Genomic DNA, 288,358 nt, shown 5'->3' with positions numbered 1-288,358 from the left:
ATCTCCTGACCTCGTGATCCGCCGACCTCGGCCTCCCAAATTCTCTCTGAACTTCTACATAGATCACCCGTCGAGGCTCCTCTGGTCTAGGCTGCAGGAGGATGGGTAAAGGTAGAGGTTCCAAAGGTTTTAGCAAAAAGACTCTGGGCACGGTCTCTGAAATGACGATTAGAACAAGGTCTCAGGGAAGAAAGAGCTCCTGTAGCATGGGTAGCAGAAAGGACCGCCTTTACCCTTTCCTTCCATTTTCACTCTTATTCTTCCTTCTGTTGACTGCCCTTTACTATCCCTGTTGTACATTAAGAGACCCAGCCCATAGGGTGAGGAAAATGGTTTTGGTTTTAAAGAAGTTTGTCAGATGAAATTTGTTGGCAATAATACGGATTTGTTTTCCGCCCTCTCTCCACCTTTCTCCTCATGGCCTTCTGCAATTGTGTGAGGTGGTAGGTGGGGAAACGGGGTTGCATAGAGTTATCTTAGCAGGGATGGGGAAAGAGCACAGAAATTACCAAAATAAAGTGACTGCTTCCTTTTCTCTATAAGTTTCTGAAGTCTGCATTAAATTCTGGCTGAGCATTGGCTCTTTATAAGTTTCTGGAAAATGACAATGAGCTTTGGTGAACATATAGCAGTTTAATCATGTAATCATGCATCGCATTGATTTAGTTTTAAATTCTCAGGAAACCTCAGTGAAGCAAATGAAGGCTTAATTTCACTCAGAATCAAACATGAAGATGACATTTCAAATGACCCTCTCCTGTCTATCTCACCATCTTTTTTCCTTCTACCCTAACAGCATGACACAGTACGCAAAGCGCCACACAAACACACTGGAATGAACTGTGAAAAATGAAAATAATTCTGTTTTTCTACTTGAAGCTCAGCTTTCCCAGGGAGAGAGCCTACAGTTGCTTAGAGAATACAGCATTGTTTTGACTCCGGACTCCGATTCACATGCTCCACCTAAAGTTCAAGGATTGTGTATTTTTTCAACACTGGATAAACTTTAAGGGGGAACCCGAGGAACAGCAATTACTTTGGAATTCATTCTGCCATTTAAGTGGCTTCCCACTTTGAGGAAACAATTAAAGTTTTTCTCTTCTGGCCCTTAGATCCTGGGATAATTTGGCATCAACATTTCCTCGGAATGAACTTAAGAGACGAAGCTGAGAGAGGCACAGGACAATCAGTCTCATACAAGCGTCTTGTCTTTGTCACTCCACAGGGCTCCTGCAGTGAGCTCTAAGTCCCAAGATACCGTGTGAGTGTCAGAGGCCTAATGGTTTTGAAAGCTGCACACACACATTTTTTTTTGCACATTTAATACAGTGTTTCCTAAGGCAATATAGGCTTGCTGTTTGCATAATCCATAAGCACCCATATCATGCTGAAGGCATGCAAAGCAAATTGAGAAGCAAAGAAGAATATCTCCCACTTTAAGGGATGCACAAACAGCAGCAGTTTGACAGATACTGTTGAGCACAAAGGCCAGCTGGAGTCAGAAATTACAGGATGTTAGATCCATACTCTATGATTTTGAACATCTCTGGCTATATTATCCTTTCTTTGTTGCTGTTTCTTTCTAGAATTCATGGATAACTTATATCTAAAGCCAGAAAACATTCACAGTAAGAAATAAGTTAGTGCATGCATTTTCTAAACAGCAAATTATCAGAGATTGGTGTTACAGATATATACATAGATAGGAAGTATCTATCCACAGGATTATTTCTTTAGCAAATGAAATTATGACATTCGAATGACTGAATACAATGGAACTGTTTAATCTCAACCCTCTAAGATTTGGGTTAGATCCTAGTAGAATACAGTTACTTTGGCTATCTATTTACCTAAGGTTTATAGTAAAAGGACAATAATGAAAATTTTAATATTATTTCCAACACAAATTTCTACTAATATCATCCACTGAGTATCTCTTTATGCCAGTGTTTGTTCTATAGCACTCTGATTCTTTGATGGAGTCTTGCTCTGTTGCCCAGGCTGGAGTGCAATGGTGCAGTCTTGGCTCACTGCAACCTCCATCTCCTGGGCTGAAACGATTCTCCTGCCTCAGCCTCCCAAGTAGCTGGGATTACAAACGTGCACCACCATGCCCGACTAACTTTTGTATTTATGGTGGAGACAGGGTTTCACCATGTTGGCCAGGCTGGTCTTGAACTCCTAACCTCAGGTGATCTGCCCACCTTCACCTCCCAAAGTGCCGGGATTACAGGCATGAGCCACCGCTCTCGGCCGCTCTGATTCTTTCCTCCATGATATGCCACATTGTCTGGCATGTCCAGGTATACTAAACTACGTTTCTAGAAATACCTAGTCAAAGCAAACATACTGTAAAATGTAGATGCATAATTATGACTAAAATATTATGATGAATTAAAGTGAGGTTATTTCACTTCTAATCCTTCTTCTGTTCTTTCTCTCTCTGTGTAGGCAACATTCAAGAAGGAGCCATCTACCTTGAGAATATAGTCTCAGATTGCCTCACTAGAGGAAAACAAACAATTTGAAGAAATCAAGGATGCTCTTATGCCACAATCAAAATAAACTAATCTAAAATTGGTTAAGGAAACAGCCTAAAGGATGAAAAAGATGCATCTCTCAGCTGGAAAGATGATCAGGGATTTCTAGACTTATTAACACCATATGAAATAAATTAGCATCTTGTCCTTTCCAAAGTGAGAACACCAAAGTAAGTTTTCGATTTCATAGCATTAGACATGAAAAACTGGACAGGGCTCTAGCCTCTTCTGTAGTCCCAGTGACTCCCTGCATTGCTAATTCCAGGGCAAGATTTCATCCTCATGTCTGTGACCCATCAGCAATATTAGGCAGAGATGCTTTCTTCTTCCTCCTTGCCATACTTTCTGGATTTGCTTCTAGGACACTGTTTTCTTCTGGTTTTCCTTCTCCTTCACTGATTTTCCTTCTTAGAAACTCTTTTGTGGATTCTACTCCTTTGTCCCAATCTTTTAAAATCGAGGGTCAAGAATTCAGTTTTGGGTTCTTTCCTCTACCCTTACTGACTCCCTTGGTGAACCAATCTTCCCATGGGCTTATATCATGTATATGTCTGGATTTTATTTAAATGCATCTTAAGCCTCAGTCCTTCTCCTAAAATCTAGACTCATATTTCCACTGAAAACATGATATATCACCTTTGATGTCTAATAGATATTCCAAGTACAACATATGCACACTTAGCCCCTACACGTTTCAATAAACCTGCTCTATATTGGCTTTCTCAACTTTGTTAATGTCAAATTCTTGCTTTAATTTGCTCAAGCCAAAGTCCTTGGAGGCTTCTTTTACTGCCCTCACTCTCTTATACTTTATATCTAATGAAATGGTTAGAAAATCCTGACAACATTGTTGCTCTGCCCATTAAAAAGTAGAAATTCCTTTTGGCTCTTTGAAATGTATCCAGAGTCCAATAATTTCTTGCTACACTCAAAGTAGTATACTGTTCCAAGCCAGTATTATCGCCTGCTTAGATTACTGCAAAAGTCTTCTAGAAGCTCTGTTCCTCTGCTCTCTTTTGTCTATTCTTAAAATAATAGTCAAAATAATCCTTTTAAATATTGCATTATGTCACATCATTGCCTCCGACTCTATTCAAAAGTCATGCTCTTTACAGGGAGCTATTTGATATGGTTTAGCTGTGTCCCCACCCAAATCTCATCTTGAATTCCCACATGTTGTGGGAGGGACCCAGTGAGAGGTAATTGAATCATGGTGGCAAAGTCTTTCTGGTGCTTTTCTCATGATACTGAATAAGTCTCACGAGATCTGGTGGTTTTAAAAAGAGGATTTCCCCTGCACAATCTCTATCTCTTTGCCTGCTGCCATCCATGTAAGACATGACTTGCTCCTCCCTGCCTTCCACCATGAGACTTTTCCAGCCATGTGGAATTGTAAGTCCAATTAAACCTCTTTTGTAAATTGTTCAGTCTCAGGTACACTCTTTATCAGCAGCATGAAAAGGGACTAATACACTATTAGAATGTCCATAACCTGGCTCTGGCCTTGCTGGCTACTCCAGTCCTCACCCATGGCTCCTACACTACAGTACTCTTGCAATTCACAGAGAACTACAGGAAAATTCCCACCCTAGGGCCTCAGCATCCTCTGTTTCTCTGAATGAAATGCTCACTCCTCCGGTGTCCAGTGGTCAATTCCTTCCAGTTTCTACAACTTCATAAGGCCTGCTTTCCCTACAATTTTGAAAATTGCAACCCTCTCCTCAAATCCTCTTTGCTCTACATTTGACTTTTTCAAAACATTGATCAGCCTCTGAATTACTGTGTGATTTACTCATTAATTATAATTACTATTATGATGAGTAAGAATGTAAGATCCTCAAGGGATGGCATCTCTGTTTTGTTTTAGAATATGCACCCCCCAATATCTAGAAGAATATGAATTACACAGTGTGAAATGCAGAAGAACTACTAAACTGTCAAGATGCTATGAATCAAACACCAAAATTTTAGAAAATTAAAATGGCATAAGGAAGAAATTTAAAGGAAAGTCAAGCCAAGTATTTATATGGGAACCCTCTCTATCAGGTGAGGGACCTTTCTCCCTCCTTTTTTAATCTCCCCTGATTAATACTCACTTCCAAAGGACTATGTTTACATGGATCTAAAAACCATAGCACAGAATAAGCAGAACAACTCAAAACTACCATGAAGCATCCATAATTCTGGGCTTATTTTGTTTCTCTCAGCCTCCTGCTTTTAGAGAGAGAAACTTCTGTCCTCTCTTCTCGAAAACACTTTAGTTTGAAAGTAAAAACAAACAAAAACCATTTTGCAATATTGTGATGGTTAACTTTGAGTGTCAACTTGATCGGATTGGGGGATGCAAAGTATTGTTCCTGGGTGTGTCTGTGAGGGTGTTGTCAAAGGAGATTAATATTTGAGTCAGTGAACTGGGAGACTCAGACCCAGCCTCAATCTGGGTGGGCACCATCTAATCAGCTGCCAGTGTGGCTAGGATAAAAACAGGCAGACGAATGTGGAAAGCTAGACTACCTGAGTCTTCTGGCCTCCATCTTTCTCCTGTGCTGGATGCTTCCTGCCCTCCAACATCAGACTCCAAATTCTTCAGCTTTTGAACTTACACCAGCGGTTTCCCAGGGGCTCTTGGGCCTTCAGCCACAAACTGAAGGCTGCACTGTTGGCTTCCCTACTTTTGAGGTTTTAGGACTTGGACTGGCTTCCTAGCTCTTCAGCTTGCAGGCGGCCTATTGTGGGACTTTACCTTGTGATCATGTGAGTCTATTCTCCCAATAAACTCCCCTTTATATACATATATATATACACACACACACACACACACACACAAGTTTATTCTCCCAATAAACTCCCCTTTATATATAAACTATATATATACTATATATATACTGAATAAACTATATATATACTGTGTATATATATACACTGTATGTGTGTATCTATCCACAGGATATATATATAATATATATACACACACTAACACAAATATCAAGAGTGATTTGACTTACATTTTTCCTAGTTCTTATCACGTTGGCCTCATTTTTCCAACTCAGAAGAGTAAAAAGATGAAAACACAACTGATTTTTTCTTCTCTTTGTTTCCTATGGTTTCATGTCACTATCAAGATATTCCCTTTTCAATCCTTGACTTTTATGTGGCAAAAATAATTCTTTGAATTATTTTTCAGAATTTCTAAATTGCCTTGTATATTGTTGTTTTTATTCTCTCCACCTGTTGAGGATGAGATATGCCTTGTTTTAAAGGAAAAGTAAATGCCACTTACCTAAAGAATCTATTGCTACTAACCTTTGACTTTCAAATGATGTGTTTCAAAATTTATAATAGAGAGGATAGCCATTCAAAACCTGTACTTCTATTGGGAGGGGTAGAGAGAATTGTATATGGAAGAGAGAGAGAGAGAGAGAGAGAGAGAGAGAGAGAGAGAGAGAACTGTACAGAGAGAGACAGAGAGAGAGCATCTAAAGGTATAATTTTCATAACATAAGTTATTGTTTAGGATACTTCAGTGTATAATCTAACCCTAACTTCCTGCCTGCTATTGTTTGAATGTGGAATGTATCCCCCAAAATTTCATATGTTGGGAAACTTAATCACTAATTCAACAGTATTAAGAGGCGGGGCTTTCAAGAGGTGATTAGGCCATGAGGGCTGTGAGTTTTCTCCGGAGTGGAGTCATGATTAAAATGAGTTCAGCTGGCTGGGCACGGTGGCTCACAGCTGTAATCCCAGCACTTTGGGAGGCCAAGGCAGGCGGATCAGGAGGTCCTATACTCTGTTCCACATTAAGTGACAAAGGGTGGCCTACAATCCTAAACAAACCATAGCTTAGCATCTGTGCATTGAAGTTAAGATAAGACTCCTATCTTCCTCCAGCAAATGCATCACTGTCTCTAGGACCCTGTATAATCTGTTAATGATCATGACTCCAGTTGGGCATCAGGATGAGAAGGAATTAAAGTCACTGTGTGCCTCCCATGGGGTTCACCCAGGTAAAACATGAGGATTTCCCATAGCTGAGGCTGTGGAGCAGTGCCCAAAGCACTCAGGGATGGATAGAGTAGGAGGTAACTGAGTCTCAGTGAATGCTGATCATGAATTCCATGTCTGAATATGAGCTGCTCCTGCGTAATAGTCCCAAGAGATCACAAATTGAAGTACCTGGAGAGACTCAAATAAGATGCTATGTTAGTCCATTTTCATCTTGCTGTAAAGAACTGCTCAAGACTGAGTAATTTATAAGGGAAAAATGTATAATTGACTCACAGTTCAGAATGGCTGGGGAAGCCTCAGGAAACTTACAATTACGGCAGAAGGCAAGGAGGAAGCAAGGCACCTTCCTCACAAGGCAGCAGGAAGGAAAAGCACCAAGTGAAGGAGTAAGAGTCCCTTATAAAACCACCAGATCTTGTGAGAACTCCCTATCACAAGAATAGAATGGAGGAAACCGCCCCCATAATTGAATTACTTCCACCTGGTCTCTCCCTTGACACATGGAGATTATGAGGATTACAATTCAAGATGAGATTTCGGTGGGGACACAAAGCCTAACCATATCGGATGCCCTTCTCCTGATGTCTAGAGGCTTGATTAGCCTTGCCCATAGATTCACCTCAGGAGAGAAAAGGGGAAAGGGAGAAATCTGAGAGGGGAGAGAAGCCATGACAGAAAAGTTAAAACTTTCCTTACCTGAACCTAAGTCATAAAGTGGCTAAGTAACTTGAAACAGGCTATGAATTCTCAAATAATAATAATAATAAAGTGAAAAATGTTTTGCAATATTGTAAAAGTAGGAACTTCCAAGGAAGCTAATTTCATCTTTTAAAAATAAAGACAAAAAATCATTAAAATATTATGTGTATATTTTGAAAGTAATACCTACCTACCTATCAGTGCTTCTCTGACAGTCTCATGATTCTGTATCTGCACTGAAACCCGATTTCAAGCCCATGTCCAATTACTGTTGAACAAAATGACTGTCTTCAATGGTCTTTGCCTTGCTGTATCTCTGCAACATACTACCACATGCTGTCAGGCTGAATTAACATTGAATACATGCTTTTCACTAAATCTAGGAGATCTTCAATAACTTTTGTGGCTGATGATTATTTGTAGGTATTGTATTACTTCTACAAAATTTTTCTAAACTTTTAAAAATAATTTTGAAATCATGTACTTTAATAAAATATAAAACCAATTTCTGAAAATTATTTTCATATACACTTTCTTCTTCAAACTGATAACAAATTCATAAGACAAAAAATGCTAACACAATTTGAGCATCTAGATGGCATGTATTTCTACTTTTGTCTCTAAATTGCCAGAAGCCTGTTCATGAAATATATTTCAAAAATAAAATAAGAACTTATTGGAAAGACAAAGTTTGTTCTCTACTTGAAAACCTAAAATTAAAGAATAAGTAACTCCTCACCTGGTTTTAGTGGCAACATTTCCAGGAGACTAGTACCAATGTGATGATAAGACGGATGATACATAAAAGGACTGAATATTATTTTTTAGTGTATGGTAAACAATAATTGATTTTTTTTTTAACAGAGAAGGCCAAGGTCTTGGCCTTGACATGAGTAGAATTATTATCACTTTAAACAGGAAGTGAAGGGTTCTCTCTTATTTTATTTTTTGTTTGTTTTTTTTTTTTGGCAGATGGATATCATATTGCTCAAAGTGTCCTCAAACTCCTGGATACAAGGGAATCCTCTTACCTCAGCCTCTGGAGTAGCTGGGAATATAGGTGCGCCAATACTCAGCTCTACCTCTCTTAGTAATGGAACTAATCTTGTTTTACAGTTATATTTTAATGATTTTCAGGATTTACTTCAAGTGATTCTGTCTTCATTTAAAGATTATCTGTGGCTCTCAGATCTCTCAAATAATGTTTAGGAGAAAATTAAGTCTGAATCCAAATGCAACACACAGTATACCTCAATTTTATAAATTCCTACTTAGAGACACAGAAGAAGGTACTTACAGCATCCACTGATGGGCAAATTCTCCTAAATACCCCCTTTAATTTTTCCCCCTTAGGATTTCTCCTCCCTCAGCAGACACCACCTTCTTCTTTCTCCCTCTCTCCAACTGTTCGACTGTTCAGTAACCACACCAACTCCAATCTCTTCCCCACATTCCTTTCTAAAATCGTGTCCATCTGCATGGAGATAATTTGAGCAAAATGAAAAGTCATCCTTAACTAGAACTAGAATCACCTCCTGTTGCCTTTTAAGCTGTTGGGGGACATTTATTCCCACCACAGTGTTCTACAGAACAATTTGAAATAGAATTACTATGTTTAAAAAATACACAAAATAGGCCGGACGCGGGGGTTCAGGCCTGTAATCCCAGCATTTTGGAAAGCCGGGGCGGGTGGATCATGATGTCAGGAGATTGAGACCATCCTGGCTAACACGGTGAAAACCCATCTCTATTAAAAATACAAAAAAATTTGCCGGGCGTGGTGGCTCATGCCTGTAGTCCCAGATCCTAAGATCTTAGCTACTTGGGAGGCTGAGGCAGGAGAATCGCTTGAACCCAGGAGGCAGAGGTTGCAGTGAGCTGAGATCACGCCACTGCACTCCAGCCTGGGTGACAGAATGAGAATCCGTCTAAAAAAAAAGGAAGGAAGGAAGGAAGGAAGGAAGGAAGGAAGGAAGGAAGGAAGGAAGGAAGGAAGGAAGGAAGGAAGGAAGGAAGGAGAGAAAAGAAATACACAAAATAATTTAGCTATTGCTAAGCTATGATGAGGATAAGTTATGCATATCCTTGCTACTAATAATGACAATTTATTATTCCAGAGACAATGCAAAAATTAAGTCCTTTTGTCAGTTGATGAGAAGAGAAGGGTGTCTATATTGCTCATTCACTAGTCAACAAATTTAAATCAAAGCAGGGAATTTATATAAAATTAAAATAAAGCAACTAAGAGAAGAGAAAAGAACAGCAGTCCCTTGAGTCACTTGTTCACTCTCTTAGGTACAGTTCTCTAGAGAAACAGAACCAGAAAGACATAGACAGAGAAAGAAAGAAAAATACGTTTATTATGGAGGCTGAAAAGTCCCACACTCTGCATTTGGCAAGTTGGAGACCCAGGTGAGCCAATGTGTATCAGTTCCAGTCACAAAACAGAAAATAACCGATGTACCAGTTTTTTGTCAGTCAGGTAAGAGAAATTCCTTTTTGTTTGTCAGAGGGTCAGACTTTTGTCCTATCTGGACTTTTAACTGATTGGATGAGGCCCACTCACATTGGGAAGGATAGCCTGCTTTACTCCATCTACTCGTTTAAATGTAAATATCATCCATGAGTACATGCCTGTAATCCAAGCTCCTCGGGAGGCTGAGGCAGGAGAATCACTCGAACCCAGGAGGCGGAGGTTGCAGTGAGCCAAGATCGCACCACGGCACTGCAGCCTGGGTGACACAGTGAGACTCTGTCTCAAAAAAATTCCAACACAACACAACATAATACAATGCTGTGCTATGCAACACAAAACAAAATTTTAAAATACCATCCATGAACACCCACATGGAAACACACAAAATAATGCTTATTGCATATCTGGGATCCCTGTGACCCATCAAGTGGACACATAAAAGTGGAAAGCATACTGACTGTCCATGGGGTGGAAGGACAGGAACTGAGGAAGTGGTGGCTGCACTGTTTTTCTCACTGGCTCTGGCGGTGTCTGATATTGAGATGCCAGGATATTTGGCTGGTACCTCTGACCAGCAGGTCAATAGGGGTGACATGAGCACAATTAAGTCTGTGAACTTAATTCTTTTAGCACTCAAGCCTGCACAAGTCTGAATTCTTCCAAACTATCTTTAGAAAACTCAACCCACTGAGCAGTAATAGACAAACAAAAACTCTTTTTTGTCCCTAACTCCCATGAAGAATTTTGTCTTTTCTCAGTAAAAACTATGCCCTCTGCTTTAAGAAGAAAGAAGAGAAATCTTTGTTGTTGTTGTTGTTGTTGTTGTTGTTTTCCCATACACAAGTCTTAAAAGAGAAGGAAACCACCTCAGTTATCTCTGGGATATTATTAACATTAGCTCTCATCTTGCTGTTTTCCCCACAGGTGACAGAAATGTTCTTAGAAAATCACAAACTCTTTTGCAGATTACTTTTGGTGCTTTAATTTTTGTAGGCCTATTTATTGAATTCCATGGCTAGGCACAAAATAATTCCTTTTTAAGGATAGTTTGCTCACTTGATTGAAAGACCTTAAAGAAACCACTAATGTAAGTATATATTTCCTCAACTTCATACAACCATTAGGTAGGGTTATCATAGCTAACCTCTCTGGCTAATACTGTGTAGATGGCAACTGTAGTGAGTGGTTTCAAGGAGAAAAAAAAAATGAAGAAAAAGTGGTGTATTAGTTCGTTTTCATGCTGCTGATAAAGATATACCCGAGACTGGGTAATTTATAAAGAAAAAAAGGTTTAATGGACTCACAGTTCTACAGGGCTGGGGAGGCCTCACAATCATGGTGGAAGGCAAAAGGCACATCTTACATGGCAGTAGGCAAGAGAGAATGAGAGCAAGAGTAAGGGGGAGCCTGTTATGAAACCATCAGCTCTCATGAGTCTTATTCACTACCATAAGAACAGTATGGGGGAAACCATCCCCATGATTCAATTATCTCCCACTGGGTCACTTCCAAAACAGAAGGGAATCATGGGAGCTAGAGTTCAAGATGAGATTTGGGTGGGGACACAACCAAACCGTATGTAGAGGTGAGGATTCTACTAAGTGTAATGAAGTAATGGGTGCCCTACCAAATGTGAGTTAATGTTTTTCCAGCATGCTCAGATATTAGGTAATGTCTAAGTTTGCTGTTAAATGAGCACAGCAAATTACTCTTTCTGAAGTTCAACCCCATGCCCTGGTGGGAAGTTCCCACCTTGACTGCCCACTTTTATCACTAGTTACGTAGTAGGTGATCATTCCCTCTATATGTGGAAATTCGTAGCTAATCCATTTCACTTTCTCCCATTGATGGGTTCAGAAAATGAATACTCCATTCAGGAGCATCTTAAGGAACATAGGTTGGAAATGCAATAGGTTTGTCTGATAGTTTTTTCCCAAGCATAGAGCAATGTGGATGGATATTTGCTGGATACTAGCACATATGATTCATATGTCCTACGTTCATTGTAGTCTTACATTTAAATTGTGTATCCTCACTGAATACACTTGTTTGCTTCAGCACAATGGTCTGTGCAATATATATTTCTATGCAAATCTAAAGCTATTTATTGGAAATTTTTGGAGGATTTCTTCTACACTCTCAATAGACTGAAGAAAAAATATTCTAGGACTATAGTGAGGGATATTGTATTTTAAAATATAGAAGGGTTTACTCTTTTTTTTTTTTTTTTTTTTGGTAACTCATAGCAAATAAACCCTCACTAAACCATAAACCCTTTATGCAATATACACTAATGATTTTCCTCCTCCATAGTTGTCCTAATACATTAAGTATTTCTACATCCTTAACCTATATGGCTCACACAGATGTCTTCTTCTCCAGTAGCGAAATGCAAAAGTCAGTGCTGCTCTTTATTATCAGCATCTGGTGGGTGAAGTAGAGAGGTTAAGGCATGATGTATTCAGTGTTTGCTTTTATCAGTCACTGCTTCTGCTCTCGAGTCATATTGCTTTTATTGCTTTCCAGAATTATGAATATTGTCAATTTTTTTCTGCCAGGAGCCCCCACCTCTACTGCCAGTTCACATGGCTGTCAAACAGTTGCTATATTACCCGTAATTCACATCTTCCTGGTCCACTGGCAGAGGCTGGACATTGGGAACCTTTCTTGAGGTTTATTATTATTATTATTACTACTACTATCATTACTTTGTACATGGAGAGATGGGTAAAGTCTCTCTGGGAGCCGAATCTCTAAGATGTAGACGTTAGGAGTTATTGGTAGTGTTTTCCACAGTGTAAGAAATGCAGTCCCAATGAGAAACATCACACGGAGAGATTCAGAAGAGAGGTATGAAGAAGAGTCCTCTGGGAATGATGTCGGGATCTTCCTGGGACTCAGGTCTGTCATTGTCTTTTCCCTCTGCTGTCAATTCATGAGCTTGTCCAATCATCCCTCAATGCATTTCCTTTTACTTCCCCCTGCAGACTAGTTTGAATTCTTTGTTTTATGTATAACATATTTTTGTCACCCCTTCTGAGAAATTTAGGGCAGTTTCAAAGAGGATGAGACAAAAGGTGACTTTTGTTTTTTGTTTTTTTTGTTTGTTTTTGTTTTTGTTTTTGTTTTGCCATAGCTCCTTTTGACCCAGATTCCAGGAAAGTTTCAGGCAGCTACTACCTGCAAATTATTAAGCACCTATTATGTGCCAGGGACACAGGAACAATATGAGTTTTTTAAATGTTAAAATTCTTTTTTAAAATATATTATTCTTCTTTCCATTTTTTCCTTCCTTCCTTCCTTCCTTCCTTCCTTCCTTCCTTCCTTTCTTTTTCTCTCTCTCTCTCTCTCTTTCTCTCTTTCTTTCATTTTATTTTATTTTATTTTATTTTTTTGAAACAGGGTCTCCCTCTCTTGCCCAGGCTGGAGTGCAAGATCATGGCTCACTAGAGCCTCAACCTTCCAGGCTCAAGCAATCCTCCTAAATCCGCCCCCTGAGCAGCTGGGACTACAGGCACAAGCCACCATGCTCAGCTAATTTTTTGTTGTTGTTGTTGTTCTTACTTTTCCGTAGCTATGGGATCTCACTCCTTCTTATTTTATATATTGTAAAACTGAAGCTCAGAAGAGGCAAGTCAATCTCCAAAGTCACAAAAGAGATAGTGATGAAGTTAAGATAGAAATCCAGTTTGGTTTGGCATCCGATTCAAAACCTGTTCTTACGAGACACCTTAGTATGCTATTCCTCACTCCAACCCTCCGCTTAAATCTCCCTTTGAGAGAGACAATCTGCATAACTCAGCTCCTTAATCACTTGGTCCAAACCCCACAGTTCCTCATTCAGTCTTCTCTCTAAGAGCACTAGCAGCAGAATGATCCTGCTATCCTCTTGCTTTGGGTTGAATGTTTGTTCTCCCCAAAAGATGTTGAAACCTAATCTCTCATGTGACAGAATTAGAAGGTGGGGATTTGGAGATGTGATTAAGTCATGAGGGCAGAGACTTTATAATTGAGTGGGTGTCTTGTGAGAGAGGCCCCAGAAGGCTGCCTCTCTCTGTCTACCATGTGAGGATGCAGCAAGCAGGAGCCATCAATGAACCAAGAAGTGGACCTCACCAGAAGCTGAATCTGCCAGCACCTTGATCTTGGCCGTCCCAGCATCCAGAATTGTGAGAAATAATTGTCTGTGGTTATTAAGTCACCTAGCCTATAATATCCCATTCCAGTGAATCAAACAGACTGATAAGAATTGGTACTGACAAGTAAGGTGTCATAACAAATACCTACAAATGTGGAAGTGGCCGTGGAACTGGGTAGAGGCTGGAAGAGTTTGGAAACTCACAGTCCTACACTGCTGCCAACAAACCACTAAGCGTGATTCTAGTGAGGACTCGGAAGAGGAAAAGAGAGTTGCAGAGAAAGCCTCAGTCTTCTTAAAGAAAACCTAACTGGTTGTGAACAGAATGCTGTTAGAAATATGAATGAGAAAAGCTGCTGTGATGAAGTATCCGGGGCAAATGAAGACTATGTTCCTGGATAATAGAGAGAGGCTAAATATCCTCGGCTGTACTCTGTTCATGTCCTAGTGTTTTGTGGAAGCTAGAACTCGTGAAGGATGAAATGGGATATTTGGCTGAGGAAAGACCTAAGCAAAGCCTTGAATGGGTGGGCTAGTTTCTCTTGACTGCCTATATTAAAAGTGAGGAGAGAGGGAAGCAGAACTTAAAAGATTTGGTATATTTTCAGCCTATTCATATTGTAAAGACTGAGAAAGGATGTTCAGGCGGAGGGTGTGACCAACAGACAGTTTGATAAGATTAGTCAGCCACCTCAGCAGAAGTCAGAGGCTAAGTCACACAGGCACCAATGGTCCCTCATTCAGTTCTTCCATTGTTTAAGACATCGTCTAAGACAACAGAAGAACGTAAATGAGGGCCAGTTGTGCCTGTGGGACTTTAGCATCTCCTGACCACCTGCGCCTCACATAGAAGGCTGTAATCCCTGACTCCTGTGCAGCACTCCTCAGCTACCCCAGGTACCACTCTGATGGGCCCTGGTCCCCAGCAGAGCCATGGGAGCACAGCTGCATCCACCAAGATTTCAAAGGACAAAACTGTAGGCTTGATATCCCAGCCTCAGAGAGCCGTGGGGCCCAGGCACAGAGCTGCCGTAAGCCAAATTGTGAGGATGCAGCTCCCCAAAGCCATGGGGGCCCAACCCACGCTCAGCAAAGCTGCAGGGGCAGAATCATCATTCCAGTGATTCCAGAGAAGGCAAGACCCCTGACCACATGAGTCCAGGAGGTGGGACCCCAGGCAGGCTGTCCAGAAGGCAGGACCTCCACCCCAGTGGGCCTAAGGAGCAGAGCATCAAGTCAAAGATTATTCATGAGTGTTAAGGTTTATTGTTGTTTGTTCTGCCGGGTTTTGGACTTGTTTGAGACCCGTAACTCCTTTCTTTCCTTTTCTCCCTTTTGAAATGGATGTGCCTGTCCTAAGCCTGTCCCACCACTGTATTTTGAAAGCACACGATTGCTTTGGTTCACAGGCTCATAGCTGGAGAGGAATTATCCTTGGAATTAATTGTACATTGAGCCTTATCCATTACCTGATTTAGATGACATTTAGATGAAACTTTGGACTTCAGATTTTTGAGTTGATGCTGGAACAAGTTAACATTTTGGGGTTGTTGAGATTGAATGAGTGCATTTGGCATGCAAAAAGGACATAAGTTTTGGGAGGCCAGGTGTGGAATGCTATGGACTAAATGTTTGCATCCTTCTATTAACTCGCATGTTAAAACCTAATCCCCAATGTGATGTTTGGAGGTGGGCTCTTGAGAAATAATTAGGTCATGAGTGCAGAGCCCTGAAGATGGGATTAATGTCCTTATAAAAAAGACCCCAGAGAATTCCCTCAACCTTTCTATCATGTGAAGAAACAGCGAGAAGCTGTGATCCATAGCAACGAAGCAGGCCATCACCACACTGACTACCAGCACCTTGATCTTGGACTTCTGAGCCTCTCACATTTCTATGTGAGAAAGACATTTCTGTTGTTTATAAGATACCAAATCTACAGTATTTTGTTATAACAGCTGCACCTCCCATAATAATTTGTGGTAATTAATGTTCTAACCAGATTTTTTTTCCTGGGTATGTGAATCCTTATTTTGGAACTTTAAAACAAAGGTATTTTGTTTAATTAACGTTCTAACCAGAAATGTGGTACATAAGTCGTGTGTGGGGCGTTCATGTAGTATGTGAAGTCTGTAGTGTGTATATATATGTATATGCATGTACATACGTATATGTCTGCAACCTGTGTGTGTATATGTGTATGTACACATAGTCAATAAAAATGCATTGCCTACTTAAATATAACTAAGGGTGAATTTCAAATGTCTCTCTCCAAAAAAAATGACAGGTAAGCAAGGTGGTGACCATATTAATTAGCTTGATTTAATCATTCCCTTGTATGTACACATATACACACTACAGATTGCAGACACACACACAGTTTAATAGTTTTGAGGTAGGCTGTGTTCATCCAAAATTGAGATACAGTATCTTTGTAGCAACAAATTATATATGTCCATCTATGAACACGAGTTATATGTACAGATAAGCAAACACTTGTTAACATGTACAATTAATAATTACCAATCAAATGTGGCAAGTGATTACTGTGTGCCAAGCACCATCCTAATGATTTGCTGGGTAATATTCCATGCAATCCACCCATTAAGGCTGTGAGGTAGACACTACAGTGATTTGCCTAACTTCGAGAAACCATGAAATCAAGGCATACGTGTAAGCATAGCCAGAGTTCAACATGGTAAGAAATGAAGCCTAAATCCTCTAAGTCCTGTCCCTTCCTGCCTACCTGCCTTCTCCTTCTCAATTTATCCAAGGGGGCACACACTGTTAATACTTGTTTCTCTGCTCATATGTTATTTTTATGATTCTGTTGCATTGGATGAGTCCTAACTGCCAAAATAAGATTTTTGTTTACTCGGAATTGATTCAGTAAATAAAGTAAATGTAGATTTTCCCCCCATTTTTAAGTTAGTCTGAAGGAAGAATTCTTTTTACAATAACTCTGTCCTGTTATGTTAAATGAAATAAGCCAGGCACACAAAAAGAAATACCATATGATCCCACTTGTATGGAGAACAGAATCTAACAAGCTCCAGCTCTTAGAAGCAGAGAGTAGAATGGTGGTTACCCGGGGCTAAAGGGTGGGGTGGGAAGGGTAGGAATTAGGAGTTGGTCAACGGAGAAAACATTTCAGGAAGACAGGAAGAATAAGTTTTGCAATCTATTCCACAGCAGAGTGACTATATAGTCAATAAAAATGCATTGCATACTTCAATATAACTAAGGGTGAATTTCAAATGTCTCTCTACAAAAAATGACAGGTAAGCAAGGTGATGATCATATTAATTAGCTTGATTTAATCATTCCCTTGTATACCTAGACCAAAACACTGTGTTGTACCCCATAAATGTATATATAATTATGTTTTGTAAATTAAAACTAACATTAAATATATACCTTTGTTTTAAAGGTCCAAAATGAGGATTCACAAACCCAGGAAAAAATGTTATGGAAACATATATAATAATTTGGGGAAATAAAGTGTAAACTTATAGGTAATGATGAGACTGCCCAAAAAGGCTAAATAAAGTCAATATGACGAGGACTGGTGTGACTTAGGGGTGAGCACCCTGAAGACTTGCTATCTGAGCAAAATTAAAGGATGACAGGAAGAGGGGCAGGTCTGGGGCTGGCCAAGGAAAGGCAGGAGGACATAGTTGGTGCAATACACAGACCCAAATGGCTGGCTGGGGAGGACTTTACATTGGTTTCTATAAGAAGAAGCATTTTTATATTTGTGTTAATATTTTGGCATGTTCAAAAAAACTGTCATTGATGGAATGAATTATTCAGTTATGTCCCTTTTGGATAACATGATGGTCAGTGTGTCCCACAAGACCAAGTACACCACATTTATTTTAGACCAAGCTACTGATTGTCTATTCCAATAGAATTGTTAGTAGACTTTTTTTAACAAGAGTCATTATGTATTTTTCAGTTTTCTCAAACAAATGCTTGCTTTATTTGAGACATTTGTGTTAATTATTGACATTCACTTCTTAGGCAATTTGAAGTAAATAAAATTGACAACGGTTTTAGATCTTTTAGTCCAAAAGGGTCTGAGAATTGTTCAGTTAATCAAAACAGCAATTTATATTGGGAAATAAAAAGAATGATACTTACCTATGTTAAACATCAGATGTGACAATGAAGCAAACATTGATATTCATTTGCTAATCTCTTGATATGGAGCCAGAATTCTTCTCCTAGTTTGAGTTTAGATCTTGAAGTTTGATCTCGTCTATCATGAGTAAATTACAGCCCTACGTCATCTTTTATGATTTCTGGCTTCATTTAATTTAGCGGGAGCAGGAATCTGAAGACTTGTGAAGCAGTCTGATTTCAGATTCAGAATTTAACATTTTTACATTTTTTTAAAGATCTTTTAAATTTCTACTTCTATGTAAACAGTGATTTTTTTCCCTACACGTATCCAGTTTTTCACATCCATTCCACATAGTCTTTACAGGAATAAAAACAACCACCTCTAGATTTGCCTTCACAGTTGATCTATTTAGATGATATTTGATTATATTATGTAATTTAAATAATAAACTCAGTCATTACAAATGGTACTTTGAAGAAATAACACCACGTCTTGGTAAACATACAAGTTAGCCGTAAGAAGCAGAAATTACAGAATATTCAGTAAGTCAGGAGCAGCACTAGGCTGTGGGTTGGTATCACCATATCTAAGAGACAAAATAAATAAACAAAAGAAGCAATCTAGGTGAAACGAAAATCCATTATGAGAACATCTCCATTAACTCCAGTTAACTTCTTAAATAATTATTGCCTTAAACTCTTCCGAGAAGCCAAAACTAAGCTCACGTTCCGAAGACCATGCCTACTATATAAATGCACACAGGAACAGAGGCTCCAAAGCTAGGGAAGTAGACGTCGCCTCTCATACATACACAAATACACATTCCTGGGTGTCCCTCATCCGCACAACAATAAACATAGGATCGCATAAAGAGGAACATAAAACAAACAGTTCAGAATCTCTCCTCAATGGTCTTCTTTAAATCACTTACCCTCAAAAAGACAAGTCAATTGCTAATAGAATTTTTCCTAATAACAAGAAGTTAATGCATCAACAAACTAGAAGCTAAGCATAAATTTTTAATCTGATTTGAAAACAGGATGTCAAGATGTGTTTTGCAATTAACGCTGCATTTTATTTTATTTCTGATCAATATCTGGAGGCGAGTGTGAGTGGACTGTGGAAACTGAAAGCATTTATTTGCATGTGCAAATGTCTGGGTGATTTCCCTTCTACCTGTACCATCCTTACTCTACCGTCTTGCTTCTGGAAGCAGAAAAAGAGAAGGGGCAGGCTTTGGCAAAAATAATTTTATTTTAAGGCTTTAATCACATTTTGATAAAAATCAATACATCATTTTAAAATGTGAGTTCACTGGATGAGATCCAGCAATCAGATTTTATAACCTCCGGGTTTATAAACTGTCCTTAATCTTTTCTGAGATAATGGTCCATGTGAAATTAATTAGCCCCCTCTGGTGGCCTCTTGAACATATTACCAGCACACAGTTTTCAAAGGATTTTAGTAAGTTTCTAGGTTTTCAGGAAGTCATTTTGTAGAAAGAATCAAGAATATATTTTTGTTTCCATAACTGAAATTTATTTGAGAATGTCATAAGCAACTTATATTTATACAAATTTTAATAAAAATGATAATTGCCTGAATCTCTAATAAATTTGCTAGCTACATGTTTTTAGTTGAAGAAGATGGCTAAATCTTTTTTTTACCTTGGGCAAATCTTAAAACAAAAGCAGGAATATGTCAGTGGCCATCTCAAAATTTTGAACTGAAGAGCCTGACATGGTGAGACAAGGAATCCTGCTTTGCTGGTTCCTACCCAGTCAAGCAGAAGATTTCGTAAGTCCCCCCAAGCACTTGCAGAGAGAAAGGGCATAAAAAATACACACTTCACATGCTACATTATGAAGACACCAGGGCAAGTTTTAACCAAACCCGAGGCCCCATGCGGCCTCATTCTTCTCAGTTTGCCAGTGATGCATGGTGATTGACAATATTGAGAATGTCATGGTTATTACCCCGAAAGAACACAAGCACACACAGCCAGGAAAGAGAGCTTGTGGAAGGCTCGGTGTGCAGAATTACACCAATGACACGTTCAGGGGCACACAATACACAGTGTGTTTGCAGGGAGACAAAGAGGTAGTGAAACGACATAGTTAGGCAATTGTGAATTTTTATAATTAGTGTCACGTCTCTTTAGAAGTTTCTCTGAGTAATACAAGGTCAGAACTAAAACACCACCATCAAAATAGAGCTGTGAAAGCATCGTAAGAAATTTTTTCGGAGGCAATTTCTATGGATTTTTCTATATTTGAAGAAATTGTCATGTCAGCTATATATGTGTGTACATACAGGATTACACAGTCGAACGCCCACTTCAGTTTAAGATACAGAAGTAATTCACCTTTCTTACAGGTTCCAACCTCAGTGATTTCCGGTGACTCCCTGAACAGGGTAGCAGGGATCCAGGGTTCTCCCTCGTGGAGATGGGCCACTGTCACTGTAGTTGTCTGGACTCTGCTTCCTTCCTCCCATCTGCAGCTGTGCTCATCCAACCAGCCGGTTAGGGCTCTGAGGGTCCCTCTAGCTCCCTCAAAATCTTTGTTTGGAGTTTAGAGTTCTGTGTTTAGAGTTTCAGAAGGCGAAGATGAAGGTGTTAAGAGGGTGACGTTCCTTTCTGGAGGTGTTGACGGTGAATCTTTTTCAGTCTCATTCCATTTGTTGGCAGAATTTGCTTCCACTGCAAATTCTGGTTGCACGACTGAGGTTCTTAATTCTTCACTGACTGTTGGCTGGCCACCATTCTCAGTTTGGAGACACTGCCTGCATTCCTCGCTCATGGCCTTCTATCAAGCCAGGAGACGCTGCCTGCATTCCTCATTCACGGACTTCTATCAAGCCGGGAGACGCTGCCCACATTCCTCACTCATGGCCTTCTAGCAAGTCAGGAGACACTGCCCGCATTCCTCACTCAGGGCCTTCTATCAAGCCAAGAGACACTGCCCACATTCCTCACTCAGGGCCTTCTATCAAGCCGGGAGACGCTGCCCGCATGCATTTCTCCTACCTGGATGCTTTCTTGCAACATCGACGGAGACCCTTAATTCTCCACTAATGCCCCGAACCTCAGCTAGTGTGTTTGGTTTGTAATTCTTTAAGGCTCTTTTTCTATTTTTCAGCTTTATTGAGGTATAATTGGCAAATAAAATTTATATTTATTTAAGTGGCACAACTTGATGAGTTGGAATGGGTTGTGAAACAATCACCAAGCTAATCATTAGATCCATGACCTCACATAGTTATCCGTGTGTGTGTGTCACCTTCTTGACAAATTTCAAGAATTCTACACAGCAGTGTTAACTTCAGTCACAATGCTGTACATTAGATCTGCAGGACTTACTTATCCCACATGACTAAAGTTTGCATCCTTCAAACAATATCTCCGCATGTTCCCACCCCACCCCAGGTCCTGGTAACCACGCTTTCACTCTCTACTTCTATGAGTTTGATTATTTTATATTCCACATACAAACGAGATCATGCAGTATTTGGCTTTCTGCACCTGGCTTAATTCACTTAGCATAATGTCCTCCAACTTCAACCGCATTGTTGCAAATGGCAAAAATTTCTTATTTTTAAGACTAAATAACATTCCATTGCGTGCGTGCGTGTGTGTGTGTGTGTGTGTGTGTGTGTGTGTGTGTGTCTATATATTCTATTGAAAATAGACACTTGCAATTTCATGTCTGGTTTTGAGGTCTTTGACAGAGAAAACATACTTTTCTCTATTTACAGAATCTTGATCCACGCTGAGTACTTTTTTCTGGATCAGCGGTAATACGTATTTCTTCTGGTCCATTTTTGGAGTAAAACTTCTGGTTATTTGAGACGCTTTATTCTTTCCAAAATGAATTTCACGAAAGTTGTAGAGACACTATTTTTGTCTGACTGACTGACCTGGTCATTGATCATCTTTAAGAATATCTACATGATGAGTCTTGTGGAAAAAAAACCTCTGACTGTGGAAAGGAGCTGAAATAGCAGAAGCTTCTTTCCTGGCCTCTTCTGTTTACGAATCAGTAGAAATGGAGGCGGATCCTCTCTCTGGCTGCACTGCAGACTGTGTGGCACACGGGAGGTGTGTTGCTCACATCTGCTACAAGAGTGCACCTCAGCAACAGGCGAGCCTTGGCAGGGAGCCTCCAGCCGCAGCCGCCCCCAGGTCTGCCCCAGCCTCCCAGGAGACAGGAGAGGATGCTGTTACCCCGGGCAGTTCCAGCCAATGACCAAGCACAGTGGAACATGAGAACCTGGTTATTTGTACCTAACAGGGGAATTCTCTATGAATGAAATTGCAAGTGTCTACTTTCAATAGAGCCGCTTCCTACCTGCACAGCTCAAGGAGAGGCAGGAGGAACAAGAAGTTATTAATAGACAACAGTTTGGAATTCTCGTAAACAACGCGGGGCAGGCTGTTGTATTAGTTTCTACTGTTGCCATAGAGAATTAACACAAATGTAACAATTTAAAATCTTTTTTTTTTTTCATACTTCCACAGGGCAGAAGCTCGGGTATGAAATGGCTCAGCTAGTTCTGTGTTTAGAGTTTCAGAAGGCGAAGATGAAGGTGTTAAGAGGGTGTTGTTCCTTTCTGGAGGTGTTGACGGTGAATCTTTTTCAGTCTCATTCCATTTGTTGGCAGAATTTGCTTCCACTGCAAATTCTGGTTGCACGACTGAGGTTCTTAATTCTTCACTGACTGCTCACTGGCCACCATTCTCAGTTTGGAGACACTGCCCGCATTCCTCACCATGGCCTTCTATCAAGCCAGGAGACGCTGCCCTCATTCCTTGCTCAGGGCCTTCTATCAAGTCAGTGTTGGAGGACTGGGTTCTATTCTGCAGGTTTCTTTGGCCTCCCTCTCTCTTCCACCTCCCTTTCCTGCTGCGTGTGACTGTTTTCCTGGTTTTGAGGGCTCATATGATTACATTGGGCCAACCCACAGGTATGATTACTTTATCTTAAAGTCGGATAATTGGTAACTAAATTGCATCTGCGAAGTCCCTCCACAGCAGTATCTGGCTTCATGTTTGATTGAATAAGCGGGGAAGGGGGTCTTGTGGGGGTGGCGTCATTAGAATTCTGCCTTTCATAGGCATGTGGTCCAAACATGACATGAAGCCTTGTGGTACCATGGACATGATCATTTTGACCCATAGATAACTTTTTCTGTGCCTTGTACACACTCCATCCCGTATATATGCACATACGCCTATACTGAAAATGACTTTAGAGGAAGGGCTGTGTGTAACACAATGTTATTCTTCTTCTTTACTCACAAACCTAGTTGCACATTTGCAATATGAAATAAATATCTGTTCAATGTAGACGGAATTATATATATTTTATGCAAACCCACATACATACACAGAACACTCCACATATTCATAGAAATGTGGTATTCCAGGTCAAGTTATGGACTGCGTAGGGCTCCATGCACCTATGCACTACCTCCCACCTCTACCACATATTCCGGACTCAAGTAGCCAATTGTTCCCTTCCTAAATTTACTTGAAACACCCCGGCAAGGTGGTGTTTGTAGACTCTGTGTCTGTCTGGGAAGCTTTTCTTCTGTGGATTGCTCCCCAGTGGTCGACTTCTACCAAGGACATTTCTACACCAATCGAGTCCTATCAGAGTCGGGAAAGGAGCTGCCATTGTGTTGTACCTCTGACTATTTTTTTCCTGTTCCAAAATAACTTACGGTAATATCTGTCTTTGAATATGTGAGAACTGTGCTCTCCTGTTTCTGAATTAGTTCAGTATCAGTATTGTCATCCAAGGAGGTAATCCAAGGCAGTGACTAAGGACCCCTGAGCAATATTTGTGTTTCTAGTTCTGCAACATGCCGGAAGTGTTCTCTTTCAGCAGCTCTGTGTCGTCCAATAAAGCTTGGAGGTTCACCAATAGAAAACTCTGTGACCCTTCTTAGCTTCCCAGAAGTCATTAGGAATTCTCTCAAGAGAAAAGAGTGCTCTTATTGCACTGGAAGACTTCAATCTTTGTGTATGTGTTTTGTTTGTGTTTTCCTTTACCTGTTATCAGACACTCTTGTATCTTCTCCGTTTGACAGCCACTCAGCCTCAAAAGGAGATATAGTTAAAGATTTGTCTCAAAGACAGGATTTCCAGTAAATGAACAAAAACAACAAAGCACAGATGTGGGCCTTGTCAGCTTTTGAAGAGATCTCATAATTGCTTTCAAAGCAAATATATTCATGATGCTTTATGAGTCGTTTACAGTAGCCCATGCTATTTCATAAATCATTTTTATTAAATTATTTACTCCCTTGTTGATTCTAAACTTTTCATATTAAAACTTCTACTTAATTGGCAAGATTGTAGCACACTTTTATTTCAAAAGCATATTGAAACATTTCGGCAAGAATAGAATAATCCCGGCCAGGTGTGGTGGCTCACACCTGAATCCTGGTACTTTGGGAGGCTAAGGCGGGCCGATCACCTGAGGTCAGGGATTTGGGAACAACCTGGCCAACATGGCGAAACCCCATCTCTATTAAAAATACAACAATTAGCCGGGTGTAGTGGCGGGCACCTGTAGTCCCAGCTACTCCAGAAGCTGAGGCAGAAGAATCTCATGAACCCGGGAGGCAGAGGTTGCAGTGAGCAGAGATTGCACCACTGCACTCCAGCCTGAGGGACAGAGTGAGACTCCGTTAAAAAAAATAAATAAAATAGAGTAAGTCCGTTCCTCCCAGTTTCTCCTTCTTACAATTAAAAAACCCTGAACAGAATACAATACCACAGGAGGCTATGAAAGAAGAAAAGAACTGCTGAGGTGCCTGAGGATGTGAGGAATGGCACAGGCTGAGTTCTCTGGGTTTCCTTAATAACCTCCCATGTATCCCAGACAGGACACTGGAGAAGCCTCAAACGCACGAGGGCCAGCAGAGGAAAACATATACAACTCCTAGAAATGTGTGATTCCCTGGCTAAAGGACCAGGAAAAGGGCAATCTAAGAACAAAACAAATATATATTAGCAATACCTCCCTACTTCAGCCAAACACCAACAGAAAAAACATAACCTCGGTCCTTGACATTTCAGCGGGGTGAGGAGGAGGCTGAACTCTCACACTACCATCCTGCCCCACTGGAGTGGGGGCCAGCATGCTAAATGCTTCACTGGAGTGATGCTGGTGGCTGAGTATTTAGCTAATGTTCAATGGAAGATCATGGCATCGGGCGGTCCTCAGATTCCCATAATAAGATAGTGTCATCAGGGTCCAACTCAGAGCTCCACCTCCACTTCCACCCAGGGATTACAGACAAGCCAGTGTGAAGCGGGGATCATCAGAGTTCCATGGCTACATCCCCCGCAAACATTAGGAGGATTGATTGGGAGCTGAGCGCCCACTCAACCAGCACCAACAAGGTAGAATGAGGTGATTGGGGTGGTACTGGTTGGCACTTTGCTTCTCCCCGCTCCTCCCACAGTGTCAGGGCACCTCATGCGGGGCTGAGCTTGCGTGCAATCCCACTCAGAAGCAAGGAGGTGGTGTAAGTCAGTGCACCACTCTCAAAGTAAAAACGTTAGTGGGGCCATGGGCAAAGCTGGACGTCCACTTCCTCCATGATGGAAGCAGACTGAGTCAGTATCCCACATATGCCGGTGGTGCTTTCAGAGCCCAGCAAGAAACAGCAGAAACACACACCTGGGCCTCCAAACACACCTCGACAGGCAGGGAGCTTGATTAGAAAGAAAATTAAGTAGAATCCAGAGTCTGATAAAAATGCTATCCAAAATGTCCACATTTTGGATTGACAATCAACAGATGCCAGCATCAAGATAATGCAGATATTAGAATTATTCAGCAAAGATTTTAAAACATTCATCATAAAGGTGCTTCAGACAGACAATTACAAATTCCATTGAAACAAATAAAAAAAATAAGAAATCTCTGCAAAGGAAAAAATCATAAAGCAGAACCAAACGGAAATTATAGAACTGAAAAATATAATGGCTAAAATATCTCACAGAATGAGCTCAACAGACGGAGGATAGAATCAATGAACTTAGTGAGAGATTGAGATAACTTACCTAATTTGGACAACAAAAACAAAATAGACTGAAAAGCAGACGAACAATTCCAGAGACAGGTGGGAAAATAACACATGAATTGATATTCATTTCATCAAAAACCCAGAAGGAGAAAAAGACAGAGAAAGTGTTTGAAAAAATAATGGCAGAAAAATGTTCAAATTTCGCCAAAGAAACAAGTGTATAGATGCAAGAACATCAACTAGAAAAAGTCAAATCTTCAAGAATATGTATCATGATTAATTTCTGAAAGCTAGATAAATAATCTTGAAAACATCCAGAAGGAAACAACATATCACACACAGGGACACACCAATTTCAGTGGCAGTGGATTTCTCATCTAAAACCAGGGAGGCCAGGAGGAAATGGCACACTTGTGAATTTCTGTGAGAAAAGAACTATTAAACACTAATTCTATTCCTGAAAAAAATATCCTACAAGACTGAAGCGGAAATAAAGGCATTCTCAGATAAAGAAAAATGAAATAAATTTGTCATTAGCAGACCTATGTTAAAGAAGGCTAAAGGAAGTTTATTAAACCTAAAGGAAATGACAATAAAGTAGCCTACAACTTCAGAAGAAAAAAATACATATATGTTGGAATGAGGGCCAGGCATGGTGGCTCATGCCTGAATCTTAGCACTTTGGGTAGCCACGGTAGGAGGATCACTTGAGTCCAGGAGTTTGAGACCAGCCTGGGCAACATAGGGAGACCCTGCCTCTACAAGTAAACAATAAAAACACAGGTGTAGTGGTGCATGCCTGTGGTCCTAGCTACTCAGGAGACTAAGGTGGGAAGATCACCTGAACCAGGAAAGTCAAAGCAGCAGTGAGCCATAATCATGCTATTGCACTTCAGCCTGGGTGACAGAGTGAGATCTTGCCCCCCTCCAAAAAAAGTATTGGAATGAATACAAACAGGGAGAGAATATTCTCATTCATTTCTTAAATCATATTCAATGGTTGAAAGAAAAATTATTACATCATCTGATGAGCTACTCAATGTATACAGAGAAAATATTTAAAACAATTACATTTAAAAGTGGAGAGGATAAAGGGAACCAAGTGGGTACAAGATGTCTAAAGCTCATCTGAACCAGTAAAATATAAATACTAGTAGACTGGGATAAACTACATATATACACTGTGATACTTAATTAAGAAACTATGTGAAGCAATATACTCAAAGACACTATACATAAATCAAGACAGAATTCTAAAAATATTTAAGGAAACACAGAAAGGCTGGAAAAGAGAAATAATACAGGAACAAGAAACAGAGGAAGCAAACTAAAAGCAAACAAAAGTAAATATTCAAATGGCAGAATTACATCATAAGGAATTAAGGAGATTTGGAAGGCTCAGAAAACCTGGGACATTTGACAAAGTCAGTGTGGAGGACATTGTTGACGAAAAACAGAAAAGAACTGGATGTGGCACAATTCAGTAAACTTGTCTTAGATCCCTAAGGGCACCTGATTAACAGACAAACAGACACATCTTAATTTTAGAGTTTTATAACTTCAGCTCAAATGCTGAGTCCCTCATTTATTTACCTGATGGGTGACTTTGGACAGCTTTTCCTTCTCTGAAACTCAGCCTCTCCAGTGAGAGATAGTTATCCATTTCAAGGGTGGTTGTGAGGGCTAAATGAGAACTGGATGAAGCGCTTGTTACAATGCCCGGCATACAACACCCCACAAGTGTGGCTTACCATTCTGTAGAATAGGGAGAGAGCATCGGTTTCAGAGTTTGGTTGACAGAGTTCAACATTTTATGAAATGGCCGAATTCCATCTTGATTTATGTATAGTGTCTTTGAGTATATTGCTTCGCATAATCCTGCTCTGCTTAGCACTATTCTAATATTACCTTGTGGAGCGCGTGTGGGGGAACTGCTTTTATAGGAACCTAAACCAGTGGTTTACAAAATGTGGTTCCCAGACCTGCAACATCAGCAGCATGTGGACATTTGTTAGGACCACACATTATTGAACCCCACCTAGATCTGCTTGAGGTAGGAGGTGGATGTCAACTCCGGACCAAGCTGAAGACTGGCTGAGACACGAAAGAGACTATTGCTATACAATATGTTTTCTGTTTTACTGAAGAAGCTAAAGTGTGGTAGAGCAAAATTGGCTTGGGACTAAATTATTTCAATTAAGGGTAAGACTTGGGTATGTGTTAGTTAAAATCTTATCGCCTACAGCTAACTTTATTTAATTGGAAACTAGCTGCTGTCAGGACGCTACAAGAAGAAAGTCTATGAAGATACCTACGGTACTATCTAGCTGACTACTGAGATCAGCAAAAGTCTGATGGAAGACACACTTCACCCTTATTTAACTCCTTCAATCGCTTCCTCTCTCTGTCTTCGTCTTCTCCCCTCCTCCCCTCTCCCCTCTTCTCCCACTCCTCTCTTACTCCTCTTCCTCTCAGCACCTCTGTCCTCTGGTTTTCTCTGAGGTCCTATGAGGCCTGCATTCTTGGTTTCACCTGTCGCTCGAAGCTGAGGAAGTAAAGAAACCACCAAAAGAGCCAAATGTCCTTGACTTTACTTTCTTTTGTTGTCAATATTCTTTATCCCTTCTTTATCTTCTACGCTTTTAAAAAGACTGGACAAATAGTGGGAGTAATTTACATGACAAGATATCTCAAAGGGAAGGTGACAAGACTCTGCCTTGATTGCTTTGTCATAGCTGGAAATGATTTTTTTTTTTTTTTTTTTGACAGAGTCTCACTCTGTCACCCACACTGGAGTGCAACGGCAAGATCTCACTTCACTGCACTCTCAGCCTCCTGGGCTTAAGCGATTCTTCTGCCTCAGCCTCCCGAGTAGCTGGGGTCACAGGCATGCACCACCACACTTGGCTAATTTTTGTATTTTTAGTAGAGACAGGGTTTCACCATGTTGGCCAGGCTAGTCTTGAACTCCTAACCTCAGGTGATCCACCTGCCTCAGTCTCCCAAAGCGCTGGGATTACAGGTGTGAGCCACCACGCTCAGTGATTATTGCCCAGTTCTTAGTTGACAAATGCAAAAGCACTCTTACAAGACTAACTTACAGAATTCTCACAGAACTCTTTGCAAAAGGGGGAAAGCAACATACAAGCAAGCACATACACAAATATCTACACTCTCCTACAGATATTCACACATACACAAACATAAGCGTCCATCACTCCCAGGCTCACACACAATACCCCCTCTCTGATTAATTTAACAGAATCATGAAGCTGGAGGGGACAGAGAACCTTCAGCCATCAGCTAGCTGTGTCCCGTTCAATCAGACAAGGTAATGTCAAACATTTTAGCTTATTACTTTCTGTGACATCCACTAAAGAGGACAGTCGTGACCCAGTTTCTGCAAAAATATTGAAAAATTCTCCCTAGATGCCAATAAGATTGTTTCCACCCTTGAAAGTTCTTGATCTTTGAAATAACTGTTTCCTTTTCTTCTAGAGGAAGGGAAGGTATTGACAAAACAGAAGACAGCTTCCTTCAGGCTCAAATGTTACAACAGATTAAGTAATGGCTTCACAATTGTATTTAAGGCTAGGCCAGAAATGACTTGTGAATGTGTTAAATCTAACATTAACTCATTAGTATATCCTATCTCATGTGAAATTGTAGAAGATTACACTGCAGAGAGGAATTTGAAGTTACAGTACAAGTGGAATTGCCACTCAGTCCCCTGAGAAACCATATCTCCTTATTAGAGGCTGCCCATGGTAATTAAATGGTGATACACAGTTCTGGTGGCCCAAGGGAAGTTGTCAGACTTACTTCAGACAAAAAGTACAGGAACAGACAGACCATTACATCCGTGTTTGTGTGTATGGATTTGGATCTTCTTAGACAATAATATTTAAATATTATTCCATAATCTACTGTCTAAGCTCTAAAATATCCCACTAGAACAAAGGAAAAATAAAGCACTTCCCAGGCACTACTATCTTATTCAGAACTGTTTTTAAGTTGAATTTCTAAATACTTTATCTTGTTTTTTTGTATTATGTTGTTTGCTTTTGTTTATAGTTATGAAAGCTGTTTTGGACAATTTGCCTAACGCTTGTCCTATCTTACCTGCTTTCAATTATGTTTTCTTTAAATGAAAAATTATTATCATATCTTCATAACCTTTGCTATTTCCTCTATACCATTTCTGCTGTTGCTTTGTCAGTCTAGTTTACCAGTTTCTAGGACTTCTCCAATCCTGCCCACTACAAATTGTCATTGATTCCGTCATTTTTTATATGCTATACAATGGCAAAAAATCCATTTAAAAGCTTATAGCCCTTATTTTACTGACTGTGGAACTTGAAGATCTCATATAGATCCAATCTAATCGTGATTATACAAATGAGGAAACGAAGAGATGGACAGTAACTGATCACAATCTTAAACTATCCTAGTAGCCATGTCTGTGACCATTCTGTGCATCTGGCACCATTCGCTCTGCCTCTTTGGGTCATATTCCTGCCAAAGAAGTATATGTAAGCCATAAAATTTGGAAAAATCCTACTTTGTACTTCAAACATTTCCTCTCTCCCATTTCTCCTCCTATTTAGATCATGTCTGATAAAATATTCATTTGTATTACTTTATAAACATGTTGAAAAGTCACTGGATTCCAGTCCACAGAGTAGGTTCTGGCATAACATGATAGATAAATACATATGATCCTCACCGATGGGATTTATAGGGTAGTAGGAGGGTTAATCAAATAATCCCACACATACATTTATAATGGCAAACATTGAAAAGTGCTCTGTAGCTAAATATTAACTGTGGTACAAAGGTAAAATAGGGGAAGCTATTCTTAAGAATTGCCTAAGCTGATGATATTTGACCTTAATTACCTAAGCTGATGAGATATGATAGATGAATGGATGGATGGATAGATAGATAGATAGATAGATAGATAGATAGATAGATAGATAGACAGACAGACAGGTTATATATCCTATATACATATATCCTATTACTTCTGTTTCTCTGGAGAACCCTAATACTTTTGTATTATGGTTTATACATATTAGAAACCTAATACAACTCTTGTGTGTGTGTGTGTGTGTGTGCGTGCGTGCGTGTACAATATATTAGATAGGTAGATAGTAATGTCCTATTACTATCTATTTGTATCTATATGGCATTGGGTCATGTAATTATGGAAACTGCAAGGTCCCTCAATCTGCCGTCTGTAAGCTGGAGACACAGTAAAGTGGGTAGTGTAGTTTGAAAGCCTGAGAGCTGGAGGGCTGATGGTATAAACTCTAATCTGAGTGGGAAGGACTAAGAAACACGAGTGATGAGAGCAGGAGAAGATGGATGTCTGAGTTCAAGAAGTCAGTGGGGAGAGAGAAGAGGGACAGAGAGAGAGAGAGAGAGAAAATATGACTCCTTCCATCCTTCACCTTTTTTATTCTATTTAGGTCAACACATTGGATGATGCCTACCTACACTGGGGAAGGCCATCTCTTTACCCAGTTCACCAAATCAAGTGGCAATCTCTTCCAAAAACACCCGCACAGACATATTCAGAGATGATCTTTAGCCAGGTATCTGAGCATCCCATGATCCACTCAAGTTGATACACAAAATTAACTAGGATGGGTATAAACTAGAATTAAGGAGGAGGGAGAGAAAAATGGAGTGGTGCAGGAGGTTGCTAGTTGCTGAGTTAGCAGGTGAATCTGGTCATCTTCAGGCCAAGAGCACGAGGAAAACTAAAGGAAAGGAATTGCATCAGATCTTCATTTTTTTTCTTAATTGCTCTGACTGCATTTTGAAGATTGTTCTGGGATGAAGAAGGTGAAGGATAATGTAATGAGAAGACTTGAAATAATCAGAGGTACCTTAAAAAACAGAAATGCTAACAAAATATACTCTATTGAGAATGCCTAGAGAGAGGAACATCTGCAGATCCACTCACCTTTCTTGGCGATTAATAAATTTAAAGAGGTTTTGGGGCTAATGAGCCTGATGAGTGAACTCCATGTCTCTGTTAGATTCACAAGTTCACTCTTTCCTTTGCCTTTGTGTTCTCGTTTCTGGTTTGCACATGAACAAGAATTTGTTTCTGTATTTATTTGTTTGTTTTTGTAGCAACAACAACTGGGGATTTGGTTTTATTCTTTGACCCTTTCAGATATCTGAAAATGAATGAGTGAAATCTATTCTCTTGAATAAGAGAGAACAGAGAATCCACTTTCTTAGTATTTTTGTTGTTGTTTGTGGATTTGCTATTTTGAGCTCAAATCAATAAGAATTTTGAGCCCAGTGGAAAGGACATCTCTTTTGACATCAGCACTGGTAATTTTTGTTGGCGTTTTTCTTTCTGTGTTTATTTTTGACCTTTAGTTGAAGTTCTGGGACTAAAGCTATATACTCTCTATGTGTCTATGTGTCTACACGTGAGAAATTGTGTGAAGTTAATATGTGTTCCTGTATCTATATAGTATTAACAAATTTGATTTTAACTCTCTTAAGTTAAAGGAGCTCTGTTCTAATGTATTTGAAGTGATAAATAAATGGTTATATCAATTTAATATTCCTAAAATTCCAGAAAGGAGGCCATTAAACATCTAAGAATTTGCTAGCTCAGACACATTTTAAAAATTCAAGCTCACAAAATTAGCCTTGACAAATCAGATTATTTTTAAAATTTTATGATTTTTAAAGCGAGCTATATGCTTTTCTAGCTTATCAGTATCCTAGATAGTACAAGCGTACATTGTATTTCACTTGGATTTATTTTCTCATGTAGAGAGTAATCCGAATTTACTAATCTAACACAAATTACTGATCAAGGAAAAAATATTACTAAAATATAAGGTTTAAGATTATGCAAATGCAACTTGTGTTCAACTAAAACGAATCACTTTTCTCATAAATATTTTATACTAACAGTAACTATATTTTGAATTGTATCAGTTTCAACACATTTCCCAATATCTGTAGGTACTAAAACCTTAGTCTAATGTTAAATGGAGCTAATTAATGAACAATTCTTAAATACTTACATAATTTCCAACTAAACTAAGAAATTAAAACATGGACTTCTAAGCACATATTTAGTTGATATGTGATGCAATGTATTTAGTTGATACAGCTGATATAGTTTTAATTGCTGTAGAGAGACATGCTAAGGAACATGTTAATTTTTGCTAATTTTAGTATCCAAAGCATGTGTATTCATGAGACTTTCTCTTTTTCTTTCTTTCTTTACTTTTCTTTTTTTGAGACAGAGTGCAGTGGCACGAACTTGACTCACTGCAAGCTCCGCCTCCCGGGTTCACACCATTCTCCTGCCTCAGCCTCCTGAGTAGCTGGGACTACAGGCACCCGCCACCACGCCCGGCTAATTTTTTTGTATTTTTAGTAGGGACAGGTTTTCTCCATGTTAGTCAGGCTCGTCTTGAACTTCCAACCTCAAGTGATCTGCCCTCCTCGGCTTCCCAAAGTGCTGCCATTACAAGCATGAACCACTGCTCCCAGCCGGCTTCCTCATTTTCTACAAATATTTGTAGATGGCACACATTTATTAATTCATATTCCCAATTTGCTCTGTAAAGTTAGGTATTTTTGTCAAAATGTATAGTTTACGTAGGTAATTAGTATTGCACTAGGAGCAGTAAGGAAAGAATTCTAGGTCTGGGAGCGACGTGATAGATTAATTTTTTGTTTGACTAGTCAGTCTAGAAAATGAAAGAAGAGAGTACAACACAAACCTTGAATAGGTATAGAAAGTCATAGAATATTTGCTGAAAGTAAATGTATCCAGCTCATTTTATAACTTCAAATGATGGATCCCAAAAGAAGCAATGGAATGTGTTAATATTTTTAAGAGTTTGCTCAGTGTTGATGGGTTTATTCACTAGACAGTTTTAAAAGGGAGCTCATGGATCCTTTACTCCTAAATATTATAATAATGAAAAGCTAAAATGTAGTATTCCCTCTGCTAAAATGATATATTGGTAACAGAGTATTTAGTTTGGTTTAAACTATGGATAATACCTTCTATAGAAGCCGCCCAGATATCAGACATTCCCTATCTCATCTCCCAAATTTTATCTGCTTTGTGCTGACTTTGTCATGCCCTTGATGGCAAAAGAGTTAAGATTTTTTGCAGCTGTGTTACTTTCTCGGTATGCTTATTTTAAACTATTTTATTGTCACTTTGATAAATAGGTAACCAAGCGTTGTCTCTCAGACACACATGACCCTATCTTTTTGAATGTCCCAATCTCCTCTGACAACTGTTTTGATGTTTGCCTTTTCAAAATAGAATACTAAATTTAGTCAAAACTAAAATACCTCTAATGCTAAAAAACAACTTTGAAAATTCGAAAGATCCCTGGAAAAACACTAAGTTTTGTTGTTTCAGGTTAGGAAAATAAAATATTAGAGATATTTAAGTTTGTTTCGTGTATTTCATAATTTTTATTTAGTTCTATGAGTCCAAGAGATACATGTAAAGAAATGTCAAATCAGAAGGAACACTGCACTTTCCCTAGGCTAGGTTTGTTCAGATAAGATGTAATCAACATGAAGATTTCAGAAACTGTATATTTTATGAGAAGGCCCTGAGCATGTTCTTGCCCCAAGAGAGATAAAAACTCTTATGAAATAGTTACATATGGTCACTCAGCAGATAATTCTACTTTACCCTATTTGAGTTTTACTGGCCACAGAAATACATTAAAAATACAGCCATTAAGGACTGGGCACGGTGGCTCATGCCTGTAATCCCAGCACTTTTGGAAGCCAAGGCAGGTGGATCACCTGAGGTCAGGAATTCAAGACCAGCCTGGCCAACATTGTGAAACCCCATCTCTACCACAAATACAAAAATCAGCTGGGCATGGTGGCGTGCACCTGTAATCCCAGCTGCTTGGAAGGCGGAGGTAGGAGAATCATTTGAACCCTGGAGGCAGAGATTGCAGTGAACCGAGATCACGCCATTGCACTCCAGCCTGGGTGACAGAGCGTAACTCTGTCTCTAAATAAATAAATAAATAAAGCCATATAAGTAGTTGTTACCTATTTTCTGATGCTTACCTAAGCGTCTATAGGCTACTTGTCATATTCTGTGTATTTAATAAAGAAAGAGTGCAGCCTCGTGGAAAATGTGTATCTGGTGCTTTAAACCATAGATACTCAAAGAAGTTACAGGCTTCTGAGCTGACTACATCAAGGCAGCATTTGGACCAGACCAGTGAACCAAATCAAGATTTCCAGGAGTCTTTTTAGTTAAGAAGAAAACATTCTTCATGAAATCAGATATTTGACCCTAGGTTTGGTGGAACAAGAATGAATTACACAGCAGAGAATTAGCTGATACGGAGATTTATTTATAGCTATTTACTTTCAATATTATTGATGTTGTCCTTTTCCTTTTTTATAGAAATTCATTTTTCTTTTTTCTTATCTCTAATAATCAAACCTTTTATTAGATTCTGCTTTTATAAACTGAAATAAACATTTCATTAAACCTCAGAATGTAAAAACACTTACTGAGTCTCTGTATTTTTGATAGTGATATATCATTACTTACATAGGTTCCATAAAAGCTATTCTCATCCACATCTAGACATAATTGGAACAAATCAATTGTACAACAAAAGCCTTACTCAGAATGTCACATTTGGAAATGTTCTCATTAAATCATATATGACATTCCACTTTATATGTAAATCCAGTGCTGGAAAATTCTCCCAGGATAGTGACCGGGTCCTTGCTTCCAGGCTAAGAAGTTAACTTAGAAAAGTTGGAGGTACCATAAGAAAAGAGGAATTTACTCAAATTTATAGGAACTGCAGGTTAAATATAATTGACAGAGGCTTGGCTTTAATTATTCCCCCTGAGGATAGCAAGTAACAGAGGTTTTTAAAAGTCCATTGTGAGATTCCTTATGAAAATAGCCACACCGAAGTTAATTCTGTGACTTTAGACGCTCAGTATTGCATGGCTCTTTATTTGCAAAGCAAACTCAAAGAGTCCAGCATAATTAACACTCTTGCAGCACCCGTATAAATCTAACCTTCTGGTGGATAGACAGTAAGATGAACCCTAAGGATGCCTACCTCCTGGTGGGCTGAATTCCCAATTGCTCCTAACCCACAGAATGTGGCAAAGCTCATGAGTTGTCATTCTGATGACTAGTAGGTGGCAGATGTTAGCAACATCTGTGTTACGGGGCAGATCCTCTCTCTTCAGCCATCTTAGAATGCACACTTTACTGAAGCAAGGTGCATGTTGGAGAGGAAGGAAGGAATTCTAGTTGTTACTTAGCAGACACTTTAGCATGGCAAGGAAACGTGGGCAACCTTGAGCCAACAGGTAGCTAGAGGTCTTCTGTTCAACAAGCCTTGAAGTACTGAATTATAACTACTACAAATATCTGAGCACAAAATCAGATTCTTCCCCAGTCAGAGCCTTCAGATGACTGATGCTGCAGAGTGGGAGCTCAGGGTCCTGAGCCAGAGAAATCCCTGGGCCTGAGAAACTGTAACAAAATTAATGTGTGTTTTTTGAATCAACTAGGTTTTGGATAATTTCTTACACAGCAATTAATAATTAGAACAAACCTAAGAAATCCAACATTTTTTGGTTTGTGATAAAAAAAAATCTAATTTCCGGGTCTTTTGACAAGCACAAGGATGGGAAATACTGTCAGTAAATAACTTTAAATGGGCACAATTTCTACTGGGTATCTTTAAAATGGAACTTGGGTTGTTAATTAGCAGACCCTGTAGAACTATCTATTTTCATAACTCTCAAAGTTGAAGAAAAACTGGTTGTAAATACCAGTGATTTTTGTCTATAGAGATGCAAATTTCATCTGGTGGAGATTCAATTGATTTCTACTTCATGGAAGAAATATTCTGAATATTACAGTTTATGCTCTGTGAATATTGACAAATTTGGCAGCACTTAGCAATTACTCTCAGCATTTCTAACTGTGTACATATGTGTTTGTCTTTGAATGATCTTTTGAGTCAGTTTTAACCATTTACTTTTAAAAAATGTTTGACATGCATTCATTTTCTAATGACATGAGAACCATGATCTTACATATCCTTAATAAATATTCTTTAACAGGCCCCATTCAATATTGTGAAACCATATATTTAGAACCCATTTGAGCTGTAAAATAATTTGTTACTTAGTCATTAAGCCACTCACTTTTTCAATACCTAATCCAATATTTGAAAATGTTGCTTTGTTTAAGGCACAAAGGCGTTTACATCCTAGGGAAATGCACACAATTAGATTCAGGATTTCTGAGGGTAACATCATTGCTTTTAAAGCAGGTAAAGAGAGACTGGCAGGGTGCTGGAAAAATAGAAGCAGAAGGAAGCAGGAAAACACTGGTGTTAGAGGTGTGTGGATTAATTGGTTAAATACATGTAGAGCATTTAGAAAGCACCTGCAAAAAGCAAACACTTGAGCTCAGTGAATGTTCGTTTTTATTTACTTGTGTTCTACTGATCACACAGAAACCTGTCTCAAATCTGCCCCCAAAACCAGCCTGAATTGGGCTTATTGTGAAGTGACATACTTTAATCTATAAGAATTTTTATGTAATAGTAGACATGTAAGAAACATTTATTGAATAAATGGTATCTTGCAAGTGGGGGAAAAAAACCTTTTTTCTGGGTAACGTTTTAAGATAACACTTTATTTTAAACTTGAATTATTTACCCTATATATTCCACAATGTCTATTCTTATTCACATACAAAATAAGCATCTATACCTATGTGTTAGCCATTCTATATCCCCATGTTTTCTGTCCTTCAGGCTAAATGCCCGGTATGCTTCTGCATTCTCTGTATGGCACAGGGTTTAGCTGTGCCCTATCACTCCCATTTTGAACATTCCTCAGCTTATCTACCTGCCTTACAATATGGGGTAAAGTGCTCCAGATGTGACATGACTGGAATGGACAATACCAACGTTGGTGTGACTCTCCTTCCTGAGTCTAGTCTTCTATTTGTTTAGTTTAAGGCTGCATTGGATATTATTGAAGTATCAGCATACTGCTGCCTCATACAGAGGTTACTTGCAACTTGCCTGTTTTGTTTCCATATGTTTGCATTTTCCTTGTATAAATAAATATCTAGCAGCATGACAACTGATACATGTGGTAAGTGTACACTTAACTTTATGAGAAACTTCCAAACTCTTTGCTGAGGTGGCTATTCCATTATGCATTATCACCAGGAGTATATGAGTTTCAGTCATTCTACTGCCATGCCAATACTTTGTATTGTCTTATTTTTTAAAAAGCCATTCTGGTAGGAATGTAATGGTATCTTATTGTGGCTTTCTGTCGAATTTCCCTAATGACTGATGATTTTCATCTTCTTTTTCATGTATTTATTTATAATCCATATCTGTAATGTTTGAATGTAATCAACAAATTGGATTGGTGGTCATTATCATTGAGTTGTAAATAGTTCTCTACATTTACTGCAGGTAAGTTCCTCCTACGTATATGTTTGGCATTGTTTTCATGTCTGTGGAATGTCTTTCCATTTTCACAATGCTGTCTTAAAGAAAAACTAGAAGGTTTTACTTTGGATTAACTCTAATTTATCTTTTTTTTAATTATTGTTTTTGTGGCTTAAGGTCATAAAACCTTTCTGTGTTTTCTCAGAAGTGTTATGATGTTAGGTTTTACAGTTAGTAGTCTGATTCCTTTTGAGATAATTTTGTATATGGCATTGAGACAGCCGGGTGGCAAGGTCTTCCTGGCAAAATTCCCACCGGCCTGCATATGGGGAGGAGTGTGCACTGGGGTGAAGCCACAGAAATTCATGCCCTCTGCAGCCGGGAGGAGTCTGGCTCCTCCTCTTCCTGTGTGGAACCTGAGATTCAAACTGTGAGGCAGTGACTCTGGCTTTGTGGAGTGTCTCTGTTTCCTCTTTGCTTCCTTTCCATCCAATAAAATCCTGCCTTACTCGCCCTTCAAATTGTCTACAATCCTAAATTTTCACGGCCGTGTAACAAGGACCCCATCTTTAGCTGAACTAAGGAAAGGTCCTGCAAATTTTTTGGCACACAATGTGGGGGCTCAAGAAGCAGTGAACAAAATGGGGACTCAAAACCTCTCACTGTCCTTTCTAAGCCTTTTCATCCTCAGTCTTCCGAGGGTAGGGAAACCATGCCCCCACCCCATTGCTGCCGGGGTGCGGGGCCTTTTCCCTTTTCCTTCCTTTCTCCGTACAGACTGGCGAGCAGTGGCTCCCAGCCACCCTCCCCTCCCCTCCCCTCCGGGGCTGGGACGCATGGTACAAGGCACCCCAGGCAGCTGGCTGGCATTTTCTGCCACATGCCCACAGAGTCTCCCCATCCCTGGGCCAGGGAGGCCAACTCCAACCCACAGCAATTCAACTTGTCTCCCTGGTGGAGGAACCACTTGCATAGGAATAAGAGCTTCTTCCCCAGGCATTTTTAAACTTCTTTCTTTCCTCTTCTCTACTCTGTCAGCAGTTAACTTTTAAGCAAGTTTTTTGTTTTTTGGTTTTCGTTTTTTTCTGTTAGAAGACATTTTACTAGGCCAGCCCCCAACCCAACTATCACTGTTTATATTCTCCTAAAAGTTTTAGTTGTGAAAAAGGATCCTGTGGGAACTGGGTTTTCTCCTGCCTGTCTGTATAGCGGGGTGTGTGTGTGTGTGTGTGTGTGTGTGTGTGTGTGTGTGTGTTATCTGTAAAAAGAGCTCTAAGTAATTTGGCCTAAAGAAAGCCAAGCATTTGGATCAAATAATTTTAAAGGGAAGATAGAAGCTGTGGTACCTTTTGGTTCACATGACTTAATCTTTGAGAAATTAAAACAGCCTTAAAGATTATTGATAAAAAGCAGATGGCATTAAAATGTAAATAGGTGAACTAAATTATGCAGGTCAGATGCAAGGTTGGCTAAGTGATTTAAGGTTACAAACTTCTTTTTGGGTTTTGAGAATTATTTGACTTGCCAGCTTCACAATTGGTAAGGCCTAGGGACATATGGAACTAACCACACCCTTAATTATGCTGAAAAAAGTCAAACCTTGGCTACACCTAGCACACAATTAAATCAATTTACCCGCCGGGTGGGATGGCTCACTCCTGTTATCCCAGCTCTTTGGGAGGCCGAGATGGGTGGATCACTTGAGGTCAGTAGTTAGATTTCAGGCTGACCAACATGGTGAAACCCCATCTCATCTAAAAACATAAAATTAGCCAGGCGTGGTGGTGCACACCTGTAATGCCAGCTACTTGGGAGGCTGAGGCAGAAAAATTGCTTGAACCCCAGAGGCGGATGTTGCAGTGAGCTGAGATCGCACCACTGTGCTCCAGCCTGGGCAACAAGAGCAAATGCCGTCTTAAATAAATAAATAAATAAATAAATAAATAAATAAATAATAAATAAACTTAAACAACTTATCAGGTTTTACATTACAGTTAAAAGTTGCTAAGAGTTACTATTATAACATGTAATTAAGACTACTGGAATTAGATTTACATACCAGGTGTGTAAGAACAATAAAATGTGTTTTTTAGTAAAAGATTATAGGAAGGCATGGAAATGTCAATTTTTGCCTAGGGTTAAAGGATGGTTTTAAATTAGATAGGATAAAGCTGAAGGTTCAAACAAGTGGTGGAAGGATTGTGGAAATTAATCTTGCAGAAGAAATTCTGTGTGTGAACACAGACTACATTCAAAAAAATGTATTATATGGATTTTCTGTAAATTGGACATTAAAATAAAAGCACAAGAAGGTATTCTTAAGGTGCTAATCTGCTCTTTGGCAAAATTTGTAAGGGGTTATACAAGGTTTTTGCTTCTTTAAAATTTCTGAGTCATCATTTTGGCAAAATAAATTACGGTATTCTGGAATTATATTTCATAATATCAAGTGCTTTGAACTTTGTACATATTTATCCGGCTTCACAAAATCAAATTTCAGTTTCAAAATTGTCTTTTCTGACACTTGGCTTTTTGGATACTTCAGAGGGCCCCTGGAGTGTCCAGAAAAGAGAGGTAAACAAGATTATTTGACATGTTTAGGTACATAGGATTGCCAAAATGGTGTTTAGGTTACATTTTTGTGAATAATGCTATTATATGTTCCAAAATTATATGGAATTTCTAAAATTCTAATGTATAAGTGTATGCTATCAATCATAATTAAGGTTGTTGTGTGAAGTTATTGTAAACCACAGAGATAACCAAACTTCTTTTTCAATGGTGTTTCTAACCATAACCACCCTGGACACTTTGCTATTCACAGAGAATTGTTGTCTTGTTTTAATCCTTTTCAAAAGATGGTTTATAATAAGCTATGGAACTTTGACAGGTGCTCTCAAATACAGATTTCTGATAATTTTGGAGATTGTAATTTTGGAATAAAGGAAAATGTGCAGGACTTATGAAGAGGTAAAATGTTCACAAATATCAAGCAAAACAAGAGTTAACTAAATGGACTGAACTCAGAAACTGAAGCAACTTTTTTAACTTTGCTCAGAATATTTCTAATCCTTGTTTTGTTTTTCGGAATCAACAAAACTTGTTTTGAAATATTTACAGCCTTTAATAATTGAGTATAGTATACTCCTATGAACAAAATTTGGAACATGTTTCTCTCTGCCTGGTTCCTCTAGAGTTTGGAAACTATCTGTGAGTATTTTTAACTTATGGCAATATAGTGGTTTCCATAAGTGCAGTAAGAATCCATTTTTCTTTTGCAACATGACGCAATTGGAAAACGTGGTTATTTTACCATGACTTTGACTGGAAAGGTATGTTTCCCTTTAAGGAGTCAATCTAGACTTTCAGAGCCAATAAAACCCAATGGGGAAATTGGCCTCATACCCTTGACTATGCAGTCCCTGCCGAGGGTTCCTGACCTGCGGTCAGTAAATAATGTCAGTTTCTAACAGGCCCAGAAGCTCCAAATTTGTCTTGGGACCTTAAGAGTTGAGGATCACCCAACTCACGGATATTTGAGGATGCAAACTCATTACTGGGATCAGCTTTAAAAAGTCTTATCTGAGATTCCTTGGGGGACAGAATTCCATCGGAGCCAATCCAAAAGGCCTATGTAGAAATGATTATTCTTGCTGCACTTTTGGCAAATTATCAGACCAAATATGAGACTAGAGGTTTTTTTTTTGCAAACCACTCAGTCCTATGATTTTTTTTTTTTTTAACAAAAATAAGGATGGGAGAGAGAGGAATTATGTTCCAAAACTTATCATACATTTATCATTAAATTCTAAATGCATTAGTTGTTTTTAAGTTTTTGCCTATATTTTAGACTAACTCTGTTTTTTTCCTGTGAACATAGCAGCAATCTCCAGCCACAGCTCAGAAAGACCAAGAGGGATGGGTAATGTAAACATCTGAATCAAGGCCAGGCACTGTGGCTCACGCCTGTAATCCCAGCTCTTTGCCAGGCCGAGGTGGGTGGATCACGAGGTCAGGAGATGGAGACCATCCTGGCTAACATGGTGAAACCCCATCTCTACTAAAACTATAAAAAATTAGACGGGCTTGGTGGCAGATGCCTGTAGTCCCAGCTATTTGGTAGGCTGAGGCTGGAGAATAGCGTGATCCGGAAGGTGGAGCTTGCAGTGAGCAGAGATCGCACCATTGCACTCCAGCCTGGGCAACAGAGCGAGACTCCGTCTCAAAAAAAGAAAAAAAAATCTGGATCAGTATTCTAGTTTTGAACAATTATCCTGCAAAAAATCTTGCCAGGTGATGGGAATAAGTAGGATGCCCATCACTCAGAGGTTTCCTTTTGGGAAAGTAAGACCAAGGAAGCTAACCAAAGCCAAGTACTGTGCACCCAAATCCTAGCAAGCGTTATGTAGCCACCAGTTATCTGGGTGTGACACAGGGTGTCCTTTTCTCTCACTTGTTGGAGAAGGACTGAACTCCACAGTTTTACCTTAGCATTTGACTTATGATAATGAGTCCATGCAACCTTCCCAAGACACATTTTTGTGCCAAACTCAATTCCAAGCTTTGGCTCAAAGCCCTACGAAGGAAAACTGGATCTGAGGGATCCAGAGGCAAATGATAACAGAAGTTAAAAGGCACAGTGCAGGTGGCAGTGGCTGATTCCTGCCAATTAAACTGAGCTTCTCGTTTCATGGATGAAGGTTGCATTAGTGTCCATGGCATGAATGAGGTCTAGGGAATCCAAGACTACTGAGAGCAAGTGGGAAAGAGACATGGGTGAGAGTCAATAATTCCTACTCTCTAGGCCCACCTTGCTTCATGGGTGCAGACTGTTTTAACACCCATGGTGGCACCTGCCAAGGTTGCCAGTACTCAGGGATACAAGGAAGGAAGACCTCTATCCCTCACATACCCCGATACCTGCTAGGAAGAGAAAGGAACCAGGGACACCGCTCTCCTCTTTCTAGATGGGTAGCCAGCCATTCATCTTCAGTCCGTACTGCTTTCGAACGCATCCTCAATTCCTCGGACTCCTTTGAAAAAATGCCGTCTTTTTTCCTTTCTCCTCCTCTGTACTATCTTCGCTGATAGGTAATTGTGACTCCGTGCTATGGAAGACTCCCCTCAGATGCATCATCCAAACTGGGAAAAGTTAATTTCCCAAACCTCAAACTGGTTGGCTTAAGATTAGGCTCGGGGGAAGGGAACCAGAAGCCCAACATGTTGGCAAAACGGTGAAGTTTATTTAACCATTTGGGCTTTTGGCCTCCCTCTCCCTGTGCAAACTGGTAAAAGCCCTTGGAATTTTTGAGCTGACCTTACCCTGCCCTTGTTTCATTTTGATACATGTTTTCTAATAACCCTGTTTGTCTCTTCTTGCCTGCAGGTAACCAAACTCCAAGCAGTGACGGAACCAGAGCCTCTGACGATGGCCCCTTCTGCTGGCAACCCTTAGGCCTCAGAGGGAGCTCTGACTTCGGTTTCCCCCAAACAGCATACCCTGTCAGTGGAAAGCGGTTAGGATCAATCTTCAGGCCCACTTGGTGGCTGACACCTGTAATCCCATCACTTTGGGAGGCCAAGGTGGGTGGATCACTTGAGGTCAGGAGTCTGAGAACAGCCGGGCCAACATGGCAAAACTCTGTCTCTACTAAAAATACAAAAATTAACCAGGCTAGCCAGGCATGGTGGCACATGCCTGTAATCCCAGCTACTATGGGGGCTGAGGTAGGAGAGTCACTTGAACCTGGGAGGCGGAGATTGCGCTGAGCCGAGATCGTGCCACTACACTCCAGCCTGGGTGACAGAGCAAGACCCTCTCTCAAAAAATAAATAAACAAACAAACAAACAAATAAATATCGGGCTTGTCTTTATCCTTACTCTCAGGGCAGTTAGTTAGACTTCTTTAGAGGCAGGAATGAGACCGCCAGGTGGGAGGGGTCCTCGGGAAAACTCCACCAGCCTGCACACTGGAGTGGAGCCTCAGGAAGTTTGCACCATTTGCGGTGGTGAGGAGCCTGGCCCCTCCTCTTCCTGTGTGGAACTTGGGATTCAAACTGCGAAGCAGGAAGTGCACCAGCAGGGACCCTGGCTTTGCAGAAGGTCGTTGTTTCCCCATTTCTTCCTTTTCACACAATAAAACCATGCATTCCTCACTCTTCAAATGGTCTGCAAGCCTACATTTTCATGACCCTGTGACCAGGACCCCGTCTGTAGCTGAACTAAGGAAAAGTCCTGCAATAGCATGTGTTAAGGGTTAAAGCTAATTTGTTTGTATGTAGATAACCAATTTTCCCAGCATGGTTTGCTGAAGAGAATTTTCACTCTGCTTCTCTGAGGTTTTGGCTTCTGTCTCTAGCCTCACAATTCACATCAATGATTCATAATGTGTCAGCGTTTCTGAGAAAAAGATCAGCTGTATGACTGAAGTCTATCAAATGTCCAATTGTGCCACTGAATCCCTCTGCAAACACTGAAATCTCACTTATTTCTCTAATACTACCATAGCAGCCCTGTAAGTTTCTCTGTCTTCTGGAATTTTATGCTTTTAAATCCCCCCTGCTTGCACAACTTTTCCAATTCTCACAGGTAGCATTGTCCTGATTCAAGCTACTTATCCTACTCAGAGGTGCGAGTGCCCTCTTTGTGGGAAACACGTTCAATAAATATTTTCACATTTCCGCAAAGTTGGGACTTACTGAGCAAAGATTACTAAAAACCTCAGGAAAAGAATGGCTTAGTAGAAAACATATCTTATAAGTTAAAGATAGTGCATTTCTCTGAATAGATGTAAAATCTTTCCCTTGAAGCCATTTCTTTATGTTCTAGGACGATAAAGGAAAAAAAAAACAGAGATCTTTTTCTCTCCCCAGAAAGGATTCGTTTATATATCAGAGCAAGGTCTCCTTCTTGCTTTAGCTCTTGCCCCTGTGTCTCTGGAGGCAAGAAGCGGCAGATGTGCCAATGATCCTATAAAACCTCCTAGAGTCATAATTTCAGGGTTCCTCTTCTGTAGTACAAATCCCATGGCAGACACAGGTGATATCTTGCTCTCATTGTCTCACAGATAATCGGGCCATGGAAAACTGACACAAGATTCTCTGTGAGAAAATAAAAAATGCGTTCCTCGATACAAAGGTCTCATATTTTTTAACATATATCTACGTATCTGTCTATCCATTCATCCCAGTGCAGTTATTTGACTTGCGAGTAACATCTCAGATCCGTCATATTTTGAACGTAACACTCATATCATTTAATCATCAAACATTCTAGTAAACTTGTCAAAGATGGAAATCAATTTTATTTAAATTAATTAAATTCTACATGGACTTCCTGCTATTTCAAATGCGTAAGGCCTCCTTTACCATTCTTTTTTTTTTTTTTTTTTTTTAAATCTTAATCAGTATCATATTTTAAACATACTGTTTGTAGGCTGGGCACTGTGGCTCATGCCTGTAATCCCAGCACTTTGGGAGGCCGAGGTGGGTGGATCACTTGAGGTCGGGAGTTTGAGACTAGCCTGGCTAACATGGTGAAACTCCATCTCTACTAAAAGTACAAAAAAATAGCCGGGTGTGGTGGCGGGCACCTGTAATTCCAGCTACTCTGGAGGCTGAGGCAGGAAAATTGCTTGAACCCTGAGGGCAGATGTTGCAGTCAGCTGAGATCGCTCCACTGCACTCCAGCCTGAGCAACAGAGCCAGACTCCATCTCAAAAAATAAAAATAAAAATAAAAATACTTGCTGTGTGTCAAGATGAATAAAAAGTTGATGCTTAACGGATATTTGAAAATGGCAAATCAATATATGTGTTCTCTATGATGGCTCTGTTTGGCCTCAAAAATTAATAAAAATGATGGATATGTGAAACTGCATAGAAAAAATTGTGCAGGACTTAATTCACAATGTAAGTGATGACACATATAACTGGAAAACTTTGAATATGATTACTGAATTACATAAATGTCAATATCCTGATTGTGATATTATATATAGTTTTATAAAATGTTACCATTTGGGAAGCCAAGCAAAATATAATAGAAATCAGTCTGTATTATTTATCATTACATTTAATTCTACAATTATCTAAATTAAAATGTCTATTAAAAACGAGTGAAAATATTTTAGTAAGGCCAATGAGTATAAGGAAATCACATGCTTTATCATCCCAAGATTATCACCTACACTCAGTATTTATGTAATTTTCATTTTAAAAATCTGGAAAATAAGTGGGGTATGGTGACTCACACCTGTAATCCCAGCACTTTGGGAGGCTAAGGTTGGTGGATCACCTGAGGTCAGGAGTTTGAGACCAGCCTGATCAACATGGTGAAACCCCAGTCTCTATTAAAAATAAAAAATTAGCCAGGCATGGTGGTACATGCCTATAATCCCAGCTACTTGGGAGGCTGAGGCAGGAGGAGAATCGCTTGAACCCCAGGAGGTGGAGATTGCAGTGAGCTGAGATTGTGTCATTGCACTCTAGCCTGGGCAACAAGAATAAAACTCTCTCTCTCTCTATATATATATATACATACACACACACACACACACACACATATATAAATATATATCTCTCTCCAGAAAATAGGATCAATTAACATTGTCCCACATGTTTGTCCAAATGAAATTTTTTCTAGTTCTATATATTACTGTTCAGAGTACATGTGAATCATGTTTGTTAGTGAGGTGATTGACAGCAAAGAATAAAGGTCATATCTGCATCCCTGAATGTGTTGTAATACCCTTGCATTTTGTATATCTGTAAAACTGACACAATGTCCTCAGCTCATATCCGGGCTCAGCTACATGATGAATTATTTCAAGTTTATTTATATAAAGTAGGACTTGTTGCATTTATTTATATAGGTAAGGCTTAGTTGTATTGGTGCAGCTGAGCTTACAGTAAATTTTATGTGGTTCTCAAATATCACTTGGAATTATCCAACCACAGCTGTTCCAGTTGGTGGGGGGGCAAGACCTAGAAGTTATTTTCTGGAAACTACTCAGCTATCAGCTGTTTATGCTAGCTGCACTTTTATTTTGTATCATTTAGATAAGCAACACTTGTATGATTTAGTTTTTAAATTGTACTTAGCCTTCTCCTGACAATTGACCATATGCTGTTCACACATTTTTATGAAAATATACTCATCTCTGAGGTATATGATTTCAAATGTTAGAGCAATGAAAATGGAGTTGTGTTGTTGCCCTGAAACTGAAAATTCATAACAAGGCATGTTCTGTTCTCCCCACCAGGTGTCACCCTCATACTTCCTTAAGAATCTAGAAACTACATTAGGCATTTTTTTTTTTTTTTAATTTTCTGTAGATGTTTAGTGATACATTTCACTCTCTTAGTTTTGTGTTTCAAGTTATGTCATCATTAGAGAAATATTTTCTACTGTTAACGCATGACTTTAAATAAAATTAGAAACTGAGTCTAACAATTACAACCACTGGAGGAGCTTTCTGATATTGATGCTGACCAACAACTTAGGAAAGTGATGTTCCACATGCTCAGATATTTGCAGTCTCTATTTCCACTTCATTTAAAAGGAAGAGGATAAATCCATCAGGATTCTGGAAATGCATGCAAACCACACTGTCCATTCCTGCATCAAGCCTCCGACTATCAGATCTTAGTTTCACTTTGGAGGGTGCTACGCTCGATAGAAGGCACCTGGCAGCGGCCGTAGGACTACAGCTGGGAGCCTCCTTTAATCGGGTCAGGTGTGCTTTGAGAACAGGTAGGAGATTGTTAGATACTATTTTTGTTGTTGTTGTTGTTTGTTTGTTTACATTTGTTTTCACTGGATGTTGTGTGAGACTTTTTAAAATGCTTTCAGATACTCTTTCTCAAAGAAAGATTATTCATAATCCACCTAAGTCTCAAAAATTCACAACCCACCCCTCCACCATTTTATAAACTATGCAACGTATTTGATGGCAGTCAAGTGAGAAAACCAAAATCAAACATCTAAAACTGGATACCCAAAATTGAGTCTGTATCACTCCGAAGTCAAACTATTTCCACTACAAAAATTGTCTACTCATAAACCCAAATGTATGACTGGTTGGCATATTTGAGTCACTTTTAGCATTGGTATTCATCACATATACATGGGTTCTGTATGAGAATCACTTAAATTTATTTACTTTTAACTTAATAACCCTTTTTTTAAACTGCCACATTTATGAACCAATATAAGTAAAATTATGTCAATATTAATATAAGTAATATTGTTAATATCAGTATAAGTAATGTAAGTAAATATAAAAATAAAAAGGTCATATTTCATAATTTAAGCCCCATAAATTTATTTCAATTCTTAAACATTAAAAAAGTATAGTTTGAGTTACCATATGTCTTTTCAAGTTAGATAAGTCAGGTAACATTTCTTTGAAAGTCTTCTTTAACTGCCAGTTCTGCTTATTGAAATGCCTTTATACACAGTAATGAAAAGGAACAAGAACCAGTGAAGCTTCTAGATAATGGGTATTGAACATTAATACATAAAAGCCAAATGTGCAACTACTATTCATGAAACAAACATCCCCCTAATATATAATAATATTGAGGGTACTATATTAGTCTGTTCTTGCAACATGGTAAAGAAATACCTGAGACTGGGTAATTTATAAAGAAAAATGATTTATTGGCTTATGGTTGTGAGGGTTGTACAAGTGCGGCAACTGCATCTGTTTGGCTTCTGGTGCGGGCCTCAGGAAGCTTATAATCATGGTGGAAGGAGAAGCAAGAGCAGGTGCATCACACGGCAAGAGAGAGCAAGGGCAGTGGGGAGGTGCCGTGCACTTCTAAACAACTGAATCTCAAATGAACTCACAGCGGGAACTCACTCATTAACAAGAGGAGGACACTAAAACATTCATGAAGGATTGACCTCCTTGACCCCAATACCTCTGACCAGACCCCACCTCTAACACTGGGGATTACATTTCAACATGAGATTTGGAGGGAACAAACGACCAAACCGTATCAGGTACTTATTTTAATGTTGATTGTTCCAAATTATATTCAATTTTCTTCAGTAAAGGAAATGACATAAAATTGTTATGCCTAACAAATTGTGCAAATCTGCTTTAAAGTATGAAACAACATGTTTTAAATTGTTAAATTAAATTGTAAACATTGAATGGGTCATATATAGATGATATTTTCTTTGGTGCTGATATTTAAGTTATAAGAAATAATTTCAGAGATAGGTGAGAAAAATTCATAGTAATAATGATAAAAATGTCTTGGCCAAAAATGTATTATCTTCTGTTCATACTTCTGAATTTTTACTTCGGTCACATATGACTTCATAAAATATTAGCGTGGGGGAATTTGTACAGGCAACATGAGTTATTACTCTACATGCAAACTGTTAACTCAATTCCTTTGTGATGTGATCCCTGTAAACTCTTGTTATTATTTGAAAACCTATTACTTAGCAACAATACCATGCCAGGTTCTGGAGAGGTTTAATACTCCTTCTCTACTATTGGCTGTGAGAAGAATGACTTCATGATTTGTTTCAATTGGTCAATAAATAGGACATTGTGGCCTTACTAATTCTAATAAATTAATAGGAATACTACACCTTAAAGATTAAAAAAAAATACAAAAGACTTCTGCTGGTGGTCAACACGAAGTAGAAGTACTTTTCCCCTTTTCCTTCTGCTAAGCACTAACAAAACCCTGAACATTACCTACAAAGTAAACATACAAAGACTCTGAAATGTGGTCAGAAGGAAACAGACCAGGTAGCAAACATGGAACCCAAGACAGGAATAAATGATGAGTTCCTGGGATTTCTTTGGCTTTATATATCCCAGACTTGAAACTGAAGAATTCTGCCAGCAACCTGGAAACATCAATGGACACAGTCAAAATAAGTCCCAACAAAAGCCTGCTTTCTCCGACTAAAGCATCAGAAAAGGTGCAACATAGGAAAACGGAACATATCAGACAATACGTTCTCTACTTCAGCAAACAGCACAGGAGCAAATGAGGCCCTATCCCCACCACCGCCATCAAAGGGAGTAGGGAGCTTAGATTTCTACCTTTGCTAGACTGGAGCAAGGAAGGTGCCATCCTGGCTGAGCAGTAACAAGACACCCCCACACTGCAGTGCCAGTACAGACCATGTGGGGAGCCTGGACTTCATTTCCACTCAGCAGTAATGAGACACCCCTGCTGGAGAGGGGGCTAGGACAGATTCAAGACATTCACTAGTAGCCAACTGCCTGCAGTAGTCAAGCCCCCTCCCTCACTGTCAGTGCAGGTCGACTGGGGAGCCATACAAGCCCCCCTACTCCTCCAAGCCAGGGCAGTGTTAGTTGAGGCCAACTGAGGGGCCGAATTCTCACCCCACCAACAGCAAGGAACAGCCTTCATCCCCTCCTTTCCTGTCAACGTAGACCGAGTGGGAGAACTGGACCTCCAACTACACCTGACAGTAATAAGGTGCTGCCTCCTCCTCCTGTCTGAAAAGTGTGAGAGGTAGCCCGCTGAATCAGAAAACTAAATACAATCCAGAGGGTCATATTATGTCCTGGTTTCAGTTGAAAGCCACTTGTCATGCCATGAAGCAGGAAACACACAATTTTTCTCATTTAAGAAAAAGTGAACCAACAGACTGCACAGACCAAGAAGACACAGATACTAGAATTGTCTAATGAGGAGCTTAAAGAGGCCACAATAAAATGCTTCAATGTTGTGAGCACACTTGAAACAAATAAAGAAGGTATTTATTTCTCAGGAAAGAAATAAAAGATACAAAAGAGAACCAATTGAGAATTGGAGGACCACATTTAGAACTGTAAAATCAAACTAGAACAAAAAACTCAGTGGATGGGCTGAATTGTAGATTGGAGAATCAAAATAATCTGTAAACTTGAAGATAGAGGAATAAATATTACACAGCACATAAAAATTAGAGAAGTTGATGAAAAACAATTGCATAGAGCAACAGGAGCCTGTGTGATTTCAACCCAAGATGTAAAATATGTATCATCTCCATCCTAGATGGAGAGAAGAAAGAAGGCAGGATTGAAAACATAGTTGGAAAATTAATGGTTAAATAGTTCCCAAATTCAGCGGAAAGACATAAACATACAGATTCAAGAAGCGGTGTAAACTAAAAACTGTATAAACCCAAGGAAATCTATAAGATAGCTCATAGTCAAATTTATGAAAGCCTTGAATAGAGGAAAAAAAGAAAGCAGGGAACAATACCTTACCTTTTGGGAAAATAACCGTTCTAATGACAGGGGATTTCTCATCAAAAATCATGAGGCCAGAGGAAGTGTCACAGAGTTTTTGTTGTTGTTGTTGTTGTTGTTGTTGTTTGTTTTTCTTTTTTTTAAAGTGCTAAAGGAAAAGGAGTATCAATCTTCAATTCTATGTTCAGCAAAAAAAATCCCTCAGTAATGAAGGGAGAGTCACGGCATTCTCAGATGGAGGAAATTTAAGATTACGTTTCTGTCACACCTACTCAAAGGAATGCTAAAGGAATTTCTCTAAACAGAACGGAAGACATAAAGGAAGGAGCTTGGAATATCATAAAGAGAGGAAGAACACAATAAGGAAAAATGTGGGCAAATACAATAGTTTTTTTCTTCTCCGAGTTTTATCTATACTTGATGGTACAACAAAAATGTAACACTGTTCTGGGTTTCAGTGCAGGTAAATGAAAAATTTAAGACATAAAGAGAGAAAGGTAAGGTTATATAAAAGTATGTAAAATATCTACATTTCACTGAAGCTGGTAAAATGTTGGCACCAGTAAACTGTAATATGAGGTCTATATAATCTTAAAGTAATCACTAAAAGAGACAAGGGAACTACTAGACAGAAAATCAGGAGATCCACCGATTCCAGGAATCATGGAAGTCCACTTGAAACTTTACAGATAAATAAAAATAAACTAAAACAAAACTTAAAGTAACCCACAGGGAGGCAAAGGAATGAAGAACAGAATATAAAAAATAAAATAAAATTTAAAAAATAGCAGACTTAAACCCTAACATCAATAACTACATTATAGTTAAAGGGTCTAAAGACACCAATGAAAACTCAGAGATCTGTAGAATGGACAAAAATAAAACAAAACTCAACCTAACTTTAAGCCACTTATAAAAGAAACTCACTTCAAATATAATGAATAGGTTGAAAATAAAAGGATGGAAAAGATCTAGCATGCAAATGTTAATCAAAAGAAAGCAGAAGCAGCTTGTTAAAATTAGTTAGAGTGGACTTTAAAGCAAAGAAAAATACCATGTACGAAGATGGTCAACACATTGTGATCCACCAGGAAGCAGTCACCTCAATCCTAAATGTGTAAGTGCCAAACTAGAGATCTGCAAAACACATGTGAAACAAAAATGGATAGAAATGGAAGGAGAAATAGATAAATTCATCATTATAGCTGGAGACTTCAATAGCCCTTCCTCTACAAGTAGTCAAACAACTAGACAGAAAATCAGCAAGGATATAGAGGAACTCAGCAACACTACCAACCAACAGATTCTAATCAATAATCACAGAACATTTCAAACAAGAGCCAAGTTATGCGTTTTTTAAGTGCTCATGGCAGACTTACCAAGATAGTCCAAATTCTAGGCCATGAAATAAACCTTGATAAATTCAAAACAACCGAAATTACACAGAATATGTTCCTTGATCACAGTGGACTCGAACTGGAAATCAGTAGCAGAAAGATAACTGAAAATTTTCAAAACACTTGGAAACTAAACAATATACTTCTAAATAATCTCTTGAAAGTATCTCAAAGGAAACAAAAGAAAAAATTGAATCAAGTAAAACTTCATTGAACTAAATAGTTTTATATGAATTTACAGAATGGTTCCTAGAAGATTTTAAAAAGGGCAACAAACCAAGATTTATAACAGTAAATTAAGGCTGGATCAATATTTGTATCATAGAATATCAGTTTCTTACAATTATTAGGTTTGGTGTAATTGTCCTTGTGGTTTTTGCCATTGAAAGTAATGGCAACACTGCAATTACTTTTGCACCAACCTAAAAAAATGTGATTATCCAATATTTTAAATTACTTTTTTTCAGTCATTTGTAATAAAAATTGTCATTGGGTGTTGCATATGTTGTGGTTTACATTTTTTTTTAATAGAGTGAACTTATTTTATTTTTTTATTTTTTTTTATTTTTTATTATACTTTAAGTTCTAGGGTACATGTGCATAACGTGCAGGTTTGCTACATATGTATAATTGTGCCATGTTGGTGTGCTACACCCATCAACTCGTCAGCACCCATCAACTCGTCATTTACATCAGATATAACTCCCAGTGCAATCCCTCCCCCCTCCCCCCTCCCCGTGATAGGCCCCGGTGTGTGATGTTCCCCTTCCCGAGTCCAAGTGTTCTCATTGTTCAGTTCCCACCTATGAGTGAGAACATGCGGTGTTTGGTTTTCTGTTCTTGCAATAGTTTGCTGACAATGATGGTTTCCAGCTGCATCCATGTCCCTACAAAGGACACAAACTCATCCTTTTTTATGGCTGCATAGTATTCCATGGTGTATATGTGCCACATTTTCTTAATCCAGTCTGTCACTGATGGACATTTGGATTGATTCCAAGTCTTTGCTATTGTGAATAGTGCCGCAATAAACATACGTGTGCATGTGTCTTTATAGCAGCATGATTTATAATCCTTTGGGTATATACCCAGTAATGGGATAGCTGGGTCATATGGTACTTCTAGTTCTAGATCCTTGAGGAATCGCCATACTGTTTTCCATAATGGTTGAACTAGTTTACAATCCCGGTTTACATTTTTAAATATATATATATATATATATAATTTGCACAAAGACTTTAAATGGAAAGTCACCAAAACATGACTGTACTTGAGAGAAGTCCTTCAACAGATAAGTCTCTGTTTGGCAATGTAGGTAACTAAGCCATAACCCAACAGGTACTTACATTTATCTAACGTCAGAAATGGCTTTGTTTTGTTAAAGGATTTATTCTTTAGAGAAACAGCAGAGATTTAATTCCCTATCTCTGATTACAATAAGGACAATTTAACTTCATAGAAGAAACAAAGGCTGTTGATGTACTTTCTAAACATCTGGCAAAACATTTTAAAACATTTTAAAACACTGAGTTAACATGTCGAGAAGGATTTATAGGTGTCTTTTTGGCATGTAGTATCCGAGGGAACAGTTATGAGGTTGTTTCCTTATACAAACAAACTTCTGGCAAATTGATGTGGTGATGTGCTGTGAATTACCATCCTGACCCATTGTCATTTGTCAGTTAGTGTGATGGGTACCTTAAAATCCAGCTAGAAATTGTTATATGAGAAAAAGATACAATAACATGCCATCTGTTATTCCTAATGGTAAATGAACACCATGAGCTCTAGCTAATGCTGTTGATGTAAAATGTAAGGGAGGTGTTATAAAACTGCTTACTGACAGGTCTAAACACACTTCAAATTATGTGTGGGATCAATCAACAAAATGTGTGGCTCTCACCAGCCAGCTGTTCCATGTAGACAGGACAAGTGCCATGTCCTACCACAAGAGAGGCCAATCAATGTCCCTGTTTCCCTCACCTATGTCCACAGTGCGCAGGCGAAAGCTCACCTGAATTCAGTTGAGAATATGGGGCAAGGGAGAATGATTTTGAGTTATGTGACAGAAGTCAGTGCAACATATAGAATAATTAGTATATCATTAGTATATCATTAATACGATAATAATTAGTATATCATGAATATAAAATGAGAGACTATTATCTAAGCTGTTACCTTAGGCAGTTCATTTATTGGAAAGTAGTTATTGGAAAACCAAACAATATATTAACACGTTTAGGCAGATATTTTCAATTTGAAATATAAACTTAATATTTTGCCCTTGGGGAAATCACAAAATTAAGTGATTTACTCAAGGTCATGGCAAGTCAGTAGCAGAGCTGATAATAGAACCTGCTTCTATTTGTGATCAGACTATTTATCCCTCTTCCCAAATTGCTACTGTCAAACAGAACTCAGATATTTTTTAAAATTTCATGTACAGGACCATACTTTCTAGAGTTGACACCCAAGCCAGCGTTGTGATGGGTTCATGACATTCTGAGACATGGAAGCTGTCAATCTGCCCATGAGGAGATGAGCACTAGTGTCCCTGACCATAGAGACCTGAAGAGTCTGCTTGTCCATGGGAAAAATGCATTGTTGTGTTGGAGACAGAGTGTGCAAGGGGCCTTTGGTTTTCAGTAGGCATGACAAAGAGACGAGGAAGTACGTAGGCACTAAAATCTCAACAAACAACTTTTTGGTTTCATTTCTTTTCTGCACATACTGTGAATCCCATGAGATGTAAGTCGTAGACTTGGTATGGTCAGTAATTTGTTAGTCAAGTTATTTCACCACTTACAGTCTGTTTCTTAGCCCTTAAAATGAGAAGATTGATTATATGTGCTTCTGTTTTCATGACTGATTCCTAAATCTGTGAAATCAGGGTATAATTTACTTTTATAGAGCTACGGATGTGAAATAATGACATACTGCATAGAAAGTATCTGATAGAATAGAGCAATGACGGACAGTAATAAAAAGAAAAAAACATGCATCCTCCACGGAGAACATGAACCCCATGTCATTCATGCGGGTTTTCCAGTGGCACACAGCAAGGACCTCATGATGCCCTCTTAATGCACTCTGTTCATATCCAGAGTAAAACTTAGCATGTTGGATGTGACGTATCTGTCAATTTATTCAACAATTAGTTTTTTGAGAGCCTACCATGTACCAGGTGCTGTCCTTTCTACTGGAGACAGAGCAGGGGACAGACAGGTAATGTCCCTACTGAAAAGGTGCTCATGTTCTATTACAGTGAGAGATACAAAGCAGGTCAACAAACAAGCCAATTCCAGGCAGTAAAAATGATGTGTAAAACAGATGCTCTAGATGGAGTATGGGAAACATGGTTAACAGAGTTTTCTCTGCAAAGGAAACATTTGAGCTGAGCTTTCAATAGGACAGAGATCAGGGGTAAGAAATTCCCAGGCAGGCTGAACATACATGTCAAAAGAAGTTTAACCTGTGCAATTATAATTATTGCCAATATTCAATATAAAACATAATATCTATATATTTGATATTTCAATATTTGCAAATAGGTGATGATATGGTTTGGCTCTGTGTCCCCACCCAAATCTCGAGTCAAACTGTAATTCCCACTGGGGGAGGGACCTCGTGGGAGGTGATGGGATGTTGGGGGCAGATTTTCCCCTTGCTGTTTTTGTGAAAGTGAGTTCTCACGAGGTCTTCTTTAAAAGTGTGTAGCACTTCCCCCTTCGTTGTCTCTCCTGCTGCTATGTGAAGATTGCACCTACTTCCCTTTGTCTTCTGCCATGATTGTAAGTTTACTGAGGCCTCCCCAGCCATGCGTTCCATACAGCCTGTGGAACTGTGAGTCAAGTAAACCTCTTTTCCCCATAAGTTACCCAGTCTCAGGTATCTCTTTATAGCAGTGTGAGAATGGACTAATATAGGTAGTATGGGTTAAATTGTATCCCCCAAAACTCATGTGGAAATTGTAACCTTCAATATCACAGAATGTGCCGGTATTTGGAAATACGGTCTTTATAGATATAATGCAGTTAAGATAAAATCATTAGAGTGGGCCCTAGTCCAATACAACTGTTGTCCTTACCAAAGGGATAGATTCTTCCCTCACAGCCCTCAGAAGAAACTCACCCTGCTGACAGCTTGGTCGTGGACTCCCCTTGTCCAGAACTCTGAAACTCTGCTATTTTTTAAGGTGCCTAGTTTGTGGTATGTTGTTCCAACAGCCTTAGCAATCTAATTCAAGAAGTATAATATTGAGAAAAAGTGACTCCTTGCCTCAATTTGTTTTTTATACCAACAATAGTAAATTAGACTGGTGAAAAACATTTTTTTTTTTTTTTGAGACGGAGTCTCGCTCTGTCTCCGGGGCTGGAGCGCAGTGGCCGGATCTCAGCTCACTGCAAGCTCCGCCTCCCGGGTTTACGCCATTCTCCTGCCTCAGCCTCCTGTGTAGCTGGGCCTACAGGCGCCCGCCACCTCGCCCGGGTAGTTTTTTGTATTTTTTTAGTAGAGACGGGGTTTCACCGTGTTCGCCAGGATGGTCTCGATCTCCTGACCTCGTGATCCGCCCGTCTCGGCCTCCCAAAGTGCTGGGATTACAGGCTTGAGCCACCGCGCCCGGCCGAAAAACATTTTTGAACTAATAAATAAAACAATGAAAAATAAATGTAAGAAAGATTTTGAAAAGGATGAATCTCCATTATGATACACACGGCTATTTCATTATTACAAAGTGAGCCATCAGTATTACAGGCTTGAGGAAGGGTGAGCCGGAGTGCACTAGTTTGTGACTGCATTACAGAATTGATAGTATCTACACATGTGTATGTCATATGCACACAGACACATGAAGTTCTAACTAGAGAAGCTCAATAGAATGTTGGATTTTTAATGGACAGCTCAGTTCTTGCGAATTAGGGTAGTTCAGAACTGCTTCTCTTTAGCTTCAATAAACTCTTTACAATTTTGTTTCTAAATTCAGCCATTAAACAAATGGAAGTGCTCAACAGGGTTTAGGGTGCCCTCACCTTAACAACAATAATCTAGCAAAAAATCAAACTACGGAGTATAAGTCGGTGCTCTGATTCTCAGGCCTATATTCTAATCCCAGCACAGTTGATTACTATCCCTGCGGCCTCTTACAAGCGTTTTAAAACTTCTGGCCCTCTGTTTTCTCAGTGGTAAAGTGCTGCAAGAATTTAACTTTGTAACATGTGAAAATATATACGCAATTAAGCATGAAAATACAGAGCTGGTGTTATTCTCATGGCACTTTCTAATTGTTTCCCACACATCCAGGCTCATCGACACATCCACACATCCAGTTCAAAGCAGTATTACACATATTTTGCAGAAAAATCCTCTTAAATAATAGCCCTGATTCTCTGATCTCCTGTTCCTACTACTTCTCTGGCACCATGCTTCCTCCCTTCTAGTTGCCTACACATAAAGTCTAAGTCCCCTGCCATGGCTGTGGAGACCCTTCCCAGTCTGGCCCATGCACAGCATGTTCCAGGTACAGTGGCCTGAATAAAGCCTTCACCTTATCACCTTTCTGTGCATCCCCCTGATCAGATCACCCTTTCCTTCTCTGTTCACCTGCAGAAACCCTCCAGCTCCCTAAGTGCTGACTCAAACACAGCCTCGTGAAGCTTTACTTGGCCTCACTGCACTGGCAACACTGAACATTGATGTAGGAGCACCAGGGTAACATTTGGTGCCTCATTTGAAAATAATTTTGTCATTTAAGTGACTTTTCATCATTTATTTTAATAAATATATATATATATATACACACACACATATACACAAACACACACATACACTAGGTAGTATATTTGCATACTAGCATCGTTTTTTTAATACAGTAGTATTGTATTGACTATATTTGGGGGCTGGAAACAACCAGCTTCCATAATAATATCATGGATTCTTTTGAGTTACTCTGACAGGAAACTCAAGATTTAACGCAATTTTAATTCAAGAGAGGACATAACTTAGAGAGCTGTTAGTCACATTAAAAGAAAGTTTATCATTTAGTTCTTGCAAACGGTGATTTCCCTGAGTACCTTCAAAATACTATTTGATATACACTGAATATTTCAGGGGCATGGCGTTGTATAAATCAAGGTACAGACTCTTGATTTAATTATTTTGAAAGAAGGGCTCAGTTGTGAGAGCTGGCAGAATTCAAGTTCTCAGAAACTAGAGTGGTCATAGTAAGTTGATGTTTCAGGGAAAAATTACATTTTCCCAAAAGTTTAGTATAGTTTTCTTTTAAAACCTGATCAGGGAGACAGAGGAATGTCTTATTTTTCTTTGTGGGTAATTCAACTAAGTTAAGATATATCATTCATTCTCTTAAATATTGTAGTAACACTTGTACTTAAAGAACAAAATAAAATAGTAAATATACCTGGGAAACTGGCTCCAGATTTTATTGGTAATAAAGAATACAGATAGATAAATAATAGATTGATAGATATATAGACATATCACAATGTCTTCAGTGTACAGTATCATTCTAGGGAAAATTCAAAGGCCTAGACAGTCTAGCACACCCTATATACACTATTATTTATGGTTAGTTGGTGTTTTATGTGGTAAAGGCAGAACTTCTCCATGCCCATTGGGAGTCAATAATTACTTAATTAATCAATTAGCACCTGCAATAACAATAGCACACTGTATTTATAGACTGAGTTATAATACACAATACCAATACAGCTTTCTTAAATATCCACTAGAATCTCTCAACTTGTGCAATATGCAAGGCAGTTGCACACAAACAAAAGCAGACTAGGCCACCAGGAAAATAGAAAATATATTGAATATATCAAGAACAAACCAGTGAATGGCTAGCCATACTTAGAATAGCTATGAGAGTATTACTGAGCACGAAGAAACACCACTTTAGGGAGTGTGCATTTGCTGAGGAATGTGTGATTCTTGAAAATTAATGACTGAAGTGTCTGATGTGTATGGTAAGCTGACTGCCTCTCAGCTGTCCAAGACGATGAAGTTAGGTGGGTTATTACTGCTGCAAGACAAGGATGTTAATGCTACCTACATGCTGGAAAGGGTGTCTGCAACCAATGTTGCAAATTTTCCACACTAAATTGTAAGGTGCTCTATTAGTCCATTTTCACACAGCTGATAAAGACATATCTGAGACTGGGATGAAAGAGAGGTTTAATGGACTTGCAGTTCCACATGGCTGGGGAGGCCTCACAATCATGGCGGGAGGCAAGGAGAAGCAAGTCATGTCTTACGTGGATGGTGGCAGGCAAAGAGAGAGGCAAAGAGGGCAGGAAAACTCCCCTTTATAGAAACATCAGATCTCATGAGACTTATTCACTATCATGAGAAGAGCACAGGAAAGACCTGTCCCAATGATTTAATTTCCTCCTACCTAGTCCCTCCCATGACATATGGGGATTCAAGATGAGATTTGGGTGGGGACAGAGCCAAACCATATCAGGTGCATTATTTTCTCCAACCTCAGAAACATTGGCTATTAAATATGCTTTGCAATTTTTATTTTATATTGGCTATAGTAATAGAGAACATGAAAAATGAAAGTGATATGAGATTGGCTCTGTGACAAAAAATTTACAGAAAAATAATTCATCTAATGGTATATACCATTATTGCTTTTAACTTCTTATTGTTATTATTAATTATTTTCTTTTGAAACAGGCTCTGTTTCCTATGGGGGTGTGCAGTGGCACGATCATGGCTGTAGTCTTGAACTCCTGGGCTTAAGGAATCCTCCCATCTCAGCCTCCCAAGTAGCCAGGACTACAGGCACACACCACCACACCTGGCTATTTTTTTAAAATTTTGTAGAGATAGGGTCTCACTATGTTGCCCAGGCTAGCCTCCACCTTCTGGCCTCAAACAATCCTCCTGTCTTGGCTTCCCAAAGTGCTGATATTACAGGTATGAGCCATGGTACCCAGGCTTAACTTATTATTTATTAAGACTAAATAATTCTTAAACTATAGATAACACTTAAAAGATAGAAATATGACATATTAGGTAGATATAAATTACAGTTTTATAATTTTACTTCTTAATGTTTATTTTACATTCATTTATAATATTTATAATATTATCCTTATGTTTCCTCTCCTTTTGTAAGTCATGACATGTAAGTAAAATATAAATCTCACGTATTTCAAAAAGGAAAATATTTTATCCCTATAAGGGTCACCACCCAGAGACGACCGGTCTTAACATTTGGTTTATATATCCCCCCTTTTTTGCCTATTCAGTTTCTCACACACACACACATATACACGAAAATCGTTACACATATAAGGTAAATTATATACACTTATTTAACAAAAGCATGATCTTCTACTATAACTCATTTTCTGACAACGCAACGAGAATATCTTTTCATGTAAATACAAACGTGTCATAACTTTTATTGACAGCACTCTATTTCAATATATGGAAGTAACAATTAGAAAATTAATTAATTGATTTGGAATTAATGCCTTAAAAGAGGAAACCTTTGTTTTTTACCCACTGCCTTCACAATGTCTGCTCTCCTTTCCCTATTCACTAAAAGAAGACACCCTAACTTTTTATTTAATTGCCATTTTAGAACTATTGTGCTTTCAGTTATTTTTTAAACTTCAGCCCAATTATAATAGACAATTCCAACTGTCACTCAGTTCAAAACCTGCCCCTCATCTCTGCTCCAAACTCATGTCCAACGGAGGAAGAAGAGGAACTGTTATTATCCTTATTTTTGTTTCTTTCCTCATCCCTAGCTTCCCACACTGATTCTGGGTCTTCTAGGTCCCAGCGGGTCAGCTAGAGGGGGAGGACAAGGTGGTGGCAGAGACTGCCTAGTGGTTCACCAACACCCATGTGCTTTTTTTTTTTTTTTTTTTTTTTTTTTTTGAGACGGAGTCTGGCTCTGTCGCCCAGGCTGGAGTGCAGCGGCCGGATCTCAGCTCACTGCAAGCTCCGCCTCCCGGGTTAACGCCATTCTCCTGCCTCAGCCTCCCGAGTAGCTGGGACTACAAGTGCCCGCCGCCACACCTGGCTAATTTTTTGTATTTTTAGTAGAGATGGGGTTTCATGGCATCTTTCTAGATGGCTTTACTAGCCCTCATAGAGGTCAACCATGTGACTCAGGCAGCCAGTGGAGTGGGAGTAGACGTGATACCTGCCAAGCAGATGGGACCACGTGATTGAGGGCATCCAAGGGGGTGCAAGCAGAAGTTATGCCTGCCTTCCACTAGGCCCTCCAACCTGGAAGCAAAAAATCCAGGAAAGATCTCTAGATCCTAAAAGATGGACAAAGCACAAGATGGAAGGAACTTGGATCATGAATGAATGTTTTGAGCGGAGTGCCTTCCCTTAGACCTGCACAAGACTGAGAGTGTTATGCCAGTGAGACTGGAAGTATCTGTTAGAGGAGTCATCTTACTCCCACCACCACACACACAAAAAAAGTCGAAGGGTGAAAGGCCAACTGCTTGCCTGATCATTTAACTTTTGAAAAGCAAATATAATTTGTCTTCACTGATGCCCAAATACTTATTTTCTTTTTCCTTCTTCTTTTTTAATTTTTGGGGGAGTTATCTTCTTCATGTGGCATTTTTACATTTTTCCCCCAAAACACCACAGCCTACCCCATCACTAGGAACTTTCAAGATAATACCTTCTGTAGGATCTGCTTGATCCATATTGACCAACTCTGTAGGATCTACTTGATCCATATTGACCAACTCTGTAGGATCTACTTGATCCATATTGACCAACTCTGTAGGATCTGCTTGATCCATATTGACCAACTTTGCACAGCAAGCTCTAGTGTGTGGGTCACTTGACAAGAATGATTTCCTGCAGCTCAGTAAACATCTTACTGGGGGCAGAATGTTTAATCTGTGTTTTTGTATTTTTAATTGATAGATCCTATATTTTGGGAGTACATGTGATATTTTGATACTTCTATACGAAGTGTAATGATCACATCAGGTTAATTGGGATATCATCAACTAAAATATTGATCTTTTGTGTTAGTGCATCATAATTCTTCTCTTCTAGATATTCTGAAATCTACACTAAATTATTTTGAACTATAATTTCCCTGCTGTACTTTCAAATACTAGAATTTATTCCTTTTATCTAAATTTGTTTCAGGTTTGAGATATTCTGAAATCTACACTAAATTATTTTGAACTATAATTTCCCTGCTGTGCTTTCAAACACTAGAACTTATTCCTTCTATCTACATTTGTTTCGGGTTTGTTGTTGTTGTTGTTTGTTTTTGCAGAAATTTTCATGTCTATGTGTGGTTTACTTGACTTGGAGAAATAGAGAGAAGGAATCTCCGTCTTCACCCTCCCCGCCCAGATTATTAGGCGACTTTAACGTTCATTGCGATCCTTCATTGGGTAATAACTATCTTAAAAAAAAGAAAAAAGCAACTAATACACTTGGTGGTTCCCTTTCAGTACCTCATCCTCGGTTAGGGGAAGGCATATGGTGAGGGGTAGTGATCTCAGAGCCAGATTTTACATTAACACTCTGGAAACTCCAGGACAAAGGAACAGCTCCACCTGCTAATTGCAGATTAATTTTCCATGATTTCAATATTTAGAATAATTTATTGGATATTTAGTATTCATATATATATATTAGATAAACATCTCTGCAGCTAAATATTTGTTCACACCTTTAGTAGTTTCATTTAGGCAGCTTTACAAAAGTAGAACTCTTTTTTCAATAAGTATAAATTATTGATGCATATTATATCTATATTTTCTCTCCCAAAAGACATTCCCAATTTATGTGTTTATCATTAGTCTAAAAAGAAGCTGTTTCTGTACACAAAACATCAATAGAAGACATCAAAATTGAAAGAAACAGGTTTTATCTGATAGCTATTAATAAACATTGTCTTAATGTTTTACTTATATTTTGAATACTAGTGAAGTTGAATATTAAATCCATGCTTACTGACTGCAGAATTTTTAATTTAACAAATTGCCTATTCATAATGAAATGAGAATTCTGGATTTTTGCTCCCCAAATTCTCAGCACCTTCTCCATATAAGTGATGTCACTAAACTATTGCTCAAGTTAAAAGTTAAAATCTTGTGAGTCATTCCTGAATTCTCTCTTTTCCTCACTCTCCACATGAAATTTTTCAACTCATTCTGTCCGTTCTATCTCAAAAACATATCCGGAAGTCAACGTCTTTTAAGTCTTTCATGACTTAGTTTGTAGACAGCTGCTATAGCTTTCTATCTGGTCTCTGCTTCCCAGAGACTCCCTACGTATGGTCATTTACTTTGAGAACGTGACCCAGATCAGTGCCAACTTGGAGGATGGGCTGCCATTTTATAATTCACCATCCCAGAGTGGACCCTAATTGCAATTATTTCCAGTGGGTTCCAGGAGTGGTACGATCCTTCCACTCTCCCACCCCACAAATATATTCTCCACAGAGCAGTCAAATTGACTTTTCAAAGATGAGAACCTAACTACATTGATATATAACTTATATCCTATAATGACTTTCTCTAGCATGTAGAAACATTTTCAAATTTTTAGAAGTTTTTTTTTGAAACAATCTAACTTATAAAAAAATGGCAAGTACAGCATAAAGAACGTCTTTCCCCCAAACCACTTCAGAAAAAGTTTTCAACATGTTGCTCATCACTTCAAACATTATAATATATTTTCTATAAACAAAAGACCTCTTCTATGTAATAACAAAATGATAGGCAACTTGAGAAATAGAGACTGAAGGATGTGTCATGAGGAAATATATTTCACTTATTTATCTATTTATTCAACATGTATTTAGCAAATACCTATAATACGGTAAGCACCATTTTGATGTTGAGAATACAGCAATGAGCAAAACATTCCGTGGTCTCAGAGAGCTTACCTTTATAGATTGTTAAGATAGATAAAAAACAACCAAATATAATGTGCTAAGGGATCTCGTTGCCTATGAAATTAAAAGGGCTAAAAAGTGATGGTCGGGGGCAGAAGAGGATGGAATGCTGCTCATTTAGGTAGAGAGATGATGGAATTCTTCTCTGTTAGGGTAACAACTGAGAGGGACCCTGAAGACAGGAGTCAATTATAAGGGTAATGTGGGAAGGGGAAGGCCAGGTGAAAAAATTAAATTAAATTAAATTTAAAAAAATTGTTTTGCTGTTTGAGTAACATAAGGAGCCCTTCCTGGCTGAAGATGGAAGAGGAGTACGTGAGACATGGGGTGACAATAATCTGGTAAAGATCGTGTAGGGGCTATGGTCATGATGACATAATAGAAATAAATGATATTCAATAGTCAATGGCCTGTTTTGAACCAACCATACTTTTACAGTTTTATAACATGTTTTATTCTTCTTGATTTCTATGAACAGTTACTTTCTAGTGCTGATGTTCAAACTCTTTAAATCTCATGTGCTTAGAATGAAAGAGACCCATTAGCTCATTGCCTCCATCCCTCTAGCAATGAAAAGCAGAGGTTAAAATGATCCCTAGTTATTATCTCTAGGTGCAATGGCCTAACTTTTTTTTTTTTTTTTTTTTTTTTTTTTTTGAGATGGAGTTTCAGTCTTGTTGCCCAGGCGAGAGTACAAAGGCACAACCCCAGCTCACTGCAACCTCCACCTCCTGGGTTCAAGCAGTTCTCCTGCTTCAGCCTCCCATGTAGCTGGGATTACAGGAATGTGCCACAAAGCTTGGCTAATTTTTTTTTTTTTTTTTTTTTTTTTTGTATTTTTAGTAGAGACGGTGTTTCACCATGTTGATCAGGCTGGTCTTGAACTCATGACCTCAAGTGATCCACCCGCCTCAGCCACCCAAAGTACTGGGATTACAGGTGTGAGCCACTGTGCCCCGCCAGTCTCTTTATAATTGATCATTTACAACATCCTACTGTGGTATATCTAAGTATTACAATTTCCATCTCCAGGCAGAGATCTTGAGTCAGTATTCAAGTGAAAGGCTCCTAAGGAAGTTGTTTTCAAGCCTAGCTTAAATTTTAGGCTGACTAAGTTTGTGATAAATTATTAGACTGAAAAATCCCAAGCCACCAATTGGAATAGACATAAAAACCACATGTCCCATATGCACAAAGGCACTAATGGCTTATAAGTCAGAAGAGAAGAGTTACAATCCACAGACTCTGCATCATGGGATTTTCTGTTCAACCAGATGGATATGCATGGATTTAGGGCAGAAAAGCCAGAACCTCATGTAAACCAAAAATTAAATTCTAAGGCCCACAGAACCATCTGAATGGAACCCCTCTTCAGCCAGGGCTTTCTTAAATAACCTGAAAGACTGGTTCAGGCCGTGATGGGAAGTGGGGGTCAGTCATGTCTCATTATACCCCTCCAGCATTAACATCAACACAGACTTTAAGTCTAGTAAGAAACATTTTACAAACTATTTGGTCTGTCTTCACAACCTCTTATCTTAACCCAGACATTTCCTTTCTGCAGATCCCAGGTCTCTAGACAAACTCAACCAACTGTCAAACAGAAAATGTTTAAATTTACCTGTAGCCTGGAAGTCCCCACTTTGAGTTGTCCTACCTTTCGGGACCAAACCAATATATTTCCTAAATGTATTTGATTGATGTCTCATGCCTCCCTAAGATATATAAAACCAAGCTGCACCTCAACCACCTTGGGCATATGTTTTCAGGACCTCCTGAGGGCTGTGTCATGGGCCATGGTCACTTATATTTGGGTCAGAATAAATCTCTTCAAGTATTTTACAGAGTTTGACTGTTTTCGTTGGCCTGTCTCTGTTAGGATTTCATTATTTTAATCAAGAAGTACTTTAAAATGTCATGTTCTCTTCCTATAAATTTCAGAAAACATTTTGAAAAGCATAAAGAATTGTATTAGTCAGAAGCACAGAAAAAAGTTTCTTATTAAAAAAAACTATCAGGTTATTTCAGGGAGCATCGATGTCGTTAAAATACGAGCTTTTTAACAGATATGGGTCTAATCACAGCTGAATAACCCTCGGCAAACGTTGGCAATCATTCTACCCTCAGAACGCTTATCTTTACAACGGGCAAAAAATATTTCATAGGGTTGTTGTGAGTGTTAAATTTTGCCTGTAACTTGTTGATCAGAATCTCCTGCATATAATAAGCACCAAATAAATAGTATCAGAATCTCCTGCATATAATAAGCACCAAATAAATAGTATCTATTTAGAAAACAATTAAATAATTTCACCACATTGTACATTTAAGTAAAAAACACATTAGTTTCAATTTCAACCCTCTTTAAAACACGGCTGTTTTTAAGATCTATGATTAAATGTCTTATACCTAATTCTTTAAAGAGATCAATAAAGTCTTTCAGTGTATTTTTTAAATTTATGGTTTCATACAACATAGATTTTATATACTATACAAGTATTTTTAGGAAAGTTTTCATAAGGAATTCCTTCTTCAATAAAAGGTTGGTAATAATCTTTACAATGTTGAAATATGTTTTCACATAGTATTTCACCATAAACTATACCTTTTAAGAAATAAGTTATAAAATAGTAAATGGCTTTCCTATTTCAAGCTATTTTTGGCTATATTTCATTTCAGCAATTGTTATTGGAATGAGAAAGACACATTCTGAATGATGAGGAGAATACTGATATGATAATGGAGATATATGTTGTTTATATTAAGAACACTTTAAATCCAAAATTGTTTCCTAAAACAATATGCACCCCTCAAATATAAAAAAACTTCATAACTCATGCCAAAATAACTTTGAAAAAGGGAAAAAGTTAACTTACCTTATCCAATAAATATATTTCACAGTGAAATTCAAGTTTTCTTTCTTGCACAAATGGAGAAAAGAAAAGAAAACAAAATATAAATACATATTTATATTAAGTGTTCTTAATATAATTTTATATTCTAAATATATTTTATATTAAGAATACTTTAAATATATAATTTAAAAAAGGGAAAATGTTAACTTACCTCATGAAATAAATATATAAAAATTTCAAGATGAAATTCAAGTTTTCTTTCTTGCACAAATTAACAAGCTTGAGGAAAGTTTATCAAATTTTATCTATTAATTTAGTTGCCTGTTCTTTCTGAAACTAAACAAAATAAATCAAATCCATTTCTCTACTTAGGAAAACAAATAGAATGTTGACACTAATACTAAACTACAAAAGTTCAGCCCTTCGAGAGGGATCAGTTAGTAGGTATTCATACCACAAGATCGTATATACTCTAAAACATAAATAAACCCTCCCGGTTTTATTCTGCTTGGTGTCTGCGTACTGGCGAGTGCTAATTTAGATTAATGACATCAGCTGTATTCTATACTCACTAACCACTGGCGAGTGCTAATTTAGATTAATGATATCAGCTGTATTCTTTTTTTTTTTTTTTTTTTTTTTTTTTTTTTTTTTTTTTTTTGAGACGGAGTCTCGCTCTGTTGCCCAGGCTGGAGTGCAGTGGCTGGATCTCGGCTCACTGCAAGCTCCGCCTCCCGGGTTTACGCCATTCTCCTGCCTCAGCCTCCCGAGTAGCTGGGACTACAGGCGCCCGCCACCTCACCCGGCTAGTTTTTTGTATTTTTTAGTAGAGACGGGGTTTCACTGGGTTAGCCAGGATGGTCTCCATCTGCTGACCTCGTGATCCGCCCGTCTCGGCCTCCCTACTCACTAACAACCCCTTTGCATTTGTTATCTCTCACAGCTGATTTCTCTTGTAGAAAGAAAGGAGTACCTTAAAGTGAGTCATCATGAAGTACAGATGGGCGCTGGTGATAGTGAGGAGTTTGCCATATAAAAACACCTCTTGGGATATTTGTTAAAGAGTAATTGTTGCCATTTGTGTTATGTTGTAGCTGTCATGATAATGCAGTAACACGCTAGTTAATGGCATAATGTTAATGGCATAATGTACCACTATCTGGGATAACAAGCTTATTTCCTGAATTAATACTCGATAGGGCCAGGTGTGGTGACTCACACCTGTAATCCCAGCATTTTGGGAGGCCAAGGCGGGTGGATCACCAGAGGTCAGGAGTTTGAGACCAGCCTGGCCAACATGGCAAAACACTGTCTCTACTAAAAATACAAAAATTAGCTGGGCGAGTGGCACACGCCTGTAATCCCAGCTACTAGGGAGGCTGAGGCAGGGGAATCACTTGAACCCGGGAGGCGGAGGTTGCAGTGTTGCGAGATTGTGCCACTGCACTCCAGTCTGGGCAACAGAGTGAGACTCTATCTCAGAAAAAAAGAAAAGAAAAGAAAAGAAAATATAAAGCCTGCAAATTTATAAACTAACACATGTCATCTTTTGCAATAGAAAATCATCATCAACAATAAATTTATAATTTCCAGTATTTCTCTGTGATCTCAGGTGGTCTCCAGTAACGTATAGTCTCATGAATCTTCAAAGCCACAGTGTTATTTCTGTTCAGGAGATGCAAAATCATGAGATTCAGCACTATAAAGTGATTGCACAATAGGCGAATGGTGGTCTCTGGCTGTCTGATTTTCCCACTGTGCAACGCTTTACTGACTCCTCAAAGTCTTCTGAGATTCCGTTGATATTTTATAAGCCATTATATATAAAGAATGCAGCAGCCCTTTGAAGTACAAATATGATTACTAAGGCCCATGTAGCCAGATGCTTCCTACAAATAAATGCATATTAATATGTATAAATTGTTCCTTTACTTAAAATTAACATTTATGTCTTAGTAACTGATATTCTTCTTAGCAAAACAATAATAAAATTTTAAAAATAAACAAAATAAGCCAAAAAGGCCTTAATACATAGTTGAGGTAGAAAGCCAGACTTTATATTGTTTCAATGGCATTTTGTTGTTGTTGTTGTTACAAAAAAGAAATAGTCAAACTGTTCCTCAGGAGACAGAGAAGCGTTTGCTTTGCAGCTTGCAAAGAGCAGTTACGTCAGAATAGGAGTGAGAATGAGGGGAAGAGAGAAGATCCAGGGGAGGGTTGGACCCTATTTGTTGTCTGGAAAATTGATGGGAAAATTGATGAGAAAATCACCATCTCATGGGGCCCAAGAACAAACAAAATTAAACGTCTCTGTTGTGTGATTCTGAACATGTGTTGGCTGCAATAACATGAAGCCGTTCCTGTGATCTTCTGTCGTTCCTTAATCTCCCTCACTGAAAAATGCACTGTGGAGGGTAGACTGGGCATACTGAGGGGAACACAAGAGCCTCGAGTTTTTCAACTGTAATTTCACGACAGTGGCAAATGGTATCACGGGTAAGCAAAGGCGACCGATAAAACAAGGCTTTGTTGACAAAACAGACGAAAATATTCCAGGGAAGGCCTTAGATACACTTAGATCTTGGAATGTCAGTGAGGAGCTGCGAAGCCGTGTACCCCTCTGGGCCATCCAGCAGAACTAACCCAGTATAACTCAGTGTAACTCAGAGTAACTCTGAGTCAGTTATGCTGGATGGCCAAGAGGGGTCCACAGATGCAGGAGGCTGTCCCGTCTCAGGCTCTGTCTGATTCTCTGCTCTGCCATCCTTATCAGTGGACTTTGCTTTTATGAAATCAAAATAATGACTCCCATTTTAGGCCCCATGTCTATAGTCCAAGTAGGAATATAAGGCAAGAATTATGAGCCAGCGAGTCCTATTCTTTTAGGTCAAAAACAATGGCATTCCCAGGATCCCCCCTCCGCTGACTTTTCCTCACACGTCGTTGACTGGAACTCGTTCACGTGTCTGTGCCAGGCTGGGCAGGTGAACACCTAAGGAGACACACTGACACTCTGAACAAAATTGAGATTCTATCCTTAAAATGGTGAAACATTAGTACCAGTCTAAAGGCTGGGAGACTCTAAACGAAACCTGGGATATCATTTCTCTTTTAAAAAACAATTCTTAATTTTGAAGAGCCCAAAGCTGCAGATAACTCTCCTAAACTTTAACAACCCTCTAAATGCTCATGCTAGTCCTACCATAGAGTTAATGTAAATGGTAGTTTTCTGTATTAGACTCATTAAGGAAATCCCAAATGGATCCAAGGCTGCCAGTTAGGCATAACCAGAAGAAGGCTTGCATACAGCCACCACATTAATTAGAATCTCCACAAGCCAGAGGATGTGTTTCATCTGCTGTGACAATGGCAATACCTAGGGATTCGTGTCAACCATCACATTAGAACGCTAACATGGCCGTCCCTTTCCTCTGGGCTCTCCGAGTCTGTATACCTCAGGCATGTTTCAAAAAATCATTACCTTCCATAACATGGTGACTAAAGAGACCTAGTATTTTCTTTTCAATCAAGAGGCAATGTTTTCCCCTTTTAGATTTTGATAGCCTTAAAGAATATCATCTTGAAACTGAAGTCGACTTTGCAGATCCACTGTGATCTATATTGCTTTTCCTGATACAGCTGACGTTTTAGACTATTTGGGGAATTATGCAAGCAGCACCAGTCTAACAATTAGAAGAATGAAATTGTATTCTGTGATCTATTTAGAGACTTTGGGGAAGTAGTTTAACTTTTCTGGCTTTCAATTTTTTATTTATAAAACTAGCAGTTTGGAATAGATGACTCTGAGATTACCTCAGTTAGCACACACTCTCCTCCATTCGGTAAGAGCTTCATTATACATTCTTCAATAGTCTTTTAAAAATGCCCACATTGGCCAGGTGCGGTGGCCCACGCCTGTAATCCTAGCACTTTGGGAGGCCGAGGCAGGCGGATCACGAGGTCAGGAGATCGAGACCATCTTGGCCAATATAGTGAAACCCTGTCTCTACTAAAATACAAAAAAATTTAGCCAAGCATGGCGCATGCCTGTAATTCCAGCTACTTGGGAGGCTCAGTCAGGGGAACCACTTGAGCCCAGGAAGCAGAGGCTGTGGTGAGCTGAGATCGCGCCACTGCACTCCAGCCTGGCGATAGAGCAAGACTCCATCTCAGAAAAAAAACAAAAACAAAAAAAAAACCCACATTGTGCTATGTAGATGATTTGTTATATTTTCTTTTCATTAGAAAGCAAAATTATGTTCACCTTCACTTCCAGTCATTCCCAAAGAAGACTGAGAAGGCAGTGACATCTCGGCAATAGCCTAAAATCAAAAGTAATGTGGAAATGTTGGCTTACGCCTGGACTTGATTCTCACTCAGTAAGACCTTGATGGTAATTAATTAGAGTCACTCACTGACAGTTTTCAATTTTGGCAATTAAATCACCCCAAATACCTATACATGTATATAAACAATAAATACTTCTTTCTGATAAGGGACAAAAAGTACACTGTATAAAAATGCCTTATAAACGTAATTTTACATAGAAAATATTTGCAACAATAAATGTGGTAACCCTGATGAGGTAGCAAGGGGGTGCCTGGAGCATAGGATTGGAGAGGCGAACAGTGGGTAGCAGTGATGGAGTAGAAATACAAAATTATTGAAAATATATGATAATAAATGATCAATAAAGTGCACTATGTTTAGAAGGTAAATTAATTAAAAGCATAATCACTGCCTTTCTTTCTGAAATAAATTCAAAATATGCTTTGAATCTATCACTGTTCCATTTGTTCCAAGAATAAATTCCCACAGAAAACTAAAAACGAATCGTGTTAATAACCCAGATAATTGAAAAAAATATTTATTAGAAGAATGTGACTTAAATGGGTTGACTTTCACATTAAAGTTTTGCTTATTTGCTATATCATGTCTCTTGTGATTTTAGAAAATCACATATTTTTATTATTGCCTAGTATATCCTAATCACCTTTAAATAAAGGAATATTATTATTACTAGTATTGACATGAGTTAGCAATTTAGTAATTTAGAGAAGTATGTTTAATTTAAATTCACTCTGCTATTCTTGCTGACAGCTATTGCTTCAATGTCCAGGTCCCAAAAGAGATAAACACCTCATCACATCCATCTCATTCTTGGAATACTTATGACAGAAAAATAATAGACCACACACCCCCACTGGCAAACTGAAGTTCTAGTTTGTGAGAGAAGATTCCAACCTTAACTGGAGCTGAGTTAATTTAAAGAGCCGAGAGAAATACAGGGGTAGAGGAAGCAGCGGGAAAGGCCCTGGGAGCTTGCTGGGTCCCCAAGCAGGCCATTCCTGCCTGACATCACAGGGATTTTTCAGGAGGGCAGCCAGAGGCGTGGGAAAAACACCACCTGGAGTAGGAAGTCTCCAGCTGAACTTTGTAACAACTTGAACTGGTCAAGAAGCCTCCTGTCCAGAACCTGGGGGGAGGGCACGAATCTGGCTTGCAGACTGCACAGGTGGCAGAAGAACTAAAGCCCCTTTGTCCTGCTGCTGAGAGGCGGGTAGTCTGGGGCAAGCTCTCAGCTATGCTTGCCCACTGCCTGGAAACAGACTTGCTGCTATTGGTAGGGTCACGATGTGAGTGAGAACAGCTCTTCAGATTGTGTGGGACAAAAAGGCCGGTGACTGCCGGCTTTTCCCTGCTTCCCTGACCACCTGCATGACTCAGCAGAGGTCGCCATAATCCTCCTAGGTTCACAGCCCCATTGACCTGGGAACCTCACCTCCATCCCCTATAGCAGCTGCAGAAAGACCTGCCCAAGGAGAGTCTGAGCTCAGACACGCCTAGCCCTGCCCAATCTGATGGTTCTTCCCTACCCACCCTGGTAGCTGAAGGCAAAGGGCATATACTCTTGGTAAGTCTAGGGCCCCACCCACCACCAGCTCTTCTCCATACGACCACAGCTGATGTCTCCGGAAAGCACCACCTCCTGGCAGGAGGAAAACCAACACAAAAATAGAATATTAAACCACCAAAGCCAAGAACACTCACAGAGTCCATTTCACATCCCTGCCATCTCCACAGAAACAGGTGCTGGTATCCACATCTGAGACCCAAAGATGGTTCACATCACAGGACTCTATGTAGACAACCTCCTGTGCCAGCCAAGAGCCTGGTAGACTTCCTGGGTGGCTAGACCCATAAAACAAATAACAATCACTACAGCTCAGCTCTCAGGAAGCCACATCCACAGGAAAAGGGGGAGAGTACTACATCAAAGAAACACCCCGTGGGACAACAGAATCTGAACAACAGCCTTCAGCCTTAGACCTTCTCTCTGATAGCCCCTACTCAAGTGAGAAGGAACAAGAAAACCAACTCTGGCAATATCACGAACAAGGCTCTTTTCTGACAGTTCTTATCATCCGTCATTGGTATATGTGAACTCTCCCTTTATGGCCTTCCCTGGCTCTATTTGTCAGGCATTTTGATTCTGACAACTTTCCCAGTCCCGCGTGCCTTTTCCCTTTGCTGATGATATTAATTTGTATTCAGCCACCACTGTGAGTATAACAGCCCTATCTGAGTCAGGCATGAGCCACTGGGCCCCACCTTATTAACTTATTTAATACACATCACACAGTGAAGAATATACAGAGACTGCTTACCCCTCATTCAATGGAAATTAGAAGGGGACACAGCTCATAACTGACTGATAAGGGAACCTGGCTCCGGGGGCTTTGGGTATAAAAACTTTACTACTGGCAATTTACTTGCTTATCTTTTGGAAATAATTTGTTTTTGTGTTTGTTTTGTTTGTTTTTCTCTCTAGCTCCTTTTAAAATTTTTGTTTTTGAAAATCTGAAACATATCTAGATATGTATTTATTTTTACTTATCCTGCATAGAACTTTCTGTTGCTTCAATCTATTCATTATGAATTTTCTAGAAATTTCTCCACAATTAGATCATCTAATGTTTTTGTTTCTGCATCATTTATTTTTTCTGTCTTTACCTCTTAATATAAGTATTTGGGCAGTTTCCTGTGTCCTTCATGTCTTTTTACTCCTTTTTAATATTTTTCTCATTTCTTTCTCCTTTTCATCCCACCTCTTTTCTCCCTAAGCCAAATTCTAGTAAATTTCTTCAGATCTATTATTCAGTTAATACATGTATTCTGCAGAAAATATTTAACACAACCAAAACACATATATTTTTAAAATGTATTATTATTATTTAAAGTTACTTGGCCTTATTGTGATTCCTGTTGATTGTTTATACATTTATTTTTAATTTCCTCTCCAATTGTTCTTTTCTTATGTCCTTTACCTTTTTATTAATTGTGTCTCTTCACCAGTCCTTATGTAATGAACGTTTCATTGATTTTACAGTTGTTTGTGCTTTCTTTTCTAGGTGTTTTTCCCCGACTTGCAGTAGCACATCCCATTTACCTTGTTATGAAAGTGTTCTCCTGAGAGGTAATGTATTTTCTTCTTCCTTGTAAACAAGGGGTTTCACACATTTGGGACAAATGTTTTTCGTTAACATCTATTAAGATTTCACACTATATAGTAATCACACACTTTCATTTCATACCTGTGAATGGCATAATTCTTGGGTTTAGATTTTTCAAAGCAGACTTTTTTTTTAAAGAGCCCTAAAAGGCAAGTGATGAACCCATCTAACTGGCTGCTTTTGTGTGTGTGCTGGTAGGTGAAATATTTCTAACCTAACATCCTAATAACCTAATAATGGTGCCTATCAGTACATTCATAGTCCTAGCTTTATATTGGGGCCTCAGTTCCAGTTTTTCACATTTTACAGATTCAAGACAACATATTTTGCTCCAATTAGAATATTAAAATCACCAATTAGGGCCTATTTTTGGATGGAGTACACACCTGAGTTTGAGCTCACACACAGTATCTTACCACGTATGAGTTTCTTCATTTCCAAAATAAGTTTTGTTTCCTGTCTATGAAGCCATGCTTTAAACAATTTAAAACAATTTTTGTTTAAATCATTGATTTTTTAAATGTGTTTTTAAGCAAGGCCATTTTAATTCCTTTGTCTTAAATGAGATGGCTCTATGATTCCTCTAATTCATAAACTGCTAATAAATTGTTATTCTTTTTTGAAAGAAGTGGTTTTTTATTTAAAAAAATTTTTAGTAGAATGTTAAAATACAAATTCATAATATACTTGAGTTGTAAAACTGCAATAAAATAAATGGTTAGGTATCTACTCACTCAAAAGAAGAAATATACCATTTCTATTACTGAGACTCCAGTAACAGCCCTCTTACTCCCAAAGGTAACTACTGTCATGCTTTTGGGCATATCATTCTCTTGCTTTTTTAAAAAAATGTTTTATTTATACATAGGATTATTACCATGAATCAATATGAGGTGTTTAAACATAGCCTATCAATATAGTGTTTCACTTGAATTTTAACTTGAATGTCCCATGTATTGTTGAGATGCTTATACATCTTTATAGTTTGGAGAGGGAGGAAATTGATTTATACATTTGTGAGTGTTTTTTTGTTTTTTGAGGCTTTTGATTTTTCATTGATTTCTCATTTATCATTTTGGCTCTGGGGAAAAAAGTCATACTATTATCAAATTTGAGCTCTAGTTCTAAGAGCCTGCTCCCACACATTCCCCTCCATTCACCTCACATTCTTCTCACTTACTTATTCCTCCTAGCTTACTCCTGCACCTGCCTCCATGGGATGCCAAACTGGACTGGAGGCTAAACCCTAAGGAGGCCCCCTCCCCATCACCTCACAAGCTAAGCATCCCAGCTGAGAGGCCAGGTGAGAGAAGTGACCTGGTTGGTAAATATGGTTCCTCAAAACTGAGTCCTACACTTTGGCCTTCTCCTCTGTTCTGTGGCCTCTAAAAAGGGGGGACATCCAAATCTTTGCATTCAGCAGTGACTTATGAATTACAAATTTCTATTTCCAGCTCAACTTTCCTCTGGCTCCAGAGACCCTTTGTATCCATCCACCTATCTACATCTCATTTTCAATGTCTTAAAAACATTCAAGCCAAAATCCAAAGATACCCAAACACATAGAATCCGAATGTGTGTTCTCTCTACACTCTTGTGTTGGTTTGTGTGAGTAGTGGAGGACTTCTCTTCCACTAGTCTCTAGACCATAACCTTCTCAAAGTCAGAGAAGAATTCTTCTTTTGTTTACAATTGTCTCTCTACCATGTGCATGGCAAAGTCTGAACTGAGGCAGTGAATGTTTAGTGAATATATCAATTTACAAGAGGATCGCTTAAGCAAGACCATCATGATTGAAGTGAAATAGCCTGGCCTCTACTCGCTGTCCTGTGTCACCTCCTAGGCAGAGCATCTAGAATTCCCTATTCCTTTTTACAACAAGCAGCAGCCATCTTCCCACTTGGAAGACCCTCAGTAAGCTTCCTTGCCTGGAAAAATCTTCTATTTTTTTTCTTTGACTCTCAGTTTAAGAGTCATGGAAATAGGACAGGCTTTGTACCCAGGTAAACTGCACTTGAATTCTGCCTCTGACACCTCCAGGCTGTGGGATCATGTGCACGCAGCTTCTCACCTGAGCCTGTATTTTCCATTTCTAAATAGAGAAGATAGTTGTGTTAATGACATTAGAAAAAGACACTGCATGTAATTTAGTCCACTAGCAGACATGTATGAAAATATCTTCTTGATTTTCTTAAGGAGAATTCTCTGCTTTTGCAATATTCATTTTGTACTTACAGAATGAGGTATAAATACAAGTGTATTTATCTTTCAGTACAGCTTGAATCTACTGTAATTATCTATTTAATATGCTCCTATGAGATCATGAAAGTTAATATTTACATTCCTTTATCCCAACATAGGTGTCTCAACCACTCATAACTATTTAATGTAGGAAGCTATGATTGAAGGATAAACTGGATACCCTGTAAATATTTTTGAAATATAAAAACGAGAATGCTGTTGGACGCGGTGGCTGACACCTGTAATCCCAGCACTTTGGGAGGCCAAGGTGGGCGGATCACCTGAGGTCGGGAGTTCGAGACCAGCCTGACCAACATGGAGAAACCCTATCTCTACTAAAAATACAAAATTAGCTGGGTGTAGTGGCACATGCCTGTAATTCCAGCTATTCAGGAGGCTGAGACGGGAGAATTGCTTGAACCTGGGAGGCAGAGGTTGCGGTGAGCCAAGATTGCGCCATTGCACTCCAGCCTGGGCAACAAGAGCAAAACTCCATCTCAAAAAAAAAAAAAAAAAAAAAAAAAAAAAAAAAAAAAAAGAGAGAGAGAGAGAATGCTTTTACATGGGCACAATCAAAGTAATATATTATAAAACTTCATTATATATATAATATGTACACATATAACTATATACACCAAAACACTTTAAATGTTTACCATGATTATATTTGTTTTCTGCTACTATAAGTCAAATGTCAAACCAATAAGCAATTTCAATTTTTTACTAAAAGCCTAAGAAGCAGTGCCACAAAGTGCCAAATTGTCATGAAACTAGGTTAAATTTATATGTGCAATATGACATATATTTGTGAATTTTATAGTTTATGTTTTAAGTTTAGATTTATTTCAGGAGAAATCTAAGATAGTGCAAACAGTCACTTTAGTGTGAGATGTTCTGAAAGACCATGGGTGGGAGAAAAGAGAGATTCTTCTTTAAGAATGGAATTGAGAAGTTGAGATTTCTTGCTGCTGGTAACTATGCTCTCATGCAAGTCTTTCAACCCTTTTCTTATGAAGAAGGACACAGGAAAAGACTCAAGGAATGACAGTGACCTGGTAGATCTCTAGAGTTAAAATGGGGAAAACAAAACAACTCTTTAAATTATATCTAATGCTTTAGGTTGGGAGGTTATACTACCTGAGGGAAGTTACAGAAAGTAACCTGAAGCCTCAAAACCTACAGGTAGATGACAAATCTCCAGCATTAGGTGTCAAATCCAGTTGGTGATAAGTTAGCTAAGTTTTTTTTTCCTTGTTAGAATTGCTAAGAGAAAAAAGATCTGAGAAAGCCAAAGGTCACTGAACAAAGCAATAAAACAAAATGTTTATTCCAAAAGAGAGATATTTTAGAGAAAATGAGAGAGAGAAAGAGTCTATGCTCCACTGCAAACCTGAAACTATCCTGGGAACTATTTTCACATTCTATCATTGTATAATTTGCACAAAAGTCCTATAAGGTAGGTATTTTAGTTTAATTTTTTCCCGTACTAACGTTAAGATTCAGAAAGGCCAGAATATCATGAAAGTTACAGAAGTCACAACTATTTTCGTTGCAAAATCTCAAATTTAGTGTGTTCAATGGCAAAGACCTTTCTTATTTTATAATTTTTGTAATCACTTTAAATAACTAATTCTGGTCCTTGAAATCCATACTTAAAATGGATATATTTTTATAAAACATACCTGCTTCACAGGATCAATTTTATAAAGAGGTGAGGTCAATTTATATTATCATCTCAACTATTTGCTCCCTTCTCCTTTATGAGATGATTTTCCACCCCTCCCCACTGATTCTGGGTTTGGCCGTGTTACCTGTGTGGCCAATGGAAGATGAGCAAATGTGATATAAGCCAAGAGCCAGCCGAAGTTTCAGACACATCACTGCCATTTCCTCCAACTCTCTTTCCTTCTCAGATGAGAATGGCGTGTCTTTAATAAAGGCTCCTCTTTCAGACTAGATTCAGATGAGGAATGTGGAGGGAGAGCCACAGGCATAGATCTGCAGCCTCTGATATGTAAGGACAGTGAGGATCAATGCTTGTTTGCACAAGCCATTGAGTTCATGGGTCCAATCTTAGCGTTGCCAAGTTATCAGTCTTGGTGATTGAAAGCACAAGGCTAAAGTTAATAATCATTGATGTCATTTTAGAATATTCGAAATGCCTATTTACTCCTTGATACTAAAAACTAAATATAAATTATGATTTTTCAAAATCTTTTATCTATATAATACATTCTATATCATACATATCTATATCATTCATTCATCAAATATATGTTACTACTCTGCTATGTACCTGGACCTGTTTTAGACACTATACAAGAGTGGTTATTAAGACATACAATACATAGTGTCTTCCTTACATGGAGTTTGCACTCTAGAGGGATAAGTATTTTTATACTATCTGTTGGTACATTGAAGTAGTGGTCATCCTACTTTGATGACGTAGTGGTCATACCTACATTGAAGTAGTGGGGAGGTGGATTGAAGAGCCGGAGGAGTAAGCATTACCCAATAGATATACAGTCATTTCTTGGGTTAAGCGGGAGATTGGTTCTAGGACCTCCACATATAACAAAATTCGTTCATATTCAGTCATTCCAGCTGAACTCACTTACATGAGAAGTTGGCCCTCCATGTACGATGGTTTCCAATCCTGCAAATACTACATTTCAATCTGCATTTGGTTGAAAACATTTGGCTTATGAGTGGCCCGTGTGGTTCAAACTCATGTTGTTCAAGGGTCACCCGAACTAGTAATGCAGTTACTGTTCATTCGAATAAGAGTTGACCGAGGATCAGTGACAGATAAAGTTTTTGCCAAAATTAAAGTTAAGCAACAAGGATCAGCAGGAAAACTGGATCTTACAGAAACTGTAAAATTAACCCAGACAGAACACTCCCAAAAATACAATAATGTTTTTTTACAGAGGCAATTGTTTTATTATTTAGTTTTCTACATTAAAACTTAGCCTTATCATCTCATACATATGTGAAAGGAAACACTATCGGGTGGATTTCCCCTGAAGAGTTGGTGACATTCATCATCAATCATTGTGAGCATTGCAACAGATTCAGCATTTCCAGTTGTAGAGGCAGAAAGAAGTGGCTTTCTTATCACTGTACGTTTTTAGTTGGGAATGGGATCCAGATACACTCTTTATGACATTTTTCAGGAAAGGTTCACTAAACATTTACCATATTATAGAACTATTTTTCATCCTATTATTAAAATCATTAAATGCAATGCATTGTATTTTAATTTCACACATCATTATTTACTCACGTGTAGAGAAGCATTATTTACAACTATTTCATTCACAGGGTTATATGTAACTGTTTTTATCAGATTATCATGAGCCCAATAATATATTTGTGCATACATTGATAATTAATTCTGTTCAATAATATATTCCCAGCAGTATTAGGCATAAATATTCTTTTATTTGCCAGAGACATTGATAGACTAAGAATAAGTAATATCCATAATACAGAGAAAGCTGTTAATCTTTATTTAGTGAATACTAATAAATGGGACTGAATTTTATAATGGTAATTGAATAAAGCATTTAATAGCAAGTTTTGTTTTCAAAGGACTTCCTTTGCATTCATCGTTATAACTGCGTTGGTGACATTACTATTATTTTATATGTTTAGGTTGTATAGTCTGCACACAGAAGCTATATTTTTGTCACATATATAGTTTTATATGCTGTCACTTAATACCTGACAAAATTTTATCTTCGCAATTTATTATTTTAAAAAATCCAGGCTTTGTAAATATGTATTTACCTGAATGTGTTATTTTTATGTTTTTTGCACCAAATGCCTATTGCAAAAAATATAACGTCTTATAAATTCAGTGGTCTCAAACTTTTTATACACTCAATAAATAGTAGCCATATTAATAAACAGTAAAGTACATACTTTAGAGTACAGATTTTTCAAAATAAATAATTAATATAGCCAATATCATCAATGTATTTAAATCCTTACACTCATTCCTATATATTGATAAAAAATATTGTTACTATTTCTATTTTTATAATGTAAAAATCCTTTTGCATATGATTGTATAATCCACCTCATATCAAAACCAATGCATGTAATTATGTTTCCCAAAAGCACTACTTGACCAGTAAAAGTAATTTGGTTAGAGCATTCACCTTATTATTTTTACAGGCTTCTTTGTACATGTTAATTATTTCTCTGATGCCTTTTACTATTTTTTATCCACAATCAACTGGGTGGAATTAAGTTTACTTATTGCTATGTAATAAGTATGCATTAAAACATATATATATGTTTTATAATGGTAAATTGTTACATAAATACATCTAACATTTGTTATATGGTAATTGTTATATAAATACATATAACATTTGTTATATGGTAATTGTTATTAAAATATATAAAATATATAAATGGTAATACATATTACCATTTATAATATATATAATATATGTATTATATATTATATATATATTGTTTTGCCCAGTGACCATTCTCTTTCTTTTAGAAAAGAATCACTGTACCTATATTGATAATATCAGAGTTTGGATTACACCACAGGACAAATCTACTACCTTTGTTAGTCTTGGTTTAGTGAGGAAAACAATTTTCTTAGCATTATAAGAATAAGAAATTTAATGTAGGAACTAGGGCTTCTGCAGATATGGGAGGAGAGGGGTCACCAAAGGTCTGGAAGGTGGCAGCTGAAGGATAAGATAAATGGTCAGTAAGTATTGCGACTAGGACAAAGCCAGAGCTCTCTGACAGGCTGGAGCCTCCACTTCTAGTCACTGCAATTAAAAACCAGAAGTTTGGGGCCAGGTGGTGGCTCATGCCTGTAATCCCAGTGCTTTGGGAGGCCAAGGCAGGAGGATCACCTGAGGTCAGGAGTGAGAGACCAGCTTGGCCAACACGGTGAAACCCTGTCTCTACTTAAAAAAAAAAAAAAAAAAAAAAAAAATTAGCTGGGTGTGGTTGTGGGCACCTGTAATCCCAGCTACTCAGGAGGCTGAGGCAGGAGAATTGCTTGAACCTGGGAGGCAGAGGCTGCAATGAGCTGAGATTGCGCCACTGCACTCCAGCCCGGGTGACAGAGTGAGTCTTAAAAAAAAATAAACAAACAAACAAACAAACAAAGACAGAAGTTTGCAGACATGTCTAGGAAGCTGCTGCATCTTGTTACCAAGGCTCTCTGAGAAAGATGACTTCCACCCCAATTCTCCTTCACATCCTATGTGAGTTCTTTTCATTGACAAGCTCTCACTCATAGCCAGAGAGGGAAGTCAAACTGTGGAAAGGACTTTCCAGTCCTAGAAGAGTGTTGGCAGAGCTTTTTTATTTAAAAAAATAAAATAAAATAAAATAAAATAAATAAAAAATAAAATAAAATAAAATAAAAAAACACTGCAACACAATACTTATAAAGAGAAGCCCAATAAATAATGGAGTACTAACCAGGAAAATCATTTTCATAGAGATGAAGACACATGTGTATTATAAATGTATTTGCCCATTTAAATGATTTTGCATCCTGTGCTGGTTAATTTTAGGCGTCAACTTGACTAGGTTATGGAATACCCAGGTAGCTGGTAAAGCATTGGTTCTGGGTGTCTTTCAGGAGTTGTCCAGAAGAGACTGGCATTTGAATCAGTAGACTGAGTAAGGAAGACCGTCCCTCATCCCATGTGGATGTTTACCGTTAATCCTGGAGTGGACAAAAAGGTAGAGGAGGGACGAATTATCTCTTTCTTCTGGAGCAGTGACACCAATCTTCTCGTGCCCTTGGACATCAGAACTCCAGGCTCTCTGGCCTCTTTGGACTCGGGAATTTGTATCAGCGGCACCTCAAGTTCGTAGGCCTCCAGCCTGAGGTTGAGATGTGCACCATCTGGTCCCCCGGTCCTCATGCCTTTGGTCCTGGATGGAGCCACGCCACTGGCTTCCGTTTCTCCAGCTTCCAGTCAGCCTATCGTGGGATTTCTCAGCCTCCATCATTGTGTAAGTGAGTTTCCCTAATAACTCCTCTCTTATCTATCTATGTATCTCCTATTGATGCTGTTCTGGGGAACTCATAAAGATCCATTTTACAGTTAGTCATACAATGTCGCTGAGCTTCAATTCCCTTGCAAAATCATGGGCTATTTTTATCCACTTTATAATGTGGTTGATTGAATGAGGTAATGTATAACACACACAAGCACATTTCAGGTGCTCTGTACATGAAGTCATCCTTTTGTTGGAAAATGAGTTTGTCATTAGGAAACCAAGCGACTGCATCCCCAGTTGACTCTGTGGACTGAATGAATCAGCAGTCTTTGACACTCAGTTTACTTAGTTGTAAAATTGCCTATGTAATAATACCTTCCTCTAAAATTATAGTCAGGATATAATTAAACAAACCAATATGCGCCCAAGGTTCTTGTCCATAGTTAAACTTAGGTTACTTTGTAGCAACTTGTCATTTTCACCATGCATGCTTACTTCTAGACATTACAGATCTGAGGTGTCTATTGCTGAACACCTAGTCCTCCTAACAGATGCATGACCTGTTTGCATTTGCTGTGGCTGAGCTGCTTCAGAGCTCCAGCTTCTACGCTATGCTACCTACCTGACAGTCAGGTATAGTAAGAACGGTCTATAAAAAACAATGGCAGCGAGTTAGATTTTAAAAGGGATTTGTTGTGATTGCATTGTTGGTTTTTAATAAGTTTTCAAAATATTTTCTTGGATGGTTTTTAGATGTATTTTTTCCAAACTTGCAAAAAGATTGAACTGTCAATTTACGATTTGACAAAGTATTACACTAAGAAATGTAATGACATCTGAAAAAAATATAAATTCAATTTTACTCGACAAACTTTGAGGAAAATATAAATCTCTAACCTCTTTTTCCCTTTAATTCCATTGTGAATAGTTGAAATATTTCCCTGTTTTATTTTTTAAAAATAGAAAGAATGAAATGATATATTAGAAAGGTCTTGCAGCTGTTTGAAGCCTGGCTGTGTCATATATACAGTGGTTTTTGTTTGTTTTAATTCCCATTTCTTATACATTTTTATGCTCATCACACCAGCCCTTATGCCCAATACATCCTTCACTAACTGTCTCAAATTCTAATCATTTCATGTTGATAGTTGCTCTCAGTGTGGATCATATATATATAGTCACTCACTTTGACTCTCTTAGCACCTTAACATTCAATTTGCCCCATAATGATTCTTTATTATGAAATACTTTTTCATTCAGTAGAAAAGTATTCACTGTGCATCCAGTATATCCCAGGAATGATGCTATATTCTGGAGATATAAAAATGAGAAAGATCTCTACTTTTTTTCAATGAACTGGTACTCTGGTAGGAAAGATATATGCTAAAATGAATGATTTAGTTAGTCATTTTAATTACCTTTCAGATGACAGAATAAGCCCATGATTATCTTCCCTCCCTACCAAGTCACTGAATCATTAAAGACATATGAAAAGGTTACATTGAAAACAGATGGCAAGAGTAATCTTTACGCCTCAGGACTCAAAATAGTTACAAATTAGCCAAACAAAAATGCGTCTGCTGTGGATCAGTGTAGAGAGTCAGGAATACGATAAAATCATGAATATTTCTTGATATGAAAAAATAATTGACATAGCCATGCAAATTAAAGCAAGCAAAAAAAAAAAAAAAAAAACCCCACAGGCAATTGTTCTTTTAAAGGACTAAAAATAAATGAAAGGGGAGTCAGGAAGGGAATAAATGAGGAAAGGAGGAAAATATTTTGAACCAATAGCGATTTATATATTAAGTGGTTTAATTTTCATTCAACTTCAATTAGACAAGAAACGTTTTTCTTATTTATCCTCCAGTAGCTAGTGATTATGGCTTGTGATTTCCCAAACTCTATGTGTGTATCTACTATGTTTAGTACAAATTCAATATTCTTATTTTGTTACGATGATGTAAGAACAATTTTAATTGTCCCAAGATGTGTTTTGCCTTTACAACTGGAATTTTAGAGTTATAAAGAGTTATATTATTAAAGACAATTTTGATATTAATAAATAATTGGGAACATCCTGAACTTCCTTCCCCTCCCCCCATTATTTAAATGCTGTTTTCAATGGTATTTATAAAAAAAAAAAACTTATGGAGGAACAATACAGAGTACTAGAGATTAAATGAATTCATAATATTTTGGGGTAGAGTTTCTTAAAATATTGTTCTTTTATTTTTAATAAAAATAAATAGCAAATAAATAAATTATGAATAAAGTATATTTGAAATTGATTAAAGCCAGATTATCAGGCTGATGAGAATAGAATGTATATAAATCGATTATCATTTTCATTTTGAGTGAGAATGCAAAAGATGTTTGAAAATTGCAATTTCCAATTCTCTGTTAAAATTCCCTGCTATTTCGGAGTTTGCTTACCACCTATCATTGTGCATATGGCTAAAAAAGCTGCTTAGGTGGGTTCTCAGAAACTTTTACATTAAAATTAGCATGTCTCTATGACTTGAACAACCTATTGACTAAGAAACAGTATGACCACAGTATAAGTAAAAATAATAATTATATTATAATGTTAATATGTAATTTGTGAATAGCATTCTAGCTGATGGAGCTTCCCAAATTATAGATATTTTAGGGAAATGTAATTGTATCATTAATTGCTTAGAGTAATAATGCTGATGAGAAAGGAAACTGTTAGTGGTAATGCATCTTTTCTGTGCTTAAACAAAAATCTTGTACATCCTTTGTTATTCAATTAATATATATATATATATATATTTTTTTTTTTTTTTTTTTTTTTTTGAGACGGAGTCTCGCTCTGTCGCCCAGGCTGGAGTGCAGTGGCCGGATCTTGGCTTACTGCAAGCTCCGCCTCCCGGGTTCACGCCATTCTCCTGCCTCAGCCTCCGGAGTAGCTGGGACTACAGGCGCCCGCCACCTCGCCCGGCTAGTTTTTTGTATTTTTTAGTAGAGATGGGGTTTCACCGTGTTAGCCAGGATGGTCTCGATCTCCTGACCTCGTGATACACCCGTCTCGGCCTCCCAAAGTGCTGGGAGTACAGGCGTGAGCCACCGCGCCCGGCCTCAATTAATATTTTAAATTTGATTTTGAATTATATTTATGATTACATATATTTAGAAAAATGATTGTTTCCAACTTGATGAACAATAAAACCACATTCATTTTGAGAGCTAAAGATGTTATTGTCATATGTCTAGAAAATATAAAAAAAAACCTAGGAAATAATTGAGATATTCATATTTTAGGAATTACGTATTTTGTGGCTTGTATTTTAATATAAAATGACAAGAGTAACCCGCTTAATTTTTTACATGGGTCCCTTCTATGTTTTTCTAAATTAATAGTGATTTAATATTGTGCTTTGCAGATTCCGTTTTCAAAATACAGATTCATAAGACTGAAAATACGTGTCTTTGAAGACTTCTAATCCATTAACTTACAGAAGTGGAAAAGAAATTATTGCAAATGTGAATACCAACTAAAATTACAAAACTTTTGGCAATTTCAAAGCTTTTTTATAACTTTATACGTAGGCTTTGGCTAAACTATCTCCATGAAATACCATCTTTTTCCCTCTTATGGCAATTCATGAAAATGAAAATATACATTTATAAAAATATTGAATGAGTGTAGACAGAAGAGAAAAGGCAACTGGAATTACAACTCTGGCCACTATTTCCTTTTTAAAAAACTTTTAAGTTCAGGGTAAATGTGCAGGTTTGTTGTCTTGGGTGTTTGTTTTACAGATTAGTTCATCACCCAGGTATTAAGCCTGGCACGCATTCGTCATTTTTCCTGACCTTCTCCCTCCTCCCACCCTCTTCCATCGGAGAGGCCCCAGTGCTGTGTGGTTCCCCTCTGTATGTCCATGTGTTCTCATGACAAAGAATTGGTCTTCTCTATAATTATAATAGTTTATACATGGATAGGCCTTGGTGTCAGGGATAAGCTTCTGTGAGGAATAAAGAAATTTAACGAATGTAATTTTTCCACTCATTTGCGCTCATGTAGCAACACATATTGATTACCAATTATATAAATGCACCTTGTTATTTTGAAGAATACGTAGCTTGGTCTGTTCTGATGCCTGTCTCCGAGCACATATTCCAGAAATGAGCAATTCTCAATTACCCATTACTGATAGTCTGTGTTGGCGCCTCTTCCAGTATGATTATCTTCTCTCTTACAGTGTATGGTGGCACACTAAAAGCTACTAGGCAGTGTCTGATTCTGGTTCCTTCCCACCTTACTAGCCCCTACATGTTTTTTCCCATGTAGTCGTGTCTTAATAATCCTTCAGAAACTGATATTCACTGATTTTCTATCTTTGAAAGGTGAAGTCTGTTCCTGAACTATGTAGTGCTACTGGAATCACTGAGACAGGGCAATCATTTTTTGTTGGGAATGCCTGAGCTACAGGTACAGAAAACTGTAACACATGAGGCATTTTTCCTGCTCCGGACAGCAAACTGCTAGAACAGCAGTGTAGGTGCCATGGCCTCCACTGTGGTCCCACTGATCTCATATTGCCCGTGTGTGCACGTCAGCACTTTTCGTTTTTGTTGTTTTCGTCTGAGGCGGAGTCTCACTCCGTGGCCCAGGCTGGAGTGCAATGGTGCAGTCTCAGCTCACTGCAACCTCAGCCTCCTGGGTTCAAGCGATTCTTCTGCCTCTGCCTCCCAAGTAGCTGGGATTACAGGCACCTGCCACCATGCCCAGCTAATTTTTTGTGTGTATTTTTGGTAGTGATGGGGTTTCACTATGTTGGCCAGGCTGGTCTTGAACTCCTCATCTCAGATGATCCACCAGCCTCAGCCTCCCAACATGCTGGGATTACAAGTGTGAGCCACGATGTCTGGCCCAGTTCTAATGTTAACAGAAACCTTCTTCACTAGGTGTAGCCTTCTCAATTTTACAAGCGAAGAAGGTGAGGGCCAGACACCATGGCTCATGCCTGTAATCCCGACATTTTGGGAGGCTGAGGTGGGCAAATCACTTGAGGCTAGGAGTTGGGCAACATGGCAAAATCCCATCTCTACTAAAAATACAAAAATTAGCCAGGGGTGGTGGTGCAGACTTGTAATCCCAGCTACTTGGGAGGCTGAGGCATGAGAATCGCTTGAGCCTAGGAGGCAGAGGTTGCAGTGAGCCGAGATATTACCACTGTACTCCAGCCTGGGCGTCACAGTGAGATGCTGTCTCAAAAATGAAAGAGGAAAAAAAAGGAAAGAAAGAAGAAGAAAGAGAAAGAAAGAAGAAAAGAAAGAAGAAAGTGAAACTCAGAGGATTCAAATAGATTTTTAAAGAGCACATAAATAGTATGAAATAAAACTAAATTTGATTTTCACTGCAGTATACCACTTTTTTATATTGTAACGTTGCTTATGAAACTGCATTTACCTATACAACTGTCTGCTTCCTTGCTTATCCACCAGGATGCTATTACATGAATTTAAGCCAAACAATTATCTGTGACTGAAATACAACATTTGCTTTCCAGTGTTGCTATTTCTATGTATACTTCATGATGAGTGCTTTGGGGGTTACTTAGGACCTCTGGCATTCAATGTTGAATGACAGATAATGAACAATAGCACTTTGATACGATGATGCAACAAAATAGCACTGGAGGAAATATCATCCAGACAGAGTCACTGAGTTGGGAAAGTCATTTTTACTGTGCACAAGTTCAGAGGGAGGTTACTCTACATTGCTGTTCTTTATAGATGATACTTTTGTTCCATGTCGATCATAAAATGAAGTTTACACAAGATTTAGGAAAAATGATTTATTTTTATAATGCATTATAGGATATAAAAAATATCTTCCAATGAATGGTCATTTGATCCTCACACGCTGTAAGGTGGAGAGAAGGTGTTATAATACATACGTTTACAGATGAGGAAACACAAAACTATGGGGTTAATATGAATAAGTATCAACTTCCTTCAGCAGTACGTACTATGTTGAATATTAACGTGGTTATATTACACATTGGTGAAGAATGTTGGTTGATCTTGTGGTTGGTGAAGTTGACTTCAAAGCTTGATTCATCATTGTTTATTGTGTAATCTTAAAAAGTTACTAAAACTCTCTTCAGTTTCCTCATCTGTACAATAAATAACAAATATTATTATTATTAATTAGTCATAGAATTGCTAAGATGACCAAGGAAAAAAATTACATGTAAAACACTCAAAATGGTGTTTTGTCATGTGACACTCAGTATGTTCGCTAGTCAACCACAACCTTGAAACAATATAGAAGTAAAAAACCAGACAAAAATATTCCTGGATATCTAGCAATCTGCCAGTTACTCTTTCTCGTCTTGTTTCTACAGTTTTGACTCTACTGCATTTCACGCCCATTCAATTCAGCAAACATACCCCTGTCAGAGGCTTCTACTGAAAGTAGAAATCTTAAGTCCCACTCTGCTGAGATCTTAAAATATTCTCCCTTGAATAAAATGTAAATTCCTTTGGATAGCATTCCATGCACTCAGAAATCATGAGGCAAACTCAAACCTACTCTGTCAAATATACTTAGTATTACTCCTACTGTCTATGCTCCAACCAGCTCAATTAAATGATCTTCTGACGCTACATCTGCTGAAATTACTCTAGGTGGAAATTTCTCCCTGCACTACTATTTGACCATTGTCTCTATCCCTCGAGACCTGCTTAGAAGGTCAGCTATTCACAAAGCCTCTCTTGATCTTCTTAAGAAGATACCTATATTCTCAGGTTTTTGCTACAAGCTTCTTCATGATAAAATAGCATGTCTATTGGATTAACATTTGAATTTTTATCTTCCACGGAAGATGATGGAAGAGGTAACCAGGGTTATGCAATCAGCTTTCCAAGATGGCCAACACAGCACATAATGTTGGCCTTAATTTTCCTTATACAGCTCCTGTGAGCAGCCTGCCTTCTACAAGGCTCTGTAATTGTGTCCCTTCCTAGACTGCCTTCTTCATTTTACCCTCGAAGTACTTAGGAAGAAGCTTGGTAGACAGACTGTGCAAGCTCCAAACAGCCTGGCTCTACTGGTATCGCACTTAGTGGGAAACTGAATAAAAAGTACAAATTTGATAATGTGATATAAAAAGAATGTTTTATTTTAAATAATGTATACATTATGTTTTCTGGTCATTTTTAAGTTTTGTGTCAGTATCTGTGACTATTAAGAGGGCACAAAAACAATTTTTCGAAGAGCAAACCACTATAAAATAGCATGCCTCAGAGGTTGGAAAGATGGCAGAAGGTGGGGACAAAAAAGAACATGTGGGCTGCACAGGAGTTACAGATATAAAGGAGTAGTTTTACTACATGATCACACTGTTTCAGGAATAAGGACATTCTGAAAACCAACCCAAGCCAATACACAAGTCCAAAGCAGGTGGAGTTTATTTTTCCTACCTCTGAGGAACTAGAGGCATGTGAAGAGAGCATTTACCTCTTTAATAATACACAAGAAAGTACAGAACCAGAAGCTATAAGAAAATGATGAGTTTTTATGAGTGTCTGACATCACTCACCTATAATTGTTATTTTTATTACCCTGTTTGATTTATTTTGATGATACAATTCAGTTAGATAAATTTGCAGTACAATTCAAACAAGTTTATTAATAAAATGAATCATGATAATTGTAAATTAACAAAGGGCCTCAGATTTATTTAACAGGATTATTTATAAAAACATTTCTGGCTATTTTAACGATATATTTTTATTTTTCTACTTTATTACACCCTTAAGATGGGCTTGGGAAATATTAATTAAATGCATAGAGATTGATAATTAACTCAAGACCTGTTTCTTTTGTTGGTGAATCTATTTTACGATTTCTCGGCTGGGTCATTTGTGCTAGACTGCGATAGATAGAAACGAATCCATGGAGGAAAAAGTGCACAAAGAAAAATGGCACCGAAGCTAACTCGCCTAATGCAATTAGACAAAGCCCTAACTCACTTTTCAAAGCATATTTGTATAGAATTCAGAGAATTTTAAAAATGTTGTTTATTTAACTTCCCTTCAGAGGGAATGTGACATGACTCATTTTCATCACAGAGACACACAAATTTCATGAGATGTTATTATTTATTTCACTGACAAAACATCAGTAAATTAATTGCCATCACTTTAATCAAGGTAATAGGAACCAGGGTCATATCTTGTAATTTATTTATTTATTTAATTTTTATTTGGTTGTTACGTTTTTTTGAGATGGAGTCTCCTTCTGTCGCCCAGGCTGGAGTGCAGTGGCACGAAATCGGCTCACTGCAAGCTCTGCCTCCCGGGTTCACGCCATTCTCCTGCCTCAGCCTCCCGAGTACCTGGGACTACAGGTGCCCCCCACCACGCTCGGATAATTTTTTGTATTTTTTAGCAGAGACGGGGTTTCACCATGTTAGCCAGGATGGTCTCGCTCTCCTGGATCTCCTGACCTCGTGATCCGCCTGCCTCGGCCTCCCAAAGTCGTGGGATTACAGGAGTGAGCCACCACGCCCGGCCGTTGTAATTTATCATGATATTCTGAGGCTGAGGAAAACCCATTCACGGAATTTTTTTTAAAGCTATAAAATTTGAGACCCGAATTAAATTCCTAAGGGAAAAATACAGAAAAACAATGATACAGAAGCTTAAGTGAATATTAAAGTTATGCCAACGGTCTAAGTTACTAAACGCTGAGGATCATAACTGATGGAGTCATCAGACTCATGGAAATACTTCTAGAGCAAAAGTAAATGTGAAAAAGAAAAACCAGCATCACCACAATGTGATTTGTTCTCCATTAAATGCCCAAAGACACTGATCGCCAATTATGTGGATAGCCACATTTTAGTTACAAAATCAAATTCGAGTTCGTTATGGCAAATCAAACACAACATATGTCTATTTTGCAAGCTAATGCTTAAAATTGATATGTATATAAAAACAGATACAAAAGAAATCATATTTCCCAATTAGAACCTTGAAATTAGGGAACTGCAATACATTTGGACAGAAGTTCGAAAATTAATATGGGGCTACATCGCATTGCATGTGATTATATGCGGCCATGGTTTTGAAAAGTGAATTAAAACTTGAAAAAATAAAATGAAAAACAATAGCTTTATCAAATTAACACAGAGGCTAACTTAATACATTATTTGAAATCATCTTCTTAAATCAGTAAAGCACTTGGGTTGGTAATATTTGAATTCACTTTATCAAAAAATATAATCATTTATTAAAATAACATGACTTAAAAGTCTTGAAACATCTCATTCCTTATCTATGTGTGTCACCACCTTTAGAATGTGGGCCAAAGGTTGCATTCAGGTGATAAGATCTGACATAGCTACTAAATAGTTTTTAATATATTGACAAATCTCCATACTGACTGATCAATAAGCACCACCAGAGCCCTCCAGAGAACATCTCCTAGCTCTGCCGGAGCCCTGCACTCCCAAGTTTCAGCATCTAGAGTGAATGCCAGTAGAAAAGGAGACCTCCAGACACTGCCCAGGCATCGTCATTGTCTTCTTTTATGATTAGTCTGTGTCTGTACGTTGTTGAGAAATTTTAGAGTTATCACTGAGGAGGCCTGTTCTTCATTTAAAATATATTTGTTTTCCCATGAAGCTGCTGTGTGTTAAATATATGTGAGCTATCCATTCTTATTATTATACTTCATTTCGTGTTTTTTTTTTTTTTTAAGTCTCCACGAGTGGATTTCTGGTGAAAATACCTTTTAATCAGGGAATCAGCATTCTGTATATTTAGGAGAAAATGGAGGGGACGGACATTCCGGACAGTTACAGAACAAATTAATAGTAAAGTGTTCACCTATTTCACTATTTTTGTTGCTGTTACAAATAAAAACATCTTGACAGTTATATCATACTTTTGATATTATCATTCAAAGGGAAAGGAGTCCTCTGAAGATTTTTAAATAGAGAAAACAATAGAAAATATGATTAATTCTTTAAAAAAATCTTTGGTGTATTAACTTTGAATTAAAGGGCAAAAAAGGAACCATGGTAAAAAATAAACCAGTCAAGCCAAATAAAAACGGTACATTTTATCATAAGCAATGTATATAAAACTATGTAGCATAACAATGGAAAATAATCTTTATTTGTCATGTTCAATACCTTTTCTGTATTCCCTAGTTTATCAAATTCATTGAAGTGATTCTGTAGCTTGACATCTTTTCAAGATAGAGTTTTTATAATGGCTATGATAACTCTCTGACTTTTCTATTATAAAATTTTATTTTATTTTCTATTTATTTTTTAACATATATGACATTGAATTCCTAGTAGGGAAGTATAACAGTAATTCATCTATTTAGTTTGCAAAGCCTGCTTGAATTGCAAAGTCCAAATTTTACTAGGCCAGACTGCTCTGCTAGTGGAAGGACAGTGTTCTTTCAACCTGGAGAATTCAGTAGTTTTGAAAATGTTGGGAAGCATATATACTGATAGTAACTCTTATTTTAAAAATTTATTTTGTCAGATTACACACTGAATATTTTTAAAAAAGCCACTCACCAAATCAAACTTTACAGAGTGTGTATATAACTTAATAACAATAAAATATATTTTGGGATTTTACTTTATGTTAAACACATCATAATCACTGAGCTTTCAGGTGTATTATGTGTGCCTGAGAATAAGAATAATTCATAATGGTGTAGTTTAGTTAATAAAAGGGCTTGTGATTTTAAAGCAGTTTAAAAAAGAGTTCCCTATTCTAAAAGAAGAAAATATTCCCCTAAACTTCCAGAAGCCAAATATTTTGGGAAGTAAACCTCAATACTGAAGGACATCCTGTATGCTAAAAGGTGGAAAGAGTTGATATAAAATGTGTATTTATGTAAGTCAGTTTTTTAATCACTCTAATGGAAGAAAACATTTCTCTTAACTCAAATTAGGAAATTATTATACATTTTATATATATTTATATAAAAAGTCATAAGTAGCAAGCATATGACATAAAGAAATGGAAGAGTAACAACAGTCTTTGACAATGCATGCTTTTTACAATGTGTCTAACAAAAAGGATATTTTCCCAACTCAAATATCCAGGACTGACATGCAGGGTATTTTCTCAAACTGGCAATTTGGTCATATTGCTGAGTGCTTAATCAAAAACATTTCTACTGTAGAGTATGAATGGTAAAATACCTGACTTCAAAAAGGATTTCTGAAACTCAGTACTTTCTTTGATATAAAACAAAAAGGAAATCAGGGGTATATAGGAAAGACCAAAAAATGAAATTTTTTATTGCAATCTAGTAATTTTACTTGTTACTTTTTCCTGTTATTTAATCAGAACATAATAATAGGTGTGTATAGTCCATAACCTCTAGCTGGTGATTCCATGGTCCACACTGTCACTTTTCACTGTAGCATGTTCAAAATCATTCAGGAACGCACTATTCTCAAGCAGTCTATATAATGAAAACAATGTACATGTAACACAAAGTTCATCTGAATTCGTGTTTTTTTTCACATATCACACAATGTACAATTATATAACAAAGACATAAAACAACATAGAAACAAAAGTGAAACTGACAATAAAAATAAAGTTGGGATAGTCTTAATCGGGAACTAATTTCTTCTTCAAGTTTCCAGTTAATCTCAAAATGTATTTAAAAACTAAGGAGCACTTGGTGGCCAGCAACCAAATTACGAAATGAACATATCATTGTGCAGCGGGGATGTCTTGCCGAAGGAATAACAAATGTCTGTAATTCTTAAGTTTGGATAAAGGCAGTGGAATGAATTTAGAAATATGTCCACTTTTCACAATTCACTACAGAATTTTCTTTTCAGTCCCCATGTTTGTATAAATAGTTCTTCTCTGAAAATAAAAAACAGTTAAAACATTTTCTCCCAATGAAAAATGCATACAAATACACCAATTTATTAATGCATTCACCTAGTTCAAGAATAGTTGATAGGCTTGAGAAGTTTAGAAGAGATTAGCTGTCAAGCAAATTCAACTGGAGACAAATTAGGCTAATATAGATATAGACAATCAAGAGCAAAAACTAAAGCCATTGTGATACCCGATGACAAAATCGATGTACACAAGGACAACTGGGATTAATGAAACCTTTTGCATTCAAATTTTATAGTATAAAATTTGACACGGCATGCTACATCTAATTTTGATGAGATGAGCTACATATTCATGCAAAAATAAGAGTTTATAAATTGTGTAAGTACCAAAAATATTTAGTGTATGAATTTTGAGTAGAATGTTGCCAAATTACATAAAGTAGTTACCAGTTTTAAATACTAACTTCAGCTACACTGAGACTGAATATTCTATTTTCTTAGTTTGAAAACCTTGGGTTTTTTCTACTATTTCTTTGGAGAAAGTTCATTAATTTTATTATCTGTACCTTAAAACATGTAAAATTGAGATGATTAATTTGATGTCCTTCTAAATTACATTTTAGTACAATTCTTGATGGTAAGAATACTAAGATTTGTTTTAAAGGGACGTATCCTGAGAATCATCTCTCCTATAAACACTGAACCCATTGTATTTCTAATCATGAAATGTCATGAAACACATATCTCAAGAAATAATGGATAAATAGCACATTCCCTAAAAAACTACAAGACAGTTGCAACAAAACAGAATACGACAAAGTAGGAAAAGGAACCAAGGGCATCTGCTTACCTTGAATTTTCTTTTTAGACCCTAGTTGTGTTGTATTCAGATTCATGTTTGCTTAGAGACCCAATGAGGCAGAACCTGGAATGTTACGGCTATTTCATTCAACAAAGTACTATTTGCACAAAAAATATATGTATACAAATATTTACTCAAAAGCATTTTTAAAATTCAGAAAACTGTGGAAATAGACTTATGTCAGCATGCAAAACATATCAAACCAACTAAAGTATTTTAGGTTTTGAGACTGTATCATGAATGGAGAAAGTATGTCACAATGTATAAAATAAATGGAATGCTAGTAAACATGCAAAACGAAGTATAAGTTGACAAGATTTCAGAATTTAAAATAATTTTTCCTAAATTTAAGTATTTTTCTAAAAAATTTTACTCATTTTAAGGCTAATAATACAACACAGATAATATTGTATTTATAGTTAAAGGAAAATAAATCAAATGTTTCTACTGTTTCTAACAACATTTAAGTGTAAATGATGAATACACTGCACTATCCTATGCAATTTCTAATATAAACATTATGTAATATGTGAAAGACAAGTATTTTTGTGTTCCTACCAAAAATAAATACATTATATTGAAAAATATGTTACTTCAGGATTAAAATTGTTCATCAAGATGGGTGAGCCATCTTGGTAAGGCAATCGTTTTCAAATATCATTTCGTATCAAAATATATAAATACTGATGGGAGCAATGGTCACATGGAAGCAAGTTTGCATTATAAATCTATTATATATTAAAAGCCATAATTTTATAAAATAAATATGTGTATATGTTTAGAAATAAATAACGTATCTTTGGTCTCTGTGTGCATGTGTGTTCACACACATATACATATCCTGCACATGTATGAGGTTTAGGAGGAATACGGATAGCAGTGAAAAGGAAAAAGAAGAGGGGAACTATTGGAAAACTAGGGTTTAAATCATTAATTAAAGGGGAACTGAAATATGAAGACAAAATAGAAGACAATACTCTGGAAGTATTTCAGTCCTCAGGTTATAGTTGTCATCAAAAAATCTATTGATACTGACCGCTGGACGGCTTTATCGTGTCTGGACAGCCTGTGACTGGTGGTCGGCACCTCTTCGATTTCGTCTATGTCACAGGCATCTGCAGCATCTTGCGAGTAGTTGTGTTTCATGACAAGGATATTTCTTCTGTTCATGGGTGGGATGAGGGGTTTTCCTGGCTGCGTGGGCATCTCTGTCAAGATAGAAGCATCTCTTGTGCTGAGGTTACTGCGGCTGCCTTTAGTGCTGGACAGCTGTGATCCACAGTGATGGTCATGAATGCATTTGGAAGATGACCTCCGCAGTTTATGGTAATTTTCAAAGTCATCTGCCACATCTGCAAAGTCAGCTGTAGCTCCTGTCCCTCTGAGAGTGCATAACTCATAATGAGGAGGTTCAAATACCTCCTGGAAAACTGTCTGGTCAAAGTCTGATTTCCTTTGGACATACTTTTTACGAGGCTGTTTGATCTGTACGATGACAGAGATGATAATGAGGATGATCACGATGCAGGAAGTCACGCCAATGACAGTCCCACTGGTGTTGGTCAGCTGGTCCAGCAGGCTGGTCTTCCTCTTCTCTACGGGTTGGAGAGAGTGAAAACAACAAACGGACAAAACGAGAAGCAACACGGCAAAAATTAATATTATAGTCAAAATGTGCATTAAAACTTAAATAAAGCAGGCTGAGCACAGAATTTTGACAGGCTTGTAGTAGCTTAAGAAAATATTTAAAAATAAATACAAGGTCTCGTTTTTCACAAGAAAACCACTGAGCAGCCTTAAAAATAGCCCTCCCTCCCCATTGCCCAGCGTCTCAGCTTAAAATACACACACACAGACACTAATACAAACACACACACAGACACTAACACAAACACACACACACTCTCTCTATCCTCTACTATCTATCTATCTATCTATCTATCTATCTATCTATCTATCTATCTATCGTAGCTTAGGAAAATATTTAAAAATAAATACAAGGTCTCGTTTTTCACAAGAAAACTACTGAGCAGCCTTAAAAATGGCCCTCCCTCCCCATTGCCCAGCATCTCAGCTTAAAATACACACACACAGACACTAATACAAACACATACACAGACACTAACACAAACACACACTCTCTCTATCCTCTACTACTCTCTCTCTCTCTCTCTCTCTCTATCGTAGCTTAGGAAAGTATTTAAAAATAAATACAAGGTCTCATTTTTCACAAAAAACACACTGACCAGTCTTAAAAATAGCCCTCCTCCCCATTGTCCAGCATCGCAGCTTAAAACACACACACACACACACACACACACACACACACACCCCTATCTATAAAGTAACAATAATATTCTGATACCACAGAAAAATTCAATTCAATCCGAAGACACACACTCATGGAATGATGGCATGGACTCTTTCCCAAACGAAATAATCACAACTGTTAGAAAATTATTTTAAAAACTCAACCAATCAAAGCCTGGTTTAATGAAACTCCAGAAATTGTCCTAACGGTGTACATCAAGTGGAGAGGTATTTATATAAACCAGTCTACTAAATGTCCTTAGGAACAGTGAGAGTCTGTGGCATTTGAGCCATGACTTGCTTCCTTCACTCTTGATTCACCATGATGGGAGCCCTCCTCAGGGAGGTGTGGAAAAGAACGCAGGGCACCCTCTCCCTGCAGCTCCCAGTTAAGTGAGTTATGGCATCTCCTTAGGAGGGGAAAGCTACCAGCATTTCTCAACCAGGTCCATGTTGGACATGCTTCTTTTCTGGCCTGAGTGGCTGAGATGTCTGGGGCTCCGGAGGTTCCTCCTCTGAGCCTCAACTTGGAGGTCAGGAGCTCAACACAAGGTGTCTCCAGTGGAGAATGCCAAGCCTGGATCATGCTTACCCAAGTTTGCTGACACAGGAGAGCTGCCTGGAGTGGCAAGTTGACAACACCACATGTTAGCAACCTCACCCAAGTACTCTGTGCATAAAGAGACCTGCGCCACTGTTCCTGCCCCCATCCAGAGCACTGGTGGAGAAGTTGTGCCCAGAAAGAGAGCAAGGCTACAAGTACAGAAAGGATTATAGCTTCCCCTAAATAAAGTTAGTTTATTTGAAATGGTGTGTGGAGAAACTGAAGCCTAACGGTAATTTCAAAAACTATGGAGATTTTGTGATATGCACAGGCTTCTAGACATTCTAAGGTTTGTCTTATTGCTCTAAAGACACTAACTGCCTCTTAGTGTTTTAAGAGGGCCTGGTTGATACTTGGATGGGAGACCACCTGGGAATATCTGGCGCTTTATGCACTTAAGAGGCAGTATGCAATTAAGAGACCGTTAGTGTCTTAAGAGCAATAACACGAACCTTGGGACATCGATAAGTTTAACAGAACAAGCTAAGAGAGTAACAGCTAACGAGAGTCCTCCTGGGTTATAACAACTCACAAAAGCAAGACTCAAGGACTACCTTTGCAATTAATTAAATTTAATTGACCAGACTGTTGAACAGTTTATGATCTTGGGCACTGTCGAAAGCAGTAGAGCAATCAGTCGACAATCGGTGGAGACTAACAACTGGCTGCTATACAAACAGAGGTGATAGCTAAATAGAGAGAACAGGAAATGAGAGAGGCACAGAGAGCCCTGCTAAAACCGTGCTGCCCAAGGCTGCTGGTGCGAAGCCCAAGGCAGTGGCCTCTGTGGGGCAGCATCAGAGGCTTCACTAAAATGGTCTGGCCAAGTCTCCATTTAGAAACAAACAAGAAAACTACAAGTCCTGGGAGGAAGAAGTTAGTATTCAGAGATGCTACTAACATGTGATTTTCAACACAATGGTGTAAGGCATGTAAAGAAACAGTAAAGCAAAGCGTATATATAGGAAAAAAGAAAAAGCAGGCAACAAAAGGACCCTTTGGGGAGCCAGATATCAGAGTTGACAAAGATTTCAAAGCAGCTATAATCAGTATATCTGAGGAACTAAAGCAAACTAAGATTGAAGAAGCTCAAGAAAATGAGGACAATGCTCATCAAATAGAGAATATTAATAAAGACATATAAATCATACAAAAAGGGAAGGTCTGGAATTGAACAGCGCAATTACTAACATGATAATTTCCTGAAGCCTCAACAGTACATTTCAGCTGGAAAAAGAAAGTATCAGCTAACTTTATAAAGACAGAGGCATGAGAATAGTGCAATAGGAATATGAGTTTCAAAACAAGAAGGCAGAAAAATAACAGCCTCAGGAGAAAAAAAAAAGTGTGGCAAATCAACAAGCACACTAACGTAATGTAATGGGTGTATAAGAAACAAAGGAGAGATGGAAAGTAACAGGAAAAAGAACAACAACAAAAAACCTAGAGGAGTTAAAACTTCCCAAACTTAATTAGAAAACCCACATCCAAGTTCAACAAACTTCAAATAGGATAAATGCAGAGATCCACACAAAGACATATGACTATGAAAACAGTAAAAAAAAAAAAAAACATCTTGAAAGCAATAGAGAAAGAAAACCTCATCACAGAAAGGAGCCTCCATCAAATTAACAGCTGAGTCATCATCAGTGGAGGCCAGAAGGCAACATGATGACACATGCAGTGCTGCAAGCAACAGCAACACAAAACAAAACCAAACAACAACAACAACAAAACCTCAACAGAAACCTGTCAACCAAAAACCCCATTATCCAGCAAACCTACCTTCACAAATGAAAGACATTGTAAGACCGGCAAAAATGAAGATAATTCAATGATAAAAGAGCTTCCTTAAAATAAATATTGAAGACAGTTCATGTTGAAAACAAGTGAGTTCAGACAGTAACTCAAATCCACACGAAAAAATTGAACAGATAATAAACAGGTAAGTAAATAAGGTCTATAACAGTGATTATGTAAATAATTGCAAAGGATAGTAGAGTGGCATATTTCTTCTGCAGTCTTCACTTAACTTTTTAAAAAAGCAATGTTCTATGTATATAATCGTAATGCTGAACTATAACTTACATAAATGCAATATATTTGGTGACAATACAGTGTAAAAAAGGTGGGAGCTAAAATGTTATTGGGTAAGGAAATGACACCAGGGTAACGCATATCTAGAAAAACAAATGAAGAGAACCAGAAATAGTACATCAGAAGGATTATATAAAAAGTTACACTAATATACTTGCTGTCCTTTCTTCTCCCAACCACTTTAAAAGACATACAGTTATATAAAGTAATAATTAGTGCAATGTATTGTTGGGTTTGTAATGTTTAAAATGTAATATGTACAAATATAATTAGAACGTTTAAAAATGTAATATGTACAAATATAATTGGAAAAGGGAAGAGAGAATATAGGAAGAACGTTTCTATGTCTCACTATAATTTAGTATAATCTAAAATACATTCTGGGAAGCTAAGTTGTATGTTTTAAGTCCTAAAGCAACTAAGAAAGGAAAAAAATGCATTAAAAACTCTAAAATAATTAAAATGTTGCACTAGAATACACTAACTTAATGCAGCAGAAGAAAGCAATAAAAGAAGGAAAAGAAAAAAAATGAGACATTTAGAAACAAAAAGTATAATGGAATACATGAAGTCCAACTATATCAATGACAGTACTAAATGTGAATGGATTAAACAACCCAATGAAAAGGCAAAGATTCTCAGACTGGATAAAAAATAAGATATAAATATAGACTGTCTACAAAAGAAACACTTTATATTCAAACATGCAGACAGACTGAAAGTAAAAACGTGGAAAAGAAGAATGGAAACCAAACCATAAGAAAGATGTAGTGGCTATACTAATGTCAGACAAAATATAACTCAAGACAAAAAAACTGTACTAAACTCTAGAAGATTGTTTTGTAGTGATAAAAGGGTGATGAGGAAGATACAACAATTACACACATACATGAGGTTAGCAACCAAGCTTCAAATTACATGAGAGAAAATTTTACAGAAGTGAAGAGAGAAGTAGATAATTCAACTATGATAGCTGAAGAATTTAACACCCACTTACAATAATGGACAAAACACAGCAGAAAATCAAAGGCAAACAGAAGACTTGAACAATGCTGTAAGCCTACCAGACATAACAGGCATCTATACAACATTTCACTCAACAACAGCAAATAGATATTCTTTTCAAGGGCACATGGGACAAACTTTAGGCTACACAACATTCTTGCCATCGGCGTAACCTCCATAAATTAGAAATGACTGCAATTACAAAAAGTTTTTCTCCTATCACAAGAGAATGAATTAAAGGTTAAACGAATCATTTTTCTTTCTGAAAAAAATAAATATGGACTTTCATAATGCACATCCATTCACATGTGTTGATTGCCATCTCATGTGAAATATTTCTTACATACATGGGACCACATTTACATAGGCCAAACAAAGCCAATGGTGACTACGAATTATTAACAGGTCTGCAGTAAGATCACTTAGAAAGTAAATTTCTGGCCGGGCGCGGTGGCTCACACCTGTAATCCCAACACTTTGGGAGGCTGAGGCGGGTGGATCACGAGGTCAGGAGATCGAGACCATCCTGGCTAACACGGTGAAACCATGTCTCTACCAAAAATGCAAAAAATTAGCCGGGCATGGTGGCGGGCACCTGTAGTCCCAGCTACTCGGGAGGCTGAGGCAGCAGAATGGCATGAACCCGGGAGGCAGAGCTTGAAGTGAGCCCAGATGACGCCACTGCACTCCAGCCTGGGTGACAGAGCCAGACTCCGTCAAAAAAATAAATAAATAAATTTCTAATCCATTCAAAAGTAGACAGGAAAGTAATCAACAGCAAAAGTGTTGATAGTGTAACCGCCTTTCCTACTGACTGTATGAAGCAATGAATACTGTGGTATTACTTCTTTACTTCTATGAACAGAAGGCATTTCATAGATAATACTGGACTTCAAGCATGAAAGAGTTATTTGCATATCTTCTTTTGTCAATTGTTTAATACTGGATCTCAGTAAAACACTTTATATGGCAGTTTCATCGTTTCATCTTAACTAAAATGTGCAACATCCGTAATCCTTTGTGTACAGACAAGGGAAGGAGGCAAGGGCATTGGGAGCTATGTTCATGGGAAAGGAAGAAAAGCATTTTCATAGCAAAACTGAAGTGAAGTAGCTGGAAGTAACTGAAAGTACAAATGCTAGTTCAATATATTTTATCTCTTGAGTACGTACACAAAGTCCAATCAAGACAAACTAGAATGAATGACAGGTGTGGCCACAAGCAGACGGTATCACACATGATAGGAAAGTAGTGTGCTCCCCTGAAACCTCCCGTTTCCAGAGCTCTGCAGGGTCTAATGAGGTGATGTCTTTAATTAGAATTCAAGTGCTAAGGATAGTCCACTGTGCGCTACTGAATAACGAAACATCTGGACACGGTATGAGTAAAGGGTAAGATAAATGCTTACAAATCGACTGTAAGACATGCAGTGCTCATAAAAGGCACTATATACTCTTATTTTAAAGACTGTCTGACTGATATATATAAACTTCTACCCCACTCCACAGGGAGGAAATTTTTTCAGATTTCAGGGACTAATCATTACCTTTACAGTGATTTTCATCCCAAGGATACACACAGTTCTGGAGTCCATTGCAGACCAAAGTGTTATTAATACACATGTTACTATGGCAGAAGAATGTATTGCCTTCACAAGGAGCTAAAAACAAGACGAACAAGACAAAGGAAGAAAGTTATAACTGATATTCAGTGGTAAATCACTCATATTACAAATCCAAAAATAAAAAGATTAGAATAATTTACCACGAACTGAGATAAATGATCTGTCATGAGATGTTCAGAAATGGTGCCGTAATGTTAATTATTTCTTGTGTTACTAACAGTGCTGGCAATCCTCTAGAGAGGCTCAGCTTATAAAAATGCCATAGGGTATTTTCCATCATTAAAATGAAGTACATTATCCACATTTTTTTAAGTAGGCATATTTATTTAGCAAACCTGAAGCATCTACCATGTGCATAAATTATACTTTATACTAAATTAAGAATGTATAAATCTAGTTTTACTGTGCAAAAACACCTAATAGAAATTTTTAAATAATTTTGAAAAATATATACTTACCAAGTACTAATGAATAAAATATACTAAAGCAAACCCTGTAACATTACTTAAGAATATGAAAAAAACAAAATGCCATGGAAATTCAGAATCATGAACAAATTAATCCTGAACAACACAAAACATATATTATGCTTATTACATTTAATATACATGGTGATAAAATTAGCTTACTATGCACGTATTTTATACATTCTAGTGATTCGATATACAATGATCATTATCTCCAGATTACAACGCACACTGAAGGAACTGGGAGGTAAAATATGAACTTCAAGCAGGTACAAAATACGGCTAAATAATGATGAGAAAACAGGAGTTGAATATAGCAATGTAAAATGTTAGATATGATTTCAACATGAGGAAAAATACATTTATTTCATTATTAGAGTGACAGAATATTTTAAGTGTGCTCAGTCTTTACAGTAATATTGCATTGTGGATGTTTGCTTACAGAAAGTGCTTTTAAAAGCTAACTTTTGATTTTACCTTTGTATTCACTCCACGTATCAGACAAAATGCAATTTTAGTGTTTCTTTTTTCAATAAAGGCTCTACAATCCTTTTAAGGATTGTAGAATTGACATTCTAGCAATATCTATTGCACACAAAACACATTAATTTCCAATGATTAATAAATGAAGATACATTAATGATCAGTACTATTTAGACACTGAAGTCATGTTATAATGAGCTTTTCACTTTCAAAACTGCATATTACGTAAGTTTTAGAGTTAGCTTCTTTACTACGTTTGCTACGCTAATCACAACTGTCAAAACAATATTTTGCAATTTAATATACATAAGGCAACTTACTATATTTTAATACTCCCAGAAATCCTTAAAAAACAAAACAAAACAAAACAAAACCACTCAAATTCTGAAAACCAAAAGCAAGGCAAAGAAATAGCTAATTCAAGCAATGGGATACTTCCTGGTTCTTCATCCCCTACCTCCTCCCACAACCCAAAACAGTTAGCTCTCTGTTCATTTTGACTTCATGTTCCCGGTTAAAGAGTAAAAAGCATGTAACAGTAATTTTGGAAAACGAAAATTAGAGTAGAAAATAGGTAGTAGTCATTTTGTAAAATAAAGTATCAGGCTTAACACTTTATTTTGCTAATGATGTGTTAAGTACTGTTCTGTATAAACCTTTCATAATGTAAAATTTAACAATCCAGTGTATTATTGTAAAGACCTGCTCTTTAGTAAGCAACTAAATTTGAATTTCTGTAGCCGACTATAATGGCTTCTGCAGAATTGGTAAGTTCTGTTAATTAGATAGTCAATGTTGCCAAAATTTGTACACAGTGTATAAAGGAGATTTTGGAAAATTTTATATTAGAATGGCTGCAAACTGCTTTTGTAAAAATGAGTAGAATACTTATTATCTAACAAATTGTAGTATACATTTTGAAAGAATACCCATCAAGTAAGAAATACCTTTAAAAATTACATATTTACTGACCTATTAGTTGGAAAAATTATTATAATAATTATTAAATAGGATGGGTTAGTTTAAAAATTTAAACATACAAATAAAAATAACATTGCATTCTGGTAATCGAGTGAAGTGCATTAGTATGTTGTTAAGGGCACTGAAATTTGAATTCCAAATAATCCAAATGGGATTGTGTTTGTTTCTGCTGCTTAGTAGTTGTGAAACTTTCAATGTTCCAGGATCAGTTATTAAATATTAGCGGTTTTACCGAGAATGCAATAGGTAATCCAGGAATGTCAATAAATCACATTTTAACATGCTTTTATGCATTAAATAATTATGCAAATATGCCAGTTAATTGGGAGTTAGCCTCCCTTTTGTTTGTGGTGTATTTTTTTCTTTTCTTTTCTTTTCTTTTTTGTTATCCTAGGTATTTCTCCATGTATTTTCTTCCTTACTTTTGCTAATAGTTACAGAATTGCTGTGCAATGAAAAATAAAAACAAGTAAGCAAATCCTGATACGGTTAAGAAGCAATGTAGAGGCTGGGCATGGTGGCTCACGCCTGTAACCCCAGCACTTACTGACGCTGAATATTTCTCTCAGCAATGCGTAAATGCAATGATGCATTAAAGACTCTCATTTCTCTCCTGGTTAAGAACTACAATAGCACCAATAGAACAAATCAAGCCTACATTCTCATTGCTCTTTCAAAGACTTGTGTGCACTCGGTCCACCAACACGTGTAGCCCCTTGCTCCCAGCACACTCCTGACACATCCGGCACCATGTCCACACAGCACTCCCTTCGTTTACCTGCCCCAGATACCCCTTCTCCACTCTGCCATCCAAATCACATCAGAACCCTATGATCTATAGTCTTAAAATATTATTCCAATCTATCAGAAAATTTAGCTGTTCCTTAAGTCCTATTTCACATGTAATTTTTAAAAGTTTTAAGAGTGTATTTTATCATCTTTTTTGTATATATTTGAGGCTTGTGACCATGCTTTTTTTTTTTAAATTAACGTTTATGTTTAATCTCTCATAATGGCTTAAGTTTACTAGGCTTGTAGTAAATAATAGATGTTTTAACTGATTAATATTACTTAGCAAAAGGTTAACTCTGACTGGGCTGCATACCTTAGTATATTCCAGAGAGCAGAAGACTCTAACAAATGTGTTTATTGGTTGAGAACTAATCTTCAAGGCCACAGTCTTCCAATCAAGGCCAACGTCTTCCAGTCAAGGCCACAGTCTTCCAGTCAAGGCCACAGTCTTCCAGTCAAGGCCATGGTCTTCCAATCAAGGCCACAGTCTTCCAGTCAAGGCCACAGTCTTCCAGTCAAGGCCATGGTCTTCCAATCATGGCCACGGTCTTCTGATCAAGGTCAGGGTCTTCTGATCAAGGCCACAGTCTTCCAGTCAAGGCCATAGTCTTCCAATGCAGCATGTAGTGATTACAGGCAGCATGTATTCTCAGAAATTTAACTCAGCATCATATCTTTGCTTCTTTTACTATTTCTGACAAAGCACATATTCCTCGACCAATTTACAGAAGACTTATTCTACTTACGAGGTTCAATACTCATCATTTAAGCTGTTGTCTCATAAACCAGCTGCTTTATTCCCTAGTGATTTAAAGGAAACTCAATATTTATTTATAATAAAGCGGCAGCCAAAGAAGTAACACTCCAAATGCCAAGTACCTCACACAATTTCCAGGGTCACAAGAGTGGACACACAACTTTATATTTGTTTCTATCAGAATAGCAAATAGAGCTTCATATTGATGTTAAAACACTATGAACATAGATGGAACAATTTGCTATTGCTTTTTGTCACTGAACTATTTGAAAGTGTATTTAGACATGAGACCTTCCAACTAATTTGATTTCACTTTATTGGGTTTATTGACATCATCATTTCATCATTCAGATCTAACAATCCAAAGATGGAAACTGATTTCTGTTAAAGTAGTAAAATATTCTAGTCAGCCAGAATAATGTCATATGTATAAGCATATCATTGCTCTTGATGTAAAACATTCACATAGAAAGGAGACACTACAACACTTCAAAATGAATATTTCTTCACTGTTTCCTCCTCCCACATACACCAATACCTATGCATTTGTGCAGAGCATTCATTTTTGGCTGTGCAACAGACTGTAGATTAAACAAAACTTAGAACTTCTCCAGACACATCAGCCTGGGATTGAAGAGTCCTGCTAACAGGACAGAGGGCCCAGCTGTGATTTGGGCTGTCAGGAGTGATAATCCTTAAGGACAGATTGCTTCCTCCCTGAGCAAAAGCAGGTTTAGAGAAGAGTCCCTTGCAGCCTGGCCACCTGGTCTCTGACTCCCAGGGTTGCCTCTTTCACACTCTTTGCCTTTGAGCTGATTAACCTGTAAGTTGCTCATTTACCACATCTGTAAAGTGGGGATAAAGACAATACTTACCCGAGTGATTTAATTATGCACAGAATGCAGTATAGTGTCAGCGGCATGGATGAAAACATTACAAGATGGAATTGTAAAGCGTTTAAGGAGAGTATTGCACAGAGGCTGTGGAGTCAATATGTCTGATTTTCCAAAGTGAGTTATGTGATCTTGAGCAAATTCACTAACTTTTTCAGTTTCTGTTTACATCTATATAATGGGGAGAATTATAACTATTACATAAAGTTGTAAGAATTAAATGTGATAGATCTTTAAAAACCATAACAGATACTGTCATATGGTGTATGATAAAAGAATGTTACCTGTTCTTGAACTACCACAGTTACCAAAACAAAAGCAAATGAAACAAAACAAAAAACTTAAAATGTATAAAAAGTATATTTGGAAAATCATAAGTTTGCATGAAAAATACAAAATGTTAATCAAAAAAAGTCAATTTTCTCTTTCAGATTTTTATATCAGGAAAATAGTTTAAACATCTTTGCTATATTGCTTCATTACTCTTCTTTTTAAACCCTCATCTATTCCCATTGTTACCACAAGGTGGCGAACTTACATCAGACTTTAGTTAAAGACCATTTTACTCCCTCATGGGGATGACTAAAATAAACCATGAAAGCACCAGGAATGACACCTAAACCTATACATTACTAATTCTTTAAATAAACAAATTATTTAGCAGGGGACAACAAGTCTCTTACATATTTGAGTCATGTAGGAGAAGATAAAATACAGCCACAACACTCAAACGAAGTTTTACATAATGTATTTAATAAAGAAGCATAGAACACATATTTTTAATGTGAAAGGTCTAGTCATAGATGTACCTCCGATTTTAATGTTTATCTCATGTGGATAAACACTGCTTAAATTTTGTAACTTAAAGGTTTTTAATTTATAATAGCTACTTTAGTGTAGAAGTCACTAAGCTTATTCTATTAGAATTGTTTATTTTGTTTTTTTTTCTTTTTGAAATCCAGAAATCCACTAAAAACTATTCAAGAAATATTAAAACTAATTGAAATAAAAACAGGCAGATTTCTTTGAAACAGTGATATTTCAACTATCCATGTTTTATGGTTAATAAAACTATCATTGGTAATTTGTTCAATGTCAAATAAGTCATCATATTACATCATGAAAAATGGGAAAACAAAATGATCCTTAATCATATTCCCCTAAAGACTCATTACACCACTGGACCCCATGTTTCTTGGACTTAGGGTCTGGTTCTCTTCACCTCCCCTCCACAGTCCACTCATCTTGTTCTCTTCAGACATTCTTGCTGCTTGATTTCCTCAAATTATTTTAACGTCTTTAATTTTGAGCTTTGTCTAAAGCTCACCCAGCTCTATGCTGGCCTGTGTAGGCATAGCCACAGTCTCTCTCACACACAGAGTCACACAAACTCATATACCACACACACTCGAACACAGACACTACTCACAGACACACACATACCACTCAAACACACACTCACACCACACAGCCACAGTCACACCTCTGGGTCTTTTACTTCTGCTCTTTATTAATTCTTCATCATTCCCTGATCTTTAGTTTGAATGGAAATGCTCAGACGTGTGGAAAAGCAGCTGGGGGAGGAAACAGCTTGGAGTATGTATTAGTCCGTTTTCAGGCTGCTGTGAATACCCAAGACTAGGTAATTTATAAAGAAAAGGGTTTAATTGACTCACAGTTCCACATGACTAGGGAGGCCTCAGGAAACTTACAATGCCTTCATGTTGGAAGGCAAAACAGGCACTTCTTACATGGTGGCAGGAGAGAGAAGTGACAATCAGCGAAGGGGGAAGCCCCTTATAAAACCACCAGATCTCATGAGAACTCACTATCAGGTGAACAGCATGGAGGGAAACTGTCTCCATGATTCAATTATCTCCACCTGGTCCAGCCCTTGACACGTGGGGCTTATTAACATTCAAGGTGAGATTTGGATGGGGACACAGAGCCAAACCATATCAGAGTATATTTACATCTTCTTGCTTTATTTCTCAGGTTCAACTTTTGTCAGCCTTGAAGATTTGCTAAAACTTACTTTTTAAAATTAAAACTTCTGACCCTCGGGATGGTCTAGAATCTATTACTCTGTTTCGTGAGGGATGGAGGCAAAGCTTAACACTAATTTGAATATGTAAATATGACTCATATCAACATTCTATAGTTAGGTCATGAATTCACACTGAAGAGCAAAATCTAGCATACTTACTTTTGTTGCTAATGTTTATCAGTTCAGCTAACCAAGGTGATTTTCCCCCCGCCTTCTCAGGCCACTATGCTAGTGCCTTACAGACCCCTGTAACTGAGCCCCCTGAGGCTGTCACAGGTCTCTCATTTCCTCTGTCATCTCTCTGGGCGATTTTCATCAGACGCAGAGCCCACACTAACGAGGGGGCTTAACCCCTACCTCTGACTACTATGTGAGATCCAGACTTACTCTGAACATTGAAATTCCTACTTAACATCTCCATTTGGAACTGTAATTACCATCCCAAACAGAATATGGCTGACGGGCTTAAGCAAAACGATTATCACCTTACTCCTCTTATCCACATTTTCCCCTTTAATTCTCACCTCCCACACCTTCCTGGCATTGACAAACGGCACGACCATCCCCTCAGGTGTTCAGGCTAAAGACTCAAGACCATCCTTGGGTCCTTTCTCCCCCGGATACCGTTGAGCCAGTGGCCATCTCTTGGGTGACTCTGTCTCAATACAAAGCTCTTGTTCAGGTCTCCACTGCTGTGAAGGAGCCAGGCCCCCATTCACTGACAGCAATCTTACATGGGGTTCAGGGACACAGAAGCCATGGGGACCTTGGCCATTTGAAAGAGTAAATCAGGCCGCATTTCACTTTGTTGAAGACACCCCAAAACACTTTCCAATAATGCTAGACTAATGTCCAGGCTCCTTGTGCCCTAGTACACAGCAAGTGATTTATATTCTCACAGCCTCTGCTCACCCTAAACATTTATAAAATTCCTCCTCCACTCAGATGTCACCCACCATAACTAGCAGGTCACCATGTCCTCATCCTTCCCACCACATCACCCATGTTTGTTTTCTCACAATAGATACTAGGGTGTGGGCTAATCCCTTTGAGTTAACTCACCTGTGCCTTGTTGCTTCCTCTTAAAAGTCTGGCAACCAGATGTACCACTTTGTAGATGCTTCATAAATACTTGGTGACAGACTATATATCAGAATAAAAATTCTTTTTTTTTTTTAATTGGAGATAAAGTCTCCTCTGTCACCCAGGCCGGAGTGAAGTGGCACAATCTCAGCTCACTGCAAACCCTGCTGCCTGGGTTCAAGCAATTCTTCTGTCTCAGTCTCCTGAGTAGCTGGGATTACAGGCGCCTGTCACTGTGCCTGGCTAATTTTTGTATTTTCAGTAGAGCTGGGGTTTCATCATCTTGCTTAGGCTGGTCTTGAACTTCCGGCCTCATGATCCACCCACCTTGGCCTCCCAAAGCGCTGAGATTACAGAAGTAAGCCACAGCGCCCGGACAGAATAAAAACTATTTAAGCAACACAATGAATATTAAATGCCATCTTCTCATTAATGTCTGACAATGATTTTAATTTTTAAATAACAGCAAAACTTTAAAAAATAAACTTGAAAGAAAATAAAACTAGAGATATCAATTATGAGTAATCAACTGAAGATGCAAATTTTGAAAACCTTCAAAAATGTCATTAAAAATATATAGCTTGGCTGGGCACAGTGGCTAACACCTGCAATACCAGCACTTCAGGAGGCTGAGGTGGGTGGGTCATTTGAGGTCAGGAGTTCAAGACCAGCTTGGCCAACACAGTGAGATCCCAACTCGATTAAAAACAAAAATTAGCTGGGCGTGGTGGTGCATGTCTGTAATCCCAGCTACTCAGGAGGCTGAGGTGGGAGAATTGCTTGAACTCAGGAGGTGGAGGTTGCAGTGAGCAGAGATTGTGCCACTGCCCTTCAGCCTGGGTGACAGAGTGAGACTCAGTCTCAGAAGAAAAAAAAAAAAATATATATATATATATATATATATATATATGTGTGTGTGTGTGTGTGTGTGTGTGTGTGTGTAGCTTGCTACTAATTATCATTTTTAATTGTGGTTAATTACACAAACAAAAATATTAAAAATATATAAAATATATTTGGCCATCAGAACTTCCCACAAAACAATTTTTTTTTTCCCAAAACAAATGGAAAAATTTCCCTTGTCACCACATTGAAACTTAAAATGGCCCATAGGCTATGCAATTAGAGGAAATGACATTTTACTTGAAAAATGGTGACCAGACTTGAGGCCAGAAATAGATTTGTGTATCTTTTTTTCATGTCCTTTATCATCTTCATAGTTATTTTGAAAAATCAATATCTGTTTTCAAAACTCTCTGTTCCAATAAGACTAAGTTATACTTTGAAAATATCCAGTATTATGAAGATGTACATATATTAATCTGTTTTTGTACAAGAAATTCTGTTCATAAATTTCAATTCGATCTCACACATATTTATGAGATTCCTCCCCAATCTTTGTGCTAAAATTACATATTCTTACTGTTCTGAAAGATATTATATTAAGAAACACATCTTCATTGGAAACTTACATTCCATATATACAAACTCTTTCCTTTTATGTGGGGTGAACCACATCATAATTTATCCATTATTTTATCATCCCTAGACATTATTACATAATATTTTTATACTTCCATTATGTCTGCCTTGATTCGGCCTCACAGTGATCTCTTCAATGTGTGTAGTTAGGCATTACAATTACGATAAGGAAGGCATTAAATTTCTTTGGCATCTGCATGCTGATTACTATTAGGCCCTGCACATGTGGGCTAGAGTTGGTTTTCATGATACATACATGTCAGTAGCAGTTCGCTAGTTTAGACACACTATTCTTTTATAAAGGTATAATACTTGCTCTCATTGAACATGCCAAGTCCCAAAAAAGGGGCCTGCAATAAACGAAGATGAGAACCATACCTAAACACATCACCATGACTCAAACTTAAAAATCTGCTCGTTCACAGGCTATCAATTAAAAGTAATAATTTTCTATTTCCATATAACAAACATATGCTGTGTATTTTCAGGGGCAGACATAAACTATAATAGTTGTAAAGCCAGAATCAGAGAGATTAATATATATTATTTCCAAGGATTCTATTAAAAATTACAGGAAATTTCCTGCCTTTATTCTTGTCCAAGTGATTCCTTGTAGACCCACACACTTTATTTAAAAAAATTATTCTAACTGGTTCAATGAAAGTTCTGCAGTATTTTCTGAATAGGCAAAGAAGCAAAATTATTTAAGATACTTGTTTTAGTCAAATTACTTAAGAAAATTAACTTTAAATTTTAAGTATTTCATCAACCTACGTGTCTATACACATAATACTTTTTCAATGATTTAAGTAACCATATCGGTAATAAAAGTCCATCAATAATTCATTTCAAATATTAGAATACTTTTGACAGTGTTTTCTTTATGGTACAATCAAACTCAATCAAAAGCTTTAAAAAAAACAGGAAGGAAGGGAGGTAAGAGGAGGTAAGAAAGGAAGGGAGGGAGGGAGGGAGGGAGGAAGGAAGGAGGGAGGGAGGGAGGAAGGAAGGAAGGAAGGAAGGGAGGAAGGAAGGGAAAGGAAAGGAAAGGAAAGAAATGAGGGAGGAAAGGAGAGTTGGCTTCTGGCAGATTACACAATTTTATTTCATTTTCCTTTGCTCAATAGCCTCACTGTATTTGAAAGTGTTAACTACCCAAGTTTCAGTACGTTGTTACTTCACTAACAGATACAATACTAGTCACCTTCTGCCGACCATTTGCTATTTTCCAGACATACACTGAGAACTTTCAGCTGCCCTGTGGTATTTTCTCTGTTTTACAGAAAGGAAACTGAGGATTAAAGTCCAGGCATCACACATAAGAAAGTGGCAGAACTGACGGACACTGAAGACGTGCTCTTACACACTGTAATTCCATCTCAGATATTTTCCAAAAGCAAAATAATTTTCTGAAATGGCTAATTTGTGATTCTGTTTCTAAAAATGTTTATCATTTATTTTAAAATTTCAAACCCATCTATACTTGCCCAAAGTTATATTCATATCTTTAGGATACATTAACTTTTTAAGTTTTTCTATAGTAATAAAATATTTAATTTAAAAATAAATTCTTTATATAAAAGAATACTTACGCAATAGCAAGGTGTGAAGGCAGACTTGTGTTAAGATATATCTTTTGATATATCAGTTGATATTGTATACCTTTGGTTTTAAAGTCAACTTAATTACTGCTTTCAGAATTTCAGTTAAAGACTCCATCAGCTTAATATAAACAAGCAAAAAAACCACAGAAATACAAATTCTTATTGCGGTCAAATAAATAATGGCTCTCCAAGTTGTCCACATCTTAGTCCCACATCCTGTGAATGTTACTTTATATGGAAAAAGGGATTTCGCAGGTGTGATTAAGGATTTCAAAATGAGGAATTATTCTGGATTATCCAGTTGAGCCCAATGCAGTAACAACTAAAGACAGGTAGAGACTGAAGGAACAGAGATGATGTAACAGCAAATCGTAAAGGCACATGAAGATGCTACACCAGTGGCTCTGACAAAGGAGAAGTGCTAGGAGCCAAGAAATCCTGCTCTAGAAATGGGAAAAGGAAGGAAATGTATTTTACAATGGAGCCTCTTACTGGGCAGCAGCCTTGCTGACATCCTGGTCTCAGCCTAGTAAAACCTGTTTTAGGAATCTGACCTCCAGAAGTGTAAGATAATAGAGCTGTGTTATCTGATGCTTCTAAACGTACGTTAATTGGTTACAGCAGCAATGGGAAACTAATATGCCCATCTAGACCACGTAGCAGATTTCTCAGGCATTTGACTTCGACTAACCAGCCTTCTGCCAAAGTGGCCGTTGCTGCACAGCACAGCAACCAGGGACAGGAGAGGGCAGTGATGAGAAAAGTAAAGATGAGACCGCTGACGGAGAGTGGCGGTTTCCAGCCAGGATACCCTGACAACTCGTATCATAATTAGTCCTGGGATGAATCTAAGGCTGCATTTTTCTAATTATCATCTGTCTTTAAGTTATTAAAGTGAATTCAAGGGTGTATGCACTCATATCGAGGGGAGAAAAGGGTCAATACTATATCTGGTGTTCTAAGATCCTGCAAAATTGCAGGTTTACCATCAGGATCTGTCATGCAGTCAGTCAGTCATCAGTTGAATGTCTCTCAGAAGATAAATGGTGGAGAAATTCTATTACAGAGTTATTATTTAGTCTGAAAACTAAGTAATAGCTTTGTAAAAAAGTGTTTACCAAACCAATACATATATATTTTAGAAAAATTAGAAAATACAGGCAAAAAATGTCACCACCCAAATACAACCATTAATATCTTAATCCCATTGTCTTTTACATATATGTATTACATATATAATAAATGACATGTATTAAATGTTTATCCCATGTAGTTACAAGAGTATAAATGTAATGTACAAGTGTTCGCTACTTGCTTCTAACATCTTGTTTCTTAACATAGTACGTCAGTATCAATCTACCACATCTTAATAAAGAGGACATTCCCAGAACCATTTGACCAATCTACTTAAGCATTTTTCCACGCTTATAAATATGCACTCATCAGCAGTATGTATTCCTAGAGGTTAATATTTCTGATTCCAAGGTGATATTCTATCTTTGTTCCCTATTTTGGAATTCTGACATATAGTGCTAAATTGTCCTTCAGGAAACATTTTGTTTCCTATAAGCAGTGCATATGCTTTTATTTCAAGATTCCATCTCTAATATGACTTCATGTTTTTAACATTTTGATAGATGAAAATGATGTCTCATTAAATTTTAAATTTATATATTTGTTTACTAATATGTTTACATGTTTGCTTCTTATGCTTACAGGACATTTATGCTTCTCTTATGAATTAGTTATACACATTTTGGCCCCATTTTCTATTAGAATGCTTATCTTTTTCTTATTTTTGAATATAATCATTATTTTTTATAAGATACAAGTATGTACCTACTGCCTGTTGTTTATCTTACCAATTATTCTCCAGGTCAACTCTTCCATATTTATTTTGATTATGATATTTCTATATTAATAAATATTTGAAATTTATGTATGTTTGAATATGGTGATTTTTTTATCCATAGTGTGCTTTATTTTAGGAAGACCTGCCAATATATGACACACATTCAGCAATTTTTTCAGCATATGTTGTGCATTGTTTATATTTAAATCTGTACGATCTGGTATTTATGCTACTATATGACATACATACATAAATATTTTCTATATTAGTAAAGTGGTCTTAATCTTTTTAATACACATCAATTCACAAGGTGGTGGCATTAAGATTTATAGTAAGACTTCAATTTACACTTTGGCCCAAGGTATGATTGGTAACACTGCTTTCTCCAGTACATAACATTTTCTTTTCGTGGGGAAATATATAGTGAATAAAATGTCTTTTGATCTTAGTATTTACGCCAAACTTGTAAATGGTGTTTGGCCTTGCTTATTCTAGAGGATAAATGAAACACTGTTGTGAAATATTAAGTGAGAGGATTTACATTTTTGACTCCCTCTTCGCTTTCTTTAAAATAATTCTAAATTAGAAAATGTGTTAATTCATTTTTCCATAACTAACAAAGTTATTTAAAGTCATCCCATTTAAATCTGAAAGAAGTTAAAAAGCATTAAAGTAAGTTGGTTAATTTGAAGATCCTTTGGTGTATAATCTCAGAGTGTTACTGAGTTATAATCTATATTTTTTTCCCTTAGGAGCCATTAAATTTAGTTACTGAGATTATATGACAATTTTACTTAGTTATTACAAAATTAAGAATTTGCATTATCCAAGGCAGAATGCAAACTGTGTGAACAAGAGGCAGATGGCAGGCTATATCTTTTTCTAGACAGGAAAAGATAATAAAACTGAACAGTGAAATAAAATCAATCACTGTGTCAGTAGAGCAAATATCCAGCTAGCATAAACAAACGCTGCAGAGAAAAACTACACACAAAGAGAATTAGGCTTCTTAGAGTACAACCTTCCGTGGGTAATTTACTAAAATAAATGAGGGAGTATGTGGTGGGAGTGTGGCACAGAATACCAGATATAAATGAACATCTGAAGTGAGTCACACACTTGAGTTGAATCTGAGTTAGTGTGGAAGTGCGGTGCCTTCAGAGAAGCAACCATCATATTCATCTTTGAACCATCCATGCCTGGAAAGTTTAGTGAAGGAATAAAAGAATGAAAGCAGGAATATAAAAATGTATCAAAAAGAAAAGTTATTAATGATTAGGCTAGTGGAACCTCAACTTTTAGTGTCAATCTGATGCTGGAGTGATTGTTTCCTACAATTACAGTATATCTTGCCACATCTCCTGAACTATCAAAACTAGGACTAGCACTATATTAATAAACAGCAATCTATTACAAATGTTTTTAAGTAATATGTTAAAATTGATATTTGGATCATCCATTACATTAAAAAAAGCCCACATCATCGCAATAGGAATACTATGTATTATTTTCTATTGCTGAGTCACAAATTATCACAAATTTGCCCACCAGCTTAAAACAATACCTTTTTATGATCTCATAGTTCTGTATGTCAGAAGTCCAGGCAGGGCTCAATTGGGTTCTTTCCTTAGGGTCTCTGAAGGCTAAAATCAAGAAGTCTGTCTGGATTGGGTTCTCATGAAAAATGTGGAGGCCTCTTCCAAGTTTGTTCAGGTTGTTGGGATGTTTCAGTACGCTGGAATAGTAGGTTCTCACTTTCTTGCTGACTGGCAACCTGAGGACATTCTCAGATTCTAAAGATTGCTCAAAATTCCCCGCCACGTAGTTCTCTGTGTAATATGGCAGGCTGCTTCTTTATGGCCAGGTGGAGTGTTCACTACAGTTAAAAATCTCTGACTTCTTTCATCCCTAACCATTAGATATTTACTTAGTTAGGTCAGACCCAGTAGGATAGTTTCCTTTTTAATTAACTCAAAGTGAACTGATTAGGGACGGTGATTACAAGGATCCCAAGAATATACCCCCATGACCTCATGACATAAAGTTCAAATCTCATCTAAATCTCATTGGTTCAAAGTCCAGAGTCTTCTTGTTTAAATCATCTAAACCTGGTGCAGATCCTGGGGGTATGGTTTCTCTCCGTGTATGGGTTCATGAAACTAAAAACAAGCCGTCTGGCTCCAACACTCCCAACACAGTGGTGGGAGAGGCATAGGATTCTAGTTCAAATAAGGAAGAATGGATAACAAATAGGAGTATTGAATCCATAATAATTCTGAAGTCCATCAAGGTAAAGTCAAATTTTTCTTGACTGTTCTGTTGCCTTTGGTTCTGTTCTCTGAGACAGCCTTTGTTTCTCATGGAAAGTGGCGCATATATATGTATATGTATATATACATGTATATATACACACATACACACATATTACACATATATGTATATATACACACACATATATATCATACGTACACACATATATATGTTTTATCAGATTGATCATGCTATTAGAATTTTGGCATTCCAACTGTTTTACTGGGTACTCTCTCTGTCTCTCTCTGTCCAAGCTGACAGTATTTCTGCTGAGAAAATTAGCCTACACCTTTAACATTTAGCTCAGTAATCTACTTAGCTACATAGCCTATATTTAGCCTATATTTGTAACTTAGAAATTCTGCTTGCCACATACCTGCAGAACATAATTGTGCTAGGCTTTCTGCTACTACAAAACAGGGATTTCCCCCTCTCCCAGTTCTTAATAACATATTCATCCTCACTTGCATCTGAGTCATCATCATCTGTAGTCCTCCAAATCCAGATTTCTACTAACCACCTGTCCAAGGAAGCTTGGGCATTTTTCTCTCAAGTTCTTCAATTTTAGACAGCTCACCTGATTAGGTCAGGTCCACCTAAGATAATCTCCTTTCTTTTGATTAAATCAAACTCAATCAAGCTTTCATAGCCTTTATATATATCTGCAAAATAACTTTTCACAGAGAAAGAATGTAAGTCAATAACCAAATAATATCCCAGGCTATTCACACATTCTGACTGTCTCAAGAGCACGGGATTATATAAGCATTCTACACCAAGAGTTGTGATATTGTATGATTCCCTGTCCCTACCCAAATTTCACCCTGAATTCTAATAATCCCTAGGTGTCAAGGGCAGGAACAGGTGGAGGTAAATGAATCATGGGGTCAGTTTCCCCTATACTGTTCTCGCGATAGTGAGTGAGTTCTCAGGAGGTCTGATGGTTTTATAGGCGTCTCACATTTACTCTACTGGCATGCATTCTCTCTCCTGCTGCCCTGTGAAGAGGTGCCTTCCACCATGATTGTAAGTTTTCTGAGGCCTCCCCAGCCATGTGGAGCTGTGAGTCAATTTAACCTCTTTTCTTTATAAATTACCCAGTCTTGGGTATTTCTTCACAGCAGCATAAGAACAAACTAATACAAGGTGAGAATGTCTTGGTTCATCTCAGAATCTGCCTTCCACAGAACATTTCAACTCAGTTCTTGGAACTTAAATGTTCCTGTATGTATATTTCTTTATTCTAAATAAATCTATAGCTTAGACTTGATAGTCTTTTGTCACAAGTTAACATAAAACTAAATGCATTATCTCATTTTAGCAAATTATTGTAAACAATTTCCATGCAACCATAATGTAGACAATTTGTTTTTCCATCTCCTCTACTTTATATGTTTGTTTTCAACAGAAATATGCTGTTCATCAATCAAATGTTAAGTGATGCATATTTTACGCTGCAAAAGTTGTAAAGAAGAGCAGAAGAACAGCTAAATGCAGAACTTCAGAAGTCAAAACTAGTTTTAACTCATTCATCCATTCCAGTTACTGCAAATTCATATTCTAAACACAGAATAAGATTGGCTCAGAAAACTTAGCATGTGATTTATTTAAATGGACATATTCCACTAAGGTCTCTATTTTTTCCTATTGGACAGTTATTCAAATATACAGTCTTACAATTGGTTATGAACTATCTATAAGTGTATTCAAAATTAAAATTATTCTAAATACAATAATTACTTTAAAATCAGTATTCTTTAGGGTCAATGAATTTTCAAAAAAGATGCCAAGGTGTAAAGCTGTAATAATATAAGAAATCTTAAATAATATAAGAAAAGTCATAGATTACATATATTTATATAATATATAATATATTACATATAATATATATTATATATTGTATATTATATATGTATATATAAATATATATTTACATAAGTATATACTATATTAACATAAATATATAAATATGATATGTAACAATTATATATAAAATTATATTATATGTAAATATAAATGTAAGAAATATAAGAATATATATAATGTAACAATATAAGAAATCACAAAGTAAAATACAGCACACCTTCAATAATCAATGAAAGAATTATCCAAGGTATGGCATATCTCAAATTGGATGAATTCTTAATCTGCAAATATGTTTCTTGATATTTGTGGCTTCTTCATCTATGAGACTAAATTACTGATTAATTAATTGTTTTTACTGTTAACCTCAAAATACATTTAAATGTTAAATACTCTTTCTTAAAGAATATATGCTAAAGATAATACTTAAATGTTTTGTCTTCTTTTTTGGATTGCTCATGCATGTGCTCTTCTTCACCAGGTAAATTGTAGACTACACATTTTGTGTGATTCAAGTGAGAAATGCCATTTAGCTTATTACTAAGGCTACCACCTAGTCAAGAAGACAGTTCTCTTTCGGTGATAATATTGATTTTTTTTTTTTTTGTCTTGTCCCTGGGTTTCAAAATTGCTTTAGAGGATAAAGTCTGTATATGATTTTTCTGAAGCAAAAAAAAAAAGAAAAGAAAAGAAAAGTTCAGCTGGGCAGACAACAGCCTTGTGACGCCATAAATCAGGGCAGCAAAATCTTTGACAGAACTGTAAGAGGCAGAGGTGAAGAGTGAGCAAAGTCAGTCGATGCAGCAGTATTATGCCTGTGGGAGCAAGCTGCAGAGGTGGTGCTTCTCAAGCCTAGTTGCAAGTAAATACTTACCCTTTTCAGTGCCCTTATGCTCTCCCCATTACTGGTGTTAGACTAATTTTGTTAGAAATATTGGCATTTAACACAGGCTTTATAAAATGCTTCTAATGTGCACTTGCATGGTAAAAGTCTGATGAATTTTTTAGTAAGAATTTCATACCTCCTTGATACACTGATTATTTCCTTTTCCTATAATTTATTCAGATACAAATGTAAAACTATGATGGCTAAAAATGTATTCATATGGTACCCAAATGAGCATATTTCAGAATAGAAACCCCTCGTTATAGTACACTTTTGTCTAATACTTGAAAGCCATGTAAGCGTGGCATGCTATATGGTTACAGTGTGAAAGCAGAGTATGTAGGCATAAAATGCAGTGGATAGGACAGAAGAATCAAAATTCAGTCTGTAATCACTTAAAACAATGCTGACATATGAGAATAACTGTTACATGTTTTAATGATCATTATCATCATCCTCTTTAGAATATTCGAGTTCTGTCTCAGAAGTGTCTCCAAAGTAGCAAAGATATTCACAAGAAAAATCATGGGATTAGGAGTCAGGTCTTTAATTCTTGCCTCAGTTCTGTCAACAAATCATTAAGCATGGGGTTAAGGATGTGTGGGGAAAGTCAATTAACTTCAATGAACCCTTTTTTTCTATTTGAATTCAGAAAATGTGAAAAATTGAAATAGATGATCTCTAAATTCTCTTCTAACCCCTAAAAATATCCTATGGTCCCCACACAAGAAATTCTCACAGATATTAGGATATTATCAAATACGCTCTGTCTTGTTTCAATTTGTGCTGCTATAAAAGTATACTGGGGTAGTTTATTAAAAAAAAAAAAAAAGACGTATTTAGCTCAGAGTTCTACAGGCTGAGAAGTTCAAGGACATGGCCCCGGCTTTGGGTGAGGGATTTCATGCTGTTTTGCAGCACAGTGGAGAGTTTCCAGGGGGAAGTGGCCATGTGCAAACAAGAGCTGAAAAACCTGAGGGACGTCCTGGCTCTCTCATAACCCATACTCGTAGAAACGAATCCATTCCTGAGAAGACAGATTCAGTCTTTTGCGAGTGAGAACTCACTGGTTACCAGAACAACATCAAGCTGTTAGGTATATGTCCCCATCACCTAAATACATCCCACAAGGCTACCCCTCTCAATATCACCACACTGGGGATCAAATTTCAACAGGAGTTTTGGTGGAGACAAGGAAACCAAACCATAGCATGCTCTAAAAATGCCATAAAGGGAGCAGCTTATGACCGACAGAAACTTACTTCTCACTGTTCTGGAGACTGGAAAGTTCATGATTAAGGCACCATCAGATGTGGAGTCTGCTGAGGGTTTGCTTCCTCATGGACAAACTATCTTGGACTCTCACTGGCAGAAGAGGTGAAGGTTTTCTCTCAGGCCTCTTTTATAAAGGCACTAATCTCACTTACGAGGGCTCTGCTCCATAATGTAATCACTTCACAAAGGTCGAACCTCCCAATATCATCACCTTGGGTAGATGCAGATCTCACCATATATATTTGGAGGTGAAGTCACCTTCAGATTAACCCTAACCCTAACTTCTTCCCCATAATCCCTGACCTTCTCACATGCAAAATATATTCATTTTATCCCAATAGCCCTAAAAGTCTTGTTTCAGTGTCAATTTAAAACTCTTAAGTCCAAAATCTCATCTAAAGCAGATACGAGTGAGGCATACATTCTGAGGCAAATCACTCTTAAGCTGTAAATCTATGAATTAAAATGTGTTATGAACCTTCCAAAATACATGATGAGACAGGCATAGGACAGTCATGCCCAGTCCAAAAGGGAGACATAAGAAAGAAGTAGCAGGTCCCCAGCAAGCCCATAACCTTGAGACTCAGGAATCATTTTCTTGGCCAGGCACAGTGGCTCACGCCTGTAATCCCAGCATTTTGGGAGGCCGAGGCATGTGGATCACTTGAGGTCTGGAGTTCGCAACCAGGCTGACCAACATGGTGAAACCCAGTCTCTACTAAATACAAAATAATTAGCCTAGTGTAGTGGTGCATGCCTGAAATCTCAGCTCCTTGGGAGGCTGAGGCAGGAGAATCGCTTGAACCCGGTAAGGGGAGGTTGCAGTGAGCTGAAATTGCACCACTGCACTCCAGCCTGGGCAACAAGAGCAAAACTCCATCTTAAAAAAAAAAAAAAGAATTTTATCTTAGTGTTCTATCCTAGTGTTCTATCCTTTAAACACACTGGGGTAGAGGTCTACCCAACTGCTTTTCTGGGAACAGACACAGCCTTCATAGATTGAAGTCACATGTCCTTGTCTCTAAAGGTCTTGACCGGGGGTGGCCCCACCCCATGATTCGGTTTGCCATTGTTAGTGAGGGCTCTCTGCAGTGCGTCCCATTGCAAAGATTCTTTGCCCGGGTTCCAAGTATCCTTTGAAATGTAGGTGAAGGCAGCCATGCCCCCACAACTTTGCTGATAAAAATGTGCACGCTCCACTTGGTGCAGTGAGGAAGACTGCTGCCAGAAAGCGCCGGGATAAAAGTTTGAGGTAATTTGAGATACGAGGTAGGGGTGGACAGTGGTTTTTCTCCTTCAACTCACTCTGTTCCCCTAGACACCGGCCCTCTGGAGCTGAGCTGAGAGGCCAAGCGCAGTGATCTCTGATATGCCTTCAGTGTCAACCTTCCACTGACTTCAGCAATAGGTCCTGATTTCCACCGAGTTGGTCAATCCACATTCATCTTATCAGACGCCTGCTTGGCCACACCTTTGGGGTTTCCTTGTAAGCATGTTTTCTCATTCTTTACAGTATGAATAGACCGAGAATTTCCAAATCTTTAATTTCTGCTTCTATTTTGATTAGTAATTCCATCTCTAAATCTTTTCTTTCTTCTTGGATTTTATGACAGGCAGTCAGGAGCCAAACGTTCTTTAACACTTTGCCTAGACATTTTCTCAGCAAAATACCCAATTTCATCCCTTACAAGCAATACCTTCCACAAAACATGAGAGCACAAACACAATTCTGCCAAATTCTTTGCCAATTTGTAATAAGGATGACCTTTCCTCCACTGTCTAGAAACATATTCCTCATTTCCATTTGAAAGCTCATCAAAACGACCCTTACTATTTATATTTCTATAAACATTCTGTTCAGAATAACTTAGGAATTCTCTAACAAGATTCTCCTCCTCTCCTACTGAACCCAGACCAGGATCAGCCTTAATGGTCTGTTCATGGCAACGTAAATATTTTCTAGCAAGGACCTCAAAACTCCTCCAGCCTCTACTCATTACTCAGTTCCAAAGCCATTGCCACATATTTTGAGGTATTTGTTACAGCAACATGCCCACATATCAGTGTAAATTTTCTGTGTATGCCCACTTGCCTGCTAGAACAAAATACCATAGACTAGATGGCTTGTAAACAACATTAAAAATTCCAGCCTCTTAGTTTTGAAGGGACATAACATTCAGGCACCAGCACGCTCTAAGCACTTCACCACTGAACTGGGGATACTATTTTATAAATGTGTAGGCACCAGGAAAAATATCCAGGTACTTTCTTATTACCTGAATAAGACGAAGGCAGATCACTGATTTTCTACCTCCAACTTTTACTGCATGGGTGTGTGAATGGAGTAAATGTTAGATAATACATGTAACTATATATACATATATAAGGCATATATTGGATGTGTATAATTATATGTTAGGCATATATAGTTACATATTAAAAGTATAATTATATATTAGATTATATATACACTAACATACATTAATGTAATTGTATATATTAGCCATATAGAAAAATATATGAATAGTTTGTATAACTATCACCATCTACAAGAACCAAAGTCATCAGCCACTACAAAAAGGTTAAGTCAAAATTCTCTCTCAGCCACTAATATTGAATAAAGCAATACCATCGAGGAACTTGAACTCCCTAAACAAAGTCTCTTTGCTTCCTCTTAAGTACCCTTAGAATGATTCCTGCCCACCCATTGACAAGTAGTAGCACTGATTGAAGTCCACTTTCTATTGTTTTGAAGTTTTCATCTCTTACGTGGAATACTTTCACTTCAATGAATAAAGACACTCTATACCCATGTACTTCATCACAGGATAACTTTGATCTTAGGTATAAATAATGATAGAATTCTGCACAATTTTAGTCAATGCAGTAAAAAGTAGAACATCATGACAAATATACACAGGCAACATCTTAGTCTGTTTGGGTTACTACAGCAAACTACAATAAATTAGGTGGCTTATAGCAAACAGGATTTTGTTTATCATTGTTCTGGATGTTGGAAGGTTCTGGATGATCTTGGAAGTCCAAGATCAAAGTGCTGGCAGATTTGGTGTGTTTACAATCCATCTCCTGGTTCACAGACGAAACTTTCTAGCTATGTCCTCACATGGTGGAAAGGGCAAGGCTGCTCTCTGGGCCTCTTTATTATTAGAGGACTAATGCCTATGACGAGAGCTGTACTTATGAGCTGATCACCTCTCAAATGCCTCACTTCCTTATACCCTTACCTTGGCAACTGGATTTTGAACATATGACGTTTTGAAGGGGTGCCACAGAACCATTCAGACCAACACAGATGGTAACATGACATAAAGGATAAACCTGTTTCAGTGGAAACTTACTGTACATTTATGAGATGATCACAGAGAATGCTGTTGTAAAACTCATCATTTGAAGAGAGTGATTATTTGTCCACTGTGAAAGAACATATTGGGATGGGTGCCTCTGTAGGAAGAACACCCTGTGTCTTTTCAAGTCATTGAAAAGTCGGCCCACTTCAATGACTTCCAGACATAATTTAATCCCATGCATTGAAACTCTATTTTTTATAATCTCAAATAGACCTATTCATAATAATATATGCACCATATATACAGTTCACCATTTCTTATCTATGCAGATTTTTAAAGACTCATAGAACTTAATCTATTTTCAGAGTTGAAAGGGATCTTTGATGTTAGCCAGTCTTTCAAGCTATTCCTACATAGATGACTCCCCTATACCATTCATGCCAGATAATAATCCATTTTCAGATCCAATCACCCATCTAACCATATTTCATGTCCTTCATAGGCATTCTTTCAAATTTTGAATATCACGACTCACACGACAAACATTTTTCCCCCTAAATTGTACTCAAAAGTTTCTCTGTAACTTTCAAACATAAATCTTACTTTTGAGACCCATGAGATATAGGTCTGAGGTAGTTATCACATTTTGAACAATAACAAATCCTAAAGTAAACGTTTCTTCCTATTTGGAATTACATCTTTGTCAGCCTCTTCTAGGTGATTACTCTCCTCACTAATAATAGTCAGGAAAGAACAGACTGTGCCTTTTGCATTTTGATTGGTGCAGCTTCCCAAAAGACTAAAATCTTTTTTTTTTTTTTGCATTGTTTCTCCACTAATGTTAATATAGGCTAATATCGTTTATAGGATTATTTTTATCAGCCATAATCAAAGTATTGACTCACATTAAATTTGAATGAAATAAGACCACAGGAGCGTCCTGGGCATCAGGGTTCCTCTATGTTATTGATTTCTGAAATATAATGCTTTTATCATATATCTCTATTATATTTTATGGTATACTTTGGATAAAAATTACAGATTTTTGTTATTTATGAAAATCTTGACTATATCATTTAATATATTAGCTTGCCCTTTCATATTTTTATCATTTAAATTAAATATGAGTTCTCGGTATGTTATTCCTGAAGACTAAGAATACTGAATAAGTATAGAACCCTGAAATTCCCTCACTGAAGGAATAATTCATTGAATTTGGTAGATCAATCAGCAGTGAGCCACCAAAGGTGTTCTCTTGTAGCCTGAGTTACATATGCTTGTCAATAAAATGAAAATATTTTCCTCAAATATTTTGCTGAGATAAAAATGCACTATCTCTAACATTTTAATCAACTACTGAACCAAATACATCACAGCATACTGTTTTAATCTGACATAAAGCTGGGAGAGATGTTTGACACACTACATGATGGTGTCAAGACTTGAAAGACTGAGTGACATTCAGTATTTCTGGTGTCCTAAAATTCCCCAACTGGGTAATTAAAAGGGAATTTAAAGCCCAAACTATTTATTCGTTATACAAAATAACTGTCTAACACACTTAACATTTACGAATTTAAAACAGTATTGGCTGCTCCGCTTCTGACAATAAGAGAAATCATTGAAATTTCAAAAATATTGTATTGCCTTTTCTAATAATACAAAAATACATAGTTGTGAAATACAAGGTGCTTATTTCTTTTCATTTACAGTTCTTTTTTTCAACTTTTGTTTCAGATTCAGGTGCACATGTGCAGGTTTATTATACAGGTAAAATGTGTGTCAGGGGAGTTTGGTGTACAAATTATTCCATCACCCACGTAATAAGCATAGTACCCAATAGGGGTACTATGATCCCCACCCTTTTCCCAACTTCCACCCTCAAGTAGGTTCTGGAGTCTGTTGTTCCCTTCTTTCTGTCCATATGGACTCAATGTTTAGCTCTCACTTATAGGTGAGAACATGTGGTATTTGCTTTTCTGTTACTGTATTAGACTTCTAAGGACAATGGCCTCCAGCTCCATCCATGTTGTTGCAAAGTACATGGTATCATTCTTTTTTATGGCTACATAGTATTCCACAATACAAAGTTTCTGTGATTTGCCCTTGACTCTGGATATCATCCGTTTTTATATTTTATGTTTTAAATATTTTCTGAAACTTTTCCCATTTACTATCTACCCAAGCAACTCTCTCTCCTTACCTACTTTAACTGGAACTCTGAGGTCACAAACCTATTAAAAATAAATGGGCCTGCAAGAGAAGCTTACCACATTTTCTTTATGCAGTCTAACATGGATAGGCATCTCATTTGATTCCATGCCTTTGTCATGGGAATAGTCTGGGGACAGTTCCGTGATGAACACACACATGCATGTGTCTTTATGACAGAACGATTTATACTCAGTATTGAGATTGTTGGGTCAAATGGTGGATCTGTTTTAAGTTCTCTGAGAAACTGCCAAACTGCCTTCCACAGTGGCTGAACTAGTTTACATTCCCACCAGCGGTGCATAAGTGTTCCCTTTTTTTCCACAACGTCACTAGCATCTGTTACTGTTTGACTTTTATAACAGCTATTCTGAGGCCAGAAAAGTGGCTCATGCCTCTAATCCCAGCACTTTGGGAGGTCGAGGCGGGCGGATCACCTGAGGTCAGGAGTTTGAGACCAGCTTGACCAACATGGAGAAACCCCGTCTCTACCAATAATACAAAATCAGCTGTGCGTGGTGGTGCATGCCTGTAATCCCAGCTACTCCGGAGGCTGAGGCAGGAGAATAGCTTCGGGAGGCGAAGGTTGCTGTGAGCCGAGATCGCACCATTGCACTCCAGCCTGAGCAACAAGAGCAAAACTCCATCTCAAAAAACAAAAATAAATAAATAAATAAATAAATAAAATAACAGCTATTCTGACTGGTGTGAGATGGTATCTCACTGTGGTTTTGACTTGGGTTTCTCTAATAATTAGTGATGTTGAACATTTTTATATGCTTGTTGGCCACATGAATGTTCTTTTCAAAGTGTCCGTTCTTCTTTTCAAGAAGGTACTTATTTCTTAAATGTCACCAGGTACTTATTTCTTAAAGCTAAATTTCTCAGAATTCTTTTTCACTTCCATAAATTTGTAACACATGAAATATTCAGGGTTTCTGACAAATATTCAGAATATATCTATTAGTATGACTCATTATTTATTAGAACATAACTTTCTAAAGTTTATTTGATTTGCCCTTGACTCTGGATAGCACCCATTGTGCTGTTTTAAATATTTTCTGAAACTTTTCCCGTTTATTATCTACCCAAGCAATTCTCTCTCCTTACCTACTTTAATTGGAACTCTGAGGTCACAAATATATTTGAAATAAATGGGCCTGCAAGAGAAGCTTACTAAAAAGAACCTACCAAATATTTTTATGCAGGTTTTTAAAAATTTAAACCCAAACTTCATCAGAAGCTGCTGCATCAGTTCCATAGGCTTCCTAAGAGCTAAACCAAAGACAAATGAAATTCATCATTTCCCAGTTGAATAGTGTGAACTGTCTTAGAAAGGCTATGATGCCTATGTTGAAATAAGAAAGCAAAATGTAATATGTAACTCTTTCCTGTCATGGATCAAAATGAAAAAAGGGGGACGTTAGTGGTTTAAACGACGTATTAGAAAATAGCCTGCTGTGCTCAAACTGTGTGAAGAAAACACCGTTAACAGCTTACAAAACTGGCATCATATGGCATATATGAAGGAAAAACAGTCAAGTGCAGAGAATCTTACGTTCTTGAAAGGATGTGAAGAGCATCTGAAATCGGCTGTTTCGGCTGCCCTCATCTGCCCACATGCGGATCACCCCAAGACCCGTGCGTAGCATCACATCATTAGCCACAGTGCTACAGAACTTAGCTTTCAAATCCTCCACGGAACTGCTTCCATCATATACAGCCACAAAATTCCTCTTGCATTCATTTGAATTCTGCATCTCATAGTCCAAGAAGCGCAAGTAAATCTATAAAACAAAAATAAAATAATTTCCACATATCAAAATATGAATGTACATCAGTAAGTACCAGAATTTCTTTTTTTCAGTCTCACAAGACAATCCTGATTGCAATCAATCTTACTATTTTCCCTTGTGAATAGAAGGAAGATGTACAATAAGAACAAATTGTGTTTAATACTTTTTTCAAATGCTATTATCCTTTCTTTACTTAAATGCACCATTTTCTAGAGCTGAGTGTATTTACCCAAATTCACTTTATGTCTTCTCATAACTTACTGGAAATCAGTTATTAGTTTTGCATACTTACACACTGTTTTACTTTGATTAGCAAAATGTATTTGAAGTATTCCTGATACATTCGTGTTTCAGTTCCATGGCTTCCTTTTACTTCCAAAAATGTACAAAAAATATGCGATTTTCATTAATACCAAAGAAAAACAGAAATGATACTGAAAGACAGTCTCTGGTTTGTTTAATTAAGTTATTTGACATAAATACACTGCTTCATTTCTGAGGCGAAGTATAATGTTTTATAAAAAGGCCAAGCTAGTCTCTGACCACTCATGGCATATACAGAGAGGCTGTTTAGCTAAGCTACATAAATAAAAATTATGAGTAAAATGTACTGTGCAACTTGCTTTATATGTTATTTTGTAATACTTCCAACAACTCTATAAAGTGGCCCATTTTATTGTCATATTCAGATGAAGAAGCTCAGACTCAGATGGTATAAACTGAAAATTAGACGTGAGCATCCTCACTTCCTGGTCCATAATTCTTTTCACAACGTTACGCTGCCTTAGGTGTACTGCTTTTCAATCAACAGGCATTATTTGACTCTTTACTAATGTGCATTCAAAATCACAAGGAATTCATTCAACCAAATACACGTCTATAAAGAAATAATTTGTTCATGCATCCATCGATTCAGTGGCATCTACAGTTTCGCCTATGATTGTTGCAGACACTATTCAAGGCATTGTGGATATCACGGTGAACAAAAGAATAAGGGCCAGTGCTGAAAATGTGTGTCAATTAAACCATGACAATAAGATACAATGTCAAAGAATGGAAATTATATAAAGCCAAAAGACCCATGCACTGTGAAAGGGATACTTAGAATGGTTTCCTAATAGACACATCTTTCATACAGGTATCTCCTAAATGTTTTACATTTTATTTTAATATGAATGCCTACATGCTATTTCCTCTTAAATGCATTTTTCTTAATTTAGCATGGATATAAACTAAAGACATGGCATTCAATCAAACATCTATCTCTTTCATCACTCTCTACGTATTTTTTTATTATTTTGTAAAATCTGAAACTCATAAGACAATTCTTCCAGATCCAGTATGTCTAGCCCAAATTTTATAATTCCACTATTTAAATTAGTGAAAATGTAGCTCTTGTCCTCAATGTTCTTACTCAACAGGGCACCAGTTCCTGTCAATTTCCCCTTTAAACTACTTGTTTTCCATTTCCATTCACACTTCTATAATATTTCAACACTCTCCTGACCAGCCTGGATGGTTGCAAGATGCAGATTCTCCTTACAACCCCAAAGTTTACTCTTATTAATAAAACTAGTTTACTCTAGCCAAAGTTATATTTCTAACAAACAAATCTAATAATCACAGTCTTTTAGCTAAAATTTTTAACTTGTGTATAATTTTTAAAAAGTCTAAAAACATCAACTAGCAAATTTACATCCTTCTTATCTCTAACATTGTAACCATTCTCAAAAAAGACACCCTTTATGAACATGACATTAGCTTCACATGAAGTTGTCATTCTCCATCTTCTGTCTAGGAACCTCTTCCTGATTTGTCAAGAGTTAGTTCAATGGTTGCACATCCAAGGAAAGGTTTTCACTGCTCCCACTCCCCAATCACAGCAGACATAACCTCTGTAGCCTCTATGTGATTTTGAACATATTTAAAGCCATAGTTCTAGGTTACAGGTCCCTTCTAATAAACTTGTGTTCCCGAAAAGCTGAAGCAGTGGTATACATTTTTGTATTCTAAGCATTAATACATATTTTACACATAGTAAACACTCCAGAAATGTTTCTGAATGATTAACTAACTGGAAGTTTCATTTTCTTTATTGAATTCCTTTGTTCAGCATTCATATTTATTATGCGCCTATATGACAGACATTTAAGTATTATAAATAATGATAATGACATAGTGTAGTCTTATTTTATTATATACAGTGGAAATGATATGCAATCATTCTCAAAACAAGGTATAATATAGATCTAAATTATGACATAAAAGGATAAGACAAAATGTCGCAGACTTGTAAGACTCTGAAAATAGAATGTGAAGTTCTAAATGAGGAAATCCAGACACAATTTGATGAGAAAGAACAAAATCAGAGAAATGTGGACAAATGAATCAAACGGAACAACAGCGGAAAGCACCTGAGTTGTATTATGCTTTGCAAGGCAGGACGATTTTCATATATGAGCAATTTGTCGCATTGAAGTTGGAAGTTATTCTAAAATTTCCAAATACTTTGATGCTGATTTAAATTACGGGCCATTGCCACAGCCTTATAAGAGACACATGCCCCAATGAGGCCTTCATTTTCGGTATGCCCAGGTTATTCCTTTGTTTTATTTTATCTAAAACTCAGATATTACTCATGCAGTCCATCTGTGATTTCTCCTCCCAACACATATTTCATTTCTAAAATTATTCAAGAATTTCAGAAATATCCAGTTTAAGAAGGTATATATGCATCTAAAAATGTGAGACTTCCAAGTTTATACTAACTCGTTTGTTTTTTAAATGTTAACATGACTTAAAAAAAGATTTTTTTTTTCCAGATGACCTTTATTAGAAAGCTGAAGCAAAGAAGAAAAAAAATAACTTGCTTCAGGACCATAAGTGAATTAATGTGGAAACCTTAAAGAAGATTAAAATTTCCAACTCTGGTTTTAAGGTTCTTTTCATCAGGTCACATTGCCCCGTTCTGACTAAAAGGAAAGAAACTGAAAACACTGTAAAAATAAAAAGTAAAATCTAGGTATTATACAAAATGGTTAAATGGAACAAAAATTCAAGTATGTACTTATACTCTAAAATACTATGCAATAAATTCAACAAGTTTATCAGCTCTTAAAAAAGATGCAATTATAATTGGAAGTAAACATTGTCATAAGCAGGAGAACACAGATTAGGGTAAATAAAGAGTGCTTTCCACTCCTTTGAAGTGTAATACGAAATGACGCGTCTCTCCCAATAGCCTTACAAAGTTATAAAAACCAAGTACTAAGCCCACAGGAGGAAAAATCTTTAAATAATTGCTTGGCTAACACAAAAAAGCTATTAGACCACCTGATGTTTTCAAGTTGAAATGTTTCAGTGGCTCAACGCGTTTCAACAATTACTTAAAATTTCTAACACTGCATGTCATGTAGAAACACACCTTAAAATACTATTTCATTGTTAGGAAAAGAAAGTTTGTGTGTTATATTGACGATAGCTTAAGACACTGCTAATGCATCATTTCAAATCTCTCAACAATAGATACTTGTTATTAAGATGAAGAGAACTGAAGTTTACAAAAATTAAGTAACTTTCTCAGAGTGACACAGTAATGTCACTTAAGTAACGGACTGGTACTGAAGTCAGATCTGCCTAACAGTTGGACACTCATCACACTGTGCAGCCTTATGTAATGTTTTTAAATGCTCACAGACTTAGAGCCCAGAAAGAAAGTTATATTTTTAAAGAAAACAAGCTAAAATAAAATGAGTAATAAAACAAATAAGAAAGCAAATCAAAACTATTCACGTTTCCTAATGAGCTAGAAAAGATGTTGACTATCAAGTTATAAATAAAATGTATAGAAAATAAATGTGTCCCTCAAAAACAAATGGCTGTTTTAAATTCTTTAAAAATAGAAATATTTTAATAAGAATATTGCTATAGTCAGAAAGTCAGTTTGCATATGAGCCTTATATTTTTTTCATTTGACAGTTCTATATTTTCCGTATGAGGTGATGGTCTTGCATTTGTACATGAAGTGCAATCACTGCTACCTAAGTATCTTCTATATTTAAAGGACCTTCTTATTAAATAGAACACTAATTAGAGTAAATGAATCATTGCAGTCACTAGATTCCAGGTAATCACTTCTGAAGCATTCAATAGTGCTTACCTAAGATCTAGTGACAGCAACGATTTTTTTATCATATAGAAAAAGAGAATATACTTTACAGGGTCCAGAGCTGTCAGTACAAAAGCCAAATTCCATTAGCCAGAGGAAGTGATCACGCTTTCCCATGCTAACACTAGCATATGCCATATAAAATCTCTCTGTATATTGTGATTTGAATGACTATCTCATTAGCTTAAATCTTGTACCATAATAATGCTAACAGAAAGAATTATTTAATGTAGTAAACTATAGAAAGTACGTTAGTCACTTACTGAAAAAAAAAGAGAAAATGATAAACAGAGTAATATATAACACTAGTAAAACAGATTATCATCTCTTCTCAGTGAATCATTTTGATGCATTCTTTTAAATCAATCATAAAGAGTTGGAGCTGACAAGATAATTTATTGACCAGGACACGGAAAACTTCACAACATATACATAATTTCTAGTAATATCTGTTTTTCAAGTCACATGGAAAGCAGAACCCCTTTTTATATGCAAAGCAAATAAATCTCGCTAACAATTTACTAAGTAATATATTCACAAACAGAATTTAATACCAACTGCTCAACCAGGTCCCTCCCCTCATATCAAAATGATATACAGAAAATAGACATTATTTGAGGCAATTATTTATGACTTGCCAGAACAGTTTTCTCCATAATAAGTAAAAATTAAATCTGTCACAGTCTGAGAAACGCCGTACATGGTTTCAATACTACTAGACACTTTTATAAATAAAATCATATTCTACAAAGCATGCAGCCCAGGATTTCTGCATTTTCTGTTTTATTATTGCCCAGACATGTCAGGTTTATAAACTTATGCAGAATATTCCAATTGGAGGGCATCAGTACTCCCTTTATTTTTGGATAAGGAACCAAAACATCTTAATGCTTTATAAAATATTAACACACAAGCACACACACACATACGTGCACAGCACAACAATTCCTGATATAACAATAAAAATAATTTTCTGGCATATATGAACAAGTACCAAAATACTTAAAGTCCACCTGAGTAGCTGTCGAAAGATGAGAGTATAAAAATGACATTTTATTTTAAAAAACTTGAACTGTACAATTTTTGTGGTATTTACCTTCCTATTTAAAATTTTTACTTTGTTTGCCAAATTTTATTCTCACATTTTGGAGGTAAAAGCAGGCTCAGTCTTCAGAACTCTTAATGCCTATCTTTTTATCAATTACAGTTACTACACTTGGTTTATTGTATTAATATGCTATTGCTCCATAACAAATCACCACAATTTTAGCAGCTTTAAATAACACCCATTTACTATCTACTATTAATAGTTCTATAGGTAAGAAGTACTGGGTTCTTTGGCGAGGGCAGTTGAGGGTGAAAATCCAGTTTCTCACAGTTCTGGGACCAAGTTCTCTATTTTTTTGAGGAATGCTTACTGGGGTCACCCTCACTCCTAGAACACATTTCTCAGTCCCTTGATTCTCTTACTTCCCCTTTCATTCACATCCAAAGAATCTGCTCCACTTTTAAAGGGCTCGTGTGGTTAGATTACGCTCACCTGGATAATCAACCTTTTGATTAACCCAAAGTCACCTGACTGGTAACCTTAATCACAAAGGCAAATTTATCATATTTACAATCCCAGGAACTGGAGCTGGAAATTTATGTTCATTAGATAAGTAACTTTAACACCTTTATCACAATTTTAGTGTAAGATACTTACTGTATTTGTCAAGTGTTTATATTTTTTATTTTAATTTGACTGAAAATATTTTTGAATTAGTTAACAACAAACTGAGTCAACTTTAAATATGAAATAATGAGTAAACTGTATAAGCTAGAGTTTTATTATCCAAAAACGTTAAACATTAAATTACCTTCATTTATGTATTTCATACATATTTTGACTCTGTCCCTTATCCTGTCCTAGCAAATGATAAGAATATGAAGACAGATTGGTTAATTAGCTTGATTTAATCATTCCATGATGGAAACATCACACCATAGCCCATAAATATAAACAAGCATTATTTGTCAATTAAAAATAAATTTTAAAAATAGTTTAAAATTAATTTTTAAAAACCTTGATCATTTCCTCAAAGAATGTGGTTTTGTGAGAGCAAACTAGGCCAGGAATTGGGAGATGTTAACCTTGCTCCAGCTCTGTTGCTAACTAGCCAAATATTTGGGCAAGTCACTTATCATAGATTCATTAAATTTGGTTTTCAGATGACTTTCATGTTATCTGTGCCAAAATATTACTTGACTTTTAACTATTATTCAAAATCTCTGCCAGCCTCTGCTTGGATTCCTCTGGTGAAATCTCATTCAATGTCTGTTATTAAAATAAAAGGCTTCTCTGTGTTACATTAAAAGCTATTTCTTTAGTTTCAAACTTTCAAATAAATGGCGGTACTTAAAAGTCTTACTCCTGCAGATTAAGTTTTATTCCTGTTTCATGTGACAGTCCTTCAAATGTTTGAAGATTGGTACCATATCCTTTTTTAAAAAAAGAAATAATCAGTTTATTTATTCCATGAGTTTTAACTGAATCACAGACATTGTGCTTGGCACTGGGTATCTGGAGATAAATACGGTCCAGGCTTCATGAAATTAATAGTTACCATGATTTGGTCTCCCATCATTTCATTCTGGTGGCTATTTTCCAGACCAGATTCTGAATTGGAGGCCATAGTATTTGCTCAGAGAGGCGTATGTCTACACTCCTTTGTCAACTCACATTGAATTTCATTATCTGACTCAGTTTATTCATCTTTTAAATGACGTAGTCAGTAACAAGGTTCTTTCTGCCTCTGGTTTTCCAAATTCTAAGAAATCTAGATTAATCACATTCTAATTAAACGGGACCATCTAGATTAATATTCTTTAGTAAAGGAGACATCAGATATTATATTTTCTGTTTGTCAAAAGCTGGAAAAGTCGTAATGTGTATACATTTTAATACAGTCAAGTAAGCTATTCAGCACTTTCCTTGTGCAATATGGTTAAGTCACCAGGTGTCATTCAAATATTCACCACAAGCCATTTCAAGTTTAACTTGCGCTTTGATAGTCTATTCTCATAAGCTGCTAGGAACTCTATAAAAATAGAAAGTCCACATAGGCAGTAATCTCCAGTCCTTGCTTTTCTCCACAGTATTCAAAGCCACTTCCCATCCTCTAACCTTTAATTTAACAGAGAAAGCCTGTTACAATAGAGCCATCTTTGTCCAGCTCTGCAGGCAGCTTTCCCTTTGGGTCACAGAATGCCACATTCTGTAACAGACAGGTACATCGGTTATTGTTGCTCTGGAATTGTACAAAAGACAGTCTATTTACCAGCTGGAAAAAAAGGGTGTGCATTTACACTGTCATGAAAACCTTCTCCTTAAGACCGTAGTGACAAACGTCCTGGTTATGACAGTAAGCTGGGGGCACATATAATCCTGTTTTTTAAAAAGTCTTTAAAAATTTTCCATTCGTAGAGTTTAAGAAAAACAAATAGCCCTTGCACGTCAATCCACGTCTTATGAAAAAAGCATAATAAGCTGCAACCTAGCTCTCTGGTAATATAGGTAGTGGGTTTTTATGGTTTTATGTGAGCAAAAGCTTTGGACTTAAAAAATAGAAGAAAAATAACTGTCTTTCTTCACAATGCAATTAACTTTCTCTAAGATTTGTTCAGAGGCAAAGAGAAATGCAAGCATCAAAGCTGGAAGCTGGAGCATGATCTCTGAATCTCCTTACATTCAGGGTAAATCAATGGTAGACTCGCACAGCTGTCAGTATCCTGGTGAATCTTCATGAGAAATATTGTGTCTGGTAGACAAGGTGAGAAGGCTCTCCAGGCAGAGGGAATAACATCTATAAAGTCGTAGAATCATAAAAGAGAAGAGAGTGTGCTTTTTCAGGATTTAATGCAATTGCACGTGATCAAATGAAAGTGTGGATAGGGAGGTGGTGTCAATTCTTTAAGCTAAAGTGTTCTCCAGGCCTCTCTAAAGAACTCAGCCTTCATCCTGAGTGCTTCAGTGACATACGGAAAAACGAAGCAGAAAAACCGAAAGTTGGGGGAAAGGTGCCACATTTCCATTTTATATGCGAACCCTAGAGACATATGCAAGAAAAAATCAAGTGAAGAAATACCAGTGCCCTCAAAAGAGGTTCTTCGCTGGGTGCAGTGACTCACTCCTAGCACTTTGGGAGGCCAAGGCAGGCACATCACCTAAGATCAAGAGTTCGAGACCAGCCTGGTCAACATGGCGAAACCCCGTCTCTAATAAACATACAAAAAAAAAATTAGCCAGGTGTGGTGGTGCACGCCTGTAATTCCTGAAGCAAGAGAATTGCTTCAGGTGGGAGGTAGAGGTGGCAGTGAGCCGAGATCGCACCACTGCACTCCAGCCTGGGAGACAGAATGAGACTCCGTCTCAAAAACAAAACAAAAACAAAAGCAAACAAACAAAAAAAGTGGCTCTTCTTTTCCCCTCAGCCTAAATATCCAGTCACCAAATTCTATCTTATCTCTCTCTAACATTTCCCTCACGTTGGACCACCGTGGCCTAATTTCCAACACTGGGATCACCGCCACAGCTTCCCACTTGGTCTTCCGCTTGCAGTGCTTCGTTGCAGGAAAAACCAATTTTCCTAACATGCAAAGCCGGTCATATCACTTTTCTGCTTTGTTTTTCCATGTCACTGAAGCACTCAGGATGAAGGCTGAGTTCTTTAGAGAGGCCTGGAGAACACTTTAGCTTGAAAAATCCATACCACCTCCCTATCCACGCTTTCATTTGGTCACGTGCAATTACATTAAATCCTGAAAAAGCATACTCTCTTCTCTTTTATGATTCCATGACTTTATAGATGTTATTCCCTCTGCCTGGACAGCCTTCTCACTCTACCGGACACAATACTTCTCATGAAGATTCACCAGGATACTGACAGCTGTGCGAGTCTACCACTGACTTACCCTATCTGGTGTAAGGGGTCTTTTCTCTCTCTCTGTTATACCTTACAAATACCCCAATGATCTAACCTTACTGCTTAGATTATTCTGTTACATATTTGTCTAAGAACTAAACAGAAACACCTGAGAACAGGGCCTGGCATGCTTTTTCATGTCTCCAGCAGAGGGCTTGAGAATTTATTGAGTCACAAAATCAATTAATTAAATAACACACAGTTTCAGCCTCAATAAATAAATGACTACAAATCTAGTAAGTCAATATTTTTTCTTACAACTTTGTAACTGAGGAATAAAAACAAAAGCAGGAGAATGAACAAATAACACCTTAGTCCTATGACACCTGCTGGCACAAAATGATTCATCCTCTGTATTTTGGAAAATGTTTCCATAAACAGAATCAACATAGTTGCTCCATGGAAATGTTTCCAAAATTGGGGTCTGAGTCAAAATCTAACCCACAATAGACTTAGCTTAATACATGTAACACTTTTAATTTTTGCAATGTATTGCCAACCCTCAAAAATCAGGGTGATTAACATAAAACCTAGATTTCTGGCAAGTTATGAGAAACAATGCAGGGCTTGATAATGCTGGACCCACATTTTCTCATAACAGCACCACACGGAGCTTCACAGGCAGCTAAGTCATGCCTGTCTCCTTCAAATGGGCACAGGATCTCCCAGGCCCTGTTACCATTGCTGCCAGCCCTTGCCACACTTGTATTTTACATGCCAGATATTAATGATTTTGTAGGCCCCAGAAAAACCTCTACAGATATAATTTTCGTTTACAAAATCAACCAACTGCAGATGTTGACAATAAGAGCATAAGTGTGATTATAGTTAGAGCCATGGTTCTTGCATACCATTTCAATCTGCGTTTCAGAGGCTGACTTACCTTAAAGTCTCTTGTCTAGGTTATCAAATAATTTATTCAACTCACTCTCTAGACTGCTATTTATGACATCAAATTTAGATTGGTCAAGAGAAGACAAGTTACATCTCAAAAATCAAAATGAAATCATAACCTATGATGACTGCACTCTGAAATGTATTAGACATGTCCAGTTGTTTCAAAGCAATGCACGTTATAGACACTTCTCAAGTCAGCTGTCAAGTGTGGGTTTCATCTTAAGACTGACCTTGGACCGTGGAGGCGCTCGGATGTACCACTTGCAATCAACAGCCTCGCTAGCAGTAGCTTTGCCTTCCTTCATAATTTGTACAGACTCCACAATTCCTTCGGAACCGCCCATCTCAAACTCACACGCTAAATAACAAAATGCCAAACAAACACACAAAAATGGATCTTGAATAATAAACCAAAAGTGTATTTCATAGCAGAAAGCAAAGTCTTCTGAACAGTATGAAATATCTATTTTACCAACCTGGTAATGGTTTCAAAGCTCCAAGGTCCTTAAAGTCAGGATCTTAAAAATTGAGAAAAAGACAATTAGTCCCATTCTACATTTATTACTTAACATTGATTTTAAGTTATACATCATTAAATTATCCAGAAATCTGCCTTTAAAAACACATTAGGGGAGAGTAAATGATTAAATAAAAAGTGCATAATGATGTTGGGACTGAAATGTTAATTTAGTATTACTACAAGGTTTTTTTCTCAATACAAAAAACACAATTAAAATTTGTTTTTCTAATGCCACTCCTGCCTCTAATTATCAGACAAAAATCTTACTCATTACCTATAACTCCATAGGTGGAATGATTAAATTAATTATATGATCTATCCTTCATAACAGGAGAATAGATGTTCTTGTAAAAGGTATCCATCAGTAATTCAAGGTTTGGGGCAATTTCCCTGTGTTCTAGATACTATCCTCTTTGCTGATTCAAAACATTCTGTAAAGTGTAGTAACACAGTTTTTAACTAGAATATCTGAAGCACAAATTAAGATGTAAAATCTATAACTCCTCTCCTTTGGCTGACTGAACAATCCTGTTTTCGTCAAATCTTTCTCTGCAACATTTCATACTACGCTAACTTTCAAAGCATTCCTCAGTATTCTGGTTTGTCAACTTGACACCCACTCTCCTCATCTTCCTCGCAGTCAAGCCCAGGCTCAGCCACCTGTCCTCTGCTTATTTACGTATTTCAGGGAAGGCCTGCTGTTTCATGAGTCTAAGACGTTTTCTAACGGTAAAAAGGCAAACTGGTGGTCTCATTCTCATTTCTGGAACTGATTTTGAGGCAGGTATACAGTCAATGAAATATCAAGATAAGCCTTTTAGAAAGCTTCTGAGAAAGTCTTCCTCGTAATAGAGACAAGGTGTATACCATTGTTCTGGCTCTTATTGCAGTCATGCTTGTATCGGACGTCGTGGAATCACGCATTAGCCAACTTTCAATGTTGAAGGTGTTAATATAAGAAAAGGCTAATTGTGATGATGAGCACAATGAAAGTGTGTAGAACCATGAATCATTAATGATGTCACTGAGACACTGTATTACCTTATTTGATAAACATAAATTCCTATTTTTAAAAAATTTTAAATTTTTAATTATTACAAGTGCATAGTCATTGTATATATTTATAGAGTAACTTATTCTGGAGTTGCATTTCTCCAAGATTTATACTGTTTTTTTCCATTTGACAAGTAAAAATTGTTTACATTTATGGTGTACAATGTGATATTTTGGTATGTGATGTTCTGGTATGTGTGTACATTGTCGAATGGCTAAATAAAGATAATTCACATGTCTTACCTCATGTATCTATCATTTTCTTGCATAGTGAGAACACTTAAAGTCTACATTCTAGCAATTTTACAGTAGATTACAGGATATATTGTTATTAATTACAGCTACCATGGTGATCTCTTGAACTTATTATTCTTCCTGACTACCTGAAATTGGGCTTTTCGCTTTTTGAAATAATACACGCCCTTGTAGCCCTTGTCACTTTGAGTTGAGGTTTCTTTGACTTATGAGTGAGTGAAGGCATCGATGACTATATGTTAAAGAAACGTGGCATACAATTAAAAGATGATTGGGAAATGTATTTGTTCTTATACTACCATGGCATCAGCTCTAAGTTTAAATCTTTTAGAGTTAGAAATATTTGATGAGACATTGCTCAACAACAATTCAGGACTGCAATATAAAAAGCAGCATTCTTTCTGTAAGAGGTTAGTTCTGGATATTAAGACTATGTGTGCTAATATGCATGTGTGTATTTAAGTGCATTTCTTTGTATGTCTGTGTGCCTGGACATGCAAAACCTGTAACTACAGGCTGATTGTTAGTTTAGTTATCGTTATTAAACGTTTTGTTTTTGTTGTTGTTTCTTGCTTTGTCAAACAGTTATGTGAACTGATCTGTTGAAACTGAAAGGCCTGGATTGGCCATACTACACAATCTGATCGCATGAGCTATTTAGACTTATTTTATTACAGACACTATTAGAAAGTGTTAATAAATTTTGAAACAAGTTACAGATTCCTTTGCAAAGCTGTTTTGAAAACAGATTTAAAAAATCTTTTTAGAAAAAAAGGAAAAAAAGAAACTGTAAGCAATTTCCATTTAAAAAATAAGGACATCACAGATCATTTGGACCAAGACACTTCCTGGTAGAAATTTGTTTCTTCATCTAACTCAACAGATATATAGCTATTATTTCAATAAATATGTATTTAACACCTACTGTGCAATAAAAGCTATGTTTTGCATAACACTGCTAAAATTGGTTGTTTCCATCAAGCAGTTTCATTGGTATTGATAAGGTCCCCCATATCTTCCTTATTTTTCCATCAACCTTGATGACCTGTTATCCAGACTTTTTGTTATTCATTGTATCCTTCTTATTAAGAATAATGCTTAATTATATTCATAATTAACACTCATTATCTCCTCCTTGATTAGAATATTTCAGCCTTACGTGCCTGTTTCTACAATTTTTGTGGAATGTAGTTGATACTCTGTTTTCTAGTTTGAAGGCTAACATTTGTCATTTTTATAACTCATTCCAGGCAATGTTGAGAGAAATGCCAGTTCTGGGAACTGAAAATTTATTTTTGTCTTTGTATGAACAGTGATAGCACTGATAGTTTAAAAAACAAAACTTTAGAAAAAACTGTTTTTGCAATTCCATTTATATTAATATCACAATAATAGATGGGCCATATGACCTGCAAAAACAACCCAATAAACAATACTCTTTTTTTTAAACAGCCTAAATTCAACTTAAGATTATAAAGACTGATTGGCCAAGGTTGTTTGTGGGCGAGGACAAGAATTATTAGGCAGATGCACGACAAAGTTGGACTTGGTAACTAGTCTTCTACTCTGGATCTATCCCTCAAGTCTGTTCTCTACTTAGCAACCTAAATAAACTATTACACATGTAAATCAAATAAACTATTACACATGGAACTCTCCTGATTTTCCACTTTCCTTAGAGTAAGACCATCAATCTTTATAATGCATCTTAACGCCCTGTAAGTTCTTGCCCTTGGTCCCTGGCTCCATGCTGCTGGTTCCACTCTTCTTTCTGATCACATTCACCTGTTTCTCAAACACCCTAGGCTGTTCCTATCCTCTGTACCAGGAACTTGTTCTTTTGTCTCTCTGCAATACCTTTCTCCTGGCTTTGGAGAATTGAATCTTTCTCATTCTTTGGTTTTGGGCTCAAATATTATGTTCTCAGAAACGCCTTCCTTGACAATCCTCTCTAAAACAGCACTGTCCCTAATTTTGCTTCCCTCACATTATTACAATTTACAATTATTTAACTATTTGTCTGTTTAATTTTTTACTAACTGTCTACTTCCACTGCTCCATAATCAAGAAGCTCTGTAAGGAAGGGTTCCCCATCCAGCTGCGGTACGCACAGCAGGAGATGAGCAGAGGCAGGATAGCAAAGGAAGCATCAACTGTATTTACAGCAGCTTCCCATTGCTCATGTCACCACCTGAGCTCCTCCTCCTGACAGGTCAGCGGCAGCATTAGATTCTCATAGGAGTTTCAACCCTATTGTGAACTGTGCGTGCGAGGGATCTAGGGTGCATGCTCCCTATGAGAATCTAATGCCTGATGATCTGGGGTGGTGACAGTAGCACTGGGAGCAGCCGGAAATACAAATTAACATTAGCAAATTAACAAATTAACAGTAGCAAATTCATTAGCAAAGAAGTTTGACTGCACCATAATAATTCAATCACTTCCAGACACATATCAAAACCCTATCACTGAGTGGCAAGTAACAAGCAGCATCTGGTGGCAGGCTTTATAGTAGCAAGTGAGTTGATGTACTTCAGTTGTACAGCTGCATCTGGGGGCAGGCTTTAAGTCAAAATCTGCCACTTATTTTAGTCTGCATGTGGCACACACATGACACACATTATTTTATTTAATACTTCCATCCATGCCTCTTTCCCACACTGCACACTTGTCTCTGTCACAGTTTTGGTAAGCCCACAAGCTAAGCCTAGCCAAAATGAGTTAAAAAACAAATGTCATCAGAGAGCTTCTTTGAAAAGGGTTAAAGACCCAATGATTAGACCGCAGAAGACCCTAAGATTGCCAACAAAAAGAAAGCTGCACTTAAAGAGAATACCAAGAGTCCTACTTAAATTACAGGTTCACTGCAACAGATGGTTCACATTCTCCAAGACCTCTCTGTACAATGTGTGGCGACCAGTTATCCAAGGAAGCCATTAAACCTTCAAAACTGCTTTGCCACATAGTGACCAAGCACCCTTCATTAGTTTTTTAAAAGAAAAAAAGTAAACATAATGAACAGTAGCAATTGTTGAAAACTATCACTTCAACAAATGTGTCTGCACTGAGAGCATCATTCTTAGTGGCTCGCTTCATTGCTAAAGCTAAGAATCCCTTTATTATTGGTGAAGAGTTGATCCTGCCTGCTGCTGAGGACATCTGTCATGAACTCTTAGGAGAGGCTGCAGTTCAAAAGATGGCTCCTTTCAGCTAGCACCATAACTAGATGAACTGATGAAATGGCAGAAGATACTGATGCACAATTGTTAGGATTAATGAGTCACCGTGATACGCAATCTGGGATGACAAGTCTACCAATACCGACAACGAGGCAACAGTATCTGCTTCCGTATGGTATATTTGCAGGAGGATGTGCATGAGGATATGTTATGTGCACTTTTATTGCCAAACATCACAGCTGGAGAACTATTCAAGTCTTTGAATGATTATATATTAGGAAAACTGAATTAGTCATTTTGGGTCCGGATACACACGAATGGAGTGGCTGCCATGACGGGACAGTTTTCTGGTTTCCCTACCTCAGTGAAAGGTAGGGAATGTGAGTCTATGCACTGTGTCATCCACACAGAAATGCTGTGCTTGCTAGACAAAAAATGTCATGTGTACTTATATTTTTCAGAATGTGATTAAAATTATCAACCACATTAAAGTACATGCCCTTAACTCACATATGTTTGTGCAGCTCTGAGGAGACGGACGCTGAGCACACGTCTTCTCTTATACACAGAAGTGAGATGGCTTTCCCAATGTAGATCACTGGCCAGAGGTTTTTTAGTTAAGACAGCCACTCCAGAGATTTCTTGTAGACAAATAGTCATCCCTGGCAACACATTTCAGTAACACAGATTGAGCTGCAAAACTTGCTTACTTGTGTGACATATTCAACCTGCTCAACGAACTCAATCTGTCACTTCAGGGGAGAACAACAACTGTGTTCAAGTCAGCAGATAAAGTGACCGCATTCAAAGCCAAACTGGAATTACGGGGGTGACGAGGGAACAATGGAATTTCTGACATCTTCCAAACGTCAGCAGAAATTCTGAGAGACACGGAGTCAGGGCCTTCTTTCTCCCAGCTGGTGCATGAGCACCCATCTCTGCTTTCGGAAGAGCTTGAGTATTATTTCCCAACCAAAAAAGTCCCCGGAACTGGGAAGGAATAGATCCATGACCCATTTGCAAATAAGCCAGGTGAATGGACTTTAGCCATGCTAGAAGAGGATCAAATGCCTGATACTGCAAATGACGGTGGCCTTAAAAGTGTGTTTGAGACAACTTCAAATCTCCATACGTTCTGGATTAAAGTCAAGGCAGAAGAGCCTGAGATTGTCACAGAACACACTGAAAAGCCTCCTCCCATTTCCTACATCCTATCTTTGTGAAGCAAGGTTTTCCGCAGTGACAGCAACTGAAACAAGATCATGGAGTAGACTGGACATCAGCAACACACTTCTAATACCACTATGTCCCATGACCCCCAGATGGAACCATCTAGTTGCAGAAAACAGGCTCAGGGCTCCCAATGATTCTACATTATGGTGAGTTGTATAATTATTTCATTATATATTACTATGTAATAATAATGGAAAAAGAGCACAATAAATGTAATGCACTTGAATCATCTGGAAACCATACCCTACCCCAGAAAATGGAAAAACTGTCTTCCACAAAACTGGTCCCTGGTGCTAAAAATGTGCTATAAGGGACTTTGTATCTCTTGACGCTCTCTATCCAGGACCTAGAATAGTGCTTGGGCATACTAGGTGATCACACTCAGTACTGAATTTAACACGTCTCTTCCTATAAATAATACAGTTACTTTACCCCAACTTGATTTTATTATATGTTGATGTAATTGCAAGACTTTACACTTAACACTTTTCCAATCCGCAGGTTCTCACAGTAAATACATCACATTAGACACTCTATTAGAAAGCAGCCTCATGTTGAACAAACCTCTCCCTTTTTGTTTCTAGGCTCACATCTAGACTCTGTTTTCCAGCCTCCCTTGCAATTGTACGTGGCCATGGAAGTGAGCTCGGCCAATAAATGCAGACAAAAGTTAACTTTACCCACAGGCTGGGTGCTTACAGTCGTCTTTAAAATATTCCTACAGGGTCTGTCTTTCTTCCATGCACTGGAAATGTGAAACTCCATCAGCTTCACTTTATAAGTGAGTATGTGGAGCACAGACAGCACTTTCCTGGACTCCAATTTGACGTTTCCTCAGTAAGTAATATACTTCAATTATGTGACATTACTAAAGTTTTTAAAATGTTATTGCAACTATTATTCTATGAGCTCAGGAGCGTTCCGTTATTGAGATCCAAAGGTCACTATTTTCATAATAATACTAAAATTCTATTTGTCTTTTTGCAGTATCATTTTCTCAAAAATATATGGAAGAGTCTTCCAGATATTACATGACATGGCGTTAACACTACTATGACTAATGAAGTATGTGCTTGTATTTTCAAATATTCTAAGATTAGGGTGTAAATAACGCACATTTTCAGAGATTAGCTTAGTTTGTTCTCAGTGATTTTACTGGACACTTACTGGTTATTTTCAGTTCTTAATACAATCCCAGTAACCTGATTTTTGTCCAATATGATGTTATTTTTAAACTTCAAAATGTTTATTAAGGTTACATGGAAGCACAGCAAGAATTAAGTACGTTTGCTGCTTTATTTTGTAAATCTATTTACTTATCTATCTAATTTGAAACCTTTTACAAATAAACTTTATCTAGAGATATAACAATACAGGGCTTACTTATATTTCCTCTTAAATAAAATATAGTTATACCATATTTTTCTTATGGTGAAGGATGGAAATTTGTCTTAGAAAGGGGAGATTAAAAGACTCACTCTCTCCATCACGGTCACACCATCTATTTCTAAATTATGAAAAAAGGTGAAACTGACATTTCAAACAGGTTTCTTATGGAAGGGAAGACTCTATTCCAAATAAAATCAAACAAACCTGTAAATAAAAATGAAAATATGAGAAAATCTATCTTTTCATCCACTTTATAGATGTTAATAATTTACTTTATTAGGACTTAGAAAAACAGGCATTTTTGAGTGGTTTTATTCTGAATATGTGATGGAAGCATTGAGACAAATAAGAATTATTTTAAAAAGTGTATTTTAAATATAGACATCGTTCGTTCTTTAAAAGCCAAATATCACTTTTCAAACTCAACATAGTGAACTCATTGAAATGTCTCGCAGTTATTGTGAGGCCTTGGTCAAGAAGCTCACAGGAGGCTAATAAAGCCATTTACACCTGCCACTGCTGAATGACTACTGGATGAAAAGTCAGTAAAAGAAACCAAGACACTGCCACCTTCCCAACATACAGTAACGTGCTGTTAAAGTTTCAGCTTAGACAAGAAGACAGAGTTAATGCCTTGTCTGGAGAACTTCACTGCTGTCTAGAAAATAACGGATATACAGACCTGGCTGGGCTTCCTTATTTTGCTTGAACTCGCCCAATGTCAGCATGGGCCAATGATCAAGGATCATCTTTTATGTGAATGCTTGACAACAAATGGAGGTAGTGCTGAAATATTCAAATTTTTGGATAACTTTCAAATCCTGCGGTTTATGGCAGGACATCTGGGTTGACATGTGCATTGATGGCACAAAAACAGTGATGGATAAAACTGCTGGTGTCTTAGCAGTGAATCAGGACTGTGGTACCAAATCTTAGCAGCTAGTATTCACTGCATAATTCACTGTCATGCAACTGCACAGTAGGAAAACAAAAAGGAAGTTTACTTAGAATCATCATGATGAAGCACTAAAAACAATGGTTTTAAATTCTGAAGTCTAGAGTAAATGTTTTAATATTCTGTAAGAGGAATCGTTAAGCATGGATAAGGTATTTTTGCTGCAGCCTGAACTGTTTCCTGTTTTTCTCAAGAAAAAGCACCTTGTAGTTATTCAAATTGTGTGAGCTACCCATTTTTTTTTCGTGGAGCATCATTTTTGCTTGAAAAACATATTACAGTTATTTAGATTTGGATGTTGGGCAGACATTTTGTTGAAAATGAACAAAACGAGTCTGTTGATTTTAAGAAAAACAACTGACAATATTTGTTGCCAGTGATAAAATTCAAGCTTCAAGGGAAGGAGATGAATTTGCCACAGTGCACTTGACAGCTTCCCAGCACTGAGAGAATTTTTTAAATGAGATTGTTGTTGATGTGAACAAATGTGATTTTTGATTTGTGTCAACATTTAGCAGTTCTGCATAATAGTAATCCAATAACTGCCAAATAAATAATGCACAAAGTTAAACAAGCATCCATGTGGAACAGAGCCCTTTTAAGAGGAAAATACACTTATAGATGTTAATATAACAGAATACAAAGAAATTCATTAATACAGTTGCATATTCCCTGTTGCAACTAATCTTTAAGAAGCTATCACTTGAGCTTTGGTGCAGTATAAAAGAATAATCACCAGTATCTGAAAAGCCTATTAAGACACTCTTTCCTGGCTGGGAGCAGTGGCTCATGTTTTTAATTCCAGCATTCTGGGAGGCCAAGGCAGGCAGATCACCTGAGGTTGGGAGTTCAAGACCAGCCTGACGAACTGGAGACACCTCATCTCTACTAAAAATACAAAATTAGGTGTGGGGGCATATGCCTGTAATCCCAGCTACTCAGGAGGCTGAGACAGGACAACTGCTTGAACCTAGGAGGCGGAGGTTGCAGTCAGCTGAGATCATGCCATTGCACTCAAGCCTGGCCAACCAGAGCGAAACACCATCTCAAAAAAAAAAAAAAGAAAAAAGAAAAAAGAAAAAAGATACTGTTTCCTGTTCCAACTACATCTCTCTGTTAGACTGGGTTCTCTTCATCTACTTCTACCATAACAACACCTCATAACAGCTTTAATGCATAAGCAGGGGTGATAATCCAGCATAGTCAACCTGACACTAGATTTGCAAAAAATACAAATTAATGCCATTCCTCCAATTAATATTTTAGTATGCATTAATGTCTTCATATTTATTTTAATATGATATGCTATTTATCTTACCACTTTATTGGTTTATTGGCATAATTTGTACATTACTTAATAAATAGCTATTTAAAATATTCTCAGTTTAAATGGCTAATATAATAAATATTGAATGATACAGCCAATAAGCCAAGCACTTTGAGGTCTTCAATAATTCTTAGGAGAGGAAAGGAGTTTTGAGACTAAAAAGCTGCAGAACATCTGGCCCAACCAATCTCATGTTTGTATCATGGGTACCTTTTTCCAGTAGAACTCTAAATTACAATTTAATAGCTCAGGCTTGCACAATGCATTTATTTCATAATCCAATGACATTTCATACTGCTAGCCACATCGCAGATGAACTTTCTGGAAACCACTGTTAACTGATTAGATTATAACTGAATCATATCAGAGGCCTCTTCATTTTATAAATGAAAGAAATAGGGAATTGACAACTTTAGAAAAATGCAACTTGTTTTGATTTAAGACCTAAACAGCTTCAGTGCTGACTCTAGAACTTTGAACCAATCATTTCATATTTCTGAGTTTTATTTTCTTTAACTGAGATAAGAATGTTGTTTGTTTAGGTTTTTACAACTCATGTATGCCAAGTATATCACAGAATACAGTGGTATTCCCAGAATAGGTCATGAATATATGTCATTTCCTGACCAGGTGACACAACTGTTTACAAACCTTCTGATTATAAAATCAGCTTTGATACTGTGATATTTTCAATGCACAGCTCAACTACCTAACAGGACAGTCTTAGAGAACAATACTTTTCCTCAAATTTCCACAATCTCAGATATCTTGAATTGTGTCATTCATCCTTATCGTTCTCCCACTTACTGACAAGTACACACTGAAAGTGGTATCAAATAAAATCTATACTAGTTTTCTAAGTTACCTAACAATCTCTATTATTTGCATTGGCTTTGAATAACTCATCAGAATTTTTAAATTGTCTTGACTGTTACACTTTTATCAAATAAATGACAAATAAAATGTGGAAAAACTAAAGTCGTGTTACAGTGTTTTTCATAATTATCCTCAAATCTAATGAGCTAATATGCAGCGCCAATATTTAACTGCAAACCATTTATTAATTGGCCGTAGAAAAATAAATCCAGTATTTTGATAGAAATTAGTACTTATGCTACAAAAAAGAATGCTGACTTTGGAATCAATTTATATTTTTAAGCACTGCACTATAATCTTCAAGAATTTTCCTATAATACAAACTAAAATACAAGTCAATCAAATTTTTATGAGACCCAGAGTTCTAAAATAGTCTACACAAATGAAAAGTAAGAATACAAGTTTGAGATATATCTACATGACTAAGTTTTTTCTGTTGTCTCATTTTAATTCTTAACTTATTTTCATTTAGTTAGATCCATGAAAATAGCAAATACCACTGCAGTAATTAATATGTACTAGATATTATTCTAATTACTTTAAATATAGTAAATCCTTTCTTCCTTAACATTATATGAGGTACATAACAGTGCTATGCTTGTTTCATAGCTGAGGAAAACAGACAACACAGAGACTTTAAGTAACTAGCCTAAGAATACAGCTGTAAGTGGTAGGGCTTGAAATCAGAATTAGGCAGTCGACCTCCAGATTCCCATACTGTCATTTTCTATTTGAATTCATTCCAGACTTGTAAATGCTAAGAATGTCATCTGGTCTACTGGGCCTGTCTGGACTCTCCATGTGGCTGTTCTTCAAGACTTCTCTCTTGAATTGGGAGTGACGTAACCTAAAGCAATTTTATATATAAAACAGGTAAAATACAATTTTTTTGCATGGGAAAAATATGTTTGAGTATGATGTTGGAGCTATGGTTAAAAACACAAATATGTTTAAAAGGTTTCAAAAGTAAATTTCAAAGATCAAGATCCATGTAAGTAAATCTTTTTCATTTGTCCTACAGAGGAATAAATTAGAGCGATGTGTTGAAAGCTAATGATGAGAAGTGCTAAATGCTGCCATAGGAAACAAGTATTCGTGTATGTTTCGTCGTGGGTGGGGTGGCAGATGGCATTACTTATGATGTCCTTTTCACCCTGAAGCCCAGTTATTCTGTGATTAGTTCTTCTAAGCATATGATTATATTTGGGTTCAAGCAAGTTGATCAAATTTACAAACCCTACAGTTAACATTCAATGACCAATCACTTTATTTTAGGTTTACTGATGGATTGGGCATGGGAAGTAAAGGAGAAAACAATCAGGGACAATGTTTACTTTTCTCATTTCCATCAACAAAGACTCCACGAGCTAGGAAGTTATTAAACTTCCCACTCTCAACCTATAAACTCATCTAGATTTACTGTCATTACTACCTAGCTACCATCTGTCTCAGAACAATTTCTCTCTCTACATCTAATTCTCCACCTAACGTATGGATTTTCTAATCACTCCTACTCATAGTAGTTGGCACATCAATTATCTTCCTCCAGTTCTGAAAAATTTTTCTAAATCTAATTTTCCACCTCTCTTCTGGATTTTTAAATCACTCCTACTCATAGTAGTTACCACATCAATTATCTTCCTCCAATTTTTAACCTACCTTCTATTATCTACATTCTTTCAGACAGTAAATCTGCTCACGTCCCTTCTTAGCTAATAACACACTGCAAACTCCTCCTTCACCTTCCTTCCCACTGTCCACTCCTTCTTTCCTGTTCTCATTCAATTCCCAGATGACTGACTTCCATTCCTTAGACCTGAGATCCATAATCAATCCGCACATCCACATCTCCTACTCACTTCTGAAAGTTCCATCATGTTTGTGTATACATCTTGATTGAAACAATGTTTGATTTGAAACTAACCACACCCTTCAATGGCGACATTCTTATTTCCATCCTTCCATATGTCTGCAACAGGTGTTGGACTCCTTGTCTTTTACTCAGGGATGAAAACTAGAGTGCTTGTAGTTTTTCAAATCATTTGAACAAACTTTAAGGGCCATTTTAAAAATCAATGGCAAAGAAAAAAAAAACTTAACAGCACAGTATAAAATAGCTTGCATAATCATATTATTTTAATACTCTGATTTAATTCCCTCGTGTCTAGAAGCAGCACTGCTCTAGTATAAAATTCATATCACCACGTTTTAAACTTCTTTTAAAGGTACACTGTTTTCTCTAAGTATGGGGTTGGCAATTATAGCTTCTCATTTTGAGTTTGTCTACAATTATAATGGCTTTCATGTGGGCACAGAGTATATATATCCTGACTCTTTTCTAGTTTAACATAAATTTTACTCATATAAATTTAAGAAATCAAAACTTACAAGATTTACAGGAAGAAAATGTTTGAGCCCTTTAAAATATTATTAATATGTGCATGGCTTGTACAGTTTTTTTGTTCCCTTATTTTATTTATTTAGCTGTAATAGGAATTTTCCTCATAGTGCTTATATTCACATTTTTAAGCAAATTGAGAAAACATAACTCTTAAAACACGAGTACACAGAAGCTGGATTTTGTTTGTGTTCACATTAGGTAGGCTTTTACAATGTTTACTTTTGATAGATAGTAACAAGGCAATACTACTGTTCTGCAGAGAAAATATGCATTTCCTAAACATAATCATAGAAAGGTGTGTGGGATAGAGTGAAGAAATCTTCAGAAGATCAAAAATGACAGAAACAGAACAATGAAGACAAAAACAAAATACACACACACACACACACACACCCCTATATTGTCCAAATACTGGAGTTTGCACATTTGAATTAGCTGTCATAGAATACGTTTTGTTGTTCTTATTGTTGTTGTTGTTGCTGTTGTTTCTGTCCAAGGGCAACCAGGGAAGCTCTTGATTGGTTATTAGCAATATCCCTGCCCCTTAATACTCTCAGAATGTCCTTATTTGCTCATCCTAAGTGACACAAAGAATACATGAGCCCATCTCCTGAGTCATCTTTTTCACTAGACTGGTTTAATAGGGCATTTCTTGTTGGCAGAAATGTGGTGCCAGTGCTATTAGCAAATAAAACACCTCCATCATCATCCTCTTTTCTCAATTACGGCACATTCACTGTTTTCCCAATATCAATTCCAGCTTATTGATAAGTACAGAAAGCACTGGCGATTAATCAGGAGGAGGGAGGAACTGCAGGCTACAGAAGGTTCTGGAGCTGATGCCAAGGCAGATGATACTGGACTAGGGCTGAACTTTTATGCCCAGAAAGGTGAGAAGACATAACTTCTCCTAAGAGCTACTTGAGTGTCTAGGAATAACCAACTGCAGTCTTTGGGACCCAGGCTTACAAGCGTGACACAGTTTGCAGAGAAGGAAAATGCTGTCTCTGATACACCCAGGTTGGAAGCAGTGGTGGCACTGCAGATGTGTGTGTGTGTGTGTGTGTGTGTGTGTTTGAGTGTGTGTGTGGTGAGGAGATGGCATTATAATCTCACGTTGTCCTCTTCCATCCCAGTTATGCCACTGTAAACTAAATAAATTGTGTCAATTAAAATCAAGAAGCAAGATATTTTACAAGAAAAGTTATGCTTTCTCAAAATTATTTAAAGATGTACGTTTAAGCATCATGACAAAGTCTTGTGTGTTACAGCCACATAAATATGTTAAGGACACAATAAAACTGTACGAGTCAAGCTAATGGAGCTTCAAGACAAGACCTTTTGTGCTTCCAGTGAATTTGATGAACATTAGACCCTTCTAAATAGAGTTGGAGCAGCCTCTTATTGGAAACTTTAGCAGTGTTCTCTGTTGGTGCCCTTGGCAAGGACGCTGGATTTTTTATGCCAGGCAGCAGTGGGATACATGGAAAGTGGAGGAGCCATCACGGGACCAAGAGAGCAAATGTAAAATGCCAACTGGTGCCTTGTGAGGAGCCTGGCATGGATGCATGCATGAGGCACCTCTTGGTCAATCAGGGAGAAGCTGTTTGAACTGCATCAATTTCTGCCAGTCTGGAAAAGAGGTAAAGTTACCATATTCTGTAAAAGCAAATGTGTCCTTTTAAGTCATGATTCTCATCCCTTTACCAAGATCAGACTCTTAGAGTTCTAGCCATCACTCTGCTCGTCACATCCAGAAATCTCAGCCACCCACTTTTTATAAAAGCCACACATAAGGTATATACTGACGTAGAAAGGTTGAAATTAAAAAGGCAAAAAAAAAAAAAAAAGCATGCCAGACAAGCAATAAATAAATGATAAAAAGCTTTTGTAATATTATGTTAAACAAAATAGACTCAAAACCCAAATGAAAATAATCAAAAAGTATGTCAAACACTTAATTTCTTAAAGAGCAACTGATAAGAAAAAATTAATATGCTGAACCTGAATGTAACTAACACTTATTGACAGAATTCTACCTTCTAAGGCATTAATTGCCTCGCTTCTAAAAGACTGGGGTAAAAATATCCACCAGGCTTGGTACAAAGCAGCAGTAGTTGCACGTATCAAGTAGTTAATGGAGGGGATATGGATTTGCTAAAGTATAAAATGTTATGCAAATATAAATTATCCCATACACGTACAATTTATATTTTGAACTTCCTTGTGATGCATGAATAAAAATTATCTTAATTCAAAGAATATCTCTAATATGATTACTGCTCTATAAAATTTATTTACAAATCATATACTGTTGTTGTCTCACTGGCCATTCTGCACACTGCACTTGTTTTTATTAGATACCATTTAATGTTGAGACAAAAGAGAAGTTAACTGTATATCTTCAAATGCCTGAGATCAGTAGGAAAATACCCTCAGAAATTTTCCTAACGGTTTTTTTCTGCATATTGCAAATATCAAAGTGATGATAGATACTTGCTACATGCCAAGATAGCCACTTTCCCTTAATATATGCTACGTAGACATAAAGGATAGCTTGAAAATAATACCTTCAGTGTAAATAATGGTAAAACCAAGCTAATCTAAATATGTATGAAACATTTTTTTAAAAAAACATTGTGTCTAATGTCACCATTTGCAATTTAGGAGGTCATCTCCAGGAAGTGTACAACTATCTGAGAGCTTAAAGTGTTTATTTGCATTCTACAATATCAAGTAATCTTGGTCCATTTTAAATACAGAGTAAGTACATGATTACCAAAAAATCACAATCTTCCCATCTCTATTTCTTGTATTTGTCTCCTTTGTACTTGTGTTCCCAATTATTGCAGTAATTTAGGTTTGAATGGGCACCTGAAACCAGTAATTTTAATGGGCGCTCCACTTGAAAATGGAAGTATTCATGTCAGGTGGCTAGTCTGGAATCACACTGTGCCTCTGAAAGAAAAATTATTTCTAGAAACTGAGGTCTCCGTCTTGGGAAATGGGAAGAATGATTATTCCTGGACCTAACTGCCAGGATCCATTTGGCATGCAAACCTATCATCTCTCAAGCACTGTAAGAATGGAGACCTTTTATAGCCTATATCAAATAAAACTGTAAATAGCGCTAAAATGGAAGTCTTAGAATTCTTAACAGTGTTATACCACTTCTTTCCACTGGCATTAGAAAATCTGTAATTTTGAAAATGGCACTGCATTATAAAAGCACTGTGAAATGGTTCACCTGCTCCTAGAATTCAGCTTAAGACACAGCTGTTTATGAGACACCTGCTAAATCTGTAGTTTCTCGCTCATTTTTCTGTCATTCAAGAACAAGAGCATGGAAGGTGATTTCATTAAGAGGTGAGAAAAATAATCTGAGGCTTTCCCAGAGTAATGATCTACAGCAACATAAATCAATATCATATTTTTTAGGTTCTGTTATGTTAGAAGGAAAGAATGGGTTTATCTTATTTAGTTAGAGAGGAAGATTTATGGGATGCCTTCTGCTTTATTGCTTTTAGACGTTTCATTTTGATCTATCATTAACCTAAGGTGGAAACTGCAAAAACAAAATAAATTTGACTACTTCCTCACACTTTCCCTTCATCAGAAAGATACTAAGAGCTTGCAATTATTCTTTGTAAAAGCTCTACTACCTCCCTCCCTTTCCATATCCGCCACAGTGTTCTTTGTCACGCCCTTCCTCACCCTCAAGCTTCACAGTCCTCACCATCTACATGCCTTTTCCCGTCCATCCTACAGTCTTTGGCACTCACTTTTCTGACGTCCAGATCTGAGTGTCTCACTCTGTGCCCACTCACCCTAACGGCACCACCTGCTCTGTAATGCGAAACCCATGACTCATTTCCTCATTCTCATTCTACCAACGATTCTCTTTATTGTCTTTACGGTTCAATTTTCCACAGACAGCCTCCCCTCTACTTAGAAACTCCAGCTTCCATATTCCAAAAGGAACTCCCATCAGCTGTGCTGCTGGCTCGAATAATCTCACTGTTCTCTTTCTTTACTGAGCTTTCTTCTGGATGTTTTGGAATACCAACTACCTTTCATTGATCTCAGTAATTTCAATTAGTCACACTGCTACAAATTAAATGATTACAAATTTTTACAGACTATTTCAAAAAGTAGGGCCAAATGGGGTGGCTCACGCTTGTCATCCCACCTCTCTGGGAGACCCAAAAAGGAGGGTCTCTTGAGTCAGCAGTTTGAGACCAGCCTAAGCAACACATTGAGACCCACATCTCTACAAAGCAAAGTAAAATGAGCCAGGTGTGGTGGCATGCACCTGTAGTCCCAGCTACTTGGGAAGCTGAGGCAGGAGGATGGTTTGAGGCCAACTGTTTGAGGCTGCAGAAAGCTGTGATCACACCACCTTAATCCAGCCTGGGTGACAGAGTGAGACCCTGTCTGAAAGAAAGAAATCAAAAAGGTAACTCATTAATGAATCCATGGATTTGGGGTTCTGAAACCTTCTTTTGATTCTTGGAGACCTTTCTCTTGGCTCTCTCTCTCGTTTACACCCATGCTTTCAGTACCAGGGAGAGGACTCCTAGTTTAACAGTGTGTGGGAATTAAGCAAGCAGCTCTGAGCGCACACATATCATTAAGAGATCTGGGGTTCCCACAGTGACCGCAGCCTTAAAACCACAATTGTAAGTGTGATGCTAACATCTTCATTGAGGAACAACTGTGGGTAAAACTTCCCTAGATTCACTGTATGGTGTTTAAATGGTAAAATCACCACACTATATGAAATAAGTACAATTATTCTCATTGAAGGCAGGAGAAACAGAAGTTTATGGAAGATTATAAAGTGACTCAAAGGCATTATTTAGTCAGTGGAGAGTCAGTACTGGAACGCAGTCTGTCTGACTGCACAGTTGTTCACAGCTGTGACCCTGCACCTAACAAAGCTCCAAAATAGGCAGCAGCTTCACTGCTAGTTTGTCTCGACATTTGTGCCTAAACATTTATTTACCACTTCAGGACGAACAAGTCCAAAATGTACATTGTCATCTTTCTTCCACTTTTTCCCTATGATTTTGGCCAATGTCATCAATTACTTTTAAGTGATCCAGGCTTTAGATTCTAGTAACTTTTTGGTTTCTTCTTCACTCTTAACAGTTCCGTGCATCTACCTCAAAATGACCAACATCATGTCAATTCCTTTCTTAGGTCTTCACCTTTATTACTTTTTAATTCTCAATTCCCAGTATATTTTTTTATTAATGCTTAGAGCAAATCATTTGTTTCACCTAGTCCTCCTAATTTCAGTCTTAACATTTTTCAATCCAGTCTCTCTAGAATGTACCTCTGATGCTGCCAACTTCCTCCGAAATATTCAGTTTCTCCTATAAATAACTCATAAAGCTTGAAATTCTAGATACATTTCCTAACATTAATTCAAGATCCATCTCCTAAATTTTCTCTTGGAGTCAACAGCCCTGTCAGAACAAACTACCTCTCATCACCATAACATATTCCCGATGACACGTAAAATGTGTATAACTACCAATTCAATTTTTGAGGATTTAAAGTAATAAAATAAAAGATACTGATCATATAGTACTTTTGTAATAATTGTTTTTAGGACCTCAGATGTCTAACCGAGGCTGGGAACCTGATGAGAGAACCACTCTCCATGAAGCGGAAACCAGGAGATCCACCACCACTTACGTGAGATGAATGAGAGATTGTCCAGCTCCTTCTCCCCTGAAGGGGCCGTGGAAAATAATAAGAGGGACTATGCCTTGCTGTTGAGCAGAGTGAGGCATGACAATGTGCATGAGAAGTTTCAATCAACACTTGTCATTACAGGAGAACTGCAGTTCAAATACCTAAGACCTGGATTATTCAAATATCTTAAACCATACATTTAACTGACAAGGATATGCATATTACAAGGATATGCATGGGCTGCAATAAATACAACTACTTTCTGCAGAAATATAACTTCATTCTAGGCCCCAAACAATTCCCACAAATATTTTTCCAAAAGAAATGAGTTGCTTACAGCAAAAAGTTAATCACAGGAGCATAAGACCTGAGGGACGAACAGTGAAAACAAAGAGAAGAAGTGAATCTCGAAAGATTCCAAATAATAGAACTACCATGCACAGACCATAAAGGAACAATGTTTATCATGTTTTAAGACATTACAAACCAGACTGAAAATATCTGCAGGGAACAGGAAACTATCAAAAAACCGCAGTGTTTTTGAAAAATAACTAAATAAATGTAGAAATGAAAATCACAATAATTGAAATAAAAAACTCAATAGACAGATTTAATAACAGAATATAAAGGATGCACTCAAAGATACCAGAAGAAATCTCTAGTGCATTGCACAGAGATGAAGAGTGAGAAAATATAAGAGAAGTTAAAAGAGAAGACACAGTGAGACACTAATCTTGTCAGGTTTCTAGAAAGGGAGAAGAAAATGAAGGGCATGAAATATTTAAAGAGATAATTATTGAGAGTTTTCAAAACTGTGAAAAAGAAAAAAATCTTTACACTATCCAGAGAAAAAGCATAACACACTCATGAAAGGAGCTGTAATTAGGTTGATACATGATTTCAGTGGCATCCAGGAGACTGGAATGATGTACTCAGCAATCTGAAAAAAAAAATGCTCATCCAGACTTCAACATCCAAGAATGAAGCTGAAGTGAAAACTAGAATTATCTGCCAAAAATCTGTTTTCACTAAGGGAACGTCTGAAGTCTCCAGTTCAAGCAGAAGGTAAGTGATATTAGGTCCCCAATTTTAGATGCAAAAAGGAATAAAGAATAAGAAATGTGTGGGTAAACAGATGGGCACTCACTGAATCCAATAATAAGAGTAAGGTAAAAATAACAGATAAATCATGAGTTAGTAATGAAAGATAACATCTTAAGATTCTGTGTTTTCCAAGGGAATAATGACCACAGATTTTGAGAAGAGAATGTATATGTTGTAGTTTCTTGAGTAAACCACTAATAGGACAGGGAAAAAAAAGTAACTTAATTAGAGAAATAAATAAAGGCAGACAAGCTGCATGAGGAAATCATAAGAAGAAGAAAAGTAGAAGCTAAAAAAGAAAAAATAAATAAAACAAACGAAGAACAAATAGAAAGCATAAAATGTAGGACTGATCTAAACCCAGATACATGAACTAAACACAATATTAAATAACAAAGACCAGAAAACTGGATTAGGACACAAATCTAATAATGTGTTGCTCCTAAGAAACATCTGTAATTTAGGGAAACATAATTGCTTAAAGTGTTAGGAAAAGAATAATGCAAATTCAAATCCAAAGAGATCTGATATGGCAATTATAGGAATAAAGAAAAACTTCAGGGAAAAAAGCATTACTACATACAAATTGAGTTATTTTTGAACTCCAAAAGGTTCAACTCTCTGAGACATATAATCATTTTAAATGTATATATACCTAATAACATAGGTACAATGTTATCATTGCATCAATGAAATATTTCCAGAATTCAAAGAGAAATAAAAAGCTACCACCATAGGGACAGAGTTTATCAAAGAAAAAAAACTTTAAAAGTATTATTATCTAGTAAAACAATTATTATAAAAATACTACAGAAACAACTTGTTTGATGTTGCTAAAGCAGAACTTACAGGGATATTTATAGTTTTAAATCCCTATGCTAAAAGGCAAAAAACCTACTATATTGGCCAGCATCTATCTCGGTGACCTATTTTTAATTACTCATGTTGATATAACCAAGCATTCATATGTTTAAAGAATGGAACTCAATGTCTGCTTCACACCACAAACTAAAAATCAAAATCTGAAAAGTAAACAAATACAGTATTTAGAAGACAACAAAAAAGAATCACTTTATGATTTCAATAAGGGAAGATGAATTAAGTCACAATATGAAAAATAAAAGTAATAAATTAAAATTAAGAATTTTCAATCTCCACATGACACCATAATGAGTGTAAAAAAGTAAGTCACGCACTGCAAGAGCTTATCAACACTTATAGCCTTCAAATCACCAATATCTAGAATATATACAGACCTACCATAAATCAGTATACAATAGAAAGACAACACGACATAAAACAGGCAAAAGTCCTGGCCAGGTGTTTCACACAAGAAGAAATTTGAGCCGCTAAAAAATTTAATAAAAGTCATTTAATCTTATTAACAATAAACAAAATGCAATTAAAATAACACTGTGTGATCCTATTAAGCAGCCAACAAAACAGAAAAGAACATAAGATTGACGACACCGAGTTTCATGTGTATGTGGAACAATGAAAACTCCTGGCCACTGCTGATAGTAGCGGAAGTTATTGTAACCATATGCAGAACAAATTTTGGCATAGCTTTGGGACTCAGTAGGGTTTCAAAGACTCCTGAGAAAACTATCAATTGTGGCTGGAAGAACAGGTAAGAAAATCCTACTGGATATAACACAGGCAGCTGTGTTACTTAGTGGCAGAAAGTCTGGCAACACTATTGCCTGGGTAGAATATAGGAAATATCCACAATAAACTTATACAGTTTACCAATGAGATTACTAAACAGAATGTTCAAAGTGTCAAATGTCTTCTCTTAGGTGCAGATAGGTACAGATAGAGGTAAGGTACACACAGAGATCAACCTAACAAGAATTTTCAATCAGAATTAAGAGAAACTTTCCAAATCTCTCTCTCTCTTTCTCTTACTCTCTCTCTCTCTCTCTCCTTCCCTCCCTCTCCCTCTGTCCCCTTCTCTCTCCCTCTCTCCCCCGTCTCCTGTGCTTCCCTCCCCCCGCCCCCCTCACCTCTCTCTGTTTCTCTCCAATTCTCTCTCTCTCCAGCCTGGAATTGGGGACCAAGATGAATTTCAGAGTGCTGAGAGTGAGTTGAGTTGGCCTTAAGGGGAAGATCAAATCAAACAATTCAAAGGTACAGCTGTAAAATACTTTGTTACAACTGCAAAAAGGTGTAAAAAAGAAGCACTCATGCAACTTCTCAACTAGGCTTGAAGAATCTTAACGCTATCCCAAAGCACGCTGGAAAACGCCTGATGAAGTGGCCTGCTTTGTTTTTGTTTGGTAAAACCACAAAATTTCAAAGGCTGTTACGCCAGGTTTTATTCAAAGGGACAGAGATCATTCAAAATGAAAAGAAGCCCCTAGTGTTCCACTTCCTACAGTCAGGAAGAAGGCTGGGAAAGCTCCTGACCTGCAACAGGGGCCATTTGGGAGCGGGGAGAGGGAGGAAGGGTGAATCAGACAGCAGAGCCAAGTACTCAGGGCAAAGCGCCAATGGCAATGGAGAACCTCTCCAGGCAGCAGCAAGGAGAATTTCCTGCTGCCAGCGTCAGAGGGAAAGGCAACCGTGCCTGGATGGATTTTAGAATCACCACCGTGGGTCCCCACCCCACTGTGTGCCTATTTTAACTCTTCCTGATCGGAGTGACTTCCCATCACCATCACCTTCCCATTGCAGGCTGGGTGGGGGTGCGTAACTTGCCTTTTTAGTTCTCAAGTCTGCATTCAGAAAACCACAATTGAAGGGCTAGCTGCACCAACTGGCTGCTGCCAAGGAGTCCATTTACACTTGGGCCCAGTAAGGACGATGGCTACAAGACTAAGCTGATGTCGTGATGAGAAGACACCTGTGAGAGTCCTGGAAGGGGGTGAACATGCAGCTTGTGGGAGGCATATGGATTATTACAGCCAGGGGGCACCCTCCAATAGGTCTATATTCAAAGATGCTCTCCAGCAATTCCTCCTCTCCCTTTATAGGAAGGACAGTTTCCCATCAAGAGGTAGAATTTATTTCCTTTCTCTTGGAACCTGAGTTTACCCTGTGACTTCTTTCACCAACAGAATGGAGCAACATGCTGAGCCTCTGACACGAGACATGGCAGTACTGGCTGCTACTTTCTGAAACACTCACTGTTGATATGCTGCCTCTCGTAGCCCAGCAAACATACTGTGAAGAAAATTTCATCAACCACATGCAGAAGCCAGATGGAAAAGAATTAAGTCTCCCAGGCCACAGCCTCAGCTTACTTTCCAGCTATGGCCAAGAACAGCAGCCCACCACGGGAGTCAGAGCATCGGCCCCACAGCCATTCCAGTGCTCAGGCTGTCATCAAATGGAGAAGAACCAACTAGTCAGCCAACAGAGATGTGATAATAATGCACTGTCACCATGTAAGCACTAAATGTTAGAGATGTTTTTTTTTAAACCAACAAAGTAAAGATTCGGTACAAATACCAAACAATTGCTGATATTCAAAAACCTACATATGGAGACAGAAACCGCCCGATAGCAAGGAGTCTGGAAGGTAGCGCTTAGTTTCCCCACTTCCAAGTATTAATACCTAATGCCTAATCACCTCTTAGCGTGAGCTAGGCCTAGTGACTCGTTTCTAACAAATAGTGCTTCACTTCCAGTGAAACTAAAAAAACTGTTTAGATGTCACTTCCAAGATTTGGAAAAATTGTGACTTCTGTCTTGTTCTTTCTCTGTGTGTCTCTGTCTGTCTGTCAGACCTTTTTCCTTCCCACCCCAACATGCTCATGCTCTAAAAGACGTCAGTTCATACACTGTAAACTACCCAATGAAGACATCCATGTAGAATGGAAATATTGCTTCTGATCAATGGCCACTGAGCACTGAAGCCTGCTATAACCATGTGGATGAGCTGGAAAGTGGATCCTCATCCAGGTGGGCCTTGAGATGACTGCAACTCGGGCTGATAAAAATCTTGCACATGAAATCATCCATCTTTTTTTTTCTTTTGGTGTTAAATAAGATTAGCTTTTGTTACCTTTGCACTGCTTGACTTTCAGTAGTTAGTTACTATTAATCAAAAATGCATACAATGAGTAAAGACAAAACTACAAGGATACTTACACACATAGCGATAATTTTAAATTGCAAGTCTACTAAATAAAATGAATCTGACCATGCTGTCTATTCACTGTCAGAAGAATCCTAAAGTAATAACATTTGCAAGTGGAAATATTCCAAATTCTCTTGTGTGCTTTACTCTTGCAATTTCAAAATATTAAGAAAAATATTGACAGTATCACAGACAACAGATTCTGCCTACGGCAACAGGCTTTCCTACATTTAAGAAATGCTACAAGGCACAGGGAGCAGCTGAGGACATTTCACTACGGAGTATTCTAACCTCGTGTCACACTAGCACAGTGGGAAAGGTGTAGAAGCCTGGCATATGCTTCTTCCTCAAAATTAACACATGAGATTTCATTTTTAGAACAAAATATTCCCTATATCATTTTCACGACTATTCTTTAGAAAATAAGATTGTATGCAACCTTATTTTTTCAGATTTTAAAGTCAAGCATGAGACATTTTCATCCCAGAAAATCCACTGCTTATTGAGATGTTATGATTGGCTTCATAATAAAAATATTTGAAATGTAATCTTTCTTGGGGAAAAACATATCTCATAAAATACCATGCTTATTATAACTTCATATAAATATTTTTCATGTATCTATTAAATTACAGAAGCAAGCAATATGCTCTTTTAAAACTCTCACAATAGTCACTGCAATTATATGTATAATATTCCAATTTTAACAACACAAAAAATTAAAAATTAGCTAATTATATAAAAATGGAAATATAGTTAGGTGTATGTGTGTATTCTACACCTAAAACACACATATTTATAATGAATCATATTTTCCACAAATTTCAGATGAAAATGTTTTTGCATAAGAAGCTCTATAGAGCTGTCCTTTCATTTGTATTTTTAATCTAACATTAACTTACAAAGCCATGGTGAATCTAAGTCCATGTCTTCTTCCCTTTTATCCCTCCTCCCTTCCCACCTTCTGTCTGTCTTACTGTCTTACTGTTTTTCTCTTTCCCTCTCCCTCTCTCAAACTTCTTTCCACCTGAGTTTAGGTGGAAGCCCACAACCTCTGACTGTTTTGTGGCATCATGTTCTGGATAAGGGAGTGCTGCCACCTACTTAATTATTCAGGAAACTACCACATTTCATTGGAATAGTATATATATAGATAACAAACCTTTACATATATTTGCCTTTCCTTGTGCTACAAAAAAGGATGGGCTTCTAAAGAGCTCTGTAATTGCTGAAATTCTGAGAACTGATTAGTGTTTTATAATCAGATAATTCTATGATTTCAAAAAAATTTGATATTGATACTGGATTTATTTCAAAATGAGATAGCTTCATAACATTCCCAAGCTTTGCCCTAGTCATCAAGCATCTGATTAATTATAATAATGCCAACACTAAAATATGTAAAGAAATCTGGATTTTAAAAACTTTGATTTGAAATATTGAATAGCATAAAAACTTTTAATATAATTGTAATTTAATTCTTCTCCTGAAATTTCTTATTGGAAACTGTTTCTAAAATTTCCACATAGTGAGAGAAAAATACCAAAAAATAATATTAAACACAAAAAGAAACACTAAATGTAGAGACAGTTCTAAGTAAAATTTACCAAAAGTGAAAAAATATATACCTTTTAAATGCATAAAATAATGTTAATTTATATTTGGAATGGAAAAGAAACTCTAATTTCAGGATATTACATTTGGACATTATATTAAGACCTGATTTCTGTTAGCTCATTTTATTAAATAATTTGCAATGTGTTTCAAAATTTATTTTGTTGGTGAGAGATGCATGCAATGAAAAATCAAACATGTAAATGGCACTCATCTGGCACCAGAAGGATAGAATTCTTTCTATTTTGCTTTTGTACCAGAAAGAAATGAAGAATATATTTTGTATGAAAGCTATACAACTAGAAATTTCAATTTCATAAGGTACTCTAAAAATTTTTTAAATGGTCTTTGGACATATGGATAGTCCCTTAATGTTCACTTAATTTATATATAGACAATGAGAGAAGGATAAATAATTTTTACTTTTAGGTAAGGCCACCAATAAATGTAAGCAGATAAAATTTATAAGCACATGTTTCTAAAGTTTCCAATGATTACAATGTACGCTGATTTAGAGCAATTGAGCAAAGAGATTCACCTGTTGGAAACCATTCAGATTGGGAAGCAAAATCAATGACGGAATATACACGTGCGCATTCTCCTTTGTTATTTTTACATAACTATACTACACAACTAACTCGTCCCTTCTCCACTCCACCCCATTCAATCCCCTGCTATTGGAGCTGTTCGTTCAACAGCCATCAGACTACTTTACTCCAGCTTTGAAAACTTACAGGACAGTAAAAGGTATCACCTTGACGGGGCCACTTGGCCGGGGGGTGGCTGGACCTGTACCCAGACATTACTCTGGATGTGTCTGGATGAGATTAACATGAGAGTTAGTGGGCCCAGTGAATCAAGTGGCCCTCTCTAATGGGGATGAGCAGCATCCATTCAACTGAAGACCTGGATAGAACAAAATGACTAAGCGAGGACTCCTCCTCCCTCCTGGCCTGAGCAAGGATATGGGTCTGGTCATGCCTTCAGACTCAAACTGAAAAACTGGCTCTTCTTGGGTCTTGAGTAGGGAATTTTCGGAGTGGAGCTACACTTCTGGGCCTCCAGCTTGTCAACTGAAACTCTTGGGTCTTTTCAATTTCTGCAATTGTGTGAACCAATTCCTCATAATAAATCGATAGACAGACAGATAGATACATAGACAGAGACAGATAGACAGATAGATAGACTGATGATAGGAGATAGATAGATAGATAGATAGATAGATAGATAGATAGATAGACAGGTGAATAAACAGACAAATAGACAGATAGAAAATCCCCTAATTAGAACCCTGAATATACAGAAGGCACAAAGGCCTTCATGATCTACTCCTACGTACCTCTTCTGCCCATTTCTTGCCTGGGAAACAGCTCTTTCAGCTTCCTAATCTTGGAACAGCCTCCCCTGGCTGACAAATTACATCCTGTCCTCTCCTTAGCCCTGTTTTCTGTCTCCTGAAACAGTTTTTTTTCTTCTAAGCATTATCTTCCTCATATTAAAACAAAAAAACAAAAAAAACAAAAAAAAAACGGGGCCAGGTGCAGTGGCTCAGGCCTGTAATCCCAGCACATTGGGAGGCCGAGGTGGGTGGATCACCTGAGGTCGGGAGTTCAAGACCAGCCTGACCAACATGGAGAAACCCTTCTCTACTAAAAAACAACAACAACAACAAGTTAACCAGGCGTGGTGGCACATGCCTGTAATCCAACTACTCAAGAGGCTGAGGCAGGAGAATCTCTTGAACCCAGGAGGTGGAGGTTGCGGTGAGCCGAGATCGCTTGCGCCATTGCAGTCTAGCCCGTGTAACAAGGGTGAAACTCAGTCTCAATAAATAAATAAATAAATAAATAAATAAGAATCCTCTCCAGAAGAATCATGTACTACTTAGCAAGTACGCCATGCCGTCTGTCAGAAATGTAACACTGACTGATTATCTCATTAATCTCAAAACAACACTCAATGCATAGGGTGGCCATCATCTCAGTTTTTAGAGTGGAAGAACGTGAGAAATTGGGGTGACTGATAATACTGGTAAAGGTCACACAGCAAGCAGGTGGCAAAGTTAGAGTATGAATACAGGTAATCTTATCCCAACGGCCATAATCTGACCTATTAAAATCTCAGTTTCTAGTATTTAACATAAAAGAATCATAACAGGTAAAGTTTGGGGCATTCACGGCATGTCTTCCTCACCACTCAACTGGGTTACATACTTGGTTTTTTGTTAATTTTCAAAAACTGCCCTATGGAAGTGGGAGTGGGGTCACCGAGGAGCAGAGAAGCTGACATTTCTGGGGTGTGATGCTTGAGGGGCATTTTTTCCTAGACAGCTCTGTTGCCACAGTTGCCTGGGACTCAACATAGTCATGGAGGCTTCTGCGAACAATGAGGAATGAAGGTCTTGTATCAGCCCTGACTTTTCCTCACAGCTGTAGGGGAATTTGTGTGTGACCCACACATACAGAAAGAATGGCAGAAATTGTCTGAGTGCTTAACTAGGGCTCAAGTCTCAGAGGCTGGAGGGGCTGGGAAAGGATGGACTCAGAGGAACAGCTGCCAACAAGGTAGGCAGGTGGCCTGGGTGAGAAGACTGACTCTACACAGGCTCCCAAGCCAGGATGCTGCAGACTGTCCAACGTGCTGCCTGGGAGAGCGGGCACTGGGCGGCACCATGCCACAGGTCAGACAAGAACAGATAGCAAGGAGGACAGGTCAGGAACACAGCCACCGTCCCGTCCCCCAGCAGGACGTGGGGAGGCGAAGTAGGGAGCGGGAGTCATTTGCAGGGGCAGTTTCAAAGAATCCAACTCACCAAAGCTTAAATCTGATTTTGAAAAAGGAGAGAATTCGCTACATAAGTTTAACTTTCCTACTGCCAAGCAAAACCGTGAGCTCAGAGTCAAGAAATGTATTTTAGATATAAAAGAAAATAACATTTTTGTATTCTGGGTTTTTGTGCATGCTGTAATTGTAAAACATATGTCAATTGTGCTGCTGTTTTCAAAAACAAGTGGATTGTCATAGGAATAAAAGCTGAAGCCTTCACTTGTGGTAGACACTGTTCTGTAATCTCGTTTATAAATTGTTAAGTTTGTCCCTATAATCATATTTCCCCCACAAGAACAGCAGAAGCAATAGCAATAAATTCTCTAAAACAAAAAACAAGAGAGAGTATGGGGAGAGGCATATACGTGTGTATGTATATTTATATTGTACTTATATCTGTTGAGCACAAAGAACAGTGTGCGTATTTACCTACCAAATTGTTACAATGTCTCAAATGAGTGGGAGTACAAGGAGTTTGGGAGATTTAACGTTTTCCTTCAAGCATCTCTGGATGTCTTGACTTCTTAAGAGCTTACATTACTTTTACAAGGTACACATATCCAAAAAGCCTCCCACGTATCTCACAGTCTTCTGACTCCTTTCATGTCCTTCCCATCCTTTTATTACTTAATAAATATGTATTGACTATTTTCTGTATTCCAGACAGTATGCTAGATACTGAGGATGCAATATTTAAAACAAAAAAATTCCTAACCTCATGGCATTAATAGTCTGGTAGTGAGAGACAGTATAAAAATGTCATGCAGTGATAAGCAACGAGTGCTTTGGGAAAATTAACTGGAATTAAGGAGTCACTGGGTGGTAGGTAGGTAGTAGGTAGGTGAGGTGTGAAAGAGGTAACTCTTATATGAGCAGAGCAGGGGAAGGCAGAGAGGGCAGAGAAGGCCTCTGAGATCAAGTGAGGGACCTAAGGGTAGAGGGAGAACCAGCCTGAGAACAAGGGGAAGAGCTTGCCAGGTAGAGGGAAGAGAATGTTTCAAGACCTCAAGGCTCACTCAACAAAGGGACATCAGGGAGCCCTGAGTGGCCGAGGCAGTGTGAGAAGACGGGAGTTAAAAGGATGGAGGTGTGGAGGAGGGCAGGTGGTACAGAGCCAGGGTCAGAAAATTCCACCCACTCCCTGATTCTGCATCATCTAATGAGTTAAAAACATTCTTTATATTTTTCAATAGATTTTTAAAAATAGTCAGAGAAGGATATTTGGTGACATGAGAAACGAATATAAAATCCACGTTTGTGTCCATCGAGTTTCTCTGGAACACATCCACAGGCACTCACTTCTGCCTCCCTGCCACAAAGATGGAGTCCAGTAGTCGCCACAGAGACATGTGGCCACAGAAGCTCAAGTACCTACTCTCTGCCCCTAAACAGAGGAGAAGCTTGCCAGCCCCGATGCACAATGTCCTAGACAAACAGGACAAAATTAAAAGCCACTGGAGGGGCTTGTAAAGAAGTGACTTGGTCTGACTTGCATTTTTCAAACATTGCTCTGGCTGCTATGTGGAAAAGTGTTGGGAACAAGAACTCGACTTATTGTACAACTGCATGTCTATGTAGCAGCATTTTGTACTAACGTAATAACGTTTACTCATCCACAACTTCTAATAGACTAGTTACACACTTTGAGAATAAGCAAGGTTTTTGTTGTTTTGCTGTCAGTAAATACAGCTCTCAGAATACCTAAATTTAGTGGGTACTTATTGAATAATTACTAAAGAACTACTACACTCAAATCTTTTGCTGGAATTTGGCTGCAAGTAACTTCATTTCTAGTCTCCTTTCCATGGCATTCTATTATTGTGTGTCTCTTCTTGTAATACATTTGTGAGTTTCTATCTTAGAATTATGATCCCACATTGAATGTCTAATTATCTGGCTCTGCATACACAGTACGGTAGAATTAAAAGTCCCTTTTGAACAACAGAAAGTGTTCTGGGAAATACTCATTAACTGTTGAGACTATCATCACATGAGAATAGTTCTCAAACATTTATTTCATTTCTTGAGACTAGAAGAGCAAGTTGAATTGCCATAAAAGAGATTTGGGGGCCCAGCGTGGTGGCTAACACCTGTAATCCCAACACTTTGGGAGGCAGAGGCGGGCAGATCACCTAAGGTCAGGAGTTCAAGAACAGCCTGGCCAACATGGCGAAACCCTGTCCCTACTTAAAATACAAAAACAAATTAGTCATTCGTGGTGGTGCATGCCCGTAGTCCCAGCTACTCAGAAGGCGAAGGCACCAGAATTGCTTGAACCTGGGAGGTGGAGGCTGTAGTGAGCCGAGATCACTGCACTGCACTCCAGACTGGGCGACAGAGTGAGACTCGGTCTCAAATGAACAAAAAATAACAAAAATTAAAAAAATAAAGAGATTTGGGGTTAAATATAAAAGTTTCTCTTGGTTTTAGAGTTATAGAACAAGAAAAGTTATAAACTATTCTTGTAGAAGGTAAAGTAACATAAGAAATCTACAACCATGGACTCATAAGTCAACCACAATAGACAAAGAAGACAAATCCTAAACAGAGGAGATAAACTGTCGCAATTCAGGATATGATGTTATAATATACGGCGAGCAAGAGTTAGTCCTGAGGAAGACAAGGAAGTGACTTCGTAAAGAAAAACAATCAGCGAAAACTCAAAGACTAGAATGGCACGTCTCAGAGCCCTAACCTGGGGCTCTCCGCATCACCTGAAATAGTACTGATTTCTACTTTGTCAAATGATAGCCGATGCGGGTTTTCTACTTCTTCTTAAGTGATTTTGAGAATTCTGTGTTTCTAAACATTGGCCTTTTTAAACTTTTCAAATATAGTGGCAAAAAATGTTGGTAACCCTTTACCTTTTCTAATCTAACTGTACTCAAATATTGTAATTTCATTAATATCATTTATTTTTACCTTCTTTATTTTTGGATCATTATTTGTTAATTCTTTTCAAAAAACCATATTTTCCCTTTATTATTATTTTTTAGTTTCTTTGTTTTATTTCATTAATTTGTGTTACACAAATCTTTAATACTTGAATTAGCACAAAACTCTATTTTGTCATGTTCATCTTGCTTTCTCCTTGTAACCATGTGATCTTTAAAAGTGAAATTTTGAGTTTTCAATCACTTAGAATGTTAAAAAATCTTTTCATTTATTCTGTTTCATAAATAACGTGATTTAAAACACTAGTTTTTTTAGTAAGTGTTGAAATTTTCTTTGTGACATATATGGTGAAATTTCTTATATAATTCGTGTATTCTTAAATATCATATATACTTCCTTTATTGAGTACAGAGCTGTAAACACATTTATTAGATCAAATATATTCATTATCCTTTTGCAGTCTTTCATATAACTAACTTGTATTAGTGTAAAACAATGAGTAAACTTAGAGAAATGAAAAGTGTTCCCCAATTATTGTTGTTTGCTAGTTTCCTGTTTTAAACATGTTTTTAATTAATATATTTTAAGGGTCCATTTTTGGTAACTTACAGCTTGTTATTTTATTCGAGCATTTTCTTATCACCATTACTCAGGTACTCCCTTCATTATTATTAGTGATTTTTATCCTAAATTATAATTGGTCTGGTATTAGCTTTTAAGTAGCTTTCTTTTACTTAACACTTATCTTTTGATATTTAAAAGTTTCAACCTTCCTACATGTGTGTCTGCATGTTTTAATTTCAAATGTTTCTTATTAGCACTATCTTGCTGGGATTTTTTCCTCAATGTCATTCTTTTCTCCTGTTTTTTAAATGGGTAGATTTAGTCTGTTTATATTTGTTAGTTATTTTCACCCTCATCTTCTGTGTTTTTCTTATACCACTCTTTTCTTTTTCACAGTTCCTTTTTTCCCTTTGTTGCTTTCTATTTGATTGATAAAGATTTCTGTATTTCCTTTTAATTCTCTGATGGCTTGGAAACTATGGACTGTATTTCTGTTTCCGTGAGGCAGGTTCACTGTGTGCTGGTGACAGTTTCAGAAACAACAAGTTACATGAAAAGAGTTGATTAGGAACACACAGGTCTGAAGGGACAACAGAAGCCTGGGGTGAGTGTTCCCCCACGGCTCAAGAAACTGCCTGAGAGGAACAGAATCTTATTTGCAATGGGCCCTATTGTGCTACAGCTGACGAACCCTGGGAAGCCACTGAGCCTGGGCTTGTACATCCATCGTGGGTGAAGCATAACACACTGAGCTAAAGCACTGAAGATAAACCCATTTCTAGGGGGAGCTGGAACAGTGCCCCGGCTGTTCTGGCTAGTCTCCCTTATCTCAGGATGCTGCACTCCCACCGCCTTCTACAGTTATTCTTGAAAACTACAGTGAGAAATCGGGGCAACCTGGGTCTGCCCAAGGCTCCCCAAAGAACTGTCCAGACATATTCAATGTTTTCTTTTTCTTTCTTTTCTTTTTTTTTTTTTTTTTCAAATTTGTAAGTTACCTGGTTTAATACCAACCTTCTAATATTTTTAAAGGCTCAGTAGCGGGTTTGCCAAATTATATGTTTATTCCCTATATTTATTCTGCATGTTTAATATATTCACAGTAAAACAATTACTTAAAAACAACGAGGACTTTTCGCAACGTGAGTGACTATGAATCTGAGAAGCAAAAGACACACGTTGCCCCTTCTGTAGTCTCTTGACAGTCCAGGCTTCCATGCACTCAGCAGCTGCAGAATGACCCTCTAGCCCCAAACAACCACATGGCCATACGTGCAGCCCCTCCACAGGGTTGTAGCCTGGGTTGGAGGGACCTGCAGTACAGTATCTGGGACCCATAGCAAGGGGCCAGGCCCAAAGCAGGAGAAAATTTTAGAAACAAGATTGCAAGAAACTGTCCAGGGCAACATGGCAAAATCTCCTCTCTACTGAAAATACAAAAAAATTAGCTGGGCATGGTGATGTCTGCCTATAGTCCCAGCTACTTGGGAGGCTGAGTGGGGAGAATCAGCTGAGACTCAGAGGTTGAGATTGCAGTGAGCTGGAATCATGCCACTGCACTCCAGCCTGGGCAACCAAAGTGAGACTCTAAAAAAAAAAAGAAAGAGAGAGAGAGAGAGAGGGAAGGAAGGAAGGAAGGGAGGGAGGGAGGGAAGGAGGGAGGGAGGGAGGGAAAGAGAAAGAAAGAAAGAAAGAAAGAAAGAAAGAAAGAAAGAAAGAAAGAAAGAAAGAAAGAAAGAAAGAAAAGAAAGAAAAGAAAGAGAAAGAAAAAGAAAGAAAGAAAAAGAAAGAAAGAAAGAAAGAAAGAAAGAAAGAAAGAAAGAAAGAAAGAGAGAAAAAGAAAATCAAAAAGGAAAAAAAGGAAAAAGATTGCAGGAAATTGTCCTTGTTTGGGCGTGTTGAAAGGGACAGCTGCTCTGACGTATGACTCCTACAGCAACATTTTTGTGAGAATTCTGAACTTCGGAAAAGAACTCCAAAGGGAAGCTGGGCTTGGGGCTCTTTTCTGCATCAAAACTTGTGAGGTATGTTGAACTGGTTTTGGTCAGATGTTATCTTTTGCTACTTGCAGAAACACAACAAGCCATATTTGGAGAAAATTTTCCAAAATTAGTCCACATAACAGCAACAAATTAAAAATGCAGCCAGGCATGGTGGCTTAGGCCTGTAATCCCAACACTTTGGAAGGCCAAGGTCGGTGGATCACCTGAGCTCAGGAGTTCGAGACCAGCCAGGGCAACACAGCAAAACCCAGTCTCTACTAAAAATACATAAATTAGCCAGTTGTGGTGGCGCATGCCTGTAATCTTAGCTACTCGGGAGGCTGACGGGATAATCACTTTTACTCGGAGGCAGAGGTTTCAGTGAGCCAAGATTGCACCATTGCACTCCAGTCTGGGCAACAGAGCAAGACTGCGTCTCAAAACAACAACAACAAAAAAACAAAAAACAAAAAAGCAAATCAGGAGCTCACAAAACAGAGAGGCAACATCATCACACATAAGAGCTAGCAGAAACAACATACAATAAGTCTTGGAGTTTGCAATCATCAAACACAGAATACTTTCTGTAGATATATAGTGCACTGTTTTAAAAAGAAACATTTGCAAAAATGTGATACAATAAGAAACTACAGAAACAAAGAAATTCAAAGTGGAACTTTCAATAAAATGTTTCCAACTATAATTGAAAATTGGCAATATTTAAAAAAATATTAGTTACATTTTCGACAAGTGATTAAAAATTTGAAGTCACTGTTCTAGAAAGTATAATATATTCCACAGAAGAAATAAACAAAAGGAAATCCAAACCTAGACACATGGCAATGGAATTGCTACACACAGAAGATGAAGATAAAATCTTAAAGCCACAGAAAGAAAAGCCATGTCAATTAAAGGAAATGACAGGATGACTGCATATATTTCAACAGTGAAAACGAAAGTCAACAGACAGTCAAATAATGTCTACTAAGATCTGGGAGAAAACACTTGTCAACCTAGAATTGTCAGTCGGCAAAATTATTTCTTACAGTTGAAGGGGAAATGAAGATATTTAGACAATAAGCAAACACTGGAGAATTTAATCTCCAGGAGAACTGTTCTACAAGAAAATCTTAAGAAAGAAAATTATCCCTGAACAGTCTCAAATGCAAGAAAGACCATTCATTCGAGTGACTAAATGAAATGGGAAAAAGGAACACGCCACAATTCTCTTATTACTACATAACTTACATTATAAATTATAAACAAAAGTAATTTCACTTAGAAATTGAAAAACACAATCATTACAAAGAAAGAATGGATTGAAGAAGATATTTTTAAAGACTTAGAATTAAATGGTAGCGCAAGGCACTAGATAAGATCTAAATAAGAGAATAATCATACCATCTACCTTGTTCATGAAATTTAAGTTTCAAAACATTAAAAATGCACTTTCCTCAAGCTGATCTATAGACCAACCAAAATCTCAATCTTTATTTTCTTAAAGAAACTTAAGAAGTTAATTCTCAACTGTTTTGAGGATGAATAAACAGACAAAAATATCTAATATACTCCAATCAGTTATTCAATCTTATTATGGTATTATGTATCATTATTGTCATTACTGCTATGATAGCAGTTTTACTATCTTAACAACTTTACCTGGACACCCCTGGCATTTTCTGAACACGGTGAAATTCAAATGTATATTTAAATGTGTATCACATTAGGTTCTACAGTAGCTGTTAAAATAGTTCTATGCTTGGTTTACCCCAAATACATGTTTAAATTTTAGAATACAAGCTAATTACTTGCTCTTTTGCCAAAAAAATAAACTGAAAGAATATGGAATAATAAGAACAGAATAAAAACTCTAAGTAACAAAATAATATTTTGGGGGCACCTCTTAAATGGAGGGAGGACACTGTTCACACTGGTGCTCTAAGCTGGGTGTGTGAGACAGAGCTGCTCTTTCTTTCCTGTTCTATCATATCAGTGCATCTCTAAAGGCAACACACCACATATAGGTGTGAATAATGTCTTGTTCTGGCTTCAGACAAAACTGCATTACCCTAGAACTGACTCAAGTAGGTTGGCACACTTCTGAATATATTCGCAGTGTTTCCATGGGGGAAAATAATAAACTTCACTCATGAAAAGAGACGCAGACTCTTGATTATACAAATAAAGGTTCAAGATAAAGGGATCTGGAGTGGATCATAGTGTGTGTCTGTGATTGCCCCAATTCAGGCGCCCACACCTACCCATGTGGCTGAAATACGAAGGAAGTACTAAAAAAACCTATGGCTTTATCATCATATAGGATCATGCATATAAGCCGTCCACAGCATAGAGGAAGCGGCGGCACAGGGAAGGAAGCAGCCCTCCCAGGAGACGGGAACAGCAGTGCTATCTTGGTGCCGACTTGCGGGAGTGGGCATGGTGCTAACAAAATTGGCAAAAGCACTTGAGGCTGCAGCCACACACTCAGAACCCTGGACAGCGTCCAAACCCCAGAGACGGGTTGGCAGGGCGGCCAGAACTTCAGACACATCGCTAGCGCCACATGTGTTTTCAGAAAAAATTTGTGAGCTCACCTTTGCTGGGCGGTGAAAGGGGCCAGGGCATCTAAACAAGGAGTCCACAAAACACGTACAAATGACAAAAATAACAATGATCATAAGGTCTGAGGGCTGGCGTACAATTCCTCAATGAACAGATGTATTACAGAAGACTGCCAGAATTTTTTAGGAGCAGCCTTTGGTATGGAGGTAGGATGTGGTGGGGAGGGGATGGATTTCTCCAGGTACAGACGAAGCATATGAAAATCTGTCTTAAGGCTGATTCCTAGTAGAACTGAGTCTTGCATAAAGCAACAAAAGATGAATTTTAAACACCCCCACTTTGACGACATTTTCCCTCAAATTTACCATCTCTTCTTTCTTAATCCTTCCATCACAAGATTCCTTTCACAGAAAAGGTTTCCGAAAGATGATGCTACACTTATGGGTTCCAGTTGTTCGGTTTTTATCCCCTATTTTCTTTGAATGTTGAGTTTTCATTTACCACTACAGGACAAACTGTACTTGATAGGGTTATCAATTACGCCTTCTGCCTGCAAAATCTTCTTGATGAGGTGCTCTATTCTACACACCACAAAGGACTTTGATTTAAATATGTCTCTTCCTCTTGGTTTTCAAGACCCCCCAACCCCACTACCTTATATTTCACTATGCCCTGCTGGCCAGCCATTTCAGTATTTATTTCTGGCTCCTCAAACAACAGCCCATCTATTCCCTTGCCAGCAAACCTACTCAGATGTTCTGTCTTCATCCTTCTCGATATTTCTTCGCTGAGCAATACCATCCACATCCATGATTTCTACCACCACCTCCACGCTAGTGACTAACACATCTGATTCCACAGACCACATCCTCTTACAATGTAAAATCCTATTCAACAACTGAAGCCACAGCAATGAATGAAAATGATCTATTTCTTCATAGAATTACAGTCTGGTGTGTCAGATAAAAGACACTGGGTTAACTCCACTTCCATATCTCAAAGGTACCTCAAATGAAAGAGGCAGTCATGTAACTCACCGTCTGTTCCTTCAGACAATCAGACAGCATATGTTACAAATTTTAACATCTCTATAATTCTGAAGCTGTATCTCCCTGTGCATATTCAATGCTACCACTAGTACTTTAACTCACCTGGACATCTTTTATAGCTTCCCAACTCATCAACAGTTCCACTCTCTCCCAATATACGTTTTATCTTGTGATCCAATGGTGATTCTGTGTCTCAAATGTGATAATTTTCATATGTAAAATATTTTGGCGGTTTCATTGTTTCAAGACTAAACTCAATTAGATTAGCATACAAAACACTCACATACATCTTGTATAACTTTTCCAAACATATTCCTCATTATGCTTCTGTGCAAAGCTTTTATTTCATGCAAACTAAATCCCTTGCAATTTTTCAGGTGAAAAAGCAATACCAATATTTGCCTTTAGGTATTGTAGTCATAGAGTTTAGAAGTTCCCTTTCATGCCTTCTTCCTAGATAACTCTTCTAAGTGCTTCAATATAAGCGTTGGTGTTGTCTCTTGAAAGTGTGATTCTATATTGTAGCATAGTTTGAGTTAAAGGCCCTTACTTCCTTAAAGTGATGTACTTATCTTTATTATGACAAAATCACATGGTACTCCCTATCCCCCTAAGTAGGATGTAAACAGAGTCTGATTTTCAATTATTTGTTACCTCTACTGCTTAGCGCATTAGCAAATGAATAATTGATAGATGAATTGGATGATATATTCAAAATTCCTGCTAATTTTCCAATTTCCTAATTCTTAAAATTTGAGGTCACACAAAATACTTTGTAATTCTTAAAAAGTATAATAAAAAATCACCCTAAAATTTATTTAAAAATTCCACAACAGCACTTTAAAAAATTTAATATGACTCAAAATATTTTGGGAAAAACATTATTACTTGTAACAGTTAGTAAATCGCAGGTCTGAAATTAGAGAAATGTGCATTACACTCATGCAAATCAAGTACTTTCCCCCCTAGGTGATATAAACACTTCAGATTTTATTTACCTACATTTATCTCTCAGGAGGAACCACTTCTGAATAATACTGCAAAAGAATTAAAAAGTAGCCATGTAGTCCTCTTTAGATTTTGTTAACCCATATATTGCAATAAGCAGATCTTAGGACTCTGTCTCTTGAGCTTCTAGGTAACATCTGGTAGTTGATGTATCTAAGTCCTGTTACACAACATTTTCTGGCTTCTTAGTGTCATCCAAGGGATTGATGTGTGACTAGACTAACCTAATTTATTCTGCCTGCTGCTCTCATTTATACAGGCTGCTATTAATGGATAGGCTGAAATGTGGTTGATTACAATGCACCTTTTAGTACCAAACTTTATAGTGTTGAGGTTTATATGCATATTTTCACATGTATAGTAGAGCAGTGTAATAAACATACAGATTTATACACAAATTAATCATAATCATGTTTTCTGAACAGATACACCTTATAAAAATTGTCTCATAATTTATATAGTCTAGAATTCAGGCTTCTGTTTCCAAAATTCATGACATTTTTAGAAGGCTATGTAAGTGTCTCCTCTAATGCTCTTCATATTCTCAACACTCAATTGAAAAATGGGTCATAAATTCAGGAGACGAACTGTAGTCTCCATACAGCTCTAACCTATTACTTTTGTGAACTCAACTTAACTACGTATGTATGTTATTTAAATTCTCTGTAATCATCAGTAGAACTGGAGGAAACTTTGACGCATCTGATATTGATACATCCATATAAAATAGCTTTCCCAAAATATGAATTTACCGTTTTTCACTGCCAAGCTGTTTGAGTCATAGATATTTCTGACATTTAAGCACTTCACCTGGTTAAATCCTCCTACTTTAGATCTGTACTTGAATGCTCACATTTCAAGAAGACTTTCTCTGACCTCTAGACCATTAAGTTCTTTTGCTGTATTCTCTGATGTCATCCTACTTTCTCCATCATGACCCCAAATGTTTTATTCTACCTTAAGGTTGCATTTGCCACTAAATTACAAGCTCTGTCTTCTTCATTCTAATTTGCCCTATTTTGAACCATGCTTGCACCTTAATACTTCTGAAGGAAAATTGGTTTAATAAACGAATTCTGACTCCATTACTGTCTCTCACCAACTCTCTGATGCTCAATGCTTTCCTGACTCTCACGAGATCCCTGACCCCAAGCACAGGCCCGCCACGTTGCTCAGACTCTCCTGTCATCTCGGGTTCTCAGGAATGGGGTGAGAACCAGAAGAGGATATGACTCACTGACGGCATGGAATTTTTGCCATGCGTGTATCTGCTGACTTTCAAAAGCTGAAAAATTAATGCCTTCTTTGGGGGCCTACTAAAATAATCTTCATTTAAAAACAACTGTGTACAACTGAAGACACAAAACGTCCCTGCGCTAAACAGCTGTTGCAGCATCCCCACTCAAAACATTATTATATATCTCATTAACCGATTCAATTTCTTTTTTAAAAATATGTATTTTCACACTTACGACTTCTACCTCTTTAACACTCCTATGGTAAAATTAGCAAGTCCAAAGTGAATACAACATTTTAACACCCAATCTTCAAGAGGCAGATATATTTTCACTACAGATACTTGTTTTATTATTTAAAGAAAGGCTTAGTTGTATTACTTGTATTATTGTCTTGGCAGACTGTTAAAAATCAATACTCTGGTATTTAGAGCTTCTAACAATCTTCTGATTTATAAAGCATTTTAATATTTTAATAAAATACAACATGTATACATAATATATTAGTGTACTGTAAAATATATATTAATTGCAAAATAAGGTTTAACTATCCTTAAAATGATAATATTAACTATCCCTACAATAATAAGATTAACAGACAAAATTTCATAAATGACGAAACTATTGTTTAACCAGTTACTTTTTAGAAAAAAGGAAAAGAGACATTAAATAGGAAAAGGTTTAGAAACTAGATAATAAATTTAATGAAGGGAGTATAAGAAAATCTCACTGAAATTTTAAAAGAACACAGAAAAATATATCTGGGGCCAAACACCAATTTCATTTTTAAATTATGTGACACTTAAAAACATTAATCAACTATTCTGAATATTAATTACTATATATAATATAAAAGCAATGAAAATCATGCAGTAATCTATTTCACAATGCTATTACTCAGATCCTAGTCATGTTGGAGCTACAGGAAATTTATGTTTAAAATTAGTTGATTCATTAATGTATTTTTAGTTCTTCGGTCATCTTCAGCTTTCTCACGGAATGGGAGAATAATAATACGCTATCTTCAGCTTTTACTGTTTGATTGTTTGAGCAAAATGTGTTAAATATATGTTAATTCCCAGTCAGTGGCGATAAGAAACTAAAGCAAAACTTCTCAGCTGAATAATTCACAATATTTTGTGGAGGGAGGAGACTATTACAATAAAAAGACTATAATACAAGAATCAACTATATAAAATATTATATAATTATAATCTTTTAATATAATACATAAAATAATATAATTTAATATAATATTATATAAAATGATATAATATAATATATAAAAAGATTATAACACAAGAAGTCGCTCACATAGAAGAATAGTGAGGAAAGGAATCCTGGGGAAGATTAAACCTTCATCTGAGTTTCAAGGTAGGAGTTCGAATTTACTAAGTCGGAATATGTGGCAAGCTTTCTCCAGAAAGATTGAGCAAACAGTATTTTCAAGGGCACAACTCATGGTGCACCCGGAGGTCAGCATGTGTGCTTCAAGATGGTGTTAGATCAACGTTCTGGACACCACGGCATCCAGAGATGGGATGATGGAGAAGGAGAGATCATGAAACACTCTGTAGATCCTGCTAAGGAGTTTGCCTTTTATTCTGGAGGCAAAGAGGTAATTAAAGTCGTCTAATTAGACCAGTATATGATCAGGGAAGTGAACTGCAGGAAGTCCACTTTAATAGCTGTTTGGGTAATACAGGAGGGACAAATCCAAAGTAGGAATCCAAGTTAAAACTCCTGTTTATTCTATTCTAGTAACCCAGGTATGAAATTAGGAAAGCCTGAATTAGTGCTGAGGTAGAAAGCTAAGACACAGATTCAAGGAATAATTAGAAAGCCTTTCTGAAGGATGTAGAGGTGAAATAAGAAGGAAGAATGATGGGCATTTCTACAGCTCATTGTTTGGTGGACCCAAAGTTGGCAGAACCATTACTCCAAAGATAAATGCAGAATCTTACAAAAATAGTGATATTCTTCAATTTGAGGAAGAAATGGGACATGCACGTAAAAACTGCAGTAACTTGAGAAATAAATGGGTGAGAAGAAAATAACACTTGATGTGTATTCTTCCACATGTCAACATTATAACTAATGTTTGGAAAACACATATGACTTATGGTTACTTCCTTAGAAATCCCACAAGGTCGTGAGAGGAAAACAAATAAATATGTAAAGAGATAATTACAACTCGATGTGAGAGGGCAACCAGAAACATGCATACCTGTTACAGTGAGAACACTGAGACGGGGCAGCCTCTTGGCCTGGACAGAGGAAGAGGGAAGGGGTAAAAGGAACGGAAGGACTCAAGGAGCAGTATTCAGGGAAAATTCCTAAAAGAAGGAATTTCTCAAGTAGGCCACTTTCCAGTACTTGTATTTGAGCACAGGGCATGCTCTAGACACACCGCCTTCTTTTACAGCCCAGACGTGCCCTGCTGCTTCTCACCTCTGAGCTTTTGCACAGGCTGTTTCCACTGTCCAGGGTGCTCCCCCTTCCTCTGCCAGCCCATGATCCACCATTCTTCTGCATGGTTGACTTCCATCGACCTATCAACCTCGACTTGAAGTCTCTTTTTCAGGTAAGTCTTACCCTTATCTCATCAATTAGTCCAGGTACACTTATCATGCTCTCTTTACACATTTTCTTCTTCTCCTTTAGCCCACTTATTGTAACCTTAATTAATGACTTAAATATGTGACTTAACATTTCTAACTAAGGTCCTTAAGACTGAGGTCCACATTGGTCTAGATATTCTTGGTCTAGATATTCATCGTGTTCCCAGTACCCAGTACAGTAGAACCTTACATAGAACAAGTATACAATATTTATCTGATTAATAAATGTATAAATAAATGAATGAGTTAAGAAAGACATCCCAGGCAGGGTAAACATAAACCAAAGCACAGAATATTTATATTGCAAATCGTTTTGCATGAATGGAGGACTTGTTTTAGAGGGAGGATACTGAAGGAAGGCTGGTTGTACAGACAGGGACCAGAGTGTTAAAGCCCTTGATTGTCATGGTAAGAAATGGTATACTAAGCTACTGAGATATTTTAATCCAGGGATGAATACAATCAGATTTTTGTTTCCTGTATCTCTGATCTAACTCTGCTGCATCAATACAAAAGATGTTTGAAAGAAAGGAGATAGCTATTAAATTTGACCAGATGAGATACTGGGTACGAAAACAAATGTAATGCCTGTAGGAATGGAGAAAAGGAAAAGCACATGAGAAGTTTTAGAATGCAGATCCCCCAGGAGTCCATGATTGACTGAAGATAGAAGGAAAAGTCAAATATGTTTCATATGATGTGGACTTGAATTTCTGTGTAAATATTGTGCTAATGTTCAATAAATCAAGATGTATTATTGTTCAACAGAATAATAATATTCTGTTGTTCGCAAGAGAATACTGTGCTATTGTTCAATAAACAGGAAAAAAAACTTGTGCTTGGGGTATTTTTCAGAATGTGGCATTCATTTGGGGACCTGGGGCCAATGAGTTTAAGTTTGGACATCATAAACATGTGCAGGGTACATCTAGGGAATTCCTGGTACATAGCTCTGAATTCTGAATTGAACTTCCATAGAAAATGCAGTAAGAAAAATAAGTGAATGCCAAGTGGTCTGGATATAAGTAATCATTGCATTGGTCAGTAAAATAAAAACTGAGTCAAAGTATTATTCTTCCTTACTGTGACAATAACTGTGACTAAACCTAATTGATCGTTTTGATTTTCATCGGAAGAACGGCACAGAAGTTAACAGCAACGGTTTACAGTCAGATTGCACAAGACTGAAATTTTTAGGCTGCAATTTTTAAAGTGGCTGATTTGAGGTCAAACTTTCTTAGCTTTCCCAAGCTCCTATGTTCTTATTTATAACATAGGAGTATAGTTATATGTAAATGATTTACTGAACTTATCTCTATGGTATTCAAAGAATAATAATATTACTTTATTTACAACTATAGGCTTTGGGTAATGTAGAATTTCCTTTTCCTTGTCCTTGAATGAGAGCTTGGGGGGATCCTATAGGTTTTCAATTCCTAAAAAACAAACCACCACCACCAACAACAAAAACCTTTTAAGACTCACTTTCTGAGAGTAAAGCTGCCTAAGAGCCAAAAGCCACACCAAACATTGTCCCTCCCCCATCACCATCCCCTATGACAGAGATCTCCATGAGAGACCTATGGAAAGATAAAGGAGACAAGCCTGTCCTCCTCCTTCCTGCTTCCCTCACCCCTCTCATCTTCTGCAACTCCCTGGCTAAGAAAGAGGTTAAAGACCAAGGAGAAGAAGTTTGTACCTTTAGCTGGTGATATTTGTGGTTAACTCTAGTCTTTAGATGAATACATTGTGAGTGGCAGGTATTTACATAACGGTTCTCACTCAGAGGACATAGTTTTGTGAGCACTTTGGACTCCTTCCTGACCAATTCTCTTTGATAATCTTAAGGTGAGTCTTGTGACACCTCTAGGTTTCATCTTCCTGATACGCCACCTGGATGGGCAGATTCTTTCAAGATGGTTTAACTTATGCATTACTGTTAAACCAAGAGGTGGTAGTACAGGCTTGACTTAGTGCTTCCTGCACACTTCTACTGCCATCCCAGGCTCCTCCGCCCAGACTCCAGCCTGTGAAACTTTTCTAGTGAGAAGTGGGCATCATTCCCTTTCTTTGTATGCTTCTAAACTCTAAGGTATGAACTCTCTTGCTGCATTGTTCCAGTGCATCTTGGTGCTACTGGTTCTCTTAGAGAATCCCTAGCCAGGATAAAAATGCTTTGACTCTAAGACTTCGTAAATTTCAGTTTTTCCATTTAATAAAGGCTGCTGGAAAGTTAAAAGTAAAATTTGAAGCACAAACTCATTCACTTAAATTTTATCCAAAAGTGGTCTTTAGAATTTTAGGAAGTCGTTTTTTATTTTTTATTTTTTCCTATTTCTCTCAACTGTAAAGTTTTCATTAAAATTTTGAAGCAACAGGGAAAATTAAATTCTGCTATACCCATAATAATTATTCATCTTTCAGGATTGTTTTAGAAGCTAAAAGAGATAAAGCCTAAATGATCTAAAAAGATTTTGCCTGTTGTATTATTTTCCTACCGTACCACTAAGCATTCACAAGCACATGACCTTTAGTAAATCTAAACTGTCGCTTAATGTCAAAAGAAAGTCACTAAAATAAATGATCAATTCTTATTTTTATCCCAGGGCTGTTGTTAAGAACTGGGTATCAAGGAGAAATTCTACTGAGTATGAAATGAAGAATCTGAATCCCTGTATAAGCAAAAAGAAGCAACGCACAATTCAAAGTTATAAAGAGTGGGTTTGGATATTAGTTGTATCAATGTGCATAAGCCACTTAACTACTCCAAAATTTGAATGATTCATCTACAAAACAGGAACACAGGAAAAACGACACAATTTTGTTTTGAAAAATCAAGGAATAAATGTTCCTAAAAGCAGTTTTAATGGAATAGTGAACGATTCTATAATCTTAAAATATTGAAGCTGCAACACTCTCGGATGACAGAAAGTTCTATGCACCTCTTCGATAAACAGAGGTCTAAGTGGCTAAAGGACTCCTAAGGTCACATGAACAAGTTCTTGATCCAGGGCCTGTCAGTACATGAGTTTTGAAGGTGAGATAACTTTCTCATATTTCAGTAAAACTCTTCGTTTGCCTGTAAAATGCCTATTTCTTTTAACTCTTGTCACATGAAAGGTGCGGACACCCTCCCTAAGGTACAGAGTGTAGAGTAATATCTACATGAAAGGAACAGAAAAATGGGAAGAGGCAAACTTGTCCTGTGATCCAAATTTTCAAGCATGTTTAAGACATGTTACAAGTTTTTTGTCTTAAATTTAACCACAGCCCTTTGTATTTACCATAATTATATTTTCTGTTTGTCTGCTGCTCCTGGAGAACAGGGGCAGACTTTGTATCCATTGCTTCCAGTGCCTAATATACAGTAGGTCCTCAGTGAAGATCCAGTGAATGAATGCATGTACTATAGGAGCTAAAGAACACTGTGATGATGTCGGTCAGTTGCTTCTGCCTCTCTGTCTGTAGCTTGTCTTATAGTCTAGAAGTATATCCTCCACATTTAATTCCTTCGAAACCAGTACAGTTTTCACTCTTTGCAAATCCTCATTTAAAATGCAGACTGCCCTAGCTGGAGTGAATAAAAGTCCTCATTATGTAAAATTCCTCATCAGTAAGGATTGGTTGACAGGGACATTCTCCAGTGAGGACACTAGCTCAGAATAATATCTGCATGATTGAGACACCAGATAAGATTCTGAGGTGAGAACTGAGGATAAGGAAAGCCTGGCAGACAAGTGAGAGAGTGCAGAAATGGAAGCTTCCCACGGGCTCACCACAATTCCTCCTTTCCATTTGCTACATGCGGGCAGTTACGTGACCTACATCAGAAGCCATCATCCACATTATCAGAGCACTAATTAAAGGCAAACAAACATTGCAACAAACAAATCGCTGACTGCCAGTCAGGTATCTCACATTTCAAGGACCATCCTTCCAACGATATGAGCGACAGGGGAGCAATTACTGAGGATGATTTATAAAGATCCTAAAAAGCCTGTTAGTAGCCTAGAGAAATTTTCCACAAAATATGCATTATATAACCCAACAGGAAATTTGAATTTGCTCCAACAGGAAATTCAGAGATTAAAAAAAAAAAAAAAAAACTTCTTGGAAATTGTATTCTTAGACTTAACCAACCATTCAGATAAAAGATTGTGGCTGAAGTTTAAAGTAAGGTGAAGTAGGGTAAATTCCCTAGTGAGACCAGTCAGTATTTGTTTTAGGGATTCAGGTAGAGTGACCGACATTAGAAATGATCACAATAGTACAGTAAAGAAAATCTTAGTACACACTAAGCAGAACAGGGGAATGGCAAGGATCAAATAGTTAAAAGTAAGGCTGTCAACTACCGTTTGCAGAGTGCCACTAATCCATGTAGTCTTGGGCGCTCTACTATGTAATTTTCAAAAGAGGGAGTTCTTTCTTTGCCCCTATTAGCAGTATAAGCCTGAAGAACAACAGGTGTTTATTTAACTGCCAGGTTTCTGTTTTGGTGATAGCTCTTCTTCCAGCTATTGTTTTGGTCTTCAGGGGAATGGAGAGGAGGAAGCTGAAGCCAGGCTGATGGCCAGACTGTGTTTAAAATATATATATATAGGAAATGTGTTTTTTGGTATTTGAAGTAATTACCTAACCCAGGTTCTTGAGAAACTTGAGCAAAATTTGCATTGGATCAATGACTTTGCTATTATATTTGTGTTTTCTGAGATGGCAGGATGAAATGGCTTTTGAGACCAGTCTATCAACAGGTCCACAGCGAGAGAAGAAGCTGCATGGGATCCTTTCGAACAGGTTACACTTACAGAATCTTATTTAATCATTGAGAAACTCGATCAAGCAGTGTAACAAGCAATTGGCAGATAAGAAATCAAGCTCAGAAAGGCCATTTTGGCCAGGTGCGGCGGCTCATGTCTGCAACCCCAGCACTGCAACCCCAGCTGAGGCAGGTGGATCACCTGAGGTCAGGAATTTGAGACCAGCCTGGCCAATATGGTGAAACCCCCACTCTCTACTAAAAATGCAATAATCAGTTGGGTGTAGTGGTGGGCACCTGTAGTCCCAGCTACTCAGGAGGCTGAGGCAAGAGAATTGCTTGAGCCCTGAAGGCGGAGGTTGCAGTGAGCTGAGATTGTGCCTCTGCACTCCAGCCTGGGTAACAGAGTGAGACTCTATCTCAAAAAAAAAAAAAAGTCACCTTATTCTCACTGATGGAGCATGCCTGAAATGGCCCAATCACCGGTAAAATCCATCTTACTTTCCAAATCTGCTTTCCTTTATCTGCTGTGTTTGTTTTACTGTGTCACATGCTCTGCCACCTGCCAGCAACAACTACGCCAGGAGCTTGTGCCACTTCGAAATTCATAGTCAAGGAAATGTGACTAAGAAAAAAGACATTTAGCTCTTTCTGAAATTTAATGACTAGGTAAAGCTGAATGATGCTATTTTTCCACTTAGTAAAACAAACAAGTAAAATGTATACAGAAGTTTCCCGAGAGGGAGGGAAGATATCTGCACCATATTTGCAACTTTTCTGTCAGTTTAATATTATTTTTAAATGAATTGTTTTAAGGTACACAAAAATGCAGAGTAGTGCCTGTGTGGGGAAATGTTCAAAATAAAGAAGGCTGAAGTCATTTATTACCTCAGTATTTGACACTGTTATTCATTTTTTTCCACTAGTTGACAACATATGGATTGAGAGAATTATTTGCCTACCATAAATATTATATATTATATGTATACATATATGTGACAACAAAGAATATTATTGTTATGAGTTTCGAATAAACTCGTGGAATATAATTTATAAGCACTGTTATTGCTAATATTATTATTTTTGATGGCTTATATGGTGATGGTGATGATGATGATAATGATGATGATGCCACCAATGATGAAGTCAATAATACCATAATTAAGGTTTTTTAAATCCAGGGGGAAATTTTGACTTAAATCATGATATAGGGACAATTATTAATGTTGTATCAAAGATGTTAAGAGCATAAAGCAAAGATAAATTTTAGAATCACTGAGAACAACTGAAATCCCCCCAATAAAATCACAAAGGTTGAACAAATCGGTGTCTTTGAGAAGTTAAGCCTGAAGCCAATAGGCATTTACTTGTGGACAATGGGATAGCTCAATGCGTGAAAATATGCACTTCTGTGTTCAAATCTCAGCTTTGCTAGAGAGATGAATCTGGGTCCATCATTTAAACATTTTAAGTCTTTTAATCCCAAATAAAGATGGCAATAATACCTCATAGGTATGCTGTAAAATAAAACGAAACAATGCATACCAAGTGCTCTGAACAATACTTGGCATATAATAAGATCTCAATAATTCATTATTTTTATTAAGATGAATTTCTTATAATGGGATTTTTAGAAAGCAAAAATCACTGCCTAATTATACCATTATTTCATTTGAATTAATTTTGAGTGCCTAATTTATCACATATTATTCTGCTGGACAATTTTATGGGTACATCTGGGAGAGGGTGTTTTAATCTAATAAAGAAAACCAAACATTTTTGATCAGAAAGAAGTTATTTTTGTAAATATGTAGGATATATGTATCAAAAATACTTTCCAAAATATTTTACCCATTCTTATGCCAATCATTTAAATTGTAGTCAATGCTCATTAATATTGCTAACTTTACAGTGCTATGGCTTGCAATTGCAATTAGTGTAAATCCTAACAGAATCAAACAACAGATAAAGGAGTAAAGCAAATATTGTCTAAATGACAAGGAAATAATGAATAGAAAAAAAGTGACTCTTTTCTCTACCACCCTCCTTTTTAACACCTGAACCAAATATATTTCCACAAATCTTGCAGGATATCTGAAATCATCCTGATAATACAGATACTATGATATTTTCAAAAGTAGGTAGAAATAAATGAGGCCATTCCTAAAAGGAAGCATGACAAAGTTATAAAGGAAAAAAAATGAACTACTAATCCAAATATTACTGTAAGATTTGGTCATTTCAAATGCAGTGTAGCTCATGTGTACCCTTGTGCCTTTCCAACACAGACCAAGAAATCTCCTTTTTTGGTAACCAGTCTCGGGAAAGTAGTTACTGCCATAATTTAGAGGAAAAAAAAAAAAGTCCCTCTGTAGGAGAAGGTTGCAAGCATGGGACAAAGGAAAAACTCTTCCCTTACGTTAAAATATAAAACGTACTTTTAGGGTCAGTCTACCCATCCCCCCCAAAAAAACTGATGCCAATTGCTAACTTGCTAAGATTGTTTGTAAGATGAGAGGCTAGGACTGAATAAAACGTAAAATTCCAAAATATTGTTTGTAAGATAAGAGGCTAGGACTGAATAAAATGTAAAATTCCAAAATACATGACATTGTGTTCTAATTTGCTTAGATAAGAGTATTAGCTTGAACTCACATAATGTTCTATTTTATTTTATTTTTTTTTTCTTTTTTTAAATTTATTTATTATTATTATACTTTAAGTTGTAGGGTACATGTGCATAACGTGCAGGTTTGTTACATATGTATACTTGTGCCATGTTGCTGTGCTGCACCCATCAACTCGTCATTTACATCAGGTATAACTCCCAATGCAATCCCTCCCCCCTCCCCCCTCCCCATGATAGGCCCCGGTGTGTGATGTTCCCCTTCCTGAGTCCAAGTGATCTCATTGTTCAGTTCCCACCTATGAGTGAGAACATGCGGTGTTTGGTTTTCTGTTCTTGTGATAGTTTGCTAAGAATGATGGTTTCCAGCTGCATCCATGTCCCTACAAAGGACACAAACTCATCCTTTTTGATGGCTGCATAGTATTCCATGGTGTATATGTGCCACATTTTCTTAATCCAATCTGTCACTGATGGACATTTGGGTTGATTCCAAGTCTTTGCTATTGTGAATAGTGCTGCAATAAACATACGTGTGCATGTGTCTTTATAGCAGCATAATTTATAATCCTTTGAGTACCCACCCAGTAATGGGATGGCTGGGTCATATGGTACATCTAGTACTAGATCCTTGAGGAATCGCCATACTGTTTTCCATAATGGTTGAACTAGTTTACAATCCCACCAACAGTGTAAAAGCGTTCCTATTTCTCCACATCCTCTCCAGCACCTGTTGTTTCCTGACTTTTTAATGATCGCCATTCTAACTGGTGTGAGATGGTATCTCATTGTGGTTTTGATTTGCATTTCTCTGATGGCCAGTGATGATGAGCATTTTTTCATGTGTCTGTTGGCTGTATGAATGTCTTCTTTTGAGAAATGTCTGTTCATATCCTTTGCCCACTTTTTGATGGGGTTGTTTGTTTGTTTCTTGTAAATTTGTTTGAGTTCTTTGTAGGTTCTGGATATTAGCCCTTTGTCAGATGAGTAGATTGCAAAAATTTTCTCCCATTCTGTAGGTTGCCTGTTCACTCTGATGGTAGTTTCTTTTGCTGTGCAGAAGCTCTTTAGTTTAATTAGATCCCATTTGTCAATTTTGGCTTTTGCTGCCGTTGCTTTTGGTGTTTTAGACATGAAGTCTTTGCCCATGCCTATGTCCTGAATGGTACTACCTAGGTTTTCCTCTAGGATTTTTATGGTATTAGGTCTAACATTTAAGTCTCTAATCCATCTTGAATTAATTTTCGTATAAGGAGTAAGGAAAGGATCCAGTTTCAGCTTTCTACTTATGGCTAGCCAATTTTCCCAGCACCATTTATTAAATAGGGAATCCTTTCCCCATTTCTTGTTTCTCTCAGGTTTGTCAAAGATCAGATGGCTGTAGATGTGTGGTATTATTTCTGAGGACTCTGTTCTGTTCCATTGGTCTATGTCTCTGTTTTGGTACCAGTACCATGCTGTTTTGGTTACTGTAGCCTTGTAGTATAGTTTGAAGTCAGGTAGCGTGATGCCTCCAGCTTTGTTCTTTTGACTTAGGATTGTCTTGGAGATGCGGGCTCTTTTTTGGTTCCATATGAACTTTAAAGCAGTTTTTTCCAATTCTGTGAAGAAACTCATTGGTAGCTTGATGGGGATGGCATTGAATCTCTAAATTACCTTGGGCAGTATGGCCATTTTCACGATATTGATTCTTCCTATCCATGAGTATGGTATGTTCTTCCATTTGTTTGTGTCCTCTTTTATTTCACTGAGCAGTGGTTTGTAGTTCTCCTTGAAGAGGTCCTTGACATCCCTTGTCAGTTGGATTCCTAGGTATTTTATTCTCTTTGAAGCAATTGTGAATGGAAGTTCATTCCTGATTTGGCTCTCTGTTTGTCTGTTACTGGTGTATAAGAATGCTTGTGATTTTTGCAATGTTCTATTTTAATATGTGGATATCTTATTAGTTGGAATTTTGTACTTAGTTCTCCAATAAGCTCCCCTCTCCACCTTCCCTGGCCACTGTTCTCTGTTTCAGTTCTAAATATCTGACATGCTCACAAAGGTATCTCATTGTTCCGTCTCTTGAAACATCTTTAAAAATGAACAGAACATTTTTCATTCTTTTATTTTTCCTGCAAAATATATGACATTAACCAATCACCAAATTACTAAGAACAGCAGCCACCGTCATTTCTACTTCTCTTCCTCAACACACAGACTTAATCTCACTAAATTTTATTGATAGCAAGTTTCTTTTTTCACGACATTGTCACAGACACTACTGTTAACACTACTTCTAACAATTTCTTACTTGCATCATTTTTAATTGTATTATAATCGTCTTATTTTCTCTGTTCCTTTATTGTCTCTCTACTCAATTCATCATCCACATGCTGATAAATCGCACTCTTACAATAGAGGCCTCAAACATCACTATTCAATTTAAAACATTAATATACTTCCCACACTTTCTAAAATTATGTTTGAATCACTGGCATGATTTCCAGAGTTGCTCATAATCTGAATCAGACTTCAGTCTTACCTTAACCTCCTCTCTTTTCAAAGTTACACACCTACTTTTCAAATGGTCTTCACTACCAGACATGCATCAACAGATTTTTTCGTGTCGGGCATCTCTCTCATTCTACATGTTTTATTTCATTTTATTCATTTATTCATTCATTGACTCATTTAGGTAGTCATTCAGGTAAATTTCATTAAGCATCAGTTGTGGCTAAACACTGATGCGGCACTGGAAATTTAAAGATGTAAACTGAAGTTGTTGAGTTTTAATTGTTTGTTTTTTGTTTTCAGGAAGCTTGGTGTCCACACAGAGGAAGAATGTTTGGTTGCAGCACATTTCACAAGGGTGTGCTGGAGCTGCAGCTACATGAGCACGCCACACACCTCATCCATCCTGAGGACACGGTGAGGGCTCTGTGGGAAGCACCACTGAAGTGCAGGTCTTATATGACATCCAGTGTTGCCTGCTTCTCCTCCAGGTGCACCCCACATTACACACATGCCATGGCGCTCACCAAACTGTGTATAAACACACTGTAAACTCAAGAGCAGATGCTGCATCTCAACCATTCTAACATCTCAACATTTCGTGTATGGTAATAATTTAATGACCAATTATGGGTCAGCAACTTGTTGTTGAATGAATCTATGAAACGAAGCAGAGGCTTCAATGTGATCTCATGTGACCACCTGTGAAGTAATATCAGTAGCCTGACTGCATCGTTAGGTAGCAAAATCCATAATGCTCTCTGTCAAGTGCTGATCCCACGAGAAATCTGGAGCTCTGAGAGATTAAGTCAGTTGCTGCTTCTCAAAGTCATAGCCAGAAAGTGACTGAGCCAGAATTCCGCCTCAGACAACCTAACAGTGCAGTCATTGTTTAACTACGTTTCATGAAACTATTGTATATTTAACATATACAATACAGAAAAATAAATGGTATATGATACTGACATTTAATATTATATGAAACTAAAAATATAAGTTTATACAAATATGAAAAACCGAAGACCTACACAAATAGACCACAACAATGATTTGGCATCTGGCCAATATGTCTCAAAACAACAGAGCATCATGTAACATATTTTAATGGCAAAACTCAAAATAAATTCTTTTTAGTGAAGTGTGTATAGTGAAGTATGGCCCCAAAGGATTAGCAATATTTTTCCCTTCTAGGGAAGTATAGGTTACAGTGAAAATAACTTAAAACCATTGAGAAACTGTTCTAGAACAAGGTATAAAAGAATATTTCATCCAAACCATACACTAAATGTGGGATACTGCAAATAACAGAGCAAATCACATTTTTATAACCATTTTTATCTTAAATTAAGAGTTGGCCCGTATGGCGTTATTACTTTGCAGTCTAGAAGAGAATATATACATTGTTGTTAGAATAGAAAGCTATTTCCGATTCAAGCTAGAGACTGAAAAGTCTAGCACAATGAACATGAATGTCAGTGCCAGCATGTTTAACAGGAAACTAAATACCCCGTTTATTCATATAATCACTACATTGTCCCCTATGCTGAAGGCTCATAAATAGTTCAGATCGAAATTGTATCTGGACTTTTTTCCAGAAAATGTGAGAGCAAACCAAAAATAGAGAGATTGGGGCTGATTGGGTCAAAAGATACAACATTGATTAAGAGCCAAGAAAAGGAGCAAGCAGGAGACCATAGGACAGCCACAGCCTAGGAGTTGTCAATAAAAGAGACGCGGCTGGGCGCCGTGGCTCACACCTGTAATCCCAGCACTTTGGGAGGCTAAGCTGGGTGGATCACAAGGTCAGGAGTTCAAGACCAGCCTGGCTAATATGGTGAAACCCCGTCTCTACTAAAAAAAAATACAAAAATTAGCTGGGCGTGGTGGTGTGCTCCTGTAGTCCCAGCTACTGGGGAGGCTGAGGCAGGAGAATCGTTTGAACCAGGGAGGAGGAGGTTGCAGTGAGCCGAGATCACGCCACTGCACTCCAGCCTGGGCAACAGAATGAGACTTCATCTCAAAAAAAAAAAGAAAAAAATGCATAGCCCCTGCTTACGTAAGTGAAAGAAAGAATAAAATGGACAAAATTGAAATAATGTCAAAGGTAAAACACTTCTAAACAGAAAATAATCATATTTGTATTATTTTTAATAATCTTTTTTATTTAAAATTGAGATGCAAATATTACTTGACGGTAATTATTAGGAGAAAGCCATGTGCACATGCAAAAAAGCTAGAGATAATTTTTCCACCAGTTAACCTATTATTTACAACAGCAGATATCTGAAAGGCCAGTTCATTTTATGCCCGTGGAAATCCTCTCTGTTTCAGATCTTACTTATCATTGCCATGGCAACCCTCATCTGTGCCTTCCTATTTCATCAGGATAGCCACTGAGCATTCCACAAATTCTACTTTGTTTGCCCGCCAAATCTGCCAAAGGAAGTACGCATTCCTTTCAGACTGCATGGGAAAGCAAAACAGAGGTCGGAGAATGTTTCAAGGTGGCACTGATTTTTGTATCACCCCTGTAAAAGTGCATTTCTCTCTGAATTACTTACAGAAAACTCTTGGGGCTTTGAAGTGCAAATTTCTGAAGAAAACTTCCCAGGGAATAGAACAGTCTTCTGATTTTGGGTATGATGAATAGAAAATAGAAGAGAAGTGACATATTTATGACTAACATATCCTCCTGCTTTAAAAAAGTCAACTATAGTTCTTTCGTGGGCATATGCCCTGCTGATTGTGAACAGTCATACTTTATTGTAATCACTCTGTGATTCTTGGGGTAGTAGAGTGGAAGCGAGGCGTCTGAAAGTAGCTGGAGAGGGAAAATGCCATGAAGACACACTGAAGCAGAATTTCCAGCTAGTCAGCAGAGCTGTGGAATGGTGGGACGCTAGCCAGCTGAGCAAGTGAGAACAGACAGCATAGCTCTTTTGAAGCAAAGGCATCAGGCAAATATGCCATGAAGAGGCAGAGCCTTAAAGAGTGCCAGGTTCTACAAATAGCTATTATTGCCACAAACAAAAATGCCACTGTCCCATGCACATCTTTGAGAAGGATTGCAAGTTATTCTGTTGGGGTTGTAGCCATATTTATGCATACAAATGGCATTCATATAAAATCAAATTATATAAAAAGATATACACATACAGTTATCTAGTTACAGATTTTTAATTTAAGTGTAGGAAAGTCCAGAGGGGAGAACGGTGTATCCAGGATTTGGTGTATTTGGAACCAAGGTAATTTCAGAGTTCAGAATGGTAGACCCAAATTATTATGTTCTCCATCCATCCCACCAGTAAAACCTTACGTTGTTTATTTACATTCTGTATCACTCCTCAAATTTTACTATATGTTTAAGAATTTTACTTGCATGCTGTAATTATTTTTATTTTGCTTCTGTAATGAACTCTGGAAATGTAATGGCTTTAAACCATACAAATTTATTATCATATAGTGCTGGAGATGAGAAGGCTGAAATCTATCTCACTGAAATAAAATCACGGTTTTAGCAGAGCTGTGTTCCCTGTGTTCCTTACTAAGGCCCTAGGGGAGAATGCTTCCATTGCCTTTTTCAGCAGCAAGAGACTTGCCACATTCCATGGCTAATGGGCCCTTCCATATTCAAAACCAACCAACGGAGATCATTTGAGTCTTTCTCACACTGTGCGTTCTGGCACTGACACTCCTGATTCCTTGTTCCACATTGAAGGCTGCCTATATTATTCCACGCCCTCCCAGAAAAGCCAGGATAATGTCCTTATCATCAAGTCAACTTGACGGCAACATTAATTTCCTTTTGCCGTGTAACATAACATATTCACAGGCTCCAGACTTAAAATGCAGACACCATTATGGGCCGTTTTTCTTCCTACCAATCCTAAATCTGGCCACCAAGATTCATATCAACCCCACAGATGAAATAAATTAACCCATGTTGCCCAAAAGTCTCAACAGCATCAACTCAAAGCCCAAATTTCATCAGCTCAAAAGACCCACATCACATCATCTACATCATCAAAATCAGGTATGAGTGAGGCTCTGGGCGTGATCCACTCTGAGACACAATTTCTCTCCATCATTGAACCACAAAATTCAAGAAATACGTTACTTGATCCAAAAACACAATGGTGGGGCAGGCAAACAGTAACATCTACAGACATTCCTGCTCAAAATAAGAAAAAGTAGAATTTAAAAAAGAAAGAAATTCACCAGTTCCAGGCAGTTTTGAAATACAGTTGCCAAGTTCCAGTTGATTTCAAGGGCTGAGATTATACTCTGCCATTTGAGCTCTACCTTCGGGGCTTAACTCTCCACCCTGTGGACTTGAGGTTCTGCCTTCTGAGTCAGCCTACTGACACAGTAGCGCACCTGCAGCTGAGTAGTTACGTCAGCATGTTTCTTGCTTGTAGGCATTTGAAAGTTCTGACACCCTTTTTCCATTTCAATCTTTATCTGTCTCCTTCAGGTCAAGATGGCAATGTTTATGCTGATGTAACATTCTCAAGAACCATGTGTGTCTCCTGTGTATGTCCTCGGATTCACTCCATTAGCCAAAGATTTTCTTCATAGAATTTTTTTTCTAGATAATCTCATCCTATTTTTGGCTTCTGCTGAAATGACTGACTGAAGAGCTTCATGAGTCACACTCCTAATCATTTCAAAAAGCCTTTTGTGAGACTGAACTCTCTGATCTTTTGATCTTTCGAGGGGATCAGCAAAAAGTTGTCCAGCTCAGTTTTTTCTCTAGGGCAGGCTTTTCCAATCTCATCCAAGGAGGGCTTAGATTGTAATTGACAATAAATTCCTTAAAGTTAAATATCCAAGTTAATTGCATAAATGTTCTGCTTTTTTAGTTATCCATATATCTCAAGGATATAATTCTACTAAGCTTTCTGATTCATCATAACAGATATACCCTTTCCATCAGTTTCCAAACACGTATCTCATTTTCTGTTGAGCTATCGTCATCAGCACCTATAAACTTCATACTTCCACAAATAGTCTGTTTATGAAGATTTAGGTATTCTTTAAGACATGCATGTTTTCTCTACCATGCTTCTCACTTCCTTCTGTATCCTTGTGCCAGAGTCAGTAGCATTCATATTTCTACTAACAGTAACTTTAAGGTAATATAGACATTTTTCTAACATGCTTCTCAAAATTCTTCCAGCTTTTGTCAACTGCCCAATTCCAAAACTATTTCCGAATTTGAAGGTTTTTATTTATTTATTTTACAGCAGCACTTCACTTTTAGGAAATAAAATCAGTATTTGTTTCTTATTTGTTGCTTTAACAATTACCACAACTTAGAACCTTAATAAACAACAGGAATTTATCTCAGGTTCTGATGTCAGAAATCTGAATGGGTCTCACTGGCCTAAACATCAAGGCGTTTGCAGGGCTGTGTTCCTTTTCATGGAGGCTCTAGGGGAAAAGTCATGCCTAACCTTTTCCGTTCTAGAAGCTGTCCACATTCTTTGGCTTGCTGCCCCTTCATCCATCTTGAAAGCCCACGGTAGCAGCTGGAGTCTTTCTTACATCACATCACCCGATCCTGACCCTACTGCCTCCTCGTTCCACATTGAGAAAGCCTTGTCTCTTTCTCAGTGTGGAACCCAGTGACCTGGGTCCTCCCAGATAATCCAAGATAATCTCCCTCTATTAAAGTCACCTTATTAGCATTATTGATACAATTTTTCACCTTCCCGTCTCTTTGCCATAGAACTTGACGTATTCAAAGATTCCAGAAATTAGGACGTAGACATCTTGGGGGAAGGGTACATTATCTGTCTACTGTATATGACTTCTAGTTTTTAACAGACTATGAACTCGTTGTATGAAAGCTAGGGTCTTGTAGATACTGTATTTCTACAGTGTTAGCACAGTGGATCCACAAACAGTTGTTAAATAAGTGTTAAGTGGCTAATATCACCTAGTAGAAATCAAGGTCTTCTGTGCATTCACGTTAAGAATGTTAACATGAGTTATACTTAAGTAGTTGTAATGGCATACAAACCATAAAATATAATAGGAAAAATATTTTGGTTAAGACAAAGAACACTATGGGTTGTTTATAATTCCTTGGTTTAGTTTTCAAATAATTAAATAAATACATGCCTCAAATTGTCTGCAAAATGTTATGAAAGTGTTTAGGAGAATAGACTTCTCAATGTTTTCTTAGGAAAAATATACAGGGCATTAGGAATTTGAAAAGCATGTTTCTTGAATACATAATAATGAAAAGGATGTTTCTTGAATACCTAATAATGAGTTAAATGTTAGAGATTTCAGAAGATTTTACCAAGAAGCCCAGTAACTAAAGACATTGAGTCACATGAGAGTTCAAACTGGAGACTGAGTATATCAATTATTTCTTTGTTTTGTTTTTGTCAGGTTTCTTGAGTTTTTCTCTTGTCAAATGATACGATTTATCTTTAGGGAAATTTAGTGAAGGGTGTGGGTGCTGGTTATTTGATGATGGGATTCGACATAGAGGTAATCTTACGACTGACCCAAGCAAGGCCTCTACCAGTGCATCAAACAACTTTTTGTAGATTGGTCAACAGTCCCACTTCTGGACGGAGCCCTGCTCTGGGGAATCTGAATGTTCATGGGACGAGCTCATTTCTCTGCCTCAACTAAGTGTCTTTCCTGTGTACTCCTGGGATCAGCAGCCCTGAATAGAGGGATGGGATGGGAGGTGAGTGAAAGGAACTGGCATCACGGGAAAAAGCCAAAGAGAACTGGGTGTTAGGGAGCACGAAAATTCATGGGAGATCTAGGAGAAATAAACTAAAGCTTTCCCCTTAAGTATTTACCATGTGAGCCACAAGTTTCAACTAATGAGAGCATGGTACACACAGAAGACTATGTCAGTAATAATAGGTATTTGAGAAGAAAAGGAAATGAATCACGTACTTCAGGCTCAGATGGGTTGAGAAGGCAGAATTTTACAATAGAGGTAGAAGGAGAGATGAAAAACCACTGTTTCTTTGGACATTGCGAGTGGAAAAACATTTCAAACGACATGGAAAAGGTGAATTTTAAATTCATACACTAATGAATGGTGAAACGCGGGTGACATACTATTATCCCTTAATTAAATTTCTTAATATAACTGTACTAAAATTACTTGCAATATGTGATTTAATTAAAGTTATAATCTCAACACTTTGTAGAAGGTGTATCAGCACCATGCTTATATAACTGATACACAAGCAATAAGTTAATATTTATAGAGTACATGAATCCAGGCTACACATTTTCTCTAGCCCTCCAGTTTCTTGCTTTCTAAGTAGAAAGGTCGAAGGAAATAAACTACAAGGTCTTTTTTAATCTAAGGAAAACATGTATCAATAATGGAAATCTATCTGGGACCCCATGTGTTCCAATCTCAGAGGTACCCTATTTAAAACATAGTCCCATGATTAGCCAACAAATAAATATAAACACACCTAAGCACTCTTCTCCACCTCTCCAGGAAACAGGATGAGGAAGTCACTTTTGTTTGTTTGTTTGTTTGTTTTTGAGACGGAGTCTGGCTCTGTTGCCCCGGCTGGAGTGCAGTGGTGCGATCTTGGCTCACTGCAACCTCCACCTCCCAGGTTCAAGCGATTCTCCTGCCTCAGCCTCCTGAATAGTTGGGACTACAGGCACATGCCACCACGACCAGCTAATTTTTTGTTTGGTAGAGACAGGGTTTTACTGTGTTAGCCAGGATGGTCTCCACCTCCTGACCTAACGATCTGCCCGCTTCAACCTCCCAAAGTGCCGGGATTATAGGCATGAGCCACCGCGCAGGCCGGAAGACACTCTTTCTCTATGGGAAACTTCTTAAAAATCTTCCTTTTCCTTTGCCACTGCTTTCAATATTCTCTGCACAGATGGGAGCTAATCCTGGAAATTCTCTCTCCCACTCTCAGCTTTTCTCCTGAACACCCACCTAGACCAAACAAGATTTCTGTCTCTCTCTTCATTCCTCATCCCTCCTCCTGAGCCCACTATTATACAGATAAGATCAGCCAAGTCATGGGCTGTCTGAAAAACTGAGAGATGGAGGGATCACCTTCGCATGAATATCTTGATTATTCAAAAATATCAATATATTGATAATTTTCTTTTTCTTTTCTTTTTTTCTTTTTCTTTTTTTTTTTTTTTTTTTGAGACAGGGTCTTGCTCTATTGCACAGGCTGGAGTGCAGTGGCATGATCTCAGCTCACTGCAACCTCTACCTCCTGGACACAAGTGATTCTCCTACCTCAGTCTCCACAGTAGCTGGGATTACAGGCGCCTGCCACCACGCCCAGCTAATTTTTTTTGTATTTTTAGTAGAGACGGGGTTTCACCATGTTGGCCAGGTTGGTCTCGAACTCCTGACCTAAGGTGATCCACAGGCCTCAGCCTCCCAAAGTGCTTGGATTACAAGCATCAGCCACCGCACCTTGCCACACATTGGTAATTTTCTCAGTGCTGTGATTCTCAAGTTTTTAAATTCATTTCTTGAAAAACATGCCTCAAGAATAAATGTGATTGTGCTCCTTACCTTTTCCATTTAAGAGCCTCTGCTAGGACAGAAATGAGAATATTTTGTGTCAGCAGTGTAAATATAACATTTAGGTTGGTGCAAAAGTAACTGCAGTTTTGCCATTAAAGGTAAAGGTAATGGCAAATCCACAAGTACTTTTGCACCAAGTCATAGTTAAAAAGACAATACATACTGACCTAAATGTTTTCAATCTTTTATTTTTATGTGGAAAAAAAAAATCAAAGTCCTTCTCTTAGCCGGGTTTGGTGGCTCACGCCTGTAATCCTAGCATTTGGGAGGCTAGGGTGGGCGGATCACTTGAGGCCAGGAGTTCAAGACTAGTCTGGCCAACATGGTGAAATCCCATCTCCACCAAAAATACAAAAATCAGCCAGATGTGGAGGCGCATGCCTTGAATCCCAGCTACTCGGGAGACTGAGGCACAGAGAATCACTTAAACCCGGAGGCAGAGGTTGTAATGAGCCAAGATCACACCACTGCATGCTAGCCTGAGCAACAGAGCGAGATGTCTCAAAAAATAAAAAGTCTTCTTTTAATCTTAGCCTCTAAAACTTTCTATTTTTTCATATTTTTGTGCAAAATTCAAATGAAATTTTAGTTGTTGAATAAATACACAGATTTTTTTTTTCTTTCTTACCAGAGCACTTATCAGAACTCTGATTATCTAGCTAAGAAAATTCAGAAACTTTCCAAATGGTTAACACACATATATTCACATTTCTGATCCAAAGAGAAAAACCATTGCACCGAACATTTCAAATAACATTAAATCCATGACAATATTTTAATAATATATTTCATTCAATATGCATAGAAATCCTTTTAAAACATTACTGCAGTGCAGTGTATTTCTCCCTTTGCCTTTGAAGTCCATCAAGCCCGCAGCTTGAGAGGTGGCTAGGAGTTGCACAGAAAGTCCCTAGAACACTTTGAGCTCCCCAGATGAAAGGTGCTACTTAAGTACAAAGTATCGTAATAATTTCAATACATTTAATACCTACACTCACTTCAATGTCAATGCCCAACTCAACCCTCATCTATTTGGTACTTTGAGGTCTATTCCTTAATTTCAGTTTCTCCAGTGGGATGTGTGTAACTCTGTTCCTTAAAACTAGTACGGGAAAACTATCATCAAAAAAAGAAAAGTCCATAAGCATCTCATGCTATGTCTATCAAGGACAGAACATCTCCCCACTAGGAGGTAAACTATAAGACCAACAAAAGACACCTGTCATTAAAGAGACTGGAAGGGCTACCTTCTCCAGGAGCAGAGCATGTGAATGGCAGCGCCTGGGTCATGCCAGTGGAAGGAGGACTACAGTAGATACGGTTACATTTTCTTCCTTATATTTTCAAGTGCAAAGAAAATTTAGGTAAGAAGGCAGCTGGCTCCAGGGAAGTGTTATATTCTGCTCAAAAGGCATTCTTAGTTTGAGTAAAAAAGTATATGAAATATGGAAAATGGTATTCCCCCTTCTAAAAATTCATTAAGAATTACCAAGTCTTTTCTATTTTTTTCTTTTCTGATGTTAAATAATTTATTTATACAAGTAATACCAAAATATCTTATTCTTTTAAAATTAAAGCATTATCAACGTTGAGTCCATTTTTACTCCACCTTGGCCCCTAAAATCCTCCTCATTCCCCTCTTCCTGCTACCCCTTATCTGAGGTAACTGTTATTGTTTCAAACTGCTTGTTACACAGCATATTTTCTAGTCATTTGATTTTATATAACAAACTTGATTTAAAACTTGTTTAAAGGCTCTTTTTAAGTGAGAAAACAATATAATTCTATTACAATAAACACTTTTGACATGTCTTCTATTTTTTATTAAATTGTCTGAGTTATCAAATATTCCGTGGTGTAACTTTTAACATTCTGGGTGATTCTGCACTTACTTCTCTTTCTGAACTGGGATAGCATACCGCAGAGGAGAGGCTCAGTACACAGAAAGAAGAGCTCTTCAGGGCATCGTCCACGAGGTGCTCGCAAGGCTCTGCGCCCCCTGGCCCTTCTACAAGCCTCACTCTTGTCCTTTGCAGACCCCATTATTTGACCAGCTGATTTCTCCTTGACTATTGCTCAAGCTCACAATCCTTCTTATGCATGCTAGACTAGAATCCTAGGTGATTCATCGCTGCACTGTGGACCTGGGTAATGACACAGTCTCTAAAAATAACAGTCAGTAAACCAAAAAGTGAGGATTCATCAAAATGTGCCAGGAGAAAGAGAAGGGCCTCCTTTAAGCCCATTTCTATGGTATTCTGTCTTGCTCTGCCTCCCTATCCTCCATATCCATACAAGACCTCCAGTTGGGCTGTTCCCATGTACAAATGGGAATTTAGAAGCACAGCTACTATGAACAGCAAGAGCTTCGGATTGAAAGGCTATTATTTTAAGTTCAGTAGAAAAGAAAGTCATAGACTCAGATAAAAGGAAATGGAAAAAGAATTGGAGATAAAAGCCTACACAAATTAGTTTGCCAGTCAGGCAAGATGGAACCAGGAGACTGGACACTGGAACCCATGGCAGTGTGGAGGCTAAACCACCACTGGAAGAAACAATCTGTGTTTAGGAAGATGAATTATCAAACATTTGGTTCAATATTTATTAAATATGCATGCTATACATCTAAACTTCAATACCTGGATTCCATACTACTATGCAATGTTTTGATTATAACCTGCCCACCCAGGTGTGTTTGCTGGCAGGAAGAAATGGGTTGTGTAATTCTCAGAATTCTTAATGAAAATGTATATGTGTATTTAGTATGCATATGTATGTATAAATATTATGTATATATGTATATTCATTCCTGTTAGCTTGGCAAATGTGATTCATTTCTAAGAGATGGGTACACTCTCAATGTGTTTATATAAAGTTTCTGAGACTGTGAGATTATATCTAGATTGCAGGTTGTGATAAATTCATTAAAGTGATAGAGACCACCAGGCCTTTCTGCTGCTATTACTGCCTTGACATTTTCTATGACTGACATTAGAAATAACTACAACCCCCACTTGGAAGTCTGGGCTCATCTAAAGTCACTAAATTTCATCAACTGAAAAAAGTGACATAGTATAGGTAGGAATTTTGTGCACCCACCTAAAAACTTCAGGGAATTGTTTTTAAGTCTGAGACACTTGTTTTCCCAATAACGTATACCAAGCATGCTTTGTTTTTAAAGAGCACATGATCAAACTAATAAAAACAACAGCTTTCGATAGTTGAGATCTTATAAACACTCAAAAAATTCATAAATATGCATTTGGTAATTGTCTTTCAAACAATTCTATGAGTTACTTGGTATTATTTTTATTTTATAGTTAAAAATATTGAGAGCGAGAATATAAAGGACTATGTTCAAAGTTGACACGATGCAAAGAAAAGAAAAGCCAGAACTGAAGTCAGATCTGATTTCAAAGTCAGTGCTCCTCACAGCTGTCCTGGAGACCATCATCTCTCTATCTAAGATGACTTGGTAGGCGGAATTTCATCTCCAGTGTCAGTCCACTGCAGAGCCCTGGCAATTCTCGCAATGCTTTATAACATAAATCATTAAGCTGACTTGAGAAATTCTTCCGCCTTCAATTTCCCCAGGTCACCAGTTGAATGACACCACTCAATAAAAATTCAGCCAAAATGACAACTACAGCCTGCCTGGCTTCAGATTCACTAAATGCTATCTAAATTATTACTAATCCCTTCCCGCTTCCTATTTCAATAAGTAATTGGCTTCCTTAATACTGCCTCTTTCTAGAAGAGGGTTAGTTACGTCACTCAGGCAATGGCCTTGGGTCACACAATGTCAATTTTTGCTGTCATGTAAGCTTTCCAAGTCTGCTTTTTATGGTCCCAGCTTTCCTTCATATTCCAAATGTAGGTTTCCCCAGAAGTTTTGCTCTAGTTGATCTGAGTAAAAACAGAAGCCTCAGCCCATCCTTAACCTGTCCTACTTCATGGAAAAATCTCCAAGAGCTCCATTCTGATTCAGTTGTTCACAGCAATGAAATCTCATTCTGTAAATGCAGTATGGTGGCTCTAAAGAAACAAAAAGCAAAGAACAAAGCACAGGGAACAAAAAGGCTTTAAAACCTAGAAGAACAGATTGAGTGCCACCATTTATGTCATCTCAAATAGAGCCAGAAACATGGATAGCATCGCTTATGTTGATAAAGCATGACAGTTGACACTACATTCTTCATGAAACCACAGTTTTAAATCCAAGACATTATTTTCATGATCACCAAATCCAAAATGAAAATACAACTTATGAAACCTATACCACGCCATATGTCACTGTCTCTAGGTACAGGTTATATTCAAAATGATCAGTTAAGAAAAAAATACCTACCTTTCCATTTACAACTCTAGCATTAATAATCTGACAAACAAATTAAGCTATCATTTGTACCTTTTGGGAATACTTCAGATTAGTTCGATTTTACACATGAAATACCCTTGATTTCTGTGAGTAATCCATTATCAGCAAAGCATAATTAAAACCACAATCCTTTAGTGACACTATTAAAAACATTCCTAATGCTTAAAGCTGATATATACGCCACAGTTAATACTTGATTTAACATACACCATAATGTCATAATGAAAGTCATCATTAAACTTACATTAATAATTTTTAAAATTTTAGTTTTTTAACTGAGTATCAAAGCCCTATTTAGGTGTTACTTCTTTAACATGGAATACAAACTTCAACAAACTTTACATATATTTCAAATTATCCTATTGCCTAACTTAAATAAAACAATACATACAAAATGAAAAAACATTAAATAAAAAATGGGCTTTATGTAGTTTGAATCATTTTTCCATTTAAATTAATGCATGTAGTGCTCTTGCAGTGAAAAAATGTGATAACCAATTTTTATTGTAATGAATGATAACTCTTAAGTGAGCCAGTCAATATCACAGCCCCCTTTTTAATTCCAGCAAGTTAAAAGGAAAACTGAGATAGATTGCATAATTTGATAATTGCACACAATTTCTGCAAGACCTTGTAAATGAGTATTCGGCTGCTACAGGTCTGAGTTTTCCTTTCATCAAAACTCTTAAGAATTTGCTTTTCTGAAAAGAGAGTAGACTACTTGGTAAAGTATGATCGATTTAACTGAAACATGGTAATCTTCAGAACAAATGAACTTCTGATTCAGGTTCCCCAAAGATCATTTTGGTGGATATATTTTCTAATACGACAATTGCCTTTTCAAGCTTATTGAGCTCCTATGTATAATGAGTTTCCTTATCACAGACTGTCTCTCCAATTACACATTCCATCATAACAAAGCCCATCCATTTGCTGGGGTTGCTGATGCCCATTTAGAGTCTTGAGTCACTACTCTTTACCTCTAGTATAGGCTGTTTTAAGGAAAACATCTTTTTCTTTCAGAATTTATGTAGTGAAAAGAAAAAGCACTGTAGGTTTGGTTTTAAATAGAACTGGAACATTCTTTGAAAAAGTATAATGTTGTCTTACAAAAGATTTTGTACTATGAAGACAGAAAAATGAGGAAGAAAAAGAAACAGTTTTTTTTAAAGTACTTACTTACCAGGTGTGAAATTGTATCGAGCTGAAAATCCCATAGATTCCAGCTCTCCATCAGCAAAAAATTTAATCCATAGAAATCTTCCACTGGATTTTATTACAGGTGGATTTTGTTGTCCACAGAAACGTCCAATTATTGGAGAAAAGCCAAAAGGTCCATCACGAACTTCAATATGATCAAATTTGCACTCCCAAGATGGTTCAATAGAGTACTTTTCATCAAAGTAAAGTTCAATGCACTGTCTTGGAGCAGCTGTAAAGAAGAAAGATTGTTTCTGGGAGGCCATTTCTTATATCTTCAGGTTGCTATTTTCTGATTCTATTTCAGATGTTATCTATACATCTTCTCTCAAACCTTATGGATGATATGCATGGAAATATAAAGAAAGCATAGGATACTATTCTACGGGATACAATTTTCAAAAAATTGTCTAAGGAGTGAACCTTAAAACCGATGTTGTTGCATAAAATATTCCGATACAAGATGACCATTTTGATGTTTTGTGCAGGACTCACAAAGCACACTATTTTTATGAAAGGCTGTTAACTCGGAGCTAGAAGGTCAGGGGACACTCTTCTGTCTCTTTTCTCGTATTTCCGGGAATACTCAGGTTTAAGGTCACAAATCACTTGAGAAATTGTTTGGCATAGACTTACATTAAATATAATCATTCAAATAATCCCAGTCATGTGTCCAGATCAGATCCAGGTGCATGTACAAAGATATTAAGAGTAATTTTTCTACAACACAAACCTGATCACATCCCTCTCAGGTTTAAACCTCAGCAGCTGGACCATGATCAATGCATTCGACAAGCATAATCTGTTAAGAATATCCTGCTTCCAGGACCCTATCCCCTCACAGAGAGCCTGAGCTCAGACCACTTCAAACACGTCTTGTCTTCCAGGAAAGTATGCTCCTTCACACTTTCATGGATTTTCTTACATTCTTGAATATCTACATACCCACTATTATCTTCTCTTTCCACAGGAAAGACTTACTTTAAAGAAGCCTCCTCTCTAAATCTGATCTTGAAAGACAAGAACCATATCTCACTCACCTTCTTTCTCAGCGCTTAGCATAGTACTTGTCATCGAAAATTTCCCAAAAAAACATCTTTGAGTGAATTATAAATAAGCGTAGATTCATAAATGTTTTTACAGCTCTCTAAAGAGTCGGGGAAAGCTTTACAGGGTTGGCAACTCTATACAGCACCACATGAATGTTTTTGCTAATGTTCTTTCATTCTTCCCCTGATATGTCCAAAACAGTCCAAAATTCTGGCATCTCAGACTTACATTCAGCCAGGATACTCCAGAATGGCCATAAAGTTTGCTGAAACATCAGCATGTATGTATCCTGGTTAGTACACAGCTGTTGCCTGAAGCCCTCTGAGTGCTTCCCTGCTACTTGGCCCTTTTCAGGCACTAAGCCCCTCTAGATACTTGAAAGTTAAGACTTAGCACAGCGGGGCCTGCTCCCTCTACAGTCAGCAACCATGCCAAATAGTGGCTGTCCACACCCCACTGCTTCTTAAATATACACTGAACATCATCCATGATGACCTAAAAAGTAAACTCTGGTATGTACGGTTTTCAAAAATTTATCTAATATTGAGACAATGATATAAGTTGGAAATTGGAGACCTACAGAATAAAATGTAACTCTGATGCTCCCCAGGTATAAAATTAACGATCAACAGTTTAAGGACAATTCATTTTTAAAATGAATTATTTTATGAATAATCTTTAATTTCTAAAAAAGTTTCAGACTCCCACATTGAAAAGAGACATGTATAACTCATGCAAGAAAAATATTTTATCCATCACTAAAATGTATCAAAAAAGTCAACAAATGAGTAACCATGATAATGACAGATTTGAGGGAGTTTCAATGACGTGTTTTTTTGTTTTTTTTTTTTAAATTTGAAAGTACCCAAAGAAATGACTAACCGTGTTTTATGCTTAAAGTGTTAGCCTTAAAACAAAAAGGCAAATACTGAAAATTAGACCCATCTACGTATCAGTACTAAGTATAGCACTTGCATCCATTATCATCCTGTAGTATGTATCTACCAGTTTATTTCACAATAAATCAGTATAACAAGTTTTATGATGAAACAAACTACTTCAGATTGTAGGTTAATTTAAATAATGTATGGCTAGGGAAAGATAGAGCAATGAAGACAGTCCTTAGCTAATTTACTTAGAACTCTGTCATCTGTCAACACGCACTCACCAATTTCCCCTACTAAGAAATAACGGCCATCTAACACGAATTCACTTATCCATACCTTCATTCTTGTTATTTTGTAAGTTCTGTGGCTGAGTCAACCTCTCAATGTTCCTCAGGAAACATTCTGCCATTATGGCTTTTGGTAGGCAACATTATATGTGGACAATTTATTTTCTTTTGGTCCAGCATGTTGAAGTTAACGACACACACCCGGAAATGAAACCTACATAGCTGAATTTTAGAAGGCAGTGAAATCACTTTTTAAAACTAAGTTTGCCACGTACTTACTGTGATAGATTTAAAAATGAGTTGATTATGGCACACAGAAACGATTTGAAGCTATCTAAGTCTAACTCTCTCAACTTCTATTTGCTTCACCTTCAAGAATTTTTTGCACAGCTGCCTTTCCTTTTAACGTTTCTGTAAGTTATGTTTGATCTAACACTGAGGTTAGTTCAAGAGAGGTCTCAACCACTTTGAGAATCTTCAGACGCACTGAGAACTATGAGTACTTTCACCTGGAGAGTGCACGTATCTACAGAATATTTCCTCCATTTTGAGGGAATTTTTGGCCACCTGACATTCATAAAGGAATCCTCTCGTTCGTGACTGAGACCTCACCTGTATTCTTCATCCCAATCGGTCATACCTCTAGAAATCTGACTAATTATGTATCCCTCTTTCTCTTCTGTTTTAAATTTACCTTTCTCTACAGAATATTCATTTTAGAATTAAATATGTGCAATTGGCCCCCTTTAAAAGAGAAAAAAACACCTGTCTCCATTATGCCAATGGGAGTGCTCATCACTGTTACTAACAAACTCTTAACTGCTTCACGTAGCACATGCATTTCTGTTTTTCACCTATTTTTCTTTGCAGTGACAACCGGCACTTTGACTACTCCCTGCTTCTCAAGACCCTGTCCGCTCTGGCTGCTGTGGCATTGGGCACCTGACTCTCCTGCTTAACTCTCTGGCTTCTCCTACTCATTCTATTACTTTTTTCCCATACTCTGTCCATCTCTTACATGTTATTTTCCGGAGAATGTATTCTACATCTTATTTTCTCTCATTTTAGATGAAGACATCAGGTTGCCACGGGCATTCCAATGGAATGTTACTACAATATAATGATGCCTGGGGCTCTATCTAAGGTCAATTAAATCAGAATTCCTGGGGAAAGGCCCAGGAAGCTGCATTTTTAAAAGCAGTTGAAAAATAGTGCTCCAAATACTCTCTTGGATAATTTTATTCATATTAACAACCTCAACAACAATATCTATATTTCTGACATATACAAATACATTTTCAGCACACATCTATCTCTCCACTGAGCTAGAGCTACATGTACCCAATTTTTTTGTGGAATATCTCCACAAGCACAAACTAAACATATTATTTTTCCTTTAAACCAATTTTTTCCGTCTACATTTTTTTTCTGGGATGGCAATTCCGTCTATCTAACAAGTCATCGAGCAACAAACATTAGAACAGTCCCAGGATACCATATTCTGTAATCCCTTGATCCAGCCACTCATGATCCAGTTTTTTTTCTTTCTTTTTTTGTTTTTGAGACGGAGTCTCGCTCTGTCGCCCAGGCTGGAGTGCAGTGGCCAGATCTCAGCTCACTGCAAGCTCCGCCTCCCGGGTTCACGCCATTCTCCTGCCTCAGCCTCCCGAGTAGCTGGGACTACAGGCGCCGCCACCACGCCTGGCTAATTTTTTTGGTATTTTTAGTAGAGATGGGGTTTCACCATATTGGCCAGGATGGTCTCCTGTCACCTGACCTCGTGACCCGCCCTCGTCGTTCTCCGAAAGTGCTGGGATTACAGGCCTGAGCCACCGCATCTGGCTGATCCAGTTTCTTAAGTACCTCTCAGTTCTTTCATGTACTCCATCACTGATGCCACTTCTTTAGTATAAGCATTTACTATGATTTACTTGGACTTTCCAATTGTTTCTTAGTTTATGTTCTTTTCCTTCAGTTACTTCTTCATCAAAATCTCACATTATTCCTCAACTTAAATTACTTCACTGTATTAAATTACCTCACTGTCTCCAACACAATGTCCAAGATTTTATCCAGTGGGGACAGAAGGAATACCAGGTAACCCTTTGTCTGAGACTGTCTCCCTCTTCACCCTCCCGCTGTATTTTCCTCAGATTCTACTGAAGCCCTAGGATACACCACGCAGGTCCCCAACCATATCACAGCTCTGAATTTCCGCACACGCTACTCTATATAGAGAATGATGCCTTCCCTGGAATTTCTTCAGAAACCAAGGTGAGCATCTCTTCTTCCCGGTTTTCTTCTCTTTGGCTTCCCTGTTGCAACTATTTTGTGCTAATCCTGGGGCCCCTACAGATTGTTTAGGGAAACGGACATAGTCCCCAGAGAATATTGTTAGGTCCTATGAGACAAGTAGCAAGTACCTTTTCTATCAGTCGTAAAAGGAATTTGCACTGCCAGACCTTAGGTTTTCAGTGTTATCCTTTTAATAGCAGAGCTTATTGTTTTACCTTCTTACAGTGTGGTTTCTATTTCCTGAAAGTTCAACTTCAAGTACTAAGGGTGGGGGAAGGTCTTTGGCCCAATAATTACCAACAAAAATAATCATTTCTAAATAGAGATTCTTAAAATTAGGTAAACAGAAAGTCTGCTCCTTTGAAAACTCTATCAAATGAATGTGTCCCCATTTATAATAGAGCATATATCTTTACATTAAGACAGTTTTGCCTGTGCGTGTATGTGTATGTGTGTGTGTGTGTGTGTGTGTGTGTGGAGGGGGGTGCTTCCAAGTTTTAGGCTATTAGGTACTAACAGTTGGAATACTGAAAACTTCCATCACCAGATGAAATGCTTCTACATTTTAAAAGCTGTACTTCAGAGAGAGGTGTTGGCAGGGAGCCATGGTTCACACCTGTAATCCCAGCACTTTGGGAGGCCAAGGTGGGTAGGTCACTTGAGGTCAAGAGTTCAAGATCAGCCCGGCCAACATGGTAAAACACCCTTTCTGCCAAAAATGCAAAAATTAGCCAGGCATGGTGGCGTATGCCTGTAATCCCAGCTACTCAGGAGGCTGAGGCAGGAGAATCGCTGGAAATCAGGAGACTCTCGCTCCGTCTCAAAAAAAAAAAAAAAAAAAAAAGATGTTTACAAGGTTAGTGTAAATGGGAAATGTTCAAAGAGGAGTCTCTTTCCAACACCTTTTATCTTTCATGTTGGAAAAAAGTCATGAAAGAAAGTGTCATAATTTACAATCCCGACCTTGACTTTAAAATGAGATGTTACTTGTTAACATAAATAAGGTAACTATCTTTCAGACCGGTGTTTAGAAAATGTGATTATAGATTGATCTTTGACATTAATATGATTTTTGTACTTTATAATATTAAAGAAAATGTAACATGCAGGTTATTCTACTAATTGTAGAATACTACTATTCTACTAAAAAAAATACTAGTTTCTCAAACTTACACACTAGTTAATATTGTGCCAACTATGCATCTATTCTATGGCATTAGAACTCTAAATCAATTAAGCCAACTGCAAAATAAACTCTTAAGTTGTTCATTTGTTTTTATTGCACCGAATTTGCTTGTTCATAACCCATTACTAAGAATTTCAATAATTAGCCTGATTCCAGATTTTACAGTTATTTGATTCACTCAGAGATATTTTTGCGCATGATCTCCAAATCAATTTTGTAATGCCTATACGCATATTCTTCATCCAAAGCAGAGAGATGGCCAGGTTTTGGCTTAGTGCTCTCTTAACTCTGGCACTGCCTCCCCTTACCTTCTATGATGTAGATGCATTCCCGGTCAGGGGGATACTTGCTGGGATAGTTGGGAGAGGTAAAGATACCTCCCTCTGCATGTTTTGTCCAAGTTCCACACTGCACTGACTTCTGTGTTTCTGAGGTGGTTTGCTTTTCTGTTTTTAAAAAAAATGTTTTTAAAAGAGCCATCATCCAATTTTTCTATTATACTAAAAATAGAGAGGACATTCTTATAATATCCATTAGTAAATTAATTTTTACATGTTGTCTTAGCCAAACCAATCAATTATACACATTATAGCAGGTTCAGATATTCTGGAATATTAAGAGTAGAAGGATAATAGGAAAATACAAAATAATTCGAGGTCTTCCACTAGATTTTTCTAAGTAAACACACCTGTTCCTTTCTTGGTTGCCCCAGACAAATGGAGGATGATTAAACTTGCTACAACTGAAACAGAAAAGAAAAATTGGAGTTAAAATACACTGAAATGATCAAATCCCATAAAAACATAACATAATTTCATGACAAAATATCAAAGCTGATTAACTGTATCATTGTTAACTGTTAGAAGTTGATTCAGAACTTGCAAAAACCAATTTGAAATGTACAAATCAGGAAACCTTGGGACTCCCTTAAGGAAGTAATGCAAGTTAAGAATGGATGAGACCCAAACTCCTAAGGCAAATACATCATTCACTCTAAAGGCAACATGACAATTTATTCATGTCACACACAGTACAGTGGGACTTCAGGAGTCAGACTGTATCTAAACTGCCCTTAGGGAATGGCTCTGCTAGCATCTCTGAAGGAAGAGAGGGGCCAGAAGGTAAAAAGGAGGAAAAGGAGAGGCAAACGATGAGAACAGCTCCATGACTGTTCCTGACACACTGCAGTGTGGCTGTATTTTAGAAAATAAATACTTAGACAAATCCTACAGGCTGGGGGGGAGGGGAACAAGCAAGAAACAGATTAATGTGGATTGTGGGCATTAAGCAGCATTACTAGAATGTTGCCTACAAAAATGTTCTGAACCTCCAAGTAACCCCATCCCTCAGCACTTTCTAAGCTGTGAAATTAATCTCTTCTAACTTTAACTTGATTTAATACCAAATCAATCTATAGAAATTGATTATTAATTTGAGAAAGGTGATTTTCAAAAGCATTATATTGAGTCAGGTTTCCAGTGTCAAAGAGACTCTGATCTGTAACTTAACAGTGAATCTGCAATGCCGTTATAATCTAAACTTGTTTTACTTCCATATTCTTGATCTAATCAACATTTTTACAAGATGAAACACTAGCAAAATAATAAGTAAGCTAGTCTTCATAATTTGATTTTTCTATTTTATTTTTCTTATTCATTTTGTTGTCCAATGACATAAAAGGTATATGTTTTCATATTTTCACTTAAAATGAATTGGGGGGAGAGCACAATTCACAAATATTTCCTGAATTAAAGCTCATCACAGGCTTATACATTTATACTTAAACATTATTATAAGAAAGGTATCTAGGTCTTGATATTAATATTTAAAATATTAGAAACTGTGTGTTACTTTATGCTCTAGTCAGTTCATTTGCATTTGAAATTAAGGCACTGGCTGCTGCTGTTACTGTGTGTTTCCACAGGGGAAAAAAATCAATTTAATTTGTCGTGCTTCTGCTCACACCCAGAACACACAGGGACACATCCTTCGGCATCAGGATGTGTATTTGTTTACTCCGCTCTTCCTGTTTCGGTGAAATCACATTACAGACCATGTACTGTGTTTAACTCATCAGCAAAGCCCTCTCTTAACTGCGTGGCTCGCGATCAACACTCTCATCTTTGCTTAGTAATGATAAATTTCCACCACACATTTTCTTATACTGCCTTTTACTCGATGACTGGTGGTACTATTTTCCTCTCATTCCTTCCCACCCCTACACTGCCCGCGTTACCACACACCCATAAAGCGACATCAGCGGTCTCCGGGCGGAAAGGGGTGGAGGCTGACCCTGGCCCTTCCCTCCAGCGCCGGCTTCAGGTGTGCCTTCTGCTACCTCCCGGACTGCGAACAGGGGCCCTCCGAGCTCCGGGAGCCCCTGGAAGAGGAAGACTCCTTTCACCCCACTAGGCATCATCCGCTCTCTCCCGCTTTCCACCTGCGCCCTCGCTTGGGCCAATCTCTGCCGCACGTGTCCATCCCTGAACTATTCTCCACCCCCGGGGGGTTCCTGCGCACCGAAAGCCCGTTCTCCCCGGCAGGTTGTGGGATCGCGCGACGGCTGACCGCGCGCCGCCCCCACGCCCGGTTCCACGATGCTGCAATACAGAAAGTTTACGTCGGCCCCAACCCGCGCGGGACTGCAGGGTCCGCCGGAGCGCAGCGCAGAGGCTTTTCCTGCGCGTTCGGCCGCTGGAAAGGGGCGGGAGGGCTGGCTCCGGGAGCGCACGGGCGCGGCGGGCAGGGTACTCACTGTGAAGCACGCTGCGCCCATGGATCATGTCTGTGCGTTACACCAGAGGCTCCGGGCTCCACTAATTCCATTTAGAGACGGGAAGACTTCCAGTGGCGGGGGGAGGACAGGGTCGAGAGGTGTTAAAGACGCAAAGCAAGAACGAAATAAAGGGGGCCCGAGAGGGAGACCAAAAGGAAGGGGGAGCTCGGAGCCCACGCTGCAGCCAGATCCGGATGAGTCCGTCCTCCGCCCCGGGCGGGCTCTCGCTCTCGCTGGCCCTCAGCGCCGCGCAGCCAGCAGCATCCCCACCGTGACGCTCGCATCACACCCGGGCGCCGGCCGCCACCATCCGCGCCGCCGCCGTCAGGACCCTCCTCCCGGGCATCGTCGCCGCCGCAGGGTCTGGAGGACGCGGCGCGAGGCAGGCGGCGAGCGCGGGGCGAGCCCCGGGACGCCCCCGAGCCGGTGCCGGGGAGCGGGCGCAGCGAGGTGGGGGCCAGTCCAGACCGACGGCAGCGACGGAGCGGGCGGCGGCGGCGGCAGGGATGGCTCAGTCCCCAGTCTCAGACGCGCCGCGCAGCAGGTCGGAGCAGCCTCCCCGGGAGGATGTCCAGCGGCAGCGCTCCTCGCTCCAGCCCTTGGGGATCTTCCGCTGAGGCATTGAAGGCAGGAGGAAGGGGTCCGTCATCTGCTCGCCGGGCTGCGCGCCACCTCTGCGATCTTGCGGAAAGAGGAGCGGGCGGGTGGGCGTCTGGGAGGCGGGCTGGAGGGCGGTGCAGGGGAGCGGGGTGGCGGGGAGGGGGGGCGGGGAAGGGAGGGAGGAGGAAGGAGCCGGAAGAGGGCAGAGTTACCAAATGGGCGCCTTAGTCATGGCTTGGGGCTCCGAGACCCTCCTGGAAGCCCGGAGTCTGGGTGGGATAGCGACGCTGCGCGCAGCCGGCGCCCCGGGGCTGGTGCGCGGCGGAATGGGGCCGCGGCGGCGGCAGCAAGGACATCCCAACCGCGCGGATCTGGGGGAGGGGCGGGGAGGGGGTGAGGACCCGGCTGGGATCCGCGGCTCGGCCCGCCAGGGCGCAGAGAGAGGATGCAGCCGCAAATCCCGAGCCGGATCCTCGTGCCGGACGGAAGGCGTGGAAGCTGGAGAGGCCTTCGTGTGAAAATCCCTTGTGGGGTTTGGTGTTTCACTTTTTAAAGGTTAGACCTTGCGGGCTCTGTGCCTCCCACCCCTTGGTTTCCCTCCGCGTAAAGGAACTGGGCGCCCCCCCTCCTTCTCTCCCCCGGACGCAGGTTTCGCCGCGGACTCCGCGCTCAGCTTGGGAGACACGGCAGGGGCGCGCCCCAGGGAAAGGCGGCGGTAAAAGTTTCGCGGCTGAGCACCGGGCCTGATGCCGAGTGCCCCCCACCAAATTGCTCCTGCAAAGACGCGTGTTTCTTGCAATTAATCCCCCCACCTCGAGGTGTTTAAAACCACCCCAAGGCACACACGGACCCCCGTTCCCTCGCGCCACTTCCCCCTGCAGGCGCGCGCGGCGCGTTGAAGTCTGAGAGACAAGAGTTGCGAGGAAACAGCACCGGAAGAGCCCGGGCTTGTACAATGCGAATCAATGAATACGAAATAACTGCAACCGCCAGGCAGCTCCGGGAAGGGCTGGAGCGTGCGGGGGTGCGGGGAGTCCCTCCCTGGGCGCCGCAACGGCACCTCCTCCCTTTCCCGGCTCCGTCCCGCCCTCCTTCCTCGGCCTCTGCGGACGCGGCCCACGCAGACCACAGCCGAGCTCGCCGGACCCCGGGACTACGGAGGCCATCCCGTCCGGTCACGCACACCCGCGCCGCGGCTGGGGCTCGGGTTGAGGACTGTGGCGGGAAGAAGCCGTGGTAGGAAGAGCTAATGGCAATGGCGGGGTCGCCGGGGGGCGGGGGGTCAGTAGCAGACGCTGAGCTGTGAAGACTAGGGTGGCCCCGAAAGGCCGAGAAAAGGAGAAAGGGCCACGAGAAGAGTCCGGTGAGCGCTCGAGGCTGGGGCGCTGCCTCCCTGCTCTGGCCGGGCCTCGGCTTCCCGGCACCTGCTGCTGGGGCGCCCACGTGCGCGCGGGGCGTGGGGTGCTCGTCGCGGTCCTGCCCACGCCTAGCGCAGCGGCTGTGAGCGGGTGCAGGTCTCTTGCCAGTAAGTTGGGATGAGGGACGGTGAGGTGACCCCCAAGTCTGGAAGGGATTCAGAGATTCATACGCGCCCCCAGGCCTCCTACCACCACACCGAGCTGCTGGTTCCTCGATTTCCAGGGTGGGGTAAAGTGAGCAGAGGGGTTGGTGTGTTTGTGTGTGCGCGCGCATATACGCGCGCGCGTGTGTTGTGCATCCGTTTAATGAAAGGTGGGTCATGGGTCAACCCGGGAGTGGAGCGAGATGGAGACATGAAGAGAGAGAGGTGAGAGAAGGGGGAAGACATGGACCGAGTAAGAGATAGAGAAAGGGGAAGAGAGGACAGAGGGAGAAGGGAGAGAGAAAGAAAGGAGAGAGAGGAAAGGGAAAAGAGCAGGGAGAGAAAAGAGAGACAGGAGAGAGAAGGAGGGGACAGAAGAGAGTGGGGACAGGAGAAAAGAGAGAAGGTGGGGAGGACAGAAGAAATGGGGGAGAGAGGGAAGAGGACAGAGGCTGCGCGCCTCTGAATACGCCAAGTCCAGCAGAGTTGGAGGCCTGTGAGGGAAGCTGCAAGCTTGAGCAAAGGGCGAGAGGTGAGCGGATAAAGGGAGATTGGGGAGTATCCGCTCACGCACCTACTTGTAAAAGGATCTAGGGGAAACAGCAGAAGGTCCCGCGGCAGTCCTGTGACCCACGTGAGGTGCTCGTGCCAGCGCGGGGTGAGGTGGTGGGCAATGTTGGTCCTGGACTTGAGGAAGAAATTCTCCAGCCTTAAGGAAGCAAAAGCGTTCAAAGATCAGTGAGGCCGCTTCACAGAGGGATATGCAGATGACAGAATGCCTGGAAAATGCACCTCTGTAGAGGAGAGGGTGGGGGTCTTGCAAAAGGACCAGTCACAAGAGTTGACAGTTGAATATTGGAATCTTCCTTATGGTTGGATAGTACTTTCTTTACATCCAAAATATGCGTTATTCGTGAAAATGACGCAGTTCTACGAAGTGGCAACATTTAAAATTATTTAGAGAGAGTTACTGCATTTCTCAATCACAGTTTGAAGTCAGACAAAAAAAAAAAAAAACTTGGTTTTACGATAAATGCACTCATTCACCTACCCTCTTCTGCTCTCTTTGCCCATATCAGTTTCCCAGGACACAGATTTTGTAACCTGCCAAGGAAGTGGCTACCTTGCTAGACAGGTAGTCCTTTTATCAGGAGACAGGAAATTAGAAGGAAATCATAGGGAAGGTGAAAGTGTCCTAACCTTTTCTCCACGCGTGTATTTGAAGTGGCCTCTATTTTCTTTCTTTTTTTTCTTTTGAATTAAAGGCTGGAGCGCAGTGGCTGGATCACAGCTTGCTGCAGCCTCAACTTCCTGGGCTCAACTGAGCTTCCCACCTCAGCCTCTGAAGTAACTGGGACTACATGCACAGGCCATCATGCCTGGCTAATTATTTTATTTTATATATTTTTTAGAGAGGGGGTCTAGCCATGTTACCCAGGCTGTTCTCCTGGCCAAAAGGGATCCTCTGGCTTCCCGCTGATCTTTTTAATGTCCAGTGCTTTCTTGGGCAATGCCTGGGGCTGAGGCATGAAATTTTGCTGAAACCTCAGTGCTGAGGGAGTGAGTGTGCACATTCTGGACCTAGGACAGGCAAGAGGCCTGGCCGGCTCAGGTGCTCTGATAATCAACCAAGAGACTGGGCCAAAACAGATGCTGCGGCCCTTGCTGCCTACCCTACTCCTCCCAGGCTGCAGGTGCAGCACTGTTATTGACGATTCCATTCATTTTTCTTCATACACACCCATACACACTCTTCGCCATCCACGACATCCTGTTTACTTGGCAAGCTGCCTTCTCATTTTTAAGTTCCAGAATCCGCACTTGCTGAGTAATGCTACCTCCCTAATAGGGACCCATAAGATTTTTCTTTCTGAGAAAAACCAACATATGGGAAAAGTTCAGTTTCTCCAAGAAAAGGTTGTGCACACATATGGTCAAATTACAAGATGTCATTATTTTGAAAGGGAGAGCATATAAACTGATAGCTTTTGTGAGTTGAGTGCGCCGTCCTGGAAGACGATGCTTTGTCGCAGTTCCCCAAGGTTAACATTGAAATAGTGACTACTATAGAAGATGGTGCAGAATTAAAGCCAATTGAACCCAAAGAAGGTGTCATTAGTAAGTTGGTTTTATTTTTTAGCTTGCACCTTCCTAACAATGAAAGATTAGAAGGACTTCCAAAATCCTAAAAAGAATTAGTGTAGGATACATGCCATTCCAATTCAAATGCACATAGTATTTGTCTACATATGTGTACTTCTCTATAGAAAAAAATAAAACTACAGGTCTACCAGGGCTCCTTTGTTAATTAAGCTCCAGTACTAGCATATCTTAAAAGTTGTCTATCAGTGAAAGAGGTGATGCTACAAAAAATAACTCAAATATAGTAGTGCTACTGACACATCCATATTATAATAATATTTTTTGATTTTTACATAACTATTTACATGATTATGAAGTGTAAAGGCTTTTGTATTTAAAAATATATGTCATAATATAGTTTCTCAAAAACAAGTAATTTGCTGGTAATTATAGGAATGTTTTTTGAAAATTATCTGAAATACTCTTACATGAAGCTGGTTTTAAGCAATATTGAAGAAGCTCTTCAGCAAACTATAGGTGTATCCTAACACACAGAAAGTCTCCGGCCGGGCGCGGTGGCTCACGCCTGTAATCCCAGCACTTGGGGAGGCCGAGGCGGGTGGATCACAAAGTCAGGAGATCGAGACCATCCTGGCTAACACGGTGAAACCCCGTCTCTACTAAAAAAATACGAAAAATCAGCCGGGCGTGGTGGCGGCGCCTGTAGTCCCAATTACTCGGGAGGCTGAGGCAGGAGAATGGTGTGAACCCGGGAGGCGGAGCTTACAGTGAACCAAGATCGCGCCACTGCACTCCAGCCTGGGCCACAGAGCAAGACTCCGTCTCAAAAAAAAAAAAAGAAGAAGAAGAAAAGAAAGTCTCCATGAAATAGAAGGCATGTCAAAATCTCTGAAATCTTACATTTAAACCAAGTAGGACATTTTATGATCACCACTAGGGACAAATAAAATATGGTTTTGTTAGAAGTACAAATATGTTGTATTCTTAGACAGCACAAGAATATTAGCCTCTTGTGGGAAAGAACTTTCATAGCACTTCCTTAACCAGTTATTTAATAGCGCTTTCACATACATGATCCATCAGTCCGTATCAAAATTTCAGAAAAAAATTATTTTCATTTTGATTGATATTTACTTCGCAGTGTATGATATTTACTTCGAAGTGACGTTTACTTTGCAGTGTATATAAATAATTTTTATAATCACTTGACTGATTATAAGATCATCCTCTATAAATCAATATAAACTTCAGGAACATTTATGAAGATATACCCCAAGATTAAAAGTGTAAAGGCTCCGTACAGAAGCCACCTTTGTACTATAAGTATTGTACCCAAAGTCCACTCACTGCTATTTCAGGGAAAAAAACAAGTTTCCATTCCTGGAGGACGGCATATTTGGAAAACAGAAAGCTAAACTAAAGGGTAAATCTACATATTCCATGTCAAAATAACCATTAATAAGTACAAACAAAATGTTATTTCAGTGTGCTAAATCAGATATGTGAAAGTCTCTTATGAGTTAGACATACTGTGTGTGTGTGTGTGTTTTGAAGTCTCGCCCTGTTTCTCAGGCTGGAATGAGGTGGCACGATCTCAGCTCACTGCAGCCTCAGCCCCCTGGGTTCAAGCCTGCCTCAGCCTCCAGAGTAGCTGGGATTATAGGTGTGTGCCTCCACGCCTGCCTAATTTTTTTAATGTTTTTAGTAGAAACAGGGTTTTACCATGTTGGCCATGCTGGTCTCAAACTCCTGCCATCAGGTGATCAGCCCCCCTTGGCCTCCCAAAGTGCTGAGATAACAGATGTGAACCACAGCGCCCAGCCTTTTTTCATAATTATATAAGTTAATAGCATCACATGATCTTAATAGCTTTGACTGTTTAGCACATACTTTAATCTTATTATGATTTTTTATTATGTGGATTTGGAAACTAACAAAAGCCATGATTTGCTTGGTGAAAGTAACTTGGATGTTAAGGTAGGACTTAACATCCAGGATTTATCTGACTTAAATACATTTTGAGGAGAGTACCAAGCTTTTGTGCATAAAGGGAAATGTTAAATGAAAATCTTCCTTTTTTAAAATACTAACTACCTGATTTACCTATTCTTCCTTTGAGTGTCCATTCTCTGTTATAATTAATATGGTACAAGGAAATGTCCTACCATGTTTCCATTTACATTTGCAAGACAAGAAATGAAACATAAAATAATTTTGTTCTCAGTTTTAGATTAGATAAATTTACAAATAATATATTTTCAGAAAGTAGTAATATATATAGCAGCAGAATTTTTGCCAAATAGTTATAGTTACAATAATTTTCAAAAATTAAGGCAAAATATATTTTTACTTTTTAGTAAATTATTATTTAAAATAATCTCTAAAATAGTTTTATAATTGATATGTGCAGTCAATTTTTGGTATATATATATATATATCTTTTTTCTTTTTTTTTTTTTTCGAGACAGAGTCTTGCTCTGTCACCCAGGCTGGAGTGCAGCAGCATGATCTTGGCTCACTGCAACCTCCACCTCCTGGGTTCCAGTGATTCTCCTGCCTCAGCCTCCCAAGTAGCTGGCACGCACCACCACACCTGACTACTTTTTGTATTTTTAGAAAAAATGGGGTTTCACCATATTGGTCAGGCTGGTCTTGAACTCCTGATCTCAGGTGATCCACCTGCCTCGGCTTCCCAAAGTGCTGGGATTACAGGTGTGAGCCACAGGCAATCGCTAATTCACCACAATTTCCAACACCCTCACCTACTCCCTGACACTATGTAGAAAATATCCGGCTAGGCACAATGGCTCATGTCCGTAATCCCAGCACTTTGGGAGGCCGAGGTGGGTGGATCACCTGAGGTCAGGAGTTCAAGACCAGCCTGGCTAACATGGTAAAACCCTGTCTCTACTAAAAATACAAAAATTAGCTGGGTGTGGTGGTGCATGCCTGTAGTCCCAGCTACTTGGAAGGCTGTGGCGGGCAAATCGCTTAAACCTGGGAGGTAGAGGTTGCAGTGAGCCGAGATAATGCAGCGTGGGCAACAAAGTGAGACTCGTCTCGGGAAAAAAAAAAAAAAAAAAAAGGAAATATCCACACTACTTTCCATTTCATTTGCATGAATATGAAGTTTTGCATCTCTATCAGCATTCTTAAGACACCAGTTTTTACTAAATAGGACACAGGATATAGTTGTGATTTGTTAGGTCTTACTTGCCCCGCCTCTGTATGTATTTCAGTTGCAATCCTTGATCTTACTGTATCTTATCATTCTTTAAATGAAGAAAATGAGGCCAAAAGAAGTGCAGCGATTTCTGTAATGCCACTTTTTTTGATAACTGCATAACGGACAGCATCCAGGACTTTCTACCTTATTGGGGGTGTGTATGGGGGGGAGGGGGAACTGCTTAGATTGTTTCACCTGAGTTCAAGGGAAAGCCGTCATTCTTTCTGCATGTTACCAGTCACTCACTTCTAGCCAGAGCGTGAGTGCCTTGAGGCCACTGCCAAATGTAATAAGCCCTATGAGGGTTGATCCCAAAACAAAAAGAAAATAATATATAAAAAAGGCAATTATCAGGGAAAAATAAAGCAAATTCATTGTAGGGAACTGCACAGGGATCAGAAATCCCATGGCATGCAGAAGGTAAAAATGAGAGAGAGCAGAGATTATCAAGTTATTGCAAAGACTTACTGGAATCACACACATTTATAGACACACATGCAGTATAAAGAGAGAGCAGGTGGGTAGAAAGGGAATATAATATCCTAGCTGAATAATAATAACCTCCTAGAAAAGCGACAGTTCCTTAATATGATTTTTACAATGTTAAACCATGATGTGTAGAAGTTAAGAGCATTGAAGTCAAGAACATTTTGTTTGAATACCAGGTCTATCAATTACAAGGTGTATAATAATTACTTAAACTTTCTCAGCCTATGCGCTCTCCTCTGTAAGACAGTCCTAATAACACATAGGACTATTTAAGAGTTTAAATGGGAAGACATCAAAAGCACTGAGCACAGTGGCAGCATATATAAATAAATATTTCAATGTTTTGTTAACACTGTCAGTACTGCTCGTTATTGTGAACAGCAGCATATGGAAGCTGTTCCATGCAAGCCTAGAGATGGCTAATACCCATATCTATAAGTGTACCTAGAGCTATGCAGGTACCTATACCTACTTCGATATCTATGTCTACACCTATATTTATATTTATGTCTCTATCTGCATCACCAAGCGTATGTCTTTTATAGTTTAATATAGCAATGCTGATAGAAACCTAAGTCAAGAAAGATTCATATGTGTCAAAGCCAAGCTCAATAACCAATACAAAAAAATGTGAAAATCTCTGTAGGATACAGAAGATTCATGTTGTTGGTGGAGGAAACTGGAGAAGGCTAAGGGCTGTAAGTGGGGACGTTCTGTGAGATAGTTCTGTAATAATGCCATCTCAGAGTGAGAAGGGTAAAGCAATAACGAAAAAGGAAAAGGAATATTTCAACTTAATGATATTTCATAATATAATTATACAATATCATAAGACCTCAAAACAAAAACAGGTATAGAGGACTAAATAGACTATTTTGAACAAAAAATACACAACTAGAATCACGATAATAACATTTAATAAAATTGAAGACAGAGAAAAATTCTTAAAGATTATGGAGAGAAAGAAGATGGTAATAGCAAAAAACAGATTATTTCAGGAAAGAGCAAGAATTAGACTGACAGCAGTCTTGGAAAAATGACATTGGGCACGGAGTGAATGGAACTGTACTGTCAAAGTGTTAAACAAAAACTTTTTAACCTAATATTTATTTATATGCCTGTAAACTATTGCTTAAAGTTTAAAATAAAGATATTTTAACATACTCAATTTTTAAAAATACTTAGATGATGTATTATAGCAAGAAGAATGATGACTTCAGGAGGATATTGCAATATCGAAGTAAAGATGAGTAAAGTCTTGTGAAAATTCATTGTCTAAATAACTGATATATATTATGAGGGGTAAGATGGGAAGAAAATAGGGAGATGTGTTGTAAATTTCTTTTCTTGCTTGGATAAAAATGGTAGATATTCAATATCACTAGATATTGGAAAAGAGTGTTAGTATAGCTGTATGTAAGTTAGGTAACTGCTATAAGAATAAAACAGAATATTACATGTTCATGTTGGCTAAAGAAAACAACCTGTCCAATGGAATATGCCAGTAATAATAATGATAATAATAATAAATGAAGCACAAAAGCAAAATAAAATTAAAAATAATAAAAGTATGGTGGCAGAAAACATGAAAAAATGATAGAAATAATCATAAAACTGTATGGGTTAAAGGTTTCAGTGAGAAGAGAATATTTCTGATTAGATATTAACTAAAATAAAATTCATGAACATGTGTGTAAAGGATATATTTAACACAATTTATAGGTTTATTGAAAATATACGACTGGGAAAAGATTTCCAAGTCAAATAAGTATACTGGGATGACAGTTATATACTAGGCAAATAGCATCAAAGCAAGACAACTATAAGAAAAAAATTTCGTTGTACACTATTAGGGAAAAAAAAATAGTCAAATTGATATAATTGTCCCAAATACATACACGGCTAAAGTTTAGCCTCAAATTATTTTTAGAGTGAAAAATAACAAACATTATGTTAAGTAATAATTGTAGTTGGAAATTTTTAACACAATCTTCTCAGAAACTGACTGATTAAAACATTTTAAAATTAGATATTAAGAACTTATGAATAAAAGTTTATTTTAGACAAGTATGAATTTAAAGTCAACAAAAATAAACACATTTTAAACTCCTATAAAACATTTATTTAAAATAAATATATTATTGGCAAAAAATATAAGTTCAAAGAGTTAACATACAGATATGTCCCATGAGATATAATATTAAAAACTGATATCCGAAGTACAGCTTAATGTCACATGTCTGAAAATTAAACAATGCTTACAACAATAATACAGTTATTTAATACATGGTTCTTAGATCAAATAAGAAATTATGAAAGTTTACTATGTGTAGTTTAATGACATATATAACAAATATCTAAATCTATGATCAACAGATGTCTAAATCTGTGGCGTGTTATAAAGTAATATTTAGAAGAAAACTTTCAGTTTTTAATAGAACAGCATAATACTTGGTATAAAACAACATAGTCAACTCAAGAAAAAGGAAAAATGCATAAATTAGTAGAAATCAATTAATCAGACTAACAGAATATTTATTAAAAGTAAATTCCAGTTATTTGAAAAAAAAATTAGCCAGATAAACTTCTATCCAGATGATCAGGAGCAATAAAAAAATAGAAGTCCTACCAACAACACAAAGAATGAAATGCAGAGAAAATAGAGATAAAAACAGAGTAGAGAATATGAGCACCTGCATGTAAACCAATGTGAAAACCAGGATGAAATGGATAAAATTATTTTTAGAAAAACTATAGAGTGCAAACATTTCTGAAGAAAAAAAGAGTTTATTGATATATCCATAACCATAAATAAATGGAATTGCTGATTCTGCTCACTACCTCTCACTCCACCAAAATAAATACCTAAATGAGTGATTGCAGGCTGACTGAATGGATGAATACACAAATGAATTAGTTTCTGGGCAAAAAAAAAAAAAAATTACATCTAAAAAGATATTACATCTAAAGTTTATGACACGTTGTACCTCTAAGGAGGTGATAATCCACTTTGCCTGCAAGGTGTTCCAGAAAATTTTGTAAAAAGAGAAAAAACTATAACATTAGTTTCAAGAAGCTCATATAGCCTTGGAATCAAAATGAAATGCACTGAACTCTGGTGTTGTGTCCAGCATTATTACCCTCCTGGGCCTATGTCAAGGCCCATTGACCCGATCTCCAATGACTTGCAACTGCAGACATTTTCTAAGGGCTTCTTCTGGCTGCTGGCGCCCGCTTTGCTCAGCCTCACCGCAGGGAGAAGTGCCAACAACCTTCAAACAATGACTGCTGGGGTTTTGTCTCCCTCACCCATCACGTAGTGCCATCATGAAGTGCAGGCCTCCAGAGTTCCCAGCAGGGTGACGGACTAGTTTTGCGCAGTAGTGATGTGCTTGATAACAAAGAGTTACATGGCTGTCTTCCTGTCCTGGTCTCAGTTCCCGATACTCTATTAGTATACTCTGGAAGAACCTCTGAAATAACTATACTTACATTCTTATCCTGGGGTTTTTGTCATTGTTTTTCTGTTTTATTTTTCTTGGAAAAGGCAATTGGTACCCAAAGTGTTCCCAGGATGGAGATTCCCTGCCTGGATGCTGGATGTGGACATCTCCCCGCCTGTAAACAGCAGGCATTCTATGAACGGGGATTATTGGAACAGCAGTGCCCTGGCCCCTGGCATGTCATCCCATCACAATTGCTAAGGCTTTTGCCTGTGGAAAACTGGGATAGAAAATAGAACAGTGTGCCCTGGTTTATGTCTTATCTCTGGTGTTTCTATATTAAAGTCAGACTCTGATAGGGAAGAAGTAGGACGTTAAGACCTGGGGTGGAGACTCCAGGGTGGCTGTGCTTGAGAATGTTGAACATTCAGGTTCCCCTAAGCCCTTTGGATCAGCACAAGTGTCTCATCTACACCTGCTAGAGAATAGCAGCCTCCTCTCCTCTCAAACTCGGTAATTCCCCTCCCCAAGGCAAAAGCCATACAGGATAATATATACTTGCTGTCCTCAAGATCTGACCTTAACCTCTCTTCATTGATTCTAAACCAATTACGAGGTTCAAGTCTCAGCATGTCCTCACTGGGGAAATTCTGTTTCTGTCTAGGGAAAAAATAAAGATTATTAGCAGAACTGAGAATGGATCTTGTGGGTGCTATATGCCTTCAAAACCAGCATCTCCAGGAGATTCACTGAGAGCCATTATTTTCTTGAAGTTTCAAAGAAACCTTCCAGTAGTTTAATAGTAGTTTATTGTTAGTGCTTATGTACTTTGTCCTTGCCACATTCAATCCTGAGTCACAAGCAAGTTCTCCAACATCAAAAATATCTTACTGATACCTATATTTTGTCCCCACCACCCCTGTATCCCAGTCTGGTAACTGCCTTTATATCTAGGTTTTGCTATTAATAGTAATTCTGTTACTATCAAGTTGAGTTCAGAAATAAGAAAATATAACTAGTCATACTTTCTCACACTGAACACATAGTTTATTATATTCACACACAGTTTTCTCCCTTTGCCCCACAAAACAATGTTCAAAGTTCAATGAGGCATTCCTCATAAAATTTAGATAGCCAGCATGGCAATTCCACTTGAAACCTTATATACAATCTGAAAATTGTCTCCACTTTAAAAATGGGAAAATATTTGTAACATATTACAGCTATAGAAGTTTATAGTACATGTTAGAGAAGACTCAAGAATTCTGGGTGATGGTAAAACTAATGCCCAACACATTATTTATGGAAATCTGTGGTCCTAACACTCACCTTGGTGAGTAGATATTTACCTTTTGTTATTATATCTATTTGCTATTATTTCTCCTAAATTATTTTTCAAGTGACAGAGTCATCCAGGGAAGAACAAAGCTCATATATCAAGGATTTTTTTTTAATGTCTTTTCAATACAATTCTGTATTGAATAAACAGAGAGTAAATTTGTAAGGAAATGAGAGAATGTTGGTGATATGGTTTGGCTCTGTGTCCCCACTCAAATCTCAGCTCAAATTGTAAACGCCATGCACATGTCGAGGAAGAATCCTGGTGGGAGGTGATTGGCTCATGGAATCCATTTCCTTGATGCTGTTCTCGTGATAGTGAGGGAATTCTCACAAGTTCTGATGGTTTAAGCATGGCAGTTTACCCTGAGGTCTCCTTCCTGCTAGTATATTAGGCGTGCCTTGCTTCCCCTTCACATTCCGCCATGATTATGCATTTCCTGAGGCCTCCCAAGCCATGCAGAACTGAGTCAATTAAACCTCTTTTCTTTATAAATTAACCAGTCTCTGGTATTCTTTATAGCAGTGTGAAAATGAACTTATACAGTTGGGTTAACTCATGTAGAGTCCGTGTGCTGTACAAAAATACACTTCTTATACAGTCACTGAATATGTTTTGCACAACCAAGGCCAACTTAAATAGGAATACTAAGAGTAAACATTACTTTTTTTAAAAAAAGTATAGTTTTCTGATAATTTAGGTCTGTAAAACAGGAAAAAGGATCAAATAAATGAAAATATAGATGTAAAGATAAATAATTGATAGATGATAGATGTGGATAGACAAAGAGCTAGTAAATAATCATATGTTGGAATTTAATACCTTATTTGTCTAGCATTTACTAAGTACCATCCTATCCATGTTTATGAAATAAAGGTTTTAACTTTACTTAGGAAACTTATGTATTACTTTAAAAAAAAAGAAACATGTTCTTACTCTTTCACCTAGGCTGGAGTGTAGTGATGTGATCATAGCTCACCGCTTCTGCCTTCCTAATAGCTGAGACTACAGGTGTGTACCACTATGCCCAGCTTACATTACTTTAAAGATAAAATGCATTGTTCTTGTTACCCTCTGCAATAAGAATTTTTTATTATGTATTCTTAATATATACTTTTGACTCATATTCTTTTAGGCATACGACTCAGGATTCATAACTACATATACATGGATAGAAGTGCATGAACAGAAAATCTGCTCTTCTGGAATACCAAATGCAAAATTAAAGTCACTACAAGCAGAATTTGGAGAAAACAAATAAAAGATGCAATATAGTTTTTAAAATCATTGTTAAAATATAATGAGCCTGTACTTTGCTTAAACAATAAAAACGTCTTTGATTTATACTGAATTTTGTTTTATTTGGATAAACTAATGTGAATCATCTTGAAAATGTCTTCTGCATCATTTTGGTTTTATTATAGTGAAACTCCCATTTATGTAATGCAAATTATATACAAAACTGTGCTTCCCTAAGGGGATCCCCTTAATAGAAACACCAAAACTCATTCAACTCTTGTCCTCTGTAGTAGTTATTTAATTAGCCTTTCTATGCTATACGTTCTAGGGATATCTGAATTTATGAAATTTATCAATTCTTCTTACAATTATGATCCTCAGTATAACTCAGCATAAGTCTGACTGTGCTTCTGAAGTCAGTTAGTTTATTTATTGTCATCCATGCTTAGGTGGAGAGAGAATTTCCAGTTGCCTGATTACTCTGTGAGGTAAGAATTTGTTAGCAACTCTCTCAGGTCATCTTTTTAAATAAGTCTTAAGAGTACATCAGAGAGAAATAGCATGAAATCCGATTTAGCTCCATTTGATAAAGAAAGCTAAGACATACCCATTGACACACAACAAAGCTTACTAAATTTATCAATAGAATAAAACATGAAATCAATAGAAGTCAAACTCATCAAATTATTTTTCTCATTTAGACTCATCTTGACATAAAACAAATGGATCATGACACATCCCAAGAGAGACTTAGGGTAGAGAGCACAGGGAAATGCTTTTCTTAGAAGGGAGTCTATGGGGATGCCAGTTTTCAAGGATCACGATATTTTATTACATGTTTCTGTAACTTTCAAAAATTTATAAATTCCATAACTGGTAGATACACCTACCCCACTTTAAACATATGGGTACAGTTAGTTAAAGATAACAAAGTAAAACAGGAAGATGTTTTAAGTGATCAGAATAGCTTAATAATCTATCCTAAGTGGGTGAATACAATTCTTGATAAATTGTCCCAAAAGGTGCTGGTCTATGCCCTTTAAATAAAAAAACTTTTGTTTTCATTAAATTATAGATAAATTCATATGTTGGTTTTATTCTAAATTGCAGAATTAAGTGTCTAACAGATTTCTGATTAAACATGCAAGGGATGGGTATATTTTCAATAACTTTTTAAAAATAATGTATCTACTCAACTTTCAAGTAATATTTGGACTAAATATATAATTCTACACTATAATTGTGTAGAAATTTGACTTTTTCATTGTAGTCCAGATCTCAATTATTACTAATATTTCATGCTGATTCCTGAAGCTTAGTACCTATTTCTTTTCCCTGTGGTGACTTTAAAGCCTTTCTCAATTTTTTTCAGAATGCAATTCCTCAACATCTTTTAATCTGAAAACTCCTGACTTTTGGGAAGATATATCCTCAGATTAATTTATGTTATGAATCTTGTTTTTGCCTATGTGTACTTTCAAAGTGTTCTACAATTAGCATATTAATTGTGATGATAGAAAGTGAAATGTAATTTATATAAAAAGAAATCTGTTCATGTATGTCTTTAGCAGTTGTAGGCATGGCATTTCAACCCCCAAAAAGTGTCAGACGTTTCTCTTTCTCCCCATAGTCTGTTTTGAATCAGTGAGGAAAAGTATTGACATAAGCTTCTCAGCACAGAGGTGAGCTTCTCCTCACCTTTCCTTGGCAATCACTGAGTCACATGCTCCTACCTAAATTAGTCCCTAGTCAGAGGATAAGAATCAAGATGAGTGGCTGAAAAATCAGATCCATTTCCTCTCTGGCCAGGAGTTTTTCTCTCTTTGTTTAGGACAGGAGCTGATGTAGGTGAGCGTCCAGTCATTACCATGTGTGTTGCACATTTCCCACTTAATGAATGTTAGTTTCTACTTAGTTACCCTATTCTTCCCTGCCGTTGCATCCTGGGTGTGTTGAGAATGGATAATTTGTCTTGTTTCCCTTACGGAAAGCAAAGTATAACCAATAATTTGGAATTTGATGGAGCAAACTATACACAGCCATGAGATCTCGAACTTGAAACTGGAGCAGTAAAAGGGTGAAAACATGGGTATTTTGTGTGGGATGAGTGCATTTATTGTAAACATGTATTTTAATCTATGTATAGGATGAAAGGTATGAGTGGATGTTGTATATCTATATTACTCTGTTTTCACGCTGCTGATAAAGACATACCCAAGACTGGGCACTTTACAAAAGAAACAGATTTAATGGACTTACAGTTCCACATGGCTGGGGAAGTCTCACAATCATAATGGAAGGCAAGGAGGAGCAAGTCATGTCTTACATGGATGGCAGCAGGCAAAGAGAAGAGAGATTGTACAGGGAAACTCCCCCTTATAAAACCATCAGATCTCGTGAGACTTACTCACTATCATGAGAACAGCATGGGAAAGACCTGCCCCCATGATTCAATTACCTCCCACAGGGTCCCTCCCACAATAAGTGGGAGTTCAAGATGAGATATGGGTGGTGACACACCCAAACCGTATCAATATCTAAAGAGAGGTGGAAATAGGCATTGATAGTTACTCTGTAGTCATTAATTGCTCACTTTGTAGGTGCTAATTCAACCCCAATTTTTTTAAGGTATTTATTTCTTTGCTTAGAATTTCAGCACAAACAATATTAAAATTGATGATGATAATGCTTTAACTGCTGCCAATGTTTGCTCTGGACATGATTGTAATTTTTCTAGGAAAAGTCTGCCTTGATCTTAAACAGGAACTAGAAAGAGATTTTACTTTCTCTTTCATAACTGTTATTATGTGAATCTTATACTATTTCAACTGTGTTCCAACAATAATGTTATGGTTTTCTTTTCATCTTGAACTCCCACTTATTGTGGGAGGGACCCTGTGGGAGGTAATTGAATCATGGGGGCAGGTGTTTCCCATGCTGTCCATTTTTAATTGGGTTATTTGTAGGTTTTTTCTGCTGTTGCATTGTACAAATTTAATATCTAAATTATATATTTTAGATATTAGCCCCTTATCAGATATTTTTGGTTTGCAAATATTTTCTCCCAATCCACAGGTTGCCTTTCCACTCTGTCGATTGTTTCCTTTGTTGCACAGAAGCTTTTCAGTTTGTGCAGTCACACTTTTCTATTTTTCTTTTATTTCCTGTGCTTTTAAATGATACAGGAATAACTACATACAGCATTTATGAAAACAGTACCTTTCTTTTGAATAACATATATTTATTTGTTTGTATTAAAATCATTTAGTAATTATTAGAAACCATGAACTCTTCTAAGCAACTCACGTATCTTAACATATAAAAGTGATAACCCTGTGAGGCATGTGTATTTTATTCAAATTTTCCAGATGAAAACACTTGGGCACAGTGAGGTTTGACTGATATACCAAGAAGCAGATTCAAACAAAAGTGATCTTGCTGTAGAATTAATATATTTAAATATTAGATCACGTTGCCTTTCCACAATCTTATCACTTGTTTAATTAAATAAATAAATGACTGTATTGATGCACGCATGAATTAATGGTTAAATGAATGAAGAGTACTGAGATTATGATAAAATACAAGACTCAGAAGTGATATTTATCTCTTCAAATATTCAATTAATAGAACCTTTGGTAATGAAAAAAACACTTCAGACTCACAGGTGCTTTAAGGAACTAACCCATGAAACCCATAAAAAAGTGAGTTATGCATTAGAGAAATAAAACATCAGATACATTCATTGCTGCTAGTAATACCAGAGGTCACATCAGCCTTATCCCCTTCCCTTTTTAAAAAACATCCATTTCAAGAATTTTCAATGGTAAAAATATTGTTATAAATACAGTCACTGCTGAAGGTTGCATGTTGCAAAGACTTGCTGGAAGAGGGACCAGGTGTCTGAAGAAGCACAGCAGGTGGAGGAGAAGGAGGTGAAGGAGGTGGAACCTGCCAGTCAGGACTCAAACAGGCTGAGGCCTTCACATACGGGTGTTCAGGAGAAACACAGGACTATGGGAGGCCCAGGCAGGAGGATCACTTGAGCCCAGGAGTTCAAGACAAGCCTGGAGAACATGGTGAAACCTCAGTCTCTACAAAAAAAAAAAAAAAAGCCTGGTGTTATGGCATGTGACTGTATTCCCAACTACTTGGGAGACTGAGGTGGGAGGATCACCTGAGCCCAGGAGGTCAAGACCACAGTGAACCATGACCATATCACTACACTGTAGTCTAGTGGACAGAACAAGATCATGTCTCAAAAATAAAATTAAAAAAAAAATAAATTAATCTCGAAAGACTTTTAAAATATCCCCGTCTACTTTTTCCCTATGTTTCTTTCCCTTTGAGTCAATGAATTTGTCATCCTTTAGGTTTTCTTTTGGTACATACCTTTAAAGTTAAACAGATTACTGTATATTGATTTCTCAAGTTTTGACACTACCTATTTGCTTCTTGTTATGAAGGACAAGAATTTAGCTACTGCTCACCACACACTGCCTCCCCTGCTTCATCCTTCAGTGAGATAGAGAGTATATTCAGTTAAACAAGCAATGAATATTTAGTATTTAAAACAATATGATCGTGTAAATAGTGTTCACTGAAAAGTCAAATACTACCTCATGATTACATTTCTTTCACTTAAAAGTTTTGCTTTTCACTAGAGTTTCTAACTGGTATGGTTTGGCTGTGTCCCCACCCAAATCTCATCTCGAATTGTAGCTCCCATAATTCCAACAGGTCCTGGTTGGCACCTGGTGGGAGGTAATTGAATCACGGCAGAGGGACTTTCCCCAGCTGTTCTGGTGATAGTAAGTCTCATGAGATCTGATGATTTTATAAAGGGGAGTTCCCCTGCACACATTATCTTGACTGCTGCCATATAAGACATGTCTTTCTTCCCCTTCGCCTTCTGCCATGATTGTAAGACCTCCCCAGCCATGTGGAGCTATAACTCCATTAAACCTCTTTCCTTTATAAATTACCCAGTCTCGGCTATGCCTTTATTATCAGCATGAGAACAGACTAATACACTGACATTGTGTTTCTCATTGTAATATTCTCTTTTCATAAAATTGTTTTTTAAGTAGCTTGATGTAGCAGGTGTTCTAAAGGACACCTTTTACTTTTGATAATCTCTCTCCTGAATGTTTTATTTCCCAGCTCTGGACTGATCGACCTGTCCTCTGGGCTGTACGCCCTGAGCTTTTCATTCACCTGTTTGTTTTTTAAAAGGACCCTGTCTTCCCTGTTTCTTGTGTGTACTGCACATTTGGCATTAGCTGCTCTCCCAGCTTCTTTCTCCTCCCTAGCTCTATCCATGCTGGTTTGTTTTTTTTTCCCCAACAAACTCTTTTATCTCACTTTAACATAATGTAATTTCTATGGAACTGTGCCAAACCTCCTAACAAGAAGAGGAATCTGGATAGTTAAAATTATTTATTCTAGCTAATTCACCTTCTTTTTTTTGTCTAAGTTACTAGGTTTGGACAGGAAAATAAAAAGTCAGACTTTAGACTACTGTTTTGATTTGGGAAAGAAGCTCTTGCCTTTCATGAACATGGGGCTAAGAAGATGTTGTGTTGTGTCTGTTGCGTTCACTTGTAGTCGAAAGATTAAAAGAGACAGAATCGAATCAAGAAGTGAATGAGAAGAGAGTGAGCCAAAAGATGGAAAGAATCAATTGTAGATGGAATTGCTTCAAATTCAGACCAAATTTCCCCTAAACACCAACACTGTACAAATAGGCCGGGCACACTGGCTCACATCTATAATCTCAGCACTTTGGGAGGCCGAGGCCGGCATATCATTTGAGGTCAGGAGTTTGAGACCAGCCTGACCAACATAGTGAAACCCCATCTCTACTAAAAATACAAAAATTAGCCAGGCATGGTGGCAGACACCTGTAATGCCAGCTACTTGGGAGGCTGAGGCAGGAGAGTCACTTGAACTTGGGAGGTGGAGGTTGCGGGGAGTCAAGATCATGCCTCTGTACTCCAGCCTGGACAACAGAACAAAAGTCCATCTCGAAAAACAAAAACAAAACTACACAAATGCATGAAAAATTTCCATGCCATTTTGATGATATTGATGATTATAATGAACTGCATATGCTAGTTTGTATTTGGTTTAGAGTAATTTAGAGTTAAAAGTGACCTAATTGATACATGTGATTTAATATTTTTTGGTTTAATTTGCTCTTTATCTGGAACAAATATCATGTAATTTCCTGGGAAAAGCTTGCAAGGGGAGAAATTTTCTGAGTTCTTCCATGTCTGGAAAATCCTTTAGTGGATATTAATTTCATTGATCATCTGGTGAGGTATAAAATTTTAAATTAAAAATATTTTCTCACAACATTTTTAAAGAATTTAGAGTTAAGGGACTTTAGAGTTAAGGTTAAAATATTATTAGACTTTATTCTGTGTAATTGCATATTTTTAAATTTCTAGAAGTGTTCAAAATGCTCTCAATATTCCAGATTACATGAAATGTGATGAGAATGCTCTGTTACATTTTAGTTTTTCTTCATCTAGCTAAAGTATCTCCGTGTGTACTTCCAAGTTGAAAACTTCCTCATATATTTGTTTACCCATAGTTTGTTTTATATTTCTAATATTAAGGTGAGAAAAAGAGAGTAGGACATCTGGGTACGTTTATAAGGCGTGTCTGTTGTCAAATTTGTTCTAGAATTATTGGAAGCAAGATAAATGCAAATATTCTGAGAAATAACCAAATTTCAGACTGTGGATTGCTTTTGCAGAAGAGAGTTTAATTTCTCCAGGGATGAAACCTTAAATTTCATCATGTCTGGGCAATGGGAAGGAGATAGACACGATGCATGCAAAATTTTGTGCATGAAGATTGGGAATGACAGCATACAGTCATACGTGTAGACTTAATTAATTATCCTCTTTTCAGTTCTGATGAAGTTCCACTCCTCTTTGTACCTTGCATCTGTGACACTAAGTAAAGTTGAAGCATCAGAATTGCCTACCAGATATTGGAAGAAGGGATGGAAAAGCTAAAATGCTGGGGCGGACACTGTGTGAATACGGAAGAGCTGCAGATGGTTATGATCCACCAGAAAGCCTGCAGGATAACTATATTACATGGAATGAACTGCTGGCAAGAGCACCAGCATCTCTGAATGTTTGGTTGTGGCTCTCTTCTTCACACCAAGGCAGATGGTAAGAAATGTCTTTACAGAATTAGGCAAACTGATAGTAGTGGGAACAAGGGGACGCTAAAACAATAGAGGCCAGGTGATTAGAATGTCACAATGACCATAATGGGTTGGGAGGGCAGTAGCCAAAAAATCTGATCCACTGAAAGTTGTGGAGATAATAGAGTACAGCAACCCTGAAAACAGCATGGGTAGAAAGCCAGCCAGCGGGGGGCCGCTGATCTCGTACAGTCAGGAGAAATCAAGGAGATATGATCAAAATTCTGAAGGCAGTCACCCAAAAGTGTTAACACCCTTTGCTTGATTTCTGGATCTGAGTCAGTTTTCTGACCTGGAACCCACTGACCGCAGGGGAGGCCATGTTCCCAGAGGGAAGGAACCACACCTCACAGTCAGTGTGCTTGGTGAGGAGTCCCCAGGCCTTGCCTAGGGGTCATAGCCATTTCCTTGGGTGAATGTGTACTCAGCATGTTAATTTGCAAAGGTTTGCTGTAACAAAGAACCACAAACTAGAGGATTTAAACCACAGAAATGTAAGTCACCCCAATCCATGGGTGAGAAAAAAAAATAAGCCACAGAAATGTATTGTCTCACAGTTCTGGTGGCCAGAAGTCCCGAAATCAAGGTGTCTGGGTCAGTTCCTCTTGAGGACGGCAAAGGAGAATCCGTGGTAGGGCCCTTTTCTGCTTACGGTGGCCATTGCAATCTTTAGTACTCCTTGGTTTGTATAACAGAAGCATCACCCTCATCTCTGCCTTCATCTTCGCATTGTGTTATCTTGGTGTGTGTAACTGTGTCCAAGTTTCCACTTTTTATAAATACACAGTCATATTGGCTTAACAGTCCACCCTACGCCAGTATGAACTCACCTAAACTTTTTACATCGGCAATGACCCTGTTTCTAAATAAGGTCAAAATCTACGGTGCTGGGGTTAGGACTTTGACAGATTAATTTCGTGGAGGACCAAAATTCAACCCCTAATACTGGAAAAAAAACTGATAACAAGTATTGTGAGGCGTGCTGGATCTGGGGCCCATGTCAACATTGCCATCTGAAGACCCCAAGCTTAATCATGGCCCCAGTTAGAATGGAAGCATGTGGGAGCCAGATAACAAATGGCTTTTATTGAGGATGATCCAAGCAGAGGTCTGAGAAACTCCCCTCCACTCTCAGCCAAGAGAGCAAATAAAATAATACTGCATTGTGGACACAGGGATGCCGAAGTCAGCACTGACTTTCAGGATCTAAATCCTGGGAAAACTAACTATGGCTATGAGTCTGTGGTCTGTCATTGTGTGGCTGATAAGCGAAGAATGATGTTTACACTTTTAAAGAACTGTAAAAACCAACAAACAAAGAATATATAACGGAGACCATATATGGTTCCCAGAACCTAAAATATGTACTCTTTTATTTATCTTTACAGAAAAATAACTCTACTGACCTGACTTAAATGATTCAGGACCCCAATATATTTCTGTTTAATTGACCATCTGCTCCCTGTAGAGAAATGGTGGATCCTGGAGGGTGACAGTGCACTGCTGTGGACCCTGCTAAATATTAACCCCAATGGCTAGAGCAAGTAAAAACAGCGCAGTTACATACCATTCTACCATTGATCGGTCAAATATATTAGTTCCTGTTCCATCAGAAAAGAGGATACTGTCAGCAGACAATATCCAGCTAATACCTCATTCAGGATTTTGCCTCAGCAGCAGGGAGCTGCCTCTCCTGGTGTAGCCCACATCCAATAAATAATCAAGCCAGGTTATAAAGGCTTGGCCATTTCAAGCCTGCACAGGACAACTCTGTCTGGCTGGCTATGCTCCAGCTGGCCCCAAGGCTTGTTGAACTCGCATTGTGCTTTGCCTTTTGTCTCTGAGCAATCTGGTTTACCATCTTCTCTCTGGCACTGGTAGTCGTTGATCCGCAATAAATATCTCCCACATCACACTGGAGCTCAGTTTCTGCTTCCAAAAAAGCCAACTTATAACGGTCACCAGTTGGACTGGAGTAATGCATAAACTTCTGCTCTGATTTTATAATATAGCAATTAGTATTACTTTAATAGAAAAATCTAAAATATATTGAATTCAATTGAAGAAATAATATAAGGAAATTAAAAGTAGGCAAATAGGTAAATATTTAAGTTAAGTCAAGATAGTGGATCAAAACTATCCTGCATTGGGGCAGTAGGGATGACAGAAGTTAGCACCAACTTTAAGGATCTAAATTGGGGTAAAGTGACTACAGCCAAGGGACCCTGGCTTGTTATTGGATGACCAGTGAGCTAAGAATGGTTGTCATTTTCAAAAGTCAAAGTAGCAACTTGTATTAAGTCACAGGAGTGAACCTTTTATGCTGTAGGAGTTTGTACTTGTCCTCCCTTTGACCTAGGTCCAGACGTGAGGTTGCTTCCTTTTCCTGTCAAATTCCCAATTAACCTGATTGTCCATGGTGAGATCAAACACAACCTTGAAGCCTTCACATCTACATTATATAATCCTATTCTTCCCATTATCTTTCGTTTGAACAAGAAATAGCAATGCTCTCACTCTAAAGAAAAATCAAGATTTTTATGAACATAAAAAGTTTGCAAATATATAAATTCTAGTTTATGGTTAAAAATGTGAAATGTCTTGGCCATTCCATTTCCATGTTTTCTCACAGGTGTTATTTGCACAGAAAGCAGTGTGCTTTCACCTGGGGACAATGTTCCGGCATCAGAATTGCCAGCGTACATGAAAATGATTACCCTGACATTCAAGAGAAGAGCAATGACAGACCTTGATCATATAATTTTCCAAATAGCATAAGCTTTTTATGTCTTTTTAAACACGAGACAGTGTGCTGTTACTTTGTTATTTAATTGCTCATAGAGTCTTTTTTTGCCTCTTTGAACTGAAGGAAGTACAATTCATACACTATGTGACTTACATGGAAAATATTTTATTTTTGATTTCTTTTAACTTTTCCTTTTTCAGGTAGGTGCCACAGGAATGAGCTAGTAATGGGTTTGAAAAGGATGCAGAAACCAAGCTGCCCTGTGTTCTGAGCCATAACCATGTGGCTGCAGCCATGCAGGCATTTGACTGCAGCAGGCTGGAGCCATGAGAATGCATCCAGGACATACAGATTAAATGAGTGTGAGATTTTCTCTCTTGTCATGTCAACCAGATGAGGAATTAGTTTGGAAGAAGAACATTTTATCCTACTGATATCCATTGTGTTTTAAGTGTTCTCTTTATTTTGACCAAACTACAGCCTCTTTGATGAGGATAAGTTACACAAGCAGATCCCCTCCATATTATAGAATTCTAATTAAATGCTGTTAATTGGAAAACTTAACCAAGTTTTTATTTGGCAGGTTTTATGACTAGAGCATTTTAATTAAGTGGAATTTCCAAGGGATATTGATGATAGCATTTGGTTTTAAATTGAGAACAAATCTTTTTACCCCAAGAGAATGAAAGCAGCATATAGAGACCATATTTCTTTTTCATTAAAGAACAATCACATTGAATCTGTTTATAGGGCTTTGCGGTGCAACACATGACTGCTGTATATTAGTCGTTAGCCTCTAAAGCAGTGAGAAAATTTCTGGCAGGCATAGGTAGAAGATGGTTTGTGAAGAGTTGGCTGATTCAGTTATTCAACAAAGCCTTTAATTGCTGCAAATGTATTCATCTTATTCTGAACCTGCACCTGCAAAATGGGAATGAAAAAGTTCAACATAAAAATTCTCAGCAATTGGTTTTTAGACCAAAATGTTTCTTTACCTTTGTTTGCTATTTTATTCATGCCTCTCGAATGGAAGAATTAATTAAAATAACCTGATATATGCTATGATCATTATTTTGAAAAGCATAAGATATTCTTTGTAGATGCATTTTCATTATTTCTCACCACATCCTATTTTTTTTTTTTCGTTTTCATGTCTTTGCTAGGGAGAGGTCAAGCACTTTTCTCTGTCTCCCCTGCATTTTCAATGAGGAAAGTTAAGACTGGAAAAGTGAAGTGACTTAATCATGACAAACGTAGAATTAAATGATGAAGCTAGAGTGGAGGACGTTTCAACTCTACCCAGAGATTTGAGCTGTGGGAGAGGAGGGAAAGAAAGGACCGCCATTCAAAGAACTTCTGTCAAATGTTCACTCTTTTAAAGACACAATAGGTCTCAGTTGACGTAAGAGACTACAAATTGTACGCTAATATTCAAGCATTGATTTGAATAAATAAATGGGTGGCCTTATAGTAACATAAATAAAAATGAAATTGCATAATTGTCATAAGATATAATTAAGCTAAAATTATTTTATTTCTTTTTCTTTCCTTTAGTTTGCTTTAATAAGAACTCCTGTGAACATGAAGATTTATTATCAATATTTAGTGCCAAAACACGAAGCATTATTAGGGAGAGCAGCCTGACCAGCATCGTGAAACCCCAACTCTGCTAAAAATACACAAATATTAGCCAGGCGTAGTGGCATACGTCTGTAGTCCCAGCTACCTGGGAGGCTGATGAAGGAGAATGGCTTGAATCCGGGAGGCTGAGGTTGCGGTGAGCTGAAATCACGTCACTGCACTTTAGTCTGGGTGACACGACAGAGTCAATCTAAAAAAAAAAAACCCAAGACTCGATCTAAAAAAAAAAAATTGTACTTATATGAGAGTTTATTCATAAAAAGTTTTACTTTGTCAGAAGTATTATAGTTATCCTTTAGCATATTATAGCTAAAGAGGTAATTGCGAGCTTCATGCTGTATCTAAGGAAACAGTATAGGCTTATAAAAACAATAATAAGTCTTATCATAATATGCGTCAAATCTATGTTATGTTATTTATCTTTAAACGTGATTGCCACTTTACAACTCTCTGAGCTTTTGTCGAAATGCCACTATATAAATATTGATAATTACATTCAGTAATCTCCTTAGAGATTACTTATAAATCTCCTTTATAGTAATATACCATATGGTACATGGGACATTGACATTAATTATTAAGATTATAATGCAAATTTTGCCTGAAACTAAGAATTAGTGAAATTAATGTATTTTAAATATTTAAAAATGTATCAAGCATATCTTATAGCTACTTCCCTTAAGAGGAGGACTTTCAGTAGCCTACAGGGCAATCTTCCAATTAAATTACCTGAGCTTACATTGTTTTGAATGAATTGAACATTTCAAGGGGTATCAATGGAAACTTTCAGAATATTTACGTATCATAGACTATATTTCCCCCAAGTAAATAACATGAAACATCAAGTATTTTTCTTATTTGTGTAAACTTAATGGATATAATTACAGTTTTGTTACAGTGATATACTGTGTAGTGCTGAAGTCAGGGCTTTTAGCATAACCATTACCATCACCCTAATAATGTACATTGCATCTATTGCACCACTTATCATCCCTTACCTTCCCCCACCCTCCCACCTTCTGATTCGCCAATGTTGATCATTCCACATTCTAGTCCAAGTGTACACATTATTTAGCTCCCACTTATAAGTGAGATCATGTGACGTTCGACTTTCTGTTTCTGAGTTGTTTCAATTAAGATAATTGTCTCCATTTCCATCCATGTTGCTTTTACAAAAGACATGATTTCATTCTTCTTTATAGCTGAATACTATTCCAGTGTGTGTATGTCATACATTTTCTTTATCCAATCATCCATTTATGAACACTTAGGTTGATTCCATAGCTTTGCTATTGTGAATTGTGCTGATATATTAGTATTTAATAGCTTTTATGACATTGATCTGAAAAAGAGGAATTGACATTTTTCTTAACATAGAAAACATTCATTTGCTTCTGATGTGAACTTATGAAACTGCAAATTCTGTAAATTTTTTCCAACGTGGAAGACACTTTTAGTAAGATGGAATGTTCCTAATTCCAGAGAAGCAAACTTATAATCAATGGTCAGAATGAAATTTAGCATTATTTTACCGTTAATGTTAAAATGAGGTTACATTTTGATTTTAAGTGATTTTCATTCTAGACTCAAGTGCACACTTTTTCCATTTCAGACTTTCATGTTTAAGTGTACAATGTGCTCTTGGACATACTAATCGCAATTCAATTTACTCAGCACATTCTGCATACATTACTCAAAATAAACAGCACACTGTTTTATCTATTATTTTACTACAAATCAAATATTATGTTAATAAAATTGAGAAGTACAATAAATAATTGCTTCTGAAATTCATAATAAAATGCTGTGTTAATTAAAACATTATACATACTAATGGATTGCTATTCACTAACTATACACTTGCTAAGGGTTCTCCTGGTCATAAGAGTCACAAAGGCATATTATTGTTTTAAATCCATCCACCTAATAAGCCCCAAGTATAAATAACACTAGTCAAGGAGGGTTAGGAAAGAAGTGTAGGCAATTATTAAGGGAGCAAAAGAAGCTACCAACATTTACCACAAACTAAGAAATGTATATCGATGGGAGCTGTAGTGGGTCGAATAGTGTCCCCTGCAAGATTCCAATCCACCGGGAACCACACAATGTGACCTCATTTAAAGTAAGGGTCTTTGCAGAGGTAATTAAAGGTTTGAGATGAGATCATCCTGGAGCAGAGTGGACCCTCAACCCAGCGACGAATGTCCCTAGAGAAGCCAGTAAACAGAGACACAGAGAGGAAGGCCATAGGAAAATGAGGCAGAGACAGGAGGGCAGACCCAAGCTAAGGAACACCAGGTACGTCAGCAGCCACTGAAGCTAGGAGCGGGGCAGGGAATAGATTTTCCCTCAGCACTTCCAGAAGGAATCAGCTCTGCCAATACCTTGATTTTGCTCTTTTGGGCTCTTGAACTGTGAAAGAAAAAATTTCTATTGTTTTAACCCAAAAAGTTTGTGGCACTTTGCTATGGCAGCTTCAAGAAACTAATAGAGAGGCATATCAATTAGTATTTATATTTAGCATCTACTTTCAGTTGATTTCAAAAAGAAAAAAGATACACAAGCTGACATGAATGTATTAATTAGGAATCTTTCCCACCTCCACACTAATTCACAACTTTCTGTGATTTTTGAAGGTCCATGTCTAAAAGATTTTTGAAGGTTCAGGTCTAAAAGAACTGTCCATTTCTGATCAATTTTAAATTCTAAAATGCAGAATATGCTCAAAAACACAAAAGAAATCCAGTTGTATTTTAACCGAGATTATTAGAAGATGAAGATTTAATTTCTTATATACTTATTTTTACATCTGGATATCTTATATACTGATATTTCAAAGCCAAGTTTAATTGTGTACTATTGTTTTATGGTTACCATGTAAAGTCTTTCATACATTGTCCTGTGTCAGTGTATGCTTTTAACAATTGAATATTTCTATGAGTTTAGGAAGTTAGGTGTTTCCAATTGTGAACAACCAATTTCTTCTTAGATTCCCAGGTAAACTTGACTATAACTGTTATATAGACTGCACTTCAGCTGTTTGAATGGTCCTTGCATGTTTGTGATAAATTAGCATTCACATATTTAGAAAACAACTTATAATTTTAAAAAACTGCTTTGAATAAACTGCAAATTAGCAAGATTTATGCTTCTGATAAATAAAGTTGTTGTTTAAGAAGGAAAACAGTGGGTTACCTTAGAGTGATAATGTTTCTTTGAAAAGCTCTTTGTTCCTTTCTGCTCTTTGTCATTGTTTCTTATTTTCCTCCCATTCTCTTTATCTCCATTGCACTTGACCTAGCCACAGTATCCTTCGTTCTTATGGGACAACGCTTCCTCCTGGCTCTTCTCTGGCTGGCTGTTCTTGTGGAGTTTTCTTTGCATGTTCTTTCTCCACCATATGAGCTTTACAAAGAAGAGTCTGTACTTCCTCAAGCTCTCTTCTCTGTCAGGAGTCCCAGGATGGGGCCCACACTGTCTGTGTGCTTTCTCATGGCAATGCTCCCCACCCTTCCCTGTCTCACTCCTCACTTTTTTTCTTCCTTTTGCCGCCCTGGGGTCTCACCTTTGAAATAAAAAGTATTAGTGCATCATCTTTAACTCTTCTCTGTTGCTAGAGTACCCAGATTAACACTCATGGCTTTACATACTATTACTCTCTCATTTAACTTACAGCCCACACCTCTCCTCTGATTTCCAAATTGCCTATTTGACAGCCCCAAACCTGCTCTCCCCTTCCACTTGTCTTTGCCGTCAGAGCAAATGGAAATTCCCTTTTCAGTTGGTCAAATAAACACTTGGCTGTAACCCTCAGTTTATGTCCCTCATGCCCCTCATCCAATCAATCAACACATACTGGCACATATGCAGGCAGGATGGTTGATGGCAGGTTCCCCATGATGCCCCATGAAGCCAAGACCTGCCACAATACTCACTGTGGATTTCTGCCTATTTTCTGCCCTGCAGTGTAATGATATTGTGGAAAATATCAAAGAGGCCTGAAGATATCCCTGTGGGGAGCAGTGATATAACAAGGGAGAAGCATTTATGTTGATCTATACCACGGAGAGTCAAACTGTTGGCGAAACTGGACAACAGGGTGTGTGAAACAAGTTACAGAAGAGTATGGTGTTAGAACAGCCACCGTACAGGACCTGAAGAAACAGAAGGATAAACTGTTGAAGTTCTATGTTCAAACCGATGAACAGAAGTGAAAGAAAAACAGAAAAAAAAAAAAAAACACTACATAAAAGTTAAAATGAAGACTTTGATAATTTATTGAAAAAAAATTGATCCATTAGCATTGAAGTGAACACAGATCACTTAGTGCTTTGCTGATCATGAAACAAGCAAAGATCTATCACGATGAACTGAAAATGAAAGGAAACTGAATATTCAACAGGATGGTTGCTGAAATTTAAGAAATGACATAGCATTAAATGTTTAATGATTTGTGGTGATAAAGCATCTGTTCTTCACAAAGCAGTGGAGAAAATCATTAACAGCTTTGCCAATGTCATCACTGATAAAAAATCTGACACCAGAACAAGTCTATAATGTAGATCAAACATCCTTGTTTTGGTGTTAGTGTCCCAAACACTGGCTACTGCGGATGAGAAAATGCTACAAGCATTAAGGACGTCAAAAACAGAATAACTCTGTGGGAATGTGCTAATGCAGCAGGCACACATAAGTGTATAAATTTGCTGTGACAGGCAAAAGTTTGCCTCCTTGCTGACTGTAAGAAGTGAATTTCTTACCAGTCCATTACTGTGTTATGCTAACAAAAAGGCATGGATCACCAGAGAAATATTTTAGGATTGGTTTTACAAACACTTTATACCAGTGGCTCATGCTTACTGCAGGGAAGCAGGACTGGAAGACTGCCAGATTTCCAGATTTTGTTATTCCTTGACAACTGTTCTGCTCATCCTTCAGCGGAATAGCTCATCAAAAATAATGTTTATGCCAGGTGCTGTTCCCCAAATGTGGCTTCATTATTCAGCCATGTGACCAGAGTATCCTTAGATCCATAAATATTAAAACACTTTCTTGAACAGCATGCTAGCAGCAGTAAGCAGAGGTGTGAGTGTGGAAGGTTCCCAAAGGAGTTTAGCATGAAGGATGCTATATATGCTGTTGTCAATGCTTGGAACACAGTGACTGAAGACACAGTTGTGGATGCCTGGCACAACCTCTGGCCTGCAACTGTGTTCAGTGCAGATGGTGAACTAGGTGGTGACTCTGAAGAATTCTGGATGTCAAGTGAGGAAAAAAAAATGCTTTATCTTCTTACATATGCAAGAAACATACCTTCAGAGTTCATCTATAAGCTGAAAGAAGCAGCTATTGAAGAAGTTGTTAACATCAATAATGAGGCTCCAGTTGTTAATTCTTTAACAAACAGTTCTGAATCAAGGAGAGTATGATAATAGTGATGATGACGATGGCATTAATGCTGCAGAAAAAGTGCCTGTAGACGACACCATGATATGCGATAGGTGTATTGAAGGACTACAGAAGAATGTATTTGGAACAGAACAAGGAATCATGTCTGATTATAAAATTGAAGAGAGACTCCTAAGACAAAATACCCTGCCAATGAGGCAGATGACTGGAAGAAACATTTCAAAAATCCATCCAGCAGAACGCCTCCTCATCCCTAGAGGACCCACTTCTCGGTCCCTCAACTGCTTCCCAGTTTTCTTCTCCCCTAAATCAATCAATAATTAATTAATAAATTAAAAACACCATACACAGCAGCCTTTTAATTATAACAGCATTGTAGGTGGAGACCGGAAGCCTGCATTGTTTGTTGTTGCTCTTGTCTAGCACCTGATCCTGGTGTTCCGGTGATGCTACTATGCTGCCAAGTTACCCTGAACTCATTATTCTCGCTGTTTTAATGTTATGACTTTTTTCTTTTTATTTATTTATGTATTTTTTTTTTTGAGATGGGGTCTTGCTTTGTCACCTAGGCTGGAGTGCAATGGTGTCATCTCGGCTCACTGCAACCTACACCTCCCGGGTTCAAGTGATTCTCCTTCCTCAGCCTCCTGAGTAGCTGGGATTGCAGGGGCCCACCACCACGCTCAGCTAAATTTGTATTTTTAATAGAGACAGGGTTTCACCACATTGGCCAGGCTGGTCTTAAACTCCTTACCTCAGGTGATCTGCCCACCTTGGCCTCCCAAAGTACTGGGATTACAGGAATGAGCCCCCACACCTGGCAGGTACGACATATTCTTTACTGTTAACTACTTATGTGTAAATAAGTATGAGAAGATGACTGCTTATCGGTAGTATCTAAATTCAGAGTTAGGAATAACAGTGATGCCGAACAACCACAGACGTCTACACAGGTGGCTGAGATAGTGATACGTTCCTTTCTGGTGGCTCAGTGTACACAAACTTTATTTCACACACTACATTGCTAATATATTATACAAAATTACCTTCATACTATGTGTATGAAGGATATCTAAAATGTAAATGAATTTCATGTTTGGATTTGTGTTCTACCTCCAAGGTATCTCATTATTTAGAGGAAAATATTCCAAAATCAAATAAAAAGAAAAGCATTGAAATCAAAAACACTTCTGGGTCCAAGCACTTCAGATAAGGAATATTTGACCTGTATTATAATAATTTAATAGGCCCAGTTTTTATTATACAGTGGGGACAGAGGTATGTTTTTCTTATCTCCTCTGCTTTGAACTGGCCCTGACTGATCTCAAGCTGTGCTCAGCTTCGTCTTTGCCCTCCCATCCCAAAGTTCTTTCTGCTTTTGTTGGTGACCTCACTATGCTATCACCATTCTTTGGCATGGCAGTTTAAATACTCATAATAATGTCCCAGTTCCTTAAACTTTCAGCTCATATCTGATGTCTTCCGGTCCTGATCTTAAGTAAGTATCAGGCAGCTATCCTTTACATTTGGATATACAGTCAGTAAAAGTTAATGTGTCCCTTAAGAGTTCTGGCTGCAGATTCACTGAACATTTAACTCTTTATCTATTTCCTGCCAGTCAATGGGTTTAAAGCATGATGGCTATAATCAATTCAGAATCCATATGATGAATTTAATTATTTAACATCTGGTAAAGAGAGCATATTATCTATGACAAATATTGCTAATTTTTTATTTGTTTGGTGGGTGGAAGTGGTACATATACCATTCTGTGGTAGCAATATTTGATCTAAAATGAAAAACTACCATAAATTATTTTCATTATGTGAGTCAAATGATCTTTGTGATACTTTATGTAGCTGTGATGTATCGAAAGTGATTATCCTCATTCTAGAATCTGAGATATGGAATAGCCTGTTTTCAGTAGAACGTTTTCCCCTTTATTACCTTGTAATGGATTGCTGTATTGTGGATTCAAAATATTCTAAAATACATTAAATAGAAAATACTATCTGCTAAACAAATGAAAGTATAAAAATGGCTCCTTATAACTAGCAAGCTCATCTACATTTCTATCACCAAAATGGCACAATTTAGCAGGACAAGAATATAAACCCTTATTTTTAAACAATTTTTTGGATAAAACATGACAAATTGATTTTAATTGGAATTAGTGTTATATATACTACAAATTATAAAAATCAAGGAAAGTGTATCAACATGAATAACTGCAATTTCCACAACAGTGGTATAGAAATATATTATTGAAGTATTGGGATTTTTAATAAACATTGTATATTGGAATAATTTTAGACTTACTGAAAAGTTGTAAAGATAGTACAGAGTTCCAATATAGTCCTCATTCAGTCTCCTCAAATGACAACATCCTACAATGCCATGAAACGACATCATGACTAAGAAGTCAACATTGGCACACTACTACTACGTCAGTCTACACTTTATTTACATTTCACTGATTTATTGCTCCTATTAAGGCATTTTATTTTTTTCTTCCAGGGTTAAATATTAGATACATTGCATTTACATCGTGATGAATTTGGGTAAATAGGTTCTCATGGGGAAGTTTAAAATGTGTCTTCATATAATTGGCTACAAGCAGGACCACATTACACAGCAATTTAAATAAAAGACCTTAGATTAAAGAATAGGATTCTGCAGAAAATTTGTAATAATGTAAAAATTTTCTTTCTTCAATCGGCTTTATTTTTATCTCCCCTATTATGTGTTTGACATTTCCCTTTGAATAATTTTTTCTTTTCAATTATATTTAGATACAAAATCTTAGAAGTGACATTGAAAAAATCTGTGAAATGAAAGGGGATAATTCAGTTGTTAACCTTCACGAGAATAACTGTTATAAAAATCAAGTGATTTTACTACATCACACTTCCTATTGCAGAAAAAAATAGTCACATCTATCACATTCAAAGAGAGTCAACTGAAAATCCACCTATTTGTGTTACAATTTTCAAAATTTTTGTATTTGAAGCAAAACCTTTAGACTTTTTGCTAAAACTATAATGAAAACTCTAACTTTACTTTTAAAAACGTGGTGTGAAGACTAGTTCCACAAATTCAGCTTTAAATTATTCTATACAAGGAGAAATTTTGTCTTCATCATTCTTACTACAGAGTTGCATCTAAATTTAAAACTGAGAGATTTCTTATGTTTGTCTTACATGGGAAGGATCAATTGCTCATTGAAATAGCAGTTCAAAGTTTATCAACTTTATATGATAGAAAGTGTAACTTTGAAATGCTGAGACAGAAGCATAAGATCTATTTCTAGGTGCAAAACCATTCTCAGAGCCTTCTCAGGACCAGTGACCAAGCATTTCCGCATTTGTAGCCATCGTGTTTGTTTTTCACGCTTCAAGTCGATATGTACATGTTAATTTCTTAGAACAGAATAAATACCATTTTAGAATGTGACAGTTTCAAACTGTAATAAATAGAAAGGGCAGTTGTATAAATAGATACTTTGAAAATATATATTTAGTGACTTCACTCTGCATACAGCAGCTTATTTAAGGGTAAGTTATGCTGATCTTAAAGGTCTTATACTTACTTTCTTTCAAGAACATACAGTACATTTCAATCAAACAATTGCTGCTATGTTTTGGGTTCTTTTCAAAAAAGGAAAAGTTGAAAGAGTTAACATTATTTCCGCTGTTCTACACCTCATTTTCCTGAGCTCTCCAGATTTGTCTAAAATGGGCATTATTTGAAAGGAAGACTTACCTACGTTGTCTTTATACTTCAAAAGATGCTCTGGAAGGAGGAATTCAGGGAACTTCCTGTTTTCACCTTTTCCTGACCCTGGAGGGCTCTATTAGTTCACGTGTGTGTGTTTCTTTTAACAAAGCTATTTGCAGTCTGCAGCACGAGCCATCTGCATTAATCCCGCCATCATACGGATTCAAGGAGCACTGACGTATTTTTAAAGAGTGCATTCCTATTTTCATGGAATCCTAGAATATACTCTGTAATAAATCTGGGTTCACAGTTAAGTTCTTCAGCCACAGTTCCTCCTGTGCAGTCACACGTCTTTTTTTGACACAACTATCATTTCAGACCTCATGACACTAAATAAAGATGAGATAAACTGCAGTGATTCACCTGACTTGAGAATAATGAGGGATGAAGGCCAAAAAAAGAATATGAATCTGTCCACAACTGTGTATCAAAACAGAAAGCAAAACAAAACAGTTCAGAATATCAACCTACTTGGATAAGGAGGAAGTTATTATGGCCATATTTTGGTGTATAGCTAACCTTTCTTAAATGACAGCTTTTACTATGGCCTCCATACAATCCAGAATTGAAAGATTCAATTTCGAAAAGAACATTTACAGTTCTTAATTTTCTAATTCTCACCACTTTGGGTACTACCACCCGATAGCAGTCAGTGACACTAGCTAGCATACAGTCTAGCGTGTGGATTACACCACCTAGACTTCGCTTCCAGTCAATGCTGCTTATCCTCAGTTCTTAATCTCAGGCCTTTGAGAGCTACCTTACAATTATTTTTAGATAACTATAGCAGAACTACTTAATTTGACAGCTTATTTAATATTTACATTTTAACATAACTCATCTAATTTCTTAAATGACTTAAAGTTTTTATGGGTACATACTAGGTGAACAAATATGGGGTGCATGAGATATTTTGATACAGGAATACAATGCATAAAAATCACATCAAGGTGATTATTGGGGGGTATCCCTAATATGCGGTATCCATCTCCTCAAGCATTTATCCTTTCTTTGTGATATGAATAATCCAATTATACTATACTAGTTATATTAAAATGTACAATAAATTATTGTTGACTGTAGTCACTCGGCTGTACTAGCACACAGTAAATCTTATTTGTTCTAACTATATTTTTGTACCGTTTAACTATCCCACTTCACCTTCCCAACCATTACCTTTCCCAGCTTCTGGTAACCATCACTCTCCTCTCTATCTCAATGAATTCAATCATTTTAATTTTTAGTTCCCATCAGTAAGTGAAGACATGTGAAGTTTTTCTTTCTGCCCCTGGCTTATTTCAGTTAGCATGATGACCTCCAGTTCCATCTGTATTGTTTCAAATGACTTATTTCATTCTTTTTTATTGCTGAATAGACCTCTATTGTGTATATGTACCATGTTTTCCTTATCCATTCATCTGCTGATGGACACATAGGTTACTTCCAGATCTGGGTACTGTGAATAGTGCTGCAATAAACATGAGAGTGAAGATACCTCTTCCAGTATATGGATTTCCTTTCTTTTGGGTGTATACCTAGCAGTGGGATCCTGGATCATATGCTAGTTCTGTTTTTAGTTTTGAGGAAACTCCAAACTGTTTTCCATAGTGATTGTATTAATTTACATTCCCGCCAACAGTGTATAAGGGTTCCCTGTTCTCCGTATCCTTGCCAGCATTTGTTATTGCCTGTATTTTGGATAAAAGCCATTTTAACTGGGGTGAGATGATATCTCATTGTAGTTTTGATTTGCATTTCTGTGATGATCAACAATGTCGAGGAGCTTTTCATATACTGGTTTGCCATTTGTATGTCTTCTTTTGAAAAATGTCTATTCAAATCTTTTGCCCATTTTCTGATCATATTATAAGATTTTATTTTTCCTTTTGAGTAGTTTGGGCTCCTTATGTATTCTGGTTATCAATCCCTTGTCAGATAGATAGTCTGCAAATATTTTCTCCCATTCTACAGGTCGTATCTTCATTTTGTGGATTGTTTCCCTGGCTGTGCAGAAAATTTTTAACTTGATGTAATCCCATTTGTCCGTTTTTGCTTTGGTTGCCTGTGCTTGTAGAATATTATTCAAGATGTCTGTGCTCAATCCAATGTTCTGGAGAGTTTCTTCAATGTTTTTTTTAGTAGTTTGAGGCCACAGATTTAAGTCTTTAACCCATTTTGATTTGATTTTTGTATATTGTGAGAAATAGGGGTCTTATTTCATTCTTTTGCATATGGATAGGATGTCCAGTTTTCCTAGTACCATTTATTGAAGACACTGTAATTTCTCCCTTGCATGTTCTTGGCACCTGTGTAGAAAATGAGTCAACTATAATGTATAGATTTACTTCTGGGTTTTCTATTTTTCCCATTAGTCTATGTATCTGCTTTTACACAAGTACCCTGTGCTTTTGTTTACTATAGCTCTGCCATATAATTTGAAGTTAGGTAATGTGTTTACTCCAGTTTTGTTATTTTTGTTCAGGATAGCTTTTGCTCTTCTGGGTCTTTTGTGATTTCATATAAATTTTAGAAATATTTTCTTCTATTACTGTGAAGAACGCCGTTGGTATTTTGATACTGGTTGTATTAAATCTATAGATTTCTTTAGATAATATGGGCATTTTAACTATATTGCTCCTTCCAATCCATGAACATGCAATATCTTTCCATTACTTTCTGTTTTCCTCAATTTCTTGCATCAATATTTTATAGTTTTCATTGTCGGGATCTTTCAATTCATTGATTAAATTTATTCCTAGGCATTTTATTTTATTTTATTTTATTTTTTATTTTTATTTTTATTTATTTATTTTTTTTTTTGAGACGGAGTCTCGCTCTGTCGCCGGGGCTGGAGCGCAGTGGCCGGATCTCAGCTCACTGCAAGCTCCGCCTCCCGGGTTCACGCCATTCTCCTGCCTCAGCCTCCCGAGTAGCTGGGACTACAGGCGCCCGCCACCTCGCCCGGCTAGTTTTTTGTATTTTTTTTAGTAGAGACGGGGTTTCACCGTGTTTGCCAGGATGGTCTCGATCTCCTGACCTCGTGATCCGCCCGTCTCGGCCTCCCAAAGTGCTGGGATTATAGGCTTGAGCCACCGCGCCCGGCCTATTTTATTTTTAACTATTATAAATGAGATTACTTTCTTGATTTCTTTTTCATATTGTTCACGGTTGACATATTGAAATACTACTAATTTTTATGTTAATTTTGTATCCTACGACTTTACTAAATTTATCAGTAATAATACTGTTTTGGATGGAGTCTTTAGGTTGTTCTACACGTAAGATCCTATCATCTGAAAATGAGGATAATTTGACTTATTCCCTTCCTATTTAGATGACCTTTGTTTCTCTTTCTTGCCTGATTGCTCTAGGTAGGACTTTCAGTACTATGTTGGATAACAGTGGTGAAAGCAGGCATACTTGTCTTGTTTCAGATTTTACTGGAAAGGCTATCGGTTTTTCTCCATTCATTAATACTAGCTGTGGGTCTGTTATATATGGCTTTTATTGTGTAGAATTGTGATCCTTATATCTCATTTTTTGAGGGTTCTTATCATGAAGGGATGTCGAATTTTATCAAATGCTTTCTCAGCATCAAGTCATAGGACCATATGGTTTTTGTCTTTCTGTTTATATGATGTATCACATTGATTGATTTGTATATATTAAACCATTTTTGCATCCCTGGTATAAATCCCACTTTGTCATGATGAATGACCTTTCTAATGTGTTGTTGATTTCAGTTTGCTACTATTTTGTTGAAGATTTTTTCATCAATGGTCATCAGAAATATTAGCCTGTAGTTCTCTCTTTTTCATGTGTCTTTGTCGAGTTTTGGTATCTGAGTAATAGTGGCCTCACAGAATAAGACTGGAAATATTCCCTTCCCCTCTATTATTATTTTTTGAATAGTTTGAGTAGGATTGATATTAGCTTTTCTTTAAATGTTTGGAAAAATTCAGCAATGATACGATTGGAGACTTTGTTCATTTCTTAAATTTTTTTTTTTTTTCTAAATTTTTGCTTGTCTGTGTTGATTCTGAGGAGCAGTCTTTGAGCTCTGAGCTTCTTTCCTCAACTTGTTTTTTCTGTTATTAATGTTTCCAATTTCATTATAAAATTCCTGGAGTGAACTTTTCATTTCCAGGAGTTCTGCAGTTCTGCTTGGTCTTGTCTTGTCTTTTCTTTTTTCTTTTCTTTTCTTTCCTTTCTTTTTCTTTTCTTTTTTCTTTTCTTTTCCTTTCTTTCCTTTTCCTTTTTTTTTTTTTTTTCTCATGGAGTCTTTGTCTCTGTCACCAGGCTGGAGTGCAGTGGCATGATCTTGGCTCACTGTCACCTCTGCCTCCCCAGTTCAAGCTATTCTCCTGTCTCAACCTCCCGAGGAGCTGGGACTACATGCACGTGCCACCATGCTCAGCTAATTTTTTTGTTTTTAGTAGAGATGGGGTTTCACCATGTTGGTCAGGATGGTTTCGATCTCCTGTTTTTTCTTAAAATGGCTATGCTGTATTTCCACGTAAGATCATTTTACTGGCTTCCTTGGATTGGGTTTCAACCTTCTCTGGTATCTCCTTGAAATTCCTTGCCATCCAGATTCTGAATTCTGTTTGTTGTTTCGGCTATTTCAATCTGGTTTAGAACCATTGCTGGGGAGATGATGTGATCATTTATAGTTAAAAAGAAACTGCCTTTTAGAGTTGCCAGAATTCTTGCACTGGTTTTTTCTCATCTTTGTGGGCTGATATTCCTTTAATCCTTGAAGTTATTGTCCTTTAAATGAGGCTTTTTACTTTTGTGTTCTTTGATGCCATTGAGAGTTTAACTGCAGTAGAAGTTGGGTTCAGTCCATTGATTTTGCTTCTGGATGCTCTCTGGGGGCCAAGGCTCAGTTCAGCACTCCTGGTCTGCATGCTGGAACCCTGGGGCCCTAGGGCCAGGCTCATTAATTTGTTTTCTGGCCCCTTAAGGTCAAACACCTGCTGTACTGGAGGGGTCAAGATGGTTAGGTTTTGGATTTCTTCCTGGTTCAAACTTCATGGGTTTTGTGTGTCTGGGAATTTATCTGTTTTTTACTAGGTTCTTCAAGTTACGGGCATATAGTTGCTCAAAGTAGCCTCTAATGATCCTTTGAATTTTTGTGGCATCAGTTGTAATGCTTTCTTTATCAACTCTGATTTTATTTATTTTTTTCTTCTACTTTTTCTTAGTTTGGCTAAATCTTTGTCAATTTTATCTTTTTAAGAAAGCAATTTCTCATTTTGCTCATCTTTTTTGTTGTTTTGTTTTAATTTTATTTCTGCTCTGATCATTATTATTTTTTTCTCTACTGTTTTTGAATTTGATTTGCTCTTGCTTTTGTAGTTATTTAAGATACATCAAGATGTTTATTTGAAGGTTTTCTACTTTTACGATGCAGGAATTTATTGCTATAAACTCTTCTTTCACTCTACCCCATAGGTTTTATTATATGAGGTTTCCATTTTGTTTTGTTTGAAGAAATTTCAAAATTGCCTTCTTAATTTCTTCATTGGTCCACCAGTCATTTAGGAACATATTGTTTACTTTCCATTGTTTTTGTAGTTTCCAAAATTCCTCATTATAGATATCTTTATTCTATTGTGATCAGAAAACATACTTTACATAATTTCAGTATCTACAAAGAATTTTAAGACTTGTTTTGTGACCTAACATTTGGTTATCCTTGAGAATGATCCACATACTAAGGAGCAGAATGTGTGTCCTGCAGCCATTGGATGTTACATTCTGTAAATATCTATTAGGTCCATATTTTCTACAGTGCACATTGCGTCCAATGTTTCTTTGTTGGTTTTCTGCATGGAAAATCTGTCCAGTGGTATTAAAGTGGAGTGTCTAAGTCTCCAGTATATATTATAAATATATAGAGAGACAGACTTTTGGTATCAGGATGATGCTTGCCTCATAAAATGAATTAGGGAGGAGTCCCTCCTTTTCAATTGTTTGGAATAGTTCTTCAGAAGTAATGGCACCAGCTCCTCTTTGTATCTCTGGTAGAATTCAGCTGTGAATGTGTCTGGTCCTGGTTTTTTGTTTGTTTGTTGTTTGTTTGGTAGGTTATTAACTACTTCCCTAATTTCAGAACTTGTTATTGATCTATTCTAGCATTTGACTTCTTCCTGGTTTAGTCTTGGCAGGGTGTAGGTGTCCAGGAATTTATCCAGCATTCCTACACATCAACAATAGTAAAAAAGAGAGCCAAATCATGAATAAACTCCCATTTACAATTGTTAAAAAGAGAAAAAAATACTTAATAGACTCAACAAAGGAGGTGAAGGACCTCTTCAAGGAGAACTACAAATCATTGCTCAAGGAAATAAGAGAGGACACAAGCAAATGGAAAAACTTTCCATCCTTATGGGTAGAAAGAATCAATATTGTGAGAAACTTTTGTGAAAGTAATTTATAGATTCAATGCCGTTCCTATCAAACTACCATTGACATTCTTCACAGAATTAGGAAAAAAAACTACTTTAAATTTTATATAGATCCAAAAAAAGAGCCCATATAACCAAGACAATCATAAGCAAAAAGAACAAAGCTGAAGGCATCATGTTACCTGAGTTAAAATTATACTAAAATGCGACAGTAACCAAAACAACATGGTACTGCTACCAAAACAGACATATAGACCAATGGAATGGAACAGAGACATCAGAAATAACACCACACATCCACAATCATCTAATCTTTGACAACCCTAACAAAAACAAGCAATGGGGAAAGGATTCCCTATTTAATAAATGGTGCTGGGAAAACTGGCTAGCCATATGAAGAAAACTGAAACTGCACCCCATCCTTATACCGAAATTAACTCAAGATGGATTAGAGACTTAAATGCAAAACCCAAAACCATAAGAACCCTAGAAGAAAACCTAGGCAATATCATTCAGGACATAGACAGAGGCAAAGTCTTCATGATGAAAATGCCAAAAGCAATTGCAACAGAAACCAAAATTGACAAATGGAATGTAATTAAACTAAAGAGTTTCTGCACAGCAAAGGAAACAATCATCAGAGTGAACCAGCAAACTACAGAATGGGAGAAATTTTTGCAATCTACCCATCTGACAAAGGTCTAATATCCACAGTCTACAAGGAACTTAAACAAATTCACAAGAATAAAACAAAGTCAGGTACAGTGGCTCACACCTGTAATCCCAGCACTTTGGGAGGCCAAGGTGACAAATCACAAGGTCAGGAGTTTGAGAGCAGACTGGCCAACATGGTGAAACCCCATCTCTACTAAAAATACAAAAATTAGCTGGGCATGGTGGCACGCACCTGTAGTCTCAGATACTCGGGAGGCTGAGGCAGGAGAATTGCTTGAATCAGAGAGATGAAGGTTGCAGTGTGCTGAGATCGCGCCACTGCACTCCCACCTTGGCCACAGAGCAAGACTTCATTAAAAAAGGAAAAAAAAAACTGCCTCATCAAAAAAAGCGGCAAGGATATGAACAGATACTTTTCTAAATAAGACATTTATGTGGCCAAGAAACATGAAATAAAGCTCAACACCACTGATTACTAGAAAAATGTGAATCAAAACCACAATGAGATACCATCTCACACCAGTCAGAATGGCAATTATTAAAAAGTCAACAAACAATAGATACTGGTGGATGTGGCAAAATAGGAATACTTTTACACTGTTGGTGGGAATGTAAGTTAGTTCAACCATTGTGGACGACACTGTGGTGATTCCTCCAGGATCTAGAACTAGAAATATCATATGACCCAGCAATCTTATTATTGAGTATATACCCAAAGAATATAAATCATTCCACTATAAAGACACATGCACATGTATGTTTACTGCAGCACTATTTACAATAGCAAAGACATGGAACCAACACAAATGCCCATCAGTAATAGACTGGATAAATAAAATGTGGTACATATACACCATGGAATACTATGCAGCTGTAAAATGAATGAGAGCATGTCCTTTGCAGGGCATGGATGAAGATGAAAGCCATCCTCCTCAGCAAACTAACATGGGAACAGAAAACCAAACACCACATGTTCTCACTCATAAGTGGGAGCTGAGAAAGGAGAACACATGGATACAGGGAATACACGCTCAGGCCAGTTGGTTGAGGGCTAGGGGCAGAGGCGAGGGGAGGGAGAGCATTAGGACAATTAGCTAACGCATGTGGGGCTAAAAACCTAGATGATGGGTTGATAGGTGCAGCCAACCACCATGGCATATGTATATCTATGTAACAAACCTAACATTCTGCACTTGTATCCAGGAACTTAACGTGAAAAAAAGAATCATATATTTAGGTACCTGTAAGTTGCTTATTTCTCTAATATGTGGGAGACAAGGAAAAATACACTACTCTTCTTAAATAATAATAATAAATTAACCTTTAATAAATTATTTTTAATGCTTTTAATGTAACTTAGTGGGGCTAAATTAACTTCTATGCTGTGATGTCCTGTTCCTTCTACTATGTATCCTGTCATTTGAACAATTTTCTACTCTTGATCATTTTCTTTAAAATTATGTCAAAAAATAAAATAAAATAAAATAATATTTAATTTGTAAATATTCTTCAAATGTGTTGCCTGGCATGAAACTTACACTCAAGATGTTTTCTAGGCCCTTGCTAATGAAGACATCCAGCAGCAGTATCATCCCCAAAATTTTGAAATGCACAATCTCAGACTTCACCCAGACCTATCAAATCATCTGAACTACTAAGACTTCTGGTGAGTCATACATATTTTCAAGTGTGAGAAACACTGGACCATGACCTAACCAGGTTGTTTACTAACCTTGAGGTAGCTATATTTGTTTCCAATAATGTAGTATTAACTTTGGTTTCCTTTTTAGCTGCTGAGTCACATAGTTTGTACTGTGGCTGTGATTAAGTATTAATCCCAGTTTTATTTCCTTTTATCAAATGAACTACTTTTAATTTCAGCCTCTTCCACACAATGATAACGATGATGATAATTATAATAATAACTAATATTTCTTGAGTGTTTACTTGGTGTTATGTATCATGCTAAACACTTTCTGCATCCTATCTTGCTCACATTGTCATTTAAAAAGAGAAAACTGAGTCTTAGAAAATAAATAGTTGACCAAGGTCACACAGGTAATAGCGGTTTTTCATTGACTGTATCCCAGGTCTATTTTACTTCAGAGTCTACTTTCTTAAACCCTGCACATATTTCTTCCTTAAATACATACACTATCTATATACGATTAGACACTTCTTTCCTAGTACATTTTCTATTTCTTATTTGGCCTTCCGTTTTCATTTTCAAAAAGCATTACAAATACTTTTGCTACAATTCTACGTGACAGCCGACTAGTTTTCTACTATCGAAGTATTTGTTTAACTGACATTTTACATCCTAGAAGTAAATGATAACATATTAAAATAAACATCCGAGGACAGAGCCCATCTGGATGATGCTCTTGCACATCAAACAGCAATCTTAGGGAATATATATTTTTCTTGAAATATCCACTATCTGGTATTACTCAGCTATATATCGATGATATTTCCAGATTAAAGCATAGAAATATAAAGGCTCAGGGATCTGCTACAGAGAAGACTCAGAAAAAATGGAAAGAATTTGAGTTTAGCAGCTTTTTGCAGAAGAGCTGAGAGGGTACTGGGAAGTGAGGTTTGTAGGAATTGATAGAGGGTCTGAGGTAGACGTACAGAAATAATCCAGAGGAGCAAGAGAAATACCCCAAAGCTGTGGCAAACTCTGCCTCATGCAGAAAAGGGACGCTTTCCGATTTTTGATAAGTGTCCTCTTTGATAAGGAAATAGAGAAATTATGAGATCTCGTAGACTATCATCAAAGAAAAAAACCCAGGAAGAAAAGTGTATATTATAGGGCAAAACTCCAGTAATAAAAAATAAGGTATGTGAATTAGTCCGTTTTCACACTACTCTAAGGAAATACCTGAGACTGGGTAATTTATGAAGAAAAGAGGTTTAATTGACTCACTTTTCTGCAGGGTTAACAGGACTCACAACTGGATGGCCTCAGGGAACTTACAATCATGGAGAAAGGTGAAGGGGAAGCAAGCACTTCTTACCGTGGCAACAGCAGAGCAGAGAGAGTGAGCAAAGGGAGAAGTGTCACACACTTTCAAACAACCAGTTCTCATGAGAACTTACTCACTATCATGAGAATAGCATGGAGAAAGTCTGCCCCTATTATTCAATCACCTCCCACCAGGTCCCTTCCCTGACATGTGGGGATTACAATTCAAGATAAGATTTGGGTGGGGACACAGGGCCAAACTATATCATTCCACCACTGGCCCCTCCCAAATATCATGTCCTTCTCCATGCCTTCCAAACAGTCTCCCCAAGTCTTAATTCACTCCAGGGTTAACCCAAAAGTCCAAGTCCAAAGTCTCATCTGAGACAAGGGAAGTACCTTCCACCTATAAGCCTGTAAAATCAAAAGCAAGTTAGTTACTTCCAAGATACAATGGGGGTACAGGGATTGGGTAAATATTCCCATTCCACATGTGAGACATTGACCAAAACAAAGGAGCCATAGGCCCCAAGCAAGTCTCAAATCCAGCAGGGTACACAGTAAATCTTTAAATTCAAAAATATTCTCCTTTGATTCCATGTCTCACATTCAGGGCATCATGATGCATGGGATAGGCTCCCATGGTGTTGAGCATCTCCAGCCCTGTGGCTCTGCCCCATGGCTACTTTCATGGGCTGACATTGAGTGTCTGTGGCTTTTCCAGGCACACAGTGCAAGTTGTTGGTAGATCTACCATTCTGGGGTCTAGAGGATGGTGATCCTCTTCTCTTAGCTTCACTAGGCAGTGCCCCAGTGAGGACTCTGTGTGGGGAATTGAACCCCACGTTTCCCCTCTGCACTGCCCAAGCAGAAGTGCTCCATGAGGGCTCCACCGCTGCAGCCGACTTTGCCTGCAAATTCAAGTTTCAGAGGATGCAAATACATCCTCTGAAATTTAGATGGAGGCTCAAAAACTCTTGCCTTCTGCATACCTGCAGGCCCGACACCATGTGGAAGCCACCAAGACTTGGGGCTTGCACCCTTTGAAGCCACAGCTTGAGCCATACCTTGGCCCTTTTTAGCCACGGCTGGAGCTAGAATGGCTGGGATTCAGGGTGCTGTGTCCTGAGGCTGCACAGAGCAGCAGGGTCTTAGGCCCTGCCCACAGACCATTTTCCCCTCCTAGGCCTCTGGACCTGTGATGGGAGGGTCTGCTGTGATAATCTCTGACATTCCCTGGAGATATTTTCACTGTCGTCTTTGGGATTAACATTCAGCTTTTCTTTACTTGTGCAAATTTCTGCAGTGGGCTTGAATTGCTCCCCAGAAAATGGGTTTTTCTCTTCTACCATATGGTCAGGCTTCAAATTTTCCAAGCTTTTATGCTCTGCTTCCCTGTTAAACATAACTTCCAGTTTCAGACCATCTCTTTGTTAACACATATAACTATATGCACTTAGGAGCAGCCAGGCCAAATCTTGAACACTTTGTTCCTGAGAAATGTATTTCACCAGATGTCATAAATCATCAAAGTTCCACAGACTTCTAAGGCAGGGGGAAAATGCTGCCAGTCTCTTTGCATAGCAAGAGTGATCTTTACTCCAATTCCCAATAAGTTTCTCATCTCCATCTGAGATCATCTCAGTCTGGACTCCATTGTCCATATCACTATCAGCACTTTGGTACAAGTCTCTAGGAAGTTCCCAACTTTTCACAACTTCCTGTCTTCTTTTGAGTGCTTCAAACTGTTCCAACCTCTACCCATTACCCAGTTCCAAAGTCATTTCCACATTTCCTGCTATCTTTATAGCAGTGCCCAACTCCTGCCACAAATTTTCTGTATTAGTCCATTTCTATATTGCTATAAAGAACTACCTGAGACTGGATAATTTATGAAGAGAAGAGATTTTATTGGCTCATAGTTACACAGGCTTAATAGGAAGCATAACTGGGAAAACTCAGGAAACTTACAATCATGTTGGAAGGCAAAGAGGAAGCAAGCACTTCTTATCATGGCAGCAGCAGCAGACAGAGAGAGAGAGAGAGAAAGGGGAAGTGCCACACACTTTTAGACCACCAGATCTTGTGAGAACTCACTCACTATTATGAGAAGAGCAAGGGGGAAGTCCATCTCCATTATTCAATCACCTCCCACCAGACCCTTCTCCAATATGAGTGGATTACAATTCGAGATGAGATTTGGGTGGGGACACAGATTCAAAGCATATTACTATGCAGTGGTGACTGGGGACAAGTCTGAGGCAGTGTCCCTGACTGAAAGAATGCTTAAGACAACAGGCAACATGCTACCGTCTTAGAGCCAATAGCCATCTGAGAGAAATGAAAGGCAGAACTCTACCAAAAGACAACACAGGTGCCAAGTAATCAGGTTGACCTCAGGAAAACTGGAAAGACAACAATTTTATCTGACTTGTGAATTAGGAGATAGGTTGTTCTAAGTCCCACCAAATGATTGCCCTTGAAGTTAATCTCTGGGAGTAGGGAGAACAAAAGACAATTATGAACCACAGGCTGGAATTTTCCATTGTTATACAGAGGCATTTAATTTGTGTAATGTAAACTTTGACCAGGGTGTTTACTTGTCTTCTGGTTTAGCATCAGTCATTAAAAAGTAAATAAAATTAGCTGGGCATGTTGGCTCGTGCCTGCAATCCCAGCACTTTGGGAGGCCAAGGCAGGTGGATCACCCGAGGTCAGAAGTTCAAGACCAGTCTGACCAACATGGTGAAACCCTATCTCTACTAAAAATACAAAAATTAGCCAGGCATGGTGGCGGGCACCTGTAATCCAAACTACTCAGGAGGCTGAGGCAGGAAAATCACTTGACCCAGGGAGGCAGAGATTGCAGTGAGCCAAGATCACACCACTGTACTCTAGCCTAAGCAACAGAGTGAGACTCTGTCTCAAATAAAAAGTAAATAAAAATAATTTCAATACGTTTCACAGGCAATATTTTATGGTTCCTCTTCATTTTAATTGATTTTCTTTTAATTGACTCAAGAATTTTACTAGAACTTGAAGTAACAGTGAACTATGCTTAACCTCTTTTGTTGTAATTTTTAACAAATATTTGTTAATTTTTGCTTTTCTATCTTTTCTTTGGAGGGAGGGTCTTTACTTGATTTAGGTACTAATAAGGTTCATAATGCCTTAGTATTATCTGGCTGTACTTTTAACCCTCATGTACTTCCATTTTATGTTGGTCCTGCTGTTTCCATTTTGAACAATATTTTCCTGTGTGAAAAAGCAAACAAAATAGGATTTGAGTAGTTTGATTTCTACCTATCACTGCTAATACTGAGGTATTGCCTGAAAGCGTATGGTAACTTCTTTAATAGAGAACTGAAGTATCAGTAGATTAAGAACATTGATGTTTATTACTTGACCATGTCAAGTACAACTGACATTCAGGGAGTGGGATTGTTTCTTCCGCAGGCACTCATACAGGTCATCTTGCTAATGGCAACTTTGCCATCCTCAACAGATAGCTTCCCAGGCCACCTTCACGTTGACATCCTTCCAACAGAAAGGGAAAGGCAGAGTGTGGGGAATCACCTGGGAAGTATTTACAGATGAGTCCTGGGGAGTACAAAACACATCTAGAAACACCTAGGGGTTCCTAAGATCTCAAATCCAGAAATCACATTGTAAGCTGCTTAACAGAAGGTATGAAAAAGTGTGTAGTTAAACCAGTATATTGTGACAAGTTTAGAGAAGTAACTCAGGGGAAGGGCGAAAATTCCACTCTGTTTCAGGGCCATTTTGATGGGGCACTCAGGAAATATGCTAATGCAGACCCAGACCTCCTGAAGGGTCAACTCTCCTGGGTATGCATTTTATTACTCAATCTGCCACTGACATTAGGAGGAAGCTACAGAAGGCAGAAATGCTACAGAAGGCTGAGTTGGCTCAAACTCTTCCCATGACTCAGCTCTTAAACATGACCTTTGACGTTTACAACAATAGGGACAGCACAGAGGAGGCAGAGAAAACCAAAAGAAATAGGCAGAAATTGCAATTGACAGTCCCCTCCTGCCTCAGGGTTAACTATTGAGAGAGTGTCAAGAGATCAGTGTCTGGGATGCCCAGATGAGAATCCCTGACTCGGTGGCCCCTGGGTTAAAATCAATGTGCCTACTGTAAGCCAGAGGGCCATTGGAAAAAGGATTGCCCCAGGCTCCAAAGGGAGCTTGAGCCACCCAAACCCATAATGGCCAAGAGAACAGAGGACTGATGGGCCCTGAGATCCTCCATGGCTCCCACAGCACACCTTATCACCTCCACAAAGGAACCTCAGGTGACTTTTGATGTGGCAGGTAAGAATGCTGAGTTGTGCTGGGCACAGTGGCTCACGCCTGAAATCCCAGCACTTTTGCCCAGGCAGGTAGATCACAAGGTCAGGATATCGAGACCATCCTGCCTAACACGGTGAAACTCTGTGTCTACTAAAAATCCAAAAAATTAGCCTGGCTTGGTGGCAGGTGCCTGTAGTCCCAGCTACTCGGGAGACTGAGGCAGGAGAATCACTTGAACCTGGGAGGTGGAGGTTGCAGTGAGCTGAGATCGTACCACTGCACTCCAGCCAGGGCGACGGAGCGAGACTCTGTCAAAAAAATAAAAAATAAATACTGAGTTTTTATTGGATACAGAGCCACCCTTTCAGTTCTGACCCATTTCTCAGGGCCAATGCCTTCTCACTCTTGCACCATAATGGGGATTGATGGCTAGCCAAAAATTAGGAAGTTCACCCACCCCCATTGGCGGCACCATTAGGGACCATAAGTTTTCCCACAGGTTCTTGCTATTCCTGAGTGCTTTATTCCTTTACTGGGAAAGGACCCCCTTTCTCAGTTACAGGTCACAGTTCAATTTGGAGAGACTCACCAGAAGGGACACACTTCTAGCTCTAAATGATTGATTTGATACAGAAAAAGCACAACCTCTCTTCCATTGCATATTATTTCTCAAGTAGAACCTTTTGTTTGGGACACAGAAGTTCCTGGTACAGCTGCTAATTTACCCCAGTCCAGGTCACTTTGAAACCCAGTGTTGGTTACCCATAGGAAAAACATCCTTTGAGACCTGAAGCACAACACAGCATACAGCCCCAGATAGAGAACCTTCGAAAGTATGGACTATTACAACTTTGTCAGTCCCCATGTAATACCCCCATCCTGCATGTAAAGAAACCAAATGGGGAATACAGATGTTTCAAGATCTGAGGGCAGTTAATGAGTGAGTAGCCCCAGTCTACCCAATAGTTCCTAAACCTTGGACAATACTGACCCAAGTCCCTGAAGATGCTAATTGTGTCACCGTATTAGACTTAAAGAATGCTTATTTTGCTTATCTTTACACCTGGATGCCCAGTATATCTTGGCTTTTGAATGGACTGATCCAGATACTCATGCTACATCTCACTGTACCTGGAACGTCTTCCCCCAAGGTTTTAGGGAATGCATCTCTTTGGGAATGCATTGGCAAAATAATTAAGGGAACTGCTATTAACAAATGGATTCCCCCTATAATATGTGGATAGCCTATTAATTTCCAGTCCCACTAGGGAAGACACTGATAATAATACAATTCAGATTCTTCATATTTTGGAAGAAGGAGGGTATTGTGTATCCACCCACAGGCCTAAATTTCTGTTCAAAATGTTAAGTAATTGGGATACATGTTCACTCTGGGACAAGAATCCTGGCCCAGGAGCGAAGAGACCATCTTGGCACTCCAGACCCCCTAAGACTAAGAAACAGCGAAGAACCTCTTGGGAGTGGCAGAATTCTGTTGAATTTGGATTCCTAGGTTTGGAATCCTAGCATAACCACCCTATTAAGCTCTAAGAGGGAATGATCACAAGCCTTTGAATCGTGATAACATCTGCCAATAGGTATTGCTGACCTTAAAAGAAAATCTGAGAATGACTTCCGCTTTGGGACTCCCAAACGTAGAAAAACCTTTCACCTTCTACGCGGCTAAAAACAAGGGACAGCTACAGGTGTTTTAACAAAAAGACTCAGGAATATTCCTAGACCAGTGGCTTATTTCTCTAAACAGATGAGGTGGCAGCCAGATGGCCAGCATGCTTGCAAGCTTTGGCTGCCACTGCTCTATAGGTAGAAGAATTTCGTAAGTTTACCTTGGGACAACAATTAGATGTTATGACCTCCCGGCCAAGTATGAGGGGTTGGGTTCTGGAGGCAAAAGAACATCAGTGGCTAAGAGGGGGCCAGTTACATAAATATCACACCCTTTTTGTTGACTTCGCAGACATTAACCTTAAAGTATGTCAAGTTTTAAACCTCACTACCCTGTTGCTGGACCCCACAACCCAAGAAACATCCCTAACTCATCCACTCCTGTGTGGAAACTATGGAACGGAAGAGCTCTTGCATGCATGACATTAAAGATGAACCCCTGCCTAATCCTATTGTTAAGTGGTTTACAGACAAAAGACACAAGGCTAACAAGATGTTATTGATGCCAAAGCTTTACCTCCCCAGACTTCTGCTCAAAAAGTGGAATTAATGGCTCCAATTAGGGTCCTCCAACTGAGAAAAGGCTTAAGAGTCAATATATTTACTGATTCTAAATATGGGTTCGTAGTACTCTATGCTCATGCTGCCATATAGTAAGAAAGAGGACTACTAACAGCCAAAGGGTCCCCCATAAATCACCACTCTGAGATCACCACATTTTTAGGTATTGTCCAAATCCCAAAAGAAACAGCAGTTAGTCATTGCAGGGGAACACAAAAGGGAGACATCTCTATTATTAGAGGAACTGCCCTGGCAGATAGAGCAGCCGAGGCTACCACTAACAGGAAATTGGTACTACTGACGGCTGCAATCATACCTGATACTCCGTCCATGGCAGCGGTGCCATACTACACACCTGAGAAAATTAAATGGGCCAAACAGAAAGGCTTACAAAAGGATTCCTCCAGATGGTAGCTAGAAAGCAACAAACTTTTTCCCTGAGGCTGAGCAATAAAAAATAACTAAGCATTTCCATGACTTCCCACATCTGGGACAATTCTCTATTCAAATTTGTTTCTCAAACATTCTTGGGAAAGGGGCAATTCCAGACTACAAAAAGGGTCAGCACAGCCTGTGAACTCCATGACAATAAAAACCCAAGAAGCCACCACTTTATTATACTGGGTGGCATATTTAGATCTCCACTGGCTGCTAGATCTTCCTAGTAAAACTGATATTTCTATGTTCAGACCCAGTGTCTTCTCTCAGAGCCTTTAGCACTAACTCCTTGGCAGAGTAAAATAGTAGATTCATGCTTATGTTTCCTGTCCAGTTTATTATTTCATATGCATCTCATTTAACATTCTTTAAGGCTAAAATTATTTTATTTTCCCAGTGAGAAATCAAATAGCAGTTTATGAAAACCAGAAATGTAATAATAACTCAGAATTAATTACTTATTAGCCACTTATCCTTTAGATCAGAAATTATAATTCAGGTTGGTAAAAACAAGGCTATCAATAGTACTTAGACTGCAGAATTGGGAAGATCTCTGGAGGATCACACTGAGAGTGGGACCATAGTTTTCCCATTTTCGCTCCTTGGTTTTGGGCAATACTCTCATATTCTTATTTTTTACAAAAAAGTTTCTCTAGTGCTGTTAAAAATCATGATCAAAATATATTTCAATATATTGTATACACATTATGTTTTCTCATCTACAGAGTTAGTCTGTTTGTTTGCCTGTGACTGAATAGGCTATAATACTAAGACAAGTAATTTATTTACATTTTTTTTTTTTGAGAACAGGAAGACAGAAACTTCAGATTATAGGGTTTATTGTTAATCAAGATTATTTTGTCCTAGGAAATAAATATATTTTAACTAATTTATGCACAAATGTGGCAAGAAATAGCAAATAAAAACACATCAATTAAATATAAACACAAACAATTCCTATCATAGCTATGTAAATAGACACATGTTATAAAATGTTATATAATATACAGGCTAGTTTGGTAAAATTATATATATGTAAATATATCACGGATTTAAGTTTCCTGGCAACCAGGGCAAAAAAGAGAGATACTTTTAGTTATGAGAAGGAGAATCATAATAAGTTATTTAGGGAAGATAATTTTCCTCCTGACTTTAACTCTGAAGAGGAGGGATCATATGGTACATTTCTTTAGTCACACAATAATAAAACGGGAAAAATTCTTGACGTACTTCAACTGTAAAATCAGAAATTGACTTCACTTGTCTATTTTACCCATTAGCCTCCCAAAGAAAGCTATCAGTAAAACTCATTGAACCTGTTCAAATATTCTAAACTGTTACAAGTTTTGTGGTGTAATCATTTATACTGTGCTGAAATGTGTCACTTAACCACATTGTATCACGAATGACAACCTCGTGTCATTTAAGAGACTATTCATATGACAAATTAACATAATTGTCACAGATCACAAAATTTAAATTCTGAATTGAGATTTGGTTTTAAAATGCTTTTTGGATAGAAAATTTGACTCCAACAAGTAGAAATTGAATTAAACTCAATTTAGATAATATTTAAAAGTATGTAAAAATTAGTTTTAAACTAGTATGGCAAGTTTTATCCTGTGACAATTACAAGCAGAAGAGATTATGGGACTAAACCAAATATTAATCAAACTAAACCATGACTAAAAAAGACTTCTAATCTTTTTAAAAATAAAGTCTCATGTTAGTGCCTAAATCTTGAATGCTAAAGTCTGTGTTGATCAGTAAGTTTAAGAAAAATAAAAATGGACTGGAATGAATGGAGATAGTTATGCTAAGGATAAAATAATCTAATAATATAATTTTACTCACCATGTCCCAAAGGGTATATGTCCCTAAACATAATCTTGAGAAAATTGACTATCAGCAATTTATACTGTACAAGGAGCTGTAATAATGCCCTGGGCTGTGAGATTCAAGTGGATATTTTTCTTTTGGTTTCCTGTCTCAAAATACTCCAGTCGTCATCTCTAGTAGTAAGTTATTCTTTATTCTGTGGCTTATTCTCAAAATGTGGGTTCTCTTTACATTTTTATGCTGCCCCTCTCCGTTGCCTCAGAACCATTTCCTATCAGATTTTTCCATTCCGAAGGCTGCTTACATTACAAGTCTTATTCAGTGGGTATTAATGTGGAAATAATGAAGATGTCACATTTTTAGAAATGTTTTCACAGTCTCTCTCCTTCACATGTCTTTAAAAGTGTTAAGAAGATATATTTTAATGCAGTGACCTTAACTAATAAGAATTATTCCCTCTAAAGCTATCAAAATACAATTTTTTTTAGCATTTCATTTTCTACAACTAAAAAATAATTATATTTGTACCAAAAGTTGCAATTCAACAACAACAACAAAATACTCAATACCTCCTCCAATTATACAAATTCACTCTTGGTTAAAAAGCAAAATTGCTGGAATTATCATCATGGGGCATTTATATGCATAATAATGGGCACTGTCAATACAGTACATCCTACACCATTCTTTACTTATCTTTATTCTCAGAAAATTATGATTGAACATTTGTATAACGAAACACATCATAATTTTGGTCTCATATTGAGAAAGCATAAAGTATCATAAGACCCTGTTGGTCATAAGCCAGTGAAATTAGAAGGGTTGAATAATATTGAGAGTGAAAGACCCAAACTGTAGGTGTGAAATGTGGAAGATTTTCACTGGAAAATTTATTATTAATGTAAAAATTCATGAAAACTTAATGCCAACTGGTATTATGGAAAAAGACAATGGGTTGAATAAGAATTAGAGTCATAAGAAAACATCACAGCACCCTCCACTGAATAGAATACTTCACTGAAAGGAAGGGACAGAAAGCAGTGGGACTCACATTCAATTTAGACATGCACATGAAATTTCAATAAAAATGAAAAGAAATGCTTTTTAAGTCTAGAAGAATAATTAATCTATGATTATCCCCAAGAATATGATCTGAGAGTTTAATAAAATCATAAGATGGTAAAATAGCAATTCCTGACACTCCTAGGCACATACCTGCTCACAAAATCAATACAGTGTTCTATCAAAGGTTATACAAATCTTTATATAGATTTTAGAGCAAAAGAACTATACAGATAAGAAATAAGCAGAAAGTCATTTGTTTATCTTCTTTAAAACAGTTCAGAGATGTCAGTCAAACTTTGAATGACACCTGTCATACTCATTACTCACCTTAAGTAGGTACTTTTCCCATCGCTTTATCAATCCAGGATTTGTTCAGAGTCACAAGAATAAGGATTCTTTGTCCAAGAAAAGCTACATAACTAAATAATCATGATTTTGGTGAGGGATTTAGGTGTGTATAAAATCCATGTTCCTTTGACTTTTTGTATTAATGAATAATCTACTATAACAGGATTAATTTACGTCATTTACAATTTAATCAGTTAGACACTAGCATCTGCATCCTACTAACAATAGCTAATAATAATTAAGTGGTTAGGAATACAAAAGTAAAAAAAATCATATTGTACAATATCACTTATGTGTTGTTCATGCCAACAATATTTTGCCTGTTTTCTAAAAATGAAGAAGAAAGCAAAGAAGAGAAATCTAGAATCCAGAATGTGGGAGATTCTGCAGGACAACTGAGTTGGACTTTAAAAACATAATATTTTCATAAAAGACAAACAAATATATAAGGTATTTCTCTACATTTGATTAAAATAAAGAGACATGAAAATCAAATCGCTTGTGTGAGTCATAAGAAAAAATATCGTAGGTGGTATTTTTGACACAATTGGAGACAATTAAATCTGGTTCTTTGGGATGGAAAGAATTAAGCAGCAATTCTCCCAGTACCAGTGGGAGTACCCAGGAATAAAGAAGGCAAGCGAACTATCTCCTTGGAAACATTTCATTACTGGACCTTCTGACAACAAGCTAATAGTTGTTGCTAGCAAGAGAGTCCTTATCATGAAACACTTTAAGAAGGATACACCTTGTTGTCTGGGATTATTTACAATGAAGAAATCTGCATTCTAAGGATGGATGGGGCAGGGTTCTTTAGAAAATATCTCACATAAGCTCACAGAACTTATGCAACTGAGTATAAAATGCTTTCATGACTAAATAGCTTACTTCTATGCAAGTGATATGAAATGCATAACCTGCTTAGAGACTTCCCTTGTACATGTAGGCCAGAGGAGAGTTCAGCTGATGGTCTCAGATCTCTCCCTCCTTTGCTCTCTCTCTTCATTACCTGCCTTTGAAACTGCTAGTAAATCAAGACACATGTAAAATTGTGTTTCCTGTTAATCTGATTTGATTAACGATTCTTTGTGTTAAACAATATACTTGAAGTTATTGTTAAATCAATATTACATTTGTGGGTGTGATGTTGTAATAATATTTTACATAATATCCTTCATTATTCTTTTAATATTTTCTATAACTGTAGCTGGCTAATCTTTCTCATTCCAAATCAGGTTGATCTTTTTTCTTTTCTTGATTCTTAACTTCCCCAAGGGTTGTATCTATTTTAATAGTCTTTAAATAATTAGCTTTTAGATTAATTTTTCATTTCAAAAATATTGTATAAAAAGACATATATGCTATATGAAATACACAGATGACAAATCATTTGTGTGTATTATGTATGTAATTCTGGATGTCTAATGGGTTTTTGTTTTCTTTTTCTTTTCCAATTTCTTATTGATCTCTCAATTGTTTTACTTTTTATAATTTTGTACTGTTTTCTAGCTAGGTTGTTATTGCAATTATGTTCTTTTCTTTAGCACTTATCAACAAACAGGTTTCTAATTTCCAATAATCAAGGTTTTTAGGAAATTTTTAGTTATTTCTAGTTTTATCGGATGATGGTTTAAAATCTATGCTTTTTAAAACCCATTAAGATACTAGTTACAAAATTATGCACGATCAGTTTTCCCTAAAGAGGTATATACCCACAGTCACACAAGGTGTATACACACTTACACAAAATAGTATATAGTATACTATATTATTTTTAGAAAAATTATTTCCAGAATCTCTCTCATGGAGCCTGTACTTGAATCCTCACACACATTCTTGAAATTTTGTTTTTTTGTTTGTTTGTTTATGTAGATGTCAGATGTCACCTTTGTCTACTCTATGCCACTATGGGCATTTTGTGAGATTTGTACTCTCTGATGGTAGGATTTCCATGTCTGTTCCTTGAGATTTATAGTAGATGGTATCTGCCCCGTGGCTTGTAATGGAGGAGCTGGTAGTCAGGAGACTTTCAGGTCACTGTCCAGGCAGAAAAACTGAGCCTCTGCCTCCTGGGCTCCAGCTCGACCCCAGTCTCAGACGGAGAGAAAACTCACCACACTTGTCTTCTCTTTGGCTTAGGGTCAGGGAGTTCAGACATACTCTAAGGGAAAACGAGTGTTTTACTTCCCTTGCTGGATACACAAGTATTTTCAGTCCAGCTATTCTGTGATCATTATGGGTTCTCTAATGCCTGTGTTTGCCCATTTTTCTGATACAGAGTGGTGAAAGTCCTGAGCAGGGATAGGAGGAAACTCTTAGCCCTGGTCTTGTTTTTCTTTCCTGGAGGATAATGCAAATGCAGCAGTGACTCTTCTTCTGCTGTGCAGAGAAGGGCCTCTCCCTAGTGGGTGGAAGAGCAATGACATGGGCTTATAAACCTCGATCCCTGAGTGACTTCGTGGAGAAGAGCTGCATCATGACGCTGACATGGGTGGAGGTGACACAATAAAAAAGTAAACATCAGTTGCTTTTAATACACTCCATTTTGTGGTCCTTTTGCTAAATACATCTTAGTAACCAATACAGTACACAAAAATGCCTATTTCCTCACACTGTCTCACACTTTTAACAACTGTCTTCAAACAGTTTGATGTTCACTAACTGCTCTGTAAAATTGTATCTCATTGTCATTTTCACCTTCTTTCTTCTTATGAATGACATTAGTAACATTTTATGTTGATTGAAATCATTTCTGATTTCTGAGAACTCTGGCATTTCCTTTAGTTATTTTTCTATTGGTTTATATAACTTTTATTATTGTTATTATTTATCTTTAAGAATATAAAAGCTTCCAGTGTCATATTTGTCATAAGTGATTTTCCCCAATTTTTTTCATGTTTTATATATTTGTGGTGATTTTTTTGGCCATGAAGAAAACGGTGATATTTTAGGTAATGACCTTTATTGGTCTTTTAAAAATGATCCTTGATTTCTGTTTCATGCTTACAGAGATCTTCTATACTCCAATGTTTTTTCAAAATTGGTATTTTCCATTAGTATCTCATTATTTATTTTGGTTGATTTGCATGGTTGATGCCTCTGGAATTTATTTTGCTAAAGGTTTGTGAACTTGTCATTCGTTTTCATCTAAATGGCTGCCAGATTATCACAACATTTGTTGAATAATCCATCTTGTCACCATAGATTAAATGATGATTTTACAGTGTTAATATTGCAATAAAATATTCAAATAAATATGACCCTGTAGAACAAACATAAGAACCCAACATTATTTGCACAAATAGTATAGAACTCTAGTTTAGGTCTGCTGCCCTGGATAATTTTTATAATTATTAATTCAAACTTTATTGGGATATTAGAATGGTGTTGAGGGAGATCAATAGAGAGCAACGGAAGTTTGCATTAGATCTCTGGACATAGTAACAGGTTTCTATAGAAGATGTTTTGTGTTCTCACTTATCTTCTCACTTTTACAAAATAGTTATAAAATATCTATCAAATTTTTTGAATTTTTATTTTATTAACAGAGATCTGATTATTATTTCTTGAGTATTAATTCACAGTGTGAATTCACTGTGAATTGTTATCTACCTGTATTACATCTAATGCTAGTTTTAATTCAAAACATATTTTGCTAAATTATGAATGACAGAGTGTTTACTTGTTGATTTGTATTGATTTATCCTGTATGCTTCATAGATGAATGGCTCATACATGGTAATATGCTTCCAGAACCTTCATAAGTTTTTGGAAATTATGTGAAATATTGTGTATAAATTGACTTTATTCAACTTCATCAATGGAGTGTGATTGCTACTTGCTTAAGAATGAAAAATGAGGCCGGGCGCGGTGGCTCAAGCCTGTAATCCCAGCACTTTGGGAGGCCGAGACGGGCGGATCACGAGGTCAGGAGATCGAGACCATCCTGGCTAACACAATGAAACCCCGTCTCCACTAAAAATACAAAAAAATTAGCCGGGCGCGGTGGCGGCGCCTGTAGTCCCAGCTACTCGGGAGGCTGAGGCAGGAGAATGGCGGGAACCCGGGAGGCGGAGCTTGCAGTGAGCTGAGATCGCGCCACTGCACTCCAGCCTGGGCGACAGAGCGAGACTCCGCCTCAAAAAAAAAAAAAAAAAAAAAAAAAAAAGAATGAAAAATGTAATATCACATCCAAATTATTCTTTTTCAGACAAATAAGGATCCTCAAGCCGCATGAAACTGGCAATAAATATTGTTAATCAAGCTTGCTACATTGGAGGCATCTGCCAATTAAAGCACTGTCTAAATTTAATTGAAGGATCTATCAAAGAGAAGGGTGTATACAAGTTTCTGTAAAGGAGATACAACCCATGAAAGAAAGTGTGCATGATGAAGCTGCGGTGGGCAATGGTTTACAGTGTGTAATGGGCTGAGGTTATCCTGTGGAAACCCCCGCTGTGTTTTCGAATTGAAGGGATGGTTTAGGTGAATATCACGTCTACATGGTAATCAAATACAAGATTTTGTCCAAGCAAAATGATTTAGAAGGGCCTCCTAATCGACTTTTAGATAATTAATACATAATCTTGCTCATAAAACGGATGGTTTCAGGCTGAAGAGGCTCATGTCCCTGACCTCACCTTGCTCGCCAAACTGGCCCCCAAAGTGTGTGACAGGAACGTTGGTAAGACACAAACCTGTGAGCAATGGTCTCAGAGACATCTCTCCTCCACCCTGCTCCATTCTAATAGTTTTGAGGATAAAATATTGACATTCTTAGGAAAAAATAAATAAAAGAAGCCTGGAAGAAGATAACTGCAGTGACAATTTCTACATTACCCGTGTGAAGAAGAAATGAAAGAATGAAAGTTAATCTCCTTCTATCCCTTTCTTGACAAAAATCACAAATCTCATGCCTTTATTTCTTCCCATTTTTTCTCCTTTAAAATAGTTTAAATGTTTCTCAGCCTGAAGAGCCATAAATATAAACCTTGATTTTTTTTTCTTTTTTCTTGAATAACTTCACTGTGTGATAGGTTTTTGGCTACTTTCCCAAGAAACATCCTGTGTGTTTCTGAATAAGGCAATGATTTATACTTACCCCAGTGTCGCCATAGGGCCAACGCTCATATCCTCCTCCTTCTGGAGCCACTAGTTCTTAGGCATGACCTTACTGCTCTTATATTTCTCCTTTTTTTTTTTGTTTATGTTCTTTGACTGTCCTCTCGGAGAGGCTGTAAAGCAAATTGATGTCTTACTCTACTCTCTGCAGTTTCTCCTAGTTGTTTCTTTTTATAAGATCTGTGCATTGATGACTTTCTTTTTTATTATTCCAAATAGAGACTTACTGTAGAAAGTACAATAACTTCCTTCCGCTGAATTTTGGTATCATGCACTCTTATTTTCTATTTTCAAATGTTGAATATTAAGAGAAGAGGGTGATGCAGAAACAAAAGAATATGCCTTAGGTGGTTGTTTTGCAGTGCTTGGAATAAAAAGAAAATGAGCTACAGTGCTTAATTATTATTAAGAAGGGATCCTTAACTTCTCCTCATATGAGAATAATAGGTTTCTGATAATGTAGAATTTTTGGAATCATTGGTGTTTAAAATAGAGAAAATGTAAGTAACATGACGCCAGTTTGAATGAAATTATACAATGAAAAATATGAATTGGTTAACAACAAGACACTAGCAAAAATAGCAAGGAGACTAGTTTATTCATTCAATAAATATGTATTGAGTAGCTACCATATTCACATACTCTTCGAAGTGCTAGCAACACAGCAGTGAACAAACACACAGGGTTCTTGCCTTGTAAAGGACAGGCATCTAGTAACAAACATTTAAAAGATCAGATATTGGGAGTACCATGAAGAAACATGCAAAAGAAAAAGGGGTATAAAAGAAAGGCAGGTTAAATATGAAATAGAGTTGTGGGCAAAGGTTTTCTGATGCAACATGCTTTGTTCAAACTCCTAAAGGATATCAGGCTGATTTGGGAAGAGCTTTCTTCATGACCAGAGAGATATCCCAACTTCTGAGTGTCTTGTCTCTGAGTAAATCATCTGCTCTTCCTGAAAATGGGATGCTTTCTCTTAAAACAAACAGAACAAATAGCTGTTGGGCTCCCATGCTAACTCACAAATCCCCAATCGTTACTAATTTAACTGAGTTTGTGCTCTTTCCAATAAGCAGATTGGAGGATTAGTGGATATGAAATACAACACATTCAGTACCTGTCCCCAAACATGTCCTATATTACGGCATCTGGGGAGAGGGAGCCCTGTTCAAGTCAATTCAAAAACCAGTTGACACTAAAATACAAACACAATTATGTTCCTGATCTGATAGAGAGAACAAGAAAAGAAACTGTCCATTCTATCTCCCCCATGTTGATGGGCACACTTTTAATCTTGGGGTCCCTTATATGTCATTCCAGGCTGTTTTCAGGGAATGTGCCTGACAGGTGGGGAAAGTCTACAGTCAGTCTTTGGAAACATCACCCTTGCAGAATGGGTGGGTTGGTGGCAATCTGTGAAAAGCAGCTGCCATGGGTAACTTGCTTTCTCAAACCCGGCGTGCACCCACACATCTAACTGTTTTCATGGAGTGTCTGCTGCTCTAGCATTTCAAATAGGTGCCACTCGCCTCATGCTAATCTATGGCTCTTCTAGTTTTGGCGATCTAGCAGCAATGCGAGCATTTGCACAGGTGTTTTGCTACCATCCTCTCGACAAAAATGTTTTCTAGGTAAGTACTGTCTCCAGTGTACAGATGGCAAAACGAAAACACAGATCAGTGAGTAATCAGATGCTCTGCACGTAGCGTATTAGTCAGGGTTCTCTAGAGGGACAGAACTAGTAAGATAGATGCATAGATACGGGTGAGTTTATTAAGGAGTATTGACTTGCATGATCACAAGGTGAGGTCCCGCAATGGGCGGTCTGCAAGTTGAGGGGCAAGGAAGCCAGTCTGTCCCAAAGCTGAGGAACTTGGAGTTCCATGTTCGAGGGCAGGAAGCATTCCACATGGGAGAAAGATGTAGCTCAGAAGATGAAACCAGTCTAGGCTTTCCACGTTCTTTTGTCTGCTTTTATTCTGACTGCGCTGGCAGCTGATGACATTGTGCCCACCCAGAGTGAGGGTGGGTTTGCCTCTTCCAGTCCAGTCCACTGACTCAAATATTAATCTCCTTTGGCAACGACACCCTCCCAGATACATCCAGGAAGGATACTTCGCATCCTTCAATCCAATCAAGTTGACGCTCAATATTTACCATCACAGACAGGAAGTATCAGAGCTAAGATTAAAATCCAGGGCCCGATCACTCCCAAGAGCATGGACAAATCTATCAGTGACTCCCAAATGTAAGCATGCATCAGAGTGACTTGGAGGTCGTGCTGAACACACAGGCTGCTGAGTCCCACCCCAGGGATTCTGATCCCGTGGCTTAGGGCTGGGGCCCAAGAATTTGCTGCTCTAAGCAAATTCTTAGGTGCCCGTGGTCCAGGAACCTCATTTTCAGAACATCGATGCGTCCCACACTGACCCAGATAATTTAGTTTGCTTTTAGAAATTCTGAAAGTTGGACTTTGAAATTATCACTTTTATTTTTCAATGTTTAAGTTTTTATTAACCTAGGGTTACTGTGCTATTGTGAGTTAATAATAAAAAAAAAGACAGTGGCTCTGGGAACCATTGTCATTCTTTGAGGATTCCGCCATTAGGTGGGGTTGAAGCGACTAAGTGTTCCACTGTTGGAAAGCAGCAATTACTTCTAGAGTTACAGCATCAAGGGAGTTAAGCAGTTCTGTCACAGCAAATACTAGGGGCAACAGCAGCTTGTAGAGTGTGTTGAACTCTCCGGAGCAGCTTCACATCATCAGCATTATCCAGTCACTCTTGGGTAGCTCTTTCTCCATAACCTGTTTTGATCTGGTGAATTCGGAACACTGATCTGGCAGCCGGCCAGGGCATATGTCTATGCTCATTACAAAGCTCTTAACGATCTTAGGAGATACGTTGCCAAATAGTTTTTCTAAGTGACTTACAACTGTTGAAGTTAAGTGGAAATGAAAAGGAGAACAAGTCTCTTGGGTCTTTTTCTCTAAAACACCATTTGCTGAAATGTCCCATCAGCAGATATGAATTGTTGCTGAGAAACTGGAAGGATTCAACAAGGTGTACCCTGCAAAGATGTAGGCATCAAAGACATTTGTAATTTAACCATTAAGGGTCCGCCGGGTGGGATGGCTCACGCCTCTAATCCCAGCACTTTGGGAGACCGAGGCAGGTGGATCATGACGTCAGGAGCTGGAGACCAGCCTGAACAACAGTGAAACCTGTCTCCACTAAAAATACAAAAATAACTGGGTGTGGTGGTGGACGCCTGTAATCCCAGCTACTCAGGAGGCTGAGGCCGGGGAATCGCTTGAACCTGGGAGGCAGAGGTTGCAGTGAGTGGAGGTTGCGCTACTGCACTCAGGCAACAGAGTGAGACTCTGTCTCAAAAAAAAAAAAAAAAAAAAAAAGAAAAGAAAAGAAAAATAGAGCCAATTCCTCACACTCTGTAGCTTAAGGACTTTATTAGTAATTCATGAGCAACGGATTTTTCCTAATACCCTCTGGGTGGTTAGTTGCAACCTTTTCTTGGACATCCCCAAATCTGAGGGTATCTTGTTCCCTTCAGTGTGACAGGAAGGAGGCGGGAAGAAAGCACTCTAAGTTTTGGAGAGAAATCAGGCTTTTCATGAAGTGCTAGAGCATCAGCCCTGGCCATGGCCATGGTTCCTAAGATGTGGAAAAGTGCTTATTTTCCCAACTGTCTCAAATTTCGATTTTCAAATAATTTCGCTAATTTCTTTGGTAACCTAAATATTTCTCCTCACATTTAAATTTGCGTCTTATGTTTCTCATCACAAGTTATAATATTTGTAAAGGGCGAATTTTGCAATGTTGCATATTGACATTATGAACCACAATTATTTTATCTTTTTGACATATGTGCCATAGATAATAAATGCCAATGTCATTCAATACCATTTTATCTTCAATACCAGAGTCCTTGTAAAATTTACAGAAAAAAACTCTTCTTCAGCAGTCAGAAAGTTTACATTGTTGCATTTTCCTTTTTGAATTCTTAATTGCATTTTGTCTTCCCCACGGTATCACATCATAATATAATAGGCTTTTATTTTTGAAAATATTTTACTGACCATCTATAATGTTTCTCTGCAAATAGATGTACATATATGTATGTTTATGCATATATATATGATTTAAAATGTTCTTGTGACCTTAAATTGCTGTGAATTTTTTCTGCCCAATGGTATTACAGTGTCATCATTATTATTGTATAAGGATAACCAAAATATTATTATTATTATCATTATTGGTATAAAGATAAAATGCTTAGTAAATACTTAAGCATAAAGAGGAAAATTTCACTGGAAACGCATCTTTTAATAAGATGGGAAGGATATACAGGTACCTTAAGGAAAGGATTTTTTTGGTTGGAAAATAAAAGTCTAGCACTCCAGCGAGGTTTACTCCTTGGGACAATGGCCATAACAAGACTCAGGAGACAGATTACCTGGCTTCACTAATTACTAGCTCTGTAATTTTGGACAAGTTAATTGACATCTCTTAGTTTAAGCTTCTTTATCTACAATATAGAAAAAGCAATAATGCCTATCTTATGAATCGTGAAGAGTACTTAAAAGAATGCCTAGTATATATCATAGGTGTGACACAAGTTTTACCTACTATGATTAATGCTATTATGAAACTTTCTACCAAAACCTCACCTGCCTCTGGCCCTGTCCTGTCCCCTTTACTTGGGTAATTACTACTCTTCACTATTATTTCTTTAGTTTTAGTTGGGAAGCATTTTCTTACTTACATCCTCTGAAGCCTTTATTCTTCATTCCACAGCACTGATCACAGCTTTGTAATGCCATGATTAATAAATACTTTCTTGCATAGCAACTGTGTCTTGGGAACATTTGCAGCCCCTCTACCTACAGGAAACCCTCCCTATAAATGATTTTACATGTATTTAAATGATACATCCACTAAGAACAGTTGACATTAAATTAGTATTAAGAAAGCAGTGTGTTCTCTTTTGGTGTCACGTCTAGTTAAGGAATCTTCACATAACTCTTAATGTATTATGCGGCATTCTTAAAAAGAATGATGGATTCAGTGGCTTGGACACATAGGTTGCTACAAGGTGATGATACTTCAGGAAGAAACAAAGACACCCTCTCCTTTGCATTTCCCTGGGAGCTGACCTCGTTTCTCATGAGTCATGGGTTAGCTTTCCGCTCTATTTTCTACTTCTATCTAGAAGGCAACCTAAGAATTGTGGCCAGTGGCAGGCGACCTGGACTGAAAGAACTCTCACATTCCAACTGAGTAAGAGATGACTTAAAGAAAAATCAGAAAGACATTTCCAATGTTAGCCATCATTCTGTAGTAATATCACCATCAGGGCAGATCCAAGAGGAATTTGCTATAGGGTTAGTGCAGGGAGAGCTGAGCAATGATTTTAAGTTGGGTTCCATGTTGTAGCAGACAAAATTCGCCCTGATAAAAGCTCCTTATAGTCAGTTGAAACTACATCTCACAGAAACTATCCATACAACTTCTCCAATAGGTTAAGCTAGATCCTCTTTTTTGTTATTATTATTATTTTTAATTTCTGACTTATGAATTCTAAAACACTACTGATGTTTTGATTAGAAAAAGTGATCCCTTACTCAGAATACTTCAGCAAGAATTTCAATATTTGGATATAAATTTTAGTTGGACAAATAAAAAGTCTTAGCACATAGTTAAGACTGTTATAGCATATTTAATCAAGAGTCCTTGTTGAATATTATTGTGTAAACTTAAGGAATTCCACACCTCTTCAATTTCAGCTTAAAATATTTTAACTTCAAATAATAATCCTGCTAACTTCTCAAAAGTAGGATGATGTGGCTGGTTTTCTGTTATAATTGGTCATGAATTATTTTGAATAGTAAACTTCCATATGGATATACATTTTGTATTAAAAAGTGACACAGTTCAGTTTGCCAATTTGCTTGGAGTTACCCCTAAATTATATTCAACATAAATAAACCCATCAATATATAAGTGTAAGAAATGTAAAATGGACTCCACAAATCACTTAAATTAAACTTCTATGAGCTAATGATACTCACTTAAGTGATTTCAGAGCTTGCTAAGTCTGAAAAATACTGTTGAAGTCTTCTTAAATCTATGGGAAAAAGAAATAGATTTTTGTTTTGCATAATCAAATGTATCAAAGCAGTGGAGAATTCTCACTAATTTTATAATTGAAGAAAAAGACATAAAATGAATTTTCTGTTTTCTTTCATGACAATTTGGCCTAGTGTCCCCACGTGTACTGTGGGTACCCACTCAGAAGTTTACAGGAGCGTTGGCTCTGTATGTTACCTAATCTCAAATTAAATTTAGTGTATATGAAGAATGTTATTTTATTCTCTGTGTGTGCAGTCTCTCACACACACACTTACACACACACCACTTTTAACTGAGAATTTGAAATCCCTAGACAAAGGATTGAGGCAATAGTTTTCTAGAAATATTCAGGATAAAAAGAAGGAAAGTAAAATATTTTTGGTTAAAAGTCCCTAAAATTATGCAGGGTGTTACCATTTATTCTCTGAGAACCTATAATACAAAAATTAAGCAAAGAAAAAAAATTTTACTCTTCTTCTGGCATTGTAGAAATTATCTGTTTGGTTTTCCACTAAACAGTAGTCAGAACAGACCTATGCAGTACAACTTTTCACCTATTGGGACAAGCCAAGAACTTGCCCATTTTCACTCTCACGGTTGTATCATTCAATACCTAGCCAGAAAACTGATATGGAGAACAGCATTTTTATTTATATGATGAGAAGTCAGGAATCATGGACAGTAAAGTGATACAACTACAAACTGAAGTTACTGAGTATCTGTTAAAATTTGTTTATGAGCATAAGTGCAGGAAATAAGAAATCTGGTAATGCTCTAACATTCACAGCATTTTAATCTTTATTTTCTATACTACTCAGGGTTTTTGATGGTTAATACGTTTAATACTTGAAATTATAACTTCAAAGAACATTAAAAACCTATAGCCCTCTAAAAACCATTGTTTATGTGTGATAGATAAGATACAGAACAACCCATCAAGAGTCAGAGGTCCCAGCAAGAGCAGGTTGGACATAAGGAAGTCCAGGCCTGCACAGACGGGAGGGACCTTCACACCCTGCATTCCCTGCTGGGAACCCAGGACAGAAGACGGCTGTGAGGGGAGGAAGGAGAGGCACCAGGGAAGACGTGTCCCCTGCTCTTTCACTATTGTCTTTGGTAAATGTTAGAAATTCATTATAAGCAGGTTGGGCGTGGTGGCTCATACCTGTAATCGTGGCACTTTGGGAGGCTGATACAAGTGGATCACCTGAAGTCGGGTGTTCGAGACCAGCCTGACCAATATGGTGAAACCCCATCTCTACTGAAAATACCAAAATTAGCTGGGCATGGTGGCACACGCCTGTAATCCCAGCTACTTGGGAGGCTGGGGCAGGAGAATCGCTTGAACCCAGGAGCGGAGGTTGCAGTGAGCCAAGATCATACCATTGCACTCCAGCCTGGGCTACAAGAGTAAAACTCTGTGTCAAAAAATAAACAAGTAAGCAGAAATTCATCATATGCATAATATCCATGACTTGTAGATTGAAATCTTTTCAGAATAACAATAAATTATCTTTGACAAAGTATAAGGAAACATCTACCCGATCAAATTTTTTTTAAATTCCTTAAAAAGTTTATATTATTTAAAGTATGAAGATATAATATAGAAATAATCACTTTAAATTGCATTAAAAGTATCTTTAACACTAGTCATTTTATTAATTGGAAACAATAAATAGGAAAGACTCTACATCCTGTAGAAAACATCACAATGTAATTAAAACACAAAGTCACATGTAATTTCCTACATAGGGTAGGGTATATGGAATAGAATAAGAAGTTATGTTAAGTTTATTGATTATAAATTGCTTAGTTAACGATCATTGAACCTGAAACATTATCTTTTTTCTAATAATTTTAGTTTAGATTTCTTTAAGCGCTAATTGAGCAAAATAATACAAAATTTCATTTTAATGTTAATGAGTCACATTTTGAAGGATTTAATTTCAGGAGTATTATCACAAGAGCAAATTCAACATGAACTAGTTTGTGCCTCAAGTCTCTGGTGTATTTTTCATTTTTCCAATTTTTTTTTCTGTAGATTCTATAGATTCTGCTAAGTTTACATAAACTTTCATAGCTATTTTTATTTTTTTTTTACCCTTTTTATTTCCTAAGGTATGAACATACTCAAAACGTTTTAAAGGCATCACTAAATATTTTTATTTAAAGAACAGTTCCTTTGCAGGGACATGGATGAAGCTGGAAACCAGCATTCTGAGCAAACTAACACAAGAACAGAAATCCAAACACCACATGTTCTCACTCATAAGTGGGAGTTGAACAATGAGAACACATGGACACAGGGAGGGGAACATCACACACTGGGGCCTGTTGAGGGGTGGGGGCATGAGGAGGGATAGCATTAGGAGAAATACCTAATGTAGATGACGGGTTGATAGTTGCAGCAAACCACCATGGCACGTGTATACCTATGTAACAAACATGCACGTTCTGCACATGTATCCCAGAACTTAAAGTATATATATTTAAAAAAAAAGAATTGAATGTAAAGACAGAACCTTTGTATTAAAAGAAAGTTTAAACAAGGTAAGTACTAAAATTTGTGGAAGAGAGAATTCTAAAGGATACATTGATGTGTATAAAATTAAAGACAAGGATAAGGAAAATAAGTGTAGTAAGTATACACCAATGTCCAAAAAAACTAAATGTATTAGATACTGGCATGGGTTGCATATATGTACATAGACTTAAAGCTGATTACTGGAAGTTTTTATGCAAGTAAAAAATATTATTTGTAACTTCTCAAGGCTCTGAGAATTAACGTAAAAATTCAAATCATTTCTGGAAACCAAAACGAATTATTCTATCTCTACCAACAGTCGAAATTTGAAAGACAGAATTAGTGGGAAAGCGTATTGGTTCACACAATAGGTTCTCAATAATGACATGCAGACATAAGTAGAATCAGTTTTATATAGTTGCATGTAGCAGAATAAAGATGATCACAGTTATCTTACAGAGAGATTATTGCCCCAAAGAAGATACATGTTTATAATCTCTCAGTACTCTTTTCTTAACAAATGACAGAATTATAACTTGAGTAGATATTCAGTTCCCACCCCCCCCCAAAAAAAGGGAATCCAGTGGCTATTTTGAAAATAAAACCTCTAGGACTGGAACTTGTCTTAGACACTAAAACTGAAACCAAAAACTGTAATATTGGATTAAACAAAAGCCAAATATGCTACTTAAAATGAATACACTGTAAACTGCACATTAAGATAATTAATAAACAGGGAGATAAGGCTGAAACAATAAAAAGTAGGGCAAATGTTATGATGGAATATCAAAAATTTCCTTGAGTAATGAAAAAATTAAAATCTATCAGGAAGAGATAGTCACCTAAAATATAGCTTTGGTATATTAAAAATAAACACAGAATTATAAGAATTATATGTGGATCATTGATCAATCTGTAGTAACAGCTTGAAATTTTGTCATATCCTCAGGATTTGATTAATTAAGCAGAGAAAAATATTAAAAAGGATACACAGAAATTTACACCATCCAAAATAATTTTACTTAATTGATCTATTTTAATAGATGGAAAATACAACACTTTTTTTAGTAACCACAAAATATTTATAATGCTGCATGTACTGAGATACCAAGGCAACCTTAAATATTTTAAGATAAACAATACAATTTAACATAAACAGGTAAAATAAACTATAACTGTTTTAATTGCCGGAAAGAGCGTCTCGAATATTGATACTATAATAGCTATGACAAAGCAAAAAGATAAGTTGTAGAATGAATAATATCCACAACAGGGCCTTCTAAACCTAGTTAGCTCATTGCTTACTGCCTGAACATGGGTCCTCCTGAAAGTGGAACTTGAGTCAAGAAAGTAATATTAGGGATCAGAGTAAAGGTTTAGGAGAGGGAAAAAGGCAGGAAAACTAGCACAAGAGAAAATTACCAAACTACTCACCATGTAGACAAATAGCGCTTGATTCTGAAAAAGTCTTCTGAAGATCCACATATGATTTATATCAGAAATTTCAGTTATTAAGAAAAAAATTCATAAGTCACTTGCTTGTGACTCCAGATTCTAGCAGAGTTCAGCAGGCATCTGGGGCCACAGTGTCACAGACTCTGAGCAGAGATGGATCCGTCGTAGGTCTTAAGACTGTCATCTTCATTTGTTGAGGAGTCATCTACATCATTTAAGACAACTTTTCTCTGGATGTTTTTAAGAGTCCTTCTTTGTTTTACATTTTAACAGTCATTCTATAATGTACTTTTGTGGGTTTTTTTTCTGTATTTACTCTGTTAGAGGTTACAGAGCTTTGCAAATATTTTCATTGAGAGTTTTCATACTTTTGAGGTGTATGTCATCTATTACATCTTCAAATATTGCTTCTATCTCATTTTTGCTTTCCCTTCTTTTTCTCAGACTGTAATCACAGTTATGTTAGACCTTTTCATATATTCATCTCTTCCATTTCTTTCTGTACGTTTCCTACTTTTATCTCCATACCTTGATGTGTAAATTTTCTTCTAATTTTAGTGTACTATTCCTCTCTTCAAGTGTGTCTAAACTAATGTTAAAGTGATATACTGACATATTTCTGCTTTTATTTTTCACTTGTAGAATTCCCCTTATTTTGTACTATGTTTTATTATTTCGTACTATGTTTTAAACTCAGTTACTTTAAAATTCTTCTTGGTTAACGGCAATTTTGTGATGTCCTGTGATTCTATTTCTCCTCTTATTTTTATCTTTTGAATTTGGTCAATGCCTATCTTTTTAATGCATACCCGTTTCTGATTAAATGACATGCCGTGTCTGAAAAATTATAAAGACAGTTGAAGAATCTGGATGATGTTGTTTTCTGCCAGAGAGGACTTATACTTACAGCAGTCAGTTAGGCTAAGGGCAGGTAATTTTGCTCCAAGTAGAGATTGAGCTACTTGAACCTGGCCTCAGTTTTTATGAGAACGGGCTTATCCGAGTTTGTTTCTATTCCTATTGTGGTGATTATTTTATCTGAACTGAAAGTCTGATTTGTTTACCGAAGCAGATTTTCTTGCAGAATCCTAAATTCAATTCCATTTCTACTTCCACCTCTATAACCTCTAACAAAGTAAATACAGAGAAAACTACAAAAGCACCTCGTAGTACAACTGTTAAAATGTAAGACAAGAAGGAATCTTAACAACAACCAGAGAAATGTTGCATTAATGATGTAGGTGACTCCTCAACAAATGAAGATGACAGTCTGAAGACCTACCGTGGATGCATCTCTTTGACACTGCAGAAAGCTCTACTCACAGTTCCAGCTGCTTCTTAAGATGGGCAAATGCCTCAAAACCAACATGTTGCCAAGGTCAGGATGCCCCTCTGTGGACTTCCTTCGCTCCATAACGATGGGTCCTATTGTCATGGTCAGTTTGTTGGTGTGCTGCTGCCTGTAAATAGATTTCTGAAATTACTTTTATAGCTCCTCTAGCTGTTCTTAGTGGGACTGTTGATCTTCCAGAATTAAAGATAAAATTTTAAAATATTTGGTTTGTAAAAAACAATCAAAATAGGTCAATTAACCACTATTCTTATTCCTTTTCGGTAAACTCACATTTGTGTTAGAATGCATAGGTAGTAAAATGGAAGAATAATAATCCAGGATAAAAAGGTATTAAATCCTCGTTTGACTGACAAATACATTTTAGAAGTGTTGAGTAGAATTTTGATCAATGTGCTTCAGGAATTTATCAGTGCTCAACTACTGAGTACTGATGCATGAAAAAGAATGCCAAGTACTTTAAATATTGTTTTCAATTAGCATTAGAAAAATAGGAATTGATAATCATGTCCAGAACAGTATATCCCAGATCATATAATGCATGTTAGTCTGGCAACATTTTAGAGACCATTATACAATTCAAATTAGCTATTATGTAATTAAATATGAGAAAATAAAAATAACTTGTTTTTAGGAAATCAAATAAATTAGAGCAATGATATTCTTTATTGAAACTGTGCACACATAAATATAAGTAAGAATTTGGAAGATATGAATTCACTAAGCACATTTCTTATGGGTGATTGCTTTAACAATAAATCATTTTTTCTTAGTAAAAGGCAGGTCTCTTTTATACGTACAATTGCTTGGTACATATGAATGATTGCTTAAATGGTGCCAATTACTTGACCCAGTGAATATGAAAAGAGGAAACTTAAATTATTGGCCTTATAATAATTTTTTACATAATAGGAAATTACTTATAAATTAACGAATGAGTCCAAAAGCTAAAACCATAATGTTTCCCCCCACCAATCCCACCCCTTGTCCACCCACATTACTCTTCTAAGAGATTGGCATACTTCTCTAGACGTAATCTTGTTCTCAAAGCGGACTGATCCACATTTGTACCCTCTTGTCCTCTGTCCTATGGTCAAAAACTCACATGTCCCTTGGAATGTGTGGTAAAAGAGTTACGACTAAAATCTTACTCTAAAATATTGTTTGAGTTTTACTAATTTGATTCTGAGTAAGTAAAAATTTGTCAGGGTTTTCCATTTAGGAAACTTATCAGCTGAAATGCAAATAAAATGTATGTGACATACAATTTAAAACAACTAAACAGCTACAAAGCACGTGATAGTATGGGGTAGGTTTAGAGGAATTATATTATTCAGTACCTGGTATCTTTTGCCTGACAATTTGTTAATACAGACAAATTATAACTCACTTAAAGCCTTTGTGAATTATTTTACAATACGATACTTCATTTCTCAATCAATCACCCTATAGTCAAAGTTCAAATTTGTAGATTATAGTTAAATAAGTCCTTATTTGAAGTCAGAGTAGTACTTCTTTTGAGTGC

The 288,358-nt window shown here is 37.6% G+C and overlaps 2 protein-coding genes and 1 long non-coding RNA gene across 6 annotated transcripts; 2 read left to right on the top strand and 1 right to left on the bottom strand.

Annotated features, from left to right (window-relative positions):
* The first annotated feature begins 41,011 nt into the window (after positions 1-41,011).
* On the top strand, positions 41,012-44,386 carry LOC114673820 (uncharacterized). 2 transcript variants are annotated; one of them, XR_013408237.1, is made up of 3 exons: positions 41,012-41,101; positions 42,408-42,522; positions 43,914-44,386. It is a non-coding gene; the product is annotated as an uncharacterized LOC114673820 (long non-coding RNA). The 2 variants fall into 2 exon arrangements; XR_013408236.1 differs by lacking the exon at positions 41,012-41,101 and adding an exon at positions 41,812-41,859.
* Positions 44,387-89,510: 45,124 nt separating this feature from the next.
* On the bottom strand, positions 89,511-215,813 carry NETO1 (neuropilin and tolloid like 1). 2 transcript variants are annotated; one of them, XM_015122167.3, is made up of 11 exons: positions 215,106-215,813; positions 213,039-213,092; positions 212,659-212,796; positions 206,629-206,877; positions 140,671-140,712; positions 140,425-140,552; positions 129,928-130,156; positions 103,998-104,111; positions 97,472-98,030; positions 96,424-96,498; positions 89,511-89,846 (listed from the first exon to the last, which is right to left on the bottom strand). In XM_015122167.3, exons 1-10 carry the CDS (start codon positions 215,131-215,133, stop codon positions 96,438-96,440), a joined length of 1,602 nt encoding a protein of 533 aa, XP_014977653.1. In that variant the 5' UTR covers positions 215,134-215,813; the 3' UTR covers positions 89,511-89,846; positions 96,424-96,437.
* LOC106994572 (uncharacterized) lies at positions 213,987-247,332 on the top strand. Of its 2 annotated transcripts, XM_077974989.1 has the most exons (3): positions 213,987-216,281; positions 236,048-236,316; positions 244,705-247,332. In XM_077974989.1, the coding sequence occupies exon 1, from the start codon at positions 214,948-214,950 to the stop codon at positions 215,749-215,751; it is 804 nt and encodes a 267-aa protein (XP_077831115.1). In that variant the 5' UTR covers positions 213,987-214,947; the 3' UTR covers positions 215,752-216,281; positions 236,048-236,316; positions 244,705-247,332. The 2 variants fall into 2 exon arrangements, with proteins under 2 accessions (XP_077831115.1, XP_077831114.1); XM_077974988.1 differs by lacking the exons at positions 236,048-236,316; positions 244,705-247,332 and adding an exon at positions 229,023-229,233.
* Positions 247,333-288,358: the final 41,026 nt, after the last annotated feature.

This window comes from Macaca mulatta, chromosome 18 (assembly GCF_049350105.2).
Source record: "Macaca mulatta isolate MMU2019108-1 chromosome 18, T2T-MMU8v2.0, whole genome shotgun sequence".
NCBI lineage: Eukaryota > Metazoa > Chordata > Mammalia > Primates > Cercopithecidae > Macaca > Macaca mulatta.
The sequence above is the reverse complement of the archived record's forward strand: the minus strand, read 5'-3'. Positions and strand labels throughout refer to the sequence as shown.

Bases quoted from the DNA above. Each gene is read 5' to 3' on its own strand.
- LOC106994572 (XM_077974989.1), top strand. From the start codon at position 214,948: ATGCTGCAATACAGAAAGTTTACGTCGGCCCCAACCCGCGCGGGACTG.
- NETO1 (XM_015122167.3), bottom strand. From the start codon at position 215,133: ATGATCCATGGGCGCAGCGTGCTTCACA. The intron at 212,797-213,038 runs GTGTGTTTACTT...TTTTAAAAACAG, and splicing joins GGCAACCAAGAAAGGAACAG to AAAAGCAAACCACCTCAGAA. The intron at 140,713-206,628 runs GTAAGTAAGTAC...TCAATTTTTAAG, and splicing joins TCGATACAATTTCACACCTG to ATCCTGACTTTAAGGACCTT.